General features: G+C 53.3%; 2 protein-coding genes across 3 annotated transcripts; both read right to left on the bottom strand.

The window, feature by feature from the left end:
- Positions 1-21228: 21228 nt before the first annotated feature.
- Positions 21229-36089, bottom strand: LACTBL1 (lactamase beta like 1). The gene is made up of 7 exons (XM_062013161.1): positions 36054-36089; positions 32631-32775; positions 31222-31331; positions 29799-29956; positions 27928-28175; positions 24312-24417; positions 21229-22207 (listed from the first exon to the last, which is right to left on the bottom strand). Exons 1-7 carry the CDS (start codon positions 36072-36074, stop codon positions 21229-21231), a joined length of 1767 nt encoding a protein of 588 aa, XP_061869145.1. The 5' UTR covers positions 36075-36089.
- A 68264-nt stretch (positions 36090-104353) lies between these two features.
- On the bottom strand, positions 104354-249604 carry EPHB2 (EPH receptor B2). 2 transcript variants are annotated; one of them, XM_062012749.1, is made up of 16 exons: positions 249520-249604; positions 203108-203172; positions 196945-197629; positions 151503-151658; positions 149491-149826; positions 126430-126554; positions 118594-118756; positions 117561-117669; positions 117384-117451; positions 114659-114781; positions 114023-114270; positions 113118-113333; positions 111070-111219; positions 108799-108992; positions 107970-108125; positions 104354-105128 (listed from the first exon to the last, which is right to left on the bottom strand). In XM_062012749.1, the coding sequence occupies exons 1-16, from the start codon at positions 249602-249604 to the stop codon at positions 105020-105022; spliced, it is 2988 nt and encodes a 995-aa protein (XP_061868733.1). In that variant the 3' UTR covers positions 104354-105019. The 2 variants fall into 2 exon arrangements, with proteins under 2 accessions (XP_061868733.1, XP_061868735.1); XM_062012751.1 differs by having other exon boundaries at positions 117384-117448; positions 249520-249597.
- Positions 249605-264575: the final 14971 nt, after the last annotated feature.

Genomic DNA, 264575 nt, shown 5'->3' with positions numbered 1-264575 from the left:
CACACTCTGCAGCTCCTTAGGAGAGGCAATGGCAGAAAAAAGCCACAGCAGTTAAATTAGAGACCAGAAGGTGTCTAAGGAGGCACAACATGTGTTACCTCCAAGTACAAGGTGTCAGGAGATAGCTGGGTTTGGAAGGAGGCTGGACAAATGAATGCTTCAACAGAGGAATGACAGTGATGGTTTATTAAGCATCAACCTACTTGGGATTAAATAAAATGCAGGAGGTAGGAGCCCTGCCTCCAAGAATTGATGGCAGGAACAATGTTTGCTCAGTGTAAAACAGGGACAATTGCAGATCCTGTTTCTTGAGGCTGTCTGATCACTCTGAGATCAAAGCTGGCAAAGGGCCAGGGACAATTGTGTAACAAAACACACTTATTTGTGGTGAAGCTTTATGGGAGGATGTGGGCAAAGGCTGTTGCATCCAGTCAGGTGGTAACCACGTTATTAGGGCTTTTCTAAAGCTTTGCCTCCTACCAGTCTTTCATCTTCTCCTTAAAAAAACCAACAAATTCATTGCAGTGACACTCTGGCAATAAGGGCTGAGGAATATTAACATTTATTGCCTGATAAAGATCTGCACATAAATCTGACATCATCTTTCAAACATGCCCCAGCCCCATGGCCTGGGTAGAGCAGAAGATGCCTGCAGAGAGCTCTGACAGCTGCCCTGCTGTAGGTCACAGTCAGTAACCCACAAAGATGGGGCTCCTCTAAGTGTGCAGTTCTGGAAGGGGATATTCCCCTACCTGGATCACACCTCTTCCCTGTGTCTCCAGGATATAAGTCAGAGCCTGAGCACAAAAAGCACAGCAAGCCTCTAACTGGCAGGGTAGCAAACATGAGCCTTGAGAGTGAGAAAGTCCACAGGCTACACAACAGAATGACCTGAGGCAAAGGAAAGCCTGAGGAAGGGATTTGTTCAGTGAGGTTAAAGATCGGCATGTGGAACCAGATCACCAGACACACTGATCTACCTGTCTGACTCTGGAGATAACCTTTAGAAGTGTGCAACTGTATTACTGTGTCTTAGTTGGTCTGGTGCATTAAGGATTAAAGGGGAGAGACAGGAAAGTACCAGTAGGATGCTCTTTTCCTCCATGGAGCTAGAGGTGATGTGCCCATGTGAAACAAGAATGGTTCACATGACTCCAGATCCACACAGATTTGTAGGGAGCTACAGACCTATTGATCCACCCAGATTTTACACTGAGCTACACATTGCCATCTTTCCTTTCAAAGCAGAAGGGACATGTCTGTCCAACTCATTCTTGAGAGCCTACAAGAAAGAGGAATTCCACCATGTCCTCAGAAGACTCCAAAGCCTCACTGTAACTGGCACTAAACCTGTTCTCTCTGAGTCAACACTTTGCTGCAGTTTAAACCCACCATTCCCAGTTCATTGAGTTGTGCAGAGAGGAACCTCCTGCTTCAACAAGGGAAAGGGAGAAACAACCCCCTGCACCAGCATGGGCTGGGGGTGAGCTGCTGGAGAGCAGCTCCAGGAGACAGGGAACTGCTGGAGAGAGGCCAGTGCAGGGCCACCAAGATAATCAGGGGACTGAAGCATCTTCCTGATGAGGAAAGGCTGTGGGACCTGGGGCTGTTTAGTCTGGAGAAGAGGAGACTGAGGGGGGAGCTCGTGAATAGTGACAAATATCTCACTGGTGTCAGGAGGTTGGGGCAGCATTTTTTTTCTGTTGTATCCAACAACAGGACAAGGGGTGATGGGATGAAGCTGGAACACAACAAGTTCCATTTAAACACAAGGAGAAACTGTGTCAGTGTTGGAGTGAGGGAGCCCTGGCCCAGGCTGCCCAGGGAGGGTGTGGAGGCTCCTTCCTTGGAGCTCTTCAAGACCCCCCTGGACACGTTCCTGTGTGACCTGACCTAGGTGGGAGCTGCTTCTGCAGGGGGTTGGACTGGATGAGCTCTAAAGGTCCCTTCCAACCCCACCATGCTGACTCTATAAAGCAGAGATCAAACCAAACATATTCTTTTCATCAACCACCAAAAAATGCAAAGCCTGTTTTTCTCCTCACTCCATCTTATCTGTTTTTTTTCTTGGTTACCTTTTTCTGTCCTTATTGCTCTGTCCCACCAGGGCCACTTGTGCTTCTCTCTAGAGTCATTCTCCTTGTCCTACATCTTCTCTGAATTACAGTTCTCTAAGTGAATGCAACAGTTTAACCCACATACTGCAGCTTTTGGCTCTTCACATCCCTTGTCTGCTGTTTTCCCACTCAGCAACCTGGCTGCCTTGTGTCCAGCTGCTCTCCCCCCATGAGTACATCAGTCTCAGCTGTCTACCTGCAGTGAGTGTGAGCAATCAGAGAAGACCTGAAGGTGCAAAGCCACAGGCTGTGCATTTCAATGAAGATAAAGGAAGATAAAGCATGTTAAGGGAGCATTAGACAGGTGTATGTGCAAGGGCTCAGACATGCACATGTCCTTTAGGAAGAGCTTCTTCTGCTTGGAAGAGCTGGGAAGATGAAGAAAGAAGGAATAGCTGCAAGAAGGACAGTGGTAACCTTGTTTTACCTAACTAGCATGCTTTATCCCACCTGTCTTGGGCTTTATTTCTCTTGTTAACCACAGGAGGGCAACCTCACACCATCATTTATGGCAAATGGGCTCTCAGTTCTCCCATAAAGGTTCAAGAGACTCTCACCAGCTATTTCCTAGCAGAGAGCACAAAGAGAAATATTCCCCTTTGGCCATGGATGTGTTAAGGGACAGAACTTAAAGTTGGAAAGGAAATGATAACCAAAGCTGTTCCACACTTTTCCCTGTGTTACAAGTGTCCTGGTTTGGACAAGGGCTTGTCCAGTCTCAGCAGTGAGCAGTGAGAAGCCCAGGTCAGGTCTCATAAGCAAGGTTAGGATCATGACATAACATAATGTGCTGATGAGAGTGGGAAGGCTGACAAGGCCTAAAAGTTGGTTTGACTTTTCTACTTCTGTGCCTCAGATGGTGATAGTTCAGTACCAAACCCCAAGACCAGATCTTTGTGTGTAATGATCCTGCCAAGAGCTTTTAGTTGATGTACCACATACTGTGTGTTAACTGGCTTCTATTGTGGCTTTTTGTCCTCCTTGGCTGTCCTCTCTCACATCTATTTCAGCTCCAAATCACTTGTTTCTGCCAGTGCCACCAGGATGGCCAGTTCCCTGAAGGATCTGTGAAGGGGTTGCTCTCCTTTTTAATTGATTTCCCTATTCCTCCTCTTATCATGTGTTAGCACTTGCCAGTGCTCCAGCAGTGCTGTAATTCACCCCAAAGGCTGCTGTGTGAACTCACTTGTAGAGAAGGCTACAGAAGCTCCAGTGTCCTCAAAGCAAACCCAGTTAGAGCAGGTTGCCCACTTAAGTATTGATTATCTCCAAGAGTGGGAATCCTGCCACTTCTCTGGGTCTCTGTTCCAGTGTCTGACCATGCTCATGGCACATTTTCCTCATTCCTGTAGTGGTTTGGCCCAGCCAGCACAGCAGCACCACGACAGTCTCTCGCTTGGTGCCCCCATTCACCCCCACCCTTGTTAGGATGAAGAGGCCCCAGCGAAATGGGAGTAAAAAGATAAGCAAGATTATTGTGGATTGAGACAAAAGCAGGGAGAGCTCACTGCCAATTATGGTTCTGGGCAAAACAGACTCTAGTGCTCGACTTAGAGAGGAAAGGAGGAAAGTTTATTCTACAAGAAACAGAAGGGAATAAAAGCAAAAAGGGAGCAGGATGATGAGAATTACAAGCAGCACTTTAAGATCTCCCACCCCATCCCTCCTTTCTTCCCCAGCCCATTTCACTGCTCCCCATATCTCTACCTCCTTCCCCCTCAACGGCTCAGGGGGGCAGGGAGTGGGGGATGTGGTCAGTCTCTCACAGATGGGCTCTGCTGCTTCTGTCTTCTCAGATGAGGACAACTCCTGGCATTCTTCCCCTGCTCCAACACAGGATTCCTCCCCCAGAACACAGTCCTTAATGAACTCTGGTGTGGGTTGTTCCCAACAGCTGCAGCTTCTGCCCATACAGGGTTCCTCACACGGGACACAGCCCTTGGGGAATGTCTCTGGTGTGGATTCTTCACCACGGCTGCAGTTTGTGCAGTTACAGGGTCCCTCTCTCGGGACAAGGCCTCTTCTGGGCATAAGTTTAATGAGCTGCTTTGTCGTGGGTTCCTCCCCACAGTTGCAGCTGTGGATATTGGGTCCCTTCCTCGGGACAAGGCCTGCTCCGGCCATAGTGATAAAGGGCCCCTCCTTCGGGACACGGCCTGCTCCGGCCATAGTCACTGTCCCTGGCTCGGGGCCTTTAATGAAGTGAATCGCTGCCCCTGGTCCAGGGCCAGCTTTAGCAAAATGAGTCTCTGCCCCTGATGTGGGGTCTTTAAAGAAATGAAAATAAACCTCAGCTTCACCAGGTCTCTCCATAGAATGCAGGGGAGTCTCTGCTCCAGCACAGTCTCTCCTCCTCTCTTCCATCACTGACCTTGGAGTCCACATGGTTGTTTCTCTCACTGTTCCTACTCCTTGCACCACCAGCAGCCAGAAGAGGGAAGAAGGGGCAGAAGAAGAAAAGAAGATGGAGGAAGAAACCTCCCCTTCCAGCTTCTTCTCAAAAAAGTGACGGTGGAGGTGTCTCTTTGGCTCAGCCCCAGCAGTGGGTCTGGCTCAGAGCTGGGGAGAGTTGTGAGCAACTTCTTACAGGAGCCTTTACAGCCCCTTCCAGAAACGCCTGTCATGTCAAACCATGACAATTCCTCATGGTATAAGTTAAGCTGAAATGTCCCTCTTCCAGATTGTGCTTCTTGCCTCTTACCCCTGGGTGCTGCACTGCTCCTCCCTGACAGAAGCCTGTCCCTGTCTCCTCCACAGTGTTCAGGCAGGTATTTGTCTTTTCCAGGCTGAACAAACCATCTCTTCAGCCTTTCCTCAACATGTGCTCCAACCCCCAGTCACCTTGCTCATCCTCAACTGGATTTGCTTCAGTGTGTTAATGCCCTCTTTATAATAGGAAGTCTCCAAATAGACTTTGTAGTCAGGTTGTGCCTCATGAGTGTCAAACAGAAGAAGAGGATCCTTTTCCTCAAGCTGCCAGCAGTGCTGCTGGTAACACAGCTGGGGATTTGCTGTAAGGGCACACTGCTGACTTCAATTTGCTGCCAGCCAGGACTCCAAGCTCCTTTTCTGCAAAGCTGCTTCCTAACTAGTCAGCTGCCTGCCTGCCTTGCCACTCAGGATTATTCTAGATCAGGTGCAGTGCTTTGCATTTCTCTTTACTGCACTTCATGAGGTTCCTGCCATGGTTTCAGTCTGTTGCTGTTGTGGTTCCAGCCCAGAGGGCAGCAGAGCCTCATGTAGCCACTGTCTCCCTCTCTCCCTCCCTCTCCCCACACCTCCCATGGGATGGGAAGGGGAATCAGAAAAGAAGCTCAAAACTCATGAGTTAAGAACAAGTATAACAACTAAACTGAACTGAATAACATTAAGGAGGGAAAGGGAGCCGGGAGTGCTGGTGGGCAGCAGGATGAGCCTGAGCCAGCAATGTGCCCTCGTGGGCAAGAGGCCAATGGCAGCCTGGACTGGGTTAGAAGGGCTGTGGGCAGTAGGTCAGAGAGGTTCTGCTCCCCCTCTGCCCTTGTGAGACCACATCTGGAATGCTGTGTCCAGTTCTGGGCCCCTCAGTTGCAGAAGGACAGGGAGCTGCTGGAGAAAGCTCAGTGCAGGGCCACAGAGATGCTGGAGTGGAGCATCTGCCTTGTGATGAAAGGCTGAGGGAGCTGGGGCTCTGCAGCTTGGAGGAGAGACTGAGGGGTGAGCTCATTCATGTTACAGATGCATCAAGGGTGGGTGTGAGGAGGCTGGAGCCAGGCTGTGCTCAGTGATGCCAGTGACAGGACAAGGGGCAACGGGCACAACGGGCACAAAGAAGAGGTTCCAAAGCAACACAAGGCAGAATTTGTTCCCTGTTGAGGTGAGATGTTAGAAAACTCTGTCTCTGTGCTTTTCCCATCTCATGAACTTGTGTGTGTCCTCCAGGCAGAAAAGATGTGTAACTATCTTCCTCTGCTGTCCTTCCCTTAGCTGTGCTCCTCTGACCATTGCAATGCTGCCCTGGCTTTAATCAGACAACCCAGGAGACTGTTCCCAAGTACCATTTGTGTCTTCAGGAGTGGCAGACATGGATCTAACTCTGCATTTGGAGCTTCAAGTTCCAGCTGTGTGGCTACTAATGCATTTTAAATAATGGCCCTGGAAAAGGAAACAGAGGGAGAAGTGATCACAAAACAAGCAAGAGATGAAACTGTTGCCACCAGTGAAGTTCCCAGCACTGAGGTGGCATTTTTGTGTGGTGCTTTGGGCAGGCACAAACTCACTCTGCCACAACCTAGGCCAACTGGAAACCATGAAGACAGGAGATCAAACTAATCTATTCTGCCTCCCAGAAAAGTGAATTAGCTCAGGCTCTGTGTCTTCCCTCAGCATGTTCATGAGGTTTTTAATCTGCTCTGTGCACGGGCACAGTGAGCTCCCATCTGTTGTAGAGGCAGGCACAGCAAGTGGGCATCTGAGGGCAAACTGGCATGGAGAGATACCAGGAGGAAGGAGCATTTGCCATCTTGTGTACCACAGGGATGTCTGGAGGAGGAAGACTTTGTGCTGGCATTGCAGCTTTTGTTTTTCACTGCTGTCTTTGATTGCTTCAATATGAATAAGGCAAAAAACCCCCATCCCAAGTTTAATCCAAGGTCAGTTTTACAGCATCAGCTTCTCTGAGAGCAACTGACTTGGAGCCACTCAGAGCTGGGACATGTCCCTCAGTGGATGCAAAATTCAGTACCACCTACAGGCTCCCCAATGCCTCAAAGAGCAAAAGGTGGTAACTGCTGGGGCAGGTCCTGGGTGGATGGTGAACTGGGCTTTGCAGGCACAGGGTGTAACATGCAGCAGACTGAGGAGAAAGGAGCTGTTCACCAGCTGTTGATTCACCAAATATCTGTTCCACTAAATGCTTGTGGTGTTCAATAATGCAATGCAGAATATGGCTTGGGACTTATGGAGGTGCCTCTGTGGATAAGCTAAGGTCTTCTCCCCAGGGAAGGACATTGCCCACCAAAAGCTGCCAAGTTGAAGCAGATGTATATGAAGCTTTTGCATACAGTTATGAAGAACCTGCTCAGTGTCTGTGTTTTCCCTTTGTCCTTAAGTTTCCACTGAAAGAAAAGCTTTACCAGGAAATGTGGCTTGTGGATACAGATCTCCAAAGGCAAACAAGAAACAGCCTTTAGTCTAAAAACCAGACTATGCCTAATGCTGGAGCTCTGGCTAATGCTTCCTCTGGAGGGTCTCATGCACAGTCCATCCAGTGGGCTCTGCATCAGACAAGGACATTTTCAATGTGTCCTTTACTCTGAAACTTCCCCACACAACCAGTGGGCACACAACTTCTGTCTTCTCTGTTGGCCTTGATTTTGAGGTCGTTTGTTTCCCATGTTTTAGGCTGTTGCTTCAGCCCATTAGGGCACATCTTACATTCTCCCTCTCAGAGGATTTGAGCTACCAGCACTAATACTATCTTCTTTCTGCTTTTGTACTGGCATCTCCCTTCTCTTTCTTGGGCAAAGATGCTCTCTCCAGATATGTTCTGGGGGTTCCTTTCAGTCTCTCCAGTGCAGTGGTTCACTATTCAGGAGGAAGCAGCCAGAAACCTTGAGGCTCCCCATAGACATCTTGGTTGGTGATGGAAAAAGAATGGGGAGTAGAGGGTGAGGTCTTCACCATCTTAGGGATGAAGAATGATGGGAGAGAGCAGTTCTATGGCTGTAGTGGGCAAAGAGAAGCTGTGGCATTGAAGGTGGAGGATCCATGCCTGGAGATATATTTCCCAAGACAAGAGATACTGATGGAAATCTGGCAAACAAAGGCTGATGGCTGGGCTGGGAGTGCAGGGCCAGGGCTCTGAGGACTGTCCTTGTGCCCTCCCTGGGCATGGACAAGGGCCCAGCAGCAAGGCAAGGGAGTCCCTGCCTGAACCTGTCAGTGTTTCCTTCTCTGGTTTGCCTCTGTGGGTGGGGAAAGACCCATCTTCAGTTGTTTTTACCCTAACACCAACCCTGTTAAACAAGACAAGTGTGTTTATTCTTTCATAAACAGTTTAAACATCTGCTTCTTTGGGCCCAGGTTAAACATTTCCCATCACAATACACAAGAGTGACAAACAATCCCTGAGATGCTATTCTAGCCTGGATTTAACAACACTACCACAGACAGTCTTGCAGATACACCAGCATGGGACTGCTGTGACCCTGTTCAAAGCATTCCCTCCAGCTACAGACACTGCCTTGAGCTTTGGAGGAGTTATTTCCCTTTCTCCTTCTAATTAGACTAGATTTTCTGGTTCTGTTCAATGAGACTGGAGCACAACTGGTTGCTCACAGCTGACCTTACCTGTGTCTGTTCAGCCCCCTCCCTCTGTCATCTCAGCTGAAGCTCAGGGCTCATTCTGACAGCCTCTGGCATTTGGTGATATTTATCAATAGACCATATAGGAGGTGTTTTATGATTGATGGTGTTTGGAAAAATATCATATAGCCTGAGAAGTTTTACACCCTGTTTGTTCATGTGCCAGCAAGTGAAGATTTGCAGGGTGAGGTAATGTCTCTCATGAAACCGACTGATAAAACTGGAAAGAGGAAAGCACTGCTTTGGCTCACTCAATATCTTCTTCAAGCCTCAACCAGAAACTGCAAACCTGCAGCTAAGTTCAGCCTAAGAACAGCTGTGCTGGGTTTTACTTCGTTTATTCTTGCCACTGGTGATAAGCAGTGTTACCATGAACCAGGGTAGAGATGTGGTACCTTGGAGGCATCAGTGCTCCTGGCAGTCCTCATCTCACCCTGGGCTCCAGAAGACTTTCTGGAGCTCACAGCAGCTCTGGGCTTGCTAGGAGGTGTTGTAATCAATCAATGAACTAGCTCTCTTTCTACACATGAGATGTTTAATGGTACAAAGTCTAAGGAGAGACAGAGGAAGATGGGAAGAGCTGTTCAGACATTTCAGTGATGTTTTTCCCATGCCTGATGGGAAGGGGCTTAAATGTTGAATTCCATGACTCTTAAAACTTTTAAGCACTGATTGGAGTGGTTACAAATAGCCACATTAACTGTGAAGCTATCCAGTCCCTGCTTGAAAGCTCTCAGTGTGGCAGGGTTGTAAAACCTCAGGGTGATGAACTCAGGTTGGTAACCTGCAGGGGACTGAAGGCCTCTGTGTGATGACACAACCCCATGTGTCATGTTTACATCTGTGTGACACAAACCATGCACACAGGCAGCACAGCAACTGCAGGCTGATATGCAAGTACAGATGGACAATGAGTCAAATGAATGAAGTAAATACAATTTACAGCTGTTAAACATTAACAGCCATGTCCTGTACCTGGGGTGTCCCCTTCCTTTGCTCTCCGTGTCTCTACTGTCTCAGGAGCAGTTGCACCTCTGTTTGCTTATGAGATGGTCTAAAGTTTGTGGACTGGGTGGATGGAGTTTTCTTTTGGGAGTGTTCTTTGCTGTGGTAACCCCTGAGAACTCCCAAACCCACAGCCTGGGATATCTCAGATCATAGCTCTTCAACTTAAAGGAGTCCCCTGATCATCTTGCTGGCCCTGCACTGGCCTCTCTGCAGCAGTTCCCTGTCTCTCTGCAGCTGGGGAGCCCAGCACTGGCCACAGGACTCCAGCTGAGGCCTCAGCAGGGCAGAGCAGAGGGGCAGCACAACCTCCCTGGCCCTGCTGCCCACACTCTCCTTGCTGCCCCCAGGCTGCCACTGGCCCCTTGCCCACGAGCCCACGTTGCTGCTCATGTTGAGTTTGTTCTCCCCCAGCACTGCCAGGTCTCTCTCCTGGAGCTGCTCTCCAGCAGGTCACCCCCAGCCTGTGCTGCTCATGGGCTTGTTCCTCCCCAGCTGCAGGACTCTGCCCTTGGTGCCCCTCAGCAGGTTCCTCTGTGCCCAGCTCTCAGCCTGCCCAGCTCTCAGGGACTGGCAGCTCAGCCTCTGGGGAATCAGCCAGTGCTCCCAGTTTGGTGCCAGCAGGGAACTTGCTGAGGGTGCCTCTGTCCCCTCATCCAGGCTGTTGATGAAGATGTTGAACCAGATTGGCCCCAGAACCCATCCCTGTGGAACTCCACTGGCCACAGGCCCCACACTCGACTGAAGCTGGAACCAACCAGTTTTCTTTAGAACCCCCTGGAATAAAGACTGAGAAGCACTTTATATCCTTGTGGTGTTGTTTGCTTGCTTTAGTTTTTAAGCAAAGGGCAGAGAGAAACGTTCCAATGTGTTTCTGTAGCTTTGGGTTTATTAATGCACCCTCTCATTTAAACCCATCTCGGTGGTGTCTGCACCTTTCTCCCAGGAGATGGCAGAAGAGCCCTGCTGATGCTGCATCACACTCACTCTCGTTTTGCTGCGTGACTGATGTTTAAGTAATGGCAAAAAAAATAGCCCAGAGAGCCGTTGAGGTACAATACAAACCATCAAAAGCTTACAGATTTACATCCAAGGCTTTTCATGCTGCCTCTAAACGGATAACCTCCTGCTTTGCAAGGAGTGATGGGTGATGTTCTCATGTCATAAGTCCCTGTGGTTGAAGCAAAATGAGAAGTCAGTTATGTGTCAGCTGGGTGCAAAGGAGCTTGGAGGAGGCTGGGCTGTCCATCAGGAAGATCTATGGTCAGGAGAGATGGGATGACAGTGACAGCTTTGAGGTTTGAACTTAAACTGCAGGGCTGGATTCCTCAAAATGAGGTCACAGGAATCACTTCTTACAGCTCTGTGGGTGAGAGAATGCAGAAAGTGGCACTGAGGGATGCACAGAGCTGCACAGTCCAGGTAAAGCTCCTGCACCTAAAGTCATGTGCAGAGAGACTGTGTACACAGGGATCATACATCACAGTTCATAGAATGGTGGGGGTTGGATCTCCAGAGCTCATTCAGCCCAACTTGTTGTGTTCCAGCTTGAGTCTATCACCCCTTGTCCTGGCACTGGGCACTACAGGTAAGAAATGTCCCCCCATCCTCCTGACACTCACTCTTCAGGGATTTATCAGCACTGATGAGTACCCCTGAGCTCAGGCTTCTCTTCTCCAGGCTGAACAGCCCCAGGGCTGCAGGCTTCCCTCCTCACACACATGTTCCAGCCCCTCAGCATCTTGCTGGCCCTGCACTGGCCTCTCTGCAGCAGTTCCCTGTCTCTCTGCAGCTGGGGAGCCCAGCACTGGCCACAGGACTCCAGCTGAGGCCTCAGCAGGGCAGAGCAGAGGGGCAGCACAACCTCCCTGGCCCTGCTGCCCACACTCTCCTTGCTGCCCCCAGGCTGCCACTGGCCCCTTGCCCACGAGGCCACGTTGAGTTTGTTACTGTGACAGCAGTACCATTGTTGCTTTGATGGGTTACTAAGACACCTGACACCTGCAAGATACTCCATTGTGATCTTTTAGCAGGTGTTAGTCAGGAGATGGAGCAGCTCCAACTGACTCTCAGTCAGTCAATGAACTTTGTGCCAGTGCTGCTGCCTGGAAGCACTGATCAAGGGCAAGGGCAGAGTCCTGCAGCTGGGGAGGAACAAGCCCATGAGCAGCACAGGCTGGGGGTGACCTGCTGGAGAGCAGCTCCAGGACAGAGACCTGGCAGTGCTGGGGGAGAACAAACTCAACATGAGCAGCAACGTGGCCTCGTGGGCAAGGGGCCAGTGGCAGCCTGGGGGCAGCAAGGACAGTGTGGGCAGCAGGGCCAGGGAGGTTGTGCTGCCCCTCTGCTCTGCCCTGCTGAGGCCTCAGCTGGAGTCCTGTGGCCAGTGCTGGGCTCCCCAGCTGCAGAGAGACAAGGAACTGCTGGAGAGAGGCCAGTGCAGGGCCAGCAAGATGCTGAGGGGCTGGAACATGTGTGTGAGGAGGAAAGGCTGCAGCCCTGGGGCTGTTCAGCCTGGGGAACAGAAGCCTGAGCTCAGGGGGATCTCATCAGTGCTGATAAATCCCTAAAGGGTGGGTGTCAGGAGGTTGGAGCATCCTTTTTTTCTCTGGTATCCAGCAGCAGGACAAGGGGTGATGGGATGAAGATGGAACACAACAAGTTCCATTTAAACACAAGGAGAAGCTGTGTCAGTGTTTGAGTGAGGGAGCCCTGGCCCAGGCTGCCCAGGGAGGGTGTGGAGGCTCCTTCCTTGGAGCTCTTCAAGACCCCCCTGGACACGTTCCTGTGTGACCTGATCTAGGTGGGAGCTGCTTCTGCAGGGGGTTGCACTGGATGAGCTCTAAAGGTCCCTTCCAACCCCACCATGCTGTGATCCTGTGATTCTATGTTTTAGACAAGTGCAGAGTTCATAAAGCAACAATTGCCTCAGCTCTGCCCTCTAATGATGCCACGATAGAAGAAGAGTAAAATCAATCTTCTGGATGTTTTAAACCCTCTTTGTCTGCAACTGGGAAATCCTCAGCTGTAGCAATAGTTGTTCTGGGGTTTCTTTGTACAGTAGAGTTAAGGTTTCACTGGGTTACTTATTCATGCTGCATTATGAGGGGTTTGAAAGTTGTATTTTTGGGTGTCCTTTTGGTCTGTGAGGCCTTTGCACACTTTACTCAGCTTATAGGCTCCATTTGATTAATTTCAGAGTCTTCCAGAACACCAGAGGCAAAAGGCACATACTTCTTTCAAAGTGTATAAATAGCTGCCCTTTCATTTTCACAGAGACCTTCTCTCTCATATTTCATACAGAACACTATGAAATGAAGATTATTACTGGATCAAGAATGTAAACTATTTAACTGCTTCCAAGATTGCCATTGAAACTGAATTAATCTGTCTCTGACCCTGAAACTCTTTAGTGAAGGTTTTTTTGTTGTTACACATTAGCTCAGCCCAGGAATTTCTTAAAGCATTTAGGTATTCAGCATCACTTGCCTCTGGTGGTGAATAAGCCATGGAGTTAAAAACCCCTGTTGCATAACAATCCAACTCACCAAACTGAACTAAAGGGGGAAAAAAAGGAGAGATTTGTCTTTAGTTTCAAGCTGCAGCTTCTATGAAGCAGCTGAATTTGGCTTTTTGCTTGGAAATATTCCTGCTAGAAGCTGGCTGGCAGCACCAAGCTCAAAAGTTAGCAACCACTGGATTGATCTCTGGTAGTCACAGGGTCACAGCATGGAGGGGTTGGAAGGGACCTGCAGAGCTCATCCAGCCCAACCCCCTGCAGAAGCAGCTCCCACCTAGATCAGGTCACACAGGAACGTGTCCAGGTGGGTCTTGAAGAGCTCCAAGGAAGGAGCCTCCACACCCTCCCTGGGCAGCCTGGGCCAGGGCTCCCTCATCTCAGCACCAATGTGTTTACATGGAACTGTTTGTGTTCCAGCTTCATCCCATCACCCCTTGTCCTGTTGCTGGATACCAGAGAAAAAAAGTGCTGCCCCATCCTCCTGACACCCACCAGTGAGATATTTGTAACTATTAATGAGCTCCCCCCTCAGTCTCCTCTCCAGACTGAACAGCCCCAGGTCCACAGCCTTTCCTCATCAGGAAGATGCTCCAGCCCCTCAGCATCTTGCTGGCCCTGCACTGGCCTCTCTCCAGCAGTTCCCTGTCTCTCTGCAGCTGGGGAGCCCAGCACTGGCCACAGGACTCCAGTTGAGGTCACCAGGGCAGAGCAGAGGGGCAGCACAACCTCCCTGGCCCTGCTGCCCACACTCTCCTTGCTGCCCCCAGGCTGCCACTGGCCCCTTGCCCACGAGCCCACGTTGCTGCTCATGTTGAGTTTATTATCAACCAAGCTATGGGGCATTGTGTTTGTAGAGCAGCCTGCAGTGCCTGCCAGTTGATAACATGGGTAGAGACGGAATTTTCCACCAAAAGGTTGCATTAAACCTGCAGTAAAGCAGAGTTCAGACTGAAAGAAAGAACAGACCAACTGGAGAGGGTTAAACCCCCCCTGGGGATGTTGTTGTTGCATGTGTGATAAATTCAAGAAATTCCAAGGGAACCCTACACATCAGAATAATTCCTCAACAGTTAGGGATGAAAAGATGCTAAAGCACTTCAGATTGCCCTAAATCTTGCCAGAAGTGATGAGAAGTATTTCTGTGGCTCTGCTGCCAACTCAAAACAAACCCACATGTGCTGCAATATTTTTGTGCCTGAGAAAGTGGCTTAGCTGTGAAAAAAAGGCTTTGTCTGCCTGTGGAGATTACATACTTCCCACTTATACATATTTGAATGTCTTTCAAGTGTAGCCCTAACTGACTAATTCGAGTTTATTTGGCTTGTTTTGAGAAAATTATCTCCTCATGGAGCAATTACAACATCCTTGTAGGACTGATTGGGGAAAGACAGCTTCAGAGAGGAGTTATGAATGATTCACTGTCAGACTGGGGTGTTGTATCAAGTGTGATTCTGCAAGAGGCTGTGTGAGGCAGCAGTATTCAATGTTTCCATTTAACACCTTCTCTTGAACAGATTTTCTTGCATTTGCAGATGGAACAGGGTGTGGAGGCTCCTGCTCAGGAGGTTTCCAGCCCCACCTGGACACGTTCCTGTGCCCCCTGAGAGAGGGGAACCTGCTGTAGCAGGGGCTGGGGCTGCAGCAGCTCTGCAGGGCCCTTCCCACCCCCATCACTCTGTGATTCCATGAAATCATTTCACCCCCATTCACCACTGAGTGAGGGCAGAACACAGCATACATGTTCCTAGAAAACTCCTAGAACATTCCTAGAACAAGAGGAAACAGCCTCAAGTTGCCCCAGGGGAGGTTGAGGCTGGATGTGAGGAGGAATGTCTTTGGTGCCAGGGCTGTCAGGCGTTGGAAGGGGCTGCCCAGGGAGCTGCTGGAGTCACCATCCCTGGAGGGGTTTCAGAGCTGGGTGGGTGTTGTACTGAGGGCAATGGGCTGGTGGGTGATAGGGCTGGGACAGAGGCTGGGCTCCAGGGGCTTACAGGTCTCTTCCAGCTGAAACCCCTCTGTGATTCTATGGTTCTTTGTTTCAGTTGTCTGTTTGGAAGCACATTGCTCCTGTCTTTTGTTGTTGAGTCTCCTTCTCTGGAGACATCCCAACCCAGCTGGATGAGTCCCTGTGTGCCCTGCTCTGGGTGGTGCTGCTCTGGCAGGGGGGTTGCACTGGATGAGCTTTGCAGGTCCCTTCCAACCCTTCAGATTCTGTCCTTCAGACTTACTGTTTAAGCAACTGCTTTCATGACATTTTCATCATTACATTCAATAATCAGCTAAATGTGATTGGAAGTTGTGACTGGACAGTTTATTCCAGGCAGCATCTCACAATCTCTTTCCATTTGACTCCCTCTTGTGCTCATTTCATCCTCCTGCTGACTTCCCTCTTCCCATGTTTTCCCACACCCTTTAGCTAGCAGGATGCTATTGCATCAGGCCATCTAATCCCCAGTGCTCAGACAGAACTGAAATGAAATGAAATCTGCTTGCCCATGTCTAGCAGAAACATCACTCCTTAGAGGAATAAATGGTGAGCTAAATTAAAGCAGACAGAGGAGCTTCCAGGAAGAGTTGGCATCAAACCATGAGCCTGATAATTGGGTTCTGAAGAAGGAATGGCTATCAGGGGAGACCCAGCATCTGTGTGAGAGCAGCTATTACCAGGCCCCAGGTGAGTAGGATGGAGGCATTCCCCTCCCTATTTCCCTCCTGCTTTCCTGCTGAGGCACTGTGCAATGCAGTACCTGGGCTAATGAGGACAGAATGAGAATGAGGGAGAAGTGCAGCACTCAGGAGAGACAGACAGCTCCAAGAAGGACTGTCAAGCTGAGAACTGAAGCAGAGGGGGAGTCTGTGAGAGGCTGCGTGGCACAGCTCAGTCCAGAGCTCTGTCCAATTTCCTCCCAAGTACCTTGTCAAAGCAGTTTGGCAGGAGCACTGTCCTGCTTGTAAGCCTTTTTCCCTCCTGTGTTGATCTTTGTGTTTTAATTTAGGGTGAATGAGCAGCTCTCAGTGACCAAACGCTCTGAAGGTAAGTGACTGGGTCTGTAGTGGGCTTCTAGTGGGATAAGAAACCAGGAGCTTGCAGGCTGCCAAGACACAGGTCTGTGAGCATCCCAAGTGGCCAGGGTAAATAATTAGCCTTTTAATTACAGGTTAACTGCATCATTTCAGCTTTGGCTGCTGACTGCATCATATACTTGAACTATTTATCATTGCACTCTTGCAATCCCTGTTACAGATCCTGCTGAGGGCCTCAGATTCTCCTCTCCAGTTAGGAAAGTGATGACTTTTTGTTATCTTCTGTACTGAGATATGTTTGGTTGTGTTTGGGCATGAAAGAGCCATTTCTTCTCTTTTGGTTTCACTCATTTTTTCAGTGTGGCTGGTGAGGCTTCAGTGTTACTGAAGTGCCAGCAATGTCTGTGCAAGCATTCTACCTTCACCTTTGAAATTAGGCCTGCAGAAGTTGTGTGAGAAGAGGGAGGGGGGTGGGTTGGGTGTGCCAGCAAGGTGAGAATAAAGTGCTTTCTAGGGCAATGTGTGGACTTCTGTGAGCTTGAGGGATATGCTCCATTTTGAGCTCTGGGAAGAAAGGGATGGAAGGTGACTACTCTGTGTACTGGAGTAACCAGTAGACACACAGAGCTGAGAGGTGAGTGCTGGGGATGAGTGAGACACAGCTGCAAAGGAGAATGGGAGACCAGTCATCACTGTGTGCAGAGATTGTGAAAAGAAGCTGAAGCAGCTCCACTGAGCCTGAGAAAGAGTGAGAAATCTGACAGAAAGCTGAGGGCAAGAGCAGACAAATAGCTGGAAGGTTGAGTAAGCTGTTAGTTCCCTGCTGGGACACATGAGGTGGTCACTGGGTAAAAAAGTGAGCTGCCTGAGCCAGAGACTTTCTAGTTTCTTTCTGTATTGATTCTTCAGCTTTTGGCTGGTAGGGATATGTTTGCCTGGCTACCAGGGGTCCAGCACTGACAGGGACAGGCAACAAAGTCACTGTGAACAGGGAACTGCTGTGAGAGTGATACATTCAAGCTCCTTTGGACTCATTGTACAATGAGAAGAACAGGGCTTGTTTCAAAGGAGAATTGTGCCTTTGGCAGGTCAGTGCAGAAACAAAGTGACAGAGAGATACTGGGAAAGAGTTGTCCAGGCTGAGAACAAGAGTCTTCTGGCTTCAGGAGGATGCACAACTTGGATGTGAGCCCCAGCATGTGACACAGTATCTCAGGTTGCTGCTGTGACCATCACAACACCTCCAGCCCTTTTTGGATCAAATCCTTTGGGTTTTTTTCTTACTACTGTCCTCAACCAAGACAAAACATTTTCCAAAGGCTGATTTTTTTGTTCTCTGTTTAGAGGAAGCTGTAACAAACATGGATCTTTTCCTCCTGAGAAGTAGCAGATAATAAAGCTACTTGAGTTGCTTTCCTGTGCCCCCTGATAGAGGGGAACCTGCTTTATCAAGCTGGGCTGGATGAGCTCCAGAGGTCCCTTCCAACCCCCACCATTCTGGGATTCTGAGGAGTGCTTCACTCAGTATTGGCTTTTTCCTTTCCTCCATGAACTCAGTTTTGCCAATTAGAGTTGCTTACAAAGTTTTAAGACAGAGGCACCTTACCACTCACTTAAGACTGGTCCTCTCTGAGCTGCTGATAGCCCAGGCACTTCTACTCAAACTGTACCTATTGACATCAAGGTGCAAGGATCTTAGTTGAAAATGGATATAGAGAGACTGGATGGTGTCGAGCTAAGGATGATCAAGATGATGGTCAGTGATTTGTGACCTTTGAGATCTGTTTTCTCCAGCTGAATAAACAATAGGTGGTGGTGTCTAACAGCAACCAACAGACTTTGTAAGGGCTTCTACAAAGAGAAAAGATTCAATTGCTTTTTGTTAGAAGTAGATAACATGTAAGAAACAACATTACAGGAGAGGGTCTCTAGAGCTCATCCAGCCCCAGCCCCTGCTACAGCAGTTTCCCCTGGCTCAGGGGGCACAGGAACGTGTCCAGGTGGGTTTGGAAACCTCCTGAGAAGGAGCCTCCACACCCTCCCTGGGCAGCCTGGGCCAGGGCTCCCTCACCTCAGCACCTTGAATGTTTACAAATGCATCAAGGGTGGGTGTGAGGAGGCTGGAGCCAGGCTGTGCTCAGGGATGCCAATGACAGGACAAGGGGCAACGGGCACAAGCTGGGACAGAAGAGGTTCCAAAGCAACACAAGGAAGAATTTGTTCCCTGTTGAGGTGAGGGAGCCCTGGCAGGGGCTGCCCAGATGGGCTGTGGAGGCTCCTTCTCTGGAGACATTCCAACCCAGCTGGATGAGTCTCTGTGTGCCCTGCTCTAGGTGGTGCTGCTCTGGCAGGGGGGTTGCACTGGATGAGCTTTGCAGGTCCCTTCCAGCCCTTCAGATTCTGTGATTCTCCTTGTGTTCCAGTGGAACTTGTTGTGTTCCAGCTCATGTCCATCACCCCTTGTCCTGTCACTGGGCACTACAGAAAAAAGTGTCCCCCCATCCTCCTGACACCCACCCTGTAGGGATTTATTAGCACTGATCCCCCTGAGCTGAGTCTTCTCTTCTCCAGGCTGAACAGCCCCAGGTCTTGCAACCTTTCCTCAAAGGACTTTGAGGCTTTGAATGACTCAGAATGGGAACTTAAGTTCTGTTTTAAAATGGAAAAGTTGGGAAGAACTGGTAAAGCCTGGTATAAAGCACCTGCTAACTGGAGTCAGGTCACAGCAGGTCACAGAAGCTTGTTCTGCTCTGCTGAGGATGCTCTGAGGCATGAGGTGACAGAAAATGCTCATTAGTGTTTGTAGCATTGACTCAGCATTGTGACTCTGGCTGCTCTCTGTGGGTGTATGGAGTCCTCCAAAACTCCACCTTGTCTTGCCTGCCACACACAGCCTCTCAAATCCTCTGGACAGGTGCCTTTTCTCTTTTCTCCATATGGCAAGGTACTCTCCTGCCCACACAAAGTGACAGTGTAAGAAGCTCTTGTCCACCTTCCCAGTATGACCCAAGGTTTGCTGAGGTGAGTTTCACTGCAGTTGTTGGCTCACACTATGAATAGCAAAGAGCTGCACTTTGCTGTTATGGGAACAAACATGAGCAGCAAGAAGTGTCAGTGTACAGCTTTGAGGATGACTCACTAGCAAAAGAAAGACTTGTTAGTGTCTACAGTACTGATGGAGAAGTAAAACATCTTGGCCTCTCCATCAGAGAGATGGAGACAGTTCAGTGTGGTGTTTCATCCTGACCAGTGAGTGACATGGCATGTAAATCCTAACTTGTCTTGGAAGATTTTAAAGGCAGATGATGTGTAAATGATCACTTCTTTTGTTCCAAAGTAAAAATTGCCCTGAACTGACACTTCACTCAAAAAGACCAGGGTTAGGCTACTCAAATATCCCACCATCAGACATCACACCTTGTGAGCTCAGAGCCTGGAAAGTACTGCTGTGTGAGACACACCATGACAGAGTAGATACTTCTACAGGAGGCCAACCACATGTACCTGCACACATACATCTGGCCATGATCACACATGAGAGAGCAGCAAGAATCTTCATGGAGTTTATTGCTGTTGCTATATCCCAGATTAAATGCTTGAACAGAAGAGGTTGTACAAGGTACAGAGTCCAGAGGAAACCAGCACAGCAGTAACCATGACTGCCTGTAAGGCAAGGTTGTACATTATTTCATTGATCAGGTAACTGGGATTGCCTGAAAAATGCAGGGAAACAAGTTTGCACATCACAGACTTGTAGGGCTTCAATGATGGAGTCTCGACTCCAAACTGAAGCAGAAGGACTGCACACAGAGTGAGAACAGAGCCAGGAGAGAAGGGAGGTAGGGAAATTTGTTCTGTCATTCTCTCTACTTTCAAGAGAGTGTGGCCAAACAGCAGCAAGAGGTCACTCTGCAGGGGGATCCAATCTCATAGCAGTTATGGGATAGGAGAATATGCACTTTGAAGGGTCTTTGTGCTAATGCACCTACTCTCCTGCACTTCCTTCAGCGCTACACAGCCATTGCCATGTTCTGCAGGTAGGCTATTAATTTCAAGGTGAGAGCTATCTTGCCCTGACCCTCTGCTTGCTTTTGTTCCAGGCTCTAATTGGAGCTGCAATCACAATACCTTCCTAAACTTGAAGGGGCATTGCAGGAGCCAAGACTCCTCAGTGGGTGGTGGTTGCTCTGTTTTGCACTGGTGCCTACCACTGTTCCCATCACAGGGATATGTTGTTGGCCACATATCATCTGTCCTGCCTGCCTTGGCATTGAGTGAGCACAAGAGAGGAGAATAAAATGCACTTGTAGCTTTTGCAGGTGCATCTGTCCTAAATGCAGTGCTCCCCAGTCTAATGCACTTCCCCTGAGCATCCTCCCTCATTCCTGCACAAACACAAGGGGTACATCACCATACAGACACCCTGCCCAAACCACACCTAAAGATCCTCTTGCTGTGCTTAAACACCACACTCACACCCCTGCCTATATCCTAACACAGTCACAAACCTGAGTGCAGCTGCAATATACCAGCACACGTTCATGTGGCTCTGCTCAGCTTCAGCTACACTTAAGTGCTTCAATATCCTTTGTGTGAGCATTGCTTTGGCAGAAATCCATGGAACCAAAGCCATAATCACATTGCTGGCCTGTCCTTTTCACAGTTTTCTGTGTTGTGACCCAGGTAAGAAACAGCCCCTTGCTTCCCAGGTATCACAAGCAGGGTCTGGCATCAGGCTGGTGCCATCTTCTAGCACATAATGCTTTTGGCAGACCTCAGCCATGGTAGACAGGCTCTTGAAGAGTCTTGGACAAAACCCTTGGACTGAAGAAGAGCTATTTTCTTAGAGACACAGAAAGTTCTCAACCTTTTGATGGCACCAATCAATCACCACAATGGTCACCAATCAGACAATGTCAGTGTGGAGGCTTAAGTGCTTGGCTATTTTTATGGCATGCAAACACCATCCAGCCAGCAGCTCGTTCCAACCTCTCTATTTTCTCCAGGCACTCCTAGTTGCTAGCTGGCCTGCTGTGCACTGCCAGGGATGACAAGCCACTAGAGTCGTTTTAGAAGCGGGACGTGACGTGTTTGTCAGGCAAAAGAGTCACTTGCCACCGTCTTTCCCTTTGAAATGACATCCATCAAGCCACACAGGCTGGAGGGTCTGGTAAGACACCAGAGCCACTTCCTAGAAGTGGTCAGAAGAGGGGACATTTAGGTGTAGAAGACAGGTTTCCTAAGCACACGCACCACGTTGTAGGTGTTGAGCCCCGGGGCATCGAAGCCAGGAGACAAACCCTTGCGGTCCAACGGATAGAAGTTAAAGAGCTGCCCATTTTGGGTCTCCAGTGAGATGGAGGCAGAGCCCAGGTGTAGAACACATGGGAACTCTTTGTCAAAAACCACTTGGAAGACACGATCTTCCAGGTGGTGGAGCTTGATTGTCCGGTACCTTTCAGGAATCAGCTCTTCCACGTGAGGCCCAAACTGCTGCATGACCAGCACCCCACCAGGCCCAACTTTGATCTCATAGAAAGTCAGGTTGGAATAGGTATAGTAGCCAACATAAGGGTGTGGACTTGGAGGAGGAATCAGACTTTTCTCTGCCTCTCTGAATGCTGTTTCCATGGCAGGAATAAGATGCTCATAAGTCTGAGTCACGATATCTCCACCTTGAGGCCTGGGCCCTGCCATCAGCACAATGAAGCTGAGGCGAAGCTTGGGGATGAGAGAGAAGGTGGCTGAGTAACCATCGAGGTCTCCATCCTTCCTAATGACATCATACCCTGACTGCTCATTTATCTCCCAAGGTGTGCCAGTCTTGTTAGCAAAATACTCAGTGGAGCACTTAAACAAGGGAGTCAGCATTGTCTTCACTGTGTCAGGCTCTAGGAGACGCCGGTGGTAGGTGCCTAAGAAAACCATTGCTAGCTTTGCAAGGTCAGCAGCTGTGGAATACATCTGGCCAGAAGGTCTGTACCAGCCCAGGTCGTAGAGAGGGGCTGGTTGGTGGCTGCCATAGAAGCCCACGGCCATCTGGGAGCGGATGGGTGGGGTGATGTCAAAGCCGGTGTCCTCCAAGCCCAGACGGTCCAGGATGTTCTCTGAGACCCAGCGCTGGTACTGCCCTTCAGCTGCATGCTCAGCTAGCACATGGGCCATCAATGAGAAGGCCAAATTGCTGTAGTGGCATCTAAAAAGGAAGAGGAATATGTCTGGGTTAGCCCTTGTCAGTGATACAGTGATGTGAGTATGACTACACAAAAGCAGTGCCTAGGGTTTCTCTTCGCTGGGGTAAAACCTGATCCAGGTCCCTTCCAACTCCCACCATGCTGTGATTCCATTAAAACTCACTTTATCAGGTGACATCATGATCACAATAATAATGACATAACAATCAGATGATAAAGGAGGGAGAGAGAAGGAGATGAAGGTGGTTGTTTTGATTTGCTGAGGCAAGCAAGGAAAGCTTCTTCTGGGAACATCAACAGAGCTTTTTAACAACTGTGTCCAGAAAGAGAGCTGGAGATGGAAAACTCAAAAAGACTCTTCATGCAAAAACCTGTATGTTTGTATGTCCTGGCTTATTGTTTGTAATTGTTCACCAAATGACATATCCATTCTTTTCAAGAGCAGAGTTGAGAGTTACCTTTAAGGTTGCAACATCCCAGGTGAGCCTCTTTAGAGACTTAACGTGGCATAATCAGTCAAGCACCTAAGCTACCTGAAGATGACAAAAGACCTTCAAAGCCTACAAAGCAGCATCCAGCACTGTGGAGTCATGAAAGACATCTCAGTGCTTCAATCTTTAATAACCACAGAGTGATTTAAAGCCTTTGTACTTGAATCAAGTTTAATGACATAAACATATGAATGGGCAACATCTTCCTTAACACATCTTGAAAACTCATGATGTTGTTAGTCTCATTTGGGTTTGTTTTTCTCTTTAAATTCTGGGATGTATCAAGAAGAGTGTGGGCAGGAGGTCAGGGAGGTTCTGCTGCCCCTCTGCTCTGCCCTGCTGAGACCACATCTGGGATAGTGTGTCCAGTTCTGGGCCCCTCAGTTGCAGAAGGACAGGGAGCTGCTGGAGAGAGTTCAGTGCAGGGCACAGAGATGCTGGAGTGGAGCATCTCCCTTGTGATGAAAGGCTGAGGGAGCTGAGGCTCTGCAGCTTGGAGAAGAGACTGAGGGGTGAGCTCATTCATGTTACAGATGCATCAAGGGTGGGTGTGAGGAGGCTGGAGCCAGGCTGTGCTCAGGGATGCCAGTGACAGGACAAGGGGCAACGGGCACAAGCTGGAACAGAAGAGGTTCCAAAGCAACACAAGGAAGAATTTGTTCCCTGTTGAGGTGAGGGAGCCCTGGCAGGGGCTGCCCAGATGGGCTGTGGAGGCTCCTTCTCTGGAGACATTCCAACCCAGCTGGATGAGTCCCTGTGTGCCCTGCTCTAGGTGGTGCTGCTCTGGCAGGGGGGTTGCACTGGATGAGCTTTGCAGCTCCCTTCCAGCCCTTCAGATTCTGTGACTCTGTGATTCTGTGATGTATATCCAGGAAAAGGGAGACAGAACTATTGACATATCGAGTAATAAGGGATTGAGAGACTATGAGTAGATGTGTTTATGTATCTTAATGAGCAGAATATACCAAAGAAGATGGTGGTATTAAAGTCTTCCAGTCCTTTCAGGAACACCTATTGTAGCCCCTACACAACATGGGACAGGACTAGTACAAGGTTACCATGACTGAGCCATTGAGTTTTCTAAGCTTGAAGACTCCAAGCCATGAAGAATCCTCATCAACCCCAAGCAAATTACTGCAGAATGTCATTCTGTTCCCTAAAAATCCTGAAGAAGGTCTCTCCATTAGCCTCAATCTTTTCCCTCACCTGCTGTTTACTGCACCTTGCCCATATTTGTGTTTTCAACTCAGGCAACAGGCTTTTAACAGGCTCCAGAAATTGATAACAAACACTAATAGAACTCATCCAGAGTTGAGAGATGTGCAAATCACTACAGACTTAGCATGATCCTAAGCAAAATCCATGCTAATTTAAGCTGATTATATTAACATGCCTTTCCACTTTGGAAAATCTGCATCTTTCACAACCTAAGGCTCGTTGGACATAACTGTAGCAGTTTAATTTGCCCCATCCAAGCTTCTCAGTCAGGTTCTATACACATCAAAACCCACCCTGGCACCTGCAACAATGGCTGAAGGTCCCTATCTTTTGTCCATTGGCCTGCAGGTGGGACTGAACTGAATAGATCAAAACCTTGTAAGTGAATATATCTGACCTGGTTCCTGGATCAGCAACCAAGACATCATCCTTCAGGAGAGCGAGAGCATCATGTGTATTGCCTTTCCACAGAAGGCTGGTAGATCTCAGCCTCCTGGGCAGACCTGTGCCATGGAAAACAAGGGGTTAATGACCTGAAGCCAAATCATGGTCTAGGAAGCTTTGAGTCAAGGTTCAATGGCAAGATGGAAACAACAACAATGCACATGTGCTTTATGCATGTAGCAAATGTGCTGCAAGGACTTGTTCATGGTGGACTACAGGACACAATACTCAAGTCATGGACCACTGAGTTTGGGTGATGTAAGTGCTACCCCTGCATCAATTCTTAGTTGCTACATTTCAGTGCAAATACCATGAGGAATGATTAAAAATACCCTGTGTCCCCAGGTGTATTTTGGAAGAGAAGAACATGCTGGGTATTGGGCAAAACCCTGGTTGTGTTTCCATGTAACAGTATTCTCTTGAGTACAAAGGTGTGTAACAGCCCCCTTAAGTAGGTTTTTGTTCATTACACTGGGCTACAGAAGGTTTGAGCTCTCTGAATTACAACACTGACCATGCATTCCCTAAAACCTTTTGGCCAGGGCATTTTAAAATGCCCCAACTCCTTTGCATAAGGATCATCAAGTCCAAGAACTTGGATTACATCTGGAGTGGAAATCCTCATTGCAGTTCACAGCTGACTTTGATTTAGAGGTTGGGAGGAAATCAGGAAGGGTACATGACAGAAAAATCACTTGCAGTCATCTGCTAAGTGAGCATGTGCTTAATCATGGCAATGTGCAACGAGGCCCTTTTCTTTTGCAGCAGCAACACCTGATTTCCCCATTTGGTCTGACCTTGGGATTTGAACTGGAGCTGCTTCTGGTCTGTGGTTAGTTGTGCAGCTGAATGAACCAGATGAGAGGTGCACTGAGCATCTTCCAGTAGACAATGAGCTTCTTCACTTCCTACTTGTCACAATGACAGCAAAGACAACGTTGCACTGCTGGGAGAGTTCAATCAGCGCCCTGACAGCAGTGCAAAAGCTCTCTAGAATGTGTGAGCATCACAGGAAACCCATAGGCACTGATTTATAACCTCATGGGCTGCTAATTGATGTGACAAGCATGCTGTTAATAATTTACAGTAGTTTCTTACACTATCATTCATATAGATGTGAAACTCACAGTCTTAACAAGCTGGAGCTTCCCTCTAGCTATGTACCCATAAAGTGTTGGGGAGACAAACCTTGGGAGTTACTTTTGTAATATGCAATGTAAGAAAAGCCCAGACAGTGAGGATGTGTTATAGATCAGTTTCCATTGGAAGAATTTAGATGAAAGACACTTTGCAGCATGCCATGGAGTGGCTTTTGTCTTAATGCTCAGACAGCAAATGCAACGTGTGACCTCAACATTTGGTTGGTTTTCAGTTGGGATTTGCAAACTGTTTCTCCTTCTGTGAGTGCACAACAGCTGGCTGGATGAGCAGTGGATGTCATCTGCCTTGACTTCAGCAAGGCTTTTGACACTGTCTCCCATCACATCCCCATCAGAAAGCTCAGGCAGTGAGGCTGGGATGGGTGGACAGTGGATGGAGAGCTGCTGAATGACAGAGCCCAGAGGGGGGTGATTGATGGCACAGAATGGAGTGTGGGGCCTGTGGCCAGTGGAGCTCCACAGGGATGGGTTCTGGGGCCAGTCTGGTTCAACATCTTCATCAACCCTCATCTGGAGTCCTGTGGCCAGTGCTGGGCTCCCCAGCTGCAGAGAGACAGGGAACTGCTGGAGAGAGGCCAGTGCAGGGCCAGCAAGATGCTGAGGGGCTGCAACATGTGTGTGAGGAGGAAAGGCTGCAGCCCTGGGGCTGTTCAGCCTGGGGAAGAGAAGCCTCAGCTCAGGGGGATCTCATTAATAGTTACAAGTATCTAAATTGTAGGTGTCAGGAGGTTGGGGCAGCACTTTTTTTTCTGTGGTATCCAGCAACAGGACAAGGGGTGATGGGATGAAGCTGCAACACAACAAGTTCCATTTAAACATAAGGCAAAAAACTGTGTCAGTGTTTGAGTGAGGGAGCCCTGGCCCAGGCTGCCCAGGGAGGGTGTGGAGGCTCCTTCCTTGGAGCTCTTCAAGACCCACCTGGACACGTTCCTGTGTGACCTGATCTAGGTGGGAGCTGCTTCTGCAGGGGGGTTGCACTGGATGAGCTCTGCAGGTCCCTTCCAACCCCACCATGCTGTGATTCTATGATACTAAATTGTCAGTGTCCAAGCTGGTTGGTGTGTCCTGCTGGTGTGCCCTGGGAAATTTAGACCACATCCAAAACACCCCAAAAGACACAGGAACATAAAAAGTGCTGAAAGAGCTACACAGAGCCACAAACCCTTGCAGTGGAGGCAATGGTATGGCTGCACATTACAAGATATGCTACAACGAGGTGTGCTTTTGATATATGCTTCCTCCAAGTATTTCTAGGACAGCTCTCACAGCTCACAAGGTGACAGGGAATTGCAGCAGGGCTGGGAGTTGCAGGTTCAGCACACATTGCCCCAGCAAGGAACAGACAGATCAGCTTCAGATGTTTCTGAGGGTCAGAGGGAACCAGACAGAATTGCTGCCCCTGAGGACATCATTAAGCTGGCTAGAGCAAGACCTTCTCTGCAGGGAGAGGGGCTTGGCAGGGTTGTGCACATATCTTTCTGCCTCCTGCTGCCACTAGCCACTTTGGGTTGTTTTTCTCTTTGATTCCAGATTTCAGTTACACCATTCCTTTTTGGGGAAGCCTTATTTTGATCTTGGCTTCCTTGAGGTGCTGTTGTACCCTGACCTGAGGTATAGCAATTGGCCTACATGCCATTTTGATCTCAGGTCCTAATTTTAGGGCATTCATTCCAATCTGGAACAGTGCAGGTGCTACAGAGTTTAATGCAAATGCCACATGAGATATCAGCACAGTCTCTTTGGCCAGTACATTCTGGAATCTCTGAGTCAGGTATTAGCAGCTTTATTTCTGAGAAAGGTTAATGTTCTCCTAAGCCTTGTGAACAACTTCTACCTTCATCTAAGAGTTACCCAGTTATGAAGGTAACAGCAGATTAACAGTCTTCTGCCACCAAATACAAAGCTATTAATAGCTCAGGAATCCCAGATCAGGAACCACACTGACAGCTAAATTTAGCTCAACAATCAAGGTCTATCCATTCAAAGCAAAGAGGTTTGGAGACACTCTGACCCTCCACTCTGACATCTCAGGAAAATGAGAGAGCACCCTGGGCTGGGGTACAGAAATGTGTTACACAGTCAGAGACTGATTTTATGTCATTCTGCTATGCTGAAAGAAAGGTATATTCACCTTGCATGGGCAAAACAATTGCCACAGTGCAGGTTGGGCCCTTTCCTAGCAGGTGACCTGGACATGGGTTTCCTTTGAGCACTATGTGAAGCTGCTGATAGTTTGCTTCCAAGGGTCCTGCCTGACCTCTGAGAAGCCCAAATGTGCAGGGTGCATGTGAGTACTAGTCTTAATAACAAGCTTTCTTTAACCCCTGGCATATGGTCTGTTCTCTCTGTAGCCTCCCTCAGGTGGCACAGTGGTGGGCAGAGGGCAAGAGGGCAGCAGTGGTGTCTCACCTGAGAGCTGGCTGGCCATTCTGCGCAGGGTAACGGGTGATGGCTTGAGTGGCATCGAGCCTTTCTCCAAAAAAACCATCCCATCTCCTGTGTATCTCTGTTCTGATTCCTTCAGCCTTCCCAGAGGGTTCTTAATAACAAAGTTCTGAGCATAACGTTCCAATGGGTCATCGAGAGACGTGACTTTTCCTTCCTCCCACATCTTGTACAGCATGATGGTGGGAAAGATCTTGGAGACACTGGCAATTCTGTGAAGGGACAAGCAGTTGTAGAAGTCAAGCATTAAGAAACCAAAGAACCAAGAGGAAAGATGGTCAGCCCATGACATCAGCCAACTGACCCGCTGCCTGTGGTTTTACACCCAGCACCTTTGCTAATTCAGCAGAGAATGGTTAAAAGCAAGGTAAGAAGCTTGAATTAATACCCTTAACTCTGTCCTTTGTGGGCTGCAACATAACCTTCCCCATTTGCCCAGTAGTGCAGTGGGTTATGGAACTTTTCCCTGTTCTCTCAGTATTCATAGGATGACCTGTTTGGTAAATCATTGCTTCAGAGGCATCATAACAAGTTGCAAATAGTTGACTGGTTGAGCCTAAAGTGCATTAAAGCTTTCCATTTCTTATTCAATGTTGCTCCTGAGGTGGCTTCAGAACAGAGTCAAATTCACAGAAGGCATTCTGGACCAGGACTGCAGATTTATTTTGCTGCTTTTTGGAAAGCAGACTGTAATGAAGACAGTCAGGGGCATTTGTATTGTGCTGCTAGACACGAAATCCTTGGGCTGCTGCAAGGCAGGCAGGAGTGAAGGCACTGGCCAAGAATGTTTTCATTCCTCAGAAATGAAAGCCAGAGGTTTGGAGATGATAAGATATTGCCCCAGTTCAGACCCTAAACAATGCCAACTGGTGATAATTGTTAGGAGGGGAGTCTCTGTGAGGTAATCAGAGCATTTGGCTGTTAACCAAAAGGCTGATGGCTTGAGCCCACCCAGGGATGGGTTCCCCTTTTCTTGCCAGTGGGGCAGGGGGAGGTCAAAACTACATGGTCTTTGGGATCCCTTCCAACTCAAACTATTCACATGGCTCTATGATGCTGTAAGTCACCTATGCAGGAGCTTTACCATGGTACAAAGGGAGGGAAAAGCAGCTAATAAGAGCTGCTGAAACTTTCCAGAGCTCTTTATTCTGAGGACAATGTTTGATAGTCAGAGTGCAGCCCATATGTTCCATATCCAGTTCAGTTACAAATCACTGAAAACAAGATAGCAACAACAAAGCTGAAGGGAAGCAAACACTTCTTTTCCATTTGTCTTTGTGTTTTTAACACACACTAGGAGCTTGATTCTATTTTCATCTCAAAATAATGGCCAATATGGCTCTTACTTCACTGAGACAATGGATAAACATACAAATCTACTTGATGTGTCCAGTAGATACTCTTCCCAACACCCATTTTTGTTTGCTAGACTGGTGTTTCTTTATTCTTTATACCCAATGGCACTGTCCCCTCACTGCTCACAAAATCCATGCTTAGCTCTTGGGCTTCAGATTTGTGCCCTAGGCTTGGAGCCATTCCTGTGGAAGGAGTAGTATGTTCTCAGGTCCTTTGGGATATCCACTGCCTCTCCAGCTAAAAACATTATCAAATCAAACTGAAAATGGCACAAAAAACCAACCCACCAAAACCCAAAGTAAACAACTTGGCAACTAGCTGATGCATTGTGTCACAAGGTTTCTGTGCTGCTTGAGGTCTCTTGCCTGGAGCCAATGGAAGGTGCAGTTTGTGACAGTGGCTGTGTATCCAGGTATCAGATCTCCACATGTGCACAGGCTGTTTTTCTATCCCTCATGCCTCTCATACTTCTGTCTCACCTGTAAATAGTGTACTCATTGGGCACCACTGAGGAGGGGTCTGAACCATTCTTCTTGCCAAAGTTGCCTGTCCATAGCACAGTGTCATTGTAGATAACAATGGCAGACATGGCAGGGAGCCCAGAGCTGTGAATCTTCTGGCGTAGCATCAGATCTACCTGGAGAGTGATGGGAAACCAGGGATTCCAAAATTAAGAGTCTTATAAGGCAGCTAGTCTGTGCCAGGCAGTAGAACAGCAGCTCTGCAGAGAGAGACCTGGCAATGCTGGGGGAGAACAAACTCAACATGAGCAGCAACGTGGGCTCGTGGGCAAGGGGCCAGTGGCAGCCTGGGGGCAGCAAGGAGAGTGTGGGCAGCAGGGCCAGGGAGGTTGTGCTGCCCCTCTGCTCTGCCCTGCTGAGGCCTCAGCTGGAGTCCTGTGGCCAGTGCTGGGCTCCCCAGCTGCAGAGAGACAGGGAACTGCTGGAGAGAGGCCAGTGCAGGGCCAGCAAGATGATCAGGGGACTGGAGCATCTTCCTTCTGAGGAAAGGCTGTGGGACCTGGGGCTGTTTGGTCTGGAGGAGACTGAAAGGGGATCTCATTAATAGTTACAAGTATGTAAATGGTGGGTGTCAGAAGGTTGGGGCAGCACTTTGTCTGATGGCATCCAGCAACAGGACAAGGGCTGATGGGATGAAGCTGGAACACAACAAGTTCCATTATAAACATAAGGAGAAGCTGTGTCAGTGTTGGGGTGAGGGAGCCCTGGCCCAGGCTGCCCAGGCAGGGTGTGGAGGCTCCTTCCTTGGAGCTCTTCAAGACCCACCTGGACACGTTCCTGTGTGACCTGATCTAGGTGGGAGCTGCTTCTGCAGGGGGTTGGGCTGGATGAGCTCTAAAGGTCCCTTCCAGCCCCCACCATGCTGTGACTCTGTGATTCTATGACTTTGCTCAGATATTACTCTATCAGCTGCTCACAGAGCAGGTTCCATCCCAAGCTGTGGCACTCTCTGCCTGGTTTGCACAGCCCTGACTCTGTGCAGACTCATTTGAACATGCTGCTTCATTTCCTTTCCTCCACACACAGGTTCCCAAGGATGTGTCTGAAATGCTCTGGGTGAAAAGTTTAGGGCAAGTAGAGTTCCATACAAACCAGCAGTGAAGGAAAATGATCCTAAAGAGGCATTTGCTGTGCATTCTGCAGGGGGTTGGGCTGGATGAGCTCTAAAGTTCCCTTCCAACCCCACCATGCTGTGATTCTATGATGTAATAGTTTCTTCATCACAGCTTACCCTTTGGACAGCTGTTTATTGGCCTGTTCTGGACATTCAGTGGAGTTTTACACACTCATTTCTAGATTCACATGTTCTCTCTTTCCTTGATTCCCCATCTCCTTCCCCAGCTGTGACATCTGCCCCCTCTGTTCCCTCCTCCTCACAGACCTTCTCCAAAGCATCCTTCAGAATGGGGATTGGGTGGTCCAGTGGTACCGGTTCGGGATAGCGGGGGCACATCTGCACACCTTCTCTTCTCACTTCCAGCACAGATGGGCCTGGAAAACATTTCAAAGGCAGCATAAGTGACTTCAGTAGGCACACTAACAAGCTTTAAACTCACACAGCAGCTAGCACTAGTTTTCTTGCTTGTGTTGAAGCTGAAGGACACTTCTGCATAGGCCAAGAGACTATCCTGAATTGTTTCTGCCTCAGATAAAACAGGACTTAAAGAGGGCTCTGTGCTTTGTTAGTGTTTATTCCAGCATGGTATAGCAACACTGCATGGACAAGGGCTGCAACAGGCTTCAACTGACTCTGCAACCAAGAAACTGGATCTACAGGAGAGTCTGAAGGGCACTTGAGAGTGGGTTTAGCCCCTATGAAAGCATCCTCCCCACGTTTAGGGGCAAGGCTGAGTTTGGGCTCAGAGGGATAAAGCTATCCCATATTGTAACCTCAGAAAATGGATCCAGCAGTGAATTGTGGATGCCACCTGCAACCTGCCACTCTAACAACCATTGACAGGCTGCATACTTAGTGTAATGGTTGTCTTCTGAATGAGCTCCTTCCTGCATATCCAAGAGACACAACTTGTTATTTTTGTGACAAGCAAAGATCTCTAAACCCAATGAGAGATGGGGAATCTCTTCCTTGAGAGGCACTATTGTCTCAGTTGATCCTAAGCTGTTGACAGACACAGCTCCTCTGCTCTGTGAGCTGTAAACCAAATGCTTATTTACCTTTTGGCTTACCAGCTGAGCACAAAGCACTCAGAAGCTCTGAAAGCTTTTCAGGCATTGATCTAGGAAGTACCTCTGGCACCTTCATCACAGGTTTTATGCCACCTTTTGGGTTACTTAAAGCTTTGATCCAGTTACACTGGTATGTTTCATCATTGCACATACAGTGGTTTGAATCTACCTGTTGAGTTTGCTGTAACCAACACAAAGGAACTCTAATGTGAAGTAGGGGCTTGAGCAGGTTCAAAGGTCTAAGCCTAGGGGAATAGGAAAGGAGGCAAGCCCATGAGCTGAAGCAAGTGGTAAGGTGTTAAAACCTGTCCTAAACTGGAGTGACTTCTGCAACAGCATGCTAAAGATAGAGAAAGCATTAAAAATTGCCTCCTTGGCTCAGGCCAGAAGTAACAGAGCTTCTCCGGACACCAGAAGAGTTACAAGGTGTTCCATCAACACAATGTTCATCTCCTGTGTGTCCTTACACCAGCTAGGAGGAGGTAAGTTTGTGTGCTGTTTGGGGAAACACTCTTTGGGGATGTTCACATGGAGAGAAAGGTGTTTAATGGTCTCACAAACTTCCTTGCCAAACCATAGCCAAGCTTAAAGATAACTACTCACTGGATTCCACCTTGGGGAGGCTGTACTGCCACAGAAAGCAGCCTGTCATTGCAACAGACAATAGGAAGAGGAAGATGACCAACACATGAATCCACTTCACCTCCATAACAGTGAGCTTGAGGAGGCCCCGAGTGCTGGGTGCTTGCTGGAAGCAGAAAAGAGATGACCTTAGAGAAGAACTGCCTCTCCTGCTTACCAGGGAGGTGAATCACAGACTCACAGCATGGTGGGGTTGGAAGGGACCTTCAGAGCTCATCCAGCCCAATCCCCTGCAGAAGCAGCTCCCACCTAGCTCAGGTCACATAGGAACGTGTCCAGGGGGGTCTTGAAGAGCTCCAAGGAAGGAGCCTCATACTGCATCAGAAGATAAAGCTCCTGCAGGGACATGGACTAATTCCAGTAGTGTTGAGCAGCAGGGCTGAGCATATCAGACTGCATGGAAATAACTGGAACCAAAGATCACTTCTTGTCTCTCAATGAGGTTTGCAAGACATTACTCTCCTTGCCTTCTTGGGCTTGTGGGTTCTTGTAGAAGGAAACCATCCACTCCTGCTTTTCCCTGTCCCTGAAAAGATAACCTACAGGGTTAACCTAACCTGAGTCCAGCCTGGCAGGATTCTCTGTCACAGCTCTCATTTCTTCCCTTCCTTCTCAACCACCATGACTTATTCCTGGATGTCTTTCCAAACCCTCTTTTTCCAGAGCCCAGCATCTGTTCATAGCAGCCAGATCATCTGAGCAGATCCAACCCTTGTAGATGAATGATGGATTCTTTTCACCATGTACTGCCCTTACCCTGTTCTGTGCCTGCAATCCCCAATATATCACAGACCATCTGTAAGCTTGGCATTTACAGATGCCATGTGTTTGGGTTTGTGCAGCTCTCCCAACGCTGAAGACCATCCAGGTTGATGATACTACTGTATAAATGTTGAGTTAAAACAAGGAGAGATGACAAAAGCCTGGGTGCCTAAGCATGAGCTGATTGCACTGATTGCAGGGGGTCAAGAGGGTGCTTTGGAAAGTTTGGCAATTAATGTTACAAAACATATGGCCTGCCATTTGCATCCAATATGCTCCACATTCCAAAGCTGTTTCAGGTTGTCTGGACTCACTTATAGGATAGACAGATTCAAATACTCCCTTTAGATTTCCACATGGCCCTTTTGTTTCTGAGACACGGGGTAGCTCATGCAAGAAGCTTCTGCAAGTGACTGAGCCTTGTCACTCACAATGAGGCAATCTCCAGACCTGCACATGGCTCTGTGAGGATTCAGCTGAGGACTCTAGCCTCTGCTCAAACCCTAAACTGCAATTCCACTTTCTGTACAGTGGCAGCAATATGTCACAGTTGTTTCTGAAGCCCTTTAGCCTCTTCAGGCTTTCCCACGTAACTTTCCAAAGGCAGCTTCCTTCAGCTTCTTTCATAACATAATTAGGACTTCAAAGGTGGCTTAAGACCATCCATCTGCCTGCAGACCCACTCAGACCTCAGCCTGCCAGAGCACATGTGCAGTTCCTAAACAGAGGAATGCCATTTTGACACTAAACCCAGCTTGCTTTAGCTACCCCAACCCCATGCAATGGCTTAGCAGGCAGGAGATGATATCCACACAAGGAGAAGCCTAAATACTGAGATCTCTTTAATCCCCCCCATGCTGGCAGCCTTCAGTTTGTGCTTAGGCTGAAGGATGTTGTGTTGAGCTGCAATGAGATGCTGTTTTCCTGCAGTAAGGAGTGGGACAGAGCCCTCTTTGCCCTGGGCTATCCATGGGGTGACTTTCTTGGGTTGAGTCTCATCATAATAAGGTGACTCTCCCACCAACCTGCAGCTCCTCTGTGTTTTTCTGCCTCTTTCCTTGCTTCACTGAGAAACCCTGATTCCTGGATTGCTAAAAGCAGGGTGCAAGCAAAAGAGTTTCTGGGCTGTGTCTCATCTCCTGAACTCCAGACTCCCTGTACCACTGAGGACCCCAAGACAACAACACTGAACTCTCATCCTTGAGTCCAAACTCCCCTTTTCCCCACATGGATGATGAGTGCACTGAATGTCTCTTTTGTTCTCTACTCCATAGCAATGCAATGAAGCCATGGCAATGCTATCAAGCCACAGGCATGGATCTCTATGTTATTGATGGGGCACCACATATACAAGTGTGAGGAATATTCATGACCCTGAGGAGATGCTCTACACTCTAAAGTACCTTTCAGGAGAAATACCACTCTTCCCATGTACCTAGCAGACTGTAAGACTGTACAGATACCTACAAGCCAACTTCTCACAATTCCCACCCCAGGACCTGCCTGTTCCCACCCCTCTTTCAGCTGGTTCCTCCATCTCATGTACATTGCTCTGTGGCTGTCCCTAACACTGTAAACACAACAAAGCAGGAGGAGAGAGGACACCAAGTACTCAGACACATGCAGGTCAATGCAAACACATGCAGAGTGCACACAGCTTTCTATAGGCAGGGTTTTATCCCCCTCAGCTTTGAAAGAAAATCAGGTGTGGAGGTGAAACAGATGAGTGTTTCCCAGCAGAACACCCAGGTGCCCTGTCCTGCCCCACCATGGTCATGGAGACAGACTGTCATAGGACTCTGCCAGCTGCTCATTCAGACAAACATCTCAACACTGGATAAGGAGAGCCAGAAAGAGCACATAGCCCTGCACATACCATTGCCAGAAGCTGTCTCAGTCCCAGAGGCCACTGTCAGGCGTCCCAGGGTGTGTGTACCATGCCAAAGCCACAGTGTCTGGTCTCAGCCCAGCGAGGGGGGAGCAGGATGCCTTGCCATGCTCCTAAATGCAGCTGCATATCTTGTGCAGGTGCTGCTCAGTCACTCCTGCTGAAGTGGCTTGTTTTTAGCTCCCTGACTGTCCTGCTCCAGGTTTCCCCATCCATTTGACTCATTCAGACCCTCCAGAAAGTGCTGCTGACTTCCCCTGAGCAAGAGGATTAAGTGCTGGGGACAGAATGGCATTTGTGCTCAGGAAAGTGCTTGAGAGATTGAATGTTAATTCTCCCTAATGCTTCTCTGCCATGTGTGTGAATCACAGCTGAAACCAGGAGGGCTTCACAATCTATTTATAGCAGCTTCATCTCCTCCTGACATCTGAACAGGAGGAGATTAACTCGTGAGATGGACAGTCCCTGTGTGCCTCCAACCAACCATCCCTGTGCAGGCTCAGGAGGGTCAGGCTCTGCACTTTGCAGGAAAGGGGGGTGGGGGAGCTTAAGCCAGGACTTCAGGCACTCTCTGGGCTTAATCCTGAACAGTCTCCTGGGGTTCCCCCACAGTGATAGACAGGTGAGTCCATCCCAGCTAACAGGCTCACTAACTATAGATGTTTTCTTTCCCTTTAGCTGCTGGGGGGCTCTGAAGGATGTTGGAAGGTTGATTTGTGTGAGGTGAGCCTTACCCTCAGCTGTAATCCATCCATGGCTGCTCACAAGTCTCTCCTCTGTGCTGCCTGTCTCCACAAACTAAAGGCTCATAAAACCCTGTGATGAAGAGAAGTAAAAAGTTAGTGCAGGAATACAACCAGTCAGAGCAAGGAGGGAAGCCCAGGGTGCCAAAGCCCATCTCAGAGAAGTAGATCACCATGGAGGGACTGGTTTTGGGTAGGGAGATAAATCACAGTAACCACATGAGGTAAGACCTCAGCAACACCCTCCCTCTCTCTCTCTCTCTGCTTTGATGGCACCAGGTATTTACTGCAAGGGCTGGATCTAAGCTCTGGGTCTTGCCTGAGGACATACCCCACCCCCCAAATACAAGGAACTGCAGCTTTGAGACCTTCAAGGTTGTCACATTGCCATTGTACCAGCTCTGCAGGGTCCTTCTAGCCCTCTCCTTGGCTTCTCAGCCTTGCTCTCTCTGCACAGCTAACATCACCCTCCTTAGTCTTGGGAACCACAGACACAGCCAAGAAACTGTGTGCCAGGTTTGGAAGTGCCAAGGTACCAGCATAGCTGACACCTTTCCCATAAAACCCCCCTCTTGTGCTGCTACCTGGCAGCAGCAAGTCCACAAGCAACCCCCTCCCATCACCCCAGAAGAGCTCTTACCAGCCTTGCTGCTACCCTTCTGCTTCCAGTGCTGATGAATTTGGGGCTGTCCTGGAGCTGCAGATGTTAAGAGCATCTGAAGCACTAATCCCACCAGCCAGCCTCTCTGAGCACAGATTAATCAGCCATGCCTCACCCCTCCTCAAAGCAATGCAGCATCTGGCCAGGGATGCAGCCAGAGAAGGAGTATTGCTGGTGATTTCATGGCTCAAACAATACAGCAGAGTGGGAAATGGGGAGCTGGGGGTGGGGGAATGATATCCTTAACACATAGTGAGCTGGAAATGTTAATGATGAACTGCCATTAGCATGTAGAGCATGTTCTAAATGAACTCTTATGCACCAAACCCAGGGGGATTATGCACCTCAGGGATAATACCATCCTATTGCCTTCCTCAGATGTTCACAGGTAAGAGTATTCTCTTCAATACCACCTCTTCATCTCAGTATCTCCAGCAGTGGCCCAAACTCTGACAGTGCTCAGAAGACTTGAATGGAGCCCATGAAGCCAATGTCCACCCTGGCAGCAGCAGCACCCAGGTAGATTTGCTGCTCTCCCAGCTCCTCTCTGCTGCTGGGGAGACACAGTGAAGAGACCAAAGCTCAGCACAAAGAGAACTGTAGAATTGTTTAGGCTGGAAAAGACCTTTAAGCTCTAAATTGGGTCCAACTGAAAACCTTAACACCAAGCCCACCACTAAAGCATGTCCTGAAATGCCACATCTCCAGGTAGTTTAAATACCTTCAGGGCTGGTGACTCAACCACTCTCCTGGGCAGCCTGTGCCCGTGTTTAAGGACTCTTTCAGTGAAGCATTTTTTCTCCCTAATAGCCAGTCTAAACTAACAATCCAATCCAATCTCATGTGCAGTGCAGAGGAATGACCCTGGTGTAAGAACTCCTCCCCACTGCATGCCCCAGCTCTCCTGTCTGCTCTCTCGTGGCTTAAAGACACCTTTGTGTCTTCTTGACTTTGCAAGATGCTGGAATTGGCTCAGGCCATAGCAAGAGGTCTGGAGCCAGCTCAGAGAGCCCTGACTCACCACAGGCAGGCAAAACCCTCAAAGCTCTGCAAAACCCCCTCCTGTGCTGGCTCTGAAAGGGGCTTCCCTCAGCCCACAGAGCAATAGTGAAGCTGCCACCAACCCCATGGCTGTGCAGTTCACAGCTGGATACAGCTTTGGCTCCCTTTCCTCTTTCATACACAGCTCAGAAGTCTGCAGGGAGGCAGGATTTTTACTGAGCTGTTTCAAAGCTCTCTCATTAACTGCTTGCCAGCAGCCAGGTCTCTGATAATGGGTATTGCCTCTGGAAATTGCAGCCCCATAGCAACAAGGAGTTTAATGGCTATTATTCCTAAAGGAAGGACACAGCTCTAGTAATCCCCCTCTTACCTCTAGCAAAATCCCTTAGAAATGATGATTCTCCTTCACAGGTAAGACAGACAGACACACACAGTCACAAACATGTTGCAAAGACACAGCCTGGCCTGGCAGGGCACTTCTAAACCTTGCTAAGGACTGACATTGCTGGGCTTTATTTTGTGGAGTCAAATGAAAAACAGGTATCCTGAGGCAGTGTGGGAATGGAAAGGTTCTCATCTTCCTTGCAGGATACTTGAGCTCAAGGGTAGGACCCATTCCACCTGATTTCCAAGCTTCTGGGGCCTTGTTGCAGTGCTTGTCCACTTTGAAGCTGAAGTTTTGCTGTTGTGTGCCATCAAGGTGGCAACGTGTGCCCATTGCTGTGAGGCTGAGTCTGGCTCTAACCCTCCATCCAACCCTTTCAGGCAGTGTGACATGCTGTTAGACCCTCTTCAACCTCCTCTGCAGCCATCTGGGTGAATCCCAGCTCTCAGCTCCCCTCCTATGGTCTGTGCTTCAGCTACAACCATCTCAGGAAACCCTCCTCTGGACCCATCAACATCTCTCCTGTGCCAAGGTGTCCCAGCTGTGCACATGGTACTCCACATGTGTCAGGTAAGTGAGAGAGTCACTTGCTTTGACTTGCCAGCTATTTAGCCTGGGGAAAAGGAGGCTCAGAGGAGAGCTTCTCACTCCCTACAACTTAGCAAGGTGGAGGTCATGCTCTGCTCCCCAGCCATGAATGACAGGACAAGGAGCAATGGGCTGCAGCTGCCCCAGGGGAGGTTGAGACTGGAGATAAGGAACAATTTCTTCACCAAGAGGGTTGTTAAGCATTGGAAGGTGGGGCAGTGCCCAGCCCTGGAGGGATCCCAAAGGCGTGGGGCTGAGGTGCTGAGGGCTGTGGGTCAGTGCTGGGCTGGGCAGGGTGAGGGCAGGGCTGGCACTGCAGCAGCTTCAGGGGCTTTGCCAACCTCAACCATTCTGTGATTCTATGTGAACCTATGCTTGTGTTAATACATCCCAGTCTGAACTTGGCCTTCAATGACAGAAAGACACATCTGAGGCATGGGCAGGAGCCCCTCAGCAGTGTGCATGGCAGTGCCAAAGCTGCTTTGAGGCATTCTGAGGGACTCTAGGCCTCCTCAGGCACTCAGGCACTCAAGTCCAAGCTGACAACTCCCCTCTCTCCACAAGACAGACACACAGACCATTGTCACCTCCTGCATTGTCTGCTCAACCCTGTCCCCATGGTCTCCATGCTACTGGCCCCCACAGCTGAACTCACCATCAATTTCCACCCACACAGCAGCTCTGTCACCCCTGGCATAACTTCCTCAGACACAGTAAGAATGAGCCTGTCAAGAGGAATACTCTGACTGTCTCCAGATAGAATGAATTAAACTGCAGGTGGTCTCAGATGTCCCTGTGACAGGCAGCTGCCTCATCCTGCACATGCCCAGGACCACTCTCCTTCCCTGCTTTCCATGAGTCACCTTCCCCAATGATGGAGAGAAGTCAGAAGAGTCTGAAACTGGAGTGAGGGTTGGTAAAACTGCAGGATCAGCTTGCTGGGGTGGAGAGAATGAGCTTAGAGAGGCTACAGGGTGGGAGAGAGTTGGCAGCCTTGAACTGAAGGTGTGCATGGGTGAGCAACTTGGAGGGCTGCGACTGGCACAGAACTGCAAAGCTTCTGAGAGTGTTTCTCTGCATCTGGCTTTAGGAGCCTTTGTATCACAGGCTTTTTTTCCCCCTGTACCAACAGGGCTACAAAAAGCCTCATTTTTTCACCAGTAAAAGCAGCATTTCTGCCACAATCCCTGTGAGACTCCAAGAGTGGGGATGCACTGACTGTTGTGAGCCATAATCACCTCTTACTATCATTGGACATCTTCTGTAGAGTGGACAGAAGGCTTGAGCTCTGTGTCTCCCTGAAGAATCATCTCACCAGGCCAGGTAAGTCCTACTAGGTGCCAGTGGGACCCCAGGGAGGGGTTTCATAGTACCTCACCTCAGCTGAGAGGCATATTACAGGGTGTTGGAGTCTGAGTGCCTCCAAAACTGACTTTCAAGGCAATTAGATACCAGCAGGAGGTTGGGGCATCCCTTTTTTTCTGTTGTATCCAGCAACAGGACAAGGGGTGATGGGATGAAGCTGGAACACAACAAGTTCCATTTAAAGATAAGGAGAAACTGTGTCAGTGTTTGAGTGAGGGAGCCCTGGCACAAGCTGCCCAGGGAGGGTGTGGAGGCTCCTTCCTTGGAGCTCTTCAAGATCCCCCTGGACACGTTCCTGTGTGACCTGACCTAGGTGGGAGCTGCTTCTGCAGGGGGTTGGGCTGGATGAGCTCTGCAGCTCCCTTCCAGCCCCCATCATGCTGTGAGTCTGTGATACTGCTGCAGAAAGTTCCCATGGCTGTTCACACCAAGTGACTACAAGAAGAGCTTGTTCACATCTCAGAAGCACAGCTTGACACTGCAGATCCAGCAGCAGCTAGGGAAGGGAAACTTCCTCTGCCTCAGCTCAAAGGGATGTGGGGAGACTTGGGCAGGTGCTGAAGAAGGATATACAGGGCTCCCCAAAGCCTGGGAGATACAGGCTGGGCTCTCTGTGCTGGGGACAGATCTCCCTGAGCCAGGTGGTGGTGGCTGGGCTCACCTCAGCCCCATCACTCACCAAGCATCTTCAGCCTCTGCTGGGCAGCACAGTGGCACAGAGCCTGACCAGAGGCAAAGCAATGCTGCCTGCTTCCACTGTCCAGGCTGAGAAGAAAGTGTGGGCACCCTCTTCCTAAAAGATGTGGCCCTGGGATGCCTGACCTGCAGCTTAACCCTGGCTGCTGTGGGCTGGGGCTGCAGCAACCTGCTCTGCCTGCCTCTGGGTACTTGAAATAGGTCAGCAGCAGGTGACTGGATGAAATTACCCTTCATTTTATTGTAAGGGAGCTGCAGATGAGGTCCTTCCCTGTGGCTAACAGCAGGGTTTGTCAGTGACAATGTAATGATTTTAATCCAACAGTTTTTATTAACCCCTCACGTGCCATGTGCCTGCTCAGCCTTGCCCTGCAGCAGCAGCAGCCAGGATGGAGCATGGTGGAAATGTGCACAGGTACACATCCCAGACATCAATGTGGGTGACAGTCATACAAACCCATCACTGGGGAGCTGGGGGAAAGCTTTTCTTGGTGTTTCCCTGACTCACTGCTGAGACCAGCAGCCAGTGGGAAGGTCTGTAACACTGAAGAGCCTGGAGGTCAAAATCTCTCTGTTTCTTGAGGTAAATAGAGAACAACACTGGTCTGCAGGTGTCACTGGGTGACAGTAGACTTTGTTCATGGCAGAAAGCAAGCAGAGTCCCAGTAAAGGGCATGACTTGGGCATTAGGGTATGGACACTGTGGGGGCAGCAGGAGGAGGGAGGGGTAGGGACTGACTGGTTGCCAAAACTAGATCTGATGGTGGGTGAACATAAGGGCAGGGATGCTTTGCTGGGGGAGAAAGCCAGGATGAGGGCTGAGAATGAGCTCAGAGCTGGAGCAGGCTTGTGGGGTCAGGTGCTGAGTGAGCTGCACAGCAGACACAGTAAATCATAACAGTGTAAGTCAAAGAAGGAGTGACTTGTCTTTAGGTCTTGTGTGATGATGTTAACAGCAGACAACTTCTCCCAGCAGAGCTCTGGGAGAAGCAGGAGTGACATGCTAACTGAGATGAGATGAGATGAGATGAGATGAGATGAGATGAGATGGGATGGGATGGGATGGGATGGGATGGGATGGGATGGGATGAGATGAGATGGGATGGGATGGGATGGGATGAGATGGGATGGGATGAGATGAGATGAGATGAGATGAGATGGGATGGGATGGGATGAGATGAGATGGGATGGGATGGGATGGGATGGGATGAGATGAGATGAGATGAGATGGGATGGGATGGGATGAGATGGGATGGGATGGGATGGGATGAGATGAGATGAGATGAGATGAGATGGGATGGGATGGGATGGGATGAGATGGGATGGGATGGGATGGGATGGGATGGGATGGGATGAGATAGCCCTCAACAGCACTGCTGGGAAGCATCTCCACTTGGCTCTGGTCATTTCTGCTCTTCAAAGAGCTAATACTCCAGTGGGAATCTCTGATGATGGTTATGGTGATGGCTGAAAGGTCAACAGGAAAGACTTCATGTTGCTTCTTCAAGATATCTGCACCCAGTTGTTTCTACACACCCAAAGCTCCTTTAGCAGGCAGCAGAGATCAAACAAGCAAACCCAGGAGAGCCCAGGGCACCAATTCCATGCTTCAAGGTATACATTTACAGCAGACACCTGAGTGGAACCTTATGGCTGGTCACAGACCCTAATGGGATAGTCTCAAACTTCAAAACTTGTCTTAGGTGGTCCCAAGGAAGGGAGGGCTGTGGTTTTGGAGGTCCCACATTCCTACCAGGAAGGGTGGCAAGTTCCCCTGAGAACAGTCAATGCCAGTTTTGACCTTTGGGTTTAGCAGTCAAAAGCAACCATAGGCAAAACAACCAAGCAGGGGCTCCAGCATCTCACCCTGCCTGCTGCTGAGCACTGCTGGGGCTGGCATTCACACCAAGCTCATGCATTTCTCCATCTGGGGGGTGTAGTGGGCTGGCCTGCCAAAGTCTGGGCACTGAATGCTTGGCTTTGGTGAGAGCAGTCAATAATTGCTGCAAAAACACTCTGTCTCTGCACTGACAGGTAGGACTCCCAGCACAAACAGCAACACAAGGGTCTTTGAGTGTGTCCAGAGAGCTGACCTTGTGCCCAGGGGATTTGTTCTGGGTCCCACCTTGTGCATTGGCTCACTGGAGGAGTTATCCTCTGTCTACTCTGAGGCACAACCTTCTGGCTTTACTCAATTCCCTGGTCTCAGCAGAGACATCTGCATTCTATTCTGTGTTGAGAACAAATAAGGGCCATAGTGAGTGTGCAGGGTTAGTGTAGGGCAGCCTGGAGTGGAAAGAGGAGCAGGCTGTCAGAGGCAGAGGAGTGACAGTGCTTCTAGCCAAGGTGACCTCAGTGCCAGACCAGACTGTGAGAGCTGTGCTGGGACAGTCCACCACTTGTTTCTGAATCTGAGACCCTCCCAGAACCCAGTACTCAGCCAAAAGAGGATGGGACATGCACAGTTCAGCCAGGCTAGTGGCTCCTGCCACTGAAAAGAGGAGCCAACATCTTCTCTTGTTCCTCCTCCTGCCTCTCCCCCACTTCTTGATCCCATTCCCTGTCCTTTCCCTTGCAGTATTTCATCTGCTTTTCAACCTTTCTGCAAGGGTTTCAGCTGGCCAACCTGCCACAGGAGCCCAGCAGCACTGAGGTATGTGCTGAGCACCTCTGGAGGAGTGGAGGGTGAAGCAAGACCTCCCCCTTGTGCTGAGCTCCAACACCAAGCAGAGTGTGGGCAGCAGGGCCAGGGAGGTTGTGCTGCCCCTCTGCTCTGCCATATCTGCTGAGGCCTCAGCTGGAGTCCTGTGGCCAGTGCTGGGCTCCCCAGCTGCAGAGAGACAGGGAACTGCTGGAGAGAGGCCAGTGCAGGGCCAGCAAGATGCTGAGGGCACTGGAGCATCTTCCTTATGAGCAAAGGCTGTGGGACCTGGGGCTGTTCAGCATGGAGAAGAGGAGACTGAGGGGGGAGCTCATGAATAGTGACAAATATCTCACTGGTGGGTGTCAGGAGGTTGGGGCAGCACTTTGTCCGATGGCATCCAGCAACAGGACAAGGGGTGATGGGATGAAGCTGCAACACAACAAGTTCCATTATAAACATAAGGACAAACTGTGTCAGTGTTGGAGTGAGGGAGCCCTGGCCCAGGCTGCCCAGGCAGGGTGTGGAGGCTCCTTCCTTGGAGCTCTTCAAGACCCCCCTGGACACGTTCCTGTGTGACCTGATCTAGGTGGGAGCTGCTTCTGCAGGGGGTTGCACTGGATGAGCTCTGCAGGTCCCTTCCAGCCCCCACCAGTCTGTGACTCTGTGATTCTATGACTTTGCTCAGATATTACTCTATCAGCTGCTCACAGAGCAGGTTCCATCCCAAACTGTGGCACTCTCTGCCTGGTTTGCACAGCCCTGACTCTGTGCAGCCTCATTTGAACATGCTGCTTCATTTCCTTTCCTCCACACACAGGTTCTCAAGGATGTGTCTGAAATGCTCTGGGTGAAAAGTTTAGGGCAAGTAGAATTCCATACAAACCAGCAGTGAAGGAAAATGATCCTAAAGAGGCATTTGCTGTGCAGGTGATACACCTATGGAAGATTACAGAGCAGGAATGTCCATTCTGCATGGAGCAGTGTGTACTGGGGGAACAGCAGCTGTCTCAGAGGTCTCTGTAGGACCTGACTGAGCAAGAGCTGATGCTACATTGACCCTTTTTACTAATGCTCTACCCAAATCATTGTAACCTCAGTGGCACTTGTTTTATTCATTGGTACCACTGGGAAGTGTTTGGCTTCATTCTCACTGTAACTATCCTTCAAGTGTTTGTGGGCTGTGATTACCAGCCCCTCAGCATCCTTTTTCTCTAACAACACAGAATAGCTCATTCTTCCTCTTCTCAGACCATGCATCTGAGACCCCTGACATCTCAGCCACCCTCTGCCACACCTTCTCTCTTCTTTGGTTCATATCCTACTTGCTCTGACTGGAAGGAGAGGGCTTGAGCTATACACAAACACAGGGTATCCAAGATGCAACAACAGAAGCCCTGAGCAGAGGGGTGTGAGAACTCCTGGTCACAGTTCTGATGCAGCCCAGTTTGTGGTTTCCCTTGCTTGCCATGAGAGTGCACTGTTGACTCATGTTGCATTTGTCCTCCCCCTGTTCTTTCTCAGCAGGCTGTACTGACCCCCAGGGTTGTCCTGCCCTTCCCACAGAGCTGGCCTTGCTATCAGTGACCTTTGTGAGGTTCCTGTTGGCCCAAGCCTGAAGTTTGCTGAGGTCCCTCTGGACAACTCATATCAAAGAGCAGGAATGGGTGGATACAATCTGGCTGAAGTATGACTGACTTGGAGCAAGAATCAACACATCCCAGGGTCAAAGAGCTGACTGCTACAGTTCAGTGTCTTCATCTGAGTTGTCATAGTGTTGTCTACAAATTGGGTGAGGGTGCATCTGAATTACTGTCCAGAAAGCATATGAAGATCTTGAATAGCTCAATACACCAATTGTTACTCCAGGTCAGTCATACTTCAGCCTTTTGAGGTGAGGGAGCCCTGGCAGTCAAGCACCTAAGCTACCTGAAGATGACAGAAGACCTTCAAAGCCTACAAAGCAGCATCCAGCACTGTGGAGTCATGAAAGACATCTCAGTGCTTCAATCTTTAATAACCACAGAGTGATTTAAAGCCTTTGTACTTGGATCAGGTTTAATGACATAAACATATGAATGGGCAACATCTTCCTTAACACATCTTGAAAACTCATGATGTTGTTAGTCTCATTTGGGTTTGTTTTTCTCTTTAAATTCTGGGATGTATCAAGAAGAGTGTGGGCAGTAGGTCAGAGAGGTTCTGCTGCCCCTCTGCTCTGCCCTGTTGAGACCACATCTGGGATAGTGTGTCCAGTTCTGGGCCCCTCAGTTGCAGAAGGACAGGGAGCTGCTGCAGAGAGCTCAGTGCAGGGCCACAGAGATGCTGGAGTGGAGCATCTGCCTTGTGATGAAAGGCTGAGGGAGCTGGGGCTCTGCAGCTTGGAGAAGAGACTGAGGGGTGAGCTCATTCATGTTACAGATGCATCAAGGGTGGGTGTGAGGAGGCTGGAGCCAGGCTGTGCTCAGGGATGCCAATGACAGGACAAGGGGCAACGGGCACAAGCTGGAACAGAAGAGGTTCCAGAGCAACACAAGGCAGAATTTGTTCCCTGTTGAGGTGAGGGAGCCCTGGCAGGGGCTGCCCAGATGGGCTGTGGAGGCTCCTGCTCTGGAGACATCCCAACCCAGCTGGATGAGTCCCTGTGTGCCCTGCTCTGGGTGGTGCTGCTCTGGCAGGGGGGTTGCACTGGATGAGCTATCCAGGTCCCTTCCAGCCCTTAACACTCTGTGATTCAGTGATTCAGTGTGAGTGTATCATTACTGCCCTTTGATCTGGGTGCTTTTGCATTTTATTAGCTCAACAGTGTCCAGTCTTTCCTGACACCAGCGTTCTACCACCCTCATGCTACCTTCAGTGCCTCCCTTCCCACTCCCTCCACCTTGGTTAACTCCTTACCTGTGGGGTGCATCTCTTGGCTTCAGACTGACTGTTCCCATCCTGGGAGCATTGCCACACTCTCTGTGGCTCTGGGATTGCTGCCTCTTCCCATGATTTGTCATTGTTTATCCTGGCAGGAGATGGGCTTGATGAGCATCCCTCATAGCGTTTCCTCCTAAGAGCTTTCAGGCACAGTCATGTTGCCAAGGTTTGGTGAGATGTGTGATGTTCTGGGGTGTCTAGGCAAGGTTTGGGAAGCCTGAAGGCATTCCCATGTGGCTCTTTTTCCTCTGGCCAGGTGTTATCCCAATTGCTTGCCATCTCAGTGCAGAGCAGCCTGTGCCTTACACCAGTTCACATGCTTCAGGGAAAAGGCAGGAGCCTTTACAAGTGTATCTGTACAACCAAGATCACCAACAGGAGGGGAAAGCTTCTTCAGTAAGCAGGAAAGGACTGTTTACACAGTGCTACAGAGGAAAAGAGATGTTGATCTGTCACTTTCCCCTTTATATGAGATGGTTGTCATGCTGAGCCTTTCCCTGCCTTCAAGTCACAGGTGAATAAATGCTTGTACAGCCACTCACAATTAACTAGAAAGCCCCAATCTAATCAAGTACCCATCAAACCCATAAGAAAAGTCTCAAGATTACTTCAAGCTTGGCAATAGATGCCAAAAGGTGAGGCCCTCCAGGACAAGGTTAATGCTGATGCAGAGGACTTTGCACAGAGACTTCTGCAAAGGGTGTTATTTAGACTCTAGCAGAAGTCAAACTGTTCCATTCCCACAGAGGGATGACAGATGGGGGATGAGCTTGAAGGTTGGAGGAGGATCTCTTCATCCCATCCCCATAGAAGGAAGGCTGTGTGTTCTGCCTGTGATTAAAGAGCAAGGAAGGTATTCTTCTAGTTAACATTCATTACTCTTCCTGAGGTAAGAGCCAAACAAGTGGAAGAGGGAGCTTTGACTGACAGTATTAGCAAAGCATGTGGTAGAGACAGGGCATGATGCTCTGGAAGCTCAGCATCAGCCACTTGTGTGATGAAGAAATGTCTTTGACCAACAAAACCAGCTGAACTGGGAAAGAAAAGGAGAGGAATTTCTGCCATCAGGTAAATACAGCTGTGGTTAACCATGCAACCTTCAGCTACAAGCAATATCTAACAGATGTTTTTCAAGCCATGTTCTTTTTAATCAGCAATTCACTCTGCTAACTGCTTTGAAAACTCTTGGAAGGCAAAGTGTAAATGTGATCTCTAAGGAAAAAGACATCCTTTGTATCCCTCCTCACTCTTCAGAGCCCATTCCTGCTCCTTGATTGGAATCAGCCTCTTTTGGTTTAGGGTATTTTGCTGCTTCTTTTTGCCTCTTTCACCTGCAGAATTGCTCAGCTTGTCAGCAATTTGATGTCTTCCTTTATGTACCTCACATCAGGCAGTGTACCAAGAGTTAAACAAACCTGCAAGTGTGCAGGGAATGTGCTTGACTTTCATCACTGGTCATGGCACAGCAAACACAGAACCCAGCACGGCCTCTGTAAAGGAAAATTGGGTTCCTCTGTCTGCTTGCTGTGTGGCAGCAAATCAGCTGTGGAGGATGCAATTGGCTTTTGTCAAAGTTCCTCACTGAAGCCACAGAGAGCAAAGGCAGCTGATGGAGCTCAGTTGTACACCAAACCTTCAGGCAGCCCCTGGGACTCCACCTAGGGGATGGCAGCCTGCTCTTCAAATTCGCTGCTTACTTCTAAATGCCACCAACCTTGGTATCCATCCTGGCTTTGCTCACAGGATGAGTTGCCTTCAAGTGAGCACAGGCTGGTGAAATGAAAAGGACATTGTGGCTGGAAAGCTGCTGCAGGGAAAGGACCTGAGGGTGTTAATTGGCAGCATCTGAACAGCAGCCAGCAGCGTGCCCAGGGGGGCAAGAAGGCCAAGGGCAGCCTGGCTGGGCTCAGCAGTGGGGTGGCAGCAGGAGCAGGGCAGGGATTGTCCCCTGTGCTGGGCCCTGGGCAGGCTGCAGCTCCAGGGCTGTGTCAGTGCTGGGCCCCTCACTCACTGCCACAGGGACACTGAGGGGCTGCAGCGTGGCCAGAGCCGGGCACAGAGCTGGGGAAGGGGCTGGAGCACAAGGGGCTGGGCAGGGGCTGAGGGAATGGGGGTGTTGAGCCTGGAGAAGAGGAGGCTGAGGGCAGCCAGCAGCACTCTCTGACACTCCCTGCCAGGAGGCTGCAGGGAGCTGGGGGTCGGGCTCTGCTCCCCAGCCATGAATGACAGGACAAGGGCAAATGGGCTGCAGCTGCCTCAGGGGAGGTTGAGGCTGGAGCTGAGGCAGAGCTGTTTCCCTGAGAGGGGTGTGAGCCCCTGTGCCAGGCTGCCCAGGGAGCTGGGGCAGTGCCCAGCCCTGGAGGGACCCCAAAGGCGTGGAGCTGAGGTGCTGAGGCTGTGGGTCAGTGCTGGGCTGGGCAGGGTGAGGGCAGGGCTGGCACTGCAGCAGCTTCAAGGGTTTTAACAACCCAAATGACTCTGTGATTCTGTGACTCTGTGACTGACATCATTAGAAGACAGTAGCATTGCTTGCACAAAGACCAAAGTTGCAGGTGAGTTGTCAGCACAAAGCTCCTCTGGCAGCTCTGGCTGTCAAACACCACACTGTCTGTGCCATTCCTCCTCCTGGTCTCCCAACAGAAACTGCAGATGCACATGAGTTCTGAAACAAGGCAACAGAGGCAACAGAAAACCAACTCACTGAGCACTTACAGAGGGTGAAGCAAATGAAATTCTAAAGCAAAAGGTCTCATTGTAATCAATATTGACTCATGGGCCACAACTACTGTCCAAAAACCCCTTCTCCTTGTCAACCAGGAGCATGCAGAGAGTCACTGTAAGGACACAGTAGCTGCTACCCTTTGTCCTTTGTGCTGCACACAAGTGATCTTGGTGAGCCCACAGGGCCATATGTGTTCTGGCATGTGTAAATGTGCATGTGAGAGTGCAGGTGGGCAGCAGCAGCCTTCTGGGAAAGTGAAATCAACTCCCTTTTCTGTTTCTTACCATCTCTCACTGAGTTTTGCTACACCCCCAACACACAGCCAGTGCTGAGCTCCTGCCTGCCCCTGCATTAGCTTTCAGGACACAGCTTTTCTCTTGCATTCCTGCAAAGGAATGATGTTCCTTGGGGCTAGTTTGCATGGCTGGATTCTTTCTCTGCACAAAGGGCTCTGTCCCTCTTCCCTGAACCACAGGCTGCCTGCTCCAGCTTGCATGCAAATCTCAAGAAAGATGTATTTCTGCAGATGTTTTCAGGGAAAAGCTGAGAGGAGAGACAGCCCAGTGCCTCCCATGGGGTTAGAAAAAGGCCAGGCTGTCTAGGCTGACGATATCTGACAGCACAAGGTGAAGTACTAGGCCTACAGGGGAAAGAATAAAGCCTCCTGCTTCCAAATTCCTGATTGCCTTTCTCTGCCTGCAGACAGCAAGCACCTGATGGGAAAGATGAGAGGCAAGGACTTGGAGAGAGAGAGAGAGAGACAGAGGGCTTGGGCAAAGCTGGAGCCATTGCCAAAGATGTTTCTCTCCAGGCAGCAGCAAGGGAGAAGTCTAGGCCTGAGTCAGACACGTGTTTTTGGATGATAAGGTGGTGATTGCCAGGAGGCCAGGCTCTGCAAATCACAGGCCCAGTGCTATCCACTGTGGGCATCCACACAACCACTCCATTGCACCCTTGGGCACACCTCTGGCTATCTGGGCTTTTGTTGCTGCAAGTCTGTTGTCCTAACCTCATACAGAAAGGACAGAAGATCTGTTGCATAGTAGGAAAAGCCAGCAGCAGTGATAGAGTTAAATTCCTTCCTTCCTTCCTTCCTTCCTTCCTTCCTTCCTTCCTTCCTTCCTTCCTTCCTTCCTTCCTTCCTTCCTTCCTTCCTTCTCCTTCTCCTTCTCCTTCCTTCCTTCCTTCCTGCAGCCCCGTGCAGCCAACGTCTCTTGGATTGTTCCCCTCCTCTTCAGCACAGCCACACGTTCCCTTGGAGCTGGGTGATGTCTGCATGCACTGATGGTTGGCTAGGGAGCATCACCAGCTGCTAGCCCAGTTTACTGGGGAGCCAGCACTGGCCTCTGTGCTGCTACAGGACAGATTTACTCTGTCATGTGGGAACTGGTTCTTTCATTTTAGCCTGAGAGAACTGGGAGCCACATTTTCAGGTCAGATACTGATACAGGCCACTCCAGCCTTTCCCACTGACACAGATGCCCTTTAATGTGAAACACTTGACTCTTGTACAACTGCAGACCTTGACAAGACCATCCTGTAAGAGCCAGGAGGAGACCAAGAGAAAAAAGGCACAGGTTAGTTTGGCTAAACAAGTTCCCATCAGAAAGCACTGACCCTTCCATTCAGCACCAGTGTAAAAACACACAGGTCCATCCAGAGCAAGAAACGACACAGCAAGCTGCTGCAGCAGGGACAACACATTCCTGTGGGGTGAGACAAGAGTCAACCATCACAATCCAGCTGTTAGCAAAGGTGAGGAAGCTCAGAACAATGCCCTGCAATTCAGACCAGAGGTGCATCCTTCCCAGCCTGGCACCACCATTGCCAGAGAGGGCTCATAAGCAGAGAGCAGAGGAGAGAAACCACTTCTCCATGCAGCAATAAAGAACTTTGTGCTGAGATCCATCCATACCATGGGCTGACCTCAGGTGCTCCAGCTGGGCCAGGTACAGGCTCTTGCTTCTTAGCTAGCCCTGGGGAAGTGCTTGGGAACACTTTGAGACATGCTCAATTACTTTTCAAGCAAGTCATTGAAGACCTTGGGTGAGCTGTGTGAGCTTTAACAGCCCCACTAAGGGCAGCAGTGCAGCTGCACTGATGTGCACCCCCAGAGTCTCCCCCATTTGCCACTGCCTCTGCTCCTCCTGACCCTTTTCTGCTTCATTGTAAGGGTACATTGTCTTTCCACAGGAACAGCTTTAGTTTGAGATACCCTCCCTCCTGTACAGACCCTTTTTAAACCTTCACTTAATCCCAAATACCCTTCTGGGACTGATTCTGCTCCTTACACAGAGCCCATCTCACCTCAGCTGTCCTGCATGAACACCAGCATTCAACACACAGCTTTCAAGTGTCTTATGGCTGGATCAAACCTGTCTCAGTCAAGGAAAAGGTTTAGACAGGAGTCAGCTCACCCAGCATTGGAAACTGTTCCTCCAAAGCACCCAACAAACCCATCAAGCCACTTCCCTTAGGAAACCAGCTCCAAATGGATGTTTGCAAGCAGCAGCCTAAGACAGAAGGAGACCCATTTGTTGGATAAATTGCACACTGGAGGATGCAATAATTCTGGGTTTTCTTCTTGTAACAGGCAAATTCAAGACCAGGTTACTTTAGATCATGTTAAAGAAGTAAAGTTTCCCCCTGGCTTGCTGAATCCTGAGCAGCAGAGGAAAGGGGAAAGATTCAGGGTCAGATGTCTCAGAGCTCATGTATTTCTAAACACACTCTCTACACTTACTCAGTAGGATGTTTAAGATACCTCACAAATAATTCAGTGTGTACAGAGAGCCTGAAGCTGCCCAACACATCCCTTTCCCCCAGGGAGCACTGGAGGCTGGAGGGGGTGGGGGAAGCAATGGTGTGGTGGGGAAGAGGTCAGAGCTGTGAGTGGAGCAGCAGAGATTTTTGCCAGCACTAGGCTTCATCCCAGGTCCTTTGTTAGTTTGTAAAGCTGCAGTTAAAAGTGGTGTTTAGTGCTTGCTGGGAGAGATTGCTGAACCATCAGAGCACCCTGGGGCCCCTCCCTTGGTGCAGTATGAGCATCCTGGCTTTGCTCACTTGGTGCAGAGAGCAGGACTTCTCAGGAATGATCTTACTGCTCCTTGCTGAAGGACAATGCTGGCTGTGGCAAAGGTGATTGCTTTGCAAGACTTTTGCATGAAGATTCACCTTATTCACTCCAAAAGGAGCAGCAATGAGTGGGGGCTGGCAGCTGAAACAAACAGCTGAGAGCATCAAATGCAACAAAGCTGTGGAAGGTGTTTCATACAGAGGTTTCCTTCTAGTTGGTTCATGCAACTACTGCTTCATTGCTGAACCTGCCCCTCATTGCCTCAGTGCAACTCTGTGGCAGGTTGTGTTATTGACTGGAACACACAATTCACCCTGTGAGTGGAGGATGCTGATCTGGCTCCCAAGTCATGTGCAAGAAATGAAGTCAAACTTCTTACAGCACCTTGTTTCTTGCTGGCTCTCACACAGCCATCGAGCTGGGGGCTGGAGTCACAGCTAGAGGCATCATGAAAGGTCTGCATAAGTGCTTGCAACTCACTCACCTTTCTCCACAAGTGTCCCTTGTGTGCTTCTGCTGCTGCACCACCCCTGAAACCTTCTCTGCCTGCCTTTCTCTGAGCTACTTGCAGCCACAGCCCCTGCCACGTGCTCTTCATCTACAGTTGTACCTGTAGGTCTCGACCCAAAATGACAGAGCAGCAGCTTTTTACAGGAGACATGCACCTTAGAGCCTTGGCTGGCAGTGCTCTTGCTTGCAGCCCCACTGCCAGACCTTCTCACACCAGCACCAGCCTCTGCTCAACGTGGTGTTTTAGCAACTGAGTCCCTACCAATGGCAGGGGCAGAAATGGTCACTGTAATTAAGGGCTTTATTTTCCAACATGTTTCAGTGTCAGGCATGCTCCTGAGCTTTTGAACTTCCCTGTCATTGAGCTGGGACTCCTGGGGATGCTTTTCTGCTACATGTTTTTATCCTGCTGTTATTTCCACTTATCTCTATCACCTTGCTGCTAATGGATACCCAAAACCCCACAGCTTGTAGCTTCAGGTGGTGAGCTGGAAGCTCTGACCCTGATGGCACATCCAGATTCCTGGAGGGGACTGTGGCTGGATGGCTGTGCCTGTGACTTCAAAGGACTGGGGCTGCCCTCAGCTCCAAGTACCTACATGACAGAGCTAACAGGTGATCTAACACAATGTACTTCATCCACCAGCTTAAAATGCCCCCATCACACAGATGAAAGAGCTATCCCTGTGTACAGCCAATGTTTCTAAGCATGATTTTTCACTGCCAGGGACGAGGACTTTGCACTTTTGACACAACACTGGCACAGGGTGCCCAGAGAGACTGTGGAATCTTCATCCTTGGTGATATCCCAAAGTCATCTGGGCATGATCTTGGGCAACCAAATGATCTAAGTGGCACCAAATGATCTGCAGAGATCCTTTCCAGCATCAACTGGTCCCTCTGTGATTTTCTGATGGGTTCACTGAACACCCAGCCCAATGTACAGATGTGCTGGCTGGGATCAGGTTGGGTGTCCAGGAAGGTTTTCTCCTTCCTTGGAGGTCTCCTTGGACCCTCCTGGACACGTTTCTGTGTGAGCTGATCTAGGTGGGAGCTGCTTCTGCAGGGGGTTGGACTGGATGAGCTCTAAAGGTCCCTTCCAACCCCACCATGCTGTGACTCTGTGATTCTATGATTCCATGAGACATCAATAAGTCCAAATGGCCTGGTGCAACACACAATTAAGCAGCAAAACTCATCATGACAGGGCATGCTGTTGCTGAAAGCTGGTGGGGGTTCAAAAAGCAAGCAGGTGGATGAATAAAAGCAAAAAGCACCACCTCTGCTTTGAAACACAATCACTGTCCACCAACCACTCCTGTCCTAGGGACACCTCCCCTTCCTCCCCTCCTACAAACACACACTGGAACCCAAACTAATCTTCATATGGCTCACAGATTCCTCATCTGCTGGAACAAACTGCCTCTGAGACTGCACTGAGATTAGTCTGTGGCTGCCACAAGGCTCTCAGCTAATGTTGTAGAGAGCTTGTGAAGACTGGCTTATCTGTTTCACTGCTGCCTTCTCTCTGAGAGCAGCTTTCCTGCACCATTAGCCCCTAGCAGAGTATGTGCTCAGTTTAGTCTTCAAAGACTTGTGAGTGAGGACTCAAGCCAAGAAAAATGCTTTCCCAAATGGGCTGTGAGACATTTTATCATGAAGCCCTTTGCTGGAAGGATTACATTTACTTTCTGGAAGTGTTCCCACCCTCTCATGTAGGTGAAGTTGTCACAGATTCCTGCAATGATGTGTCACAGCAAAGGCTTCAGAGACTTCTTATGTCTCCCCCACCCCTGTGCTCAAAGCTTATTGGAATAGTTGAATCACAGGCCAGTTGAGCTTGAGAGATCTCTGGAGAGCATCTTGTCTAACCCATATATTCAAGCAGGGCCACTTAGGGCTGGTTGCCCAGCACCATGTCCATGTGGCTTTTTGATAGACCCAAGGATGAAGAGACTCTACAATCTCTCTGAGAACTCTCTTCCACTGCTTGGCAACCTGCACAGTGCAAAAGTGTTTCTTGATGTTCAGATAGAGTCTCCTTATCTCAGTTTTTGCACATTGCTTCTTGTTCTGGCACTGGGCACCACTGAGTCTGGCCATGTCCTCTTTGTTCCCTCTCTTCAGGTGTTTATAGACACTGAGAGGATCGTCCCTGAGCCTTCTCCAGGCTGAACAGTGGTAGCTCTCCCAGGCTTTCTTCATATGAGAGATGCTCCAGTCCCTTCATCATCTTTATAGCCCTTTATCAGGCTCTCTCCAGTATGCCCATGTCTCTTCTGGGTTTGTCAGTGAGTAGAGGGGCTGAGCTGATAGGAAGAAGGGACAGTGCTCGCCATGGGATACGATAGTGACCTCTGGCATTCCTCCCTCCCACCACAGACCCCAGCCACAGGTTTCGCAGCCCAGCCAGTGCCACTTTCAAGGGACCTGGCCACCGAATTTGGGGTCCCAGTGTGTACCCACAGTGTGTTTCTGCCCTCTTGTTGCATGCAATGCATCCTGCAAAGCTGCAAGGCTCTTCACACCAGCATTCTCAGCTGCTCTGTCATTAGTGGAGGCTGATTGCACCCTACAAAGTCAAGCAGCTCTTTTCTGCCTCTCATGCATACCAGTAATCCCAGTCCTGCTTCCTGGGTAGAAGCTTGTGGTTTGAACTGGGGAGGTGACTCCTGCAGCTCTCTGCTCCTCATACACTTTGCAGCTTCTCCTCCAGCCCATCCTTCCCTCTTGCTCCAGGTTGGATTGGAACAGCTGGATTGCACACAGCCAGTCTGACACTGAGTGTCAGCAAAACCATCTTTGGACCTGGCACCTTCCTGTGATTTGTGAGAGGCACCTGGCTTCGTTGTGACAACTCCTGCTCTTCCCTTTCATCAAGATGTGTATGGGTCAGGGCTGTTTCTCACTGCTCAGGCTTTTCAAAGGCTCTACATCAAAGCCAGCCCCTGGTTTCCTCAGTTTCTTTAATATATCCCACAATGGCTTTGTTAAATCACAGAAATCTTTTCAGCTTTCCCCCTTTCCTTTCTTTCTTTCTCTTTTAATGATCTTTTCATTTGAGGGGGGGAAACAGATACAGGGAAATGGTTGTTGGGGGAATGAAATGTCTTCTGTTGCATTTCTTTTGTGTCTTGCTTATCAAAGCAATGGAAAAGAAGCACCAAGGAAAATGCAAGAAGATGGATAAAATGGTTTCCTTCTCTTCTCTTTTCTTCCTCTTCTTCTTCTTTAGATTTAATGCAGCTTTAGAGATGTGCCTTTGATTTTCTCACTCCCCACCTTCAATCTTTACACCTGCAGCTGGGGGGTTGGATGGAATTGCCCCAGTCACCTCTGGAATATCCTTTTCATTTGTCTTGCCTTAAACCCCCAGTTTACAGGCACAGGGAAAACTGCTAAAACCAAACAACACTCATATTTAGAAGAAGTTACCTTGAGTCCACAGGAACCTGACACAGCTCTAAGACCACACTACCCTTGGGCTCACACACTTGATGTGAAAGACATAAGTAACTTGGCCCAAAGTGAGCTGAGTCAGGTTGTGTTAAGTCATCTAGGTGTCTGTCAATAAATCCTCTCAGCTCCCATCCACTCATGGTAGCCCAGCCCAGGACACTTCTCCAGGGTAGCCCTCTTCTCAGTTGCCATTTGGCTTACCTCCCCTGAAGTTTCCACCCTCCTGACATGAAACCAGGAGTTTTCTCTAGACTTCTGCTACCCCTAAACCTTCCACCACCAGCCTAAACTTGATGGTCTGTGAGTTCATCCCTATCTTTCCTTGAGCCATTGCTATGCCATTGCTTAAAACATCTCTTGTCTGGGTAGTATGAGTCCCCCAAAATACTTACAGGTAGTGTTCCTATCTCCTCCAGACTACCATTTTGCTTCTGGATGAAGGATATCTTCTAGTCTTCACTCCTAACAGTCAATCCTTCTCCTGTGATAACCTCCTAAGGGAGATATCTGGTATGGGATATGCTGATGCATTGGGCAGCTGCCCTCACCACACACCAGCATAGATCAAAACACCAGATGGACATGCACCAAAGCTACTTCTTCCCCTTGTTCCCCAAATGGAAGCACATCCCCAGCCTACCCAGGACTGTAGAGATGTAGAGATGGGGGATGGAGGTTATTCCTGGCTGCTCAGCACTCCTGGGGCTCTGCATCTGGAGAACTGGCGACACTTTGAGGGCACTTTGGTATAAAAGGACTTGCCAAGAAAGCCTGCAGAGTCCCATGGAAGGTCACTAAGATCCCCAAGTGCATGGTGTGTGAGAGAACTGGCTCTGTTTGGCTGGGGAAGCATCTATAGCAAAGGTGTGGTCAAAAAATCTCTGGCCCTGAAGATTTAAAAGTCTTTACTGGACAAAGCCATGAGCAATTTGACTTTGAAGGAGCAGGAGGACAGGTCAGACACCCTCAAAGGGCTTTTCCACCTTTCTGGGGCTTTGTGAATGTAAAAGCCAAGGTGTGGGCCAGACTGCAGTCATTAGCCCAGACAGATGCCATCTCCACAGCTCTCTTCCTTGCTGTTTCAGCTACATTTGTCACCCAGAGTGGGTCTGACTGGAAGTGCCATGTGGTGCTTGAGAGGTTTCTTCTTCATTACACCTGTATTTTGCTGAGTCAGCAGGAAATGCTTCCTATTCTAAAACACAGGTGATACACCAGTCTTTCCTGGTCATTTCTTGTCCAAGTTCACCCTCTAGGAGCATGATTCCCTTATTTCCTACAGGATCTGCTGTTTGGATTCCTCTCCTGAATGGCACTCAGGTATTCCTGCCAAGGAAGCCAACAGGAGCTGCCATATCATGCTGGAGCCATCCCTACACACCTTAGGACTGCCTGATCCTGTTCTCCTGCCTGTTAGAGGAGGCTGTGTGGGGAAGAGCAGCTGTTTCTTCCTTTGGTTCAGGAGGATGGAGCCAGGCTCTTCTCAATGATGTCCAGTGATAGGACAAAGGGCAATGGGTACAAGCTGGGAGAGAAGAGGTCCCAAAGAAACACAAGGAAGAAGGAGCAGGGTGGAAAGCAAAAGCTGGAAGATGAGATGACTAAAATTCCCTGTGTTTATATGTGAGCTCAGCATAAGGGAACTGGCTGTCAGGCCCATTTTGGGGGTGTGCATGAATGAAGACAGCTGCTGGGAGTTTAGGGCTATGGAGTTCTCAGGGTGAAGGGGGTGAAGGGATCCTCAGCACAGTCACTGTGAGGGTCTGGGTTTAAAATCAGGACTATCTCCAAAGCAGTGAGACATTGCTGGATGTAGAGTGATGAGAGCACAACAGTGCCTAGAAGCTTGCAGAGGGTGGGGAGGGTGTTATTGCCTATTCTGATCAGCAGCACAAACTGCCTCCAGCACACTGGTGTTCTCATCTGCAGGTACACAGCCTCTGGCTCTCCAAGTCCAGCCCCAGAGACTGGCCTGAATCCAGAATGGCTCTATTTGCTCAAACATGCCCTTGAGCAATTGCTTAAAACCTGTCTTGGACTGGGATCAAGCACTGTGACAGTACATCCTAACCTTACATCTTATCACAGGTTAAACCAGTCCAGGCAGGCAAGCTATCAGAGCATCATCAATCTGCTTCCCTTCCCCATTCAAGCCCTGCCATAAAAGCTGACAATTTCTCTTGATAATCTTTTGGCATCAGAGAAGACCAAACATTCTCAGATGTATACAAACTATTCCCAAAGCAATAAGCCACTAGAGAAGGGTTCAGCAGCATTCCCCAGCCTACCCAGCCCTTCCTTTCTCCAGGTAAGAAGCAAAGCACTGCTTTCCCAGTCCTGCCTTTCCCTGTCATGGTCCCACATTGTCATTTCAAGGTACTCTTACCCTCCAGGTGCAGCTTACAGTGTCCATGGCATTGTCAGGGGAGAGTTTCCTTAGGCTTAGGCTGAGCCCTGAGAGTGCTGAGGTCCATGCAGAGTGCAGAGCAAGGACAGGCACTTTCCCATACAGCACCTCAGGGAAAGTGTGGTGAGGGGTGACATTCACAGCACCTACATGGTGAGTGTAGAGGTGGCACAACCAGTACTAAGCACAAACCTGCCTCCAATACTTGCTTGCCTGGATTTATGGCAGCTCTGAAGCTAGAGCTCTTCTGGGGGTTGGCTCTGTGGCTCATTGAAGGTGGCTGGAGGTTGGGGACAGCATCAGTGGCTTATAGAAAAGCCTGATGGGCAGAATGTGTGAAAAGACAACAAAGAAGATGCTTGTGATCCCCAAATCCAAGGCTGCTCTTCCTCAGGACACTGTGATGGCTGGGAGGGATGGTGTAGCCAACCACTCTGCTGTGATGATGTTCACAGCCAGGAGTGTGCATGAAGCAAGCAGAAAAGGAGCAGAGGCAAGATGAAGCCAGGCTGGAACCCCTGACTTCAGGGATTTCAGGTAGAAACTGGACTGAGTAGGTTTCTTTGCTGCCTGTTGGTTGTCTGGTGTCAAGTAAGTATTGAGCAGAGTTAGAGACACTGGGAACAGAAGTCAGAGCTAATCCTAGGTGTGGTGAGCAGAGCTCCTTTGCAACTGCTTTGCTGGGGAGTTTGCAGCCCCATTGTCCAGGGTGAGCCATCACTGACACAGGAACACTCCTGGATGGTGTGAGGGATGGGGAAAAGCCAGCATGGCTCAGAACCTTTCAGAAGCAGAAAGAGGAGGAAAAAGCAATGGACTGGCAGCAGGATGGGAGGATGGAGGGGGCTGCCTGTGTGTGAAGCTCATGTATAATTCCCTCCTCCAAAGCTGGAAATCAGCCTTCAGCTGGGTCTCTCCCCTGCTGCTTAAGCAGACGTGACTGCAGAGCAGAGGAGGCTCTGCTGCCCTCAGACATCTTCCTGGTGGGAGCCCTATCAAAAACATGAGCTGCTTGTAGGGCTCAGATCCTATTTCATGTCAAAAAGATTTCCTTCATGATTTCCCAGCTAACTGAAAGCCTTTGCAGTAGCCCAAACAGCACAGGAGGAGACAGAGGGAATGGCTGTGAGGACAGCACAGAGCAGCCCCATCTCCTAGATGTTTAGCTTAAATTGTTCCTCTCCCAGCATCAATCCTTGTGCTGGCTGGAGCTACTGCTGTGTGTGAGCATGGGCCAGAACATGTGTGCTCTGTGGCAAGCACTTGCAAATCACCAAACAGCCTCTGTGCTCCACCACAGGCTCTCATCAGATCCAGCTCCTCCTGCTGCCACGAGCAGTGTGGACAACACAGAGGTGTTTTATGCTGTTGTTCTGCTCGTGGTGCCTCAGTTTCTCAATTGCTTTGCATGCTGAGAAGCAAATGGGATAACATCCTTCTGCTCCAGAAGGTAAAAAGAGGTGGTTGCTTGGCACATATGGCTCAGAGTCTCCAAACAAGACATGATCAAGAATGGTGTTTGACATTGGTCCTGTGGCCCAAACCAGGGAAGCTGGAGCTTCTGCCTTTCTGGCACTCCTTCTGCCTCTTTCTGTCACCTCACAACTTCTCCTCTGCCTTCTGGTACCTGTGCAGTTTACATCCTTCCTAAGGAGGCTTCCCATCTAAACCAAGTGTCATAGGAAGAGCAAATAGGGAATCAGCTGAGATCTTTCCAGGCATGTTGGAGAAAGGACACACTTGTAACAGCACAAACTCTTCCTCCTGCCAGCATATCTCTGCCTTCCAGCATGACTGTGTAAATCTGCCACTCACTCTGTGACTGGCTTTTGAAACAGACCTCTGGACATCTCCAATAGGGGCTCATCATTAGGCAAACCCAAATTCCCCATAGGTGTTAGTGCTGGAGAGACATCTGACATGCCAGGATTGACTGGGAGAACTGTGCCTTCATGAGTAGCTCTTGGGAAAGGAGAAGGAAAGGCTGGAAACCAATTTATTCACCATATCTCCTGGGAATTTTCCTCACCAGGCACTTTGCCTGCTATTAAACCTCACTCTTTCCCCCTGTGATGCCCTGGGGTGCTTCTCTCTGATGGGTAGGGGCAGGGACAGAGCTTGGTAGCTGTGTACAAAATGTCAGTGCCATAACCTGCCAGGAATTAAGGAACTGGGACAGTGTGGGCAATGGGTCAGTCAGTGAAACCTGTCTGGAGGTAGAGGCAAAGTCCCTAGGAAGAAATCTCAGGGAAGGCAGGCAAATCAAGAGCCTCAGCTAGAAAACTTAATGCCTGGCCCATAAAAATGAGAGCAAAAAGGAATAATTGGATATGTAAGAAGGAAAGCTCAGGGTAAGGAAATGCAACCACATGCAGGGGAGCAGAAACACAGAGCAATCCTGTTAGCTAGGGTCAATATTTCACACAGTCTCCTAATCACATCTGCCTAGCTCTTTCAGCAGGAGCCCAGGCAAGAGCACTGAGAATTCAGCATTTGTGGTTATAGAGGACCCCAGGCTTTTGCCTAGGTTTGGTTTTGCAGCTCATTAGCTGTGCAGGGAGAGAGGGAAGTGGAGGATGGACAAGAGTCAGGGAGGTGAGGTGCTGTGTCTCAGAGATGATATGATGTGCACATGCATGTGGGGAGGAATTACCTTGCAAGGTGTTTTCACACTTAATGCCTTTCCCCAAGGTCTCCAGTAAAGGTGTCAAGGTGACTATCAAGCAGACCCAAGGAGCCCCAGGAACTGGGCTAAGGAGGCAGTTGCCATGGTAACAGAGTGGCTTATGGTAGACAATATTGAATGATGTGTCACATTCATAAAGTCAGTGGGCTGAGGCAGCGTCTCAGAGGAGCCCTTGGAGCAAACCCCAGATGGAGCAGTGAGCGAGTCGGGGCTGGGCTGAGCTCCTGCTGCCAGGCAGTGCCAGGGAGCACACACATGAGGGGCATCAAGGCCCTCCATACCTGATCAAGACACACCACACACCTGGTATCAGAGCCCTCCACATGTGCAGCATTGGGCACTCCTTGTGTGTGGCATCAGGGCCCTCCACACGTGTGGCATCAGGACACTCCATGTGTGACATCAGGGTCCTTCACACATGTGGCATCAGGACACTCCATGTGTGTGACATCAGGACCCTCCACACATGTGGCATTAGGGCACGCCACGTGTGTGACATTGAAGCACTTCATGGGTATGACATCAGGGCCCTTCACACATGTGACATCAGGACACTCTATGTGTGTGATATCAGGGCCCTTCACACATGTGGCATCAGGACACTCCATGTGTGTGACATCAGGGCCCTCCACACATGTGGCATCAGGACACTCCATGTGTGACATCAGGGTCCTTCACACATGTGGCATCAGGACACTCCATGTGTGACATCAGGGCCCTTCACACATGTGACATCAGGACACTCCATGTGTGTGACATCAGGGTCCTTCACACATGTGACATCAGGACACTCCATGTGTGACATCAGGGCCCTTCACACATGTGGCATCAGGACACTCCATGTGTGACATCAGGGCCCTTCACACATGTGGCATCAGGACACTCCATGTGTGACATCAGGGCCCTCCACACGTGTGACATCGGGACACTCCACGTGTGTGACATTGAAGCACTTCATGGGTATGACATCAGGGCCCTTCACACATGTGGCATCAAGGGACTCCATGTGTGTGACATCAGGGCCCTCTACACAGTTGACATTGAGGCCTTCCACATCATTGGGACCTTCCAGGTGTGTGGCATCAGGACACTCCATGTGTGTGACATCAGGATCCTTCACACACGTGACATCAGGACACTCCATGTGTGTGACATCAGGGGACTCCACCTGAGTGGCATCAGGACACTCCATGTGTGTGACATCAGGGGACTCCATATGTGTGACATCAGGACCCTCCACACATGTGGCATTAGGGCACGCCACGTGTGTGACATTGAAGCACTTCATGGGTATGACATCAGGGCCCTTCACACGTGGCATCAGGACACTCCATGTGTGTGACATCAGGGTCCTTCACACATGTGGCATCAGGACACTCTATGTGTGTGACATCAGGGCCCTCCACACATGTGGCATCAGGATACTCCATGTGTGTGACATCAGGATCCTTCACACATGTGGCATCAGGACACTCCATGTGTGTGACATCAGGGGACTCCATATGTGTGACATCAGGGCCCTCCACATATGTGGCATTAGGGGATTCCATGTGTGTGGCATCAAGGCCCTCTACACAGGTGACATTGAGACCTTCCCCATCATTAGGACCTTCCAGGTGTGTGGCATCAGGACACTCTATGTGTGTGACATCAGGGCCCTTCACACATGTGGCATCAGGACACTCCATGTGTGACATCAGGGCCCTTCACACATGTGACATCAGGACACTCCATGTGTGTGACATCAGGGTCCTTCACACATGTGACATCAGGACACTCCATGTGTGTGACATCAGGGCCCTCTACACAGGTGACATTGAGACCTTCCACATCATTGAGACCTTCCAGGTGTGTGGTATCAGGAGACTCTATGTGTGTGACATCAGGGCCCTCCACACATGTGACATCAGGATACTCCATGTGTGTGACATCAGGATCCTTCACACATGTGGCATCAGGACACTCCATGTGTGTGACATCAGGGGACTCCATATGTGTGACATCAGGGCCCTCCACATATGTGGCATTAGGGGATTCCATGTGTGTGGCATCAAGGCCCTCTACACAGGTGACATTGAGACCTTCCCCATCATTAGGACCTTCCAGGTGTGTGGCATCAGGACACTCTATGTGTGTGACATCAGGACCCTCCACACACGTGGCATCAGGGGACTCCATGTGTGTGACATCAGGGCCTTCCACACATGTGGCATCAGGACACTCCATGTGTGTGACATCAGGGCCCTTCACATGTGTTATCAGGATGCTCCATGTGTGTGACATCAAGTCCCTCTACACAGGTGACATTGAGACCTTCCACATCATTGGGACCTTCCAGGTGTGTGACATCATGACACTCTATGTGTGTGACATCAGGGCCCTTCACACACGTGGCTTGGGGCCCTCCACAGTCTGTGCACTGATTTCCAGCCATGGGCATGGTTGTGATGTGAGTGTGCAGCCAGGGAGACACGTGGGGTTGGGCTGTTGCTCTTCCTAGAGTTTGGTTGCCTCTGGCTGCCCAGGCCAGCTGGTGTGCTGGAAAGCATGGCCTGATGTTGGCTGCTTTGGCACACATTAACAGAAGTGATGTCCTGAGCTGCAGCCAGAGCTCTGCCACCAAATCACACTGTGCCTGGGGCTGGCTGCAGCAGCCTTTTGATGCATTCAGAAGAGTACAAAAAGAAGAAGTCACCAGAGTGATCTGATTACAAGGGACAGTGATTTCCCTCCTATTTGGGCAGACTTTATGCTCATTTGGTGAGTGGTGCCCAAATCTCAGAGATCAGAGTGATGGAAGATGTGCACTTCTGATCCCACAAGCTTTGTCCTTCCACTGTCTTTATGTGATGCAAGGACCTTGCTGATGGCAAGGACCCATTCCACTTGCCTTAGCCCCAGATATCATGGCTAAGTCGATATTCCAACCAGAGCCTGGAGCTCCTGGAGCTCTCCAACCACGCTGGAGCAGAGGACAGATAGATGCAGCAGGTTTGGATAAGGTTTGAAGCTGGAACAAGGGGAGGTGATGTAGGAATGACAAGATCCTATGTGTTTCTGGCTCTCATGATCCTTCTACAAGTACAGAGTAGGTTCAGGGTTGGCTTTCATTTCCAAAGGGAAATGCCTCCAGCCTCACAGGACCTCACCTACTTGTAGGATTCAAGCAAGTCTGCCCAGCCTCAGTTATCTTCCTCCCATGCCCTCAGTGGAAGCAAGTTTGAGCAAAACACATTAAAAACCCAAATCCCTGTTTATGAATGACAAAGAGACTGCAGTTTTTCCTTTAACTCTCTGCATTTGTGGGGCATAAATCATGGAATTAGTTAGTGACAGCACTGCCTTCAGACCAGATTTGTTAAGCCAGCCAGCAGAGGGTTTCAGTTACTCACCAGCTTAGTAGAGCACCAGTTGATGGAGCAAATCCCTTGCCTGCCTGAAGGGACTTGACCCATAAAGCTTTAACCCTGTGGTCTACTCATGTTTTTTGTGGCAAGGGATCTCTGAAATGGAAGCTATTCCCCTTAGGGCATGGTGACAATGTGAGAAGAACCCTGTATCTCACAACACAGGGTTATATGGCAATGGTTAAATGGAAAGAGCAAGAGAAGTGTTCTCTCACCCTCCAGAAGCAGGCAACCTGGTAGCAGAATTTGGATGTGAAGCCAAGCTTCCCACAGTCTGCTGCAGGGCTTTGGATGGCTTCTCTTTCCTGGTTTTGTGGGCAGCATCTGCCTGATGAGACAGACCCAACTGAGGGAGCAGGGAATGATGCTGCTGACTGCCATGGTGCTTGCTTCTGGGCAGAGATGTCAACGAAGCTTGTGCAGAGAAGACAAAACTGCCTCATTAGACCTGAAATCTGGCATTCTCTGTTATGCCATGTGGTGTGGGGTGTGGTAGGGCAGCTCCAAAGCCAACAGATGCATCCAAACCACAGGGTTGTATTTTACATTCATGTCACAGCCTAGCTCAAGATTAACCTTTGGGATAAGCTTTACTAGAGATAACTGAGCAGTGACATTTCTTTCTGGAAGTGGAAAGTATTACCTTAATGTTCTCAGCATGTTTACACTTCTCCTTCTCTCCCAGAGGAGTCAGGTGCTGAGTTCCCTGAAGCCAACACCCTGGTATTGTTCACAGCACTTGGCTGGACACAGCCAGTGTTCTGAGGGTCATCATGTCCTTCAGCAGCAGCTCAGCACTGAACAAGTGAGCAGCTCCACACCAGGACCTAAACTGGGAAGCTGGTGCTGCTTGGCACGGGTCTGGACTATGCAAAAGGTGTTTTTCTCTCATCTTACAGCACTGAACTGAGCCAAGATCATCCCAGGGAGATGTTGTCCAGTCTCTGCTCTTGAGACTTCTCTATTTGCCTTTCCCAATCAATGTCAAGCATCGTGGCATTTGACCTCAAGGCACAGTTTTTTCCCAGCAGATGCCACACAAGAGGCTTCCTACCTGCTTGTTCCACACACCTCTGAGTTTTATGCTCCTTTCCCAGTTTCAAAACAGACACAGTGAGTGAGGGAGTGTGGGGAGGTACTTCAGGTCTCCCTTCCCCAGACAGCTGCAGCTCTATCTCCAGATTTCAGCTGGGGTGTGGGATGCAGCTCTTTGTTTCTGGGGCAGTTGCTCTGATTGCAACAAACACAGTCCTGAGTGTTTTATAAGAAGACAGAGGTCCAAGCATCTAAACACAGGGAAAAGGTTCATGCTCCAAATCCCAATTTCACATGCTGCCTAAGTGCAGCTCTTGGATAAGCACATGAACTCATGTGGAAGAAGCTCCACACAACCCGTGTCATTGTCATCTCCAGCGCAGGGGTGAGGACATTCCTGTGTCAGCAGCATCATTGTCACAGATCCTCTCAGCAGTCACTCTAGTGTGTGCAGATCCCCCAAATTCAGCCTCTCCTGGAACTGGGCTGTTGTTCCTCACCTTTGCTAGTGCTGCAGATCACAGAGCTTGAGTCTGTCATGAGTTCAGCCAGAAGAACGTTGTCACGATGAGGGGGGAGCATGCAGTGAAGGGAGTTGAACATCAATAACAGCAGAGAAGACTCTTCTGCAGTGATGGATGATTCTAGTACTAGGGACTCTAAACAATTTTAGACTGGACTTGGGGAGATTTGTGACTTGGACTAAACAAAAGGAACCCAAGAGCAGCTTTATGTCTCTCTATTCCCATCAAACAGCGTTGCAGAAGCACCCAAAGGAACTTCTCTTTTTCCACTCCAATCTCAAGTCACTGTTTTGACAGACATCATCTCCTTTAATAGGTGTCTGCAGTGGGGATTTGTGCCAAGAGGGAGGAAAGGGTCAAGGGCTGCCCTGTGCTGGACACACAGGCCAGTAAGCTAAATGTGTAGTGCCTCTGTAAAAACATGTCTAAGAAAGAGAAGAGAAGAAAGAGAAGACAGAGAGGATCTCATCGACACAAGTGTTTAAAAGGTGTTTGTCAGGAGGATGGGGGACACTTTTTTCTGTTGTTTCCAGTGCCAGGACAAGGGGTGATGGACACAAACTGGATCACAACAAGTGCCACTGGCACAGGAGGAGAAGCTCCTTTGGTGCTGAGGTGAGGGAGCCCTGGCCCAGGCTGCCCAGGGAGGGTGTGGAGGCTCCTTCTCAGGAGGTTTCCAACCCCACCTGGACACGTTCCTGTGCCCCCTGAGCCAGGGGAACCTGCTTTAGCAGAGGCTGGGGCTGGAGCAGCTCTGCAGGGCCCTTCCAGCCCCCATCACTGTGAAAAACTGTGTAAGCAGCAATGTTGGATGGAGAGTGCAGGAGAACAGAAAGTGTGACAAACAACAGACAGGAGACTAGGACTGGAGAAGGAGGTGCCTCCATGGCAGAGTGGATGTTGCCTGAGGTGCCTCCATGGCAGAGTGGATGTTCCCTGAAGCCTGTGGGGACTTGTACAGATGGATATTCTTGTCAGGAACTGCAGCCTGTGGACCAGGCCTGCTCTGGCAGGGGGGTTGCACATGGATCATCTCTTGGGGTCCCTTCCAACCCTTAAGATCCTGTGATTCTGTGACCCACACTGGACCAGAGGAAGCGAATGAGAAGAAGGGAGCTGCTACACACTGACTACAACCCCACTGTCCTGTGCTGCCTGTTCTGCTAATGAAGTGATCAAGTGCTTGTAGTGAAGGTGTTTCCCCATGGGGATTAATATTTGTGGTTTTACTTCCCAACACTGGAATCAGCAATTAAATATATGTGTTATTTGGCACTGAGTTAACTTCCCCAAATCAAGGCTTTGCCTGCAGTGATATCTGGTGAGTGATGTCCTGGCTTTATCTTAACCCATGAGTTTTCTCAGCCCTGATCTCCCAAATCTCTCTCCTGTCCTGCTGAGCAGAGGAATGAGTGAGCAGTTGGGTAGGAGTTGGGCTACTAGCTGGGACCAACCCACCAGTGCTCACTCTTTGTTACCAGATGTGTGCATCTGCTTACATCAAGAAATGTTTTTACAGGACTCCCTTTGCCAAATGTTACCCAGATTCTGCTACTTTCTGCTCATCATCACATCATTCCCACTCCAACATGAGGTCTCAGATACAATGCCATACTTGACTTCAGATCTCTGGTCCTAGAGCTGAGTCAGCTGAAACTCTTACACCTTCTTCACAGGAGAATTAGACATTGAAGGGTCAACTGGGTGTAAATGTAATGTTATCTAGGTTTTAGTAAGAACACCTGCTGTACATTCAACAGGCTGTTCATTCAAAACCAGGTCTCTCAGAGCACTCTATTAGATACACACAATTCCCTTTAAAAGTGCTCTCATGTACAATATCATGTTCATTAACCTGGTTTTCCCTCATAATGCAGCAAAACACACACACACACACACTGATTCTTGCATCATCATGTCTCAGTGAAGCAATATCCATCTCATATTGGATCTGAGGCATTGCTGGAATGTTGGCTTCTAGTGCACTTGGGAAACTTCTGAACTCCATTGATTGCAACTGGGGATTTTTCTCTGCTGATCTTAACCCCCTTTATCAATTTTCTGTTGTCTTAAATGTCTCCTTTTCAGAGATTGTTATTTACAGCTTTTCCTTTTCCAATAGCCCAGCTCTAGTCAATTGGGAGGTGGGGAGACAAGCAGCAGGAGCTCCTGGTGCTGCAAGGATGGGCCCTGAGGAAAGAGGAATGTGGGACAGGCAGATGGGGCAAGATGAAGTGGGAGTGGTTTGACTAGGATACCTTGAGGGTCTGGGAAGAGAAGAAATGGATGGGTGCCTAAGAGATGAGATTGCTCTTGGCAGCATCACAGCCTACATGCTGAAGAACTGCCACAAGCAGTTTAGAAACGTGAGCAAATGGTGGTGTCCTGTTGGTCTGTAGCTGGGCTCCACAGCTCTTCTGGCCACACAGGAGTCTCAGCACTTGACATGTTGCCACTTCACTGATCAAGGCAATGCTGTCCAGCCACAGGGAAGGGACACAAGACACAAGAAAGAAGCAGAGGGAATGGAGAAAGCTGCTCAACCCTGGATATACACAAGGAGCTGTAAAATCAGTGTTGGATGCAAAGGAAGAAGACAGGAGGAAAGAAAACACTCATAAACCCATGAAATATCCATGAGCTAAAGAACACAAAGCACAAGCATCATGATGTGGTGTGATGGGGTCTAGGAGAAAGCACAGCTCCAGCAATGGTATCCTTCCCACTCCTCAAAACTAATTCAAAAGGAGAGTAACAAATGCTTCCAGGTGATGAAAGAATGAGGTGAGGCACTGCTGTGCAACCCCCTTGTCTCACACCCACCCTTGATGCATTTGGAACACGAATGAGCTCACCCCTCAGTCTCTTCTCCAAGCTGCAGAGCCCCAGCTCCCTCAGCCTTTCATCACAAGGCAGATGCTCCACTCTGTGGAGCTGCACTCCACAGAGCATCTCTGTGGCCCTGCACTGAGCTCTCTGCAGCAGCTCCCTGTCCTTCTGCAACTGAGGGGACCAGAGCTGGGCACAATATCCCAGATGTGGTCTCACCAGGGCAGAGCAGAGGCCCTGCACTGAGCTCTCTCCAGCAGCTTGCCACATCCCATCCACTCTCTTGCTGGATATCCAGTGGGTTTGCTCTACCATTTGGTTTTGGTGATTAGTCCCACCAGCCCTGTGCATTTTGAAAAGTGTGAGTAGGGGCAGACATCTGCTAACAAAAACTGCAGCTGGAGCTGAGGAAGAAGCACGTAGAGAAGATGCAAGTCTCAGTCCATGGGAAGGCTCATACAAGAAGGAGTTGTACTTTGCCAGCAGAACCTTTTGTGTTCTTTTAGGGCAGGGGAAGCCTTTGTGTCACTTGGGGTTTGTTTGTTTTCCCTTATTTTTTGAAAAGAAACCACAATTATGGCCTTGAAAGGCACTGAAGTCAGTAAAAACAAAGCTCCAGGAGCTGTTAGAACAGTTTCTAACCAGCACCAAAAGATATCCCTCCATATACTTTAAAGGAGTTCCTGAGGCTGTTTTCCAGTGCCTTCAGTAGACTTTGCATCAGTCCTTGTACCTGTACTAACAGCAATTACCAAGAAGATTAGGAAGTTGCCCATTGGTGTCAGGAACACCAGTCCCAGAGAAACAACCTAATTAAGAGCACAGCATTTAGATCAACACAGTGTAGCCTGATGGGTCAGCTCATCCCAGCTACTGAAGGGAAGAGTCTGCCTTGTTAACCTGAAGAAGTTAATAACATCAGAGAGCAAGGTGACCTAAGTGCATGTAATTTGCTTGGAGTTCTGAAACACTTTGTATAAGGCTGCTTATGAAAGGCTGTTAAGGAACACAGGCAAGTGTTAGGAGAAAGGCAAATGGTGCATTGGATTAACAACTGAATTCATCAAAAGACACAGAACATGGGAATGTAAGGGAAGTTTCTTTCCCTGGAGTAGGAGAGGTAAGAAAAGGGTTTTGCTAAGGAGCCACTGGTGGTTTTTACAGGCTTAAATTAATTATATTGCCAATACAAAGCATACATTTAAAATATAGGGACCAGCAGTTCAGCTGTCCCTTGTGACTGTCCATAAGTTTCAAATGGATTTTCTTGGTCCTTGTCCATTACCATCCAAAGAAACTGCTCTGGGAAGCAAAAAATCACCCACATTTGATCTGAAAAGAAAATAAGGACAAGGGGGTTTTTCCACCCTATCTTCCCTCATAGAGATATTCCAGTCCCTTGATCATCTTTGATCATCTTTGATCATCATTGATCATCTCAGTAGCCCTGTGCTGGACTCTCCCTTGTCTCAGCCTGGTGGAAAAGGTCCCACTGAGCAAGATTTAGCTGCATAAAATGGTCCAGAGTGACTAACCTGGGACAATGTCAGAGACAGGATAGGGTTTCATATCTTCTGAGTGGCCTCCAAAAGCTGTGGAACTTGTTTCCCAGTCTTTCCAAATCTCAGGTAAAACACCAGAGTCCCCAGTTGTCTTTGGTGAGACAATTCAGATCTTTTTAATTGAATACCACTCCCCTTGTGCTCAGCATGGCAAAGGTTCCTGTGGGGAGCCAGAGCACAAGCAGCCAATTACAGAGCCTATGTCAGAAGAGAATGAATCATAGAATCATAGAATCACAGCACAGTGGGGGCTGGAAGGGAGCTGCAGAGCTCATCCAGTGCAACCCCCTGCAGAAGCAGCTCCCACCTAGATCAGGTCACATAGGAATATGTTCAGGTGGGTCTTGAAGAGCTCCAAGGAAGGAGCCTCCACACCCTCCCTGGGCAGCCTGGGCCAGGGCTCCCTCACTGAAAGAGTTTTGCCTTATGTTTAAATGGAACTTTTTATGTTGCAGCTTCATCCCATCACCCCTTGTCCTGGTGCTGGATGCCATTGAATAAAGTGCTGCCCCAACCTCCTGACACCCACCAGTGAGATATTTGTAACTATTAATGAGATCCCCCCTTATTCTCCTCCAGACTGAACAGCCCCAGGGCTGCAGCCTTTCCTCCTCACACACATCTTCCAGCCCCTCAGCATCTTGCTGGCCCTGCACTGGCCTCTCTCCAGCAGTTCCCTGTCTCTCTGCAGCTGGGGAGCCCAGCACTGGCCACAGGACTCCAGCTGAGGCCTCAGCAGGGCAGAGCAGAGGGGCAGCACAACCTCCCTGGCCCTGCTGCCCACACTCTCCTTGCTGCCCCCAGGCTGCCACTGGCCCCTTGCCCACGAGCCCACGTTGCTGCTCATGTTGAGTTTGTTCTCCCCCAGCACTGCCAGGTCTCTGTCCTGGAGCTGCTCTCCAGCAGGTCACCCCCAGCCTGTGCTGCTCATGGGCTTGTTCCTCCCCAGCTGCAGGACTCTGCCCTTGGTGCCCCTCAGCAGGTTCCTCTGTGCCCAACTCTCAGCCTGCCCAGCTCTCAGGGACTGGCAGCTCAGCCTCTGGTGAATCAGCCAGTGCTCCCAGTTTGGTGTCAGCAGGGAACTTGCTGAGGGTCCCTCTGTCCCCTCACCCAGGTGGTTGATGAAGATGTTGAACCAGACTGGCCCCAGAACCCATCCCTGTGGAGCTCCACTGGCCACAGGCCCCACACTCCATTCTGTGCCATTGATCTCCAAATGACTTAGCAACTTGACCACATTTCACGTAACTCTGGGGAGTCAGGGCTGTCTGTGCTGGTTTTGACTGGAAAGGGGTAGCTGGTATGGGGCTAAGTTTTGGATTTGTGCTGGAAACAGTGTTGATAGCACAGGGAGTTTTGGTTATTGTTGAGCAGTGCTTACACACTCTCCTGATTGTCTCTCCCATCCCACTGTGGGCAGAGTGAATGAGCAGTGGTGTCGTGCTGAGTTGCCTGATGGGGTTAAACCACGACACTGTCCATCATCTCATGCTTTAAAAAAGCTGAAAGACACTCTAAATATCTTCAGTATTGCAATCCCATGCAGTTCACTTCAGATAACAGAACAGTCAGACTGCTGGGTAAAGAAGGAAGGAGACACTTGTAATCATCTGCTCTTTAGACACTGGTGGAGAGAAGCAGGATTCACATACGAGAAACTCTTTAGTAGAAATGTTACATGGTGTGGATATGGGGGTCCCTGCTTTCTTCATCAGCTGTCAGCACAGTAATAACCATCACCCACAGTTATTTCTAGAAACAGGAATGATGCAAAAGGGTCAAACTGCTGCAGGTGATTTCAGGTAATAACAGAAAAAGTCAAGGTTAGAAGGAGGCTGTGGAGATCCCTCAGTCAGCCTCATACTTTGAAGACCCATCATTTAACTTGGGGGCTTGTTCAATCAAGGTTTGAAGACTCCCAGTGATGATCCCACAACCTTGTTGAGCCTCTGTGCTTGTGCCTGGCCAGGGTTTGCTTCCCCATTGATCCTGGCAGGCTGAAATAACACAGGTTTTGAGAAAACTGAAGTTGATGTAACTACATGAGGCACCTCCTGTTCCTGCCCCTTTGCAATGGTGCTTTTAGTTCAAGCCTCATACCTGGAATTCATCAGCAGGCTGGCACACAGCATGACTGATACCAGACACAGCACAACAGTAGATGGTACAGAGGCCAGTCTAGCACTAGGTGCCCTCAGGAGAAACAGTACAATTGCAGAACCAAAGGCATTCCCAACTAAGCTTAAATTGAGAGGAGGCTCAGGGAACAGAGCAATCTGGAAACCAGCAGCACAAACACACCTAGTGATGCTTGGAGAGTGGCTGCCTGGGAGGTATCACAGGGCTGCACCCTGTGAGGAGATGAAATGCCTCAGTGCTTTCTGAGGCTCAATGGACACCTGCCATCACATTTCTGATCAAGAGGCATGGAGGCATGTTGCTAGATTGCCAGTGACAGTGAAGGAAGCCACAGCTGGCACATCAGGCTGATGAAAAGGTTCTTGTTCTCAGGGCATGGCTAATGATGCAGAGCTGGACTATTTTGACTATTGTAATTACACTCACTATCATTGTTATTTATTTGTAGGATGGTAATGCCTCAGGGTCCCTCTGGAGCCTGGAACCATCCCTGTTGGATGCTGCACAGGCTCAGATCAGAAGCAATTTGAGAGGTAGTAACATGAAAAGGACAAGACAGAGAGTGGGAGAAGAAAGAGAGGCACAGAGAAAAGAAGAGCTTCCTGAAGACCATTTGGGATATCAGCCATGGGCTGAAGCCATTCAGCTCTCCAGTGCTCTGCCCACTCAACTTGGTGAATGGAGAGCATCCCACCTTTAGGAAAAATGCTGTTCCTCCTAATTCTTTGGCCACAATTCTGAGATTTTAAGGCTCAGATCCCTTTTTCCCTAGTTGTAACTATAAAAGTGAACACTTTTGACATCCGTTCTACATCAGAATATCGTTTTCATTGCCATGTTTGTTTTTAGCCTGTTTAGCCTGACTTCTACCCTACACTGGAAGCAAAAATGTAACAAACCATGGAATTGCTGAGGTGATAAAGAGAGATTTTGCAGAGCACTGGAGAAAATCCTCTGTTGTCCCAGGCAAGAAAAGCCAGGCAAGACAAAAACTCCCCAATTCTGTGTTACATTCTAAAGCCAGATAACTGCAGTTGTTGGGATGCACAAGCTGCCTTTTAGAGATCATGGGTGATTTCCATAAAGGTAAATAGACAGGATGAGGCCTCATCACTTCAGATGGTGACAGGGTGAAGATATTGTACTACCAGCACAAACAACAATGCCAAAGAGCTAGCTCAATATCCAATGTCTACTAAAAGTGACAGAGCTGACACTTGGAGACAGTGTGGGAAAGATTGTCAAGCAAACTTTGAGATCACAGAGTCACAGCATGGTGGGGGTTGGAAGGGAGCTTTAGAGCTCATCCAGTCCAACCTCCTGCAGAAGCAGCTCCCACCTAGGTCAGGTCACACAGGAAGATGATGCTTGTATACAGCACCTAAAACTTACAGCATGTGGAAGGGTGAAACACCTCAGGGATGCTGGGAAGCAATGCAGATAGATGGTATCCAGCAACAGGACAAGGGGTGATGGGATGAAGCTGCAACACAAGTTCCATTTAAACATAAGGATAAACTGTGTCAGTGTTGGAGTGAGGGAGCCCTGGCCCAGGCTGCCCAGGGAGGGTGTGGAGGCTCCTTCCTTGGAGCTCTTCAACACCCACCTGGACACGTTCCTGTGTGACCTGATCTAGGTGGGAGCTGCTTCTGCAGGGGGTTGGGCTGGATAAGCTCTGCAGGTCCCTTCCAACCCCACCATTCTATGATTCTATGAACAAGCTGCTGCTTTGTGTTAGCAAGAAGCATAGCAGAGAATTCAATTGTTATGGTATGGACAAAAAACCTTCAGTGTTTTGGTGCAAACCACTGTCAGGAGGGAGGGCTGGAGAGAGAAAGTCTCACTAGCATCCTCCATGCCCCTAACTCCAACCTAATAGAGATTGGTCTCTGGACAGTTATCAAATGGATAAGCATTAAATGGGAATTACAGGAGAGTTTAATGTCTCAAAAATGGATTGAAAGAGAATTACTCCTCAGATATTTCAGGAGATGGATTTCTTTGCCAAAGTAAGGATAAGACTGTTTTAGACCTGGCTCCTGAGTGGGTTTAAATGTAGTAAAAATTGAATAAAGTGTGATCATGGGCTGACTTTTCTCACTTTAAATTTCAAAATGGACAAAAGTAGGGCTAGATAAAAGGTTTGGAAGCTTAGAAAGGCTGACTGGAATCTAAGGGAATGAATTATTGAGGCTGACTAAGGAGCTCTGGAGCTTGTGCAGAGAAGGGATATAGGTACTTAAAATTCAAAATTCAAAAGGGAGAGAGAGCAGAGAGAAGAGGTGTGTTGGAGTGGTTATAAACTCAGGAAAAAGAAAGCAAGAATGAGCAAAAACCCACCTCATATAGGAAATTAAGGTGAATAACAGTACATGGTACAGAAACAAAAGGAAACAAAGGGAAAATGAGGACAGTTAGACCAAAATGAGATCCAAAGTGACCTGTTGCTAAGACTGGAAATCTTCCTGCAGTAAGCAGCAGCAGCAATGTGATATCAAGGGCATTCAGAGGACTCCCAGGGTGAATGAGGGCAAGGCACGATGCATGACACCATCTGAGGTGAAGCCATTATCTACCCTGACTCGAGTGAAACATGACAAGCTGATTTCTACCTAGACCATTATCACATAGAATGACAAATCCAACAGGGACAGTGTGTAACAGTTATGCAAACCAGAGATAGCCCCCATAACAGGAGAGCAACAAATATAACACTTCTGTCCAGCAGAGAGTGAAGAATGTTCCAGGCAAGTGTAGACCTGTTAGTTTGACATAGTTTTTGGAACAAGATTAGATAAAGCCAGAGAAGTAGGGAGAAATGTATGAGTTATAAGGTAATTTACCAAAGCTGAGTTGTTTCAGGATAATTTAGCAGCAATTCTTGGTAGGACCAGTGCCTCCTTACACAAGAGAGATGCATAAGCTAAATCCATCTCACTTTCTGTGAGTTTCTGGCAAGTTTGTAATGGATTTGGGCTCTGGAGCTGAGAGTGAATAAAGAGAGTCTGCAGCTGTTCACACTGAAGAGGTAATTGCCAGGAAAGGAGAGGTTACCCATAGTGATGCTCAGAGAGAGTGATGGAGAAATGGAGCCTGGGTGGACCTCTGGAGATCCAACCTCCTGCTTAGAGCAGAGCTGCCTTCAAGTTAAATGTATTCAGCATGGGCATGGTTGCCAAAGACTAAAGGTTAGATATGAGCTTCATGATCTGCAGGTGACACAGAACTGGGAAGCCACTACCAAGCCCAACAGAGAACTGGATAAACCCTGTTGACTGAAATGGTTCAGATGAGGAGACATTTGGTAATGTTGATGTCCTTGGAGATTCTCAATAAAGGCTGCCTTTTCCTTTTGTGCTTGCTGTAAAACAGAGCTTCAGGAGTTAGGAAATGAAAATGCAGGAACTGTTAGCTTAAGGAAGGTGGAGAACAAGTATTTATATGGTTACCTGTTTTTAATACCCTGATGAGCCAGCCCCAACACTCATTTGAGACATGTTGCACATTTCTGCCACTTGTGCTTATAATTACTTTAGGAGGACACAGTCATGGGACAGAGGGAATATGTGTTCTGTGCAAATACCAAGAGGAAATAGAACTGGGAGATTGGTCTGTAGCAATGGCTGGAGGTCATGAGCAAGGAGTGAAGTGCAGCATGGTCAAAGTCATGGCAAAGTCAGATTACACTGAAAAAAAGGTGGTCAACTCATCATATCCCACACAAGCAAGCAGAGGACAAGCCATAACACTGGGGAATATGTTGGGATCTAGAGTCATAGAGAAGTATCTACCTATCCCAGTACCTGCAGGTGGTCTTCCAGACAAGACAGTAACAACATCTATCAGTACACAGACGTTCTTGCACCATACTGTGGCTAAAGCATAAGTCTCTCCTTTAGAAGACCTGGCAATAAACCCCAAATCACTGTGTCTTGTGGAGTCTAGATGCTTTGATTGTCCCATCCATCTGGATCCTGGTGCCCCATCATATGATGTGCAACATTTAGAGGTATTTTTAGGTAGAAGAGCCCCATGGCTAAGTGGTCATCTGTGATACACACGGTGCAAAGTGTCATCCAGGGAAGCAGAGCTGTTGGTGAAGCTGCTGACAGAAGTGGTATAAAAACATTCTTATTGATACTTTTTAAGCTTTAAAAATCCACAATCCCAATCAAACCATGACTGGACCTGTTATGCTCAACACATGGGCTTTGAGAAGATGCACTTCCACCTTCGGTTACGGTTGGTGGCACAAAGCAGGAACAAATGTTTGAGTGACAATGCTCACAGTTAGAGAAGCATTTTATCTACTAGAAAGAGGTACAATGTGGTTAAGCCATTATCTAGTTCTTACCATTACAAATGTTTCACATTAAAAATGGGTCCATTTCTAAAGGACCAAGGTTACCAAATGCTTTCCACTAACTGGTGATGCAACATATGTTGCATCAGATGCTAAGGAGTATTTCTCCTAAAGCTAACAAACCCCTTTTCAAGACATTCACTCTTTCCTCATTTGCATTTGCTTACAGAAAATTGTGTCTCCTGTAAAGGCAGCAAAGCAGCAATTACTTAAATTGGTTTGATAGATGTTTAGCAATGCTTTGATTCCAGTATCAATTTTAGACACCGGTAAGTGTGTGGAAAGCAGAGAGTTTCGGTGATAAAACACCTTTTTTATTGCAAGAATAAGTTTCATTTTGCACAAATGATTTGGAATGAAAAGCCCTTTTCAATGTGAAACGTTTCAGACACTCAAACAATGGAGCTGGTGCAGAACTGAGGTCAATGTGGTTTCCCAAATGTGTTGTTATGAGATAGAAAGGGAGCACGTCTCTGTCAGATGAAATATGTATGAATCCACCTCCACAAGAGTGTAGTTTGATTATGTGGGTGATACCCAAGTTGCTCCAATTTGCCTGGAAAATTGTCCTGTAGGGCTGACAAAACTTGGGTCAGGAGTGAAGCTGAAGGGTGGTTGGAGGGAGGCAATGCCAAGCTAACAAATCCGTATCAAAGGCCAAGCTCAAAGTCAGCCCCAGGGCTCATCATTTCAACCTCCAGGCTAGAAATCAGTCCTGGATTCCTGAAAGGAACTGGTGAGGTTCCCTATTTCTTTCCATATGAGGAACTGCACATCTATCACTGCTGATAAAATTTGGTCTAATCTGTACTTCAAAAGTTTCCAGTCTCCCTGGTGACTGACAACTGTGTCATGCAAATCAAACCCAGTAGTTTCCAGCTATGTTGGGTTTGTGTAGGGAGACTTTTTGGTACTGGGGGAAGGGTTACAGTGGTTGAATCTTCCCTGGCACAAGTCAGACCAATCTGTGGTCCAGGCTGAGCCAAGCAGGTGCCTCTGCAATCAATAAGAAAGGAAAAAGCTGTGCAGTGAAAGGAGGGTGTAGTGAGAGGAATTGGTTGAATGGAAGTGGTATTAGAGACTATCAGCTATGTGTACACCAAGGTCCTTGAAGAAGGAGGTGAAAAGAGCAAGTGAGAGCAGAGATCCCCCTCCCTGCACCCCACAAAGTGGGGGTTGAGATGTGATGGCAGCCTGGGGAAGATCCCACGTCAGAATGGGTAGTTGTGTCCAAAGAAGGCTGTTACTGTGGGAAGCCCATGCTGGAGCAGTCTGCTTCTCAAGGAGCCACTCTGGAGCAGAGTGTGAGGAGCCCCAGGGGAGGACTTACACTGGAGAGTTTGTTGGAGGGCTGGAACTCATGGGAGAGACCCCATGTTGGAGCAGGGGAGGGAATGTGCAGAGTCTTCCTCCACTGAGGAGGAAGGAGCAGCAGAAACAATCTGTGGTGAAGCAACTGCAACCCCCATTCCTTGCCCCCTGCACTGCTGGTCTTGGCAGTGTGAGGTGAGTGGTTGGACTTGATGACCTTAAAGGTCTTTTCCAACTGAAATGATTCTTCTGTGGTGGGGAGGAGGTAGAGAAATAGGTAGCAGAGCTGAACCTGAGGAGAGGGGAAGGGTGGGGAGAAGGTTGTTTCTAAAAGCTGGTTGTATTTCTCTGATTGCATTATTCTGTTTGATTTGGGGTTTGATTGGTGGTGAACTAAATTGGCCTCTATTTCTTCCCCAAGTTGAGTCTTTGGCCATGGCCATAATTGGTGGGTGATCCCTTATCTTGACCCAGGAGTCCCTTTGTTGTCTTTTCTCTGTCCCACTGAGGGAAGGAGTGAGGGAGGGACTGGATGGTCCATTGTTCCTCCTTGAATTTAAACCAGGACACAAGTCTATTTGTAACTGATATGGAAGCAAAGCTCTTTCATTCCCCCCCCCTCACATATCCCTAAATCAGCTCCTCTTCTGGGCAAACATCTCAAAACCCTTTTTCACCTCAGAGTTTTCCAGCCAAAGGGTCCTTTTCTCACCATGTACACCCACTGTGACCCTGCCCATTCTGAGCACAACAAAATGATTGCTGCAAATGGTTAAAGAATGGCAAATATACATCAAAATATGCTTCCCCCCTCCCCTCCTGCTTTCTCTTTCAACAGCAATGTGTTATGCCTCACTCTTGCTCACCTCATGACTCGTTATTACCTCCCAGGCTCCTCTTCTGCAGCATTATTACCAAGCTAGACTTCTCCTGCCCAATTCTTGCTGGAGTATTTATTCTTGCCTGGAAGGAATAGCATGTTGCATTGGTAGTGAATTTCTTCACTGCATTTCTCCATGTTGTCAGGATTCTGCTGAATGTCAAGCTTTTGTCCTTATGAGTGTCCACCCTCAAATGGAACGGACAGAGGACGAAGATCTGGTGAAATTTGTTAGAAGAAAATAGCAGCAGCAAGAAATCCTCATTTGCAGGATGGGAATTTAGAAGTGCAATCATTAAAATGGGCATCCAGAGTCAGATTTGGTCTTCAAGTCAAAACCCAAGGGATTTGTAGTTCAGAAACATTGTGAGGGACTAAGCAGGATGAACCTTCTCCTTCCACCTGACAGTTTAGTGTAGATGATGAGATACCTTCCTTGTTTGAACATCAACAGCCAGCTTGGAAGAAATACATTAGATGTGGAGCTGGCCAGAAAAATGAGAGTTCTATCTTTTCTCAATAAAACTGTGTTTCTGAGGGAGTAAATTTCTTAGAGCTTAGCAACAGTAGAGGTGGTGTAGGTGTCTGCCTCACTAATGAGCAACATCACAGGCTCCGTGCCTCCATCATCAGCCCAGGCAGGAGGGCACCACATCTTCACTGCAGATTGAGCATCATCATCAAGCCTCAGATCCTTAAAAAAACCTCCCAAAGCCTCCCCACAAACCAAAATTAAAACATTTGGAGCTAAATAAAAGCCTTCTCTTTTGCTAACAAGGCTTCATTTAATTAGCAAAGCTGTGAGCGGGGCTGATCTGCCATGAGAAAATCCTCCTTGGCTCTCACTGTGCCGACACTTGGTGTTGGGTAGAAACACATGGGAAATGAAGCAAACCCACAGCCAAGCTGCAAGAATCACTGGGAAGTGTCTGAAAAATCTTCTCTGCTGCATTTCATTTCCTCATCTCTATTTTTTCTTCCTGAGGCAATCACCAAGAGCAGTTTTCAAGCCAGAGATAAGTCACGTTCCACTGTTTGATCCCCAGCAACTGGAAGCAAGCTCGTTGCACACGGGTTGCACCACGTGAGAACTGCAGGAATGGAGGGGAACAGATAGATGGCTGAATGAGAGTCACTCAGTAAGTGTATGAAGAGCAGAGGCATTCATGAGCTCATGTCTAACCATTAGTTTCTCTGCTCATGAGGCCTGTCCCAGCAGCTCAGGTCTGTCCCAAGTACAGTGGTGTGAGGTTGCAGATGGCATCAGACAAAGCAGTAAGAGAGTAATCACTAGTGGGTATCTCAGAAAACAAATGGTTCTGAGGTTTTTCTTTTCTAGACAACACTGCATAGCCCAAAAAGAACTGTGTAGAGACTCCTATGAGACTCCTTTTGTTGTTTTAGTTGCCATTTGAAAGAGGCAAACAGGTTTTAATGGTCTCATTAGCACAGCTGAGGAGAGGGAAGAAGGACCAGCTGCAAATGTTGGAACAGACAACACATCTCATCTTGACCTTCAGCTCCCTTCACCCCTCCACCCTCTGTCCCTGGAAATATCCCCACCCCATGGTGCCATGGTGTGAATCAGCACCTTTCTGCTGAGGAGCTCCAATTAAGATTCAGCAGTGCTTGGAGAGCTGCAGTCGGCCCACACTGGACTAATTAATTTTTCCTGCCTGAGTAATTACAGTCCAGAGGTGACCATGAAAGCCAAGCAAATCAATTTGTGTTTTACTGAGATCCTCATCAGTCACGGAGCACTAACCAAGAAGAAGGAAAAAAACCACCCCAAAAGAATAAGCAGAGGCAGAACTGGCCACTGAACAAGGAGCAGCAAACAAGGAGCTCTAAAGCTGCTCAACTTCTGTGCTGGAGAGAGCAAACACAGTTCACAAAGTCCTTCTCTTTTGTTTTCTTCAGCCCAATGAATTGGTTGGCACAGCCAACCTCTTGAAAGTTTAAACTTCATTTCCTTCACTGTCACTCGTGTCCCATTGAAACTGATTCACATTCCAGCCCAAACCCACTTCAGAGCTCAGTTGGTAAAGGCACACACAGACACACACACACACACAGAGTCATTTTGCAAATGTCTCAGCAAGTGCTGGGAGTGACTTTCCCACTTTCCAAACAGAGGCAATCTGCTGCTCTGCTGAATCAGTGCTTTGCTCTCAGCAGCTCAACCTCTTCTCTAGGAAACACGTTTCCAATTGTGCCAGGGATCCAAGCAGACAACTGTTTCCATGTACCACCTGTGGATGCACTCATGGAAAAAGAAGGCTGTGCTGCCAGTCAGGGGGATTTGACTGGCTTGAGAGTTGTTGAACCTCCTGAGATTCAACAGGGGCAAGGGCAGAGTCCTGCAGCTGGGGAGGAACAAGCCCATGAGCAGCACAGGCTGGGGGTGACCTGCTGGGGAGCAGCTCCAGGAGAGAGACCTGGCAGTGCTGGGGGAGAACAAACTCAACATGAGCAGCAACGTGGCCTCGTGGGCAAGGGGCCAGTGGCAGCCTGGGGGCAGCAAGGAGAGTGTGGGCAGCAGGGCCAGGGAGGTTGTGCTGCCCCTCTGCTCTGCCCTGCTGAGGCCTCATCTGGAGTCCTGTGGCCAGTGCTGGGCTCCCCAGCTGCAGAGAGACAGGGAACTGCTGCAGAGAGGCCAGTGCAGGGCCAGCAAGATGCTGAGGGGCTGGAGCATCTTCCTTCTGAGGAAAGGCTGTGGGACCTGGGGCTGTTTGGTCTGGAGAAGAGGAGACTGAGGGAGGATCTCATTAATAGTTACAAGTATGTGAAAGGTGGGTGTCAGGAGGTTGGGGCAGCACTTTTTTTCTCTGATATCCAGCAACAGGACAAGGGGTGATGGGATAAAGCTGGAACACAAATGGTTCCATTTACACCTATGGAGAAGCTCCTTTGGTGCTGAGGTGAGGGAGCCCTGGCCCAGGCTGCCCAGGGAGGTTCCCATTGTTCAATGGGTGCTCTGCAGTGGGGCAATTTTCCCCTGACAGATAAGATTGGTTGAAAACACCCTGAACATGGACTGATTCATGAAGGAAATTACATTTTCTGTTGAGAAGTCTACTAGGGTTTGTTTGACTTCTCTTGCCCCGAGGTACCATAACTGTGATGATCGAGCTGGCTATCAGTGGTTGTCTGCTCAGTAGCTGACTGGCTTGATGCTTCATTTCAGTCCATGACCCATCATCCAGAGAAGTCATTTACTATAAAAAGCTGTTCTTATTAACTAGAGTGAAGTTGGTGTTTGGGGCTTTTTTTAGGTTGGGTTTTTTGTCCCCATGCACAGAAGCTGGTTTGGTTTTTCTTGGCCACCCAAAACGATGGCCCTTTTCCAGAATGGACTTTTCTTGCCAACATATTTATTTTTAGCCTTAATTGCCTTTCAGTTCCTCCAGATGAATGTGCTTTAAAGAAGGAAAGGCCCTTGGAAAGGGCCCTGTGACAGGCCCAAGCCTTAGGCCCAAGCCTTGAGTCCACCAAGAACTTGTGGAGAGGGATCAAACTGTTGGGCTATTTCCTCTTTGTGCTTTCTCCATGTTTGCTTCCCATCATTCCCCACACTTGGGTTTTTTGACTCCATCAACCTCAGCAAAGTAAAGACTGAAAGGACCCCGAGGCTCTGTCACCACAACGAAGAGCTTTGTGTCCTCTCAGCCTGGCAAACCCACTCCATTGGGTCACAGCGGTTAATCAAGAACCCCCTTCCCCCACCACAACTAATTTATCAGCTGATGGTGGTGACAATTACCAAATTTGCATCCCAGAGTCATTATCTTTTGCAAGAAGATAAACAACACCCCCAAACCCCCCCCAAATCCCCCCTCCCCTTGCGCCAAGAAGATGATTTCACTTGACGCGCTTGAACTTTTGAACCTGGTGGAAAAAAACCCCCCCCACCCCCACAACCCTTCTTTTTTTAGTTAGACAAGAGAGTCATCGAAAGTTCATTGCCCTTTCTCACATTTGCACCACCAAAAGGGACATAAGGAAAAACATCAAGTGTAATATCCATCAATGTTAAGAGAGGCATTCAGAGCCCATCATCGATGCATAAATAAAGGCAACCGAAACTCCAGTGGCAGGAGGGGAGGTTCTGGAAGAACAGACACACACACACACAACGATATTTAATTACAAACTGCATCAAAAATGATTGTCTTTACTCATCAAAGGCTTTCTCACAATCATTCCTTTGCTTTGGATGCGAGTCTGAAATGCTGAGTGCCCCCCATCCGAAAGCTCTGGATTTTTCTTGCTTCACTGGCTACTTTTTCCTGCCAAAGCTCATAAAAATCCAGGCACCAATTTACTTGACACGAGGGGTGTGAAATCCCCACTTAGAGAAGGTGAAGTTAATTGGAAAGGGGAAAAAAAATCATAAATCCAGGCCACTGAGCAGTTTGAATTGGCGAAGCTCTGCTGTGACCTTGATTTGTCATGTTTTTATTTGCCATGAGATGGATGGATGGATGGATGGATGGATGGATGGATGGATGGAAAAATTCTCTCCACTGGAATCACCAAGCATTGGCTTTTCCTGTCCTTTACACACAGCAGTGGCTGTGTACACTTTGTGTGAGGCAAATGCTGATGAAAACAGCCCTCTGGTAGGACTAGCTGAAGGAAGCAAGCATTCAGCTTGAGAGTCGACCATCCAGCTTGAGAGTCCCAGGGCTGCCAAGTGGTTTCTGCTACCCATGCTTGTGCAAATAAAATTCTCTGAAGCACCTTCATTTCTAGAAGCAGAAATTCAGCCAGGGATCCCCCACAACATGCACTATGAAGAAGGTGAGGCTACACAGCCATAAGTTTGTCTGTTGCTTGGAGACTCTCAGATGACAATGCTGCAGCAATATGGGCCACAAGAACGTAAAAGATGCTGGAGTGGAGCATCTGCCTTGTGATGAAAGGCTGAGGGAGCTGGGGCTCTGCAGCTTGGAGGAGACTGAGGGGTGAGCTCATTCATGTTACAAATGCATCAAGGGTGGGTGTGAGGAGGCAGGAGCCAGGCTGTGCTCAGGGATGCCAGTGACAGGACAAGGGGCAACAGGTACAAGCTGGAACAGAAGAGGTTCCAAAGCAACACAAGGAAGAATTTGTTCCCTGTTGAGGTGAGGGAGCCCTGGCAGGGGCTGCCCAGATGGGCTGTGGAGGCTCCTTCTCTGGAAACATCCCAACCCAGCTGGATGAGTCCCTGTGTGCCCTGCTCTAGGTGGTGCTGCTCTGGCAGGGGGTTGCACTGGATGAGCTTTGCAGGTCCCTTCCAGCCCTTGAGATCCTGTAATTCTGTGATTCTGGAAGAGATCCCAGTTACCAGGGGCAATGCCAATGAGGCTGAAGAAAGCACGGGAGGATGTAGACCACTGACTGGTTTTGCACTCAGGAAAAGATCTTTACAGCCTCAAGTAAAAAAATCACTGTGGGAGTTGTTAAATCAAAGAAAACAAAAGATTTCCTGTTCTGTAATCCCCAGAGAAGCTCTTAGATTCATTTCTAACATTTGCTCATTAATTGATGAGAGTAAAGCCCTGCCACAGCAAAATCAAATACAATCAAAACTACCCCATCTCCTCCTTTTTCTACCTCTGCTGAGGGATCCCTTCACTACTTCTATTTACTGACTGCAGAGTATTGCCAACCAATAGCTTCTACTCTTTGCCAGTGGAGGAACATTTCCTCTTTGGACATCAACTTCCCTCATGTTAACCTTTGTGCAAACACAGGTGGAGAGGAAAGAGACTGTCACAACTGGTGAAAGCACTCACTGGTGCTAACAAATGCCTTGCTGTCAGACCCAAGTGTTGTCAGAATCTATCTGGATGGTAAAGGAATAGAAGAGACATGACTGGGGGAATCTTAACCACAAGGTATCAATATTCTGCTCTCAGTGAGTCTTCTATGGCTTTCAGTGGGACAGCAACTGTAGAGGAGGTGGGGGGTAGCTACCAGAATGATTGCCTACAGGAGTGTCAATGTGTGGGTTTGAAGATGTGATCAGAAATGATGCTGGGTCACTGAGAGTTGCTCTTTACCCTGAGCATTGTGTCAGTAATGCTGGACCAGGCAGCTCTTGCAATGGTCTGCTGTGGGAGAAGGGCAAATAGCATGTTCACTAACTCAGCCTGTGATGCCCAGCTAACATTCAGAGGGCCATAATAAAGAGAGGTAATGAAAAAGAGAGAATTACAGGAGGATACAGATGCAGGAGAAAGAAAAGTGAGGCTCTCTGTGGAAAACTGTGAATGATTTGAGGATTATTTCATAGATATTCAACAAGCAAGGTAACCAGAGACCTAAAGAGTGATACACATGGAACAGGAGAAGGCAGGAACAGACATCCCTGAAGGAATGGTGGATGGTATAAAGAGAAAAGGTGACAAAGATACCTTAAAGTATAATGTCTGATTAAAAGTGGCAAAACAACCCAGGAGGAGATTCCCAGGAGAGGTAAAATCAGTTCCCTTCTGTCTCAGTAAAGTCAGGGAGGAAATAAAGTCAGAGCTATACCTCCTGCAGGCACCAAGCCATGGAGAAGGGACAGAAGAAAATGGACACAAGTCACTGGTTTCTATCTTCAGGTATTTTAGACACGTTTTGTGTGTTGAGAGCCAAGTGCAAATGCAGCCTTCCTTCCCAGGTACTAGTGAAACAGATGAATAGAGTTCACACCTTGCCAGTGAAGGAAATTAAGTACTGGATTAATCTTCCTTCTCTTTCTTACCCTCCCACAATAAATGCTGAAAACAGAGATTTCAAGCTGTACAAAAGGGGTTTTTTTCCCCACCTTGGTTCATCTCCCATTTTCATTCCACCAGACTGTGCTGTCCATGTGTATTCATCACTGTGGTACAGCTCACCAAGACTTGCTGCTTGTTACCAGGGTTCTGAGCATGTTTTACCTGTAACAGTCCATTGCTGTTTCCTAGAGCAAACCTTTATGATGTTGTTGATTCTCTATACATTCACATCCCTTGTTTTCTCATCCCAGCTTTATCCTTTGCCTCCCTCCAGTGTGGCTTGCAGTTGCCAGCTGGTGGCTGTACATTTACCACTGGAACCAAACAATTACACACACATCAACATGTATTTAGATGTTTCTTCCCAATGAAAATTGCAAAGAACAAAGTGATCAGGAGGAATGGAAATCAGTAAAGTATCATGTTGTGACTGGTAAATCTTTTCAACAGCAAACATTGGGATTATTATATGGGAGTCCAAACATTGCTCCTTAGATCCTTGCCTAGAGAATCACCTGCCTGAACAGTCAGACTGTTCCATTCAATCACAGCATGGTGGGGGTTGGAAGGGAGCTGCAGAGCTCATCCAGTCCAACTCCCTGCAGAAGCAGCTCCCACCTAGATCAGGTCACATAGGAATATGTTCAGGTGGGTCTTGAAGAGCTCCAAGGAAGGAGCCTCCACACTCTCCCTGGGCAGCCTGGGCCAGGGCTCCCTCACTCCAACACTGACACAGTTTATCCTTGTGTTTAAATGGAACTTGTTGTGTTCAGCTTGTGCCCATCACCCCTTGTCCTGTTGCTGGATACCATTAAAAAAAGTGCTGCCCCAACCTCCTGACACCCACCCTTTAGGTACTGGTAAGTGTTGCTGAGATCCCCCTGAGCTCAGGCTTCTGTTCCCCAGGCTGAACAGCCCCAGGGCTGCAGCCTTTCCTCCTCACACACATGTTCCAGCCCCTCAGCATCTCGGTGGCCCTGCACTGGCCTCTCTCCAGCAGTTCCCTGTCTCTCTGCAGCTGGGGAGCCCAGACCTGGACACAGGACTCCAGCTGAGGCCTCAGCAGGGCAGAGCAGAGGGGCAGCACAACCTCCCTGGCCCTGCTGCCCACACTGTCCTTGCTGCCCCCAGGCTGCCACTGGCCCCTTGCCCACGAGCCCACGTTGCTGCTCATGTTGAGTTTGTTCTCCCCCAGCACTGCCAGGTCTCTCTCCTGGAGCTGCTCTCCAGCAGGTCACCCCCAGCCTGTGCTGCTCATGGGCTTGTTCCTCCCCAGCTGCAGGACTCTGCCCTTGGTGCCCCTCAGCAGGTTCCTCTGTGCCCAACTCTCAGCCTGCCCAGCTCTCAGGGACTGGCACCTCAGCCTCTGGTGAACCAGCCAGTGCTCCCAGTCATCAGGGAACTTGCTGAGGGTCCCTCTGTCCCCTCATCCAAGTTGTTGTGACATTTTCAGGCTGACACAACTCTACCTTTGTTTATAATGACATCTGTAAACATTTAAAGTTTGCAAAACCAGAAGAAGAAACAACACTTATAGAGTCTGTGGAGCCAAAAAAAGTGTCATTTCCAGTGTCAGGAACCTCCTCAGGGATTTTGTGTGTTTGTGTGGGGGTTGATTTAATGAAAACAGCACCACACAACAAAACTGATTCCATTGTGATTTGGTCAGAGCTCCCTCTTTCCTTGGCTTGGTAAATTAACAATTGATTATTCATCTTCCACTGTAAGACTACTGACACTGCATTCATTTACCTCCCCACAAATCTTCACTTTCAGAGCATTCCCAGCTCCATAATTCCTCAGGAATAATGGACCAGCTGGCAGAAATGTGACATTTTCATACATGTGGCCTAAACCGATCGAGGCCTACAACATCCTGTGATCTACGTCACCTCACCCTTGCAGTTTATACACATGAGCTGGGCCTGAAATGCACTTTTAATTGATTCTTTTAGCAATAAATCCAAAGAACTGCATTTTGACAGAGAGATTTGTCAGGGGATGAAATGAGGCATGGCTGAAGTGAGTCTCCAGGCTGACCTCGAGGACAGGCACAGATCAGTGTCACAGACAAAGCACCTTGTTATTGCGATGTTCAACGAAACATGGCAGAAAGGGATGAGGGAGTAAAATGCAAAATCAGACTGTTTAAAGTCTTGGTAAAAGAGATGTGCCTCAGCAATGACAAGAAAGGGTTGATAGAACACTAAAAAGCCCATAATTCGGTTTCTCAGCATTGAGAAACAAGTTGGATATGAGGGGTTTGTGAAAGCTCCAAATTCACCACTAATGATCAATGAAAGTGTTGGAAGAAGAGCATTAACTTAACACTGTAATCCCTCATTTGAGTCTCTCTGATGAGAGATATGTATCTTCTCCTGAAGGCTGGTTGAAATGGAAGCTGAAGCCTCAAAAGTCCTGGTTGGACACTAGGAAAAGCTCCTTTCCAAGGAGTGTGGCACAGAACACCAGGAAGGTGGGTGATGGTCACCATGTCTGGTTTCCAAGACTTGATTATCTAGACAAAGCCATGGTTGTCCTGGCCTAATGTTGGGGCCTGTTCTGGTGTGAGTGGGAGATTGGGTCAGAGACACCAGAGGGATCTGGAGCATCTGTGTGAGGAGGAAAAGCTGTGACCCTGGGGCTGTTCAGCCTGGAGAAGAGAAGCCTGAGGAGGGATCTCATCAACATTTATAAGTACCTGAAGGGTGGGTGTCAGGAGGATGGGGTCAGTCTTTGTTCTGTGGTGCCCAGTGCCAAGACAAGAGGTGATGGACATGAGCTGGAACACAACAAGTGCCACTGGCACAGGAGGAGAAAGTCCTTTGGTGCTGAGGTGAGGGAGCCCTGGCCCAGGCTGCCCAGGGAGGGTGTGGAGGCTCCTTCTCAGGAGGTTTCCAACCCCACCTGGACACATTCCTGTGCCCCCTGAGCCAGGGGAACCTGCTTGAGCAGGGGCTGCGGCTGGAGGAGCTCTGCAGGGCCCTTTCAACCCCCACCATGCTGGGGTTCTGTGATTCTAAAGCCCTCACAGTTCTCTTAGCAATACCCCTGGGCACATCCACCTCCCTCGTGAGTGCTGGCAGCTCCTGGAGGGTCTCTCCACTCCTTCTCATCTCTCCTTGTCCACCTCAATCCATTGCTCAACCACAAAACTGAGTCTGGCAGCTGCCATGTTCCTCCTTGACTGGCTCTGCACAGAAAGCACTTCCAGGGCCCCTTTCAGCACTCCCCAGAAGTACATTCAGGCTTGACAACATCCTTGGTGGAAGACCACTCCTTTGAGTCCAGCATCAGCTCAGTCCTTGGTCCTCAATCCTCCTCCAGCATTTCTCATGGTACTGTGGTGCCCAGGAACATGTGGGAATCCACATTGCAAATGGGCCTGGAAAGACCTGAAGAGTCAAAGCTTTCCCCTTGTACCTGCTACTAGAAGTGGATCTGAGAGGAGTTACAGATCCCAAAGCTATTGGAGGGTGTAAACCAGGACATACAAGTGTGCATTAGATCCTGTCTCAAAGGATGGATGCAAAAGCCTGGTGAGTAAAAGGTGAGCTCTCAGCAGAGTTGATTCAGCAATAGCTGGAGTGCTCACTGTATTTGGTTTGGTTACTAAATGACCTGACAACAGTTATATAAAGGATCAAAAAAGGATAAATAAGGCCTTCACTTACTTCTCATGGTGGCAGAGGCATGAAGAGAGCTGGTAAGCACAAGATAAACAAAGGTGTGCACATGCAGAGATCAGCAGAGAGAACATGAGGCAAAAATAAGTGTCAAAACTGTGAAAAGCAAATGAAGGAATGCAGGAGAGGGGAGATAAATATGCAAAGGAGGAACAGTGCAGGCAATGGATAAAACACCTGCAGAAAAATGGCTTATAATGGGCTGGTGTTTAATAGTCATGGGAAGATCAACCATTGTGCAAGAGACTCCAGATGAGAAAAAGCCAAGGAATGAAAGCACCTGAGGTAGATGCAGCGGCTCAGAATATCAGATTTCAGACATTTATGATCCTAGCACATTCCAAACCAGCAAAAAAAGACATTTTGAAAGGCTCTGAGTGGCACCAGATAAGGGGAAAAGCTGGCAGAGGCACAAACCAAACAGGAAAAGGAATGGGAAGTAGCATTGATGCTTCTGCAAACCAGCAAAGCTACAAAGCCTCCCACTGCATTGTGCCAAGAGACAGAGCAAACCCAAAGCTAAGCCAAGGGGAATTAACATTTCATGCAGGCTCTAAGGCAGTGGAAGACATAAACATACCAGAAAGGATATTCATCAGCCAAACAACACAGGAGTCATTGCTTTGAGCAGTAAATTAAAGGGATTTTGACATGAAATCAGAGAGAAAGAATCCATCCAAAACCACAGGAGTGAAATGGGTAAGCAAGCATCAAATATTCATAGCAGACAGTATGATGCATCTGCTAGCAAGAGGGAAATGCTTTCTGATAAGCCAGGAGTGCAGACAGCATTGCAACCTCAGGGACAGCAGGTCCAGTGTGTGCTGAGCTTCAGGCACAGCTGGTGTCACAGCCACAATCCTGCAGGAGGCTGTGAACACCTTGACCTGACACAAGTTTCTATGCTTGAAAGCATCAGCCACCACTTAGGTTGTGGCCCAGGTATAGGGAGATCCAAAGAAGCCCACAGAGTGGGCTTTTCAGGGAACTATGCCTCAGGCTGTCATAGAGTCATGCTTGGGTTCCTTACAAGCATTGCAGATGAAAGCAGCCAGATCACCAGATCCTGATGTCTGGGGAGGGAAGCTCAGTTGGGAGCACAGGGAAACCATCTGAAGCTGAAGGTTGTCCTGCAAGGTGGATTTCATTATGACTCCACAAATGGCCATCATGCTTCATATGTGGTGGGAAAGGTGATGTCAAGGCTTCCTTCCAACTGAGACAGGGGGAAATGTAAAGCTGTGCAGCCTGTGAGGCAAGAGGATGGGCTTTTGAGCTGTGCTGCAGCTCCTGTTCAATCCAGCAAAGCACTGAGGGATCTGCATCTCTTAATGGCACAAATGGAGGTGCTTAACTGATCACAAACAGCTGCAGAGGTCATGATTGAGCTATTTAGGGCCTGTTCTCTCCTGGAGGTTGCAACCCTTACACACCCATGATAGATCCTGATCACACAGCAGGTTCCCATCAGTGTTTTTCCACGTCTGCCCCACTGAATGATGCCTGAATTGCATCAGTGTGGTGGGAGAGAAACCTAAACCACTCAGGAATCACTAGTGGGACTCCACTGGGTCAGGAAAGGAAAAGCCTGGGAAGATTGAGTTCTTATGAATGACCCACCCAGCTGAGCCTCCTTCTTAATGGTTTGCTCTGGAAACAAGGAGGTTCTCTGGACCCAGGCCAGGGAAGACTAGTTTCATGTTTGGACAATGTCATCATTCCCCTCTCTAGTGTTCCCCTGTAGTGTCAGATCACAGAATCATGGAATCCCAGCTTGGTGGGGCTGGAAGGGACCTCTAGAAATCATCTAGTCCAGCTCTTCTAAAGCAGATCCACCCAGATCAGGTGGCACATGAACATGTCCAGCTGGGGATATTTCCCCCATTGCTCCATGGAACTCACATTGCTCTTATTTACTACCAGCTCCAAGCACAAATGCTCCATCTCCCAGTGTATCCTGCAAAATGACATCTCTGTCGTGTTTGTCAAGGCTGTGAGCTCAAGAGCTTCTCTTAAAACTGTCTGCAGATGCTTTACACATGCAGTGCAGATGGAAGAAGCTGGGTGACCATGGCCTTGCAGGACTGGATATTTGGGAGGGTGAGTGACCTGATGCAGAAGACAGGGCTGGAGGGAGAAATGGGGTGGCTGAGAGGTGGCTCACAGTACAATAACTGGTCATGGGAGAGCCAGAAAGAGACTGTCTGTCCCAAACTGACCAACCCACTGCTGAAAACGTGGCTGACTTGGGCAGAAGTCCAGGTGTGCCCAAAGAGGTTCTTGGGAGCCCCATCCTTTGTTCAATAGGTTTCCAACAGAGATCAGGGTCTCATCCCAGATGGAGACCACAATCTTCCCTTAGTAAAATGAAGTAGACATCGTGGGGGATGGTGAGCTCTCCAAACTGGAAAGGCAGCTAATGCCTTTGCTGCCTTGCCAAGACCTCTCTCTGTGCTTGTTCTGCATGTGGGATGAGGGGCAGTGTCTGGCTGAGCAAGCACCAGCTACACCCACTTCCATATGGCTCAGAAACACTTGATCCCTCCAAGAGATCCCATTTTTTTTACAGTCCTCCTCCTGTGGCTCATGCCCTTAGCTGCTAATCAGCCCCAGGCTCTTGGGAAGAGCTGTCCCTGCAGGAAACCAGGCTCTCTACCCAAGCACCTCCAGTGCCAGGAGCCCATGAAAAAGGGGGAAACTTCTCCTCTGTTTGTCTGCTCCCAGAGTTTTAGAGCAAGAAGGAAACAATGCTGATGAACAGCCAAAGACAAGACCTGCTGGCTTCATTGCCTCGACTCTGAGGCTTCCCATCAGTATTTCTGGTTGATCTTTCAGAGCTGTTGTGTGTGGATCTGGTGGATTTGGCAGGTTCAGATGTACATTCAGCTTTCTAAATGTAGCTGCACAGAGGTATGGCTGCAGTGCACAACCCAGCAAAGCTGAGCTTCTCCTGGCAAATGCAGGCAGGGATTTCTCTTTGCTTTGCAGAGGGAGTGGGAGGGTGACAGAATCAGACACCATAGATCTGTGATTATGAACTAAATTATTGATGTTCTTATGATGAGCCCAACTCTTTATTGCAGCTGAATGTTGGATTCTGGCAGCTAATGGCCTATACACTCTATTTGCTACATTATTCATATCAATCACCTCCACTGCACCCAGTTCTCTCCATTTGACTTCAAGGGTTGAAAGATGAGTGCAGGGAAGAATTTGAGGCTGGTAATTAAAAGTGTTGAGTTCAGCTCCCCAGAACTTGATCCTTTCACTGATGTACAATGATCACTTACACCTGTGATGTTCCTCTTTGCATGCTTCTGGTTTCACAGGGAGGGTTGTCAAGGGAGGAGGATTCTGATGAAAACAGCTCTGATTCATTTCCAAGGTGGGGTTCAAGCTGGGAGGTGGCTGCTTAGACACTGATTGTCTTGAGCTTCCTCCTCTTTACAGTTGTTTTACACTTCACTGGGCAGCTGAAATGTCACTGGACTAAGATATCCCCTCTTACCCCATGAATAAGAGACCAAGCAAAGCCATCACTGATGTCTTAAGTTCAAATACACAGATGTGCACATATACAGTTGTAGCATCTTGTAGAAAAGTTAATGACAAATGTTCTTGTGGATAACTTACAAGTGAGCAAATGGCTGCATTTGCCCATTAATTATTCAGACTAAATGGTTTAAGCAGGGAAACAGGGCTATTTGTTTATCTTGAAGTCATTTCCCAGGCACTAAACAAGTTCTGGACATGTTTTCCTCTCTCAAGACAGATCAAGTAGCCAGTGGCAGCCTGGGGGCAGCAAGAGAGTGTGGGCAGCAGGGCCAGGGAGGTTGTGCTGCCCCTCTGCTCTGCCATATCTGCTGAGGCCTCAGCTGGAGTCCTGTGGCCAGTGCTGGGCTCCCCAGCTGCAGAGAGACAGGGAACTGCTGGAGAGAGGCCAGTGCAGGGCCAGCAAGATGATCAGGGCACTGGAGCATCTTCCTTATGAGGAAAGGCTGAGGGACCTGGGGCTGATTAGTCTGGAGGAGACTGAGGGGGGAGCTCATTAATACTTACAGGTATCTCACTGGTGGGTGTCAGGAGGTTGGGGCAACACTATTTTTCTCTGGTATCCAGCAACAGGACAAGGGGTGATGGGATGAAGCTGGAACACAAACAGTTCCATTGAAACATAAGGAGAAGCTGTGTCAGTGTTGGAGTGAGGGAGCCCTGGCCCAGGCTGCCCAGGGAGGGTGTGGAGGCTCCTTCCTTGGAGCTCTTCAAGACTCCCCTGGACACGTTCCTGTGTGACCTGATCTAGGTGGGAGCTGCTTCTGCAGGGGGTTGGACTGGATGAGCTCTGCAGGTCCCTTCCAACCCCCATCATGCTGTGACTCTGTTTCTGTGATTCAATATCCCTCAGGTTTGACTCCCATAACATTGACACCTAGGAAGAACTTCTTGAGAAGGGCAAGAGCTGGGCAGAGCACCAAGGAAGCCACAAGCAAAAGCTTCAAACTTTACAATTCACATTTATTTTGCAAAAATGTTTTGTTAAAAATACTCCTACAAAGGCATTGGAGCAGTGGGTTTCTGTTTCCTTTATAAATACATCTGATTTATTTACTTCTTTATTTCCTCAGTAACATTGAAAGACATCTGACAAAGCCAGGGTGAAGCCCTGGTCTGAATGGAAGACACATCCCTGTGGAACAAGGACCTGCACACACCATCTCCCCAGTCACAATTAAAAAAAACCCCCCAAATCATAAGGATAATTACAAATACTGTCACCAAAAGGGTTTCATTGTCCACAGGGCCGTGGCAAGGTACAGGATGGGGGAGAGTAGGGAAGCAGCGTTGGGGATGGTCCCATAGCCCAGCTGGTGTGTCCCTGGGCTGGTGTGAGGGGGGATGACAAGATGTAGCATGGATTTGTCTTTGGGCAGTTGAAGGGAACCTGTGATTTCCCCATCCTACACTTCCAGCTCCTTCAAAGCCACGGCAGCAACAGCAAAGCTCAGTCAAACCTCGTCCACCTGCCTACAAACCTTCCCTATGGCACAGGCAGCTTCTCCACAGATCTCCCAGGGTCATGTTGTTACCACAACAATCCAGCACCCTGACAGGCAAGAGGATTTGTTGCCATAGTGCTCAACCACCCTCTTCCCTCCCACATCACTGCCCCCTCACCCCTCAGACCCCAGCAGAACATTCCCTTTCCTCCAGGACCTTCCTGCTGCCTCCTTGTACTGCTCAGACTCTGAGCAAAAGATCTTCCCTTCAAGGACTCATTTGAAATGCCAACATGGGCAGCTCAGGTGGCTCTTCAGCCCCTCAGGAGCCCTTTGGCTATGTGGCACCTGGGCTGCACAGGATAGTTTGAGTTTCTGTGCCCAGCTCATCCTGAATGGAGGTCTTGGAGGGTCTAGTTGGAACTGACCCCTGTCCTGTCACCCAGCCCCTCTCAGCTTGGCTGAGTGGGGATCCCAGCTTTACTTGGGCCAATGCTATGAAATACCAGGCTCATTTTTCCAGGAAATGCTGCTGCTTGGCTCTGGCTTCAAGCACTCAAAACACATCCATAGAACAGGGTCTCAAAGCCTGCCCTGGGCAGGGTGACTTCACAGCCCACCCAGCCCAGGCCAGCAAAGCCACAGCAGAGCTGGGAGTGGAGACCACAGCCCCAGGCTGATGGGAATGCTCATTTACCTGTGGCTGAGAGGCAGGGTTGGATCCTTCTCCCTGAACTATCCCATGGGAACACTGACTGAGGATCCTGACACACCTGACCTGGCTTCATACAACCTTCTCTTGACCCAGAAAGATCTGGGTTGCAAGGTGGGTGATGTCTGCAGGGAGTAAAGGGAGGGAGACAGACAGGCAGAGGGGGGATGGTTTTCAGGAGAAGATGTTAATGACTAAACCTACCTATAACCCCAGGTTCCCTGCAGAGATGTGCCAAAGCTGCTGAGAAAGGGATGGCCCAAAGCTGCACAAACCATCCAGCCCTCCTGTACTGAGGAAAGGCCAGTGGGCAAAGAAACAATGCAGAGAACAGACAGCTGGTGATGGAAGGTAAGCCACAGGCAATAAAAGGATGCAAGGCTGACAGGCTGAAAAGAGGATGGAGAGGCATCCATGGGAATGCCCTTCCACACAGGGATCCAGCCCCAGCCTCTCATTTGTCCCCCTCCAGCTCCAGCAGGATGGCAAGGGCTGTATGTGATGTGTGGCCTTGCTTCAAGAGGGCCACTATGAAGAAGGGAGAAGGGATGCCAAGGCCACAGCAGGAGCCTCTGGATGACTCAGGACACAGCCTGGCACAGCCTGGAGGTGTGTGCACCAGGCACTGCTCAGGGGCAGAAGGGGCACATGTCAGGACACCCACAAACTGCAGCCATCCCAGAGCCCAAGCTCATGTTTATTCTTTCCAACTCCCTCACCCTCCAGGGATTCTTTCCTTCCACTCCTGCTTAAGCCAGGCTTTTTGCTGCCCAGACCTTGTCACTGTTTAATGGGACAGGGATGACCAGACCTCTCTGTCCACTGGGGAGGGTGAGCTGGAATGTCTCAGTTCCTTCTGCTGTTGAACAAGGTCAGTGCTTCTGCTGGCCTGAGGGATGTAGCCACAACCTGAGTGTGTGAGTTAAGAACTGCAAGTTCTTACTCCAGGAGCATCACAGTACTTTGGGAACTCCTGCAATTTGAACTCAGCTGTTTAAACATAAACTGTTACCCTGACTTCTTTGTGGCTGTCAGCCTTCATTTCCCTGCACCTCAGACCTGTGGAAAGCCTTGGCTTGCCTCTAGGACACGTGCTGGGAGGTGCTCAGCTCTGGTGGGAACAGATACAGTGGTCACTTAGAGGCTGGGCTGGCCAATGTGACACCCACAGCCCTGTATCTTGGTTCCCTCATGTGAGGTTTGGGCTGCCCTCCACTAAAAGCTGTGATTCTCACAGTGCTTCTCTGATCATAAACACAGGAGCTGGGATTTTCAGCCAAAAAAAAAGGAGAGAGAACCATCAGAGAGCTCATAAAATCATCACCTAGAAACACACTGTTCCTCTCCCTTCCAGCCCCTCCTGGAGATCAGAGTCCAGAGGGAACCAAGCAAGTAGAAATGCACCCAACACTGTCCCTTTCCTGGTCTCCTACAGCTTACAAGGGTTTGCAGGGGCCAGGACTACACAACCAGGGGCCCCTCTGCTCCAGGCCCTTCCCCACAGCCCAGCTCTGCACAGGGGAACCACTCACTGCCCATGTCAAACAGCTTTTCACCTTTGCCACCAAGGCAGCCTAAGCAACAGAGGCTTTTTCTTAATCTGGTTCTAAGCTGGCCCCAAGACAGAAAGAGTTTAGCTTCAGAGCTGGGGCAGAACTCACAACTGCATCTTGCACTTGATACCTGTCTGTGTCTTGCTCTGGAGCCTCCAACACTCAGTGTCTGCTCTGGAGAGCCTCTGGGACTGCAGTGCATGCACCCAGCCTAGCCCTGAACCACTCCATTGCACTGAGAACTCTTTACCCAATGTAGGAGCTAGCTCCAGGCTCCTCTCCTGCATTTGCATCCTTGAGGCAGCTCTCATGGTCCATTTAGACTCATGGTTAGATGCCCAAGCAACCAGCAGTGACTTCTCAAGCAGGCTGAGCCAACCCCAGAGGGGCAACAGTCTCACTGTCAGAAACCAAACCTCAGTGCTGAAGCTCCTCTGACCCATCAAAGAAGGCTTGAGGCAAGGATGCCTTCCTAGAGCTCCCACATCCATCCCACTCCCTTTTTGTGCTGCTCCTGCTGTTTGAGGCTCCAGTTGCAGCACAGCTCTGAGTCCCAGGGATGCCTGGAACTGGGAGCAGGGAGCACGTGGGTTCCTCCAGCACAGGAGCCCTCTGGCTCCACACTGAAATCCTTCACCAAAAAGACTGAAGAATGAAAACCCAACGATGCTTGAGAGAGTGTTTGGGCTTTTCAGAGGTTTAAAATGTGTTGGGTCCCAAGAATATGATGGGAGAAGTGCTGTAGGTATCCTGTCATTAACCCTGTGCTATTAACACTTGCTATTAACATGCTACAGCAACTAATTCCACCCTTCAACCAGTGTGCTCTGTGCCAAAGAGTGTTCTCCTTCACCTGCCTTAGTGCTTTATGGTGAGGAACAGGGACTTGTGCTTATTCCTCTCACTCACATCCTTCCTAATTGACTTTTTGCCATCATGGTTTACCTCTGCCACACCAAGAACCACAACCCATTTCTCTCTTGTACCTCCCAAAGGGCTTCTGGCTGTTCCTGAGGCCCAGATGTGTATTACCTGCTGTGTATCCTTTGCAGCAGTACTGCCAGCACTTGAGAAGCCAACCAAGCAAAGCTTTACTGGCTCACAGCCACAGGTGTGAAGGTTTCTGGTTGCAGTGACTAGTGTTTGTCAGCAATCAGAGGCTCCACATTTCTCCTCCACTTAGCCAAGGCTGTGGCTGTGCCACAGGACCTGTGTCAGGGTGTCAGAAATGCAGCTTTGGGGGGGGAAAAGTGCAACTTGGCTGTCAGCTGAATCATCAGGTTGCTTCCCCCTAGTCCTGTTGGAACTCCTTCACTCCATCACCTTTTGCTGCCATAGCTGTTTGGCTGTTACAGACTCCATAAAGCTTAATCCTTTCCTGCCAGGAGTCACCAAAGGATGCAGCAGGACATCTGTGTAGGAACTGAAGCCTGACCTCAGAGGTAGAAGCTCCAGTTGAGGCAACTGAAAAAGTCCTGAAATGTGCTGGAAGGAAAGAACTGGACAAGCAAAGGTTTTGTTGGTCTTTGCTCATGAAGGCAAAGCAGAGTTTGTGAACCAAACCCCAAAGATGAGGCACACAAAGGTCAAGGCTTGTGGCTTGTTGGCAGGAATGGCCATCAGGAGCACTGTGGGTATCTACAAGTGTGTGGTTGGAGTGGGCAAGTCAGGGCCTCAGTGCCACAGAAATGCTGCTGCACCCCTAGAAAGCACAGGGCTGCAGGGACAGGTCCTCCAGGAGGAGGATGAAAAGGGAGAGAAACTGCTGAATGAATTGTCAGAGAATGCAGAAGCAGACACAGAAAGACTCGTGGGGAGAGGGGACCTCTTGCTCCCTGTCCCAGCATTTGTCAGTGGACCTGGAAGGAATAAGAGGGACAGCAGCAATGCACATTCTGGGAAATATTTGCAGGGTGCAGGCAGTTTTCTAGGAGAAATCTGGAAGATCACAACACAAATGGAAGCAAACACAGACCAAAGCTTCACCCTGTCTTTGGGAATAGCTCAGAAGCAAAGTGACCCTGGAGAAGTGTAAAGGCAAGACCAAAACGGGGCCCAAGGTTAAAGAACCATGTCTGTTCTGCATAGGAGGAGGATTCTAGCAGCTATCAGCCATGAGAAGATGACAGCAGCAGTACAGAGGGCATTTTGGTTTGGTGGGGAGTGCCCATAAGACAGCCAGCAGCAGCACTGCACTGAATGTGGTGGAACCACCATCAGGAGCAGCTGGGACAAGGGCTGAAGTCCCAAAATGGAGCTCCAGGTCAGAAAGGGGTTGTGCTGTCTGCAAGCAGGCCCAGCTCACACCATGCAACTGCAAGGGTTGTGTCATTTGGCTTAACTGACTGACACAAAGCAGTGTTGGTCCTGGAGCTGGAAGCATGTCCAGCTCACTAAGAGATTGCAGTGTAAAAGGAGGGAAACACAGCAAAGGCAACACTTTGAAGGTGCCTCCAGTGGCATTGGATAACTCCAGCAGCATATGGAAACAAAGCTGCTACTACACTAGTTGCTCCTATAACTTTGAAGGAGGAAATGCTGAATGCTCTATGAGAGCCTGGGAAAGCTGGTGGAAGATGGAAAAGTCCTACATCAAATCAGCCTCGAGTCAGACATGCAGGAAGGAAGATGAAACCCATCAAAAACCAGACTCTGCTAAACCAAAGCAGACAACAGGGACAATTCCAGACACTTTGGGTCCAAACACCCAAAGCAGAGGTATTTATTGTGTCACCAGAGGACACAACTGGTAATGGTGCAGCAGAGTTCAAGCCCTGACTCCAGGCTGTGCATAAATCAGCCTGGAAAATAGAACAAGGTTCCTCAACTGCTCACACCCACCAAGGAGTTTTCTCTCCAGGCTGATCTGGAGCCTGTGGGATGACTTGTGGGAAAGAACCTTCCTTTCCACATCAGTTCAAAGCACCAACTTCAAGGGGTGTGGGAAAAGCATCACTGGTGTAGCCAGCACCTCATACTGATAAAGCATCCTCTGTCCTCAGCTCAGGCCATGTGCCAGGCTGGGAGGCAACTCTGCACTGGACAGTGCTCAGGCAGCCAGTGAAGGGAGGATGATGCTGCTGTTGTGGGTGGCCAATGGGCCCTTTATGGCAGATCTTCCACAGCACACACCAGAGCTACACAAAGGGGTAGCACTGCTTTCTCCCCAGCCTTGCCTGAGCTACCCTTTGATCCACTTCATAGAATCATGGTGTCATTTTGTCTGGGAAAGGCTTTTAAACTCATTGAGTCCCAGCCCTGCCCTCACCCTGCCCAGCCCAGCACTGACCCACAGCCTCAGCACCTCAGCTCCACGCCTTTGGGATCCCTCCAGGGCTGGGCACTGCCCCAGCTCCCTGGGCAGCCTGGCACAGGGGCTCACACCCCTCTCAGGGAAACAGCTCTGCCTCAGCTCCAGCCTCAACCTCCCCTGGGGCAGCTGCAGCCCATCTCCCCTTGTCCTGTCATTCATGGCTGGGGAGCAGGGATGTCACTGGGGAGGAGAGTGGAGTTCACAGTGCCCTGTGTCTGTGTCTCCCAGCTGGGAAGTGGCAGTGCTGTATCTTAGAGGTTTGGTTTTCCTTTTGCCTGGGACACTCCTGTGCTGTTAATTCCAAAGAAAAGGCCAGTGACCACAGCTGGAAATGACTCACATCATCTATTTTAGCTATTTACTATGCACATATGCTTTGCTTTCTCCACTCTGCATGATCTGAACAGACACAGGTGATGGGCTGTGGAGGCTCCTTCTCTGGAGACATCCCAACCCAGCTGGATGAGCTCCTGTGTGCCCTGCTCTAGGTGGTGCTGCTCTGGCAGGGGGGTTGCACTGGATGAGCTTTGCAGCTCCCTCCCAGCCCTTGAGATGCTGTGATCCTCAGCAGCTAGTGGCAGAGGGAAACAGAGGAGGAGGAGTCAGGGAGGTAGCTTCAAAGTTGGAGGGGAAATGTGAAGACTGCAACAAGCTGCCTGAACCCCCCAACCTGGTGATTTTTAGGGACCTACACCTGCATATGCACCTGCATATGTACATGCACATGCACCTGCAGCTACACCTGCACATGTACATGCACCTGCAGCTGCACCTACACCTGCACATGTACATGCACCTGCACCTACACCTGCACATGTACATGCACCTGCAGCTGCACCTACACCTACACATGTACATGCACCTGCAGCTACACCTGCACATGTACATGCACCTGCAGCTGCACCTACACCTGCACATGTACATGCACCTGCAGCTACACCTACACATGTACATGCACCTGCAGCTGCACCCCAGTATTTCACAGTGTCAATTTTAGCAAGTGCCTTTTCCCCAGGTTGCACAAGTTGGATGTTGCCATCAGCCTATTTCACAGCAGAACATCTGATGATACCCACTAAATAAATATGTTCAAGTCACTTGAGTGACTGTCCTGCACTGGAGCATGCTCCAGAGGCATTTACAACCAAAGGACTGTCCAGGATCTTGGTTCTGCCCTCCCCCAGGAGAGATGCAGACAAGTGCAGTGCTTTATGGATCATTTCTCTATTAGGTCCTGTTCTCCATCAGTCCTACACAGTGAAAGCCAGACAGATGTCTGGTGGACAACTGATGGCATTGTGTTACTTTCAGTACCAACACCATGAGACAGGATGTTTTTGGTCAGAAAGAAGAGACAAGGATGTGCTTTCTCTGTCCTGCAGACAGCTGCCATGGCTTCAGTGAGCCCTGGCACTGAGCTCAGCATGGTCCTGTCCCTCACAGTGGGCTGGGTCTGGTAGGTAGCTGTGTATAATGCTGACCAGAGAGGAGATTCAGTGCATTAAGACAACGTCTCCAAACAAAGACGACCTGAAGTGCCCTTCCAAGCCTTGTCTAACCGTGCCTGGCTGGGAGGGGATGCTGCCTGGCCCATTGCTCCCTCTCAGTGCCTGCAGGAATGCCAAGGATGGCAGAGAACAGTCAGGAATTGTCTGGGAAGGACAACTGAAGGACATCATGTGCTGCTTCTACATGGCTGCCCCACAGGAATTTGCTGGTGAGGTTTCCAGACAGACAGCTCTCCCTGCAAAGCTCCCTTGTACCTAAAGTAGCTGGCTGGCTGTGGCCAGGCAATTTGGCACAGCACCATGCTTCCCCCACCCTGGGCTGCCACCAAGCAGCTTCAGACATGCCTCTGGGAAAGACTGACAACTGTTCCTTGTTAAAATGCAGCAGCTCCAGCGTGGGATGTGGCTGCAGCCCACCAGCAGCTCTCAGGGCTGCTCTCACTGCCACGGGACATGAGGACAGAGGTTTGCCCTCTGCAAAGCCTGCATGTGGTTTGGCTGACACCACTGCTTCTTGCATGCTGCTCTTTAACAGCTGAGCCCACCTCCTGCCCAGGAGTAGTGCTTTTGGAATGCAAAAGCATTCCACACATCCCTTCACTACCCACACAGGCTGCAAAAAGGACAAGGCAGCTGGTTGTGCCCAAGGCACTACCCCAATTTACAACCTGCCTATTGTGCACTGCCCCTTTCCACACCATGTCCTGCCACCTGAGAGAGAGGCAGGGCCAGGGCACTGCTGTCAGAGGGGGTGCACCCTGGCCACTGCCTGCAGAACGTGTCCCAGGGTGCCCTACTGCTGCTCACACAACTACAGACACTCCTTGGGATGTCAGATCAGGGCAGAGCTGTACACCAATGAGTAATGCTGAGCTAGAGATATCAGGGGCTGGAGGGAAAGTATCTCCAGGTAAGGTCCCTGCTGCTGAAGCTGTGCATGAAACATTGGGACAGTGCAAGAGCTGAGCAGAGAAGCAACTCTCACCCCCACAGGGAATGGGCTGCTGCTGCTCTTTGAGGGCTTCATTGTCAGGTCTGGTCTGAAAGAGGAAAGTGGTGAGTACTTTAGAAATGGCCTCATATTTTACAAGCAGTCTAGGGAGATGTCTGGCCACAGAGGTCTAGACAGCTTGGGAGTTCCATCCCCAGCAGACACGCTTCCTCTTGGACTCAGCTCCTGGAAAATACAGCAAGCCAGCCCCCAGTGAACATGCTTCAACACCATGCTGCTGAGAATGAGCTGAGGGCTCTGTGAAGGCCATGGCAATGGCAGACAAGGGCTTGCAAACACAAGTTCTGCTGGTTATGGCCAGGAGATGTGTGGCCAGAGGGAGGTGGGTGGTGGTAAATGTGTTTAAAGGGACAGGAGGTGGTGTTGAATGGGAAGAACGAGCCCTGTTCTCATTTGTCCCCCTCTGTGCCTGGTTGGTGCTACTCACACATACCAAAAACCTGGGCAGTAACTAAAGCATTTATTTCAGTTGTTTATAAAGCCACTGAGTGAGCATTCAGCTTCAACCACAGCATTTTGCCTCTGGAGGCTTGGGCACTTGTTGCCCAGGCTCTCCTTTGAGCTGACAGGCTGAGAGTGAAGCTGCCTCAGAGCCTTCAGCACTTCATCTAATGAAGGGATCAGGTCCCCAAAGGGCACAAAGCACATCTGCAGAGTTTGGTTCCTGTAGTGAACCATCCACACTCTGGCAGCAAACACAACAGGGGCTCTGGGAAACCACAATGCCACCAGCTCCTCTGAGGCCTGGCCTAACCCTGTGGTCTGTGCACCACCACAACACCTTTCTAAGCAGCCAGATCTTTCCAAAGGCCTCTGACAGCCAACTGTGAAGGCATTATTCCCTCCCACAACCCATCCATCCTCCCCTGTCTTCCCCTCTCCCCTCCCCAAAGCCTCTGTGACACTGCTCACCCCTGCAGCAGCAACCCTGACCTTAGCAGGGGTCATCTCCTCGTGGTGAACAACTGGAAACCCAACAGCCAGGAGCATCTGTCAGGCCAAACTGCACAGCAACAACCCAGCAAACAGGAGCAAATGTGCATATAAAAAGGACTCTTCTCCTGCCATATTGTCAAGAAGCTGCAGTTCTTCCTTCCAGAGGGAAGGGATTTCAGCTGGTGGATGATATGATGCTTGGAGATGTCGTTTCTTTCTCATGAAAAGAAAACCAGGCAACCATAAAGAAATGTCCAAGGCCTGAACTCCCAGAGGGGTGTTAAAACAAGGTAAGAAAGGCCCAACCTCCCAACAATGACAACTGCCAAAAGAAAGGTAACATGTCAGCATTTGCAATCAAAAAATAAACCTACTACATACTGTACTTGGGAAGTCTCCTGGGGAAAGATCATTGGCATCTAGTGAGGGCATCACTAAGAAGTCTTTGTGCATGTGATATGTGTGAGGCAACGATGCCACTGGAGGGTGGATGGATGGACCCTTTAGGAAACTGTCACTCCTAAAACTGTTCCATGACAAGAGAAAATAAGAGATGTCAAAAGGATTGGTTTTTTTTCCCCCCTCCCATCCCCACCACCCCCCTCCCCCAAAGCATTACAGATCCCTTCTCATCCCTTGGAAACAGCCTCTTCTAGTCTCAGTTTATTTGTTTGTTTAAAAAAAAAACCCCAAAAGGCTTCAAGCTTTTGAAGAAGTCCATCAGTTTCTGAGATGCACTTGGTTCCACAGCACCAAAGAGTTTCAGCTCTCTCCTCCCCTTTCATCTGCTACCAGGGGGTTTGGGAAGGACCTGCTGGCTGCAGGACGTTCCCAGAGCTGCCATCCCATGTCAGAAAGAGAAGTGCTTCTCAGGACCTTGCATTCATCTTGCTAAGTCTCATTGCTCCAGAGGTGTCTGGACCCAGCTGCAGCAGCCATGTGCAAGAGGAAAAGTGGATGGAGCTGCTCTTTTCTCTTCCTTTGGAGACTCCCATTGGTCTTGGAGCCCTTTTCAAGAATGCAATTGCATTATTACTGTTTAAAAACACCTCATGGGTTCATGTTTTGGGTTTGGTTTTCCTTCCCCCCAAATAGTTGCCTTTTCTCTTTTCTTGTTCCCTTTTCCCATGGTTTACATTGGAGAACCTCTTGGCCACTTCTCATTATTGATGCCAGGGAAGTTTCTTCCTGTTGCCATGATCCTCAGAGCAGCTGCCTGTCTCTGGTCTATGCAGAACACTCAGGAATTGGAGCTTGGACATACAGGGGCAGAGGGGAGCAGGGCCTCAAGGAAGAGGAATAGGAGGACACGTAGCTATCAAACCTCCACAGACTGGATTTGGTTCATCTGTGCTCTCATCACCTGGATACTGTTCAGAATTTTCTTCTGGTGTCCTGCTAAAGTGACCCCAACTCGCAGAATGTCCCTTTGGGAGGAAAAGAAACAAACACTGCATCAATAGCAGGTGACATCTGCCCACAGCAGAACCAGCCCATGGCTCAGCATCCCCTGGGCCACGCTGTGTAGGGAGCTGAAGTCTCCATTCCATGGATGCAACATGCAACCTGCTGCAATCTCTCCTCCTTTCCTCTTTTTCTCCTGGCTTCTCCTCCTTATCTTCACCTTTGCCACCTACCTGCAGCAGACCCAGAGTACTGGAGTGTGAAAGCAAACACCAAACACCACAGGCTCTGCCCACAAGTGAATTTGCCCTGTGTCTTCTGCTCTTTGTATCTTTCTTTGCATGTTTTGGATCCTCTCACTTTGTGACTCAGCAACCCATTTTTTCCCATCCCTGCAGAGATATGAACAGCATGTGCTACCCCCTGTGTGAATCTCCTGGGCAGATGATGGCTGCTCTTGCTTTGATCTGAGGAGGCCATGAAGTGAGAAGACCTTTGTTACCTCACCTCTTTGCTAAGTGATGGCAATCTCATTGCACAGAGCTGGGAAAAATGAAGGTCATGCCAAGAGTGTGAGTGTGGCTCTGCACTGGGGCTGCCTGTGATCACAGCAGTTGAGTTTGTTACTCACATCTCTCTCAGGGGATAGATCTCAGCCATGGATTCTTCTGATCATGGAACAGATGGCATCCATGAGACATGACCACACCTGACTCAGCTGCCTTTTCTCCTCCCTTGAGTGTAACAGACTTTTAAGAGGAAGCTGTGGCAAAACCCTTGCCAGCTTTAAGACTGGGCAATGGGCAAAGAAAGGTGACCAGGAGCTCCAAGGACAAGTGGAACACAATCCTGCAGCACATCAGCCTCTGTGGTTGCTTTACACCTCATCTCTCTGTTCAAACAAAAGCTATGTTCAAAGCAAAGCTGTGCCACAGATTAAAACCTTCTGGCTGGTGCCAGCTTCTTGGAGCCCACTCAATAGGGTGAGGACCCTGAGATGGGTGAGGGTGAACATCCAACAGAGAGCCACAGCTCTGCTGCTGCCCAGACTCAGCAAAGCAACTGGAAAGCTGGTAGTACCCAACATCACTCTGGCACCCAGGATGGAGTCCTTCACAGTGGCTGCTTTTCTTGATGCAAAGGCTGTCCATCCCCTCCTTGAGCTTTCCCTCCTTGGGTAAGTTTGGCACTTTGATTTTTGCTTTTACAGGAACAAACCCCAAACTTTTCACTCACATCTGTAACCCACAGTAAGTCTGTGGCCCTGCACAGCCCTGTGCTTCCTAAGCTTTCTACCCTGGCCATCAGTTCTTTGGTGGTCCAAGTGTTCCAGCCTGCAGACAAACCACTGATAAACCTTTCATGCAGGTCAGTGTTGAAACCACATGGATCTGGTGAACTGAATCAGTCTTCAGTAACTGTTTGCACTTTGCTGGCTATGCAAATGTGAAGAAGGCAGAGTGTCAGGCAACTCAGCTCCACCTGCACAGCCCTGCAAAGAACCACACAACACCTCTGCAAGGACCAGTGAACACTAGAAGGGGGTTTCAGGTAATGTTGCAGCATAATTTGCCAAGGAAAAAGGACTTGGAGTGTCTTTCCCTCTATTATTGTGTCCAGCCAAGCAAGGGAGAAGGGAGGTTTGTCAAAACTGGAAGGGACATGAGAACAAACTCCTGGCTGTGATGAAGGCACTCAGAGAGGATTTGGAAGATACAGTGAGGGATATGGCAAGGAACTGGGAGAAGTGGCATTTAGGGGTCACTGAGCATGTCTGTGAGAAGACAGACTTCATCAGCTGGGCTGCCTGCAGAACTGTTTGCTGCTACATGTACTGCAAGCATCACACTTTGGGCAGGGCTGGGTTGTGGTGTAAGGTCAAAGCTCTTCTTTCCTATCCCTCAGTTTTTATGGGACCTCTTTCTGTTGTATGAGCACAGTCCACAGTGAGCCAAAATCATCCCCAGGAGCCAGAATCATCCCCATGGCCTTGGGGTTGTGCCACAGCTCCAGTGAAACAGTCACAATTGCCACGTGAACTTCCCTGCAGCAAACAGGCACAAAAAGCCAGCAAAGGTCAGTTTGGCTGTTTGCATGGTTGGATTCTGATCCATGGGGAGATTTAAAGGCTGGAATTAGGCACCAAATGCAAAAGCCTTCCTGGTTCCCAGGCACAGAGCCATCCTAGCCCTTGCAGATGGCTTTAATGCTCGGTGCTTTCTTAGGCAGGGTATCTACAGCTAACTGCAACCAACCACAAATCTTTCACCAGAGGCATCAAAGCCCCAGCTAGCCCCAAGAGATTTCAAAACCCACCACAAATGGATCTCAGCTGCCTGTTTTCTCTGAAGAACTTGCTAAGATATTGCCACTAAGGGATATTTTTAGTGGATGCAGGATTCAGAACAAACTTGAAACCATCTGGACTTTCAGAGGCCACTCTTAGGCAGCAACTTGCTGCATGTTTGTCTCCACTGTCATTATGCCACACATCCAAGTCAACTGTGCAGTCTAAAAGTGCTCTTGAGTGGTTGGAGAATTGTCTGCCCCTGGCCTAAAATCTCCATTTGTTCCACTCTGGGGTTTTGGAGACTCTTGTGGGAGTTGTCACTTTCCCAGTGGGGATGTGATGATGTAGAAGCGAATTGTGCAGATACAGAGCAACACACAGACACAGAGTCTGGAGAGAAGACACAGCCTGCAGAACAGAGCACTTGTGCAGAAGCTGAATAGGTTAAAAGTGGGTCCCCAAAGCAACAGATGCTCTAAAAAGTAAAACTACCTCATGTGAAAACACAAACTCATTCAACAGAGCCCACTGTTGCTGAGCCACTGAGACTTTTCCCTTGTGCTTTGGGACTTACTCTACAGTCATCTGTGATACTACATCAAAGGTGGTGAAGCCAGCACTGGCAAAGCTCTCCTTGTACTGGCTCATCTTGATGGCATCCAGCCATTCATCCACAGTGTTGAAGCTGGTGTAATCTGGGATGGTGCGGTCGAGTAGGGGGAGGTTCATCCTGAAACACAGAAGCAGGCAGTGAGCAGGACAAGAAGTGCATCTCTGCACCCTCCCACCTGGAGCAGCACCATGTAGAGTGCCTGTGCCACACCATGTTAAGCAGCATCACCCAGAAAGCACTCCATTCAACTGAGGGAAGGGTTGTGTAGAGCATCAGAGAAGTCTTTCTGGGCCAGTTTGTACAGCAGAGGTAGGAGCCATCAAAGGTGATGTAGCTCTAAAATCCTGACTCTACATTCTCATCACCAGGCCAGTGCTTCCCACAAGTTCCTGCATCCCTGCCCAGTCCAGGGAAACATCACACTGCCTGACAAGGCTTCATTTGCCTCCACTGCACATGAGGTTGGACTACCAGAGCAACCATCCCCCACCCAGCAATCACATGTACATGAGACCAAGACTCTCCTCTAACTGTGTAGAGAAGCATCATTGACACCATGAGCTGAGTTCCCCAGATCTGAGCTGCTCAAGAAGGACATAAAGGATCCACAAAGGATCAAATAACACAGGTGAGCTATCTGAAACAGCTAGCCTGGAGGAATGCTGCTCAGCAGGACACAGAGGACAGCACATCTGCAAACACAGGGGACAGAGATGTAGGTGGAGCTGCTTTAGCACAGGGTTGGGCTGGATGAGGTCCCTTCCAACCCCCAGCACCCTGTGGTACTTACCCAGAGGAGAGGGGTGCCATGGCTTTCAGGCTGTTAGGATTTCGGATCATTTTATCCAAGGTGTTGACAATTTGCCCAAATTTGGGTCTGTGGTTTCTGTCCTTCTGCCAACAGTCAAGCATCAGCTGGTGCAGGGCGTTGGGACAATCCATGGGGGGAGGCAGCCGATAATCCTGCTCAATGGCATTTATCACCTGGGAGAGGAGACAGAGACATCAGTGCAACTGCAATAAAAGCTGGTTCCTGTCATAATGATCCTCTTCTTGGATCCTGAGGGTGACTGGCATGGCCAAGCATACTGCAACAGGGCTGCTCTGCCTGCTCTTACTGCTGCCCATCACCTCAGCCACCTCTTCTTGTATCAACACACTGTTCTCCAACTCCCAGGCCTCTGCATGTCATGTCCTGTGAGGTGACATCAGCCTTGTTCAGCCAATACTGCAGCCTGCCTCACTCCTTGTGATGAGCTCTGCCCATCAGTCTCTCAGTCTGGAGAGAACAAGTGTCCCAGCTACCCTGTGTGAGCCCACAGCTCCAGGCATGAAGCCTTAACAGGAAAGGAATTGTCCTTTCTGAGAAGGGTGTCACCCTCCTCCCTTTCCTTTGGAAACTGATGCAAGGGCTTTTCTGGTATGTCAGGGGCTGGGGCAGGGCCAGGAACAGCCAAAGGTGCCAAGGTATCAGGTCCTGGCCACTCACTTGAATAAACTCCCTACCAGCCTCTAAGGAGGGAATTGTCCCACTCTGGAGAAACCTGGTGTGGCATGGAAGGGGTTATACTGACTTGAGAAAGGTCTGGTTTGTCATTGCTGCAGGAGGAGTTGCAGGAGTCAGGGGGGAGCTTGGCACTCACTCTCTGCCTGTTAAGGCAGGGTTTATTCAGAAGCCTACAGGAGGATGGAGATGGAGGTGGGACAGTCTGAAGGCTTCCAATGGACTGCCCAGAGGCAGCTCTGGAACAAGCTGGGAGTCAGGCCAGGGCTGTAAGATGCAAGTTTGTAAGACCCAGGCCTGAAGCAGAGAGAGGGAAGACAATTCTGTGCACCAAGGATCTACACCAGGTCTACCTTGGTGTTAGATCTGAGGGTTCATAAGGCAAAGGCTGCATGGAGAAGGGCAGCTCTTCAGAGAGACTTGGGGGTCCCACACCAGAGGGGTCTTCCAGCCACACAGGTGCAGGTGTAGCACTCTCTATGGCACTCACTGCCACTGGACAGACAGGCTTTGACCACTCAGATACTGGGTCAAAGAAACAGGGAGAAGGGAATTGCTATGGTCAAGGTGTGGACTGCAGCCACAGCTCATCCTTGCAGGGAGGCAAGGACTCAGGCTAACTGCCAGGGTCCCAGGGAGACAGGAATGCACATAACAGCTCCACCTGAATTACAGGGGAGGCATAAGGTATTCCAAATCAAGTGTGTTCTGAAATAGCTTGTGGCTTTAGTTTCTAGCTGTGTACAAGTTGCTTGGCTTCTGACATATCACATTCCAAGCTTGCCATGGCAGATTTAATGAGTGGAAGGTGTCCATGACTATGGCTGGTGGCTTGGATTAGATGATCTTTAGAAGTCCCTTCCAACCCAAACCACTCTATGACTCTCCAACAGACCTTTGCCAAATGCCTGGGGGCTCCTGCTGAACATCTGTCAGCAGCTCTCAGGGCCATTTCATTTCCCACTTACCTGCTCCCTTTCCTCCTGGCATCTCCCTACCACTGCTGAGGGTGCTCACATTAACCTTGTCCCACTGCAGTGGGTGTTGTACAATCCCTAACCTCTGCCACAGCAGCACAATGTATGTAGCAACAGGACAAGGGGTGATGGGATGAAGCTGGGACACAACAAGTTCCATTTAAACACAAGGAGAAAGTCCTTTGGTGCTGAGGTGAGGGAGCCCTGGCCCAGGCTGCCCAGGGAGGGTGTGGAGGCTCCTTCCTTGGAGGGCTTCAAGACCCACCTGGACACGTTCCTGTGTGACCTGATCTAGGTGGGACCGGCTTTAGCAGGGGGGTTGGACTGGATGATCTCTAAAGGTATCTTTAAGCCCCACCATGCTGTGCTTCTGTGACTCTATGAATGGCACCAGAACCATGGTGATCACCCCAAGTCACCTCCGTGACTTCTCCCAGAGCCGTTTCACTTTGGACACGTTTCCCATGACACAGACAAGGACCTGCACACACCACGGGCTGGGGCTGAGCTTTAGGCAGGTTTTGGCCTTGCAATGCTCCCAGTGTCAGGTGTTTCTGCTGCTTGGTTGTTCCCAACTCACGTCCTGGTTGGTCATGTCCCAGTAGGGCCGCTCTCCGTACGACATCACCTCCCACATGACGATGCCGTAGCTCCACACGTCACTGGCTGACGTGAACTTGCGGTACTGAATGGCCTCAGGTGCTGTCCATCGGATTGGGATCTTCCCACCCTGCAGGAGAGGTCACAGACAACACAAAGAGTCACTAAAAAGAGAGAGGAGGGTTCAGAATATCTGCCTTCAAGAGGCTGGTAAGCATCCCAGGAGGAAGGGACATGCTGCACGCCTCACGCTGCGTTAGGGTGGCTGGAGCGTGTCTAGGCAAGTGTGGGAGACCTTCAAGAGTGAGGATTCACTCCATCTGTCTGCTGATCTGCACCATCCTCTTGGGGAAGAAGCTTTGCCTGTTAATTCCCCTTCAACCTCCCAAGTCACAGTTTTGTTTACTGCCCATTATATTGTGTGGAACCGCTGCAAAGAGTTGGGCTCTGTCATCTCTGTAACTGCCCTTGAAGTACTGCAGGTCCTTTGCATTTGTCCCTTCAGGCTCCTCTTCACCTTAGAATCACAGCATGGTAGGTTTGGAAGGGAGCTGCAGAGCTCATCCAGTCCAACCCCCCTGCAGAAGCAGCTCCCACCTAGATCAGGTCACACAGGAACGTGTCCAGGTGGGTCTTGAAGCCCTCCAAGGAAGGAGCCTCCACACCCGCCCTGGGCAGCCTGGGCCAGGGCTCCCTCACTCCAACACTGAAACACTTTTGCCTTATGTTTAAATGGAACTTTTGTGTTCCAGCTTCATCCCATCACCCCTTGTCCTGTTGGAAAAACGTGCTGCCCCAACCTCCTGACACCCACCATTTACATACTTAGATTACTGAGATCCACCCTCAGTCTCTTCTCCAGACTAAACAGCCCCAGGTCCTTCAGCCTTTCCTCATCAGGAAGATGCTCCAGTCCCCTGATCACCTTGGTGGCCCTGCACTGGCCTCTCTCCAGCAGTTCCCTGTCTCTCTGCAGCTGTATTAACTCCTGTTAGAGTTCCCTGAGAGCTGTGCCAGACATCACTGGCTGCTTCAAAAGTTCTGGGAGAGATGGTTTCCTACAGATCACTTCCTGCAGATCAACAAGAAAGCTTTCAAATCACCCTTTGGTCCTGGTGCATGTTCTGTACCCTGAGACAGGCCGTGAGCCCTTAGTGGCACTTGTGTAACCAGCACCATGGTGTTCCTGGGAAGCTGTTATGTGATCATGAAGCCATTTCTGGGCATGTTTCTCTGTCTGATTCAGACAGACTCTTTGGAAGATCAGTATCCAGTTCTGTAGGGCTTTGCTCAGCATGCACCCACACTTCAGTGAGCCCCTGACATGGCACAACAAAGGATGCTGGACAGCAGTGCAGCATGACTGGACAGTGATGCTATCAACATCCCAGACTTGTTGCCTTGGCAACAGATCTGTCAGGGCAGCATCTCAGAGGATCCCCAGCTGGGCCATGCTGGGCAGGTATAATTCATTATCCCAGCTAAGGGTTTCATCAGGGCCATGTATATGTTTGCAGACATAGAATCACAGAGTCATTTTTGCTGGACCTTGAAGCTGCTGCAGTGCCAGCCCTGCCCTCACCCTGCCCAGCCCAGCACTGACCCACAGCCCTCAGCACCTCAGCTCCACGCCTTTGGGACCCCTCCAGGGCTGGGCACTGCCCCAGCTCCCTGGGCAGCCTGGCACAGGGGCTCACACCCCTCTCAGGGAAACAGTTCTGCCTCAGCTCCAGCCTCAACCTCCCCTGGGGCAGCTGCAGCCCATTTGCCCTTGTCCTGTCATTCATTGCTGAGGAGCAGAGCCCAACCATGTATAGCAGAAGGCTCAGCTATTCACAGGGCTCATCAACAGCAACAGGACAACTGGACCTTGCAAGAGAAAACATTCCTTGGTTCATTTCATTGGTCTGGCACCTTATTTCCTTTGTTGGCACCCTGAGCAAGTGCTCCCCACTTCAAGGGGGGGAATGTCTCCCTTTCCCTCTCTCCCCCATCTCCTTCCTTCCCCACCCATCCCTCCAGCTTTACCAGTGCACTGGTATAGGTGGGATCAGAGGTGTCATCCTCCAGAAACCGTGAGAGGCCAAAGTCAGACACTTTGCACACCAGGTTGCTGTTGACCAGGATGTTCCTGGCTGCCAGGTCCCTGTGCACGTAGTTCATGTCAGCCAGGTACTTCATGCCCGCCGCGATGCCCCGCAGCATGCCCACCAGCTGGATCACTGTGAACTGCCCATCGTTTTGCTGAGGAGAAGAAGGGAAAAGAGCCCATGTGAGAGTGAATTCACAGCCTGCCACAGTCCAGCACACAGCCAGTAGCTGCTTTCTGTGCTGCATGTCAAGACACAGCTGTGCTGTGAGTGCCAGCGGTGCCTAAGGTCCCTCTCAGAGCAAGAGGGTGAGGAGTGGGGAGCTCACAGGGGGTGGATGGCACCTCCACATGCCCTGTGGGCAGCACTACTGCTGGCTGCTGTTAGCCCAAGGTGGCAGATCTGACACACCTTGCACAGGAGGCTTGAGAAGGGGCAATCTATTCCTATTGAGCAGGTTATCTCCCTTCAACACAAGGAATTATCCATTTCAAATTCAGTCTATAAACACTCCGACAGAGCAGCTGGAGGTGGAGGTGCTGGTGTGTTAAAGCTGCATCAGGCTGTCCCTGTGTGTCCACAGAGACAGTTTGTACATGCATGTGTGGGCATGCAGCCTTTCAGCAGAGTGGGCAGACACACAGAGCACATGAGAGCCTTGGTGCCACCTCCACCTCTGCTCCTGTGACACAGACCCCCAGGCATGCAGCAGCTGCCCCAGTGGCAGGGGATGCTGTGCAGGGAAGGGCACTGCTACACCAGCACAGGGAAGGGAAACTTCCCTTTCAGTCTTCCTCTGGCCCAACACAATCCCTGGAGCTGCAGGCTCCTGGGATCTCATACCCTCAAGAAGGAGTCCAGTGAGCCATTCTCCATGAACTCAGTGATGATCATGACTGGGGAGCTCTTGGTCACCACCCCCTCCAGGTGGATGACATTGGGGTGGTCAAACTGCCCCATGATGCTGGCTTCACTCAGAAAGTCTCGTCTCTGCTTCTCTGTGTAACCAGACTTCAGGGTTTTGATGGCCACAAAGATCTCTCTTTTGCCAGGAAGCTTGAGATGCCCACTGCACACCTCACCAAACTCCCCTGTGAACAGAGGGAAACACATTGGACTTATCAGCTTCCCAGACCTCCTTTTTTCTCCTCAAGGCACCCTGCTCCAGCTGTACCCACCCTTCACACCCTGAGTGATCACTCACCATCCCACCCCTGCTTCCCCCCTCGCTCCACACCAAAGCCATCCCTTCAGCTGGACTCATCATTGCTGAGCAGCACTGCACACAGGACTAGAGCCACATGGGAACTCCTTGTCTCCAGCACTGCTCCTCCAGCACTGCACTATGCTCCTGCTAGTCCAGGTTAAGACCTTACTGACACTAGTCTTTCCCAGCACATGCAAGGCTAAACCTTCACTGAAAGACCACAAAGGAGACTGTGCTGCTGAAGGCAAGCCAGGCATTCCCAGGTTACCTACCTGCCCCAATCACCTGCTCGATTTTGACACAAGAGATATCAATTTCTTTTGCAAATTCCCTGACAGCCTCATTGGGATCTTCATAGGTGAATGGATCAATGTAGATCTTCATCCCTGGAGTCACTGCATAAAGGTGAGGGAGAGGGTCAGCTGGGCACATGCAAATAGAACAACTGATGGCTGACATCAAGGAATAGAGAAATCCCTTTGTGGGAGGGTCCTTTTCACCTCAGCAAGACACAAAATCAAAGGCATGAAGCAGATATAGCAAAGAAGATTGAGAAAGAACATGCACAACTGTTGGCACAGGGCTATGGGAGCTGGGTTCTCATGGATATTGGCCTTTAAGTCCTTGTTGGGGCAGTGGAGAGCTTCAAACTGTGACCACAGGGAACCACACACCTTCAGCAGCAGGATTCAACTTCAGAACATGCAGAGGAAAAGCTGCAATCAGCAGTGCCTGCAGCCCTGTCCCACTGGTCTTCTCTGCCTCCTGCTTCCAACTCAGCCCACCATCCCATCAGAGGCATGGGAAAGTGGAGGAGGACTCCTGGGCTCAGCACAAGAGACAAGAGACAGTGAAGGTCTGCCCTGGGGTGTAAACATGTTGCTCTTGGCTCTTTACATGGAGATTTACAGGGGAGGCAACCCTCAGTGGTCTGTACTACAGACACAGCCACCAAGCCAGTTTCACCCCTCCTTGGGGGTGTGTGACCCTTCCAGGGACAATGCCAGCAGGACAGGCAGTCCAGGCTTCTCTTCTCCTGAGAAGTAACCCTGCCTGAAGCTGCCTTCCCTCTTGGAAGCCTCAACATGGCCAAGCTGTAGGGAACAGGGGGGAAATTGCAAAAGCCAAGCTCTTCCTTCTGGGCAGGTGAGAAGATACAACACTGTGCTGATGTGAAAGGCATGTGGGATGTGGGGAGGCTGGACTGCTGATGCCACACTGCACATGATCTACATGGCAAAGGCCACCTGCTCTCCTTCAGCTCTCATTTGGCTGGCTTGCCTCACAACTGGGGGTATTTGGAAAGCACTGCTCACAGGTCACTAAATGAGCCCAACACAGAACCAAGGCACTCAGCTCCACAGGCAGGATGCTGAGAGGATTCAGGGGAGTTGCTGCAATGCTTCCAGAGCTTCCAGGCTCCCTCTGCCTTGGCAATTTGTTAACCATAAGCTCTGTAGTCTCTCCCTAGCGATCACTGCTGAGCAGCCAAGCTGGGGCTGTGTCTGGGACTGGCATCTTGAGTGATGATGTGGCTAAAAGGCACCCCAGGCCCGTCATCAGTTCATCTGCATCCCGTGGCATCGAGCCTGTTCCAACAGTTGTGAAGGCACAGCTCCTCATGCCACCCCAGCCTGAAGCTGTCACGTTACACACCAGACCCTGGGAGAAAGTGTGAATGTATGTTTACACATGCAGCAAGGACTGACAAACAACTGAGAGCTGCATTTACATAATCTGCCTTGAAGAGTGTCATTTTTCCTTCCCCCTGGTAAGTTACAGCAGCGCAGTCAGCAGGCTGCTGCTCAGGCACAGAGCTGCAGTTCAGTGCTCTGCCTTTTGGGATGTGTTTCCCAGGTGAATGCAGAAGCAACAGGGAATCCTGCCTTGAAACAGTTCCATTCTCTGAGCAAGGCCCAGGTGTGTACAGGAACAAGGTCCAAAAAGGGCAGAGATTCTGAAGCTGCAAGTACAATGTGAGGTAGATCACAGCTCAGGTTCAAACAAAGCAGGATGACAGTGACAGGTCTCCAGTGGGGGAGGAGAAAGGCATTTCTGAGGGCATGCAGCCAGGGGAAAGGAGGATGCACTGGAGTGAGGCAGGGTGTGCAGTGAGGCTAAGAGTGGGAATAGTGTGCCCAGTCCTGGGCCCCTCAGTGGCAGAAGGACAGGGAGCTGCTGGAGAGAGCTCAGTGCAGGGCCACAGAGATGCTGGAGTGGAGCATCTGCCTTGTGATGAAAGGCTGAGGGAGCTGGGGCTCTGCAGCTTGGAGAAGAGACTGAGGGGTGAGCTCATTCATGTTCCAAATGCATCAAGGGTGGGTGTGAGGAGGCTGGAGCCAGGCTGTGCTCAGTGATGCCAGTGACAGGACAAGGGGCAATGGGCACAAGCTGGGACAGAAGATATTCCAAAGCAACATAAGGAAGGATTTGTTCCCTGTTGAGGTGAGGGAGCCCTGGCAGGGGCTGCCCAGATGAGCTGTGGAGGCTCCTTCTCTGGAGACATTCCAACCCAGCTGGATGAGTTCCTGTGTGCCCTGCTCTAGGTGCTGCTGCTCTGGCAGGGGGTTGCACTGGGTGATCTCTCAAGCTTCTGTGAACGCTGCATGTGAGGGAGTGCTGTGCAGTATGTAGGGACGTGGGAAGTGGGAGACTGCAGGAGTTGTGTACTGTACAACTATACAGAGAGCTAGATCTCCTATCCATTATGATTCCAGGAGCTCTGAGACTGGCAAAGGGATGTGGGTTCCTGCAGAAGCCCAGCACTGCAGGAGGTGGGTAGGTTTGGAAAAGGGCCTCACTGCTGCCCCTGAGCTGGGCAGAGCTCAGGAGTCAGAGGTGCTGGTGTCAGGGGCTGTGCTGAGCGTGCAGAGGTGTTCACATGGGCCTGCAGAGCACAGACAGGGACCTACACCTCAGGTGCAGCAGTCTGAGCCCTCCCCACATGCTGCAAGGAAGGAGTGAAGGGGAACAGAAGCGAGGCGCCGCGGTACGTACTGTGGCCGCTGGTGTAGTGCTGCAGCTTGTCCGTGTACTCGGAGTCAGCGCGCTCGAAGCCCCGTCTTCTGGAAAGAAAGGGAGTCCTGAGACACAGCCAGGCTGAGAGATGCCCTTCACCCTCCTGTCCCCATCCTCCCTGTCCCCAGAGCACAGCCCCAGCCCCAGCCCACCCACCTGCTGCACACGATGGCGATGACGACGACGGCGATGAGGAAGACCAGGCCGGCTGCGGAGGAGCCGATGATGAGCGGCAGCTTCTCCTGGACGCTGGTCTGATACTCAGCTGGCACACAAGGGAAAGGGGCTGGGTTACTGAGGCATGGGACAGGCCCACACCAATCAGTTATTGGAGCAGGGCACGTATCTGCATGGCTACTGTTAATGGGCTCCTGGCATGGCTTTGGTGTGAGGCAGCCAGGGTGGCTATGATGGGGAATTGCCCCAGAAGGAAGTCTGGATGATAGAATCATGGATTGGTGGGGGTTGGATGAGACCTCTAGAGCTCATCCAGCCCAATCCCCTGCTACAGCAGCTTCCCCTGGCTCAGGGGGCTCAGGAATGTGTCCAGGTGGGGTTGGAAACCTCCTGAGAAGGAGCCTCCACACCCTCCCTGGGCAGCCTGGGCCAGGGCTCCCTCACCTCAGCACCAAAGCACTTTCTGCTCCTGTGCCAGTGGAACTTGTTGTGTTCCAGCTCGTGCCCATCATCCCTTGTCCTGGCACTGGGCACCACAGAAAAAAGTGTCCTCCCATCCTGACAAACACCTTTTAAGCTGTTAGTGAGGTTTCCCCTCAGCCTTCTCTTTTCTAGGATGCAGCTTCCCCTTTTGAGTGGGAAGCTGAGTCCCGTGGATGCATGTTCTGCCTTGCTCCTCGGCCTCAGGGCCAGAAAACTGGCTTGGCCTGTTTGATTTAGCAGTAAAAATGTCAAAAAATAAAAAAGGCCAAGTCTGCCTTTGTCATCAACAGCTGTGCACATGTAAATGACAGACCTCATCTCCTCTAAAGCCAACCCAGAAGACACATCCCCACGCCAGGAAAGCTTGGCAGAAACTGGCCTAGGCGATGCCATTCCCTGCAGGGATCTCTCTCCAGGCCTTGCCAGGTTGAATACACACAGGTTACTTGTCAATGCACCTTTGAGGAGACCAACAAGTGTCTCTCTAGGCCCTGTGTCGGTGTTCATGCAGAGGCAGCTCAAGACTCACCTTCAGTCATGGTCTGGAAGTACATCTTGCCGCTGTAGCGGCCGTACCCAGCCACGGTCCGGGCCCGCACCTGGAACACGTAGATGGTGCCAGCTTTGAGGTTTTGCACTGCCACAGTGTTGGTGGGGCTCTTCACTGTGGTGGAATTTAACTCACTCAGATCCTGAAAGCACAAGAGCAGGGTAAGGGGGAGGAGAGAAAGCAGCGGGTTGAGGGTTAGGCCCACCATGGGCCTGAACAGGCTGCCTTGTGGCAGGGAGCTACACAAGCAGGAATGTGAGCAGGGACCCTCAGGAAAGGCTCTGATGAAGGTGTTACAAACCTCAGGTGACTTCTCCAAGCCTTAAGCTCAATGGGGATGGAAATTGCTTCCCTCTTCTGTCCCCACTTTCTCTTAGCACCGTCCTCCTTCCTCATCCCCTCCTCCTGTGACCCAGCCTCAGCACCCTCTCCATTTGCTCTCCATCATCTCCCTTTGTGCTGGAGGGTAAAGTCTGTCTGAACACAGAGTTTTGGGGCCTCAGGAGAGGTCCTGCTACCATCTCCCTGCCCAGGGCTGCTTCAGCAGGGGCCATGGCTGGGTTTTTAAAGAGCATATTTAAAAGCCACACTGAGACACCTTCTGAGTATTTTTCTTGCTCGTGTCTGCAGTTTTGCTGAGGCCTTCAGCAGTCATATTGTAACAGTACAGATGGTATTGCACTTGTGTAGGTGATGGATCCTTGGCTGCCCTTACAGAATCACATTATCTTAAGGGTTGGAAGGGACCTGGAGAGATCATCCAGTGCAACCCCCTGCCAGAGCAGCACCACTTAAGAGTAATGCCCTTTGCTGAGCATCCAGGGGCATCAGTGGATGTGGACCTTCTTCTGCAAGAGGATAACAGACAGTCCCTGTCTCCCTCAGGGTCATGGAGAAACAGGTCAACAGAGGGGGATGAAAGAGGATACTGAACGTTGCTAGGGCAAGGTGGCCAGATGTCTGGCAGCCATGAAGTCCTGCAAGTCAATGCCAGGCAGCAAAATCTGCACACAGCATGGTGTTTCTGGCAAACAGAGGCACCTTGGGAAGCTGAGCTGTGAGTATGAGCCCCTATAAAAGGAGGTGCAGGAACTGATTGTTGGATAAAATGCCTGTAGCTCTGTTGAAAGTGTTCATCCTTCCTGGTAACTCCTTTTGATCTGGCAGGTCAGGCCTGCCTTAGCAGGATCACTGGTTGAAACAGATCAGCAGCTGACAGCTCAAAACCTGAGCTGGCCAGTTTACAAGAGAGTCCCTGAGATCTGCTGACTTGGTGTCACCACAAAGGGCTCAGCAAACACAAGGACTGTCCCCTGACACAGCCCCACCAGCGAGGTGTGAGAACCTCACGAGAAGCAAGCAGGGACTGCCAGGAAGAAGTCAGACAGATAGTCTGGGCAATCCCACCAAGTGAGACTGAGTGTGATCAAGGGACCTGCCTGCTGTCTCAGCTGTGAAACCCCACTGACAGGACATTCCTTGTCCTGTGCCACCACGAGGTCAAACTCACAGTAAGAAGCAAAGCAGCCACTCCTCCCCACCAACCCCCTCAGCAGTTCTGGAGAACAGAGGGTATCAAAGAAGCAGACAGGCAGAAGGTCCCATTGTGTGATGAACTGAGGTTTCCTCACACAGAGGAGAAAGTGGCACAGCCTGTTGCTCCCTTGTGCTGCTTTGGCTGCCCACAAGAAACAGTGAGACAGAAGTCAAGGGAGAGCCTCAAATCCCCCCTTGCATAGAGGGGCTGTGAACTCAGGCTCCTCAGGTCTGGACCACAGGAGGAGACAGACATCTTGTCCACCAAGAAATGATGGAGTTTGCCTTTGGGGGCTGCTGGTCTCTCTTCCACTCTCTACATTGTTAGATACCCAGTGACACTGCTTTCATGTTCATGTTTTTCTCAGGAGGTTCCCAAACCCACCTGGACACGTTCCTGTGCCTCCTGGTAGAGGGGAACCTGCTTTAGCAGGGGGTTTGAGCTGGATGAGCTTTGGAGGTCCTTTCCAATTCCCACCATTCCATGATTCTATGATTCATTCACTTCTGAGAAGAGCACTCATGCCTTCCCTTGGAGAACCTTCTGCACAGCCTGAAGCTGTGGTACCAGCAACATCAGAGGCCCACAAAGAACAGTCACTACAGGGCTCTGAGCAGCAGACCATGCTGAACCAATGTTCTCCACGTGTTCCTGGGACAGCCTGGTGCTTTCTCAATTAGTCACTGTGCTGAAGCACAACTGCAAGTGCAGTGGCATTTGCAAGATGGATTATCCTCATGACCCAGGTTTCTGCAGACTATTTGCCTCCCAGCTGCAGAGCAGCTGAAAAGACAAGACTCATGCAGTTAATTTCTTCTACTAAGCTTTTGACTGAGCAGTGCTCTGGTGGGGATGGCTGGTAAAGAGAGTGGTCTGGCAGGAATGTGCTTCTCCAAGAGTGCAGTCAAATCCAGAGGCTTGGAAATGCCAATGGCACATCATTCTGCAGGACAAAGGAGAGCAGCTCAGCACATGCCCTGAGAGAGCTCCACTTTTAACACTGCCCAGCAACACTCCCTCTTCTAGGAACTACAGCTTTACCTATCTGGACCTGTGCTGAAGGTGCCTGGGTATCACTGTGGTGCTTGGGAATTAGATTGATCATAGAATCATGGAATGGTAGGGCTTGGAAGGGGCCTTCAGACATCATCCAGTCCAATCCCCAACAATGAAAAGCTCAAGTACAGGTACACAGACAAGGTAAGATCAAGAAAAGATGAGCACACAGAAAACTGATTGCCTTGTTTGCCTGATCAGCCCTCAGCACTCCTTTGGACCTCTCCTGGGTAGGCTAGGAGAGAAATAGGTCAGGAAATGTTTAGTTTTAGTGCTCAAGGGCTTGGTTGAATCCTCCCAGGTCCTTGGATGGTACTAATACCACAGTTGCTTAGAAAATCATTTGTCTAACTGTTTGAGGGAATCTCATCCCTGCTCCTGAAGGACCTGAAATGGAATGCAACAGGGATGCTTACAAGAGGCTTTATAGCCTGGGAAAGTGATGTTTATCTGAGGGTGTGCTCACAACTGTGCCCTAATCCCAGAAAGGAAAGAGCATTTACACCTCTCCACCCTCCCTTATCAAACCTATTCCTTCTCCTTGGCACAATGCTCAGCCACCACCTCTCCAACAACCTCTGCACTCCCTTCAAACACTTCTCCCCAGAGGGAGAACCCTCTGGGCTTCTCCAGCAGGACCAGGGCATCCCAGGTGGTTTAAATTCCAAGTCCAAGCTGATTTTTCTTTTGTAGACTCTGTGGGTTGTTGGTTTGGTTTGATTTGGTTTGCTTTGGTTTATTTTGGTTTGGTTTGGATTGGACTGGTTTGGTTTGGTTGGGTTGGGTTGGGTTTGGTTTGGTTTGGTTTGGTTTGGTCTAGTCTGGTCTGGTTTGGTTTGGTTTGGTTTGGTCTAGTCTGGTCTGGTTTGGTTTGGTTTGGTTTGGTCTAGTCTGGTTTGATTTGGTCTGGTTTGGTTCAGTGTGGTTTGGTCTGGTTTGGTTTGGTCTGGTCTGGTTTGGTTTGCTTTGGTCTGGTTTAGTTTGGTTTGGTTTGGTTCAGTCTGGTCTGGTCTGGTTTGGTTTGGTTTTATGTGGTTTGGTTTGGTTTGGTCTGGTCTGGTCTAGTCTGGTCTGGTTTGGTTTGGTTTGGTTTGGTCTAGTCTGGTCTGGTTTGGTTTGGTTTGGTCTGGTCTAGTCTGGTCTGGTTTGGTTTGGTTTGGTCTGGTCTGGTCTAGTCTGATCTGGTTTGGTTTGGTTCAGTCTGGTCTGGTCTGGTTTGGTTTGATTTGGTTTGGTTTGTTCTGGTCCAGTCTGGTCTGGTTTGGTTTGGTTTGGTTTGGTCTGGTTTGGTTTGGTTTGGTTCAGTCTGGTCTGGTCTGGTTTGGTTTGGTTTTATTTGGTTTGGTTTGGTCTGGTCTGGTCTGGTTTGATTTGGTCTGGTTTGGGTCAGTGTGGTTTGGTCTGGTTTGGTTTGGTTTCATCTGGTTTGGTTTGGTTTGGTCTGGTTTGGTTTTTTCCCTCCTGTTTTCAGTTTGAGTGTGGAATTCCTAATTCCCAATGATGTACTTTGAGTTCCCTCACACGTTTGGGCTCGAGTCTGTCTCTTGTTCCCCTTCCCACGAGTCAAATTTAAGCTGTGACCAAAGTCTGATCAACAAAGAGTTTGTGGGAGTGCAGCCTGTGAAATGCCCACAAAAATGCTTCTAAAAAGCCACATTTGATCCAAAAAAGAAAGAAAAGAGTCAAAGAAAAATGTCAGGTGACTTCACATGGCAGCCAGCTCCTCTGAGTGCCTGCACAGCAGCAACCTGCTGAGGCTCCTGGGGCAAACACACACGGACAAGGCTGGTCCCAGGCCACGTGCCAAATCCTCACACACCTGAATCCTGGCCCTGTGGCACTGAGTGTGCTGGGAGGGATGCACAGATGTGGTAACAGGATCCTGCCAGTCCCTCTGGAAATGGACCTGGGGGGGTCTCCAGATCCTGGGGAGCATCACTTGAGGGGAGGTCTCCAGAGCATTTGGCCTCGCAGCCACGTGTCTGGTCATGTGCAGTGTCTGGGTGCTTCTCATGAGAAACCTGAGGCTGGACAGGAGCAGTGTGGATCCTGGGCAGGGATTGGGGCTGCAGGAACACCCTGTCAGGATTTCCCTTTCATCTTTTCATATCTCTCCAAAGCTTTGGGCAGCACAAGGGGAAGGGGCATTCCAGCTCTTGCTCCACCCTGGGGACAGTGCATGGTCCAGTGCTGGAGGATGAAAAGGAGGAAAGTGTTTTGCTTAATGCTTCCAGTTGGCCTTGGCTTCCTCCTAAGCCCTGGTAGCAGCCAGTTGTGGGAATGTTGGGCTCCTGCCAGAACCTCCTGAGCACCACAGGCAGCTCCACCTCAGCTGCCACATGTCTCCTCCCTCACCTCAGCCACCCCCCATCCAACCCTTCCCTCAGCATGAGCTGGAGACATCAAAGGGCTCCCATGCCTCCTAAAACATTTGCATTGGTGACCAAACTGGGATGAAAGCCTTCAAACAGTTACAAACTGGGGAACTTACTGCATACCCTAAGCCACATCACTTTGCATAACAAGGAGAGGTAATTACTCTTTGCAGTGCTTACCACTGCAGTGGGTCTCCAGTTCCCACACTTGGGGATGGGTTTGACAACTTTGGACAAGAACCACTACACCCTTTCTTAAGTGGAGACAACACTCACTTCTTTCTTTAACAAGACAAACATTGGCAGGTGCCTTTTGGAGGTAAAACCCCCCAGACATGAGGAAGACCACAGAGAGCAGCCACGTCATGCAGTGTTTGTGTAGGCACCTGCACTCTGATTTGCTCTCACTACACGTGGAAGATCTCCTTTGTGCCTCTGCACAGACCTTTGGGACAGCATCTCATCCCAGCAATGTTGTCAGTCAACCCTGTGAAATGGAACCAAAACTGTCCTTTGGTTGCTGTCAGGGGCAGCCCTTTTCTGGCAACTCAAAACACTTGTTTCCAGCCTCCTTTCTCCATCCACTTTGTGTCTTTAAACAGAAGAGAATCAATTTGGAAGGAAGAGCCAAACCACTTTTCACACCAGATGCAGATGCTGCTGTTCCCTACCTTTGAACTCTTGGCATGCTAATACAAGACACTTTTCTGCTTTCTAACCCCCCACTACACTAGAAACAACTGAACTGGCCCCAGAGAGATTATCTGAGTGTTCAGAAGCAGTGTTGATGGGAAGCAGAGCAAGAGCAAGGCACATCCAAAGCTGTGCATTTGGAGACTGCTCCCAGGGATGAAGGAAATGGCTTTCAGTTGCACAACTCAGCACTGTGATGGCCAGAGGAACCTGAGATCCAGCTCTGCCAAGCAGCCAGGGAAGGATGCAGTGTCACTGCCTTGCTGAAAATGCAGAGGGCTCTTGACTGAGCAAGATGAGGCACGTGAAGACCTTGGCTAGTGATGGATCAGACCTGGAGTGTGCAACTGGGACTTGAGAGTAAAGACTAACACACAGACAGGAGGTTTTGGGGAGAGAGAACCCTGCTGCCCTTGGCCATGTCAGGCCTCCAGCTCTTGGTTACTCCACCTCTTTTTAAACCTGTTTCCAAATGAGGTTTGCTTGCTTTGAGCCCATGAGTCCTTGATGAGAATGACACACATCTTGGCTGGGGAGGACATAAACACACAGCTGGCTTCTTCAACCAAAGCATCAGTCAAAATATAGCAAGAGGTTCAAATGATTGTGACCCTCTGCTCCACTCTGGTGAGATCTCACCTACAGTACTGGCCCCAGGAAAGACAAGGACCCATTGGGGCATGTCCAGAGGAGGAGGCCACAAAACTCACCAGAGGGAAGGAGCATCTCTCCTGTGAGGAAAGGCTGGCAGAGTTGGGGTTGGGGTTGTTCAGCCTGGAGAAGAGAAGCCTCCAGGGAGACCTTATTGTGGCCTCTCAATACTTGAAGGGGGCTTACAAGAGAGACTGGGACAGGCTCTTTAGCAGGGCCTGTAGCAATAGAAGGGGTAATGGTTTTCAACTAAAAGAGGGTAGGTTCAGGCTAGATATAAGGAGCATGGCTTGGGCCACTTGTCACCATGGCCAGGCTGCACCCTAAGCTCTGACAACAGGGCAAGCAGATGCTCACTTGTGGCTGTCTGCAAAGCCCAGCCAGGAACAGCAGCTTCCCACTTAGACAACGAATCTCTTTCTTTACAGCCTCCTCCAGAAAGCAGAGGGGAGGGGGAAGGAAGAAAGAAAAGAGAGATGAAGAGACAGTAAGAGGAGAAGAATGAACTCCCTGAGATCTTCTGTCTCTATGTTGAGGGTCTCCAGGGAAAGGACCCCTCTTCCTTTCCAGATCTGCTGTGCTACCTACCCATCCATCTTGCCACATATTCTGGGATCGTTTCCAAGGGTCAAAGAAAAGGTTGTGATTTATGCAATATAGGTCAGGACCTATTTAACAGCTCACAAAGAGGCTCTTCCCCCTCCCCTCCACACACTCTCCATTCTCCCTCTGGCTCTTGGTGATGAGAAAATAGGTCAGAGGCAGTCAGTGGGGGGGGATTAATCAGTTCTTGCAGCAACTGCTGGGAAAAACAGTTTCAGTTCCATTTAATCATAAAGCTTTTTAATTAGTTAGGTTGCAATTTTTAATGTATAGTTTATAAGTTCTCGTGCAGGGGGGCAGATTCCTGGAAGAAGAAATCTCCTGCTCTCCACTTCCCCATGGGCAGCATGGATGAAGTTCACCAGTCAGGCTGAGCTTGGCATGTCCTGGGACCAACGTCATGTCGTTCATTGGGTCTCTCTCAGCAGCCACACAACTACAGCCCCATGGGATGGGCAGCTTGGCACAGCCCCTGGCTTGCAGTCTTGGCACACAGATGCCAAACTCCCCTTTGGTGTCAAGGCCAGACAAGCATTGTACAAATCTTAAAGACTGGATGCTCTGTGGTGCAGCCTGGGACTAGATGCTCCCTACCATCCCCATTCCTGCCTCAGTAGGAGAAAGGGCAAAATTAGAGCCCCTGGCTACCCAGCTCTTCCTGCAGAGAGTCCCCCTGCTGCAAGTGCTGCAGAGGTGATGGGAGAAGATTTTCCACACTTGCAGAGTCAAGGAACTACTGCTGGACTCAAAAGGGTTGCCAGCCACTGCTACCCACGTGTCCAGCTGCAGCATGAGGAGCAACCAAGTGATAACCAACTGCTGTAAGCCAGCTTTGTGCCCTTAGAAGCTTTGCAGCACCTCCTCTCCCCAAAACCCTGCTGCTGAAAGCTCCCATGGTACCTTCTCATAATACTGCAGCTCATAATCCAGGATGACTCCGTTGGGCTGGTCAGGCTGAGACCATGAGAGGGTGATGCTGTCCACAGTACGGCTCACCTGGTGCATGATGGACACAGCTGAAGGAGCTGCAAGAGAGAGCAAGAGAGAGGCTTCAGTCAGATGCCCACAGGGGTAGGGCACACATCTCCTGGCTGGATGCAGGTGTATTATTGATGCTTGGAGTGACAGGACTGTGCAGGGCTCAGGACAGCTTGGCTTTTGCCGTGGGTAGAAGCAGTTAAGGGGAGGACAAAACGTTTCCACTGCTCATTGAGAGTTTGTAATTAGAAACCATGGAGGGAAACACATCATTCCCTGGCAAAATGAGCCCAGGGTTGGAGCAGACACAACCCTGCTCACCTGGAAAACACCAGCAGCAGCCTGGCAACAGGCATGCCTACCTGCTTGCCACGGGGAAGTAGGGGCTTTTGTACTTGGACATTTGCATAGAGAAGCTTTCTGAGGCAGAGGCAGACGCAGGAAGCAAGCAGCTCCTCTCTGCCTTGGTGTGCTGGGTCTGCAAGTCACACATGCCAGGCAAGGGAGGTGCACACAGCAGCCTGAGCACGCAACACAAACCTGACCTGACACGCTGACAAAGGCGAGACGCCCGTCTCACCCCAAACAAACGGCACAGCCCCACAGCCAGGGCTGCCACGGGGCATGGCAGGGCCTCCCCACAGCCCCTCAGATGCCCACCCACCCGTCTGGCCCTGTGCTGCCCACGTGGCATCAGCTCCCTGGGAAACTGCCCAGTGCTGATGTGCAAAATCTGTGCAAAATCTGCCCTGCTGAGGCCTCAGCTGGAGTCCTGTGGCCAGTGCTGGGCTCCCCAGCTGCAGAGAGACAGGGAACTGCTGCAGAGAGGCCAGTGCAGGGCCACCAAGATGCTGAGGGGACTGGAGCATCTTCCTGATGAGGAAAGGCTGCAGCCCTGGGGCTGTTCAGCCTGGGGAAGAGAAGCCTGAGCTCAGGGTTAATGAGCACCTCATTAATACCTAAAAGGTGTCAGCAGGATGGGGGGAACACGTTTTTCTGTTGTATCCAGTGCCAGGACAAGGGGTGATGGACATGAGCTGGAACACAATGAGTTCCACTGGCACAGGAGGAGAAGCTCCTTTGGTGCTGAGGTGAGGGAGCCCTGGCCCAGGCTGCCCAGGGAGGGTGTGGAGGCTCCTTCTCAGGAGGTTTCCAACCCCATCTGGACACGTTCCTGTGCCCCCTGAGCCAGGGGAACCTGCTGTAGCTGGATGGGCTCTGCAGGGCCCTTCCACCCCCACCATGCTGGGATTCCATGTGATCCTGCTTGCCATGCACTGGGGCAGGTGGGCAAGCAGCCTGGACTGCTTTTAGCCTGCTTGGCTCAAGCATTGATAGCAGAGACACCACAGCACTTCAGGTATCAGCCTATGCCCCAGCTCCATGCCAGAGGGGCTGACACATTGACTCTTGCTGCCTCTTTGGAGAGCAGTGAGCTGACTGCCCATCCTGACAGCACAGCCAACGTGGCCTCTGCTGCCATTGGTCTGGAGGCTGCCCAGCACTGGCCCAGCCTTGGGCTAAATGTACCCTGGCACAGCTGCCAAGCACAGACCCATTGCTTCCACAGCTTCAGGACAGAGGGGAAGCCTCAGGAGCAGGAAAGGACTGGGAAGTGGGAGTGAGAAAGCTTCCCCATCACTTGCACGCCAGGCCCAGTTACAAATGGGTGCAGAGAAGCTGGCACTCAGAAGGGCTTGTACCAGGTCCCAAGCCTGTCAATATTTCATGGGAAAACTCCTCATTAGACAGCTCTGAGGAACAGCTCAGAGGAGTGGCACAGAAAGCAAAGCACCTCTCACCCCTCTCCAGCCTGGTCTCCTCTGGCATCACCAGTGGTGGATGAGCCCCAGCTGACTGTGTGCCTGGACCAGAGTGGCTGCAGCAGGCTCTCACACATCACTCTGATGAAGCACAGCTGAGCAGCTCCTCTCACAGGCCAACAGAAGCTCTTTTTCTCATCCAAGGGCTGCCTCTTGGCTTCACTACTGTTTTTTTCTGGCTTCTGGAGCTCTCAGGCTGCTCAGGGCTTGTGTTTACCCAGCTATGGGTAAAGCAGAACCTGCCACCTCGCTGCTGCACCACTCCCCTTCATCTCCCTGGGTTTCCCCACTCTTGAAGGAAGGTGCAATGCAGGTGAGCTCCAGTTTTGGCCAGCACTTACTAAAACTGAACAAGGGAAGGGAACTTCCAGCCCTGGCAGTGTTTGAGGTCAGGCTGGAGGGGGCTTTGAGCAACCTGTGCAAGGTGCCTCTGTTTGTGGCAGGAGGATTGGACCAGATGGCCCTTAAAGCTCTCTTCTTACCCAAACCACTCTGAGCCAACAGATTCTGTGACTATAGTCTCATCCCCTCCCAAACATCAGTCACTCCATCCATTGCTCAAGCCAAGCCCCATAGCCTGAAACTGTCTGTCCTGTCTCAGAGCTTCCCTTGCTTGGTGGCACACAGCACTGCTTCCCTCCTGCCTTAATATCCCTGTCCCACTGCTTCAGGGCTCATATTTCCCAGCTCCTGTGACTAGTTTCTCCCACTGGTGTTAAGATAAAACACAAGTAACATTTCTGGAGCCTCTCAGCTCCTTGCCACAGGTTTGCTGCTTCCTTGTTGACACAGATTTCACAGGACATCTGCACCCTCCAACCCAAACATCCCTCTGTGGAGAAAGGCTTTGGAAGGCAGATGTGACCAAGCCACAGGTTCCCTCCCAGCAGAGCTTGGGGCTGGACTGAGGTAAGCACATGGCCCAGTGTCTCTCTGAGCTGCCCATGAACCAATCCCACACCCCATTCCAGAGTAGGGGGCACATACATCCAGGCCTCTCCCCTCACAAAACAGGGATGTGGCAACACCCCATGATCTAGATACAGGTTCAATAGCTGACCTCCTGCAGCTGGAGAAGCTGCTCAGCTTCAGGTCCCTCTGGCTCCCTGGAGTGCTCTTCCCCCACCTCCATGCACTGTGTGCCACCCTGGGAACACATGATTCCTGCCAGGCAGCTCCTACTTCTCAAGGCCCTGCTGAAGAAGCTACAGAAGAGAAGAGCTAGAGCTCTGTGTGTGAATTACTAGTGCCCAGCCATAACCCAGGCAGCTGTGGACTTGATGAACCTGCCTTCATCTGGCTCAGAGAGGAGCCAAATGGCTGAGGTGGGGCTCATCTAAGGAGCCTTAATGAGACAAGCAGTCTGTGTGCTGGGGAGGAGGCAGGTGAGATGAATGACTTCAGCAAGCTCAGCACATTTCCTACACCTGGGGCAAAGGAGTGTCTGTGCAGGGGTAGGAACCTCCACCATTGTCTCCTCTCAGCAACTGCTGTTGTTATCACAGACATCAGGGAAATGCACCATGATAAAGTCCCAGCAGGACTGAAGTCAGAGGTGACCTCTGGAGCTTTCTGGTCCAACTGGCTTGCAGGGGAATTTCAAAATCAGATCCCTTAGCTCAGTGTACCATGTCCAGTTGAGATCTGAGTATATCCAAGGATGGGGATCCCACAGGCTCTCAGTACCAGTCCCCAGCTGCCTCAGTATGGGGGAGAAGAAGCTTTTCCTCAAATCCCATTGGAACTTTCCTGATTGTCCCTTGTAGCTCTTACTGCACACCTCTGGGAAGAGCCTGGCTCTGTCTTCTCTTTCAACTCCCTTCTGAAGTGCAAGACTGCAGCTAGATGCCCCTCAACTCTGCTTCAGGATGGCCAAACACAGCTCTCAGATGTCCCCATGTCTTGTTCTCCTGTCCCCAGCCCATTCTAGACATCCTCCTGCTCCACTTTGTTGATGTTTCTGTAGTACTGGGGAGCCCCAAAGAGGAGACAGAGCCCCTGATGTGGGCTCAGGAGTGCCAAGCAGATGAGAACAATCACTGTCATTTTGTTGGAGCACAGTGCAATGCTGCAAAACATGATCCTCATCACACACCTTCACCAGAGCTGAGGGGCCACAGCTTCTGCACAGAGACAGGCTCCCAGCTCTGTGAATCAGGGATGGGCTGGGACTGGATGTCTGAGTTTGAAACCAGTTTAGTGGAGTCAGCCAGAGCTCAGAGTGGCTTTCTCAAGTCTAGTCCGTGGGATAAGTGACACAAACACTCAGGCAGCTGGTATCTGGCAGCTCTTGTCCCCTGGAGCAAACTGTTCCCTCACACTCAGCTGCAAAGCTAGTGGAGACCCACGAGTTTCTGACACTCCTCACCACTTCCAAGACTGGAAGGTCCTGGTTGCAGCTCTTTGTTCTGCCCCTAAGTCCAAGTGTACAGCTCTACATTATCCCTCTGCACTGCCATTTGCTACCTGGAAAACGAGGAGAGCCACCCCATCTCATTCTCATGTCTCATTTTACTGAGCACTTTCAGAGGCACAGACTGCACTAAGGAGGTTGGTATTTAATGCATGTAACACAAACAGCTAAAAAGCAAGGAGATGAAAACAATTGGGAAGATAAAGAGCAGCCAATCTGGTGACACTCTCATCACAAGCTCTGCTCCAGCTCTGACAGAAGCAACAAGGGCTTTGAGGCCAGCCTGAACTATGATGTACAAAGAGCTTTTCTGCCATGGGACAAGGACTGTGAGAGATGGACACTTTCTGACAGGGGATGCACTCAGCTAAGCAAAGACAGTCACACAACCACAGAGTCTCAAGGGCTGGAAGGGAGCTGCAAAGCTCATCCAGTGCAACCCCCTGCCAGAGCAGCACCACCCAGAGCAGGGCACACAGGGACTCATCCAGCTGGGTTGGGATGTCTCCAGAGAAGGAGCCTCCACAGCCCATCTGGGCAGCCCCTGCCAGGGCTCCCTCACCTCAACAGGGAACAAATTCTCCCTTGTGTTGCTTTGGAACCTTTTCTGTCCCAGCTTGTGCCTGTTGCCCCTTGTCCTGTCACTGGATAAAGCCACAAAGTCTCACTTTCCTGAACTGTTGATTCTGAGCAAACTACACACAGGTTCCCTCCATTGGGTTTAGCAAATTGCAAAAGGGACCCAGAATAAAATCACTGTTAAAAAGGTCTTTGTTCCTCCAGCCTGCTTTGTGCTGAGCCCTTTGAGGGACAGCTCAGAGTACAGCTGGGCTGCTGCTGCCAAACACTCGCTGGCAGCATTTAACCTGGCCCTGGGGGAATCGGTCACCTTGCTCCAGGAACTGACTTCTCTTTGTTCCCTTGTGACAAAAGAAACAAGAGCTTTAAGGACCATTTCCAGGTTGGTCACTAAACTGGTGACAATTGCCCAGTGACATAAATTACTGAGTGCCAAAGCCAGTCCCTCAGCCCTTGCCTTGCCTGGTTACCCCTTGCTCAGGGAAGGTGTTTGAGTTACTGTGCACAGGGGAAATCCATGCTGAAAAAGAGACCAGCCCTCTGCCACATCCAGGAGGTCAGATTTGGAGCATCAGAGCCTCTGGCATTGGGATGTCACCTCCATGAGGGTGTAGGCAGAGCCAGGTGTCCCTGATGGGGTGTCCAGGTGAAAAGCACACAGAGCTTTCCTTCCACAGTGCATAGGAACTGACTTTATGCCTGAAACCCTTGAGCACCAACATCACTCAGAGGCAAAAACAAGTCCTCTGAGTCCTTGAAAGGCACTTTTCTGCATCCTCTTTATCTGGGACAGCCTCAGATTCTCTGCATTCCTTTTAGTGGAGTCCTGTGGCTTCTCCAATGTGCTGGAGAAATAAACCAAGCCAAACCCACCACTGGAGTGTAAAATAAGCTTAATGAAAACCCACTCATGTAAAAAGGCAGATGACTTGTCCCCTGATGCAACAAGATCTGCAGTGCCTGAGGTGTGGGGGGCAGATGTTGTCTTGCACATGATGGGGCAGAAGGATGTGAGGGGTGCAATGGCTTCCACAGCCCTCACCCCAGCCTTTATGCATGGCTACACAGCATTGATCACTGCCAGGCCCCTATCCAGGCTGGGGCTTGGGCAGCTTTCCTTAATCACCAGGGGCTGAAGGGACTTTCCTGGCTCAGGGGTAGCTCTGCAGGACAAATCTCTGAATGTCAACAGCTCTTCTTGTCCACACAGGGTGCAAGAAGCTGCCTGAGCTCAGCTACTGCAAACACTTGAGAAGGATGGGGCTCAAGATGTAGCCCATGCTCAGGTCTTGCCAGCAGAGCTGCAAGGACACAGCCTCATCCAAGGGCACACAGGTATCAGCACTGAGCTTTGCCAAGGCTGTAATGACAGCTAAACCAGGGCTGTCCTCACAACCTGTGCTGGCTCAGTGCTGCAAGGTGGTTATGGCCAGGGGAAGGGCTCAAATTCCACTGCACAGAGTATTCAGGTGCCTTCATGGAAAGATGGGCTGCCAAGGTGATCAGGGGACTGGAATCTCCTTGTTATGAGGAAAGGCTGCAGGACCTGGCACTGTTGAGCCTGGAGAAGAGAAGACAGGGAGAATCTCATCAAGCATCTAAAGGGTGGGTGTCAGAGAGTGCCACTTTTTCTGTTGTCTCCAGTGACAGGACAAGGGGTGATGGACATAAACTGGAGCACAAAAAATCCCACTTAGAAGGAGAAAGTCCTTTGGTGCTGAGGTGAGGCAGCCCTGGCCCAGGCTGCCCAGGGAGGGTGTGGAGGCTCCATGAGGATGGTGACTGGGGCAGAGCCTCTTGCACCTCTGCTCCAGGCAGGGGGAGGAAGGCAGGACAGCTGCTCATGAGGATGAGATGGCAGCTTCTCACAGCTCAGCCAGCATAGAATCATAAAGACATTTTGGCTGGAAGAGACCTTTAAACCCATGGAGCCCAGCCTCTGTCCCAGCCCTATAACCCACCAGCCCATTGCCCTCAGTGCAACACCCACCCAGCTCTGAAACCCCTCCAGCAGCTCCCTGGGCAGCCCCTTCCAATGCCTGACAGCCCTGGCACCAAAGACATTCCTCACATCCAGCCTCAACCTCCCCTGGGGCAACTTGAGGCTGTTTCCTCTTGTTCTATTGCTTGTCACTGAGGGGAACAGACCCACCCCCACCTCACTGCAGGTTCCTTTCAGGTAGTTGGAGACAGGGAGAAGGTCTCCCCTGAGCCTGCTTTTCCCCAGGTTCATGTGGAGCAGCAGAGCACTGACCATCTCCTTCTCAACTACAGGGGGGACATTTTGCTCCTTGCCCCTGTCTCTTGGCTTGGGGGGCTGACTTTCCCCAGTGGAAATGCTCCTATTACTGAAGACTGAGGCAAAGAAGCCATTAAGCACCTCAGCCTTGTCTTTTATTAGCAATTTTCCTTCTGGATCTATCAGGGGGTGGAGGCTCTCCCTGGGCTTTCTTTGTTGCACTGAGGGCAATGGGCTGGTGGGTGATAGGGCTGGGACAAAGGCTGGACTCCATGAGCTTAAAGGTCTCTTCCAGCTGAAATGATTCTCTGATTCTTTATTGTTAATGTATTCATAGAAACTTTCCCTGTTGCCCTTTACCTCTGAAGCCAGTTTGACTTCTAGCTGGACTTCTGGCCTTCTAATTATCTCCCTATATAACCCAGCCCTTCCAGATAATTAAGAAAGGGCAGCCTGATCAGGAAAGGGATCCTGGTTTTAGCCTATTTGTGACTGGGAATCTCTCTTCACAGGCTTACATTCTTGCCTGAGAGCACATCCAAGTTCCCCTGTGATGGAGATGCTTGGTGAGCATGCTGGGACCTGCAGGTTAATACCTCCATGGGCAAGGAACCAGAGAGCTCCATGCCCACCAGCCACAAGGGCTACTTAAGCAACCTCTGCTGTGAGCTGAAACCCCAGGCAGCACAGATCTGTCACAGCAGAGGCAGCTTAACTGTTGCTGATCCCTCCACAAGAGGCTTTGGGTTCTTTAACTAAAGATTTGCTCAGTCTCAGTTGCAGGGGAAGGGGCATGTTGGTAGCACTGCTAAAGGCAAAGCTTTCTGCAGCCAGTGTTTCCCTTCCACACCACTGAGTTCTTTCCAGTTTGGCTAGTGCAAATGGGAAAAGAGATGAAGGGAAAGAAGGGAAGAAGCTTGAGTTTTCCAGGAGGCACTTTCTAATTGCAGCAGCACCTGAAAGAAGGTCACAGCAACTGCTGATGGGGCAGAGGCAGAACATGTCCACTGTGCAGAAGGTTGGGAAGCACCACTGTGACAGCCAGGTCTGAGCATGTGCATGAGGCTGGCACCAGGACAGGCAGGGGGTTAAACACAGCTGCAACAGTTGTGGTTGCCCCTGGGTGTATGTTACAGACAGGCATCCTGTTTCCTCTGAGGACTGTGGTTTGTGATGAGCCCACTGTGGGAGGTTTGCCTTGCTCTGTTCCAAAGTGCACAAGTCATTTTCAGGTTGAAACCTCTGGGCTCTCAGCTTCCAGCTGCTGGGCTGCTTCTGGTTTTGCTGGCTAAATGAAAGAGGAGACTCAAAGCAGAATTTTGTCCTCATGGAACAACTGAAAGATTATTTCCTCTTCTTTTATCTAAGAGGCTTGAGTTGGAGTGCTTCACAGATTTATCAGCCCACACATCAACCTGATGACTCTCTTCTGAACCTTCTGCAATCTTCTGTTAACCTCTTGCTCAGATATAAACCTCATCACTGGTCTCAGTAGCCAGGATCCATCTCTCTTAACTGCAGAGACAGCATCCACCCTCTCCTTCAGGTCTGACATTCCTCTGAGTGGGTCCTACATGACACCTCTCTGACTCAGACCAGTCCTCAAGCAGCTTGGGCTGTTCCCTCTCTGTTGTGCACTTGCACTGTTTGTTTTGAACCCTGCCTCCTGAGCTCAGGGATAACTTCACTCCTTGCACCTCCCTTCTGATGCAAACTGTTTCAGTGTTTCCCATTGTCCTCCTGGGAACAAGGTGAGAGATCCCAGATGCATCCAAACTCAGTGCAAGTGGGGAAACTGCTGTGGAGAGCTCCTGATGGTAAAACTGGGAAAGAGCAGGAGGGGGCAACACACAATGGAGGATTGTAGTGGGTGAATGAGAAACAAATAGGCCCATTTTCCTCCTTGGTTTTATGTCTCTGAGTTGTGTTTAGAAGGAACAGCATTCTTAGGAAGCTCATGTGTATATAATGCCACAACATCAGGTTTACTCCCTTCATCCAAACAAGACCAGGAGTCCTCAGGACATCTGCTGGGACATCTTTCTCTGTCATTCAGGCAGTGAAAGCTTCCATCTGGGAGCTGAGACCTTTCTCCCAGCCCTGCTTTTTCAATATCCTAAGGTGACCTCCCTCCTATCCCATCACTCTTCTCAATCCACCAAGAATAAAGACATGACAGTGTATCAGGACTCACTTAACAAGCAGAACAAGTAGAACAAGCAGGCATCTTCCTCATAGACATTGAGCAACACAACCTGACACCCTGTGACACAGCCTGGACCCCTGTGTGTGCTGGCTCACCCCATCCCAAGGGACTCATTAGGGCTACAAGCATCTTATTGCTAATTGTCTTTGATAGCAGAGACCAATTTTCTGTGTCATATCCTGACTCTTGGGCCAGCACAACTGCCAGGGGCAGCTGCCACCAGTTTTTAGTAGGTGTGAGTCCCTGTGATGTGATGCTGTGAAACAAACCCACCCCCAGCTACACAGCAGCTAATGTGCACAGCACTTCAGGGCCTTGAGAGCTTTGGTGCTGCCGTGGAGCTGTGGAAGGTCACTTCTGTGCAGGCTGGGAAGATGGACTGCAGCTGTAAAGGCATGAAAATTGGACAAGACACTGCCACCAGCCAGAGCAACACTGCAGGGAGCAGCCCAGGGGCTCAGACTCCCCAGGCTGCATCGTCTGAGTCGCTCCCTGTCCGTTTGATGGGAGTGTTTGGTGGGACTGTGTGGCTCCAGCCTCTGGCCTGCTTGCCAGGGGACACCACAGCTCCTCTTTCATCATCTTTACACTCATTTGAAACGCTACCACACTGCAGCCTGCCCTCCAGTTTGCAGCTAACCCCCTGCCTCCCTCACCTGCCAGTCCTGCAAGGCTCAGCCTTTCACTCCTTGCCTGCCAGCGGGTCAGTGCTATGGAGATCCCGCTATAATCAAAGCATCTCCATTCCTCTGCTGGCTTAGCTGGAAGAGTCAGGTTACAGATAGCAAAACCCCTATCTCTGATCACTTTAATACCACTAACCCATGTCATGTCAGACAGAGTCAACATTTGCTCTGGAAAACACTCACAACAGTGAGAGAGCAAAGCCAATCCTCCCCCCTGCAACACTTTGAAATTACCCAGGGGAAAAAATGAGGTGAACAGCTGGGAGTTCTCCAGCATCTCCTCGGAGCCCTCCTGACAGATCTTGGTCCCTGGAGTGTCAGGTTACCCGACTGGGGGAACTGCTTTTATTATAGGAGGGTCAGCAGGGAATTCTGGCATTTTCAATTACCCACATGCAGAAGCTGCTGTGATCCGGGGTCAGGATTAACTGCGTGACCCCCGGCTGAAGACAGAGTGGCAGGGAAATGCACCATGATGCTGCAAGGCACCAGCTAGTCCAGAGGCCACGGGACAGGGCAGTAAATGGGGAGATGTGGGGGAGAGAGTTGCTGACAGAGCATCTGGCTGTGGATGCCTGAACTCGTGTCATTGCCCTGTAAACGTGGCAGAGACCTGGAAAACCTTGGGGTAAGTGGGCAAGACCCTCTCCCACTGCCTCTACCCAGAGACTCGGCCTCACTGGGTGGCCCAAGTAGCTGTAATATGGGGAACTACGTGGGGAATGTGATCCCTTGTGGGACCAGAGCTGGGCATTCCTCAGCACAGGGCTCCCAGAGCTCCTTTTGTACTTCAGGCCCTGCACACCACCAGCAGCTCGCTCGGGCGAGACTAATGCGTGATGCTGTGACGGTGCTGTGATCAGTCACGGAGCAAGGGCTTCCCCGACCTTGAAGCCACAGGGCCTGGAGACATCTAGGCTGGGATCCAGGCTCCAACAGTGCCTGGAAAACAGTGTTTGAAATCACAGGAGCACACACTGCCTCTGTGCAAGGCTGCTGACAGGCCAAATATGCACACAGGGCTTACACAACCTCTGCTCCTTAAGCATGGGACTAAGTGAAAAGCCAGCACAGCTCGCTGCACTTCCCCACAGACCTGGATGTTGTGTCTTAGCCAAGGGATGTCTAACCCAAACCAGCCTTCCCTCTGCCCCAGGTCATCCTTGTCCCCCATGGTCTCACACAGGTGAGTGTCCCCAGCCCACGTCCCATCACTGACCTCAAAGCCCCAGCTCTTTGTGCCCCTCCTACAGTTAAGCCTCAGAATCCAAATGCATGTAGGTAACTACCTGAAAACTGACTCATGTGGTTAAAATCTTCTCCATTTGTCTCTCCTCCGGGTAAAGCTCTCTCCTGCCATTTAAGTGTCAGAGGCTTTCACACCCCATCCCCCACAGAGGCCCTTCTGGAGGATGCATTTGAATTTGGGATACCTTCCCCCAATGTGAATACTGAGAGCACCACAGCCATGAAGATGTGGATGAGGAAGGGAAGATTCCCTTCCCTGCCCTCAGTGATAACCCTGCCCTGCACAGGAGTTGTTGAAGACCTCCAGAAGCCCCTCCACCAGCACTTCTGTGACACCTCTGCTGAAAGCATTCACTATTGGACTCTTTAAGCATTGGTCCACCCAATTTCTTTCCCAGTGTCCTCCCCTTTGATGTCACATTCAGGAGCCACTGGATTCATGTTTTTTGGTTGGGAAAGCTCTTGAAGCTGCTGCAGTCCCAGCCCTGCCCTCACCCTGCCACAGCCCTCAGCACCTCAGCTCTAGGCTTTGGCATCCCTCCAGGGCTGGGCACTCCCTGGGCAGCCTGGCACAGGGGCTCACACCCCTCTCAGGGTTGAAATCAATAATTGAAATCAGTTACCTCCACCAGAAGCTGAGGAAAGCAACACAAGGTCCCAGGGATGCCAGCACAAACAGCATTTGCCCTCAAAGCGCTGAACGCCGCAGGTCTGAGACTTTCACCGGCCTCAGCCAGAGCTCTGTAGGGCTCTGCTGCAGGGCCTGGGAGGGTTTTGTTCCTGAGGTTCCTGGCAAGGTGGTCTCCTCAGGCTGGTCCCTGTGCTGCCTGTGTGTATGCAGTGTCTGGAAGCTTTCCCAGCGGGCCCAGCCTCCAGCCCCTTCAGTTTTGTAACTACAAACACTGGAGACATCTTAAAAACACGGCAGCACAGGCCAAAGCTGCTCCTGGCTCCAGCCCCACTCGAATCAACGAAGGCTTTGGTGTAGATTACAGCTTTTAAAGCAGTTCCTAATGCCACAAGCCTGGTGACTTGGCCGGGGCAGACGAAGGCTTTTGGCTGTCTGTGCGCTCTTTGTTTGAGGGAGCCTGCGGCCTTCCCTCGCACGCTGCCGCCTGCGCAGCACTTTGTTCTCAGCACTGAGAGGAGACGCTCGTAGCTTCCCACTGAAGCACATTTAGGAGCACTTGGCACAAAGGTCTTGGCCCTCACTCCATGTGGAAACCTCATGGGCTCCAGACCAAGGCAATGGCATCAGCAAATGGTGCAGGAAAGCGGGATGGCTGCAGGCCTCGGCCCTCCGGCTCACCCCTCCAGACTGGCCATGAAATGCTGCTTTCACAGCAAAGCATCACTCAGTTGCAACCAAAACCCATCTCAGGAACCTGTTGGCTTTTGAAATTTCAAGCACAGAAACCTTAGACCACAGAATTATGCCTTGAAAACGTGACACCTGCTCCAGGGCATCTCCTTGGTACTCACTGAGGCTTGCTAATTTGAGACAGGACTTGTTCCCTCGCTGTCTTTCACAGACCCTACCAGGCTGTTCTCCTTCTGTGTGGGGGGAAATTGTGAAAATATCAGTGTGAGTTGGTTTTTTTACCCTTAGAAAGGGTTTATCCTGCCCCATGCAGCAGCCAGGAGGCTGTGATGGTGAGACAGCCATGGTGAGGGTCTCCCTCCCTGAACCGATGCACACACAGACTTATTTCACACCCAGATTGAGAGGAACCACGAAATCACAGGGACATTCCAGAATGGACCAAGGGACAACTTGACCAAATGGCTGCATTAACCTGATTTGTTACAACCCTCTCTCATGGTGCCCATGAAGGCAGCATAGCCCTCACAGCCCATGCTCAGCAGCTCCAGCGCTGTGACCCTTCCAGTGGCCTCATCGACCTGGCCCCAGCATCCCCCCCTGCCTGAGGGCCTCATGCACATGCAAGGCAATTAGCAGTGTTTGCCAAGTACAGCAGGAAAGATAAATCACCTCTCCTGGTCAGGAAAGCAAAAGGTGAGGTGCTGAGCCACTCTGTCAGCTCCCAGCAGCGGGGACAATAGCACGTTGTGGGGAGATGCTGGTTCACCAGAAGGGACTTTCCACCACATCCATCATAGATGGGCTTTTGTTTTCTGCCCTAAGTCAGCTCCAGATGCTTGGGAACAGGTTTCTGAAGCCCCAGGCAGGTGTGTGTGTGTGTGTGAGGGGAAACAAATGATCTTCAACTCAACGGTGTAATTTATGCCACGAGGAAGCCTGGGAGTCAGCGGGGGGAGGAACACACAGAGCTGGTGGTGGGCAAAGAGCATCTGCTAGGAAAGCTCTAGCAGGGCAGCCCATAGCCTGCTCTGCCAACAGCCCCCCAACTGCCCACTGCAGGAGTGGGAAGAGGATCCTGAAGAGCCAGCAGCTGGCAAAGCTCGTGCCATCTGGGAGTCTTGGCTGCAGATGGTGTCCAGCGGGCAGAGGAGAAGGGGCTGGGGCATGGCAGGGTCCTCCTGGGCAGCCACAGATGGGGGATGCAGCGAGAGCAAAGGGCTGAGCTGACAACAGAGAGAGAGAGGGCACCAAGTGTCAAACTGCATCAGGCTTTGGTAGCAATGGCCCCGTGGGTGAGGTGGTCAGGGCAAAGGTGGGAGCTGTGGATGGAGGAAAGGGAAGAGGGAGAGGAGGGCTGCAGAGACAGGGTGGTTATGTGGGTCCATGTGGAAGGTAAAGTCTGGCTGTTCATAATAGAATCACAGAGTCATTCGGGTCATTAAAGCCCTTGAAGCTGTTGCAGTGCCAGCCCTCCCCTCACCCTGCCCAGCCCAGCACTGACCCCTCAGCACCTCAGCCCCACGCCTTTGGGATCCCTCCAGGGCTGGGCACTGCCCCAGCTCCCTGGGCAGCCTGGCACAGGGGCTCACACCCCTCTCAGGGAAACAGTTCTGCCTCAGCTCCAGCCTTAACCTCCCCTGGGGCAGCTGCAGCCCATTTGCCCTTGTCCTGTCATTCATGGCTGGGGAGCAGAGCCCGACCCCCAGCTCCCTGCAGCCTCCTGTCAGGGGGTGTCAGAGAGGGCTCCTGTGTCCCCTCAGGCTCCTCTTCTCCAGGCTCAACACCCCCATTCCCTCAGCCCCTCCCCAGCCCCTTGTGCTCCAGCCCCTTCCCCAGCTCTGTGCCCGGCTCTGGCCACGCTGCAGCCCCTCAGTGTCCCTGTGGCAGTGAGTGAGGGGCCCAGCACTGACACAGCCCTGGAGCTGCAGCCTGCCCAGGGCCCAGCACAGGGGACAATCCCTGCCCTGCTCCTGCTGCCACCCCACTGCTGAGCCCAGCCAGGCTGCCCTTGGCCTTCTTGGGGGATGTCAGGGTTTCAGGAGGTTTTGGAGACTGTGAGCAAGTCAAATCATCCCAGAAGCACACCCAGTGGAGTCCCCACAAGAATAAACCTGGGATTTACAGGGCCTCCTGTAGCTTAGCAGACACCCTTCTGCTTGCTGTGTCACACAAACAGACTTTGCTCCAGCTTCTCCACATGGGACATGGCTTCACTGCTCATAACAGTTCTGCTTTTCCACCTTAATGCTGTCACCAGCCGCTCTCTGCCATCTGCTCTTGTCCTTCTGCTTTAATCACTCCTGGCCCTTTCTGCTGCCCCTCCAGCCCAGCACGTCACTAGAGGCAGCAAATAAACCCCCTTCACTGAACACACAGTGCCTTGCTGGTGCCCTGTGGGCTCTCCTGTGTTCAGCTCACCCTACCTGCTGCCATCCCAGCTGAGCTCTGGTGACGGTGGGGAACCGACGGTGTGTGCCGTGACTGGATGAAGCCCCACGCTGGCTCGGTGCAGTGGCACTGAGGCTGCCCTACAAGCTGCTGAACGTGCTGTGCTTCACACATGCTGTGTTTTCCCACAAGGTTTTATGCTGGAGACTTGTCCCCTTCCCATGACCTGCCATTAGGTGCTCCTCAGCTGCCTTCAGTTTCACCCTGATGCTGTCATTCCACATCTCAGCGTCTTCCTGGAGGTATCAAAGTCCTTCTCTGACCTAAACATGTGTCAGGTTTCTGTGGAAGATACACCCTGCCAGATTTGGGAACATCAAGAACTGTGAGACTGTTTCTCATGGACTTCAGTCAGTCACCTCAGCCTCGTGTTCAGTTCAGCCTCGTGCTTCCCCATCCCAGTGGTACTGGGACATCCCACTGAGGCAGCTCCTGAATGGGCTTTACCAGTAGTTTTCCAAACCAAATGCTTTACTGGTGTCCAGACAGGCAGAGTCTAAGTCAACCAGTTATCTCATCAGGAAATAAAAGCAAGAACAAGCTACACAGACTCGTGTACAAGGACTTGATGGGCCCTCTGCCTCTTGGAGTCTCAAGTCAAGACTGGCTGCCTGGCCAAAGACAGGACTGATTGTGAGGATAATCCATATGCAGGCTGGGCTGAAACATCTCCTGGCTTGGACCTTTGAAGCTTAATATAACAAAGCACAGCTTGGGAGGTTCAGGTTGGACATCAGGAACAGTTCCCTCACCAGAGGGGTGGCTGCAGCTCACTGAGGTGCTGGGAGATGTCTCTGCCTTTAGGGGTTACCCACAGCTGTCTCCCCAAAGCCACAGACACCCTGCCATGGTGCTGGCAGCAGTCCTGCCACAGGTGGGAGACTGGATGAGAGATGCTGAGATGACACAATCTTTGATACCAGAAGGTAACAAGAACCAAGCATTTCACAGCTTTTAAGGTGTGGAAAGCTCATTCCAGTTCTTCCAGGTGATGTCTGAATAGACTTTCCCAGGTTGTTGCTTCACAGACAGGTCATTCCTGACTGTAGCCAGCTCAGGGCAAGGCTGAGAGCAGCGGGAGAGGCAGCAGGAGATGCCATGACTCCCTGCCTGTGTCCAAGGAGTGCAGGCTGCTGCTGTGCATCCCTCTGAAGGAGGAAGCCAACCAGATCTTCTGATGCACAATAAAAGTGAGAAGATAAAAGCAAGAGACCACGTGCCTCAGGCAATACAGTTCTCCTTCTGTCTAGCCTGCAGCATAACCAATGTGACAAGCAGCCAGCAGCCTGGTGAGAAGTGCTAGTCCCTACCAAACCTACACCTTCACCCAGCCTGCTGCCCTGCCTCCACTCCTCTCTCCTCACCTTTCCTCCCCTGATCCCTTCATGGTTCCTGATGTATCTGGCACTAAAGCTCATGGACCATGGCTGCAAGGAGATAGTTTTAATTTTGTAAGGGGAAAATCCTGCCTCCTGGTGCTTTGCACTTCCCAGGATCTGTTTTGTCATTGAACTGTAGAGTCAGTTGGGTTGGCAAAGCCCTTGAAGCTGCTGCCCTCACCCTGCCCAGCCCAGCACTGACCCACAGCCTCAGCACCTCAGCTCCACGCCTTTGGGATCCCTCCAGGGCTGGGCACTGCCCCAGCTCCCTGGGCAGCCTGGCACAGGGGCTCACACCCCTCTCAGGGAAACAGTTCTGCCTCAGCTCCAGCCTCAACCTCCCCTGGGGCAGCTGCAGCCCATTTCCCCTTGTCCTGTCATTCATGGCTGGGGAGCAGAGCCCGACCCCCAGCTCCCTGCAGCCTCCTGTCAGGGAGCTGCAGAGAGTGCTGCTGGCTGCCCTCAGCCTCCTCTTCTCCAGGCTCAACACCCCCATTCCCTCAGCCCCTCCCCAGCCCCTTGTGCTCCAGCCCCTTCCCCAGCTCAGTGCCCGGCTCTGGCCACGCTGCAGCCCCTCAGTGTCCCTGTGGCAGTGAGTGAGGGGCCCAGCACTGACACAGCCCTGGAGCTGCAGCCTGCCCAGGGCCCAGCACAGGGGACAATCCCTGCCCTGCTCCTGCTGCCACCCCACTGCTGAGCCCAGCCAGGCTGCCCTTGGCCTTCTTGCCCCCCTGGGCACGCTGCTGGCTGCTGTTCAGCCCCTGGCACCAGCCCCCCCAGGCCCTTTCCCTGCAGCAGTTTCCAGCCCCTCTGCCCCAGCCTGGAGCTGCCTGGCCTTGGGGTGGCCTGAGGGCAGGATCTGGCCCTTGCCCTTGTTCAGCCTCATCCCCTTGCCCTCAGCCCATAGCTCCAGCCTGGCCAGGGCTCTCTGCAGCCCCTTCCTGCCCTCACACAGATCCATGCACCCACCCAGCTTGGTGCCATCAGCCAACTGACTGAGGCTGCACTCATTTCCCTCATCCAGATCACTGTCTGTGCTTTATGAGTCAGGTCTGAACTCCCAGCCCCTGCACAAGGACCAGACTGGACTCAGCCCAGTCACAACACACTCACAGCACAGCAGACCCATGGCCCATGTGCTTGCTTTGGACCATTGAAACATTCAGCTCTCCTTGAACTCACAGGCACCTTTTAATCTTGTCAGGACAGTCCTGCCCAAACAACACTGGCTGGCTGAGATGCTGAAATTCAAACCCTAATGATGTGTGGGCTGAAGCTGGTGTGAGCTGCACAGCTCCCCAGCCAAAAGACCCATGGCAGGACATACCACCCAGAATAAGTACTGTAAACCATCATCACAAGTGAGCTGGATCCACAGAGAGGGAGAAATCGTGCCAGTAAACTGCAGATGCTGCTCCTGATGGGTGTATTGGGAAGGCACACAAGTTTCCTCTGCACACACTAGCTGGTATTCACACTGTATGAGCTATTTATGGCTCTGTTTGGCTCTGTTTGCCAGCCAAGAGCCAGTGGCAGAGTTAATCCTCCCTTCTTAGCCCATGTGGCACGAGACTTGCTCACAAAAGGGACACATTCCCCAAAAATCTCTCCCCCATCACTGGGGAGGTCTTCACTCAGTCTCTGGCTACCCTGGAACCAAAGGCTTTTCCCTTCCTTCTCACACCACAGGAGCCACAGTCTTTAATGAAGAGGTGCCCTCCTCGTGTGCTGCTCCAGCCATCCCTGCCCAAGCAGCCCCTTCCCTCACTCTTCCCCAGCTCAGCACCAAAACCCCCCACCCTCCCTCATCCTCCCCTACAAATTAGTAAGCAGGGGCTGTGTGCTGCCACCAGCCAGAGGCTTGATGGCTGGCATGGCTTTTAATTAGTCAAGTGTCATTATCCCAAGTGCTGGGCCACACTCAGCTCCTTGACCCCTGCCTCCTCTTGTGTGCTTTCCCTCTTGGGATGCTGGCACAGCTCTCAGCCACCCTCCTGGCACTAATCTCTTGTTCTGGCATGGCTGAGAAAAGGCTTTTGGTGGCTTTTGGACTTCTCTGGCCACATCACAGTCCCTTAGAGCAGGACTGGGCAGGAGAGATGCCACTGAGCTGCAGGCTGCAAGGGGCAGGCACGTGGAGGCTGAGCTGGGAGCACAGAGCTGAGGGTCAAGAAGGAGCTTGCTGAGAGGAGCTGAGAGAAAACACAACCTGGCCTCAGAGGTGAGAGAAGATATTTCCTAGGAAGGCAGCAGGGATCATGCAGGGTTTGCTGCAAGGTGTAAATGGGAGTTGGGAGGTGGTGGGAAGGGGGATGTTTATCCCAAGCTCTTTTTATCTCTGTTCTGCTGGTCCTGGTCCTTCCTGTCTGTGCTTTAAAAAGGAAGCATCACACCTCCTGTTGTAACAAAACCTGCCCTTCTGGAGGTTTAAACAACTCTGGACCCACTGAAAAGTGCAGAAAATCACCTCTGAGCATGGGCTGGTGCTGGCCACTCTCTTTAGATGGCCTCTCCTTTGGGGCTTCTCTTTGCACTGAGGTATCTGGATTGCTGGTGGCTTTGTTGGTGGGACTGAGAAGATGAGAGTGTTACAGTGAAAGGGTAAACCTGGGCAGCCCAAGGTCAGCATCAACCTGGGTAATGTAAGGAGACCAATGGAGATCCCAAGGCCATGAGGAACCTGCAGAGGATCCAGCTGAGGGGTGGCCAAGGCAGCCTGGGAGAGGTGGGTTGGCTGGGCCTGCCAGTGAAGACATTAATGATGAATTTAACTGCAGCTACAGCTGCTTGGAGCTCTCTTCAGCCCAGCAGAGGCAGGTAAGGCAAGGAGAGCCACAAGGCACGAATCAGGCTGGAAATGATGAAGAGCATCTTTCCCAGGAGGGTGGGACAGGTCAGTGAGAGGTGGAGTTTGCTGAGACTTGGGTAGAAAAGACACAGCAGATCTGCTCCTGGTGATGATCCTGCTGTGAACAGGAGACCCCCAGACTGGAACATGTGTGTGAGGAGGAAAGGCTGCAGCCCTGGGGCTGTTCAGCCTGGACAAGAGAAGCCTGAGCTCAGGGGGATCTCAGCAACACTGACAAGTACCTAAAGGGTGGGTGTACCTCAAAGGCTTGATGGCTGAGCCCATGAGAACAGTTTTAAGGTTGTGCTTGGGTCTGGAACCCAAAGGGAGACTGCATTGAGGGAAGGAGCATCTGAGGGGACCAAGACACAGACACTGGGGAGGGAAGAGCTGCCTGCATGGCTGAGGGAGGTGGCATTTCACAGCTGGATGTGCAATGAGACCAGCAAGGAAAGCAGTTTACCTGCAGTACAACTGCCACAGGCTACAACACCCAGCCCAGAAAATGATGGTGAAGAATGCAGAAGCTTTCCCAAGGAGCTGCTGGAAAGCCACCTCATAGCAGGAAAGGGTGGTTCAGCTTGGCCTAACTACCTCTGACTCTTCCCTGTGCTACCAGCACACAGCTACAGTGAGTTATGCTGCTCTGAAGGCCAATGGCAGTGAAATCCAGACCTGGTTGGAGAGGGCTCCAACAGTGATGACCACAGCCCTCTGCTGTGGGTGAGCAAGGTGAATGGGGTGTCACCTTCCTGGATCTCAAGGTTCCCTTTCAGGGTGATGGTCACCATCCCATTGTCTCTCCTCTGGCTGCTCCCTGGGGCTCATTCTCTTACCCTCACAGCAGCTCTTTCTTGGATTGCTGAAGGGTTTGTGACACCTGATGGTTAAAGGTGCTGCTGGTGATGTGGCACCTCTCTTGTAGTTCTGAAAGCCCCAAGGCCAGGTGGTCTCTTTATCCCTGGCTGAGCCAGGACACTTCTCCTTGCTTCCTTCAGGGCTGGGAGGTGCCCAAAGGCTGGTGTCCTGGGGGCTCACAGTGAGCCCACCCTGCAGCTCTGGCAGCAGCACAACCCCATCACTTAGTCTCTGCTCTGCCCAAGGGAGCCCCAGCTGTCTGCTCAACCCAGAGGAAGCTGTAATTGCTGCTTCCCCAGGCTCATCCCTTCCTCTGCACACTCTCCCCACAAACAGCCTCCATTCTCCTGTCCCAGCTCTGCCTTTGTGTCTGCAGCTTCTGTTACCAACTGCTAATGATCTACATCAAGGCTGCCAGGCAGTGCTGGGTGTAAGCAGAAGAATTCAGAGCCTCTAATTACAGAGGAATTAGCAGAGCAGACAGTTACTGTTTAGTGCTAATGAATAGATACATTAAGAGAGATATCACACAGGCTGAGAAGTGTGAGCCCTGATAATAAAGGAGTGTCAAACAAGGAAAACAGGAGGAGGAGGAACCAGAGGGCTGAAAAGGATTCTCCTGCAAGTCCTGTCTGTGGCTTTGCTGAGGCTGAAGTAGCCACAGGCAGCCCAGAAGGCACCAGGCACCATGTAACTGCAACCTGCCAGATCTGAGCATTAAAGAACTTGCCTATAGCTGGGGGTGTGCAGAGCCCCTCTGCAGCATCACACCCACTCTGTCTCCATCAGCAAAGGAAGCTGCAGCAGGTCACTGTCCCAGAGCAGCTCCTCTCTCCTCCTGGTGACTGGATGAGCAGCCCAGGGTTCAACCCTGTGCTAAATCCACCTTCAGGGCTTCTGACAGCTATTGACACCACTCTGACCTCACATTCCTGAGCTGACTTAAACCCCAGAGGTCATTTCTGCAGGTTGCCCATCTGCACCACTGCTGCCTCCCCTCTGAACAAACACCTCCTGGCCTCTGCAGCCAGTCCATGCCACGCTGCCCAGGCAGCTCAGTGCAAATGCAATCACCCAGGGCTGCCAAATTCAGTCCTGAAGGTCATGTAATGTCCAAGGCAGCCTGGGGCATGTTCACATTCCTCATGTACTTGCTGCAACACTCAGGGAGAGAGGCAGAGGGACCACAGCAGCTCACTTGTCTCCCATGCATGGATACCTCACTGGCATGATTCCACTGTGCAGCTGGACCAAGCCAAGCTCCAGTTTGTGCCCTGGCTCCAGATGGCTGGGGAGAGCAGCCCCTGAGCAGCAGCTTTACAGGGCATCCTGCCACCAGCACAGTGGCTGGTGACTCTCCCAGGAGCAGCACTGCCAGCCACCCTGACACCAGGGAGGCCAGCACAGAGCTGGAGACCCTGCATGAAACCCTTCCAGTTCTGCTGCTTGACCTTCACCAAAGTGACTCAGGAGGGGCACAGGATGTGGAGCAGATTTCCAGATGCTGATCCCATGCATCTACATGTATCTCTAGATGCACATCTTCTAAGAGACAACTAGGACTTCTAGAGAGAAGCCAGTGGAGTGGTGATGCTGATGGTGACTGCAACATCTTTCTTATGAAAGGCTGCAAGACCTGGGGCTGTTCAGCCTGGAGAAGGCTGAGGGGGATTTCATCAAGTAAAGAGTGGTGTCAGGAGGATGGGGGGACATTCTTTCTGTGGTGCCCAGTGCCAGGACAAGGGCTGATGGATATGAGCTGGAACACAACAAGTTCCACTGGCACAGCAGCAGAAAGTCCTTTGGTGCTGAGCTGAGGGAGCCCTGGCCCAGGCTGCCCAGGGAGGGTGTGGAGGCTCCTTCTCAGGAGGTTTCCAACCCCACTTGGACACGTTCCTGTGCCCCCTGAGCCAGGGGAACCTGCTGTAGCAGGGGCTGGGGCTGGAGCAGCTCTGCAGGGCCCTTCCAATCCCACCACTCTGAGGTTCTGTGATCTCCTAGCCTCTCTTCCACGCAGCTTTCCTTTGCTTTCACAGCCTGTCCTGGCTTTCTCTGCAACCAGGGCAGCAACTGCAGCCTGTGGCAATATTCTGGAGCTCACCCCACCTCCCTCCTCAGGCCTGTGCAGCAGTGGCAGGGGCTCAGCGAGGGACCAACAGCAGCTCTGAGGCAACAACCTCCACACAGCCACACACTGAGGCCCTGGGGCACACTGGCATCTGCTGCAGTGATGGGGAGGGTAGCTCTGCTTTTCACTGAAATCTGGAATGTTGTGCCCAGTTCTGGGCCCCTCAGTTGCAGAAGGACGGGGAGCTGCTGGAGAGAGCTCAGTGCAGGGCCACAGAGATGCTGGAGTGGAGCATCTGGCTTGTGCTGAAAGGCTGAGGGAGCTGGGGCTCTGCAGCTTGGAGAAGAGACTGAGGGGTGAGCTCATTCATGTTCCAAATGCATCAAGGGTGGGTGTGAGGAGGCTGGAGCCAGGCTGTGCTCAGGGATGCCAGTGACAGGACAAGGGGCAACGGGCACAAGCTGGAACAGAAGAGGTTCCAAAGCAACACAAGGCAGAATTTGTTCCCTGTTGAGGTGAGGGAGCCCTGGCAGGGGCTGCCCAGATGGGCTGTGGAGGCTCCTTCTCTGGAGACATCCCAACCCAGCTGGATGAGTCCCTGTGTGCCCTGCTCTAGGTGGTGCTGCTCTGGCAGGGGGGTTGCACTGGGTGAGCTTTGCAGCTCCCTTCCAGCCCTGCAGATCCTGTAATTCTGTGAAATAAAGGATACTTTTCACACCTGAGGCTTGGGATTCAGTCAGGAATTGCCAGGTTTGACCATCACCAGCATCACTCAACCACCACACCACACCTCACCCCTTCAAGAGTCTCACCCAGCTCCTCCCAACCACCAGATCCCTCCCACCACCTCCCCCCTTCCCTTACCAGCCTGGTTGGTGGTGATGTTGACCGAGGCAAACTGTGGAGAGAAGGGGCTCTGGTCAGTGACCCCATTGACAGCCTGGATCTCGAAGGTGTACTGTGTGTGTGCCAGGAGGTCGCTGATGTAGACGCGGGGCTCGGTGAGGCCCAGCTGGCGCGGGGCGAACTGCACGTTGTCCCCGCAGCGGGTGCAGGCGCCACGGCCCGAGCCACAGCTCTTGCAGATGATGTTGTACACCAGATCCTCCCTGCCCCCTGAGTCCCTGGGTGGGCTCCACTCCAGCATCAGGGATGTCTCGTTCACACTGGAGATGACGGCCTGAGGGGCAGATGGGATGGCTGCAAAAGGAGAAGGTGGGAAGGTGTCAGAGAGAGGTCTGCAGAGAGCCCCGTGCCAGGGGTATCACACACACACACACTGGGGGGGTTGGAAGGGAGCTGCAGAGCTCATCCAGCCCAACCCCCTGCAGAAGCAGCTCCCACCTAGATCAGGTCACACAGGAACGTGTCCAGGTGTGTTTGAAGCCCTCCAAGGAAGGAGCCTCCACACCCTCCCTGGGCAGCCTGGGCCAGGGCTCCCTCACTCCAACACTGACACAGCTTCTCCTTGTTTTTAAATGGAACTGTTTGTGTTGCAGCTTCATCCCATCACCCCTTGTCCTGCTGCTGGATACAACAGAAACAAGTGCTGCCCCAACCTCCTGACACCCACCACTGAGATACTTGTCAATACTAACGAGATCCCCCCTCAGTCTCCTCTTCTCTAACCCCAGGTCCCACAGCCTTTCCTCATCAGGAAGATGCTCCAGTCCCCTGATCATCTTGCTGGCCCTGCACTGGCCTCTCTGCAGCAGTTCCCTGTCTCTCTGCAGCTGGGGAGCCCAGCACTGGGCACAGGACTCCAGATGAGGCCTCAGCAGGGCAGAGCAGAGGGGCAGCACAACCTCCCTGGCCCTGCTGCCCACACTCTCTTGCTGCCCCCAGGCTGCCACTGGCCCCTTGCCCACGAGCCCACGTTGCTGCTCATGTTGAGTTTGTTCTCCCCCAGCACTGCCAGGTCTCTGTCCTGGAGCTGCTCTCCAGCAGGTCACCCCCAGCCTGTGCTGCTCATGGGCTTGTTCCTCCCCAGCTGCAGGACTCTGCCCTTGCTGCCCCTCAGCAGGTTCCTCTGTGCCCAACTCTCAGCCTGCCCAGCTCTCAGGGACTGGCAGCTCAGCCTCTGGTCAATCAGCCAGTGCTCCCAGTTTGGTGCCAGCAGGGAACTTGCTGAGGGTCCCTCTGTGCCCTCATCCAGGTCCTTGCTGAAGATGTTGAACCAGACTGGCCCCAGAACCCATCCCTGTGGAGCTCCACTGGCCACAGGCCCCACACTCCATTCTGTGCCATTGATCTCCACCCTTCTCTGGAGGTTTCCAAACCCACCTGGACACATTCTCGTGCCCCTGATTGAGGGGAATCAGCTTTAGCTCTGGAGATCCCCTTCACCTCCCACCATTCTGGGCTCCTGTGATCCCCAGGCAGGGCTCTGCAGCAGCATGTGCTGAGCTGGATGCTTCTCTTGGTGCCAGGGATGTGTGGAGCAAGCTGGACAACCAAAGGCAAGAGTGGAAACAAAATCCATCCTCTTAACCCAGGCTGGTTTTACTCTGTGGCATCTCTGGCAAAACTCACCAGGTACTCTGGGGAGCATTTTTGCCTCCTGGCCTTTGCACTCGTGTCCTGCAGGTGTTGTCTGGGAACAATCCCAGAGTGAAATCATCCCACTGCCTAGACAAACCAACCCCATTTTCTATCCTCTGTGCCTGTGCAGTGCTTGCAAGAGCAGCCTGACCCCAGCTAAGGAACACCCACACCTGCAGAGCTCCTCTGGCCGAGGCTCTGAGTCCCCCGACCTCCCCCACCATCCATCCCCCGGGATGATGCCTTTGCTAAAGCATCCCTTGGTGCTTTGACTGATGAGGATCTGCTTCCCCAGCTGGGTGGGAGCCCTCCCCAGTTGCCCAGAGCCCACATACTGGTGCATGGCATGTCGACAGGATCAGCATCTGCCCGGTAGTAGCCGTTCCGGCACACGCAGTTGGTGGCTCCTTCCGAAGTCGTCCGGCTGTTAATGGGGCAGTGGACACATCCTTCATCCCCTTGGCTGGCTTTAAATGTCCCTGATGGGCAGCCTGGAAGAGAACCAAGAGCAGCAGTGAGGATGGGCTTGGCAGGGACACGCAGAGCCTGGCAGCTCTGCCTGAAAACACCCTTCAGGGCATTGCAGAGTCCAGAGCCAAAACCTGACAGTCCCAAGTAAACCAAGTGGAGAAGCAGCAGCTGCTTGGAGGGCTCTGAGGTGCTGCTGCCTCTCCCCCCAGTCTCCAGCCACAAGCACAGAGTGAGGTGCACTCAGGGAGCCTCATGAAGGCCAAGGGCAGTTTTAGCCAATGATGAGAGCAGCTGCACCAACAGAGCAAAGGTCCAGGAGACCAGGCGCTTGCCCTCAGTGCCTTCTCACCCTCCAAGGACCCACAGCTCTTTTAAGAGGCAATCTCTTTGCATCTCACACCCCTTCTGGGATGTTTCTTCCACCAGTTCACTCAGTCCTCTTTCATTCCCTGCAGATGTTTTGCACCCATTTTGTCCTACAGCACAGAGCCCCACGGTGCAACTGCAGGCTGCATGAGGGACCTGCTGCCTCTCCTCTGAAGCTGCTATTTCATAGAGTTCCAGCATGGTGGGGGTTGGAAGGGCCCTGCAGAGCTGCTCCAGCCCCAGCCCCTGCTACAGCAGCTTCCCCTGGCTCAGGGGGCACAGGAACGTGTCCAGGTGCGGTTGGAAACCTCCTGAGAAGGAGCCTCCACACCCTCCCTGGGCAGCCTGGGCCAGGGCTCCCTCCCCTCAGCACCAAAGGACTTGCTCCTCCTGTGCCAGTGGAACCTGTTGTGTTCCAGCTCATGTCCATCACCCCTTGTCCTGGCACTGGGCACTACAGATGTCACTCCACCCTCCTGACACCCACCCCTTGTGTACTTATAAGTGTTAACAGACCCCCCTCAGGCTTCTGTTCCCCAGGCTGAACAGCCCCAGGGCTGCAGCCTTTCCTCCTCACACACATGTTGCAGCCCCTCAGCATCTTGCTGGCCCTGCACTGGCCTCTCTCCAGCAGTTCCCTGTCTCTCTGCAGCTGGGGAGCCCAGCACTGGCCACAGGACTCCAGCTGAGGCCTCAGCAGGGCAGAGCAGAGGGGCAGCACAACCTCCCTGGCCCTGTTGCCCACACTCTTGTTCATACACCCCAGGCTGCCACTGGCTTTTCACGTGATGCCATCTCACACTCCACCACCAACCACCTTCTCTACAGCTCCTACAATTGCACAAACCTCTGCCATGCCCCAGGAGAGCTGCAGAACAATACTCACTACTGTGTTCTCTACTCTTCTCCCAGAATTAGCAATGGCCAGACTGTTTTGAACCACCAATGTACCGAGTAGACTTTGTACAACAGCCCCAGGGTCTCGCTCCTGAGAGAGGCTGGGCCAACTCAGCCTGTCTCTGAGCATGTGTGTGTGAAGCTGAGGCTGTTTTCTCCCATTTGTAGCACCTCAAGTCTATTGAATTCCAGTTGCCTTCTCACTCCCTGGGCATGCTGTCTTCTTATAAGGTCCTTTTGCAACTCTCCACAGCCAGCCCTGGCCTTCACTACTCAGCATCACAAGCAAATTGTGACTTCTGCCACGACAGGACAAGGTGAAATGGGCTCAAGTTTTGCCAGGGGAGGTTTAAGTTGGAGATGAGGAAGAACTTTTTTACTGAGAGGGTTGTTGAGCATTGGAACAGGCTGCCCAGGGAGCTGGGGCAGTGCCCAGCCCTGGAGGGATCCCAAAGCCATGGAGCTGAGGTGCTGAGGCTGTGGGTCAGTGCTGGGCTGGGCAGGGTGAGGGCAGGGCTGGCACTGCAGCAGCTTTAAGGGCTTTAACAACCCAAATGATTCTGTGACCCTCTGGCTGGCAGCAGCATGTCAGACTCTCCCTGCACTGGGGCTCAGCCCCCTCAGCTGCCCACAGAAGAGGAAGATGCTGCACCAGCAAGAGCTGCTCCAAAAGACAAGGGGCAACATCTGGTGTGTGTGCAGGGGCTCTGCAGCTTGGAGGAGCCTGAGGGCTGAGCTCAGTCATGTTACAGATGCATCAAGGGTGGGTGTGAGGAGGCTTGAGCCAGGCTGTGCTCAGGGATGCCAGTGGCAGGACAAGGGGCAACGGGCACAAGCTGGAACAGAAGAGGTTCCAAAGCAACACAAGGCAGAATTTGTTCCCTGTTGAGGTGAGGGAGCCCTGGCAGGGGCTGCCCAGATGGGCTGTGGAGGCTCCTTCTCTGGAGACATTCCAACCCAGCTGGATGAGTCCCTGTGTGCCCTGCTCTAGGTGGTGCTGCTCTGGCAGGGGGGTTGCACTGGATGAGCTTTGCAGGTCCCTTCCAGCCCTGCACATTCTGTGCTCTGTGTGCTCAGCAGGCAGCTGGCCATGGGCAGCTCAGGGCACACACAGTGCCTACAGCTGATGGGTGCTGAAGGCTGGACCACAGGGCAAAATACACCACTAACAGATCCAGCAGAGGTGGCTAAAAATATCCCTGCAAAGCTCTGAACAGCAGCAAGGCATTGCCAAGCCAGGACATCAGCAGAGCCAGGGCTCAGCTCCAGACACTCCCTGGCTGCATCACTCCTGCCTGTGACTTCCCACCGCTGCATGAGGAGCCTGGAGGCTGCCAGGTGGTTCCTGCACTCAAACGAGTTCAAACTCCTTCTGCACTTTGCTTGCCAAGGCTTTGAGCCACGAGGCAGCTCAGAAAGCAGCCTGAGAACAACCACAGGCTCAGGGCTGCTGGAAGACAGAGCCATTACTGACAAGGATCTGTTTTCCTCTTGGGGGGAAAGGGAAAGATGACTTGTTCTCCTTTACTTTTCATCTCCTTTCCTTCCAAACTGTCTCAGCTTCCCAAAGAGAAAATGCTCCACAGCAAAATACCATCAGACTTCCCACTTGCAAAGGATCTGCTGCAAATCTGGCTTCTCCTCATGCTGCTGGATGCTTCCCCCATCCCTGTCCCCTGTGCCCCACGTGTTTGACTCCACTCCTGACCCTGTTCCCAGCACATCCCTCGGTACAGACCCACTGCAGAGGGTGTTATGCTGCTGGGAGAGGTGATGGCTGTGTAGTTCTCTCACTGAGAAGTGATGGTGGCTCTGTAGCTGAAATAGTAACAAGGTCCAACGTTTGAAACACCAACACAGACAAAATTGCTCTGATCTGCCATCCTGGGTAAAACACAGGGTCAGTGGATCAAGCTGCTTTGCCACAGCTCTGGCAGCTTCTAGGGCTTTGCTTTAAAAAGAACAACTTCTTATCATGCTGCTTCTGCAACAAGATACATCAAGATACAGAATTGAGTGACTGGTGTCAAGAGAAAAACCCAAAGGAAGAGAAAACTGGCTGGCTGGATGAGGGGAGAGCAGTGATGGCATCTGCCCTGGCTTCAGCAAGGCTTCTGACACTGTGTCCCACAACAGCCTCAGCAGAAAGCTCAGGCAGTGAGGCTGGATGAGAGGACAGTGAGGTGGATGGAGAGCTGCTGAATGACAGAGCCCAGAGGGTGGGGATCAATGGCACAGAGTTGAGTTGGAGACCTGTGGGCAGTGGAGTTGCACAGGGATGGGATCTGGGGCCAGTCTTGTTCAACATCTTCATCAATCACCTGGATGAGGGCACAGAGGGACCCTCAGCAAGTTCCCTGCTGGCACCAAACTGGGAGCACTGGCTGATTCCCCAGAGGCTGAGCTGCCAGTCCCTGAGAGCTGGGCAGGCTGAGAGTTGGGCACAGAGGAACCTGCTGAGGGGCAGCAAGGGCAGAGTCCTGCAACTGGGGAGGAACAAGCCCATGAGCAGCACAGGCTGGGGGTGACCTGCTGGAGAGCAGCTCCAGGACAGAGACCTGGCAGTGCTGGGGGAGAACAAACTCAACATGAGCAGCAACGTGGGCTCGTGGGCAAGGGGCCAGTGGCAGCCTGGGGGCAGCAAGAGAGTGTGGGCAGCAGGGCCAGGGAGGTTGTGCTGCCCCTCTGCTCTGCCCTGCTGAGGCCTCATCTGGAGTCCTGTGGCCAGTGCTGGGCTCCCCAGCTGCAGAGAGACAGGGAACTGCTGGAGAGAGGCCAGTGCAGGGCCAGCAAGATGCTGAGGGGCTGGAACATGTGTGTGAGGAGGAAAGGCTGCAGCCCTGGGGCTGTTCAGCCTGGGGAACAGAAGCCTGAGCTCAGGGGGATCTCTGTAATATTTACAGGTATCTCACTGGTGGGTGTCAGGAGGTTGGGGCAGCACTTTCTTTCCTCTGGTATCCAGCACCAGGACAAGGGGTGATGGGATGAAGCTGGAACACAAACAGTTCCATTTAAACACAAGGAGAAACTGTGTCAGTGTTGGAGTGAGGGAGCCCTGGCCCAGGCTGCCCAGGGAGGGTGTGGAGGCTCCTTCCTTGGAGCTCTTCAAGACACCCCTGGACACGTTCCTGTGTGACCTGATCTAGGTGGGAGCTGCTTCTGCAGGGGGTTGGGCTGGATGAGCTCTGCAGCTCCCTTCCAGCCCCCACCATGCTGTGACTATGAAAAAGGCCAATGGCTGCAACTAGCACATCTGTGTGGGCTGCAGGGGCTGAAGGATCATCCCCCAAAACTCCCAAGCTGGGACTCTAAAAACACTTTTGCACATGCCACCAAAACACAGCCACAAGTTCTGGCAGCTTTCTCCCTCACCAGCTTGGGCACCAGACTGACAAGGGATAAAGTCATCCTGGAAGATCAGAAGGCCCCCAGGGATAGCTGTTGTGAAGCCTCAGGAACAGGCAGCAGAGCCACTGACACCTGATGCTGAGCCCTTCTTCTCTTCTCCCTTTTTCAAGTACTGACAACCTCCAGCAGCAAAATAAACTGACAGTGTGCTCAAAACTGGTTTGTTCCCTCCAGGTTTTCCTCTGGGTGAGAAAACAGCTTTTCATTTGGAATCTACCCAATGTCTTGTTTGCACAATAACCAGCAAATCAAACCTGAGACCCTCAGGCAGGGGCTGAACCCCCCTCCCCTGTCTGCATGTTGTCACCACGTGCTGCAAGGCACAAGGACACTCCTGTTTTCTGCCCCAGGTGCTCACAGCAGCTCTGGGATGTGCTGCTTCCCCTGAGGCTTGCAGCAAGGGCAGGGCCAAAGCATCCCTACAAACTGCTCCTTGGCTAAGGGGGACTTGAAACAGTGAAAGCACCGAAATTCATCCCAGCATCCTCCATCCCAGGAGGCCAATTACTGTGAGGGCAGCTCTGGCCTGGCACAGGGTGCTTTGCAGCCTCCCACGTGGTGGGCTCCTGTGTCTCCAGCACCAACTGGAGGATGCTAATAGGGGCTCACAGGCAGCATATGGATCTTTAATTGCCTTCATGCTGCAGGGAGGGATGGATGGCTGCCTGGCTAGGGCATGGCTAGGAGAGAGCAGAGTGTCTGCTGGGGACTGCTTGGAGTGTGCTCAGAGGAGATGGGGACACCTGAACAGCACCAATGTCTTTGCTTCCCATCCATACAATCACTGAACCATTTGGGTTGGCAAAGTCCCTGAAGCTGCTGCAGTGCCAGCCCTGCCCTCACCCTGCCCAGCCCAGCACTGACCCACAGCCTCAGCACCTCAGCTCCATGGCTTTGGGATCCCTCCAGGGCTGGGCACTGCCCCAGCTCCCTGGGCAGCCTGGCACAGGGCTCACATCCCTCTCAGGGAAACAGCTCTGCCTCAGCTCCAGCCTCAGCCTCCCCTGGGGCAGCTGCAGCCCATTTGCCCTTGTCCTGTCATTCATGGCTGGGGAGCAGAGCCCGACCCCCAGCTCCCTGCAGCCTCCTGGCAGGGAGTGTCAGAGAGTGCTGCTGGCTGCCCTCAGCCTCCTCTTCTCCAGCCTCAACACCCCCATTCCCTCAGCCCCTCCCCAGCCCCTTGTGCTCCAGCCCCTTCCCCAGCTCTGTGCCCGGCTCTGGCCACGCTGCAGCCCCTCAGTGTCCCTGTGGCAGTGAGTGAGGGGCCCAGCACTGACACAGCCCTGGAGCTGCAGCCTGCCCAGGGCCCAGCACAGTTTCTGTGCCCACTCCCCAGGCACAGCAAGGTGTTTGTCCTTGGGAAGGCAGCTGTTTGGGGAAGGGAACAGCGTGGGGATGGAGCTGAGGGCTCCTCAGGGCCACATCTGCAGCATCTGCTGCTGGAGGCAGCGCTGCCACAAAGCTTCCAGCCCTCCTTTCCTGACCTGCTGCCTGCCCTGTCCTCAGCAAAGGCATCCATGGCTCAGGCTGATGAAGCAGCCTTTGGCCAGATGTTTAGGAGGGGTCCCACAGGTTTTCCCTGCACAGTGGCCCCGGGTCCTGTTGCCTCTCTCAAACCAACTTCATTAATGAATGCAGTGTGAGCTGAGCAGGCTCCACACAGGATCCTCTGCACCCAAAGACCTTCAGAGCCCACCCCAGACCTCTCCTGCAGCCAGCTCAGAGCAAACAGCCCTGTCCTGCAGCACAAGCTGCCCCAATGGCACCTTCATTCCCTGCTGATGCTCCCTGAGCCTGGCCCCGCTCGTCCCGCCAGCACGGCTCCTTCCCCAGCCAGCAGCTCTCAGTGCCTGATGGAAAACAGACAGTGAGGATCTGCCAAGAGCCCTAAATCCCCAGCTTCATCTCCCAGCTGCCTCTCCTCCCTCTGGGGCTGCAGCAGGGGACAGACAGGCGGCTCTGCAGCCCAGCACTGTCAGTGTGCCCGTGCTGCAGGAGCCTGGAGCTGGTTGCCTCAGCCACAGCTGATTCTCACTCTCCTCTGTGCTTTTTGGGAGCCTGGTTCCTGTTGGCATCCTAAACACTACACAAACCCTAAGCAAGCCTCTGGTTCCCTTGCTCACAGAGCACAGGACTGGCCCTGCACTGATCCCAGGTGGGTGTGCAGGATTTGCTGTGATGGAGGAGAGCCGTGGCCTGGGCTGTGCCAGGAGCAGCACAGCCAGCACAGCCAGGGAGGGATTTGCCCTGCCAGGCACTGGGGATGCTGCTGCAGCTAATTTGGGCTTGCCCAGCTCAAGGGTGATGTGGAGGAACAGGAGAGTCTAGTGGAGGCTCATCAAGGTGTCCAGCCCTGGAGCACAGGGCACATGAGGAGATGGGGAAGGAACAGGGGTGGATGAACTGGGGGAATCCAACTGCTGCTATTTGGGGGCAGATGCAAAGAAGACAGAACCAAACACTCCTCAGGGTGCCAGGCTCTAACAAGGGACAAGGGCCACAAGTTCAGGTTAGGAAAAGCTCCTTCTCCCAGGGATGGTGCAGCCCTGGGACAGGTCCCAGAGGGCTGGTGGATCTCTGTCCTTTGGGACCATCCAGCTCAAGGCTGTGGCTGCCTGGAGCTAATGCCAGTGGCAGCCCCCTGCAAAAGAGACCCCTCCTAAGCCCCAGAACCTCCTCCACCAGCACTTCTGGGTCTCTGCTGCCTGTGCTCTGTGTGAGGGCACTGAGGATGTGCTGTGCAGGTGACTTATGTCAGGACACTGTCCTTCTCCTTGCAAGATGAGATGGGTGTTGTAATGACACTGTCACTTCTCCCACATCGTCTCCCACTCTGCCCCTTCTGCCTTGGCCCTTGGTTTTAGTTCTGCAGGGAAATGGGTCTCACTTTGGCTCACCTGCAAAAGATTGCCCATTCTCTGCTTGGCCCTCCCTTGATGGTGTCTGTCCATTAAAGAAGGGCTGGCCTGCAGTCAAACCACAGCAGCAGTGCTGCCCATTGCTTTTGCATCTGCTGGCTCTTCCACCAAGGCCCCTCCAGCCTGGATGTTTCAGTGCTGGAGGGAAGGGGACTCAATCCTGCTTTGCAGGACAAGTGCAGGAGGCAAGTGGTAGCACCCAAGGCCCTTGGACTTGGTGTTGGAGTTGGTTTCTAGCTCTGAAACACAGCAGATCCTGAAGCTCTTGGTGCCAGCTCTCTGCACTCCTTCCTGGGGCTGCACAGACCCTCCAGTTTCCTTCCTGATCAATTTAATTAGCAGCCTACACTGTTACCTCATACTTGAGATAAGCAATTAATCCCACTGCCAGGTGCTGTCAGTGCCAACAACTCTCTGACAGCACTTGGAGAGCAGAGGATGGGAATGCAGCAGAGAAAAGGGGGTTAAATGAGATGAACTGCAAGGGAATGGGCTGCTTTGCCACCTTCTGTGATGTGCATCAGAGAGATGGCAATAAAGTCACCATGCAAACGTTCCTGTTTAGCCCTCATCACTCTCCACAGGATAGAAACACAAGCAGAAGGCACTGGCCTGCAAAAGCATCCTCCCAGTGCTCTTACACAGGCCTCCCTGCCATGGCATGAGCATCCTGCACCTCAGCAGCCACACAAGGACATCAGCAGGCTCACATCACAGCCCAGCACACGGGCACTGCCGCTCCAGCCTCACAGTTGCAGGTGGCAGGACTCCAAAGCCACCATCCCCTACAACAGAGGAGCCCCCAAGTCACCTCATCTGACTCTGAGCTTCAGTTCAGGGCTACTTGATACAGCTCCTTTGGAAGTGCCCCTGGCTGGGGCCTCCATGCTGCTCCCTGTGTGCAGCTCAGCACTGGCTGCTTGGTTCGAGAGCTTACACTTTACACTCATCATCCTCCACCCTCTCAGCTGCTCCATGGGCAGCACTGGGACAGGACTGGGGATGTCCATCATACTGGGATGTAACAGAGGTTTGAGGAGGACAAGACAGGGGAGAGTGATGCTGACAGCAAAGAACAAATAGTCATAGACTCACAGGATCATTTGGGTTGTTAAAGCCCCTGAAGCTGCTGCAGTGCCAGCCCTCCCCTCACCCTGCCCAGCCCAGCACTGACCCACAGCCCTCAGCACCTCAGCTCCACACTTTGGGATCCCTCCAGGGCTGGGCACTGCCCCAGCTCCCTGGGCAGCCTGGCACAGGGGCTCACACCCCTCTCAGGGAAACAGTTCTGCCTCAGCTCCAGCCTCAACCTCCCCTGGGGCAGCTGCAGCCCATTTGCCCTTGTCCTGTCATTCATGGCTGGGGAGCAGAGCCCGACCCCCAGCTCCCTGCAGCCTCCTGGCAGGGAGTGTCAGAGAGTGCTGCTGGCTGCCCTCAGCCTCCTCTTCTCCAGGCTCAACACCCCCATTCCCTCAGCCCCTCCCCAGCCCCTTGTGCTCCAGCCCCTTCCCCAGCTCTGTGCCCGGCTCTGGCCATGCTGCAGCCCCTCAGTGTCCCTGTGGCAGTGAGTGAGGGCCCAGCACTGACACAGCCCTGGAGCTGCAGCCTGCCCAGGGCCCAGCACAGGGGACAATCCCTGCCCTGCTCCTGCTGCCACCCCACTGCTGAGCCCAGCCAGGCTGCCCTTGGCCTTCTTGCCCCCCTGGGCACGCTGCTGGCTGCTGTTCAGCCCCTGGCACCAACCCCCCCAGGCCCTTTCCCTGCAGCAGTTTCCAGCCCCTCTGCCCCAGCCTGGAGCTGCCTGGCCTTGGGGTGGCCCAAGGACAGGATCTGGCCCTTGCCCTTGTTCAGCCTCATCCCCTTGCCCTCAGCCCATGGCTCCAGCCTGGCCAGAGCCCTCTGCCCTCACACAGATCCATGCACCCACACATGTTGGAGTCTAGCCAGAAAATCCCTCCTGCAGCCTGCTGAGGGTTTGCAGGGGCAGCTGCCTGGCAGCAGGCTCAGGAGCTGCAGCATGTGGTGAGAGCTTGGCACAGCTGGCAGGATGGGGCAGGATGGGGCAGGATGGGGCAGGACACCTGCAGGGCCATCAGCCCCGATGGATCCGCTCTCAGGGAACCCTCACCTGCCCCATCAGCCTGGCTCAGCCTCCCCAACCCCTCCTGGGGGCTCTGAAAGAGGAATGAAAAGCTTTCTGCCTGTGTCTGGGGGCCTGGGGCACTGCCAGCACCCTCTGAGTACAGCTGGGGAGGATCATAAGTGTTTCTCCTGCTAGAGACAGCCAAGGGGAGAGGACTTCCCTGTGCAAAGCAGACATGGAGCTGTGTGCTCATCACACAGCCCCCAGGGCACAGCTCACAGCTCACTTCCAGAGGCCAGCAGCAGTAACCAGATGGTGAGTTTACAGGGCAGGAGCACAGCTCTGGTAGCAGCAGATGCTTTGGACCTCCTCACTCCTGCAGACACCCAAAGGCCATTCTAGGGTGTAGCTCCAAGACCAAGGCTGGCAGGCTGTGGTGGTCTCCTGCAGCATCACACCCCCATCCTGGGGTGCTGCTGGAATAGGAGCAGTCACCTCAATGCCAGCACACAGGGTGATCAGGACACTGCCAGCATGGCTGCAATTTCACCCCCAAAACCTTATCTCAGGGGTCTGGCACAAGCATAAGGAACCTTGAGCTTCAGCTGCTGGCACATGGCATTGCCCTGGGGGCTCCTGGCATGGGGGGGCACCAGCCTGTGCCTCAGAGGTGCTGAGCCACAGGGTTATTCACAGAATCAGAGTCTCAAGGGTTGGAAGGGACCTGCAAAGCTCATCCAGTGCAACCCCCCTGCCAGAGCAGCACCACCCAGAGCAGGGCACACAGGGACTCATCCAGCTGGGTTGGAATGTCTCCAGAGAAGGAGCCTCCACAGCCCATCTGGGCAGCCCCTGCCAGGGCTCCCTCACCTCAACAGGGAACAAATTCTTCCTTGTGTTGCTTTGGAACCTCTTCTGTGCCAGCTTGTGCCCGTTGCCCCTTGTCCTGCCACTGGCATCCCTGAGCACAGCCTGGCTCCAGCCTCCTCACACCCACCCTTGATGCATCTGTAACATGACTGAGCTCACCCCTCAGTCTCCTCCAAGCTGCAGAGCCCCTGCACACACCCCAAATGTCACCCTGCCATGAGCCTCTCGTTTTCTCCTGGGGCAGAAAGCACTGATGTGACTTCCAGCCTCAGTATGCAGCCTGGGCTCCTTGTTTTACCTCAGACCCCTCACAACACAGCCAGTTCTTTGATGCTGCTATTGCACAAAGTGCTGTTCAGGCAGAGCAGCATGTCCCTTCCCCACAGACACAAGCACTGAGCAGCACACACTGAACAAGGGGCTGTTTCACTGGGGAAAGCAGCTTCCCACAAGTGTTCTCCAGAAGGATTTTGGACGTTTTGTGACTTTGTTTGGTCTTGTTTAAATGTCTCCCCAAAGCTTCTGCCTGGGAGAGCTCTGCCTCCAGAGAGGGTGGGATGTTAACCATTACAGGGACAGCTCCCAGGCTTTTACCACAGGGAAAGGAGGAAACCAAGCCAGCAAGTGGTGACATCAAAGTTGCACTGATGGAAAAGCCCCTAATCCTATAAACCCTTCCTGCTTTAATTGGTGTTAAAACAAAGATAATCTTATCTCAGCCCTATAAAAGAAGGGATAGGATGTAGTCTCTAAAAGCCTCTCTAAAAGCCCTCATAAACTTGACAAACATTCCATGTTTAGAGCCCCAGGAGAATGGCTTTAATCCTGAAGGAAACATGAAAGGAGAAAGGGAGCTTTTCCTGGGCAAGAGCCCTTCAAGTGGATGGTCCTTCTGTCCCTCTTGGTCCTGGTGCAACCCTGCAGTCACACCCCCAGGGCCATGGGGCTGCAGGGGACAGATGCACATCTGAGACCAGACACAGAGGCAGGACACCAGCGAGCCAGGGTGTGCAAACAGCAGGGATCAGGCCCCCCTGGTACCTCCCACCTTGTGCTTCCACCTCCAGGGACTCCCAGCTGCATTCAGTGCCCAGTGTTTGATATGAAGTGCCAACTCCATTAATGTTGCAGGAGCAGGTTTCAGGGTCCTGGGTGCAGAGCCTGGGGTCAGACCTTTGAAGGGCATCTCTACCTGACCCAGAGACCCCAACCCCTCCAGCCAGTGTCACAAGTGCTGATGGCACCATTCCCAAATTGCTCTGCCATGACTATTCAGAAATCAACTATGTGCAAATAACCCAAACAAATAAACAGCAACGTGCCCTGTGGGCAAGGGGCCAGTGGCAGCCTGGGGGCAGCAAGGAGAGTGTGGGCAGCAGGGCCAGGGAGGTTGTGCTGCCCCTCTGCTCTGCCCTGCTGGAGTCCTGTGGCCAGTGCTGGGCTCCCCAGCTGCAGAGAGACAGGGAACTGCTGGAGAGAGGCCAGTGCAGGGCCAGCAAGATGCTGAGGGGCTGCAACATGTGTGTGAGGAGGAAAGGCTGCAGCCCTGGGGCTGCTCAGCCTGGAGAGGAGAAGCCTGAGCTCAGGGGATCTTATAGGTGTAAGGATGTAAATGGTGGGTGTCAGGAGGTTGGGGCATCCCTGTTTTCTACTGGGGTGATGGGATGAAGCTGGAACACAAACAGTTGCATTGAAACATAAGGAAAAGCTGTTTCAGTGCCCAGGGAGGGTGAGGAGGCTCCTTCCTTGGAGGGCTCATGACCCACCTGGACACGTTCCTGTGTGACCTGAGCTAGGTGGGAGCTGCTTCTGCAGGGGGTTGGGCTGGATGAGCTCTGAAGGTCCCTTCCAACCCCACCATGCTGTGACTCTGTGACTTCCCACAGCACAAGGACCAGTGCCCTCCCAGCCCATGCCCTCCCAGCCCATGCCCTCCTCTCCATCTCCAGCTGACCCTCTCTGTGCCCAGGGACCTTTTCCAGGTGGAGGTGGCCAGGAAACCTTGGGAGTGGGCACATTTAATGGTTCCATTTTAAAGCTGCTCAACACCCAGTTTAGACAGATTTAAAGCAGGCCAGCTGGTGAACTGCCAGCAGCCCCTTTCCAGATGACAACATTGCTCTTTGTCAGCACTAGGTGCTGAGTGGAGCTGGCATAAGGGCTGATGGAAACTGGTTAGTTCTGGTGGTTTCAGTCACTGAGGGAGCAGTTGCAGTGCTCTGCAGTGAGCAGAGAAGCTGCAGGCAGGCAGCACTGCATGGGAAGGGAGGTCACACACTGCCCAGGGCCCTTGCACACTGCCCACCTCCACTTCCCAACATGCTCTGATGGCTGCTTGTGAAAGTCAAGACCCCAGAAGAACCAGCCTTTGTCCAAAAGAAGCTCAAGATCTGCCTGGAGCACTGTTCCCCAGTGCAAAGAAGACACTGGAGTGACTCCAGGAGGGCTGGAGCACAGGGTGGGTGAGGAAAGGCTGAGGAGGCAAAGGAGAGAGCCCACTGCTGCCTTCAGTGACCTGAGAGTGTGTGAGGAAGATGGAGACAAACCCTCAGAGGCAGGACAAGGCTCAAGGAGGCACCTGGGAAACTCCAGCTTGACACAAGGAGAGTGTTTCTCACCACAAGGGAGGGCAACTATTGGGAAGAGAGTTCAGAGAGGTGCAGGGATCTACATCCATGGAGACAGACAAAGCATCTCCCAAGCCACTGACATGTCCTTCTGTCACTCTCACTGCCCATCACCAACAGATCTTCCACTTCTCAAGCTTCTGGATGCCCAGCTTGTCCCCTGCTCAATGGATCCCTCACTCCCTGCCTGGCTCTGGGCACATAACCACAGCCCATAAGTTATGCCATGTAAGAGCTCCTTACACCATGAGCACAAAGGCCAAGCAGCTGTTTGCAGGAGCAACTCAGGGGGAAAAAGAAATCACTTTTCACCTTGGCTAAATCCATCAGCCCTGGGACTCCATCCCTGAGCTCACCCAAGCAGGGATATGTCTGCTCCTCACACATCTTTGGGGCTTCCTCAATGACCTGAGCTGAAGCAGCTTCATCTGGCAAGGAGCTGCTGTGGTAACATGGTGTGATGGGCTTTGAACTGATGGGATTTAAGGGTGCAAAGGGAACTGTGAGAAGAAACCACCCCTCCAGGGAGCTGATGAGCTGAAAAGCCAGGGCTCTGCTGACAGCTCCTGCTCCACAGACATCCAGCCCTGCAGCCAGCTTTAAGTCAGGGTTGGAGAAGGAGTATTGGCACTGTAAGGGTGAGCATGAACCATGTCTCTTTCCCTGGAGAGGGCACAGATAAAGCAGTGTTCCCATGGCCTGTCTGTCTGCAGCATGCCAGGATCCAGCAGCAGTCAGCTGGGGAGGCAACATCTGGAGTCCTGTGGCCAGTGCTGGGCTCCCCAGCTGCAGAGAGACAGGGAGCTGCTGGAGAGAGGCCAGTGCAGGGCCAGCAAGATGCTGAGGGGCTGGAGCATCTTCCTGATGAGCAAAGGCTGTGGGACCTGGGGCTGTTCAGCCTGGAGAAGAGGAGACTGTAACCCAAGTACTTAAAAGGTGTTTGTCAGGAGGATGGGGGGACACTTGTTTCTGTTCTCTCCAGGACAAGGGTGATGGACATGAGCTGGCACACAAGTGCCACTGGCACAGGAGGAGAAGCTCCTTTGGTGCTGAGGTGAGGGAGCCCTGGCCCAGGCTGCCCAGGGAGGGTGTGGAGGCTCCTTCTCAGGAGGTTTCCAACCCCACCTGGACACGTTCCTGTGCCCCCTGAGCCAGGGGAAGCTGCTTGAGCAGGGGCTGGGCTGGAGCAGCTCTGCAGGGCCCTTCCCACCCCAGCACTCTGGGATTCTGTGATTCCCCAGCCCCAAGCTCTCCTGTGTGTGTGTGACTGGTGTTTGCTGTACACCCCCTGTGCCGTTTCTCCATGGCACAGGAAGGTCAGATGGGATTTGGGAGCACAGTGGCAGCTGCTGTAACCTGCAGCCCTGTGCACATGGGCTATCCCTGAGTCAGCCATCAGCAGGGGAGAGGGAAGCAGGGAGAAAGATAACAGCAGGCCAAACAAAACCTCTCTAGAGGAGCTCATCTTTCCCTTTGTTTGATTGACAGTCTGCAAATTGGGGATGGCTGTGAGCAGGACCATTCCCTGCTGCCATTTCCATGTGCAGAGTCTCTGGTGTCCAGATCTCTGGCCACTTACAGCCCCATCTTGAAGTCAACCTGGCCCATGGCATCATCAGGCCAGGGGACAGTGGGATCTGCTGTGGCTTCACCCCAGACACTCAACGTTCCCTTCTGCTGCCACAAGCCAGGCTCTGAGGCTGGGCAGTCAGCACAAAAACCCAAGGAAAGAAGCCACAGCTCTGTCACCCAACTGTGTGGGAATGCAATGCAGGGCTGCCCAATGACACCTGAGTACAGCAAAGCACCACAACTCCCTCTCAACAGCAGCTGTGACCACCCTGCACCCTGAGAAACAGCAGCATGGCCATGCCAAGACCACCCTGTGCCAGGGCTGTGCACAGCAGCAGAGTGAAAAGTCCAGGTTTTATACACCATTTGGTAGGAAATCTCTTCTAAAGCCCCTCTGTCTTGCACAAGAGCAACTACTTCTGCAGTTGATGCCTGGATAAATCCCCAGGAGCAGCTCCAGCCATTGGCACTCCCCCTGCACTCCATGCATCAACTCTGTGCAGCATCCAGGGGCGCCAGGGATCAACAGCAGAAGGGGAAGGTGGAAGCTCAGGTCCCCTGGTTCTCATTTCACTGATAACTTTCTCCAAAAGGATGCTCTGCTGGGAGAAAAGCAGCAGCAAATGATGATGTGTGTCCATCCTATGGCAGGGCCCATCTGTCAGAGAACACAGATGGGGGAAAAGGCCATTTCCAACAGCTCATCATTCCCTTTGTTTGGGCTGGGGGGGGGTTTCTCTTTGCCTGCATCCATCAGAATGCACCTTCCACACCTGAAAGCTTTCTCCCACCACATTTCATCCTCCCATACTGCCAGGTTTTCCTCCTCCCACTTGGGAAGCTGAGAGGCAACTGGAGACCTCAACAAAAGAAACCCTGAGGATGCTGAGACAGAAGGTTGGGAACATGCTGGTGGGTTTGAGCTGAGTGAAAGGTGAGCTCAGATCCTGCCTCTGTGCATTTCCAAGTAGCTCTCAGTAAATCAAAGGTCTTCCCCAGCTTCCCAGGGCTATCCCACCATGCTTAGGGCTTACTGCCAGCATCAGTCACAGTGTTGAGCACTGAAGAGGTTCCCAGAGATGCCAGCAAAGCCACCAAGGATAGAAAAGGCAAAGAAAACAACCAGAAGTTGTTGTTGCTCCCAAGTAAATGCAATTTATATCCTTCAGTTAAAAGAAACCCCACCCCAACTCTGGGCAAGAAATGCCAGTGAAGGAGTGAAAAGGGCAGCATGAACTGGGCTTTAAATTGCTCAGCATGAAATAGAAGCAGTTGGTAAGAGCAGCTAAAAGTGGGCAGCAGGAAAATAACAACAAGGTCCAGGACAGATGAACAGCAGCAGGATGGGAACCAAGAGTGCAAGAAGACACAAAGCCATAGTAATGTGTCTGCTGCCCACCCCCAGACATGGCCAGACACACAGGGATATGGAATGACGTGGTGCATGTACAGAGAAGGCTCAGTTCACAACTGACACTCCCTTCAGCTTCTCCATCCCCCCTGAAAGTGGGAAGAACATCAGCACTGGGCTCCCAGCACCAGGCAGGATGACATCACTTGGACCCAAGAGCTTGAAGAGTCAGGGAAGGGAAACTCTTCTGATGTGAGAGATGCTGTTTATGAAAGCAAACTGCAGTGAGAGCATCTGAGGGGACCAGGCACACTGCTGACACTGCAGGGTGTGATCTGCAAGGGGAAGAGGTGCTTAGCTGTCCTGGCCACTGCTGTCAGGGGCTGGGTGATGTCCTAGAAAAGCCACTGATGGGTTTGCTTTGTGTTGTGGGGTTTATTTGGAGGAGGCTTGGTCAGTTGTCACTTTGCAGAGTGGGATGAGAGAGGCTGCCCAGCCTCCCAGCCCTGTGCTGCAAAACATGGTCCTCCAGACCAGGTCTAACCAGAAAAGAGGCTGAGAATGGGCTGAGTGAGTCCAGCATGGGAGATGCTCAGATGGAGGAGACAGAAAGTGCCCAACAGTTGGGTCAGAGCTGGAGGTGATGTGAGAACTGTGCAGGGCCCCTGTGATCCACCATCAGTTCCTTTGTCCCTCAGCAGGTGGCTAAAAATCCAGACTTGGGCTTCTAAACCACAGACTGCCTGAGCATCACTATCATTTGGCTGCAAGGAGCCCAAAAGTCCTTCTCCAGGGACCTTCACTGCCTTCCTCCCCAGGTCAGCTGCTCCCAAAGCGTGGCTGAGGCTGAGCTCTGTGTGCAGAGGAGGCAGAGGGAAAGCAGCCAGGCTGGCCTGGGGGGAAGGAGCTGGGCTCTGTGCAGCAGGGACTACAGCTGGAGAGCTTTTCTTCAGTGTGAGGTGTATGGAGCAGTTCCAGCCAGGGCTGGGAGCAGCACAGAGAGCAGAGGGCATCCAGATGGGCAAGCTGAGCCCAGGGCAGGGATTGTCCCCTGTGCTGGGCCCTGGGCAGGCTGCAGCTCCAGGGCTGTGTCAGTGCTGGGCCCCTCACTCACTGCCACAGGGACACTGAGGGGCTGCAGCGTGGCCAGAGCCGGGCACAGAGCTGGGGAAGGGGCTGGAGCACAAGGGGCTGGGGAGGGGCTGAGGGAATGGGGGTGTTGAGCCTGGAGAAGAGGAGGCTGAGGGCAGCCAGCAGCACTCTCTGACACTCCCTGCCAGGAGGCTGCAGGGAGCTGGGGGTCGGGCTCTGCTCCCCAGCCATGAACGACAGGACAAGGGGAAATGGGCTGCAGCTGCCCCAGGGGAGGTTGAGGCTGGAGCTGAGGCAGAACTGTTTCCCTGAGAGGGGTGTGAGCCCCTGTGCCAGGCTGCCCAGGGAGCTGGGGCAGTGCCCAGCCCTGGAGGGATCCCAAAGGCCTGGAGCTGAGGTGCTGAGGCTGTGGGTCAGTGCTGGGCTGGGCAGGGTGAGGGCAGGGCTGGCACTGCAGCAGCTTCAAGGGCTTTAACAACCCAAATGTGTCTCTGTGATTCTGGGATGGATTCCCACTTGAAAGCCCCACTTGCTCTCACAGATGAACACTGTCCCCCAAGAAGGTCCCATGAGGAGACAGCTGTGCCTGTGCCCTGCCTGTGAAGTGCTGTGCTGGGGTGAGAGGGGAGAGCAGAGCCAGGCTGCAGCACGTGTTCCATGGCTCAGCATGCTCCTGCTGCACTTCTCATTAATGGAATGCAAAACCCCAAACTTCTCCACCCTGACACATCTGCATCCCTCATCCTGGCAGGGTGTGTGCTGGGATCTTAAGGAACTGCCATGCTCCTTGAGGTGAGCTCCATGTCTCCTCTCCCCTACTCCTTTTGTTTCCATCTGCAGTACACAGAAGGAACATCATCCATGGGACATCAGGGGCAAGGGCACACACACTGGCTGCAGCTCTGCTCAGCAGGACAGGGACCAGCAGGCCCTCCTGACTAAGCAGCAACTGTGAGAACCAAACACAACCTCCCCACAGCATCTGGAGGATGCTAAAGCTCTTCCTGCCTGGTGATGTCTCCTCCTCCTCCTCCTCTCTCTCTGGGGCACTTTGGTCCTGTGATTTCTTCTGCTCCCATGGGAAACCATCACTAAGGGTCTCCAGAGCTTGTTCTCTGCCCATCCTCCTGCTCAAGATTCTCAGCAGCCCTCACACTCAGCACAGAGGGATGTGGAGGCTGCTCTCTTGTGCTGCTTCCCAGCCCTTCCCCACTGGCCCTGCTGCCCAGATCCCAGGTCTCAGGCTGGTCTAACACAAGGGGATGTTCCCTGAGGGAAGGAGGTACCAAAATGATGCTGAAAGTGCTGAGTGGCTGCTCTGCACCAGGAGCTCTTGGTATGGAAATGCCTGATGCCAAATGAGAAGGTACCCAATGGCCTGAGTGCCATGGGCTCTCCAAAGCTGTTGGGCCAAGCAAGGAGCAGTGCCCAACATCTTGTGTCCTTGTCCCATGGCACAGCACAGCCCTGGCTCTGGGCAACTCCAGGCAAGCAGGTACTGACATCATGGGCAACCTCCTGCTCTGCCCTGGCACCAAAGAGGGGAGGGGAGGGGAGGGGAAGGGAAGGCAAGGGAAGGCAAGGGAAGGCAAGGGAAGGCAAGGGAAGGCAAGGGAAGGCAAGGGAAGGCAAGGGAAGGCAAGGGAAGGCAAGGGAAGGGATAGCAGCTCACCCCACCACAACACATGGGTGGTGTGGGCAAAGCAGCAGATGTAAGAGCACAGGAGGAGCTCATCATGACCCTCATCTCATCTGGGGGCTGCTGAGGGCCTGGGGAAGCACAAGCAGATGCTGCCCAGCAGTTTCGCTTCTCCCTGTGCCAAGGGGCCTGGCTGGCCACCAGTGCCCTGCCAGTCCATCCCAGTCCAGCCAGTGCCATAAGACTGGAACCCAGATGCTCACAGGACCACTCTCTCTGGTCTAGAGCTGAAAATTAAATTAAACCCACGACAGGGACAGTTAATTAAAGCAGATTAGTGTGAGACTAATTAGAGACACTGACACTGCAGCCATCAAGCCCTGTGATGTTAATTAGCTGTTCATTAGTGTCAGCTCCCTGTTCAGTATGGAAATATGAGCTGCCTATCCATCTCCTGGGCTTCATGCACAGCAGAGCACAGTCACCTCCTCCTCAGGCACACCCAGCCTCATGTCACCTCCCAGCAGAGATGCTGGCACCACCAGCACTGAGATCCTCACCAGCAGCACTGAGATCCTCACCACCAGCAGCACTGAGATCCTCACCACCAGCAGCACTGAGATCCTCACCAGCAGCAGCACTGAGATCCTCACCAGCAGCAGCACTGAGATCCCCACCACCAGCAGCACTGAGATCCCCACCACCAGCAGCACTGAGATCCCCACCACCAGCAGCAGTGAGATCCTCACCACCATCAGCAGTGAGATCCTCACCACCATCAGCAGAGATCCTCACCACCACCACTGAGATCCTCACCATCAGCACTGAGATCCTCATCACTATCAGCAGAGATCCTCACCATCAACACTGAGATCCTCACCACCACCAGCACTGAGATCCTCACCACCACCAGCACTGAGATCCTCACCACCACCAGCACTGAGATCCTCACCAGCAGCACTGAGATCCTCACCACCACCGGCACTGAGATCCTCACCACCACCAGCACTGAGATCCTCACCACCATCAACACTGAGATCCTCACCAGCAGCACTGAGATCCTCACCATCAACACTGAGATCCTCACCACCACCAGCACTATCCTCACCACCACCAGCACTATCCTCACCACCACCAGCACTGAGATCCTCACCACCACCAGCACTGAGATCCTCACCACCACCAGCACTGAGATCCTCACCACCACCAGCACTGAGATCCTCACCAGCAGCACTGAGATCCTCACCAGCAGCACTGAGATCCTCACCAGCAGCACTGAGATCCTCACCAGCAGCACTGAGATCCTCACCACCACCAGCACTGAGATCCTCACCACCATCAACACTGAGATCCTCACCAGCAGCACTGAGATCCTCACCACCAGCAGCACTGAGATCCTCACCACCAGCAGCACTGAGATCCTCACCACCAGCACTGAGATCCTCACCAGCAGCAGCACTGAGATCCTCACCAGCAGCAGCACTGAGATCCTCACCAGCAGCACTGAGATCCTCACCAGCAGCAGCACTGAGATCCTCACCAGCACCAGCACTGAGATCCTCACCAGCAGCACTGAGATCCTCACCAGCAGCAGCACTGAGATCCTCACCAGCAGCACTGAGATCCTCACCAGCAGCACTGAGATCCTCACCAGCAGCAGCACTGAGATCCTCACCAGCAGCACTGAGATCCTCACCACCAGCACTGAGATCCTCACCACCAGCTCTGAGATCCTCACCATCAACACTGAGATCCTCACCAGCAGCACTGAGATCCTCACCAGCAGCACTGAGATCCTCACCACCACCAGCACTGAGATCCTCACCACCATCAACACTGAGATCCTCACCACCAGCAGCACTGAGATCCTCACCACCAGCAGCACTGAGATCCTCACCACCAGCAGCACTGAGATCCTCACCACCAACAACACTGAGATCCTCACCAGCAGCACTGAGATCCTCACCACCAGCAGCACTGAGATCCTCACCACCAACAACACTGAGATCCTCACCAGCAGCACTGAGATCCTCACCACCAGCAGCACTGAGATCCTCACCAGCAGCAGCACTGAGATCCTCACCAGCAGCAGCACTGAGATCCTCACCACCAGCAGCACTGAGATCCTCACCACCAGCAGCACTGAGATCCTCACCAGCAGCACTGAGATCCTCACCACCAGCAGCACTGAGATCCTCACCACCACCAGCACTGAGATCCTCACCAGCAGCACTGAGATCCTCACCACCAGCAGCACTGAGATCCTCACCAGCACCAGCACTGAGATCCTCACCAGCAGCAGCACTGAGATCCTCACCAGCAGCACTGAGATCCTCACCACCAGCAGCACTGAGATCCTCACCACCACCAGCACTGAGATCCTCACCACCAGCAGCACTGAGATCCTCACCAGCAGCACTGAGATCCTCACCAGCAGCACTGAGATCCTCACCACCACCAGCACTGAGATCCTCACCACCAGCAGCACTGAGATCCTCACCACCAGCAGCACTGAGATCCTCACCACCAGCAGCACTGAGATCCTCACCACCAGCACTGAGATCCTCACCACCAGCAGCACTGAGATCCTCACCAGCAGCACTGAGATCCTCACCAGCAGCACTGAGATCCTCACCACCACCAGCACTGAGATCCTCACCACCAGCAGCACTGAGATCCTCACCAGCAGCACTGAGATCCTCACCACCACCAGCACTGAGATCCTCACCAGCAGCAGCACTGAGATCCTCACCAGCAGCAGCACTGAGATCCTCACCACCACCAGCACTGAGATCCTCACCAGCAGCAGCACTGAGATCCTCACCAGCAGCAGCAGCACTGAGATCCTCACCAGCAGCAGCACTGAGACCTTCATCACCAATAACAGCAAGATCCTCACCACCACAACAGTGAGATCCTTGGCACCACCTTCCAGCACAGTAACACAACTGGTGCCACCAGCAATATGCTGGCATCATCCTGACCCACTACACCCAGCCACTCTACCCCAGCCTTGAAGCAGCACTGGGAGACAGCACCACAGAAGCATGGGACTGTTTAGGTTGGAAAATGCCCTTAAAGCTCCTTGAGTCCAACTGTTCCCCCAGCACTGCCCAGCCCAGCACTGACCCACAGCCTCAGCACCTCAGCTCCATCCTTTGGGATCCCTCCAGGGCTGGGCACTGCCCCAGCTCCCTGGGCAGCCTGGCACAGGGGCTGACACCCCTCTCAGGGAAACAGTTCTGCCTCAGCTCCAACCTCAACCTCCCCTGGGGCAGCTGCAGCCCATTTGCCCTTGTCCTGTCATTCATGGCTGGGGAGCAGAGCCCGACCCCCAGCTCACTGCAGCCTCCTGGCAGGGAGTGTCAGAGAGTGCTGCTGGCTGCCCTCAGCCTCCTCTTCTCCAGGCTCAACACCCCCATTCCCTCAGCCCCTCCCCAGCCCCTTGTGCTCCAGCCCCTTCCCCAGCTCTGTGCCCGGCTCTGGCCACGCTGCAGCCCCTCAGTGTCCCTGTGGCAGTGAGTGAGGGGCCCAGCACTGACACAGCCCTGGAGCTGCAGCCTGCCCAGGGCCCAGCACAGGGGACAATCCCTGCCCTGCTCCTGCTGCCACCCCACTGCTGAGCCCAGCCAGGCTGCCCTTGGCCTTCTTGCCCCCCTGGGCACGCTGCTGGCTGCTGTTCAGCCCCTGGCACCAGCCCCCCCAGGCCCTTTCCCTGCAGCAGTTTCCAGCCCCTCTGCCCCAGCCTGGAGCTGCCTGGCCTTGGGTTGGCCCAAGGGCAGGATCTGGCCCTTGTCCTTCTTAAACCTCATCCCCTTGCCCTCAGCCCATGGCTCCAGCCTGGCCAGAGCCCTCTGCAGCCCCTTCCTGCCCTCACACAGATCCATGCACCCACCCAGCTTGGTGCCATCTGCCAACTGACCAAGGCTGCACTCAATAATAAGCCAATTTCCCACTGTATGAGCCTGTAATTCCCTCCAGGATCAAGCTGCATTTTCACATCCCTGTCCAGGAAAACCAACAAAGCTGCTCACACCTTCTCCTCTAACCTGTATCCAGCTCCAGCACTGCAAAAGCCTCTTTGTATGAGGCATCCATCCCCTTTAGCCAGCTAAAACCCAGGTGTCTTGTGTGTCCAGCACAAAGTGGTGATAGGATGGGAGCTAAATGAGGATGTCCTGATGGGAAACAATCAGACTGCACTGCCTCTTCTCCCCCAGAGCATATTTAGAGCTTTCAGAAGGAAAGGAAACTTGTTTATCTTAACACTAATCAATTTATAGCAATCAAAATCAAACCCATTAGGAGCCATTCCCCATTTGAGTTTCAAAGAGGTTTCTGACCCCAGGAGGCTCTGAGCTGATTGATTAGAAATTTCTGACACTAATGTGTGTCTTCCAAGGGGCCAGTGTGGCTTTAATTCCCCTCTCCTGAGACACTGATCATGTATTAACATCTGTCAGCCCCTTCCTGCACTTAGGGGAGGGGTAATTCATGAGCAAACCCACTTGCATGGCACAGCTGAGGAGGAGGCAACATTTGCTGGCTTAAACAGCTTCCAGAAAGCCCTTGGGGCAAATCATTTGCATGATCCTTTTCTCCTTGGGCCAAAACAATAAGCAAGCTTGGAGTGCACCAAGGCATAACAAGCCCTGATGCAGAGCAGGGGCAGCAGGTGGAGGGGTTAGAGCTCAGGGCTTTGGCACCTCAACTCTGCCCCTGAGTCCATGAGTCCCTGGGCAAAGCAGCTTCCCCTCAGTGTGTGATCAGCAAAGGAGCACCTAGAGGAGGTGGCTTTCATTGGCACTTGGAGATAGATGTAGGGAGGAGCCTTCATTCTGCAAGATGGAGCAGGCTTGGCTCATGATGCTGTTGTACCAGGATGAAACCACGTGTGTCTGCAGCTGAGGGCAGAAAGCAGGGATGCTGCATGGCTGAGGGGCACAAGCTGTGTGTGTGAGGGCACAGAGGATGCCCTGTGACACTAAGACCATCACCCCTGCTGACCACACACACACAGCTGAGCCAGAAGCTGCATTTTTTGGGGCAGGGAGGTTGAAGGAATTGAGCCAGAGGTGCAGGGATCTGACCCATTTGCTGCCACCTTTCTCCTTGTGATGCAAACAATGTGAGTGGCCAAATGTGTTTAGGCCAAGGGTAGATGAGTGGTCATGTGCATATCAATGAGGAGGAACAGCATAATCCCTCCTGTGCCCTCCCATCTGTGCAAAGAAAAGGGGTTGGGGATAGGTGAGAGGAGAGAGGGTCAGTCTATGCATGGAAAGGGGACACAGCAAAGGCAGTGAGCTCCCTGCTGCCTCCACCTCCTCCCTGCAGCATGTCCCACGTGCTAAGAACCCCCTCTGAGGTGTTCCTGGGCAGCACCAACTGCTTCTCACTTTCAGCAGATTAAAGCAACTAATCTAGTTAATGAGAGCAAATCAGCCCAGAGGAGCTTCTGCTCTGCTCTGCTCTGCTCTGCCCTGCCCTGCAGCAGGGTGCTGGGTCACTGGGAGCAAACTGCCCCTGCCCTCTGCCTGCAGCTCCCAGTGAGGATGCTGAATGCTGATGCTGCAGCAACCAGACAGAGGCTGGGCCCTTCAGCTCCCCAAAGGGTGTGAGGATGCACCTGGGACTCAGTAGGAGCCTTCAGCCTCTCCCAACACCTCACCCAAGAGGCAACCAGCCAGGCTCATCATGCCAGCCCCAGAACATACAGAATCCCAGCATGGTGGGAGCTGGAAGGGCCCTGCAGAGCTGCTCCAGCCCCAGCCCCTGCTACAGCAGGTTCCCCTGGCTCAGGGGGCACAGGAATGTGTCCAGGTGGGGTTGGAAACCTCCTGAGAAGGAGCCTCCACACCCTCCCTGGGCAGCCTGGGCCAGGGCTCCCTCCCCTCAGCACCAAAGGACTTGCTCCTCTTGTGGCACTTGTTATGTCCCAGCTCATGCCCATCAGCCCTTGTCCTGGCACTGGAGACAACAGAAAAAGAAGTGTCACCAAACCCTCTCAACACCCACCCTTAGGGATTTATCAGCACTGATGAGATCCCCCTGAGCTCAGGCTTCTGTTCCCCAGGCTGAACAGCCCCAGGGCTGCAGCCTTTCCTCCTCACACACATGTTCCAGCCCCTCAGCATCTTGCTGGCCCTGCACTGGCCTCTCTCCAGCAGTTCCCTGTCTCTCTGCAGCTGGGGAGCCCAGCACTGGCCACAGGACTCCAGCTGAGGCCTCAGCAGGGCAGAGCAGAGGGGCAGCACAACCTCCCTGGCCCTGCTGCCCACACTGTCCTTGCTGCCCTCAGGATGCTGAACCCATAGGACACTGCCCCAGGAATGAGTGGGGTGCAGCAGTGGGGCTTGGTGGGGGCAGTGAGGGGTGTCTTGGGGTGCTGTGGCCTTGGCATTAGAGATATCACCTCCAAAAGATGCTGCCATGGAGCCCTGGGACCTTTTGGGCTCTTTGCCACTCAGGAGGCAGGAGAAGAGGGGTCTCTGCTGCTGACACTGGTGGGACAATCTGCTGCCAGCAAGCTGCAGCTCAGCTGTTTGCAGTGGCTCTGTGGGGGCAGGTTTTGGCAGCAGGGGGCACAGAGGTGAAAAGCTGCCAGGGGCTCCCTCTGTGTGTGGCAGGAGCAGGGTCAGTCAGCTCTGGGATGGAGCTGGCCAAGGCTGAGCCCGTTAGTGATGGAGGGAACACCTCTGGGATGCACCTATTGGAGAAGGGGAAGAAGTTGCTGCACAGGGGTGAAACTGCAGCAGCAGAGGGAGAATGTGAGAACAACATCTCTGCAGACACCAGGGTCAGTGGAGGAGGAGGACGAGGAGGAGGAGGAGGAAGAGGAGGAGGAGGAGGAGGAGGAGGAGGAGCTCCAGGTGCCAGAGCAGAGGTTCCCCTGCAGCCCATGGGAAGGACCCACGTTGGGGAAGCTCCTGGAGGACAATCTCCCATGGGAGAGACCCCAAACTGTACCAGGGGAAGCATGAGATGCCCTCCCCCTGACAGAGGGGACACTTCCCTCCTTCTCTACCAGTATCACCAGTATCTCCAGCTGGGCCACAGCTCTGGCATCGATGCCCCCGATGCTGGCCTGGCACGGGAGGCACAGGACTGGCAATGCCAGTGCCCACCACTCCCACAGCCACTGCTGGGGCTGGCAGCTCCCTCCACAGCCCTGCACAGATGCAGGAGCTCACAGATCCAGGCTCCCACACTTCACCCTTTGCTGAGCCTGAGGGTTGCTGCTCAGCTAAAGCCCAACACCCAGCAATGACCCATCTCGTTTAACAGGCTCCAGGCTGTGCAGTCCCTGGTACCTCACTGGCTTGTCCCAGGGCTTCATCACTCAGAAACACATGCCTCATGGTTTTAACCTGTACAGCTTCAGTTTAACCCTCCCAGCTCTTGTTCTCCCTTTCTTTCCCAGATTAAGAAGCCCTTTGGAGGCTGATGTTTCCTCTTGCTCACCATCTCCCCTCTTAAGCTTCTCCCTGAGAAGCTGCTGAGCTCTCTCAGGCCCTGTGGAAGGGCATCTGCCACAGCTCTTGGCATCATATCTGTGTTTGCAGGACCCTCCAGCTTTATCACCCATCTCCCTCTTGAACTGTGGAGAGAACAAGGCAGTCTGCTCCCAGGGAGGCTTTTTGTTTGACCTCAGCTCTACAGGACATTCACATTTTGCAGTTAAGTTACTTTGTCTGGCTTGGCAGGACTTCCCAGACCTCCCCACTTACTGCTCATGGTCTCAGGGGGTCTCAGACCTCCCCAATTACTGCTCATGGTCTCAGGGGGTCTCAGACCTCCTCACTTACTGCTCATGGTCTCAGGGGGTCTCAGACCTCCCCACTTACTGCTCATGGTCTCAGAGGGCTCTACCAGCAGAGCTTTTCAGCTCCCTGCTCTGTGCAGTGCCAGCAGGTCTGTCTCTGGATGCTGCTCACCTGTGGTGGGATCTCCTGTCCCCTCAGGCCATGCTACCACCTGAGGAATGATTTTTCATGCTATGCCAGCAGGGCTGGTAGGAAGACACCTCCTCTGGGGTCTCCAGGCCAGTTTCCAGCTCACAGGATGGCTATGCCCAGACTTAGATCTGGGTATCTGTGAGTGTGTGCAGCCAAGACTTGGAAATCCCTGAGGCTGGTGATGCTCAGCCTCTCTGGGGAACTGTCTTAGCTCTTCCAAAGTCCATTCTGAGCTTCTCAAGCTGCAGTTTGCAGCTCTGTGATCTGACACCACTGATGAGGGCTGGGCTCCATCCTCTTGACTGCCCCACACAGAGCTGTAGCTGTGCTTAGGTCCTTTCTTGGGTCTTTCTTTCCCAGGTTCCCTCCACCTCACTGCAGCCTCCTTGTGCCAAAGCTCCAGCCAAGGGCTGAGCATCCCAACTGCCAAGCTGCATCTCTCCACAGCACGTGATGCAACCCTCTGCCAGCTGCTCAGACATCAGGGAAGAGCCTCCAGAGATCTGAAACAGAGCTCAATGTGTCCCAGCAAAGCCACTACACGGGACAAGTTCCCCAGCTTAGTTCAGGCCCACCATAAGTGACCAGCCACTGTATAATGAAGGGAGAACATCCCCACAAAAGCAGATGCTGAGGATCATTGTGGTGCTGGAGCAAGGAAGCATCCCAAACACCCAGCTGCAGGCTGGAGCATGGGGTGATGAGTGACACAGCATAACCTCCTGACAGCCCCAAATGAGCAGGGTTTAGCAGAGCTAAAGGCACTTGCAGAGAGTCCCAGGAAGATCTCAGGGTGCTGAGTGACTGGGCAATAACACAGCAAATGAAATTCAGTGGTGACAAAAGGAAACTAATGCACTTGGGGGAGAAGAGCCCTAATTATACAAACACAATGATGGGCACTAAATTAGCCATTAACATGCAGGGAGGAGATCTCAGCAGCACCAGAGAGAATTCTCTGACAACAGCAGTTCAAAGCCCATCCATCAGCACAAAAAAAAAAGGGAGAAGGAGATAAAATGTAAGGAATGATGAAGAAAGGAAAGCCAGTGCAAGGCAGGGATGTTATTAAGGCACTGCATGGAGCCACGTCCTGAGCAGTGTGGGCAGCACTGGTCACCCTTACACAAGGTCATGAGGTAGGTGATAGGAATGATTCAGGATCCAGAGCAGCTTCCATAAGGACAGTCACTCACTCAGGGCCTTGTGTTTGGAAAGAGACCACTCAGGGAGGTGGATGAAGCTCAGGGAGGTGGATGAAGCTCAGGGAGGTGGATGAAGCCACCAGGAAGATGAGAGGCAGGGATGGGAATGGATTGCTGGTGATTTCTTCCAGCCTGCAAGGACATATTCTTTAACACATGGTTAAAATGCAGCATCTGTGGGATGCTGGGGCTCTGGGACACAGTCCATGGTCCTTAGTGCAGCATCTGTGGGATGCTGGGGCTGCAGGGACACAGTCCATGGTCCTTAGTGCAGCATCTGTGGGGTGCTGGGGCTGCAGGGACACAGTCCATGGTCCTTAGTGCAGCCCCAGCAGCCCTTAGTGCAGTCCCTGCAGCCCCAGCACCCCACAGATGCTGCACTAAGGACCATGGACTGTGTCCCTGCAGCCCCAGCACCCCACAGATGCTGCACTAAGGACCATGGACTGTGTCCCTGCAGCCCCAGCACCCCACAGATGCTGCACTAAGGACCATGGACTGTGTCCCTGCAGCCCCAGCACCCCACAGATGCTGCACTAAGGACCATGGACTGTGTCCCAGAGCCCCAGCACCCCACAGATGCTGCACTAAGGACCATGGACTGTGTCCCAGAGCCCCAACAAACCACAGATGTGAACAAGGTCTGGTGTTTGCTCAGCAGCAGTGAGTACCTGACCCTGCTCACCCACTGCCCACGTTAAATCCCCAGCCCAGCTCCTGCACAGCTCCTAAACCTGTGCTGGGAGGCTGCTCCAACAATTCTGCCTTCTGTGGAATAAGTAAGCAGCCCAAAACAGATGAGAGATGTCCACAGAGAAGCTGTTTAAGGGGAAGGAGCTCCTGGGCTTCCCATCTGAGGGGTGTGTTTCCCTTCATGCTCAGCCCAGTGATTAGTGCTCAGCAGGGAATCCAAGCTGCAAAATGACTCTGAGAAGACAGAGCAGTGTCAGGCTGTTAGTAGCTCAAAAAGGCTCTTGGCTCCCCTGAGCCTGAAGGCTGAGCACTTACCATGCAGCCCCCCACGATGGATTGAACCTCCAAAGGCTTCCAAAGGCAGGCAATGGCTTGGCTGCTCAGCCCTTCCCACCCCAACTCCTCCCCCAGGACACCATTAGCACCTGAAAACAGAGAAGCCATGGCCTTGGCCTCAGCATCTGGGGTTGGAGGAGGCAGAGAAGAGGGAGGCTGGAGCCACAGGAGAGCCAAGGCTCCCACACAGCTTCACAGGCTCCTGCTGCACCACGCCTTGTCTGTTTGGGAGCTGCATCCCAGAGGGCTGCAGTGGATGCTGCTTGGTCCTGCCCAGCCCTCACTGCTTTGCAGAGTTTGGTCCAGCTCCATTTGGCTGCCTCTGAGTTATTCAAGCACAGAAAGGGAGGGATGTTACTGCTCACAGGGACTTTCAGGGGTTTCTTTAGGCTTTTGTCCTGCCTGGTGCAGCTCCTGCAGCACAGCCTGTCCTGCAAGGATGGACCCAGAGCCCCAGCAGAGAATCTGAGCTTTGGTTGGCAAAGCCCCTGAAGCTGCTGCAGTGCCAGCCCTGCCCTCACCCTGCCCAGCCCAGCACTGACCCACAGCCCTCAGCACCTCAGCTCCATGGCTTTGGGATCCCTCCAGGGCTGGGCACTGCCCCAGCTCCCTGGGCAGCCTGGCACAGGGGCTCACACCCCTCTCAGGGAAACAGTTCTGCCTCAGCTCCAGCCTCAACCTCCCCTGGGGCAGCTGCAGCCCATTGCCCCTTGTCCTGTCGTTCATGGCTGGGGAGCAGAGCCCGACCCCCAGCTCCCTGCAGCCTCCTGGCAGGGAGTGTCAGAGAGTGCTGCTGGCTGCCCTCAGCCTCCTCTTCTCCAGGCTCAACACCCCCATTCCCTCAGCCCCTCCCCAGCCCCTTGTGCTCCAGCCCCTTCCCCAGCCCTGTGCCTGGCTCTGGACATGAAAGGGGACAAGAGCCACCCTCAGCAGCCCAAACCCCTCCATTGTCCTGAACTACAGCACTGCCCTCCCTGTGAGCCATGTGCCTCTCTGGGCTCTGCAGGGCTGATGGATGCAGGCACACAGAGTTGCACCTCAGAACCCCCTGTGAGCCCAGGACACCCCCTCCTCCCCCTCAGCTGCTTGCTAGCCCTAATGCTGATCATAAAGGAACCTCTGTGTGTCTCCAGGGAAGCGGGACTCAGAGAGGGGCACAAAGACTCCCGCAGCTGTGTGTTTGCAAACAACCCAGCTGAGCTGTGAAGAGGGGCTGAAAGCAGTAATTGTCTTTAATTAAAGGAGGTTGGAGGCATCTCAAGCTTTGACAAAAGACATTTCCAGTCTGCTAGCAGCTCCAGCACTCAGCCCTGCAGCAGCACAGCCCAGCCCCAGGGTCCCAGGGCGGTGTGAGGGGGCTGCAGGCAGGGCAGCCCCAGGGCCAGGGGCCATGCACCCTCCAGGCACCACACACACACCTCCCTGCACTTTGAGAAGGACCCTGCAAGTCATGTCACTGCAGGACTAAACAGCTGTGAGCCTCACACTCTGCCCCAGATCTGAGCCCATGTGCTGGGTGGGACCCAGCAGTGGTGTGAAGGTGTCCACACACAATCACAGCATCCCTCAATGTGGGGTGGGAAGGGCCCTGCAGGGCTCATCCAGCCCCAGCCCCTGCTACAGCAGGTTCCCCTGGCTCAGGGGGCACAGGAACGTGTCCAGGTGGGGTTGGAAACCTCCTGAGAAGGAGCCTCCACACCCTCCCTGGGCAGCCTGGGCCAGGGCTCCCTCACCTCAGCACCAAAGGACTTTCTGCTCCTGTGCCAGTGGAACTTGTGTTCCAGCTTGTGCCCATCACCCCTTGTCCTGGCACTGTAAACACAGTGTCTCCCCATCCTCCTGACACCTTTAGGGATTTACCAGCACTGGTGAGCTCCCCCTGAGCTCAGGCTTCTGTTCCCCAGGCTGAACAGCCCCAGGGCTGCAGCCTTTCCTCCTCACACACATGTTCCAGCCCCTCAGCATCTTGCTGGCCCTGCACTGGCCTCTCTCCAGCAGTTCCCTGTCTCTCCTGAACTGGAGAGCCCAGAACCAGCTGCAGCACACCAGCACCTGAGGTGGCTGCCCATGTCTCTGACCAGGGCTACCTCCAGCATCCCTGCCCTGATCTCCCCTGTCACCCTCCTGCAGTGGTTCCCACAGTGCTGGGGAGGCCACAGTGCACAGAGAGGTGATGCACACAGGCAGAGGCCACAGACTAAATGCCAACAGTGCTATTGCTGCAGTTCCTCCTGGGCTGATTAATTAATTGTGCTTATTACTGAGCTACCTGGATTTGCTGGGGAGCTCTGTCACAGTGCTGCATCCTTGCAAGCTCACCTTGGGCTGAACAAGAGCATATGGGGTGCCAGACACCTGCAGGTATGGATGCTGTGCCCAGAGCCCTCTGCCAGGGCTGGCCCTTGCTCCCAGCCACGCTCAGAGCTGCAGGGAGACAGCAAGAGAGCTCAGGGTGCTGAAATGCCCTCCTTCCCCTGTCTCCTCTGTGCTGCAGGGATGAAGCTCCACAGGGAGGGCCCATTGCTCACCACACACTGCTTCCCCCCTCCTGCCCCTGTTTGCTTTTGGCCTTGCAGCACATTGGTGTGCAGGAAATCACTGGCTCTGGTTTCCATGGAAACCCCAGCTCACAACCTCCCCTCTCCCCAGGCACACACAAGATGGGCAGGCTGGCAGCAGTGCTGCTCCTGTGTGTCCTGCTGCCCCAGCCCCAGCTTGGCAACCTCCTGGTTTCCACCAAAGCCATTTTGACCCCTGGCAGCAGCAGCCAAGGCAACCTGCTCTGGAGGGAGGGCTTGTGCTGCCAGAGGAATGGCATGCTAACCTCTCATCTTTAGGCAGGACTGAGCAGCAAAACTGCACCTGCAGCCAGTGTGAACCCTCTGCTGAGCTCTGCACACTCAGCCCTCGCTGCTCTCCCATGGGGAACCCTCTTCCCACGCTCTGCTTGCAGCTGGCAGCACCAGCCCACCAGCCCTTGCACAGGGGCAAATCTCCTCCACAGCCCCTGCAAAGCTGCACAGAGGAGAATTCCCCCCAGCTCATGAAAGCTGCTGAGCAGGGTCAGGCTGCCTGTGACATGCTCCTGTGCTGGGCTCAGCATGGCCTGGAGGAACATCCTAGTGGGGGGCAGCAAGGAGAGTGTGGGCAGCAGGGCCAGGGAGGTTGTGCTGCCCCTCTGCTCTGCCCTGCTGAGGCCTCAGCTGGAGTCCTGTGGCCAGTGCTGGGCTCCCCAGCTGCAGAGAGACAGGGAACTGCTGGAGAGAGGCCAGTGCAGGGCCAGCAAGATGCTGAGGGGCTGGAACATGTGTGTGAGGAGGAAAGGCTGCAGCCCTGGGGCTGTTCAGCCTGGGGAAGACTAAGAGGGGAAACCTTATCAGTGCTGACAGATACCTAAAGGCCTCAGGAGGATGAGATGAGTCTTTTTTCTGTGGTGCCCAGTGCCAGGACAAGGGGTGATGGGCACAAACTGGGACACAACAAGTGCCACTGGCACAGGAGGAGAAAGTCCTTTGGTGCTGAGGGGAGGGAGCCCTGGCCCAGGCTGCCCAGGGAGGGTGTGGAGGCTCCTTCTCAGGAGGTTTCCAACCCCACCTGGACACATTCCTGTGCCCCCTGAGCCAGGGGAAGCTGCTGTAGCAGGGGCTGGATGAGCTCTGAAGGCCCTTTCCCACCCCCACTCTGGGATGCTGTGAGCCATGGGCTGTGTTGGGCAGGTCCCATGTGCACGTTTTTTGCCTGGGAAACCCTGGAAAGAGCAGCCATGCTGTAATTCCAGAGAAACAAAACCAAACTGGGATCTCTTCCATCTGAGCCAGACAGCAAAAACCTTTCCAGAAGCAAAACAAAACCAAGCCAACCCCCTAAGACCAGTTCTAATTGTAGGGTGTGCTGGAGATGCACACTCAGCTCTGTCACTGCTTGCAAATGAGCCACAGTCGTGGTGCTAATGCAAGGAAGCAGTGAGCAGGATAAAGTCCCTCTTCTGGCTTTCTAATCCTCTCTCTAGCAAGCAGACCCACCAGGGGAAGCAGGAACCAAAGGCCAACCTGTCCCCCTGCCCCTGCCAGCCCCACAGGCCTCTTGCAAGGCTCAAGGTGTGACCTTTGCAGGGCTGCAGCTGCAAAACCAAGGCTGACAAAGCCTGGGGATGATGTTATTTTGTCCCTACAGCAGCTGCCCCATCTCTTATTCCTCAGTCAGTGCCACAGGTCCCACTCCCAGGGTGTAAATTGAGAGTAAAACACCACCATTACAGCTTGGATCAATGTCCAGGCTGATGTAGGTGCCAGTAATGGCAGAAGCACTGTACTTGTGAAGGTGACTGGAAATTACAGCGTTGCTCACCTCAGTGAGCCAGCAAAGCTGCAGAGGCACCAGGAGCTGCTCTGGGCTGCTGGTAGCAATGCAACAGCAAATACAGCCCATTTTAATCCATCCTTGGGGTGCACAGCAGGGAAAAGTGGAGGAGAAGCTTCTCTGGGCGTGAGTCAGTCCCTAAATGCTTCTCCTAATCCTCTTTTCCCTGTCCTATTAAGCAGGGCTGTGCCTGTGCCTATTAGTGTTCCTCACCATGATGCAAGGTAAAGGCCTGCAGCACTGTGTTTCCACTGTGCTAAACCCTCCTGCCTTCAGCTGCCACAGTCTGCTGGGTGATGGTTGGCATGAGAGAGCAGCTCCAGCATGTGCAGCCTGGGCAGCCTGAGGCACTGGGGCCTCAGAGGCATCCTCCTGTGCACAGGGGCCTGAGGGAGCTCAGGCTGCAGCATACTGAGGGCACTGGAGCATCTTCCTCAAGAGGAAAGGCTGTGGGACCTGGGGCTGTTTAGTCTGGAGAGGAAAAGGCTGAGAAGGGACCTTATCAATGCTGGTAATACCTAAAGGGTGAGTGTTGGGAGGTTGGGGCCAGTCTTTATTCTGTGGTGCCCAGTGCCAGGACAAGGGGTGATGGGCATGAGCTGGAACACAACAAGTGCCACTGGCACAGGAGCAGAAGCTCCTTTGGTGCTGAGGTGAGGGAGCCCTGGCCCAGGCTGCCCAGGGAGGGTGTGGAGGCTCCTTCTCAGGAGGTTTCCAACCCCACCTGGACACGTTCCTGTGCCCCCTGAGCCAGGGGAACCTGCTTGAGCAGGGGCTGGGGCTGGGTGAGCTCTGCAGGGCCCTTCCCATCCTCACCATCCTGGGATTCTCTGATCCCTCCATGTGTGTGGGCACCCCAGGCCACTGCACAAGCCAGCACTCTGCACTCCTTTCCTCTGCACACCTCAGGAGCACACAGGCACCATGCCCAGCAAGAGCCCTCCTGAAGAGCAGGGAGGAAGGTGGAACAGCGTGATGGAAACTCCCTGCTGATGTCTGAGGGCAAAGCCAGCCCTGAGCACTGCCCAGACTGGGTGCAGAGAGCCTTGCAGAGAGCTGATGCTGTAGAAAGGCAGAGCTGGTGCATTTAATGCAGTGGGCTGTTTGACAAGTATTATCTGTTGCTGCAGCCCTTCAGAAGCCACTAAGGAGCATTTCAAAAGCCATCCAGGATGGGAAAATTCAGAGGATCACAGCATGGTGGGGGCTGGAAGGGAGCTGCAGAGCTCATCCAGTGTAACCCCCCTGCAGAAGCAGCTCCCACCTAGGTCAGGTCACACAGGAACGTGTCCAGGTGGGTCTTGAAGAGCTCCAAGGAAGGAGCCTCCACACCCTCCCTGGGCAGCCTGGGCCAGGGCTCCCTCACTCCAACACTGACACAGTTTCTCCTTGTGTTTAAATGGAACTTGTTGTGTTCCAGCTTCAGCCCATCACCCCTTGTCCTGCTGCTGGATACCCGAGAAAAAAGGGATGTCCCAGCCTCCTGACACCCACCAGTGAGATATTTATAAATGTTAATGAGCTTCCCCCTCAGTCTCCTCCAGACTGAACAGCCCCAGGGCTGCAGCCTTTCCTCCTCACACACATGTTGCAGCCCCTCAGCATCTTGCTGGCCCTGCACTGGCCTCTCTGCAGCAGTTCCCTGTCTCTCTGCAGCTGGGGAGCCCAGCACTGGCCACAGGACTCCAGCTGAGGCCTCAGCAGGGCAGAGCAGAGGGGCAGCACAACCTCCCTGGCCCTGCTGCCCACACTCTCTTGCTGCCCCCAGGATGCCACTGGCCCCTTGCCCACGAGCCCACGTTGCTGCTCATGTTGAGTTTGTTCTCCCCCAGCACTGCCAGGTCTCTGTCCTGGAGCTGCTCTCCAGCAGGTCACCCCCAGCCTGTGCTGCTCATGGGCTTGTTCCTCCCCAGCTGCAGGACTCTGCCCTTGGTGCCCCTCAGCAGGTTCCTCTGTGCCCAACTCTCAGCCTGCCCAGCTCTCAGGGACTGGCAGCTCAGCCTCTGGGGAATCAACCAGTGCTCCCAGTTTGGTGCCAGCAGGGAACTTGCTGAGGGTCCCTCTGTGCCCTCACTCAGGTGGTTGATGAAGATGTTGAACCAGACTGGCCCCAGAACCCATCCCTGTGCAACTCCACTGCCCACAGGTCTCCAACTCCACTCTGTGCCATTGATCCCCCCCTCTGGGCTCTGTCATTCAGCAGCTCTCCATCCACCTCACCTCCACCCATCCCAGCCTCACTGCCTGAGCTTTCTGCTGAGGCTGTTGTGGGACACAGTGTCAGAAGCCTTGCTGAAGCCAGGGCAGATGCCATCACTGCTCTCCCCTCATCCAGCCAGCTGGTTCTGCACTCACATGCTGGTTGGAGCAAAGCAGACACGTTACTCTCCTCTATGGGCTCCACTTGAGGCTGCACTTCAGTTCTACTCACCTTGAGGGTTTGGGCATTTTGATAGTTTGAGATGAACAAAGCCCTTCTCACGTGTCCCTCTGTTTGTGTCTCCTGTCACAGCTGCAGGTGGAACAGCCCTGGAGCTCCTGGGATCACAATGTTTTGAAAGGAAATTGCTACCTTTGGTTTGCAGGCTTAAAAATTGTCTCCTTGAACACAGGGGCTGCAGCAGCCTGAAAGTGCAAAAAGACTTTGCAAGCAGGAGCTTGTTGTCCTTGGAAATGTCAGAGACAAACTAGAAACTCCTTCCAAATGCATCTGCATGCAGTCTGAAGCCTCTTCTCTGAAGCAGCCCAAGTGCTGGGGATGTGCTGTGACCACACACTCCAGCATCAGGAGCCTCACTGGCCAATGAAACCAAGGTCTGGGGCTTTGCAAAGGTCTGTTCTAGTTTCTGACACAAGCAGCAAAGCCACTATCTCCAGTTCACCTGCAAAGACACCAGGAAGATGCTCACACCTCCTCAGGTGTTATTTCCACACATTGAAGTGAGGAAGGGATCTCTGTCCTGGAACATTTGCCTTCAGAAAGCTGCAATGGCTTGACAGGGGGTCACAGAATCACAGGTTTGGTTGTTAAAGCCCCTGAAGCTGCTGCAGTGCCAGCCCTGCCCTCACCCTGCCCAACCCAGCACTGACCCACAGCCTCAGCACCTCAGCTCCACGCCTTTGGGATCCCTCCAGGGCTGGGCACTGCCCCAGCTCCCTGGGCAGCCTGGCACAGGGGCTCACACCCCTCTCAGGGAAACAGTTCTGCCTCAGCTCCAGCCTCAACCTCCCCTGGGGCAGCTGCAGCCCATTTGCCCTTGTCCTGTCATTCATGGCTGGGGAGCAGAGCCCGACCCCCAGCTCCCTGCAGCCTCCTGGCAGGGAGTGTCAGAGAGTGCTGCTGGCTGCCCTCAGCCTCCTCTTCTCCAGGCTCAACACCCCCATTCCCTCAGCCCCTCCCCAGCCCCTTGTGCTCCAGCCCCTTCCCCAGCTCTGTGCCCGGCTCTGGCCACGCTGCAGCCCCTCAGTGTCCCTGTGGCAGGGAGTGAGGGGCCCAGCACTGACACAGCCCTGGAGCTGCAGCCTGCCCAGGGCCCAGCACAGGGGACAATCCCTGCCCTGCTCCTGCTGCCACCCCACTGCTGAGCCCAGCCAGGCTGCCCTTGGCCTTCTTGCCCCCCTGGGCACGCTGCTGGCTGCTGTTCAGCCCCTGGCACAACCCCCCCAGGCCCTTTCCCTGCAGCAGCTCTCCAGAATCCAACCTGCAGAACACAGTGTTCACACAGATCCCCATTTCAGGTGCCTTTCACAGCCTTGTTTCTGTTTTTCCCCTAACAGGGTGCTCTCCAAGGCTCAGTGAGGGGCAGTTCCCTGCTCACACTACACCTTGCTGTCCATTTACCACTCAGCAAATTGCCAGTTTCTCTTCTCCCACAACCAATTCCCCCTTTCTTGGAGTGATGCTGGACTCTAGCAAAGGCATCTGAACCAGACAGGTCCAGGAGCTGCTGCTCCCTTGGAGGGAACAAGCCAAGGATGCTGGTTGGAAACATATATCCAGTATGACCACAGCCCTGCCTTAAAGCAGCTGCTGTGCCACAGGCTGCTGGGCTGTGCCTCTTCTTTCCCATCTCTATTTAATACCTAGTGCCAAGTTTGGAGGGGTTTTTGACTCCAAGGCAGGAATGGGCTGTGGGGATGCCTCAAAGTACCACATTGCTGCCTGGCTTTGCTCTGCATCCCTTGTGCAACTCCTTCCTCAGGGGGCTGAAGATGGAACAGCTGCCCCAACAAGGGCTGGGTACCACAGATTGCTGCTGAAGGTCTTCAACACCTCAACATGTTGTGTGTTTGGCTTGGCCAAACCTAATTTGACCCAGTTTGAAGTCTGGTCTATGTAAGCACAGTCCCTGCATGAGCTGGGAACACTTTGATTCCATTTTCTAACCTTTCTGGGGATTTTTATGGATCCTTTCCAGTGATGGGCCACGTTTCTGAGGCATATGGGGAACAATAAAGAGTTTCCCTGCAGCTAATTAAGCTAATCACAGCTTCTAGATTAGATCTGCTGTAAAGATTCTTTTTACCTTGTATAGCTAAACCAAACCAGCTCTGCTCTTCCAGAGTCATCATCTGACAGGGGAAGAACTTCACACCAGCCCAGAGAAGGTCTGAGGGTATTTCCCCATGTTAAATATTCCAATCAACCTCTTGGCTTTAGCCTGACTCACTGAAACATCTCAATTAAACCCCCAGCTCCTCAGAAAGTGGCATTTTCTCCATTTGTCCCTCCAGTTCCTTACAGTAAGAATGTTCCCCCCTTGAGTCACAGACTGGTGGGGGCTGGAAGGGACCTTCAGAGCTCATGCAGTGCAACCCCCCTGCAGAAGCAGCTCCCACCTAGATCAGGTCACACAGGAACGTGTCCAGGGGGGTCTTGAAGAGCTCCAAGGAAGGAGCCTCCACACCCTCCCTGGGCAGCCTGGGCCAGGGCTCCCTCACCTCAGCACCAAAGGACTTTCTCCTCCTGTGCCAGTGGAACTTGTTGTGTTCCAGCTTCATCCCATCACCCCTTGTCCTGTCAGTGAACACTCCAGAAGAAAACACTGGCCCCATCCTCTTGACACCTTTAGGTATTGATGAGCACTGATGAGATCCCCCTGAGCTCAGGCTTCTGTTCCCCAGGCTGAACAGCCCCAGGGCTGCAGCCTTTCCTCCTCACACACATGTTCCAGCCCCTCAGCATCTTGCTGGCCCTGCACTGGCCTCTCTGCAGCAGTTCCCTGTCTCTCTGCAGCTGGGGAGCCCAGCACTGGCCACAGGACTCCAGCTGAGGCCTCAGCAGGGCAGAGCAGAGGGGCAGCACAACCTCCCTGGCCCTGCTGCCCACACTCTCCTTGCTGCCCCCAGGCTGCCACTGGCCCCTTGCCCACGAGCCCACGTTGCTGCTCATGTTGAGTTTGTTCTCCCCCAGCACTGCCAGGTCTCTGTCCTGGAGCTGCTCTCCAGCAGGTCACCCCCAGCCTGTGCTGCTCATGGGCTTGTTCCTCCCCAGCTGCAGGACTCTGCCCTTGGTGCCCCTCAGCAGGTTGCTCTGTGCCCAACTCTCAGCCTGCCCAGCTCTCAGGGACTGGCAGCTCAGCCTCTGGGCAATCAGCCAGTGCTCCCAGTTTGGTGCCAGCAGGGAACTTGCTGAGGGTCCCTCTGTGCCCTCATCCAGGTCCTTGCTGAAGATGTTGAAGATGTTCTCTTCTGCAGCCTGATGGGGTCTTTCCCTGCCTCTCCAGCACAGGGCTGGGAGTGCTCTGTAATGCTCCTGCAGTTATCACCCTCATGTCCTGGAAAACCTCACCTCCTGCCTTTCTCTGCAGGGAAAAAGACTTTTGTGGAAGGTCTCAGCCTCTCCCTTGCCTTGAAAGATAAATGAGAGAGTAGCTCTTGTTTCCTTTACCTGCTTTTGGCCACCAAGGTGCAGACCCTGAGAAGGAACTTTTCCTGCTCTGAGGTGAGTTGTCAGCAGACCTGTTGCCCCACTCCTGGATCATCTGAGACTCTCCTTGCAAGGTCAGCATCTCTTAGGGCTTTAGATTGCCAAAAAACAAGTACCTCAACCTCATCATCTGCCACCTCCTTGCTCTGTGAGGCTTCCCTTGATCCTACCTCCACCCTTCAGAAGCCCAGAGGACAAGCTGGCATCTCCAGCCTGGCATATGGGGTGCATGGGGCTTGGAGTTGGTCATCTCCAGCAGCTGCAGCTCACATCACATCTCTAATTGGCTTCCCAACAAGGGGCAGAGGTCAGCAAGAAGCAGGAGGAGGGAGAAGAATCAAAGCAGTGGAATGAAAGATGCTGTGCTCTTGTTTTCCAGACAGAGAAGGATAAAAAGGAGAAGCCTCAAGAGCAGCATCCACAATGAGCCCCAGCCCTGGCTGGCTGGGAGCATTCCAACTGTCAACAACCCCCTAGAAAAGGCAGAAAAACTCCTGTTTGGTACTTGGGAAGAAGCCAGGTGATGTAATCACCTTCTAGGATGATGGTGAAATACTTTCCATTCCAGCAGTAACTCAAGATGTTAAGCAGCAGCTACTAAAGCTGAACACTGTGCACCTAGTGTGTCGGGACAGCATCCACCTCAGCTTCTCGAGCTGTGCCTGATGAGCCAGTGTGACACTTCATGTTCCATTTCCCACACCCTGTGGAGCAGCAGCAAGTTCCAGAGATGTGGGGGAAAGCAATTTGTTAAATGAGGCAGTCCTGGCCATTTAAAGAGTGTCACTGTAAAGCCAGTGCCAGTCAAACAAGGGTTGGGTGCCAGTCAAACAAGGGCAGTGCCAACCCACCTCCACCTCTGGGAGCCACATTCGAGCAAACCAACCTCCTCATGGTTGGATTTTGCAACCAGGGAGAGGTAACAGCATGAATATCATGCAGCCAAACCTCTGCAGAGCATTTCCCTTGGTGACATGTGATGTTTGGGGTCAGGAATCAGAGGGGCCACCCACACCCTGGGACACCTTCAGCACATTAAGACTTGGCGAGCTGCTGCTGCTCCAGCCTGAGCTGGGAGCTGGGAATGTGCACAGAGCAGATCTGTTTCTACCAGAGCCAACACATTTGGTTCATGCCTCTGGGCTATTCAAAGATTGTTATCAATGAGGGCAGGAGAAAGCCCAAAGCATTCCCAATAAAGTTAGCTGATGACAGGGAAGTTGTAATGTGGTGAGGTACTGAAGGTGATGGGTTCCTGCTACACAGCCTCAGGGAGCTGGGCAAGAGCAAGGAATGTACATCTCACAGCCAGCCCCAGCAGCAGGGATCAGAAAGCACCCAGAGAAACACCACTGCCAGCACAGGGGATGTAGGGAGAGGGAAAGGTCAGCATCCCCTCGGGCTCTCTGCACATCACTATGAGCATCCTGTGCATGGGGCTGTGCATCTGCCAACACAAAGGCTGAAGTGGAGCCAAGGACTAGCTAAGAGCCAACAAAACTGGCTGAAAACCTCAGCAGAGGCCCAAGGGTGGGAGGGTTAAACAGACACATGGAGAGTTAGAGGTGTGGTGATGGACCTGAGTGCCAGGTACAGCTGGGGTTAAGGCAGCAGCAGCTGATGGGACCCTTTAATGGGCAGCTCTCCATCCCTGGGAACATTCACATCACAAATGGCTCTATCTGCTCCAGCTCAACCAAGAATGCTTCCTGGAAGAGCCTAATTACCCCCAGGGCCTTACAGTTTATTGGCTGGGTCCAGCATTATCAGGGGAGGCCCAGAGCAGAAACAGGCATGGAGCCATAAATAGCCTCTTATCTTCCAAACATCACATACTTGTATTGGCTGTGAGACAGCCAGGACATCCCCTTCCCCTGGCCAGCAGAAAGCTGAACATCCCTCTAAGCCTTCAGCACATCCTCAGCTCCCCTCTCAAATCCCAGCCTGGAGAGACCCCCCTCCATTCCCTCCCAGCCCTGGCTCTGGATCTTCCACACACTTGTAGGTGCAGATCACAGGTGGTGGCAGATGTGCTGTGTTGGACCTCAGAATAGCAGAGAGGCACAGGCAGGGAGGCCTGGCATTGGTGCCCACCTGCAGGGGCACAGCTCTGCCCTGCACAGCCCCAAGCTGGGATCCCCCAGGCAACAATCTGAGCTGCACAGGGCTGGGTCAGTGCTGGAGCTGACCTGGGATTATCCAGCTGGGTTGGTGGTGGAATGGAGCTGTGGGACTGGAACTGGGACTGACATGAGGCTGGGTGCTGGAACTGGGTCAGGGCCCACACATCCTCCCTCCAAGGTGCAGGGGGAAGGCAGTGCAGGGTCTGGAGGGGAACACACTGCTGGCCCTCGGGCTCCACTCAGGAGTGTGGTCCTGCTCTGTGAAGGCAGGTGGCTGCAGGGCTCTTCTGCAGCCTGGACACGTTCCTGTGCCCCCTGAGCCAGGGGAAGCTGCTTGAGCAGGGGCTGGGGCTGGGTGAGCTCTGCAGGGCCCTGCACACCCCCCACCACTCTGGGGTTCTATGTTTCTATAGACCACTGAGGTGAGCAGGTTTCTCCTCTTCCCAGCATGTCACCAGCTCCTCTCCTCCTCAGAAGCTCCTGTGACCCCAAGGGATGATGCCACACGTCTCCCATAGCAGGAGCCTGTCACCAGCAGCTTGTGCAGGGCAAACCCACCCCCTGTTACCCCAGCAGGGTCAGGGTTCCCTGCTGTAGAGCAACAGAGAGGCTGCCCACTGGGAATACAGCGATCTCACACGTGGACAGACGTCCTCCAGAACTGGAGAGGAGCTGGAGGTGGCTGTGGGGGTTTGGTGGGCAGGTCCCTGGGCAGGCAGCCCCTGGCAGGCAGCTCCCCTCACGTCCAGTCCCCACGGAGAGCTCAAGGCAGAGCAGCAGCTCGGAGCCAATGAGGGAGGGAGGCAGAGAAACACGCTTAATATGCTGCATGGGAGGGACAGGAGGGGGAGAGAGGGAGGCAGCAGACAAAGAACAGGGAGATGGAGAGAAAAGACTGCAGGCAGGGAGCAGAAGGTGAAGCAGAGAAGCAGAGGGGCCGGGGCTGGGCAGGGAAGGAGCCAGGAGTGCTGGGGAGGGCCCTGAGGGACTGCTGAGCCAGGCCCTGCAAAAGCAAAATCTCTTAAGCACACAGAATTGTTAACTGCCCCCAAATCCTTTTGTGCTGGGGCTCCAAGCTTAGAAGAGCTTAAGCTGTTAGATGCATGAACTTCCTCCATAAATATCCCTTGTGTGAGTGAGCTTGGGCTGTGTCAGCCAGATGAAAAAAGCCCAGAGGAGAGTTTGAGCAGCTCCTTGCAGCACCCTGCAGCTGCAGCACAGGGCTGTCCCTGCCTCGGGGTGCCCTTCCCCACAGGGACCCCCACAGGGGCAGGAGCAGTGAGTCATGTCCCCCCCAGCTCCCCACCACATCCCAGTGAGGTGGCTGAGCTGTGTGAGAGCACTTCTTCCCCAAAGCCAGCTCGGATTTGCTTTTGTTTTTGCTTCTGGAAAGGGGCCCAGATTCCCTCCCACCCCTTGGAACCACGAGGAAACCTGCTGGCCACATGTACAGCTCAGAGCCCAGAGCAGACAGCTCCTGCTGCCTCCAAGGGGCCTGGGGGCAGGGACAGGGCAGGAGGTGGGCAGGGCTGCAGGGATGCAGGGCTGTAGGGATGCAGGGCTCTAGGGCTGTAGGGATACAAGGTTGCAGGGATGCAGGGCTGTAGGGATGCAGGGTTGCAGGACTGAAGGAATGCAGGGCTGTAGGGCTGCAGGGATGCAAGGCTGCAGGACTGCAGGGCTATAGGGATGCAGGGTTGCAGGGATGCAGGGCTGTAGGGATGCAGGGCTGTAGGGATGCAGGGTTGCAGGGATGCAGGGTTGCAGGGATGCAGGGCTGTAGAGATTCAGGGATTCAGGGAAGGGAAGGGAAGGGAAGGGAAGGGAAGGGAAGGGAAGGGAAGGGAAGGGAAGGGAAGGGAAGGGAAGGGAAGGGAAGGGAAGGGAAGGGGCTGCCCCATGGTGATGGCAGGCTGCCAGCCTCTGGGTGATTGATGATGGTGGGGAGCATGGGGCTGAGCACACACCAGCAGTGGCTGGAGAAACAGCTGCCCATGGACCAGACCTCCCAAAATCCTGCTGCTGCACAGCCTCTCCCTCCTGCATGCTCCCTGCACCTTGGGCCCCCCTCAGCCCCTCTGAGTCAGGCCCCAGGGACAGGAGGTGCTGGGAGCCTGGTGCAGGCAAAGGGCTTGTCCTGGGCTGGCAGCAGGACCAGGGGGCCCTGAGCAACTGCTGCTGAACTGAAGCAAAGCAGCACACAGGGCTGGGTCTGCCTGGGCAACAAAAAACCAGCTGAGGTGGAAAAGCTGCCATGAATCATTTCAGTGAATCAATGCTGCACTTGGGTGTTGTAAAACACCCGTCTCCCCTTGCAGGGATTCCCCAGGCTCCCTCTCCATGCCATGCAGGAGCAGCCCCTCCTGTTGCCATCCCCAGCACTGTCCCTGCCACAGCTGCAGGACACTCCATCACCATGAGCTGAGTGAGATGAGATGTTGAGCAGCCCAGTGAGGAGCAGCTCAAAGCACAGGTATTAAATGACACTCACAGCACACCAGGACCTGTAGCTCAACCACCCACAAGTGCAGTGCTCTCTTGTCACAGAATCAGAGTCATTTCAGTTGTTAAAGCCCTGGAAGCTGCTGCAGGCCCAGCCCTGCCCTCACCCTGCCCAGCCCAGCACTGACCCACAGCCTCAGCACCTCAGCTCCACACCTTTGGGAGCCCTCCAGGGCTGGGCACTGCCCCAGCTCCCTGGGCAGCCTGGCACAGGGACCATCCAACCCCAGTCTGAGCACAGCCAACAACTGTCCTGTTCTCCTGTGCATCTATTCCCCCACCACCAGCACCTTCACCCTTGGTGCTGCACATCCACTCCTTCCCACAGCAAGAGGAGAGCAGGCACAGCTCATTCCCTCTGCTCTGCAGTGCCCACCAATGCACCTGTAACTGACCTCAGACTGACCCCTGCTCTGCACAGAGGGTGCTGATGTGATCCAAGCTGTAATGGGACTCTGATGTTCAGCTGGGACAGTGGGGGGATGAGTCTGTTTGCACTGTGCCTGCTACAGCCACAGGTGCCCTTTAAACACACAGCTCTTGGGTCTCATCTCTTGATAACCCCAGCAGCTCCTTTCCCAGCAATCTCAAGCCCACATATGACTGGGGAGGAACATGAGGATGGGTTTGGGTCTGGGATCAAACCATCTCCATGGTGCTCAGCTGAGCTGAGCTGGTGTTCCCAGAGCCTACTCTGAACATCTACAGGGCTTTGGGAGTCCTCTGGCTGCTGAGGGAGCTTCTGGAGCCAGGCTTTGGGGGGCACAGAATCATACCAAAGAGCACAGGCTGCAGCTGTAAGCCCTCAACCACGTCCCACCATGTTGTGATTTGGACCTCACCAGGAAACAGACAACTCACTCTCTGCCCCTTTGGATGTCTGCACAAGTCTCCTTCTCTGGAGACATTCCAACCCAGCTGGATGAGTCCCTGTGTGCCCTGCTCTAGCTGGTGCTGCTGCTCTGGCAGGGGGTTGCACTGGATGAGCTTTGCAGGTCCCTCCCAGCCCTTTGGATTCTGTGACTCTCTCACCCCAGAAGCATTTCAGACCACACCAAGCCACAGGACACGAACCCAAGTGAAAACAGCCGTGGTATTCTGGAGGGTGACTGCAGAGCAGTGCACACACCACAGTTACACACACACATGTATCCCTCCATGATCTGGAGAGCACAGAGGGCATCACCAGCAGGCCAGAACCCCTGACCCACTGACCCCAGAGGTAACACAGAGCCTCTGTAATGAACAGAACTGAGGAGCTGGGGAAGGAGTCATCTCCCCACACAAACCCTTCCCAAAGAGATCAGGCCCATATCCCACAGCTCCCAGCTCCAAACCCCTTGGGCAGAGGCGAGTGCCACCGAAGGCCAGCGCTTACCTCTGCACACGGTGCCATTCTCCACCGACTCATACCCTGGGCGGCACATGCAGCGCCCGATGGGCACCAGCCACTCTCCATCTCCATTGCAGTACAGCTTGATGGGCACATCCACCTCCTCAGCATTGGGGATACACGTCCCTCGGGCTGCCACCAGCGACGTGCTCTCTGCCCCCGAGAGGGTCTCTTGGAAGACGGCCCCGTTCTGGATCACACGGGGACATTTGCGGTAGAAGACACGGACGGCGATCAGGGACATGCAGCCTCCATAGTCCTGGAAGGCCAAGTAGAACCCATTCTTGGAGACAGGTCCAAAACTGCGTACCTCAGTGTTAATCTTCATCACCCTTCCTCCTAAGTCCACCTGGGAGAAGCTCTCATCGGCTGCAATGGTGTCCACTTTCATCCAAGGGTTCTCCATCCAGTTGGGGAAAGTCTTAGTGGCTGAGTCAAAGTCTGACTCGAAATAATAGAGGTTAAAAGTCTCCTTACAGGAGCCTGGGACGTTGGGGATGCTGCTGCAGTCCCTGACAGAGAACTTCATCTCCACGTGGATGCGGTGTGCTCCGCGCCTCCGGATGTACTTGGTGCGCAGCCAGTTGTTCTGGCTGGACTCAAACACGTTGCACACCTGGTAGGTGCGAATGGTGTTCATGTTCTCGTCGTACCCACTCACCTCTTCCCACTGTGGACAGGACACACGGAGTCAAAGGGCTGCACCAAACGCTTGTTCACCTCCCACTTGGCCTCTTCCCACCCTCACAGGCGCTGCTGGCAATGGGGCTCCACTCTGTGCCTGACCCGCTGCACAGGCAGCCCCTCAGTGCCCCACACTCACCCCACACAGCTCTGGTATCGCCTCATCCATCCCCTCAGTGCCCCACAGCTCACCCCATACAGCTCTGGCAGCTCTCCATCCATCCCCTCAGTGCCCCACAGCTCACCCCATACAGCTCTGGCAGCTCTCCATCCATCCCCTCAGTGCCCCACACTCACCCCACACAGCTCTGGTGTTGTCTCATCCATCCCATAGTGCCCCACAGCTCACCCCACACAGCTCTGGCATCGCCTCATCCATCCCTCAGTGCCCCACACTCACCCCACACAGCTCTGGCATCTCTCCATCCATCCCTCAGTGCCCCACACTCACCCCACACAGCTCTGGTGTTGCCTCATCCATCCCCTCAGTGCCCCACAGCTCACCCCATACAGCTCTGGCAGCTCTCCATCCATCCCCTCAGTGCCCCACAGCTCACCCCACACAGCTCTGGCATCAATCCATTCACCCCCTCAGTGCCCCACAGCTCACCCCACACAGCTCTGGCATTGCCTCATCCATCCCCTCAGTGCCCCACAGCTCTGGCACCCCACACAGCTCTGGCATCTCTCCATTCGCCCCCTCAGTGCCCCACATCTCACCCCACACAGCTCTGGCATCTCTCCATTCACCCCCTCAGTGCCCCACACCTCACCCCACACAGCTCTGGCATCAATCCATTCACCCCCTCAGTGCCCCACAGCTCACCCCACACAGCTCTGGCATCGCCTCATCCATCCCCCAGTGCCCCACAGCTCACCCCACACAGCTCTGGCATCTCTCCATTCATCCCCTCAGTGCCCCACAGCTCACCCCACACAGCTCTGGCATCTCTCCATTCATCCCCTCAGTGCCCCACAGCTCACCCCACACAGCTCTGGCATCGCCTTATCCATCCCATAGTGCCCCACACTCACCCCACACAGCTCTGGCATCAATCCATTCACCCCCTCAGTGCCCCACAGCTCCAGGCTGGGGCAGAGGGGCTGGAAAATGCTGCAGGGAAAGGGCCTGGGGAGGTTGGTGCCAGGGGCTGAACAGCAGCCAGCAGCGTGCCCAGGGGGGCAAGAAGGCCAAGGGCAGCCTGGCTGGGCTCAGCAGTGGGGTGGCAGCAGGAGCAGGGCAGGGATTGTCCCCTGTGCTGGGCCCTGGGCAGGCTGCAGCTCCAGGGCTGTGTCAGTGCTGGGCCCCTCACTCACTGCCACAGGGACACTGAGGGGCTGCAGCGTGGCCAGAGCCGGGCACAGAGCTGGGGAAGGGGCTGGAGCACAAGGGGCTGGGGAGGGGCTGAGGGAATGGGGGTGTTGAGCCTGGAGAAGAGGAGGCTGAGGGCAGCCAGCAGCACTCTCTGACACTCCCTGCCAGGAGGCTGCAGGGAGCTGGGGGTCGGGCTCTGCTCCCCAGCCATGAATGACAGGACAAGGGGCAATGGGCTGCAGCTGCCCCAGGGGAGGTTGAGGCTGGAGCCAGGGAGGAAGGTTTATGGGACCCCAGCTGATCCAGAGAGGGAGATGCTGGGTAACCTCATCCCTACCCCTTCAAGGGCCAACAAGCTTTGAGGTCCCTTCTGCAGTGTGCACAGGGCCCAGGCCCAGCTGTCCTAGATGGAACATTTGGGATGTCCTGTGACCTGTGGCCTCTCCATAATATCTTTCTCAGTAAAACAGATCAGAGTTGACTTATTTCCTCATGGGAAGCTCAGCCCAGCTCTCCCCAGTCAACTAATGGCTGACTTGGCCAGCTCTGGAGGAGTCTCCACAGAGCTCAGGGCTGCTGTGGCACCTCCTGGCCCTGAACTTTCCCCAGGCTGTTTCTTCCCAAATCACAGAGTCACAGCATCATGGGGGTTGGAAGGGACCTTTAGAGCTCATCCAGCCCAACCCCCTGCAGAAGCAGCTCCCACCTAGATCAGGTCACACAGGAACGTGTCCAGGGGGGTCTTGAAGAGCTCCAAGGAAGGAGCCTCCACACCCTCCCTGGGCAGCCTGGGCCAGGGCTCCCTCACTGAAACACTGACACAGCTTCTCCTTAAGTTTAAATGGAACTGTTTGTGTTCCAGCTTCATCCCATCACCCCTTGTCCTGGTGCTGGATACTACAGAAAAAAGTGCTGCCCCAACCTCCTGACACCCACCAGTGAGATATTTGTAACTATTAATGAGATTCTCCTCTCAGACTTGTCCAGGCTGAACAGCCCCAGGTCCCACAGCCTTTCCTCAGAAGGAAGATGCTCCAGTCCCCTCAGCATCTTGCTGGCCCTGCACTGGCCTCTCTGCAGCAGTTCCCTGTCTCTCTGCAGCTGGGGAGCCCAGCACTGGCCACAGGACTCCAGATGAGGCCTCAGCAGGGCAGAGCAGAGGGGCAGCACAACCTCCCTGGCCCTGCTGCCCACACTCTCCTTGCTGCTGCCCTCAGCCACTTCCATCCTTTGTAAGATGGGGAGACTCAGGGTGGGTGATGGCAAGGGCAGTGCAGCAGCCTGAAACCAGCCACTACTCCTCTGTGGTGGGCACAGACAGGAGAGGGTGTCTGTGGATGGAGACCCTTTGTCTTGGGCTCGTCTCCCCCAGCCCCTCTCCCCAGTGGTGCTGGCAGTGGAGGCCGGGGCCCAGCCAGCATGGGACAGTCCCAGCCAGCTGGAACAGCTCCTCCTCAACTTGTTCATAAACCTGCTCAAGTGGAAACTGAACTGGTTTCCCATGGATGTGAAACTCTGAGCACAGCCCTGCCCTGGATGTGGGACTGGGACACCTAGGGCAGGGCAGCAGCGAGGGCCAGGTTCAGAATCACTGCCAGGACCGAGGTCCACAGGCAAAGCCCTGCAGGAGCTGAGCATCCCCCAGTCCCTCAGCCTGCAAATGGCCTCCCAGGGGCACCCAGGACCACAGAGGGAGGCTCACAAGATGGGAGACAGATTGCTCCTCGCACATCAAGGCTAACAGCCCAACAGAAGGCTGTCAGGGAAGATCCCCAGTGAGCTCCAAACCACTTCTGACTGGCAGTGGCTGCAAATCTGCTGCCATTTGTTGGGGGAGGAGGAAAGCATCCTCACAAAATGCAGGGGAAGCAGTTGCTTTATTTTCCAGAAATAACTTTGGCATGGTAGTGGAAAATTGCAGGATCTCCCTAATTCTTAGAGCCCTGGTTGGGAGGGGGCTGAAGAAATCAAGGACAGAGCAGGTGGAGCAATTCATTCCCCTGCCCTGCCTCTGACATGGGCTCTGTATTGCCTGGACCACTCCTGAAACCCACACCAAGAGACCCAGGGATGCCCAGTCCTGTCCCTTCCACCCACACCTGCCCCAGGGAGGGCTCAGGACATGAGCCTGGAGAGCTGAGCTCTGGCCAGGCAGAAGCAGCACGTGGTGGATGGCAAGTCTGCAGCTTGGGGATGAAGGGAGATGGTGGAGTGGGGGCAGAGGGATGCCTGTGAGTGGCAATGGGAGCTGCACAGGCAGGGAAAAGGCAACAGTTTGGGCTTTTGGATCTGTAATAATCACCAAAGAGGTGATGAGCAGGTGCAGCACCCAGCAGCTTTTGTCCTCCTGGTGATACTGGCTGCACCCAACCTCACCAGTCACCAGCTCTGCCTTGTCCTGCCACTGAAGCCACACTGGGAGAGCTCCTGAAGACCTTGAAAGCCCTGAAGGCCCTGCAGCACGGACACCCCCAGAGGTGGGGACAGGAGGGGATAACACCAGCATCTGCCCCCTCACGGGGCCAGGGACCCCCAGCATCCTCCCACACCCCTGCAGCAGCTTGGGGTCTCTTTTCTCAGCTGGGAGAGAAAGTCACCCCCCTCCTTCCCCATGCACCAGCCCCTGTGCTTCCTCAAAGCTTAATTAGGAGCCTCTTCCTTTCTCCTCGCTCTCTAATTAACATGCCGGGAGCTCAAAAGAAGGCGGCAGCACAATAATGGCGGGAGACGGCTTCCAGCAGGCCCAGGCCTCATTAGGGCTGGGGCTGGGGAGAGGGGAGCAGGGCCTGCTTTACATATGGAAACACCACAAACAAGAAAGGCTGGGCCAGGAGAGAAAAAGACTTGACCTCTGCTCCTGCCCATTGTGTGCCCGTCATCGTCATCCCCCTCAGGCCGGGAGCAGGGGAGGCAATGGCGGCAATGGCAGCAATGGCGGCCCAGGGCCTGGTGCCCACGGGCTGCTCAGGACATGGGTTTCATCCCCACTGTGGAGGGTTTGCTTGGAGGTTGCTTGTATTCCAACAAGGCAGGCTGGGGAATCATGGAGTCATTTCAATTGGAAAAGGCCTTGAAGCTGCCCAGCCCAGCACTGACCCACAGCCTCAGCACCTCAGCCCCACGCCTTTGGGATCCCTCCAGGGCTGGGCACTGCCCCAGCTCCCTGGGCAGCCTGGCACAGGGGCTCACACCCCTCTGAGGGAAACAGTTCTGCCTCAGCTCCAGCCTCAACCTCCCCTGGGGCAACTTGAACCCATTTCCCAGCTTGCTGTCAGCCTTGGGGTGAGGGCTCTAAATGTCTTCACCCAGCCCCTGTGGAGGAGGATAAATCGAGAGAGGGATGGAGCTTGAGCCACAACCTCCACACACAGGAAAGAGAAGCATCTACAGGCTTTGACTGGGCTGGATTGGGCCACACAAGAGTGGGATGATGTGGCCTGCTGGGCACTGGTGTTGGTCCAGATCTGGGCACCTCGATGCCTCACACACACCCTGTGGGACATGGAGCCGGCTGCAGCCGCTCAGGGTTTGTGGCATGAGCAGAAGGGTGCAGAGATGCAATGCCTTGTCTTAGCTCCCCTTTACAGGAGCTTGTTCTGAGTGGTCTTAGGATGTGGCTGAGAGAGTCTCTTGGCACCAGTAAAGCACAGAGGCAGTGGGCCAGCAAATGACCCTCCCTGAGATGCCAGAGATGCCTGACAGTCACTTCAGGAGTTGATCAAACGTCTGCTGTGCCTGCAGCCTCACAGGCCAATGCCCTCAGCCTTCTCTGCTACAAGTGACAGGCAGAGGGATAAGTGAGACACTGGGGACAAATGACAGCGGCCTTGGCTTTTGTTTCTCCCCCTCTCTGATTGCCTAGTGGCTGCAGGTCAGCTTTAAGGAGGGCATATTTGCCCAACACCACATTGGCCTGATGCTGTGGGGTGAGAACTACACTCCTTCAGCACTGGGTTATTTTTTGGGAGCATCACCTCCTAAACAGCTGTAGGAACCCTCAGTTGTCAGCTTATTTTGTGCTCTTCCCACTAAACCCTTTCATGTGGCCAAGGCACCGTGTTTCAGTGGCTGGCTTGTGTTGAGCCAACCCATGTGCAGCAGGAAGCCTCAGCCCAGGCTCTGGGCCCCACAAGCCATGGGATGACTTACCCCTGATGGAGGATGCACCATCCAGCCCAGCTCTGCCGTTGCTGTTGTGGAGTCCATCAGTGTCTCTGCAGGAGGAAAGTGAAACCGGGAGTCAGCAGCCATTCACTGAGTCACAGAACCCCAGCATGGTGGGGGCTGGAAGGGCCCTGCAGAGCTCACCCAGCCCCAGCCCCTGCTACAGCAGCTTCCCCTGGCTCAGGGGGCTCAGGAACGTGTCCAGGTGGGGTTGGAAACCTCCTGAGAAGGAGCCTCCACACCCTCCCTGGGCAGCCTGGGCCAGGGCTCCCTCACCTCAGCACCAAAGGACTTTCTGCTCCTGTGCCAGTGGAACTTGTTGTGTTCCAGCTTGTGCCCATCACCCCTTGTCCTGTTGCAACAGAAAAAAGAGATGTCCCAAACTCCTGACCCCCACCAGTGAGATATTTATAAATGTTAATGAGATCCCCCCTCAGTCTCCTCCAGACTAAACAGCCCCAGGTCCCACAGCCTTTCCTCATCAGGAAGATGCTCCAGTGCCCTCAGCATCTTTCTGGCCCTGCACTGGCCTCTCTCCAGCAGTTCCCTGTCTCTCTGCAGCTGGGGAGCCCAGCACTGGCCACAGGACTCCAGCTGAGGCCTCAGCAGGGCAGAGCAGAGGGGCAGCACAACCTCCCTGGCCCTGCTGCCCACACTCTCCTTGCTGTCCCCAGGCTGCCACTGGCCCCTTGCCCACGAGGGCACGTTGCTGCTCATTCATTGAACAATCTGAGGCCGGAGGAAGGGACTAAAGTCCTCAAATCCTCTCTGCACCAAGCCTTCTGGCCAGCTCTCACATAGGCAGGAGCCAGGTATTGGTCTCCATCCACTGCCCACTGCTCCCTGGCTCCTTTATCTCCTCCAATGCACAGGGGCATGTACTTTTCCACCCAGCTGAATATCCCTCCTCAAACCCCACAGCCAAGGTGCCACAGCCCTGGAGCAGCTCTGTTGCTGTCTCCATGACATCCCAGTTTCTTTTGCTCAGTATTTTTCTCACTGTGCTTTGCATGGCAGGCAGACTCCTGGGGAAGGTGGGAGCATGTGTGGAGGAACAGCACTTCCAGGACTTAGAAGTACTAAAAAATTAAACTGATGTTAAAGCTGGTTTTCCAGGTGATTTGGATTGATTTAGGTCAGGCAATCCTATCACCAGCCAGCACAGAGAAGTCTCCTGAAGACACACAAGGCAGCAAAGCCTCCTCACCCTTCCTGCTGCTCATCATTCTTCCAGCACTGAACATTTTCATCCCAAACAGCTGTTGGTTGGCCTAATTGCACTGATGGCATGAGAAGGGATGCTCAGGTTATGGCCAAGTGGTGTAGGTGTTCCCCAACCAGCATGGAACAGCCATAAGGCCCCATCAGAAAGACAACAGACACTTCCATGAGTGGTTCCCACAGTCTGAGCTGTGCCTGGCCTCCAGGTCTCCAGCCACAGCTTAGTGCAACACAAGGGTTTTTCTGCATTGTGTGTAAGGCTCCCAAGATGCTGAGGGGCTGGAACATGTGTGTGAGGAGGAAAGGCTGCAGCCCTGGGGCTGTTCAGCCTGGGGAACAGAAGCCTGAGCTCAGGGGGATCTCAGTAACACAAGTACCTAAAGAGTGTTTGTCAGGAGGATGGGGGACACTTCTTCTTTAGTGCCCAGTGCCAGGACAAGGGGTGATGGACATAAGCTGGAACACAACAAGTTCCACTGGCACAGGAGGAGAAAGTCCTTTGGTGCTGAGGTGAGGGAGCCCTGGCCCAGGCTGCCCAGGGAGGGTGTGGAGGCTCCTTCTTAGGAGGTTTCCAACCCCACCTGGACACATTCCTGTGCCCCCTGAGCCAGGGGAACCTGCTGTAGCAGGGGCTGGGCTTGGGTAATGTCTGATGCTTGTGGGACAGACTGTACAGGACAACCTACAGCAGCATTTCTGTGGCTGACACCAAGGTGATACCCACAGAAGAAATGATACCCCTCTGCTCTAAAGGGACAGTGTGAACCTGCCTCTGATTTCAGCATCCACACTGGGGATGCCAACTGGAGGTCATACATCACTCACAGACACAGGACACAAACACAGAGTCCAGTTTGCAGCTTCCCTTTCCCTGTTTTCCCAGTCAGTGCAGGACAGGCAGGGTAAAAAAATCCAGCTTTAGGGCTCTGCAGTTCTCAGGAAAAAGCATCCTGTGCCCAAGATGTGCAACTCACTGAGAGACCAACCAGAAGGATCCCAGTATGGTCAAGATCTCCAGACCCCATAACCCAACCAATGGTGCCAGTTCCCACAGGCAAAACAGGGATAGACAGCTACAGGCTGTAACTGTGTCCTGTTGCTGCACCTCACTACCCAAACCCCAAGCATCCTGCCATGAATCACAGAACCATCTTGGTTGGAAAAGACCTTTGAGTCCCAGCCCTGCCCTCACCCTGCCCAGCCCAGCACTGACCCCTCAGTACCTCAGCTCCACGCCTTTGGGATCCCTCCAGGGCTGGGCACTGCCCCAGCTCCCTGGGCAGCCTGGCACAGGGGCTCACACCCCTCTCAGGGAAACAGTTCTGCCTCAGCTCCAGCCTCAACCTCCCCTGGGGCAACTGCAGCCCCTTTCCCCTTGTCCTGTCACTCACTGCTGGGCAGCAGAGCCCAACAAAGTCCCCCAAAGCATCTCCATCTTCTCCACTTTCACTATGTTGAACAAAAACGAAGGCAGGAAAGCTCAGCCTTGAGCAGACCCAGCATTAAGAGCTGGATGCAGGAATGGCTGCTGCTCAGCCTGCCCCACAGTACCCAGCAGCTCCCCCCTTTCCCCACCAGCAAGCCACAAAGTGCCTGGGCACAGATACTCTCCTCACACCTACTTCTGGCACGGAATCACTCCCAGGCTGTGGGTTGTTCATTCCTCCCTGGTTCAAGCCAGTGGTTTCCAGTTCACAGGAAACCAGGATTTCAAAAGTTGGTTTTAATCCAAGAGTAGAAAGAGCAAAAATAGTTCCTCTTTCACATTTTCCCACTAGGAAGAGCTCTGGAAAGCAGCTAGACTGAAATGTTCTCATTTGGGTCCATGAAGTTTCTCTTTTAAGGGGAATATTTGTTTACACAGCTCAGTACCAGGGTTTATTTTATCAGAGGATCTGGCTTTTTCATTAAAACACCAGTGGCACTTTGATCTGAGAAGAAAACAACGTGGGTTTTTTCAGCCAGGGCTGCCTAGAAGCTGCACTACTTGAAAATAAACCCTGGATTGGTGACTTTACCTTAACTCTCGATGACAGAGGTGCAGAGTGAGCACAGTAACAGCAGTGACTGTGTAAAAGAATCACAGTCACAGCATGGTGGGGGTTGGAAGGGAGCTTCAGAGATCATCCAGCCCCATCCCCTGCCAAAACAGCTCCCACCTAGATCAGGTCACACAGGAACGTGTGCAGGGGGGTCTTGAAGAGCTCCAAGGAAGGAGCCTCCACACCCTCCCTGGGCAGCCTGGGCCAGGGCTCCCTCACCTCAGCACCAAAGGACTTTCTGCTCCTGTGCCAGTGGAACTTGTGTTCCAGCTCATGTCCATCACCCCTTGTCCTGGCACTGGGCATTTCACAAGAAAACACTGGCCCCATCCTCTCGACACCCACCCTTTAGATATTGATGAGCACTGATGAGCTCCCCCTGAGCTCAGGCTTCTGTCCCCCAGGCTGAACAGCCCCAGGGCTGCAGCCTTTCCTCCTCACACACATGTTCCAGCCCCTCAGCATCTTGGAGCCCTGCACTGGCCTCTCCCCAGCAGTTCCCTGTCTCTCTGCAGCTTGAACAGGTCCCACCTAGGTCAGGTCACACAGGAACATGTCCAGGGGTGTTTGAAGACCTCCAGAGAAGTCTTCAAGAAGATACAGGCTACAGGAGTATGAATAATTCCCCAAATGAAAGTAACATTTGGAAGCCTTTTGCATTTTGAGAGGTCTTTAACTGCAGGAAAGCACCCCAGTGCAACTGGAACTGTTGTGCCTGGTGCAGAACCCGCTGCCTTAGCAGCAGCTGAACAACTGCACATCCTTCTCTGCATCTATCCCAGCTGGCCCAAGGACATCTTGTTTTGACACAAGACAAGGAGGAATTTGCAGGTTTTAATCACTCAACAGTCAATTGTCTTCTCATTAGAAAAAGAAAGACCTTTCACTAATTTTGCTGTGACTTTACCCTGTTTGTCTGCCAGCTCAGGGGTTTCCTTTTACTTGCACAAACACTCTGCTATCCACAGCCTTTGCCTCCTGTGCTGTGTAAGGGGGGCAAATGAGTCAGCTCCAAGATCACTAAATTAGCTGAACCAAGGAGAGCTGGACAGACTGGAGGGTTGGGCAGAGAGAAAGCTAATGACATTCAACCAGGGCCAGTGCAGAGACTGGCATCTGGGAAAGAACAACCCCATGGACCAGCACAGGCTGGGAATGAACTGTTAGTGTAGGGGAAAGGGAGCTGGGGGTGCTGGTGGGCAGCAGGATGAGATGAGCCACCAACGTGCCCTCGTGGGCAAGAGGCCAATGGCATCCTGGGCTGGGTCAGAAGGGCTGTGGGCAGTAGGTCAGAGAGGTTCTGCTGCCCCTCTGCTCTGCCCTGCTGAGACCACATCTGGGATAGTGTGTCCAGTTCTGGCCCCTCAGTTGGAGAAGGACAGGGAGCTGCTGGAGAGAGCTCAGTGCAGGGCCACAGAGATGCTGGAGTGGAGCATCTGCCTTGTGCTGAAAGGCTGAGGGAGCTGGGGCTCTGCAGCTTGGAGAAGAGACTGAGGGGTGAGCTCATTCATGTTACAAATGCATCAAGGGTGGGTGTGAGGAGGCTGGAGCCAGGCTGTGCTCAGGGATGCCAGTGACAGGACAAGGGGCAATGGGCACAAGCTGGAACAGAAGAGGTTCCAAAGCAACACAAGGCAGAATTTGTTCCCTGTTGAGGTGAGGGAGCCCTGGCAGGGGCTGCCCAGATGGGCTGTGGAGGCTCCTTCTCTGGAGACATTCCAGCCCAGCTGGATGAGTCCCTGTGTGCCCTGCTCTAGGTGGTGCTGCTCTGGCAGGGGGTTGCACTGGATGAGCTTCCCAGGTCCTTTCCAACCCTTCAGATTCTGTGACTCTGTGATCCTCCCACTCTAAACCAAGTCCCTTACTCTGAGGCTCCTGTTTATCAGTCTTTGTGCAGACCCCAAGACTGTGGTCTCCATGTGCCCTTTTTTTGCAGAGCTTTTCTACCAGGTCAGTGCCCTGCCTGCAGCCCAGGTGAAGTTGGGCTGGGAGGCTGGCACTTGGCAATAGGCTCCTGACTCAGAGGAAACTGGGACTTGCTGGTCCCTGTGGAGCAGAGTGAACCTGGCAGCTGCACTGCCTGCACAAGTGGATGTGAAGACAGGATGGGTTTCAATGGTGGTGGTGGGTTTGCTCCATGCTCCACTGATGGCTGACTTACTGCCCAAGTTTCAGCCTGCCACAGAGCTACCTTGCCTGCATACCTGGCCAGGAGAACCCATTACCCTTCACTTGAGGTCCAGGAGGCATCACTGTCTGATCCCTGGGAAGCTTCTTATGTCCAGACAAAAGAAGCACATTAAACCATTTCCCTAGCAAAGAGAACAGGAGTGATGTCCAAAGAACCAGCACATCCCTTTGCTTCCCTCTCACAGGCTCAGACCTGCTCAGATCTCCACAGCAAGAGGCAGAGGTGGGCAGACTGTGTGGGAGGAAGGGCCCTACGAAGCCACAGCCAAGCCCTGCTCTGACATCCCATCCTCAAAGTGCTGGCACAGAGTCCAAAGCACAAACCAATAAGCCAGGAAGGTTTAAAAAAGCAAGACAAGGCCTCACCACCCACCTGAGCCATGAAAGAGAAAGGCTGAGGTTCCCCCAGGGTGTATTCCTCCTTCAGCTGGATGGGTTTTTATTACTGCAGAGGGACTGCAGAAGGATGTCAAAGAGGAGTTTGCAAGATGATTGATTGTGGTCTGCAAGGATCTAGACTGGGGGAAAGCAGCAGCAAACAGAGCTCCTCAGCCTGTGAGTGAAACTGCAGCCCCAGCTCTGCCTGGGAGCTGAACCCAGCATGACATGTGGAAAACAAGATTCAAGCTTGCCAGGGAAAGCTTTCACCCTCGAAGAAATAATTGCCAGGAGGAGCAGATCTTGGCCTGTCTGCATCCCTCCCCATCCCAGGAGCTGCAGCAGCATGTGGTGCAGGTCACCTCAGTGCCTTCTGGCCATGGAGGTACAACAACTGAGCAGATACTATGGACATCTTGGTGTTGGGGGGTGACTCTAGACACCAAAACATCTGTTGTAGTGAGTTCTGCTACAGGTGCAACGTCCACACAAGGAAGGGGAACCTCCCATCCTCCAGATGCAGCTCCTGCAACCACAGTTCTACCTCAGCACTCTCAGCACCACAACTTCTCGCTGATTGCCCAGAGGCTGAGCTGCCAGTCCCTGAGAGCTGGGCACAGAGGAACCTGCTGAGGGGCACCAAGGGCAGGGTCCTGCAGCTGGGGAGGAACAAGCCCATGAGCAGCACAGGCTGGGGGTGACCTGCTGGAGAGCAGCTCCAGGACAGAGACCTGGCAGTGCTGGGGGAGAACAAACTCAACATGAGCAGCAACGTGGCCTCGTGGGCAAGGGGCCAGTGGCAGCCTGGGGGCAGCAAGGACAGTGTGGGCAGCAGGGCCAGGGAGGTTGTGCTGCCCCTCTGCTCTGCCCTGCTGAGGCTTCATCTGGAGTCCTGTGGCCAGTGCTGGGCTCCCCAGCTGCAGAGGGACAGGGAACTGCTGCAGAGAGGCCAGTGCAGGGCCAGCAAGATGCTGAGGGGCTGCAACATGTGTGTGAGGAGGAAAGGCTGCAGCCCTGGGGCTGTTCAGCCTGGGGAACAGAAGCCTGAGCTCAGGGGGATCTCAGCAACACTGACAAGTACCTAAAGGGTGGGTGTCAGGAGGGTGGGGGGGACATCTGTAGTATCCAGTGACAGCACAAGGGGTGATGGTCATGAGCTGGAACACACAAGTTCCATTTAAACATAAGGAGAGACTCTTCAGTGCTGAGGGGAGGGAGCCCTGGCCCAGGCTGCCCAGGGAGGGTGTGGAGGCTCCTTCTCAGGAGGTTTCCAACCCCACCTGGACACGTTCCTGTGCCCCCTGAGCCAGGGGAAGCTGCTGGAGCAGGGGCTGGGGCTGGAGGAGCTCTGCAGGGCCCTTCCAGCCCCCAGCACTCAGGGATTCTGTGATTCAGTACTCAGGGTGCCCCATGGTGCCTGCCATGGCTGTGTCCCATGCAGCACTCCTGACCTCACCTTGGCTGCCCCATGCTCCTAATTCCTGCACTGGGGACAACAAAGCTGGAGCAACATCTCAAGCCCAAGCCCAACCCTTAGTGCCTGGCTAACCATGGAGAGGAGAAAGTCTCTGCTTCAACAGCAAAACCAGGAGCTTCACTCACAGTCACAGCTGCCCCTTCCACAGTGCTAAACACCAGGGTGAGGGGCAGCCCCATAAAGACCCCCCAGGACACAGCATCCCCCCAGCAGTGGTGAGAACACAGCAATGCTGTGCAGCAGCAGCAGTGCCTGCCCCTGCTCCATCCCTGGTGCCTGCTGACAGCTGCAGCTCAGTGAAACGCTCTCTCCAGAGCAGCATTTCCTCAATATTGTTGTTTGTGTTCTCCCCTCCCGTGTGTTTATCAGCAGATTCACATGCTACCCACGGCATGATAAATAAACCTGCAGCTGCTGGGAGGCAGCAGCCACAGCTCTGGGCTGTTTCCCACCAGGACGCGCCTGGCGCCCCGCGGGACGGGAGGAGATAAGGGACTGTCCTTGGCACTTGGATCCTGCTTGCAAGATGCCAACTTGCTGCCAGTGCTGCTGCTGGCTGCCAGGGTATGGCAGGGCTATGGCTCCAGCTCTTTGGGTCTACAGATGGGTCATCACTGCCAGGCCACTGTCTGCACAATCATTTGGGTTGTTAAAGCCCTTGAAGCTGCTGCAGTGCCAGCCCTGCCCTCACCCTGCCCAGCCCAGCACTGACCCACAGCCTCAGCACCTCAGCTCCACGCCTTTGGGATCCCTCCAGGGCTGGGCACTGCCCCAGCTCCCTGGGCAGCCTGGCACAGGGGCTCACACCCCTCTCAGGGAAACAGTTCTGCCTCAGCTCCAGCCTCAACCTCCCCTGGGGCAGCTGCAGCCCATTTGCCCTTGTCCTGTCATTCATGGCTGGGGAGCAGAGCCCGACCCCCAGCTCCCTGCAGCCTCCTGGCAGGGAGTGTCAGAGAGTGCTGCTGGCTGCCCTCAGCCTCCTCTTCTCCAGCCTCAACACCCCCATTCCCTCAGCCCCTCCCCAGCCCCTTGTGCTCCAGCCCCTTCCCCAGCTCTGTGCCCGGCTCTGGCCACGCTGCAGCCCCTCAGTGTCCCTGTGGCACTGAGTGAGGGTCCCACATGCTCACAGCTACACCAGGATGCCATCAGGGTCATGCTGTGCCATGCCAGTGACTGGGGGAGGCTCTCAAGCCTCTGCATGGTCCCGTGGCTGTGGAGCCACAAGAAGGGTGAGTGAGGATCTGAGCTACACCAGCTCATCCCATCTGGCAGCTGAGCTGGGCAGACCTGGGGCCAGGCTGGGTGCTGCTGGTGACTGGGGACACTGGCACAGGATGGTCAGATGTGGGGATGGAGAGTGACAAGACCAGGGGAAGGTGGCAGAGAGGCCAGAGGGGTCAGGGGTGGCCAGGGGAGCTGTGCACGTTGCAGACACACTGCTATGTGTCCGGAAAAGAACTCCCCTGGAGTTTTGCCAGCTCAGACCAATTTAGAGCATCTGGCCCCGAGTTTCTCAGAAGTCCTGGCAAATCCTTCACATTCACAGGCTCCAAAATCATCCAGATAAAGAAACAGCTGGACAAATAAATAGCCCCACTGATAGCTGGAGCCTCCACCCTCATTTTTCCACCCACAGCTTTTTCCCTTCCCCTTTCCCTTCTCAGGCTGAGTCCCTCCTCAGGGGAAGGAACTTGCCAGCATTTCCATCCTGGTACAACATCATCTGCACAGGGAGGGAGCCTCTTGCTTGACCCAGGACCACATCAGCTGTGGCCAGTGTTGGATGTGTAAAGCTGGCAAGAAGCTGGCCTGACCTCTCTGACAGGCTGGGAGCAAAGTCACAGTGACACAAACAGCCTGTGCTCCTCACCTCCTCTCAGACAGCCCCTGGAAGCCCACCTCAGGCAGTTCCTCCCATGAGCCAGGGCTGGAGGGATGGAATCACAGAACCATGGAATTGTTTTGGTTGGAAAAGAATGTTGAGCTCAGGGAGTCCCAGCCCTGCCCTCACCCTGCCCAGCCCAGCACTGACCCACAGCCTCAGCACCTCAGCTCCACAGCTTTGGGATCCCTCCAGGGCTGGGCACTGCCCCAGCTCCCTGGGCAGCCTGGCACAGGGGCTCACACCCCTCTCAGGGAAACAGTTCTGCCTCAGCTCCAGCCTCAACCTCCCCTGGGGCAACTCCAGCCCCTTTCCCCTTGTCCTAAAGAGGATGCTGCAGGGTGGGCTGAGTGCTGGGGCCCAGCCTGGCGAGTGAGACTGGATCAGCACTGGAGACACCACAGCTCAGGTGTGAAAAACTCAGCTCCCTGAGCAAACTCCTCCACACAGTCACACACATGTGCTCCTGAAACCACCTTCCCAGCCCAGCCTCTGGCCCAGCAGCCTCGGGCAGGGGGTGGCTAATGAGAAACCCGTCTGTCCCTGCCCCAAGGAGCCGTCCTTGCAGATCTATTTACCCTTCCAGAAGTGGGAAGGCCTCATCTCTGTCTCCCCTGCTTTACTGGAGCCTTATTATAAGCTTTTAGCCAGTGAGAGCTGAGAGGGACTGAGCAAACCCAGTGGCCCTTCTCTGCAGCCCCGAGCTTTGCTTTGCCTGGCCAGTGGCCAGCGGAACAAACCGAAACCCAATCCCCCCTCGGCCCAGGCGCTGGCGCGGGAACAGCACGATGCATTGTGAGCCAGCGGCTCCAGGAGAGCTTCCACACCTCACTGAGGGAGCCACTGCAGCTCCAAGAGGGACAGTGATTGATAGGGAGTGAGGAGAGGCAGTGGACTGAAGTGGTATGGGGATGGCCAGCATCCTACCCCATGTCTACAGCCCCAAAGGTCACCCCCAGGGTGCCCAGAGCGGGTTGTCCCAGTGATGCTGGTGTTGTGCAGCAGGATTCAGTCACAGAATCACAGAGTGTTGGGTTGGAAAAGCCCTTGAAGCTGCTGCAGGCTCAGCCCTGTCCTCACCCTGCCCAGCCCAGCACTGACCCACAGCCTCAGCACCTCAGCTCCATGGCTTTGGCTTTGGTGTGGTGGTGATAATAACACCCACAGACCTTTGTCAAAGCGTGTGGCAAGATGAGCTGGGCACATGGGGGGAAGCTGGAGTCTGATGTGGTGATGGAAGCAGGAGAGGGACTGTCAGCTCCACGCCTTTGGGATCCCTCCAGGGCTGGGCACTCCCCCAGCTCCCTGGGCAGCCTGGCACAGGGGCTCACACCCCTCACAACCTCAACCTCCCCTGGGGCAGCTGCAGCACATTTGCCCTTGTCCTGTCACTCATTACAACTCCTTTCCCTGAAAAGTAAGCTCCAGCCAGACTGAGAGAAGAATAAGGATGATGCTGAGCACCATGCAGAGCACCTCTGAGCTGCCAGCCTGCCCCCACAGCTGATACTCCTGGGGAGCAGCAAGGCAGGGAGCAGGGAGGCCTGAGCCCAGAGATCCCACACAATGCTCACAAGAGAAAGATGTTGCCACTGTGGGGGAGCCATGGAGCCTTCCTTGCCCCTCATCAGCCCCAGGATATCAAGCCCTCCTGCCAGCCCTGTGAAACAGGAGCCAGTGCCAAAGCCAGGGCTGAGCATGGGATGGTGCTGGAAGCTGGTGGAGCCCAGCAGTGCCCATTGGGACAACTTCACTGCTTGTGACACTCAAGAGACAGAAACTGTCAAACAAAGGGATGTCCCCAAGACACCCTGCCCTTAGAATCACAGAATCCCAGCATGATGGGGGTTGGAAGGGCCCTGCAGAGCTCACCCAGCCCCAGCCCCTGCTACAGCAGGTTCCCCTGGCTCAGGGGGCACAGGAACGTGTCCAGGTGGGGTTGGAAACCTCCTGAGAAGGAGCCTCCACACCCTCCCTGGGCAGCCTGGGCCAGGGCTCCCTCACCTCAGCACCAAAGGAGCTTCTCCCCCATCCCTTAGCACAGCAGCTCAGCTGCCCCACTGGAACTTCCCCACACCTGGGCTCTGCCAGGACCTGGGCTCTGCTTTCCCCATTCCCCCCTGATCCCACACTCCTTCTGTTACCCCTGGGACCATCCTCAGGGGACCAAGCCCAGGGCTGATGCTCTATGCAGAGAGGGAGACCATTGAGGTCCTTGCCTTCCAGTCCTTCCTAACCAGGAGATAAGGAAAGCAGGGCTCTGGAGCAGAGCTGCACCTGGCCAGCAGGCATAGGGCATGCCACCCAAAGCCAGCACAGCAGGACAAACAGCTTCCCAGCCCCTTCTCTCCCCCCTCTGCTGCCATCAGCTGTGGCAGGTGATGTCCTGCCCCACGCTGGCTGCTCACTGCTGGAAAGGTAACCACCACAGAGGAAAGCCCAGCTCAGCAGCCCCAGGGGCCCTGACATTCATCCAAGCATGTGTCTTGCTCTCTATGCATGTGCCCTGCCTTGTGAGCACCCAACTGACCATCAGCCTGTGCAGACACCATCCCTGCCAGGCAGACAAGTGCTAAGCATTGCCCCTCATCTCCCTGGCTGGGAGGGGTACAGCTCAGCTCTGGCTCTCAGCTGAGAGGGGCTGGGGTTGGGAATTCAGGCTTTGTGCTCCTTCAGCCTGGGGCCTCAGCTGAAGCAGCAGGTTAGTCTGGATGTGATGGAGGGCTCCAGGCTGGCTGCCACGTTGCCCCCAGCCATGGCTGCAGATGTGTCCTCTCTGGCCCCAGTCTCCTGACCCCATCTGCCCCAGAGGTCAGCAGAAACACCAGAACCTCCCCCTAGAGACCCCAGAAAGCTGCTGCAGCAGCAGCAGGGACCCACAGTCCTTGCTGGCAGCATCTGTCCCAACAGGGGCTGGGACTTGTAGGTGGTCTGAGTTCAGCCCAGGGCAGGCTGCTGGGAAGAGACAATGCAGATGCTGAGTGCCAGCGAGCAGGGAACCTCCTGCTGCTGCTGGGAATGCAGTAGCCACACAGAGAAGACACAGATGCAGATATTAAACAGCCATTGTTACTCTCAGTGCTGATGATTTGGTCCCTGCAGTGGCCCTGACCCCATTGTCTGCGAGACACCTTGTGGGAGTGAATCCCAGGGCCCAGCAAGTGTTGTCCTTGTCCATCTCCTGCCTCAGCCATCCCACCAGCACAGGCCCAGCAAAGGCTAAACTCCCCATCAAGCCACCTCACAAGAGGACAGGGCACAGGGCCATGTCTCTCCTGACATTCTCTTCCTCTCTAGGTGCCACTGAGGCTCCCAGGAGCTCCTGCAATGCTCCAGCCCTGAAGGAGCCAGCAGCCTCCAGCACACGCTGCCCTGGTCTAGCAGTCAGCCTGGCACAGAGCTGAGCCCACAGCATGGCTGGCACCAGGAGAGCCCCAGCACAGAGTCCCTACCATTGGCATGCAGCAGCAGATGCCATGTGTGGCTCCACAGTGTAGCATCTGTGATGCTTCATAACATAACAACCTGCTCCCAGCAGCAGGGCTGGGGCCAGCGGGTACCAGGCTGCAAGGGCACACTGCTTGGTACCCTTTGACACCCCACACCCACCCTCCTGTATCCCAGACACAGCATCCCTCGAAGGTGAGGAAAGGCTGTAGCACCTGGGGCTGTTCAGCCTAGAAAAGTGAAGGCTGAGGGGAGGAATCTCATCAACACTTTAGTACCTGAAGGGTGTTTGTCAGGAGGATGGGGGGACACTGTCATCTGTTGTCTCCAGTGACAGGACAAGGGGTGATGGGCACAAGCTGGGACACAACAAGTGCCACTGGCACAGGAGGAGAAGCTCCTTTGGTGCTGAGGGGAGGGAGCCCTGGCCCAGGCTGCCCAGGGAGGGTGTGGAGGCTCCTTCTCTGCAGGTTTCCAACCCCACCTGGACACGTTCCTGTGCCCCCTGAGCCAGGGGAAGCTGCTGTAGCAGGGGCTGGGGCTGGAGCAGCTCTGCAGGGCCCTTCCAACCCCCTCCATGATTCCATCCTCACTCTTCTACATCCCTGGGAGTGAGGTGACCTCAGGATTTGAGCTGCAACAGGAAGCACAGAGGCCACAGAGCATCACCAGGCAAGGAGCAGGTGCTCTGCTCTCTCACAACATCCCTCCCCAGTAAGCCCTGACCATCATCCAACACAACGAGCACTGAGAGGAGCAGGAGCAGCACCATGAGCCCAGGGTTTTGGGCAGCTCCACCTCCCTGCTGCCAGTGCACCTCTGAGCCCCTGTCCCTCCCCCCAGCACTAGGTTCTGTCCCCTGTGTGGTGGCACGGGCTGAAAGCAACTTGTTCCCAGCAGGCTCTGGAGCCCTGCTCAGCATCCCAGTGGAGCTCTCCTTAATGGGCTTCCATTTTAATTTGCTTTTATTGGAAAACACAGATGGTGACTCTTCCCCTCCCCCCCCCTGCACAAATATATACAGGGTAATAACATTTACAGGGGAAAGTTATTATCTGCAAACACAGCCAAAGCTGCAGCAGCAGCCCCAGAGCTGTGGGGTGAGGCCCAGCTGCACCACAGCCCTGAGCCTGGCTCCTAAAGCTGGGCCACTGAGAGCCACGGGCTGGGAAAGGACAATGAAACACCAGGTCTGGCCTCTGGAGCAGCCAAGCAAAGCTGGTATGGAATCACAGAGTCAGTTGGGTTGGCAAAGCCCCTGAAGCTGCTGCAGTCCCAGCCTTCCCTCACCCTGCCAAGCCCACTGCTAACCCACAGCCCTCAGCACCTCAGCCCCATGGCTTTGGGATCCCTCCAGGGCTGGGCACTGCCCCAGCTCCCTGGGCAGCCTGGCACAGGGCTCACACCCCTCTCAGGGAAACAGTTCTGCCTCAGCTCCAGCCTCAACCTCCCCTGGGGCAGCTGCAGCCCATTTGCCCCTTGTCCTGTCATTCATGGCTGGGGAGCAGAGCCCGACCCCCAGCTCCCTGCAGCCTCCTGGCAGGGAGTGTCAGAGAGTGCTGCTGGCTGCCCTCAGCCTCCTCTTCTCCAGGCTCAACACCCCCATTCCCTCAGCCCCTGCCCAGCCCCTTGTGCTCCAGCCCCTTCCCCAGCTCTGTGCCCGGCTCTGGCCACGCTGCAGCCCCTCAGTGTCCCTGTGGCAGTGAGTGAGGGGCCCAGCACTGACACAGCCCTGGAGCTGCAGCCTCCCCAGGGCTCCCTGCCCTGCTCCTGCTGCTCACACTACATTAACCTGGCTCACTTCTTCCATGCTCCTTGCAAAGCAACATGAGGAGCTGCCCAAAGGGCTGCACTGGTGTCCCCCCTGGAGCCAGCCCCTGCCTGCAGCCTGAGGGGCTGCTCTGTGCATCCCTTGCTCCAGCCCATCCCCTGCAACAAGCCTCTGCCAGAGCTCAGGGCAGCCTGAGCTGGGGTAGGGAGTTCCCAGCCACCAGCACCAAACAGCCCCTGGCTTGTGCCACACACAGCTGGGCACCCAAAGCCTGTGCCCCCAGCCACTCCTGCTCCTCTGGCCTCCCTGTGCTGCCCTGCCAGGCAGCTCTGCCTGCTCCCTCACTGCTCTCACTGACAGCCTGTACATTTGCTCCTGCTTTGGCAGCCCCAAGCAGGAGCTGCATGGGAGGAACCACAGGGCCAGCTGTAGGCTTGTTTTTGCCAAGCCACAGAGGGATGCCCCGTGCCCAGGGCTGGCTGTGGCAGCCTGTGCATCAGGCAGGAGCCTCTCCCTGGGAAAGACGATCCTGAAAGCCCTACAAAGGGTTTGGCTTCCTTCTAGCCCCTCCTGAGGCCTGGAGCATCTCCCCACCACCACCACCTCTCTGGTGTCTCCAGAGGGCTGCTCCCAGCCACGTCAGGAACACAAAGCCCACGGCCCCCCCTGTAGGAGATAAAGCCACAGCTGTGGGCAGTGGGTATTTTTAGCAAGCTGCAAATGTTTCCTTCCTTGGGAAAACCCCATCTTTAATACTTCACCCTGGAGAGGGCTTCCTCTTTCACACTGAGGTAATTCATTACACACTAATGCAGCCTCCCCAGGCAAGCAGGGTGAGCCAAGGGGATGCTCTGCTGAGGGAGGCCAGCAGGCTGCTGCTCCAGGCAGGACATGGGCTGTGGGGCTGCAGGGAGACAGAAGCTCCTCCAGGGCTGAAATCTCAGGGATGACTTCTATCTGTGCCACAGCCAAGCTGCCACCACCCACACAGGCTGCATCGAGGAGCTGGGGATGCAGAGGCCAGCACAGGAGAGGGGACATGGCAGGACATGGGGTGTGACCCTGGGGCTGTTCTGCCTGGAGAGGAGGAGCCTGAGAGGGGACTTCATCAGTGCTGACAAGTACCTAAAGGGTGGGTGTCAGGAGGATGGGGGGACACTTTTTCTGTGGTGCCCAGTGCCAGGACAAGGGGTGATGGACATAGACTGGAACACAACAAGTGCCACTGGCACAGGAGGAGCAAGTCCTTTGGTGCTGAGGTGAGGGAGCCCTGGCCCAGGCTGCCCAGGGAGGGTGTGGAGGCTCCTTCTCAGGAGGTTTCCAACCCCACCTGGACATGTTCCTGTGCCCCCTGAGCCAGGGGAGCCTGCTGTAGCAGGGGCTGGAGCAGCTCTGCAGGGCCCTGCACACCCCCACATGCTGTTCTGTGATATCTGTAGGTCTGAAGACCACCCTGGAGAAGATGGCAACAAGCTCCACTGCTCATGGGGCTGGTGAACACAAACTGAGGTCCAGGCTGCCACTGGGGTGGGGTTGTGGATACTCTATGACTGTGGAGACACATTTCCATCACAAATCCATCACAAAGCATGTCCAGGTGGGGTTGGAAACCTCCTGAGAAGGAGCCTCCACACCCTCCCTGGGCAGCCTGGGCCAGGGCTCCCTCACCTCAGCACCAAAGGAGCTTCTCCTCCTGTGCCAGTGGCACTTGTTGTGTCCCAGCTTCACTGTAATCAAAGACAAAACCTCCTTTTATCAGCTGAAGAGGACTTTGAGGACAGTTGCACAGGTAGAAACAACCCCCATCTGGTTCCATGTGTGTGGGCAAGAGACTTTTGTACCCAGCAAAAAAGCAGCAGCACACACAGAGGTGGAAAAAGGGGCCATTTCCAAGAGCTGAAAGGGGTTATTAGCAAAAAATTGATTAGGAAGGAAATGTAAACAAAGGCAATGAAGAGTAATTAGAGCTAACTTAAGGAGGCTTTGCCAGAATCTCATAAATCTGGGATCATAAAAGGAGTCTTTAGCTAAAAATGATCTTGGCTTTGAATAAAAGGGGGAAAATGGTGGTAAAAATAAACATATTGTATAAATTAAAGGCCAGGGAAGTTGGCAGCAGTAAATTAGCAGTTACAGGGCTCAGACAGTTGTGAAGGGATGTATCAATGAAAAAGAAAAAGCCCAACTGTCAGCAAACATGAAGGAGAGAAATGGGAGTTTCTAAATACACCAAAAGCAAACACAGGCAGAGCTGAGGAAAGGCAAGTCCTGGGGGACATGTAAGGGAGATGTCAGGGACCGAAGGCACATGCCCCAACACAGTGGGCACACAAAGGGCAAAGCCAGGAGGGAGGAGCAGCTGTGGCAGCTCCAGGATGGGGCCCAGCACTGATCTGGGATGCTGAGTGGCCAGGTCATAAAATCATGGAATCATTAAGACCTTTAAGATCATCCCTGAGTCCAATCCCTGCCCTCACCCTGCCCAGCCCAGCACTGACCCACAGCCTCAGCACCTCAGCTCCACGCCTTTGGGATCCCTCCAGGGCTGGGCACTGCCCCAGCTCCCTGGGCAGCCTGGCACAGGGGCTCACACCCCTCTCAGGGAAACAGTTCTGCCTCAGCTCCAGCCTCAGCCTCCCCTGGGGCAGCTGCAGCCCATTTGCCCTTGTCCTATCATTCATGGCTGGGGAGCAGAGCCCGACCCCCAGCTCCCTGCAGCCTCCTGGCAGGGAGTGTCAGAGAGTGCTGCTGGCTGCCCTCAGCCTCCTCTTCTCCAGCCTCAACACCCCCATTCCCTCAGCCCCTCCCCAGCCCCTTGTGCTCCAGCCCCTTCCCCAGCTTCATTGCCTGTCTCCTCCAGCACCTCAATGTGCTGCTGGTAGTGAGGGGCCCAAAACTGGACACTGGCACATCCCAGTGCCTGGGTGGCTGCTCACCCTGCCCCATCCAGGAGGGAGGGATGTGCTTTGCCAAGGTCACATTAGCAACTTTGGAGTTGTTTCCTGATAGCAGCATCATCCCCAAGACAACTATTTGCTCTCATGGTCAGCAGAGCCCCTGAAGACTTGTTGGGCAAGAACAGCCACTGCACCAACAGCAATCCTGTCCCATGCCACACTTCTTGATGTGCACCCAGCAGGGATGGTGTCATCTGAGGACATGGAATGACTTTGTAGCACCCTACAGGGCTGGTGGAAAGATGCAAGAGGGTCTTGGTCCAACCTCACCCCCACCAGGAGAGCAGGGCAGCTGAGGCTTTGCCTGGCTGAGCCCAGCAGAGCTCCAGGGACCCACTGCAAAGTGACACAGAGATCCCCAGCTCCTCACAAACCCTTCTGGGACCAGGATGCCTAAAGCACTGGTGCAGGTGCTGCCTGCAGAGAGGCAGCTCTTCACACAGCACTGAGGATCCATCCCAGCCCCACAGGCACGAGCACCAAACTCTGCAAAAGCCACAGCAGTTGCTCAGACAACCCAGCCAACATCTTGGCAGGGATCAAACCAGAGACATGCCCAGGGGGGTCAGTGGAGCAGCCAGGAGACAGGACAACCCATGAGCATCAGGGAGGGTGGATCCAGAGCTCCCCAGGCTAAAAACCAGGTGGCTCAGCCCCATGCTGCCCTGTTGCTTCCTTGCTCTGCATCTTGTCAAAGAAATGCAGCAACAGGGACACTCCCTGAGGGAGCTTTGAGGATGCATCAGGGCTATCTGTGTGGATGTTGGCCAGATGTAGTTATGGGCTTGTGGCTGCTCTGCATCCCTCAGCCACCACAACACACAGAGAGAGAGCCCCAGGGGCAGGAGCTGAGGAGGGGAAGGACAGGCTGCTGCTGCCATGCTCCTGCAGTGGGGAAGACCCCTGTTTCATGGCCTCTGCTCCCTCTGGCTAAAAGCCTGTTGCCCAGCTCCTCCAGAGCATGGCTGTGCAAGGAGGAGGCATCACTCTCCTGTACTGGCTGGCAGGGAAACTGAGGCATGGATCCTTCTCCATCAACTCCCCCAGAAGAAAGCAGTAAGCATGGGGCACTGTGTCCCCTTGCAGTGCATGGTTTTGGCTGGGCACTGCTCAGCACATCAGAGCCTCTGGGAGTGACATGTGACACTGAGGTGACCAGAGACACCAAGCCAGCACTGAGCTCACCCACAGGACTCTGTGGGGAGGATCTGTCCTGGGCACCCTGTCCCCAGCACCCCAGGGACTGTGGCAGGACCCATACATGGCATCCCCACTTCTCCACGTGCAGAACTACCTTGCCAAGAGGAGAGCAGTCCTGCATCCTCCAAGCACCAAAGGATGCCCAGATGGGCACCTGCAGCTTTGCAGGGTTTAGGGCTTTGCTGCCTGAGCCTCATAAAAGCACCAAAATGCAGCACAAGCAAGGTGTTACCTGACAGCCTCTGCAGCTCTGACACAGGGTGAAAAGGCTTGTGCAGGGAATGCCCCATCCCCCAAATTCCCTTCTCAGCATGAAGCAGCCTTTATAAATCAATGTCTGCCAGAGGAAAACATGTGAGGGAGCAGCAAGTTCATGCTCCCCTTGCTGCTGCACTCCCACTGATCCTTGAATCCCACCAGTGTGATGGGAAGGGATCTCTGGAGGGCTCAAGCCCCACCTCTTGCTCCATGAGCACCCAGGGATGCACCCAGACCCCCAGGAGCACTACAAGCAGAGGACACCACCCATCTCCCACTTCCCAAAGCTGTGCTCAATCCTCCCCCGTGCCAGCACCCTGCTCCTCAGCCACCTGTGATGCTCTTTCAGTGTGAGTTTGCACACACAGTTCCTGTCCTCCAAAGCCCCTGTGACCTTGATGCACCCCAGCAAGCTGGCCAAGCTCCTGGAGCCACAGAGAGTCACCTGTGATGCCACCACAGCCCAGACGTGAGCCTGTGGCTGCCTCTCACCTTGCAACTTCAAGCAGAGGCTGAGCACAGCCCAGGGCCTGGCAGAGGCACTTCTCCTCACACTGGGAAATGAGCAAATTCAAATCATCTGAGCTTGTCCATGGTGTCTGACACTTCTCACTGTCCACGAGGCAGTGAGGCAGCAAGAGCAACAGCCTCAAGGGAGATGGGCTAGTGCTGTGGGCATTGGGACTGCCAGTTCCCTGGGACATAGACTGACACCACAGGCAGCTTCATGGGGTGTCATCTCCCCCCAGATCCACAGAATCATCCAGTGGTGGGGGCTGGAAGGGCCCTGCAGAGCTGCTCCAGCCCTAGCCCCTGCTCAAGCAGGTTCCCCTGGCTCAGGGGGCACAGGAACGTGTCCAGGTGGGGTTGGAAACCTCCTGAGAAGGAGCCTCCACACCCTCCCTGGGCAGCCTGGGCCAGGGCTCCCTCACCTCAGCACCAAAGGAGCTTCTCCTCCTGTGCCAGTGGATCTTGTGTTCCAGCTTGTGCCCATTACCCCTTGTCCTGGCACTTGAGACCAGAGAAAAAAGTGTCCCCCCATCCTCCTGACACCCACCCTTTATGTACTTGTGTTGCTGAGATCCCCCTGAGCTCAGGCTTCTGTTCCCCAGGCTGAACAGCCCCAGGGCTGCAGCCTTTCCTCCTCACACACATGTTCCAGTCCCTCAGCATCTTGCTGGCCCTGCACTGGCCTCTCTCCAGCAGTTCCCTGTCTCTCTGCAGCTGGGGAGCCCAGCACTGGCCACAGGACTCCAGATGAAGCCTCTCACTCCTGAAAACACCCCCTGGCTCTGCAGGCTCCAGCACATGCCCCTTGCCATAGCACCAGTGCTGACCCCTGAGCTGCTCACTCCACACACACACAGACCCCCTGCAGACCCCACATCCCGCCAGTCCCAGCCCTGGCCAGAGCACACCCACACTCCTGGCAGTCCAGGCAGCCTAAAACACGTCCTTGGACTGAAGCAAAGCCCTTCTGGATGCCAGGAGGGAGCTTGGGCCCACGGAGGATGCCGCACGCCTCCATGTCTCGGCCCTTCCCCGGCTGAGGGCTGAAGGCCTCGCTCTGCTCCCACTGCCAGGGATTTAGGGAGGAATAAAACATATTGGTTGGGCCTTTGTTCACTCCTGTTGGGAGACAATAATGGACTTAAGGGATGAGGATTTAAAGGACTTGGTAAAAATGTCCTTAAGAAGCAGCTTCACTCCAAGCAGAGGGAAAAGCAAAGGAGCCCATTCCATGTATCAGACCCAGCTCAGTCTCACAGGCCCTAGGCCATGATGTCCCCAGGCTGGGACTGATATCAGTCTGCAAGGAGCAAAGCCCTGCACTGGGGAGACTGGGAAAGAAGCCAGACAGGGATGGGAGAGGAGAGGGACAGGAGGGGCATGTCTCAGGGACAGGCTGTGCCAGCCAGGGAGGGTCACAGCGACTGACCCAGCTGGTTTCATCACCGAGGAAGCCTGAGACAAGATCATGGAACCATAGAACCTTAAGATCACAGAGACATTTGGGCTGGAAAAGCCCTTGAAGCTGCTGCAGTGCCAGCCCTGCCCTCACCCAGCCCAGCACTGCCCCACAGCCTCAGCACCTCATCCCCACGCCTTTGGGATCCCTCCAGGGCTGGGCACTGCCCCAGCTCCCTGGGCAGCCTGGCACAGGGGCTCACACCCCTCTCAGGGAAACAGTTCTGCCTCAGCTCCAGCCTCAACCTCCCCTGGGGTAACTTGAGGCTGTCTCCTCTTGTTCTAAACCAGACTGTCAGACCCTCAGTGCCTTTTATCTCTGGTAATTTTGCTTTCCTTCAGATGCCGACAATTTGCCCATCAGGGTCACTCACGTGAAAAAGCCACCAGAAGCAAAATGTTTCATTGCAGAGGTGACAGGGAAGGGCACCCAAATGGCTCTGCCACCACCAAATACGTGTGTTCTCTACACTGGACACATGCCCAGGGAGCAGAGCCCTGACACTGTTCACTACAGGGATGGTGCAAGGCTTGTAAATGCTTCAGGCAGCCTCAGGCAGGTCCCTAACACAAACAAAGAGTGTTTCTGCTCCACACAAGAGCAGGGAAACATCAAGATCCTGGCAAACAGAGCAACTGAGCACCCCCAAACTGAATGCACCAACGAAACAGCTTGCAATCCCTTTTTGCTGCAGGCCAGGGGCCAGCCAAGCCCCCTGGGCTTCAGCAGAGAGGGGCTGGTGTCTGTGTGCAGCAGGGCTGCCTGTCACAGCCCTGGCAGCGGGTGTCAGAGCGAACAAAGGACAGTTCACGGCTCCATTGATCCAAGGTCAGACGGGTGAAGCGCGAACATCTGGTCTGACACTCTGCCCAAGGACTTCCCTGGGTCTCCTCAGACAAGGGCAAGCCTTTCAGAAGGAAGCATCCACTACTGCTGTTCAACCTCTCCAGGGGGAAAAGCCCTCCCCAGCCCTGGTTTGTGGCTGTGGGGAGGGACTGGGTGGGTGCTGGCTGATGTAGCAGCAGCCACGACACAGGTAGCTGGGAGATTCCCACGTGCTGTGGGGTAACCCTGAGCAGCAGCTTGTGTGTCCAGGCCTCTTTGCATTTATCAGCACACCCCGTGATGTGAAGCTTGAGTAAGATGCATGTTATGAGGGAGATGTTTGCTCTGCAGTATGGCAGAGGAAGGGGTAGCACAGTGAGCAGCAGGAGCGGGGCTGCAACACGAGGTGCTGGCGTCCACCCCAGCGCAGGCTCACGTGCTGCTAAGGCAGCAAACAGCCTGGCCAGGCTGCCTGGCCACCCCTCCAGCCCAGCCACGTGCCCCAGGGTGGCTGGAGACACAGGGGTATGAGCTGGAGGGAAGAGCCCCTGGGGTCAAAACCAGTTTATGAGAAATCAGTCACCTTTGATCTACAGATTAGGAGCAATAGCGAATCCACTACAGCCCTGGGTGAGCTGCTGCACAGTTAATTAGACACGTTACTATAAACATGCTCCTCTACCAGTCAGAATTAGCCCAGCTTCCAAGCCACAGAGTCCTGCCCTGCTAAATTAAATAGATCTTCACAATTAGCAACCCTTCCTTCAGGCCAGTACCAGCAGAGGAGGCAGAAGACACTCCTTAATCTGCTGGATAAAGCAAATGATGGGCAGGTCCTTCCACACCTCAAGTCATCACCCTGGCTGCTTTATTTGGATTATTTTGATTCTCCTTCAGTTGTGGGCATCACAAATTGATGCAGAGGCATCCAAGGGTGGCCTCTGTATCACAAAGGAAAAGACACACAGGTTCCAAAGCCTGTTGAGGTGAGGGAGCCCTGGCAGGGGCTGCCCAGATGGGCTGTGGAGGCTCCTCTGGAGACATTCCAACCCAGCTGGATGAGTCCCTGTGTGCCCTGCTCTGGGTGCTGCTCTGGCAGGGGGGTTGCACTGGATGAGCTTTGCAGCTCCCTTCCAGCCCTTCAGATGTCCTGGCTCATCAAGCAAGGGCCTTATTAGCTCTTTCCCTCCAAGGAAATGCATTTCAAAGGTGCTTTCAGGGCCAGAGTTTCCCAGCTAGCATCTCCTGGGCCAGAGCTGTGGTCCAACACTTTCTGCTCCCAGATCCAGCCCCATTTTTGTTCCCCTGATGCACTGAACTGTCTCAGCTACAACCAACTCATTCTCTCCCATCCTTATGACTCTCCCAGCACTGGTACTTGCTGCAGATGTTGGTCTCATTAGCAATACTGCCCAAAAAGTGGTGAGGACCCACTTATTTTCCTACAATCAGTCAATTTTACAGCACATGCCTGTAAATCCATTTCTTGCTGGAGCACTGTGGGGAACCCCCCCCCTACTCCTCACAGGGCTGAACTGCACATCAAAGGCTTGAAAGCCCCAGTTACCTCTGCAACAACTCTGAGGGTGACTCATCCATCCCCCAGCTTGAATGCACCAGGTGCTTCCCATGTGCTTTTCTCCATGCTAAGGCTCTCCACGAGCTGCTCACCTTTGTGGCCACCCTGAGCGAGCAGCTCTGTCCTCTGTGGCCTGTGATGATGCAAAGCAAGGCTTGCCCTCGCTCTGTTCCCCCCAAAACCCTCTATTTTCACCTCACATCCTCACCTGCAGTGCAGAGAAGGGACAAGCTCCTTGAAAAGCATCACTGTGAGTGTGTTTTTGTCCTGTTTCATCTTACAAAAGCCACCCTGGCAGCCCAGGAGCCTCAGGGGACCACGCAGGCACAGCCCTTGCCAGCATCCCAAGCCCCTGCCTCGCTCCCAGGGCTGTGATTAGAAACACACAGGCACAAAACAGTGCAAGTGGGATCCATCACACAGCATTTAGTACGTGTCATTTGTATCTTACAGCCTGCAACCTTCCTGATGTCACAGGCAAACGGCTCTTACAAACCCCTACAGTGGCTGCTGGGAAGGAGCCGTGGGCAGAAGGAGCAGGGATGGAAGGGGCATTTCCAGATCCAGGATGGACCTGCTTCTACATCTGGCTATCTTTCACAGCCACAGCCTGTCCCACCATATTCTCTACTTGTGAGATGCTGTTGGTGTGTAGGAGAAGGCAGCTCTGCTGACCACAAATAACCCACCCCCATCTGACCCAGGGGCTTTCTGAGGCTGGGAGATGATTGGAAATTATTACCCCAAGAGCAACTCCAGCATTTAGTTCAGCACCACTCCTGCAAGGTGTTCTGGATGCCTGCAGACATTTCTAGTCTGTGCACAGCAGGAGTGCTGTGAACCATGCCTTAGAGATAAATCAACTCCTGGATTAGCTCCTCTCCCACCTCCTCCTTGGTGTTTCACTTCCCAGACTTCCAGGACAGGATCTCTGGGGCAGCAGGGAGCCACAGTCAAATGGGATCAGCAACATTTGGGGCAGAGCAAGTAGAGAACAAAAACCAAAGGCATGGTTTAAACCCTGAACCTGGTCATGGCCAGCAAGATGCAACTTCCTAAAGCAAAGGCTGAAAGGAATGGAGGGAAAATACAGCTTGCACCCAAGTCCAGCTAAGCAGAAAGCACCTCATCCCACAAAATGAGAACAGCAAGTGACTCCAGGACATCTTGACATAAGAGTGACCTTTTCAAAGCAGAAATTGTGACTTGGGAGGTTCAAGTTGGATAGTCAAAGATTATTTAGGCTGTAGGGAGGTGAGGGATCCCCAGCACTGAGGGCTTCCAGGACTTGACTGGGTAAATCCACAGCCACCCTGATCACTGTTATAACTTAGGCAGGGAGACCTCAGACAGGGACACCAGAGCAGGACATCTGCTCTGATCAGAGACAGAGAAGCTTTGGTTTAATGATTGAGTTGAAAAATCTTGTCCTGCAGACATAGCAGGGCCCTAAATCACTTCCCCAGCACAACATCTGTACACTGATGCAAGCCACCACGTCTCATCCAGACCTCCATTTGCCACCCCAGTGCTCCCTTCTTCTGGCAAGTGAAACTACAATATGCAGCTCTGAATTTCGCCCACGGGAAAGTTGGCTGGAAACACAGGCTGAGAAACACTTCCATACATCATCCAGACCCATCTCCACATGAAGCATCCAAGGAACTCGGTGCCACGCCATCTCACTGACAACACAACCCCTTCTGCCTACTCCAAGATGCCCATCTGTTTAGTATTATAACTTATTTGGTGGGGGGAAAAAAATAGCATTGCTTTCTCTTTATTGTGTTTTGGAGCAAGAAAGAAATCCCTCAGATACACAGAGACAGGAAGGCATGGGTAAGACAGAGCCTCCCTGGTCTAACACAAGGATCATCAATATGAGTCTCTGTGCCTTGGTATCCATCCTGCAAATCCAGAGGCTCACCAGCCCCTCAGTGCATGCCAAAAGGACTCTTCTTCCTTAAATAGCAGCAATGCATCAAGTCAGCTGTACCAACAGATACACCAGCAAATGCCTGGCAGGAGCCACCTTCTCAGGTGAAAGCTGGTTTTGGCAGAGCAGCAGGCTCTCCTCCATCTGCAAAGACAGGGCACACACATCACCTGCTCACAAAGGCTGCTCTCACTGCACATCCCCTCAAACCCACCCATCGGTGGTCTGTCTTCAGCCCTAAAACGTCCCATTCAACTCACCTGACGCTGCACACAACCTGAGGCTGAGGCATTCAAGGCCTCCAGTTGGCCCAGGGGAGGTTGAGGCTGGAGCTGAGGCAGAACTGTTTCCCTGAGAGGGGTGTGAGCCCCTGTGCCAGGCTGCCCAGGGAGCTGGGGCAGTGCCCAGCCCTGGAGGGCTCCCAGAGGCGTGGGGTGAGGGCTGTGGGTCAGTGCTGGGCTGGGCAGGGTGGGTTTGACTCCAGGAGCTCAAAGGACCCTTTCCAACCAAAATGACTCTATGATTTTTGGAATCCTCTCTCCATTTCAGCAAGAAATCTGGCTGGCACTCCTGAGGAGAATGATGGTGAGAGCCAGGGAAGTGCAAGGCAACCAGCATGTCCCAACCAAGCTGCCACAGCAGACCCCAAACCACATCTCCCTCAGCTTCTGGCTTGTCTACAAAGGACAGGGTCCACCCAAGCCATCACTGGCATGTCAACCCACCAGAGCAGAGATTAGGCCTAGTCTACACTGTAAACTCATCACAGGGCAGTTAAGCCAAGGAGGGAGGTGGAGACCCCTCTGCTTGCACCAGTTCAGCTGAGCAACAACTGCACCAACAGAAACCACAAACGTGCCTGAGGTTGAAGTGGTAACAACAGCAGGTGTGATGGGAAGCCCACACGTGAGGGACACAGAGCCAACAACGCCACCGCCAGACAGCAGCTCTCAGGCTGCCTGCAACTGCTGATGCCTTGAACCTGTCAATATCTGTCCCCATTATGCTGTACCAGACCCTGTGATGGGTGAGGACAGCCTTGTTACATAATTTTAATGCACACAGTGCATTAAAGACCCCGAGGTCTGCAATTTGGGACCTCGTAATGACACAGAAAGAGGGTTTAATCACCAGACTGGAAGGATGGAATTGCCCCAGCGCTGATGATCGCAGCCTGTGCAGGCCAAACTGCGACTGCCCACTGCTCTGGATGCATCCATTTCCCAAACCTTGCAATATTTGCAAGCAGAGACAACCAAGAAACAGGAATAGAAAGTACAAATGAAAGCCAGAGGAGTGTTGGACTAGATAATCTTTGGAGGTGAAGTACTGAGGCCTAACGACAGGCCCCGAACCAAAGCTGACCTCTAGATGAACCTCCCAGGCAAACACTGTCACTAACTCACGTGGCAATGATGAGGGACATTATCTCATTCCCTCTGCTGCTTCAAACTAAGCTTGCTGCATTATTTCACTTGTTATCTTTGTCAGTGCTTTTAACACAAGTAAAAATCAGCCTGTTTCCATTGACCTCGGTGCCGGTGTCCATGAGCCCAGGAGGTCCCTTCCACCCCAAACCATTCTGTGACACTAAGAAAAGTTCAAGCAACTGGGTTTTTTTTGAGGGGGAAGCTACAATTTGCCAGTCTAGGAAGACAACAGCTTCAACCAAAACCAACCTCAGAGTAACAAAGTGCTGGTGGCGACTGCACTGAAGGAGGCAACTCGTGTTTTATCTTGATGGGCGTGAAGTGAAGCAAGTTAATCAAAGGGAAACACATCTGATGTGGCTGAAGACAAGGCAAAAGTTATGGAGGTGCTTTCCTTCCAAACAGAGACAAAGTGCTAAGTTAAAATGTTAAAACTCACAGAAGCACAGGAGAAAAAACCAAGCACTGACAATGCCCAGGAATGGAGATCTGGAGATGCTCTCCCCGTTCTGGGCCCTGTATCAGGGCAATTTCTTTGTGTCTCTCCATGCAATCAGAGCCTCCCTTGCTGCAGCTCTTTTTAACAGCTCATGAAGGATGGCCATGGTCAGCCAGCCTCTGTCTTTATTAGGAGACTAGGATGTTATTTCCACAGCCCCCAGGAGGACAGGGCTGCTTCCTCCTGTTAGTAACACAGGATTCCTTAGCTCATACATAACTAATGACCCTGGGACTGTCTGGCTGTAATTCTCTTTAAAATCACACATGTTGTTTGCAAGTGGCCAGAAAATAACTAAGACTTTGGCCACAGCTGGAACAGAGACATCAAACTCATGAGGTAACCAAACAGCTCAGCTCATTTCTACACGGGCAACGGCCTGGTAGAGGTGGGAGGAACCACAGCCATCGTTTATCTTCATTTCTGGGCTTTCCAGTTATGACACTTTCCCAAACAAGCCCAAGGAACCATGTCCACATGAAATTCCTGCATGACACCTCCACAATAGGTTGAAAAATTTAATTCTGGGACTAGCCATTAACATCAAATTGGAAGAAAACTACAAGAAAGCTCCACAGCCTGGTTCCAGCACTGCTCCATGTTCACATGAGTTACTGGGCAGCAGAGCAACCCTACGTGGTCTTGGCCAGCACCATCTATCCAGAGAGTATCCCCATCTCCTTTGTCAAGTGGTGCAGAGGTAAAGCCAGAAGCACTCTGGAAGGCAGGAGGAGACTTCAGAAAGATCTTTACCACTTGCAAAAGCAGCCTAAGGAAAAGATGGTGCAGATCCATGGGCCCCACATGTCAGTGGAGGGCACGAGGCAGGAGACAGCTTCTGACTGAGAATCACAGAGTCATTTCAGTTGTTAAAGCCCTTGAAGCTGCTGCAGTCCCAGCCCTGCCCTCACCCTGCCCAGCCCAGCACTGACCCACAGCCTCAGCACCTCAGCTCCACACCTTTGGGATCCCTCCAGGGCTGGGCACTGCCCCAGCTCCCTGGGCAGCTCCCTGTGCCTAACTGCCTCTTGGTGAAAAAGTACCAGGGACTGGGATGGGGAGAGGGAGAAGTAAGAAAAATCAAACACATTTCACAGTCACAGGCTCAACAGACTTCAAGAATTAGCAGCAAGAGCCCAGGAGGGAAATGCCTGGGTGAAGAACGAAGCTGGCAAGTACTTGAAGGCAGTGACAGAGAAGCATCTCGGTGCAGAAGGATCATAGAATCACAGAATGGTGGGGGTTGGAAGGGACCTTTAGAGATCATCTGGTCCAACCCCCCTGCAGAAGCTGCAGCAGGCTCATAGCAGGAGGCAATGGTAGGCATTCAAGGTCTCACTCAGCCTCAAATCACTCCTGGGCTAAGAATGAAAACGCTGATGTAATTCAAATCATAAAGAATTAAAAACCAGGAGTATAATTAGCACCAGTCAACATAGTTCTACAGGAAACAGGTCTTGTCAAACAAATCTGATTTCATTCTTCAGTGAGATTACAAGTTTGATTGGTGAGAGGAACCGTGTTCAAGGCAGGAGGCTCCTTCCTGAGTGCTGAAAGCAGGAGGCGTGACGGTGGCACGGGAGAGCAGAGCCAGCTCTGCCCGGGCACACAGCTCCCCACCACCACCAGCATGCCCAAGGGATTCAGAGCTGCTCAGCCTGGCAAGTTCTGAGTAACAACTCCCAGTGCTGGACCTCAGTGGGCTCTGCAGGAACCAACCCCGAGTTCATTGTTGCTGCAGAGGTACCCGAAGCTCTCCCAGGCTCGCCGAGCAGCCCCAGGTCAAGGATGCAGGATTCACCTCCCTTGGGCTTAACCACATGAAAAAATAATGCCTCCACTTTAAAGCAGTTGTTAGTTTTCCACAGATAGCAGCAACAGAGAGCAAAGGGCCTCTGAGGACACGATGTAAAGCCACATGATCGAAACCAGCCGGTCCAGGCAGGTCAGACCCAGTTGCCTTCTGCAGGGCACTGAGGGAGGGTCTTGCCAACAGCTTACACCAGAACCCCCACTCTCAGCTGCTGATTAAATCAGCCAAATCACCATCAAAGCAAAGTTTGGGGGCCACAATCCTTAAAGTAAATGAAACTCTGTTGGGCAAAGCACTGGAAAGCCTGGTCTCCTCCAGTGATGCCTCCTCACTGGTGTGGCCCAGCAGATGTAAGGGCCAGCCAGGAGAAACTGCAGATGGTCCCAGTGACGTGGTTGCAGGGGTCAGGGACAGCTCCCTGCACCTAGCTCTGGCACTGCTGCTCACACCCAACAGACATTGATCCAAGAGGGAAGGTGCCAGGTTGTCACCCCTGGGACCTCACCAGGGGCCAAGAGTCTGGATGCACAAGGAAATGCCAACTGTGCTCTTCCCTCCATTTCTAGGACAGCAAGAGGATAATCATAGTTCTAAGGTTTCCAGGAGACAGAAGATAGCTGTCCTGGGCAGGAGCATCTATAAAGTCCCACAGATGAGCTGCCACAACACACAACTGAGGTGCGTGCAGCCCTGCCTCAAGGATGCAGCAGTCAGGACAAGGAACATCCTCAGCACCATCTGCATCCACCCATTCCCTACTCCATGGCTCCCCAAAGCCTAAAGTGCACCAAGGAAGTCCCATGGATGATATCAAACTGAGAGCTCTTCCACAGCAAGCATCACAGAAGGTGAAGGTGAGGGTGAGGGTGAAGGTGAGTGTGAAGGTGAAGATGAGGGTGAGGATGAGGGTGAAGGTGAGGGTGAAGGTGAGGGTGAGGGTGAAGGTGAGGGTGAAGGTGAGGGTGAAGGTGAGGATGAGGGTGAAGGTGAGGGTGAAGGTGAAGGTGAAGGTGAGGGTGAGGGTGAAGGTGAAGGTGAGGGTGAAGGTGAGGATGAGGGTGAAGGTGAGGGTGAAGTTGAGGATGAGGGTGAGGGTGAAGATGAGGGTGAGTGTGAAGGTGAGGGTGAAGGTGAAGATGAGGGTGAGGATGAGGGTGAAGGTGAGGGTGAGGGTGAGGGTGAGGGTGAAGGTGGGAGCATGCTAGAGAGACATTGGTGTCTGGACTTTGGGATTTTCAGTGGTTTTTGGGATCTTGCTCAAGGTGCAGCAGAGACAGCACAGATCTGAGGTGTGCTGGGAGACAGGAGAGGAAAGGTCCCATCTCTGCCTGCCCAAGGTTAGATGCAGAGTTTTCACTCTCAGCAAACAGCAAATCCACATGGAAAAAGCCCTGAGCAGTGGGGAAGGAGCAGCTGCTGTTGTCAGTGCCTTCTGGGCTGTCACGCCTGCCTTTTACCCCCTGCCTCCCCAGCCAGATCCTCTGACATCCAACACCACCTCTGCCAAGCCAGCCCAGTCGGGTTCCCCCACTAATGCAAGCAGAAAAGCCATCCTTTGGGAGATCCTTTCAAGCAGTGCCTCCCCCCACCAAAAAAAAAGACTCAGTCAAAGCAAATGCCAGAGCCATTAAGAGCAAAGAGACCTCACAGCCAACAGAGGAATGCCTGGGCTTGATGGACTGTTTATAGAGTCTTTTATAGGAAGGATGGGTAACCTAATCCCAACTACAACATTTTTTATGCTGCTCTAGGAGGGTTCAGCTGTGATTAAACTGTTGGCACAGTCCCATGGCACATAAAACCATGGAGACCAGCAAGTCTCATCCCCCGAGGAGCCCTGCAAATGAGAGTGGCAGAAGTATTCCAAGCATTAAGGGCAGGCGACGCCTGCTGTGGGCCATCCCCACTCACACCTCCAAAGGGCCTCCCTGTCTTCAGAGACAGAACCAAGAGTGACTCAACAGCCACACTGATGGTCTCTGGTGAGTATTTACCACTGCTGCAGAGTCCACAGCGAGGGCAAAGGATAAGCATCCCTGTGGGACTGGGTTTGGCTGCCAGAAGGTGGGTGTGGGAGATGCAGCTTGCTCTTGCAAAAATGTGCCCCCAGCAGAGGCCCTTCCACCTCCTTCTCTCCTTGAAGCAGTCCCAGCAGCAGTATGGGGCCCTCCACCACCCTCCTAGACACTGCATGAATCCCACCACAGCACTTTCTGAGCAGTTAACACGCTTCCTTGTGAGCCAGCCTGGCTGCACTGACACGATCTGAGCTGTGTCTCTGCTGTCTCTCAGGTTGCCACTCCATGGCTGGAGCAGAGCCCACAGTCTCCATCACAGGCAAAGTCCTGCCAGGAGCCAGCTCTGAGGAGAAGGCACCCAACCACCTCCATTTGGCTCAAGCTGATGTTGACCCAGAAGCCATACTGACCTGGGACAAACCAACCCCTGGGTGCTGGAATCTGCCTGAGCAGGAAATAAAAGATTTGGAGGGGAAAAGACTGGAAGTGAGAATCACAGAACACACAGTGCTGGGGGCTGGAAGGGCCCTGCAGAGCTCCCCCAGCCCAGCCCCTGCTCAAGCAGGTTCCCCTGGCTCAGGGGGCACAGGAACGTGTCCAGGTGGGGTTGGAAACCTCCTGAGAAGGAGCCTCCACACCCTCCCTGGGCAGCCTGGGCCAGGGCTCCCTCCCCTCAGCACCAAAGGAGCTTCTCCTCCTGTGGCACTTGTGTGCTCGAGCTTGTGCCCATCACCCCTAGTCCTGGCACTGGATATTTGTGAAAAAAGGGGTTCCCCATCCTCCTGACACCCACCCTTTAGGTACTTGTGTTGCTGAGATCCCCCTGAGCTCAGCCTTCTCTTCCCCAGGCTGAACAGCCCCAGGGCTGCAGCCTTTCCTCCTCACACACATGTTCCAGCCCCTCAGCATCTTGCTGGCCCTGCACTGGCCTCTCTCCAGCAGTTCCCTGTCTCTCTGCAGCTGGGGAGCCCAGCACTGGCCACAGGACTCCAGATGAGGCCTCAGCAGGGCAGAGCAGAGGGGCAGCACAACCTCCCTGGCCCTGCTGCCCACATTCTCCTTGCTGCCCCCAGGCTGCCACTGGCCCCTTGCTGGCTCATTGTTATCAAGCAGCACTGCCAGGTCCCATGAAGATCCCAGCCATGACATGAGTCCATCCAGCACCAGAGCCCACCAGTGCTTTGACCCCACTCCCTCAGAGCCCCTGCCCTGGGCATCCCCAGCCACAGCAGCCAGGAGTATGACATGAGCTCCTCATGCAGGCTGGGACTCGCCCAGCAGTTTCACTTCAGCTCTGGGTGAGTGTACAGCACATTCCTGATGCTGAAGCACAGGAGATCCCACAGCACTTCTGTGTGCTCTCCCCACAGCCTGTGCACCCATGGGGGTTGATCCTTCCAGCACATGCAGCACAGACCCTGACAGACCCATCTGCAGGGTGATGGGCACCTCAAAGGGAACCCAACAGGGTGGGCATGAGCTGTTGTCACCCCCAGAAACCCACCACAGGGGCCCAGCCCTTTCCCACCCCTCTGGCCACTGAGCAAATGGAGGCTGCTGGACGACACACCCAGGGCTGACCTTGCAAAGCCCACACACCAAGGACCTCCCAAACACAGGGTGAAACGCTGACTCAGCTTTCCAAGGGCTCAGCACCCACAAACAGGAGCTCAGGTCATATTTAGGCCACCCAAATTACAGGGCAAGACTTCTCTTTGAGGGTGACCTGCTCTGCTTCCCCCAGCACACAGCCACGTGGGCAACCCCTCCTGTGCAATGCCACTGGGACATGAGCTCTCCTGGTGCCCAAACACACCCATCCCAAACCTCCCACAGCCCCTGGCAGCGGCCCCAGCACATCCCTTAGTGTCCAGCCTCAAATCCAACCCATGGAAAACATGGAAATATGGAAAGTGGGAGCAGCAAAGCAGCCTGGAGGGGCTGCACAGGCCTCTCAGACCCAAGGATGGGCTTCTGCAGTGTCAAGGGATGAAAGCAAAGGCTGGAGAAGAGCTGCTCTGCTCAGCCTTTGGCACGTGCCCGTTGTCCCTCTCATGCACACCCCTGAGTGAAAAGGTGTTTGTCAGGAGGATGGAGGGACACTTTTTTCTCTGGTCTCAAGTGCCAGGACAAGGGGTGATGGGCACAAGCTGGAACACAACAAGTTCCACTGGCACAGGAGGAGAAAGTCCTTTGGTGCAGAGGTGAGGGAGCCCTGGCCCAGGCTGCCCAGGGAGGGTGTGGAGGCTCCTTCTCAAGAGGTTTCCAACCCCACCTGGACATGTTCCTGTGCCCCCTGAGCCAGGGGAACCTGCTTTAGCTGGAGCAGGGCCCTTCCAACCCCAACCATTCTGCTAAGTCTCACTGCCTGTCCCAGAGGGACCAGCCTGGATGTGCCTCCCAGCAAAGCCTCACACACACGTCTGCATCTCCTGCCTGGCCCGTGGCTCCCCGTGAAGCAGCACAGCTCAGGAGGCTTCCCCAGGCCCAAGGAGGAGCACCAGCACCTCTCAGAGTGATGCAAGGTCTGGCCAAACCCAGGAACAGAGAGCAGACGCCAAATGGGAGCAGCTGCCAGCAGAACTGAGCGTTTCCAGAGGATCTGTGTTTATCAGAAGCTGTCGCTCTCCAGCCAGAACAGGTGTCAGTCACAGCAAAATCTCATGGCAGAGATTCAATGTGAAGGCACAAGAGTTTTGACATCAGACCAAGTGGAAAAAAAAGCAGCAGCATCAGCAACTTCTCTGCTCTCCATTCTGCCTGCAGCCTTGGAAATAGGTGAAGAGCCAAAAAGGAAGAGAAAATCAGGTGTATCGTGCAGCAGCCCAAAGAGAGCATCTCCTCATCACTGGGTGATCACACTGTCACAGCATCTCAGGGGTTGGAAGGGACCTGGAAAGCTCATCCAGTGCAACCCCCCTGCCAGAGCAGCACCACCTAGAGCAGGGCACACAGGAACCCATCCAGCTGGGTTTGAGTGTCTCCAGAGCAGGAGTCTCCACAGCCCATCTGGGCAGCCCCTGCCAGTGCCCCTTAGGGTGGATTCCCCCCCTCCCCACACAACAGAGCCACATCCCTGGCATTCACCCAGCTGCCATAGCAGGACCCAGCAGCACCCACCTACCCCAGGACTCCATCCCACCCAGGGGGTCTGATCTCCCTCCCCCCACAGCCTCACAAGCTGCTGGAGAGTTACACTGAGCAGGACACAGAGCTTGCTGCCTGCTCAACACCTCCCACCAGCCAGACACCAACCCCTACTAATGCTGCCAACATCCTAATTAGCACCTTTCCCATGCTGACCCTGCTCCCAACTGCTCTGCATCTGTCTGAGGCCTCTCTCTGAGGTTCTACCAAGATGGAGCAGATGAATGAGGGCAAATCTCAGGGGCTGTCAGACCCCTTCCCCTGCAGAGCAGCTCCCCAAGCCCATGCCAGCACCCCACTGCTCTGCTGTGTGTCTGCTGTGCACAGACACAGCATCCTGCACACTCCTGTACTGCTCATCTCCAAGCCTCCAGGGTGGTCCTTGTGACTCAGCCCATCCCTCTGCAAGGTGGGTAAAAGGAGTGGGGCTGTGTCCCAGTGCCAGCATGGACAGGGTGGCTCCAGGCTCTGCCCAGGGAATGCCTTTGCCCAGCTTGGCTGGAAGCTGTCCCTGATGTGGTTGCTCTGACCTGCCTGCCTCAATCCATCCCTCACTGTGCCTCACACCAGGCAGGAGCAAGCTCAGAGGGCCAGACATCATCCCCCTCCCCAGCACACTCCAGCAATAGGCAACTAATATCCTGTCACTGGCCATTTCCCACGTCCAGGCACTGACCACTCCCCAAGGGAAATGAAACCCAGCATCACTGCCTTGCCTTCCCTCCCAGAGCTGTTCCCATTGCCATGGCAGAGCAGTGAGAAAGCCACGCTCCTGCTGCATTTAAGAGGCAGGTGCCCTCTCAACAGGGAGTGCACAGGGCTGGGGACCAGCACACAGGACCAGTGCCCAGCCCCATGGCCTGGGGGTGCTGGGATCCCCCACAGGAGATGCTCTCCAAAGCTGGGATGCTATGCATGGCAACTGACCCTCACAGCCTGGCCAGTCTCCCTCCCCATAGGCAGTGTGCTCTGAGACCCCCATATAGTGCTCCAGCACACACAGTGCTCCAGGACTCCCATCCTGTGCTCCAGACTCCATACAGTGCTCCAGCCACCCCATACAGTGCTCCAGGACCCCTGTCCTGTTCTCCAGACTTCATACAGTGCCCCAGCACACACAATGCTCCAGGACTCCCATCCTGTGCTCCAGACCCCATACAGTGCTCTAGCCACCTCATACAGTGCTCCAGACCCCATACAGTGCTCCAGACCCCATACAGTGCTCCAGATCCCATACAGTGCTCCAGGACCCCTGTCCTCCAAACTCCATACAGTGCTCCAGCACACACAGTGCTCCAGCCACCCCATACAGTGCTCCAAGATCCCTATCCTGTGCTCCAGACCCCATACAGTGCTCCAGCCACCCCATACAGTGCTCCAGCCAGACCATATAGTGCTCCAGTCCTGCAGTGCTCCAAGAACCCCATACAGTGCTCCAGCCACCCCATATAGTGCTCCAGCCACCCCATACAGTGCTCCAGCCAACCCATACAGTGCTCCAGCCAGACCATATAGTACTCCAGTCCTGCAGTGCTCCAAGAACCCCATACAGTGCTCCAGCCACCCTATACAGTGCTCCAGGACCCTCATCCTGTGCTCCAGACCCCATACAGTGCTCCAGACAGACCAGAGAGTGCTCCAACCCTGCAGTGCTCCAGGAACCCCATACAGTGCTCCAGATCCCATATAGTGCTCTGGGACCTCCACACAATGCTCCAGCCACCCCATACAGTGCTCCAACCCTGCAGTGCTCCAACCACCCCATACAGTGCTCCAGACCCCATACAGTGCCCTGGGATCCCCACACAGTGCTCCAGGAACCCCACACAGTGATGTAACCCACACAGTGCTCCAGCCAGCCCACAGACCTTGTTTTGCTCCATCCAGGCTGCCCCCAGCTCACACCTTTCTCCTGCTCACTTTGTCCCTCCCACCCCACAGCTCAAACACTGGCCATGCAACAAGTTGAGTCTGCAAGGAGGAGATGTATCTCATGGGAGAAAAGCTTGAAGCCAAACTGCCAGAGGCAGCACCTTGCCCATACCCAGGGAGAACAGAGACACAGGAGCCAGTGGCCTGTGCCTGGAGGGAGTGGAAAAACAGTGGATGCAAGCAGATGCAGGTCCTGGTAGGACACACACAGCAGTGTCTTGAGTGCAACCACACACCTGGAGGCATCCGAACAGCCTGTTCCTGCCCAGTCTGTCCTCAGACACAACATGCCCAACCCTCTAGTCTCAGCAGGCAACCTCAGCCAAAGCATTTGGGTTCATGAGGCTCCCGGGAGGCTCAGACAAGCAAAATCTGCTCTGGAGGCTGACAAGCACCCAAGGGCTCCCATCTCCTGTCCCAGGACAGAGTGCTCAGGTCAGTCCTCCCTAGCCCAGGAGACTCTGGGACAGGAGTGCAGAGCTACAGCCAGGTGCATGTGGTGCTTCCCATCCACAGGCTCCTACGACACCCACACACACGCCTCCTCCCTCCTGCATCCCCCTGCTGAGGTTGCTGAGGCTCACAGGGCTGGAGAGGGCTTCCAGAGGGACTGGCCTCTGCCTCTCCTCACTCTCCCTGACTCTCCCCTTCCTCTGCCTCCCAGCAGCAGAGACAGGAGGAGCGGTGCAAGCCACGGCCGGGATGCGCAGCCAGAGCTCAGCAAGCTCCAGCAGGGCCACACACACTCTGGGGACACACCTCGGGAACTGGGCTGACACTTCCCATGGAGCAGGACTCCTCTCAACCTGCTGCTAGGCAGAGGGAAGCTAAATAAGCCTGGCTCAGGTGGGCACAAGCACTTGAGCAATAACAACCACCTGGGACACAGTTTGGGACACAGTTTGTCCTTCGACCCGCTGCAGAGCAGCCGCCCCCATGGCCCCCAAAGCCTGGGTGTGAGCAGAGGGGAACAGAGCCCTTCAGAGCCAGCCTGGCTGCCTCCCCCTCCTCTCCTCCCGTGCTGGGGGCTCGGCAGGCAGCAGCAGGCTGCCCAGGAGCCGGCCCACAGAGCCCATTGTTCCCTTTGTCTGGCCTTTTGAGCACGAGCTGGGGCGGCTCAGGCCGTGTCCCCTCCACCATGGGGATGTTCACACGCTCGGCCACCCTCACCCCCCCAACCAGCCTCACCAACCCCCCAACCACATTTACCACCCCCCAGCTACTCTCACCCCCCTCAACCAGCCTCACCACCCCCAACCACATTTACCACCCCCCAGCTACTCTCACCCCCCTCAACCAGCCTCACCACCCCCAACCACATTTACCACCCCCCAGCTACTCTCACCACCCCCCAACCACCCTCACCACCCCCAACCACATTTACCACCCCCCAGCTACTCTCACCACCCCCCAAACAGCCTCACCACCCCCCTAACCACCCTCACCATCCCCCAACCACATTTACCACCCTCTAGCTACCCTCACCAGCCCCCAGCCACCTTCATCACCCCTCAACCACCCTCACCACCTCCCAACCACCCCCAACAGCCCCCTAACCACCCTCACCATACCCAGCTACCCTCACCAGCCCCCAGCCACCCTCACCACCCCCTCAACCACATTTACCACCCCCCAGCCACCCTCATCACCACCCAACCACCCCCACCACCGCCCTAACCACCCTCACCACTCCCCAGCCACCCTCAGCACCTCCCAACCACCCCCAACACCACCCTAACCACCCTCATCACCCCCTAACTACCCCCAATACCCCCCTTAACCACCCCCTAACCACCCCTCTAACCACCCTCACCACCCCCAACAACCCCTAACCACCCTCATCACCCCCCTAACCGACCCAAGTACCTCCCCTAAACACAACCTTCATCTCCCTGCTCAGGACAGACCCAGGGCTTGAGGGCAGCTCCTCTCCTCCCCCAGCTCCAGCCAGATGCTCTCGCCCCTCCCAGTGCCAAGCTGGGCAATGGCAACTTTCCAGGGGCTTCCCCCTTGCCCAGCCAAAAACCAGGAGGCTGCCCAGGGCTGGAAGGTGTCTCCAACCCAGGGCCCACCAGCACAGCCGAGGCACTGAGCACCCAGAGCGACACAGACCTCCCAGTGCTTTGGCTCAGAGGCTGCAGCCAGTCTGGAAAGCCAAGCTGGGGGGCACAGGGGGCAGAGCATGGAGCCCTGGGCTCTGGGGGGAGATGCCATTCCCTTTGGGACTGGCCTCGAAGGCAGCGTCAGCCTGGGAGGCCGAGCCAAGGGGATTCCTGGTTTCAGTCCCAGCCCCTGCAGCGTGCCAAGGGGCTGAAAGCAGCCAGGTCTACAGTCCAGCATCAAGGGTGTCCTGATGCCCCCAGGATGGGCAGGGGTGGGCTGCAGACTGCCCAACACACTCCTGCCTCCACCCCCCATCGCTCCTGCTTCTAAACCCGATGCTTGAGAACTCCAGAGCCAGTGAAGAAGCATCAAATAACACCCCATCACCCCTTCTCCAACCCTTTTCCTCACCCCTCCCACGGCCCAACACCCCTTCCCAAGCCACATCTTCCCCTGAAACCCCCCTCCCCATCCACCCTGTACCTCTCCTGTACAAGCATCTTTGCCCTCCTTTCCCAGCCTTTCCCAGTTCTGAGTTGGTGCTTTCAAAGAGCCATCCACAATGACTTTAAGATCTCTTTCTTAAAATGCTAATCAGTAATTTAAAGGCTGCCACTGTGTATGCATGGGTTTAGGGTAATTTCTCCTTCTTCCATGTGAATCCCTTTTCATTCATCACCGACTACATTTACTCTGCCACTCCACAGCCCTGGTTATCCAGTGTCATGAGAAGCCTTTTCTGGTTTTTGCTTTGTTTTTGCAATATTTTCAAGACAACTGTTGTTTTGCTCATGCTGAATCACTCTGTGCACCCTGCAAACTCTCTCTCCTCGCAGTTCCCACCCTCTTTCTGGTGCATTGACAACCACGAGCCTCACGCTGACCCCCCCGGCCAGTGGGAAAACTGACTCTTTGTTTCTCCCTCTTTTAAGCAGATTTTAATCCATAAGACAGCCCTTCCTCTAAAATTACTGCTCTGGAGTCTCCTGGATCACCCAGGCAGCTCTTCATAAAGGATGCTCGTCCCATCCTGCCTAAATATTCATGTTACCAACACAGTTTAACACCCAAGCTCTCCTGCCATCCCTTCACGGCAGGCCTGGGAAGGAAAGCTCCTTGGCACAGTCTCCTTGGCCACAGCCATCTGTGGGGACACTGAGGTCACAGAGTCACAGCATGGTAGGGGTTAGAAGGGACCTTTAGAGCTCATCCAGTCCAACCCCCTGCAGAAGCAGCTCCCACCTAGATCAGGTCACACAGGAACGTGTCCAGGTGGGTCTTGAAGTCCTCCAAGGCAGGAGCCTCCACACCCTCCCTTGCACCCTGTTCCCTGTCTCCCCAACTGCTCCATCCTGGTCAGGTTGAACCTCCTCATTCTCATTTGTTGAGGGGGAACTTAGGGGAATCATTCCTTTCTTCCCACAAGTTCTTCCTTCAGCCTGCCATATATGGTTTTACATTCACCACACCACAGCTCCTGATTCATTCCTCTATTTTCCCCTTTTAGATACCACTTCCACCTTCTGAAGAGCAGCTTTTTACCTCTGGTGACCTCCCTCAATTTGCCATTTGATGCAGATTTGGTTCAAAAAGCCCTCCCACATTTAACAGCCAGCTGCATTCATCCAGGGCCTTCCTCTCCATTCCTGCACCACTATTTTGGCTGCTCCCTTTGCCTAAGCTCCTTCATTCTGCCTTACTTACAACATATTACTGTGTGTTATGTCGAAGTGCTGGCCATTCAACAGATGCCACGGGCCTGCCTCTAAAGAAAAGGTCATTTATTAGGTGGGCTCACCAAGCTTCAGCAGCTTTTGGAGCCCACCAGCACCTTCTTGCACCCACTGTGCTGCACATGATGCCATGAGATGCTCCTCTCATGGGCTGTGAATGATCCACAGGTACAAAACCTGCAGCTTCTGAGCAACAGCCCTGTGTCCCATTCACAGAGGCACCGACCACCTACAACCAGAGCTGCTTTTTCTGCTCTCAGGGCCCATCTCATCTCTCTTAAGGCCTTGGTGCTGCAGGTTGGGTTGGAGGGGGAGCTGAGAACGCTGCTCCTTTCACCTCTGAGCATGGAGATGCAGAGGGGTGCACAGGCAGGCAAACTCCTCACTCACTCCTTTGCCTCTGTGCCCCCTCTGTGCCTGCACCCTGACACAGCGTGCCAGCCACCCAGCAACGCTGCTGGTATTGATAGCAAATCATATTGATATGCCATTGATGTCCCCCTGGGGCACCTCAGCCCCCTGCCCACCTCCAGCATCCCCTGTGCCCCCTGCAGCCCTCAGCACCAGCCAGGCCAGAGCCCCCTCCTCAAACCCCCTCTGGGACGCCGCCCGTCCCTCCCTCTGGCCCTTCCCCTCTTATCTAACGCTGAACTTTTGCCCCCCCAGAGGATCCCCCTGCTCTCCCCATCCCCAAACCACCCAACCCTCTGCTGTGCTTCTCTCCAGCGTCTCTGGAAAGCAGGCACCAGCCTGGGCAGGGACTGTGAGCCAGGATGGGAGCCCATGGAGTGGGGGAGGAGGAAAAGGGCTTTGGGAATCCCTCACCCACTCCAGGGCTGACCCATCTCAGCTGGGTCGGGCTCCTGGGAGCAGGCACGTGTTGGAACAGGAGTGGTGGGCTCAGGCTCATTTGTCACAGCTCACATGCAAACACTCAGGGGCCTCAGGAGGTATCTCAGCAGCCTGTATTTACCCAGCTCCTCAGGCAGGTTTTGCTGGTGCCCACCCCTCTTTACAGCCAGCTCAGGTATGTGTACACAAATGGTCACTGACTAGTGCAGGCACATCCTCAGCCTGGATACAAAGGAGACCGCTGCTCCCATCCTTGGGGGACAGCCCCAGAACCCCCCCAAAGCACTGGCACATCCCCTTCACACCCCCAGACTCCTCTGGAGGGTGTCCCAAGGAGCTGGGGGACATTGGTGCCCTACAGCCCCTTGGCATCTCCCCCTAAGCACCTGCTCCCTTGGCTCTTTATCACCCAGAGAAGCTGGAAATACAGCAGGGACTGGGGGTAAGTGCTGCTCCAGCCCAGGAACAGCAGAGGAGCAGAGTGGCAACGGCAGCTACACAGACATTTGAGTCAGGCACCAATGTATTTGGTCTCCAAAAAGATTTCTCCCAGCAGGTAACACAAAGGGCAGGTGGGTGCAGGGAATGCACCTCATCACAAACTAACCCAGGGCTGGGGAAGGGAGGCAGCAACAGGGCAGCTCAGGGCCAACCCAAACCCACAGCCTCTGCTCTGCACCTCAGTCCCACTTGTCAAAACTTAGCACACACCACCTCCCTGGAGCACCAAGGTCAAAGCAAGAGCCCTGCTGTGCCACATAACACCAAAGACATGGGTAAAATCTTCCTCCACTGAGACCACTGTGTTTGCTGGCATCCCCCCACACTGCCCCTGGGCATGGAGGAGGCTCTGGAGGTGCTCAGCAGCGGGGCATAGCCACATGTGCCAGAGGAGTGACCGTATCTTAACGCCAGAATATGTCAGGGCACACCTAAGATACATCACAGTGTATGTTGGGTACATCTACACAATGAATGCAGAGTGTACATGGTGTGTGCTACACACATCTGTGCTCAGACACAAGGGTGCTGCCTGCAGCTTGCTCAGGGGATGGGCACAGGGCTATGTCCAGCACCTCAGCCACCATGTGCCTTGGGCATGCCCACCCCAGCAGAGGACAGAGCCCTCCTTGGGCATTCCCACCCCAGAACAGAGCTTTCCTTGGGTATTCCCACCCCAGCAGAGGACAGAGCCCTCCTTGGGCATTCCCACCCCAGAACAGAGCCCTCCTTGGGCATGCCCACCCCAACAGAGGACAGAGCCCTCCTTGGGCATTCCCACCCCAGAACAGAGCCCTCCTTGGGCATGCCCACCCCAGAACAGAGCCTTCCTTGGGCATACCCACCCCAGCAGAGGACAGAGCCCTCCTTGGGCATGCCCACCCCAGAACAGAGCCTTCCTTGGGCATACCCACCCCAGCAGAGGACAGAGCCCTCCTTGGGCATTCCCACCCCAGAACAGAGCCCTCCTTGGGCATGCCCACCCCAGAACAGAGCCTTCCTTGGGCATACCCACCCCAGCAGAGGACAGAGCCCTCCTTGGGCATTTCCACCCCAGAACAGAGCTTTCCTTGGGCATTCCCACCCCAGCAGAGGACAGAGCCCTCCTTGGGCATTCCCACCCCAGCAGAGGACAGAGCCCTCCTTGGGCATTCCCACCCCAGAACAGAGCCTTCCTTGGGCATGCCCACCCCAGCAGAGGACAGAGCCTTCCTTGGGCATTCCCACCCCAGAACAGAGCTTTCCTTGGGCATTCCCACCCCAAGATAGAGCTTTCCTTGGGCATGCCCACCCCAGCAGAGGACAGAGCCTTCCTTGGGCATTCCCACCCCAGAACAGAGCTTTCCTTGGGCATTCCCACCCCAAGATAGAGCTTTCCTTGGGCATGCCCACCCCAGCAGAGGACAGAACCCTCCTTGGGCATTCCCACCCCAGAACAGAGCCTTCCTTGGGCATACCCACCCCAGCAGAGGACAGAGCCCTCCTTGGGCATGCCCACCCCAGAACAGAGCCCTCCTTGGGCATGCCCACCCCAGAACAGAGCCTTCCTTGGGCATTCCCACCCCAGCAGAGGACAGAGCCCTCCTTGGGCATTTCCACCCCAGAACAGAGCCTTCCTTGGGCATGCCCACCCCAGCAGAGGACAGAGCCCTCCTTGGGCATTCCCACCCCAGCAGAGGACAGAGCCCTCCTTGGGCATGCCCATCCCAGAACAGAGCCCTCCTTGGGCATTCCCACCCCAAGATAGAGCTTTCCTTGGGCATGCCCACCCCAGCAGAGGATAGAACCCTCCTTGGGCATTCCCACCCCAGAAGAGCTTTCCCTGGGCATTCCCACTCCAGGATAGAGCTTTCCCTGGCCATTCCCACCCCAGCAGAGGACAGAGCCCTCCCACACCAGCATCCTCTCCCAGCCCAAGGCCAGGCTCAGGATGCTGACCGTGTGGCACACGAGGACGCTCAACAAGTCCCACCAACTGATTATCCCTCGCCCATCACAGCCTGCTGCCAGCCCTGGGGCCGCCTGCACCCTCTGCACCCTCTCTCAGGTACTTGGGCCACCTCATTTCTCCCTCCCCATTCTCTGGCAGGCAGCTGCCTCTCCTCCAGCCCTCGGGAAACTTGCCAGCGCCGCAAGCTTTATGAGAAGTTAACTCTGACGGGGTGAAGAGAGCCTTCAGGCTCGGGGAGGGGGGTTATCCCCCCCCTTCCCTCACACACAACTTAGCTGAGCTGTTGATATTAAAATACCTAAGTGCCCTTCCCAGCTGCCCCCAAAAATCCCTGGGAAGCCCTGGGAGTCCTGCAGCAACACAAAGAGGAGCCGTCAGTGAGAGCGGCACCGTTACCAACCCGGGTGGGATCCAGACCCTTCCAGGACTCCTTTGTTCTTCACTTGCTGCTTTGGGGTTGTGAGCTTTTGGGTGGGGTTTGGGTTGGGGTTTTTTTTATTTAGGGGTTAAAACAAAACCCACCAAAACCACACTAAAAACTTTCCTTTGATAAGCCTGAACTTTCTCAGCTGCAGACACGGTACCTTAAGGCAGCCCTTAACCTCTGCTTTATGTACCTTGTCATCCACCTCCCTGTTTTCCATATTGATTTATGTTTTACCTTCTTTTTTTTTTCCCCCCCTTCCACATTTCCCTTTCTAACAGAGCTGGTTTGAACCAAACAGCCCTTTCCTCCCAAGCCCCAGACACAAGGCATTCTGCTGGCCAGTGAGTAATCAACTATCCAATTTCCATGCACGCTCCCTGTTTATGTTTCCTTCCCTATCGGCTTTGTTTCTAATTAAGGTTTGTTAAATGCAAGTGAATATATAGAGTCAAGGAGAAATCTAAAGCAGGGAGATAAATAAACACCCCACACACAGGGCTTGCACTGACTGAGGCTGCACTTTCAACCAGGGATCCCAAAGCACTTTGTCATGTTCATTACCGAAAGCTCGCGGCTCCCTCGGGAGAGGCGCTTGGATTGTTTTACGCCTTGTAATTAGGAAAACTGAGGCACGGAGGAGACAAGTGAAATTACCAGCACTGAGGAAAACCTTCACAGCAGAGCTGGATCAGGACTCGAGAGGCTGGATCCCAGGGTAAATACCCAGAAGGTGGGGGTTTTTTTCCCCTTGAATGAGCCTTTTTTGCCCCCGTTTTGGCTTCGGGCATCTGTTGGAGTCGGTGGCGCTGGGGGAACTGGTACCACAGAGGTGGCCCGTGCCCAGGGTGATGTGATGGGGCCCAGGTACAGCCTCTTTGGTCAGGAGCCGTGGAGGGCTCAGCCTGCTGGTGCTGCCAGGGCCCAGAGAGCACGGAGATGCAGATGGACACCGTGTCCAAGCAGCCCAGGGAGCCCCGGGAAGAGGCAGCTCAGCACGGGGAGGATGCAGCAGAGGCGTGCCCAGGGAGCTGCGCCCTGCACGCTTCCAACCTTGCCACATCTCCAGAGCCTTTGTAAGGAGGGAAAGGCTGGGGCATGGTAGTGGCTTGCTCATGCCAGCACTGTCACCCACCATCACAACCCCACAACACACACACACCATAAGGCAGGAGGCAACAGGCACAACGCCAGCGAACCCAAACCAACATGTAGCTCCAGCTGGGGACGGTCACTGGAAGCCCTGTGCAAGGCCTGTGCTGAGCACCTCCCCAGGCATGGAGGAGCACACCCAGCACTGGCCACCCCCTCGTCCCCACATGGATAATCCCCATCCCTCGGGATGAGCCCAAGCGCTCACAGATTCGGTCCCCGCTGTTGTTCGGTCCTGCCATGATGGTGGGAAGGTCACCCACGTCTTTGAGCAAGCGTGAAAGAGCCCAGGGAGCCGGTCACCAAGCCCCCAGCAGAGCCTGGCAGCTCCTCTGGGCTGCAGGAAGGGCAGGGTGGGGTGGAGGTGGCTCCTGGTCCCATATACAGGGCTCCTGGCTCCTTCCCCTATGGTAGGCAGCGGCGGCTCTGCATGGCCAAGCCCGCTGGGGCCCTTCTGAGTGTCAGCACCGAGAGCCAACGAGGCCAGACGTCCCACACGGACACGTGTGCTCCCACAAACGCTCTCAGCACCCCAAACCTCCCCCCAGCCTAATTAAAACCACACTGGGCTCATGTGAACAGCGTAGCTGGCTAGCGCTCTCCACTGCAACGTAAATAGTCCTATTTATGCCAAGCTCCCATATTGTAAATATCACGATGTATAGCTGGCCAACCCATGAGTCATCTCCCAAAACTCCCAACTTAATAAATGGTGCCTCATCCCATGTTCCAGACAAACACCGGCCGCGCAGCTCCCACCGCCCGGCACCTCCACGCCCTGCACAGCCACGCTGGGGAAGGGGGGTGTCCGAGCCGAGCCCCCACGACCCTCAAGCACGTCGGACGCGGCCTCCCCAGCGCGGGCAGACGCCCGTGGACCGCGGGATGAGCCGCTCCTTTGGCCCGACACCTTGCTCTGGCCCCAGCCCGGCTCCCCGGCGCTCCCCGTGCGGCGCTTGGGCTGGGGGCGGCCGGGGATGGCTGCGATGGGCTTGGGAGGGGGAAGGCGAGAGTCTTCCCTTGGCTGGACCCCAGCAGCGGGCTCCCGCCCCAGCACCCCAGCCGCGGGAGCTTGCCCACCTGCCGCCCGGCTCTGCTTTGTCTGAGCACCGGGGGGTGGGGGGAAAACTCGGCGGGGAGCCCAGCTCCTCCCGGGGACGCCGGGAAAGCCACGCCGACAACGGGGAGCCGGCCATGAGCTCCAGGATGCCGGCAAGGCCTTGCTGAGGTTCGCCCCGAAGCCTCTCTCCCCGCCTGCAGCGGCGGGCACGCCGAGGCGCAGCCCGGGCATCCCCGGCACAGAGGTGCCGCGGTACCCGACCCGCACCCGGGGACCCGCTGCGGGGGCGCCGCCGAGGGATGCCCAGCTTGGGCGGGGGGGGATGGCGGGGAGAAGGGCAAGGCGGCGGGCAGGAGGGGTGTGGGGACGGCGAGGGCGGGGGTTGCGGGGGGGGGAGGACGGGACGACGACACACGGAGGGGCCCCCCCAAGCCCCCGGCGCCGCGCTCCGGCGGCAGCACCTCCAGCTCGGGCAGCACTTCCCCGAAACTTCGCCTCCCCTCCAGCCCGCGGAGGGGCTGCGGCGGGGACGGGAGGGGGACAAAGTGCCACCCCACCCCCCGAAAAAAACCAGGGCAGAAACCCCCGAAGAGATGCGTGTGGGAGAGTCACCCGGCCCCAGAAGGGCCCCCGCCCCCCCCTCCCCTTACCTTCCACGGCGGCGAGCAGGGGCAGGAGGGCGAGGGGCAGGCAGCAGAGCCACAGCGGCCCCATGGTGCGCGCCGGGCCGGGCATCAGAGGCGGCGCGGCCGGCGCTCCATGGAGGCGGAGGCGGCGGCGAGCGGCGAGCGCAGACCGAGCCCCTCGCTGGGGCCGCCGGCGCGGGCACGGCCGCGGGCACGGAGCGCTCCGCCGGCCCCGCCGCCGCGGCCGGGCCGAGCCACCGCCGCCGCCGCGCGGGGGGGGGGGCCCCGCGCCGCCCGCCCGCCCCGCCCCGGGGCGCCGCTGGGCCTGGCGGGGGCGGGGGGCGGCGGGGCCGCGGGGGCCGGGGGGCGGCGGCGGGGGCGGCGGGGGCCGGGGCGCGGCGGGGCGCGGCGGGCGGCGGGCGGGCGGCGGCTCCCCCCCCCCGCCCGCCGATGGTTTGTCCCGGAGCTGTCGATCATGCAGAGAAAGCCGCGATTTCGGCCCAAATCTGCCCGGCCGGGGCCGGCCGCCGGCGCCGCGGCCGCCGGGGACACGGTGCTCGGGGACGTGTCCCGGCGGAGGGGTGCCCCCGCCTCCGCCCCGGCGGCGCTCCCGCAGCCCCGCTGCGGCCCGTCGGGCCCCGTGGGCCGGCGTCCCGGCATCCCGCCCGGCCCGGGGCTGCGCCCGCCCGGCCCCCGCCGCAGCACGGCCCGGGAGCAGCGAGCCCCGGCGGGGAACGGACGGCTCCCGCTGGACAAAAACGGCCCCGGGAGCTGCCGAAGTCCGTGGCCTGCTGCGGCTGGCACCGGGCAGCCGCGGCCTCCGCGCAGCCCCCGCAGAGCCCCGGGGCTGGGGTCCCTCCTGTGCCTGAGGGGCACTCGGGGACAAGCCCCGCTCGGGCCAGACAGGGCTGAGCAGGAGAGTCCCAGGAGGCGCCGGCTCAGCCTCACGTCCCCATCACAGCCCTGGCTTCCCCACGGGCCTGGGAGCCAAACCTGCCCTGTGGGCACCTCATGAGCCAAACTCTGCCTTTGTAGACCTGTAGAATCGTTTGGGTTGTAAAGCCCCTGGAGCTGCTGCAGTGCCAGCCCTGCTCTCACCCTGCCCAGCACTGACCCACAGCCTCAGCACCTCAGCTCCATCCTTTGGGATCCCTCCAGGGCTGGGCACTGCCCCAGCTCCCTGGGCAGCCTGGCACAGGGGCTCACACCCCTCTCAGGGAAACGGTTCTGCCTCAGCTCCAGCCTCAACCTCCCCTGAACCTCCCTCCTTAGGACATGTGCAACTGTTACCGGGACTTTTAGCTCCAGGAGGTCGCCTCAGCCACCACCCTGGTGCCTCCTCACCCTGTCCAGCCTGGCAGCATCCACCCAGCTCAGCAACCGTGGCTGAGCCCCTGTGTGTCCTGGCTGGGAGGGGAGGTCGAATGTCTTCTGCAGAAAGCACATGTGTGTCCTGGAGAACCTTCTCAGGGAAGGTCACACCCTGCACATCAAGCCATGGCTCACAGGTCAGGAGCTGAGGAGCCACTGGACTAGCAGGATGGATCCCTGCCCCTCGGGTCTCTAAGGCACTGAAGGGAGTTTTGGCTCACTGTGCTCGTCCTGGGCCCTCTGCTGCACCAGCAACTCGAACATTGTGTGTTCCCTGCCTTGACCTGTCACAAGTGACTCATTTCTTGCCAACCACAGGTGTGTTTGGAGGACATCAAGGCTCCTTGATGCTGTTGGCCATAAACGTGAGCCAAATGGGCTTCCCCAGCTGCGTGTGGCCAACTGCAGGCTCTCACCCCCTTTGGGAGCTGCTGTCACTGCTCCTACCCCACATTCAGTGGAGCAGCCTCCAGATGCTGCTCCTGCCTCCAGATGTGCTCCACAGCAGGGCAAGGAGCCCAAGCAGCCCTGCAGTAACCCACCATCCAGCACTGCCCCAGCCCCCCATTTCCCAGGCTGTGTGATGGTCCCCTCACTCCCCACTGCTCCAGGGCATTGCCTGCCAGATGTTAGAGAGCACTCAGCACTGCCAACCTCCTCAAACCATCCTTTCAGTCCTCCTGGGGCTGGGTTTGTGTCCTCCAATGCACCAGGCAGGGTCTTACCCAGTCCCCCAAAGAGAGAGCCTGGCATCTGACAGCAGGCAGCAGCCCTGGGTGTTTGCCAGGTTCCTGCCCTGTCCTGTCCTTGCCAGGCTCCTGCCCTGTCCTTGCCAGGATCTTGTCCTGTCCTTGCCAGGCTCCTGCCCTGTCCTTGTCAGGGTCCTGTCCTTGTCAGGGTCCTGTCCTGTCCTTGCCAGGCTCCTGCCCTGTCCTCGCCAGGGTCCTGCCCTGTCCTTGCCAGGCTCCTGCCCTGTCCTTTCCTGGGTCCTATCCTGTCTTTGCCAGGGTCCTCAGTGTTTCCTTGCCCCTCTCCAGGGCTGTGCTGCAACACACAGTGGGAATTTTGTCCCAGGGAGTCACTGGCCACCTTCTCTCTTCAGATTCCTTTGAGCATCCCCTTAGGCTGTTGCTGGTGGAGGTGGGACCTTGGAGTGACTACACAGACGTTGTGTCTGACTGCCTCAGTGGCTCTGAGGATCTTACGTGCTTCTTGGAGTCCTGTGTATCCCTTGAAGGTGCTCTTCAGAGTCAGTCGTGGGCTGTGAGCCCTGGTTCCACCTCACACCTTCACTCTGCTCCCAGGGAGGGCTTTCTGTGACTCTTGCATCCCTTTGGCATCCATGCCAAGGCCCCACAAGCCCTCACAAACCTGCTGTTGTCAATGTTGGGGGTACCACCAGCCTCCACCTTCTGCCCTGAAGCCCACAAAGCTTCTCTGGTCACCAGCTCCGAGCAGAACTGGAAGTGCCACAAAGCACCACGCCATGCTGAGTGACTCCAGACCTCTTGTCCTTTGCTGCACCTTCCTCTCCTCCTGCACCAGCATCAGTGGCCTGGGTGGGAGGCTGGCGGTAGCCCAGGCAGCCCTGCACATCCTCACCGCTGCCCTCAGCCAGAGTGAGCCGATGCTCTCCTTGCTGCCATCTGGTGACAAGTGACCGCAGCACGATGTCCCACGGAGCTGAGCAGCACGGGGCAGCTGCTCCCACCTGGGGAGCCCGAGGTGTGTTGCTTATACCGGGATTTGCTGCCCACATCTAACCCTGGGTGGTCCCACCGTGCTGCTGGGACCCTCAAACCCTGCTGCAAAGAGCAAAAAGCCTCGTCTGGGAAAATCAACGGCACGTGGGTGACAAAAAGGAGACAGCATCCCCTTTCAGTGGTATGAGGATGGCTCCCAGGCAGACAGAGCCAGGAGAGGTGACACCTAGGGGACATTAGAAGGGGTTTGTTGGTGACGCCTTGGATGCAGCATGGTCAGTTCCTGGTGCAGGAAGAACAGGTTTCATTTGCACACGAAGCCCTTGGCTCATCACACACAGAGGAGGAGGAGGAGGTGGCTTCCTCTGGCTCTCTGCAAGGTTAAAGAGGTGCAGTGGGTGATGGCCAGGAGGTAAGGGAGGCACAAAGAGGAGTGTGACAGGAGCAGCGTCTGTGCAGTGCTGACATGGAGCTGCCCTGTGCAGTCTCGAGGCTCGGGGCAGCCATCCTGGGGCCAGGAGAGAGAGGGAACATCACCCACAGATCCAGGGGAGGCTTCTTGTTCTTGGGGTCCAGGGAAGCTCCTTCCCATAGAGCTGCTTGATCAAGCTGAATGCCCCAATTGAGGGGGGGGAGTATTTGGATTGGGGGATGAGGAGAGAGTGCCTTTGTGCTGGCCAGAAGAGGGAACTGCTGGAGAGAGGCCAGTGCAGGGCCACCAAGATGCTCAGGGCACTGGAGCATCTTCCTTCTGAGGAAAGGCTGTGGGACCTGGGGCTGTTCAGTCTGGGGAAGAGGAGACTGAGGGAGGAGCTCATTAATAGTGACAAATATCTCACTGGTGGGTGTCAGGAGGTTGGGGCAGCACTTTTTTTCTGTTGTATCCAGCAACAGGACAAGGGGTGATGGGATGAAGCTGGAACACAACAAGTTCCACTGGCACAGGAGGAGAAAGTCCTTTGGTGCTGAGGTGAGGGAGCCCTGGCCCAGGCTGCCCAGGGAGGGTGTGGAGGCTCCTTCTCAGGAGGTTTCCAACCCCACCTGGACACGTTCCTGTGCCCCCTGATCAAGGTGGGAGCTGCTTCTGCATGGGGGTGGACTGGATGAGCTCTGCAGGTCCCTTCCAACCCCCAGCATGCTGTGATTGTATGAAATGAGCCTGTGCAGCCCCTCAGCAGCAGCTCAGGCAGGCAGCTGGCTGGGCTGATGGGACATCAGCACCTTTGTGTGCGAAAGGAAAAGCTTTTCAGCTCCTGGCCAAATCCCTCGGGCTCCAGGGGCTTCCAGGGGCAGGGTGGGAGGAAGAAGAGGAGGATGAGGAGGAAAACACAAGCATACTTTTACAGCAATCAGAGTGTCTCTGCAGCAGCAAATCCTGTACAAGCAAAGCCCAAGTGAAAAGCAGCTTCAGCTGTTCTGGCTCTGGCTGCTGGCAGCCTGGCCCCAGGCCAGTGAGTTAATTCTGCCTATTAACTAATAGTATAGTATTGTCAGCAAAGATTCATGGCTAAACTTATGTTTTTAAGATATCACTTATCATTTAAACACTTAACTCTTGATCCCCAAACATGTACAGGCACCGTGTAGCCCTGCAGCCATGCTGCAGATAACCAGAGCCTCTGCTGGCTGGGGAGGCCAGGCAGCCTTTAACCCTTTTCCCCCCTCTTTGTCTGAATGATAAATGGTCCTGAGTAGCACTTTCCAAAGGAGACCAGGCCCTCCTGCTCAGGGACTGCTCATTATCACCTATTTCATGTTCCCCAGCTCAGCAGGGATGGAGGAACTGCTCCCAACAGTGGGCTTGTCTGACCTCTGTGACAGCCAGAGACCCCCCCGTGGATATCTGTGACTGCAGCCTGGCCCTGACAACAGCCCCCCTCTGCTCTTCCTTGCCTTTCCTCCTCACCCCAAATGCTCTGCAGTCTGGTCCTTCAGGAGGAAGGGTGGCAGCTGCAGGGGCTGAGCCCCTCAGCACCTCTCAGCTCCAGATCCCCCAGGCCTTTATCTGTGAGGTGAAGAGACATTTTTCGGAGACCTCAGACCTCTCCCCCCATCCCCTTCCCTCTTCTCAGCGAGAACCAGCACCTTTACTGCTCTCCAGCCACCATCCAAGCAGCCCACTGCCCTCCCCACCCCACTGGGAAAGGTTTCCCTGTGCAGAGTTCAATCAAGATGAAGCTTTTCCATCCTTTTATGCTTTGTGAGGGTACCTGGCCCTGGTGCCTTGTGCTGAAACGTGACACTGGGAGAACAGCCCTCGCCCAACCCGTTTAGCTTGTTGCAGGGTCCTGCCTGGGGGGAGCTAACGGAGGAACCAGCAGTTCCCTCTCCCCCTCAGCTCCTTCCTCCAGCCTTTCTGAGCTCATCTATTGCTAAGTGAAAGGTTCATGCATGTTAAAACCTCAGTGCCTGGTGCCAAAAGCAGGGACAAGACAGAGAGGAGAGGAACAAGGTAAGAGGATGGAGTGGGTCAGCTGAGCATCATCCTGTGCTGCCAGCCCCAGGAAGGCAGCAAAGCCCCAGGAAAGCTTCAGGCAAGGATTTAATCTCTCAGGGAGGCCTGAGTGGCTGCAGAGAGGAGAGAGGGGTGGGAGAAGTATTTGCATTGCCTTTGCCATGTCTGAGGCCTTGGGTTTTAGAGCCTTCAGCTAAATTAGGAAGCAACTGGTGGGTTGAATTGAAGAGTTGAAGGGTATTGCACTCCTTTAAATGAGTGAAACTTTGGAATGGTATCCATGGGGACAAATTAAAGGGATGAGGCACTTTTTGAAGCATCTGGGCAGGAAAATTGGGATGTTTTATCCAATAACTCATTTGAACCCTGCTTATAGTGACAGAGCCAGGAGCAGGCAGGTAAAGCTTAGATGAGACAGGTGAGCCTGGGTTAGACACTGCAGAGCTTACCCAGCTGTGCCTGTGTGTTGGCTGGCTGGGGTTTGAAAGTGGACTTGACTTTGGAAACAGTGAAGTTTGCAAAGGTGTCTCCTGTGGGACTGCAAACACGTTGGGCCTCCTTGGAAGGGTTGTTATAAAGGAGCAGGGCCTTATGGAGAGTGAGAGAAAAAGAATGGGGTGAAGAGAAGGCAAATTTAAATGGAAGCATATAAATAACAGGGGAACTGCCAACAGCCAGAGTGCAGAGAAATGCAACTGTCCTGCAGAAAAGGGCCTGGGACTGGGGATTGGCAGGGGCTGAACAGCAGCCAGCAGCGTGCCCAGGGGGGCAAGAAGGCCAAGGGCAGCCTGGCTGGGCTCAGCAGTGGGGTGGCAGCAGGAGCAGGGCAGGGATTGTCCCCTGTGCTGGGCCCTGGGCAGGCTGCAGCTCCAGGGCTGTGTCAGTGCTGGGCCCCTCACTCACTGCCACAGGGACACTGAGGGGCTGCAGCGTGGCCAGAGCCGGGCACAGAGCTGGGGAAGGGGCTGGAGCACAAGGGGCTGGGCAGGGGCTGAGGGAATGGGGGTGTTGAGCCTGGAGAAGAGGAGGCTGAGGGCAGCCAGCAGCACTCTCTGACACTCCCTGCCAGGAGGCTGCAGGGAGCTGGGGGTCGGGCTCTGCTCCCCAGACATGAATGACAGGACAAGGGGCAATGGGCTGCAGCTGCCCCAGGGGAGGTTGAGGCTGGAGCTGAGGCAGAACTGTTTCCCTGAGAGGGGTGTCAGCCCTGTGCCAGGCTGCCCAGGGAGCTGGGGCAGTGCCCAGCCCTGGAGGGATCCCAAAGGCGTGGAGCTGAGGTGCTGAGGCTGTGGGTCAGTGCTGGGCTGGGCAGGGTGAGGGCAGGGGGCTGGAATAAGCAATGGGTTGAGCTGCTTTGTCAGGAGGGTTGGACTGGATGATCTCTAAAGGTCCCTTCCAACCCTACCATGCTGTGATTCTATGGTTTAGACCCACAGCAAAGAGCAGGTGGAATGATCACCACAATATTGTTCTGTGTGTGAAACCAACCCAGCAGCTTTTCCAGCCAGGAGCCACAGGGCTGAGGGTTGTATTCTGCACAACATTTCCATTTCAGCCCTCCATTATTTCATCCTCAGCCAGAAACAGCAACGTTGAGGGAAGAAGTTTTGCCCAGTGGGTGACCTCTGATGACAAACTGCCAGACACCACATCCCAACAGAGGCGATGGCAGAGACACGCGGTTTCATTGCCGTCGTCTGTAAAGCCTTGTAACAGAAAAGGATGGAGCTCAGGCTGGTTTGTGGCAGGGCATCCACCCTCCTGAAGTCCTCTGGAAAACAGTTGTCAAGTTGTTGAAAGGAACCCAAATGCAACATTCTGTGTTATGCTCAAAGGGCTCCTGAGCAAAGGGCTCCTGTGCCCTGAGACACAGCGGGTCTGGAGACGGCAAATGCAGCGGCAAAGGCCAAGGTCTGTTGTGAAACTGCCCTTTTCTCCTACAGGGTTGTTACTGCAAAAAGGCAGAGCCAAAGGAGGCAGCCACATCTCCCCCCTCAGCACAGAGATGGCAAAGAGACAGGTTGTCTGGGCCTTTCCAAAGAGAAGCAATGGAAGGGAGATGTGGCAGAGCGGGGAAAGGGGAGGGGTGAGAGGACGAAAAGCCGCCGAGGGCTGGAGATGAAAGGTCAGGAGTGAGCTGGAGCGGTGCTGTGTGCTGTGTGCCAGGCTTGTCACAGCTTCCTTGGGTGTGGGAATGTCCCCTCTCTTCAGGTTTTGGCTAAAATGTGACTGAGCTGGGATAAATTCTGCAGAGCGAGAGAGCCACAGCGTGCTGGAGGATGCCTGTCCTTCCTTAGCTTGTCTTTGAGGAGTCACCAGAGGAATGAAGCCCAGCACCAAGTGATGCTCCTCCTGCTGAGGGAGCTGCAGGAGAAACACAGAGTGCAGAGGCAGGAGAGGAGTGGGATGGGACAGAGCAGCATTAAGGATGCCCAAGCACCACAGAGACAGTACAGCTTTGAGAGAGTCGGGCTCTGCTCCCCAGCAATGAATGACAGGACGAGAGGAAACAGCCTCAAGTTGCCCCAGGGGAGGTTGAGGTTGGAGCTCAGGCAGAACTGTTTCCCTGAGAGGGGTGTGAGCCCCTGTGCCAGGCTGCCCAGGGAGCTGGGGCAGTGCCCAGCCCTGGAGCTATTCAAAGGACACATAGGTGAGGTGCTGAGGGCTGTGGGTCAGTGCTGGGCTGGGCAGGGTGAGGGCAGGGATTGGACTCAGGGATGATCTTAAAGGTCTTTCCCAACCATAATGATTCCATGATTCTATGACCTGGCCACTCAGCATCCCAGATCAGTGCTGGGCTCCATTCTGGAGCTGCCACAGCTGCTGGGACTCCAGCAGCTTCAGGGGCTTTTCCAACCCAAAGGATTGTGTGACTCCAGGAAAGAGAGACAGAGGTTCACACTGCAAATGTGAGCAGGAACGGAGGGAGGGTTTGGGGGATGTCAGAGGGAGAGGTGGCACAACTGCAGGGCTGAAGGAGCACTGGCCATGGCACAGAGACCTGCTCTGTGTTTGCCCACAGCCAGGACATGGCTCTGACAGGGAGTGCCCAATTAGCCCAGACAGATGGAGTGTGGCTGCCCCTGGAACTGCTGCCCATCTGCTCCCTGGGCTGCTGCCCTGGCAGCACCAGGGACCTGCCAGCAAAGAAAGCACTCAGGTGACTCCCATCCCCTTGACACGCTGCCATGGCACTGCTGGGACGTGGCAGAGCTGGTAGGGAGGCTGTGGCACAGGTCCCTGTCACACACACCAAGCACAGGGCAGTACAATGGCCAGAAAGGTCATGGATTCCTCCTTCCATTGAGTCTTTGAGTGTTCCTGGTGAAGGAGATTCAACCAGGGTCAGTGCAGAGTCTGGCATCTGGGACAGAACAACCCCATGGACCAGCACAGGCTGGGCATGAACTGTTAGTGTAGGGGAAAGGGAGCTGGGGGTGCTGGTGGGCAGCAGGATGAGCCTGAGCCAGCAACGTGTCCTCGTGGGCAAGAGGTCAATGGCATCCTGGGCTGGGTCAGAAGGGCTGTGGGCAGTAGGTCAGAGAGGTTCTGCTGCCCCTCTGCTCTGTCCTGGTGAGACCACATCTGGGATAGTGTGTCCAGTTCTGGGCCCCTCAGTTGCAGAAGGACAGGGAGCTGCTGCAGAGAGCTCAGTGCAGGGCCACAGAGATGCTGGAGTGGAGCATCTGCCTTGTGATGAAAGGCTGAGGGAGCTGGGGCTCTGCAGCTTGGAGAAGAGACTGAGGGGTGAGCTCAGTCATGTTCCAAATGCATCAAGGGTGGGTGTGAGGAGGCTGGAGCCAGGCTGTGCTCCGGGATGCCAGTGGCAGGACAAGGGGCAACAGGCACAAGCTGCAACAGAAGAGGTTCCAAAGCAACACAAGGAAGAATTTGTTCCCTGTTGAGGTGAGGGAGCCCTGGCAGGGGCTGCCCAGATGGGCTGTGGAGGGATGAGGCAGGAGGTGACAGAGGAAAACAACCAAAACCTCCCTTGCACAGTGACCAGCTGGCTGCTCCCCTGCCTCTTCCCACAACATGGACCAAGGCTGTCAGATGAAATGTGTGAGGTTCAGAGACAGGTTCAAAAGGACTGAGGTGCAGGTGACTTTTCACAGGGGTGAGAGATGAGCTGTGGAACCCTTGGGCAGAGGATGCTGTGGCTCCACCAACCTCCCAGGGATTCAAGTGTACACTGGGCAAGTCCTGGGAAGAGAGACCCAGGAGTATGTGACACACAAGAAAACCTGTGGAAATGGATATAGTTGCAAAGTGTTCAGCACAGAACTTGCTGGGCTCATGCAACCCCCACCTTTCTGCCATTAAACCCCTCCTGGGCTCGTGGGGACTGGGGTAGAGGCTGGAGAGGAGCAGTGGGCAGCAGGAAGAGAACCAGGGGTGCTCCTTCCCCCAGAGGCACAGCAATCACAGAGCCCTCCAAGCTTGGGATATGGAGGCAGGGATGTGTCAGGGTGGCTCTGTGCTGAACACATTGCTCAGCAGGCATACTAGAGAGGAAATAAATCAGCTCCTGATTCACCTGGGAGGACAGATACTTCTCAGCTGGTTTTTCACTTCCAGGCCTGGCTGTTGAGATGGCTCTGAGACAAGTGATCTGTTTTGCTCTTTGAGTCAAACAGGATTTCCCTTCTTTTCAGAGCAGCAAGACTGTGCTCTGTAAGGAGAAGTGCCAGCTAATGAGGTGTTAAGTGTGGAGAGATTCACAAGTACTTGAGGGCAGATCCAGCTGCTAGTAAAACCAACAACCAACACCATGATGGTCCCCAGCTCCCAGGAACAACAGCAGACAAGGAGAAGCATCCTAAGGGCAGGATCAAGAGAAACATGGGAGCTACAACCACAAAAATATGGCCATGTGTCAGGCTACAGCTGTGTTACATGGCCACATATGTTGCCTTTCCTCAGGCCAGTGGAGGAGTCTGATGACAAGGGGCATGTCTGGAGCAGACACAAACAGTGGCACTTGGCTTGCAGAGCACAGCAAAGGGACCTACTGGGAACACCCTCCAGAGCCCTGAGATACCCCAGCTTGCTGAAGAAATGGCCAAGGGAGATGGAGTGGAAGGGGTGTCAGGGAGGTTTAGCACATCATCAACACAGGTTGGATATCTCATCAACACAAATACTTCAAGGGTGGGTGTCAGGAGGATGGGGGGGGCATTTTTCTCTGAGGTGGCCAGTGCCAGGACAAGGGCTGATGGACATAAACTGGAACACAACAAGTGCCACTGGCACAGGAGGAGAAAGTCCTTTGGTGCTGAGGTGAGGGAGCCCTGGCCCAGGCTGCCCAGGGAGGGTGTGGAGGCTCCTTCTCAGGAGGTTTCCAACCCCACCTGGACACGTTCCTGTGCCCCCTGAGCCAGGGGAACCTGCTGTAGCAGGGGCTGGGGCTGGGTGAGCTCTGCAGGGCCCTTCCAGCCCCCAGCACTCTGTGATACTCTTATCTGTTCCAAGGGAGAAGAGATGCTGTTTTGGGCTTGAGCTATGTACCTTGCTTTGTCAGCAGCCAGGAGTCCTTAGCAGTGTCTGCCAGGCTGCAGAGGAACAGCTCCAGAGCTAAAGCCTTGAAGCCCAATTTTTCATCTGCCCACTTTGCCTTTGGAGCAACCCAAAAGCCCAGCTGCACCCACCCTCAGGAGCACTGTACCCCATCCCTCAGCAGCAGGGTGCCTGGCCACCTCCCTCTGCCCACTCCACATGGGCACATGCTCAGCTGGCACACTGCATGGACATCAGGGTGTGGGAGAAAGCCCAGCAGGGGCTGAAGAAGATGTGATGGGGCAGAGCAGTGTGAACCTCCTACAAATGCAACGTCAGGACACAGGGATGGCTTAGCATGGGACCCAACCATGGTGAATGGAGGATCAGGAAGGTGTAGGAGAAACACAGGAGGTTCCCTCAAAAGAGCAACCTTTGGCAGATATGCTGATGGCTGGACACCATGGAGTGATGCTGAGAGGTTCACAGCACCCTTGGGGCAGATGCCAGGACACCATCCCAAGGCTCACTCGAGGACTGCAGCAATTCAAGGAAACCTGGAGCTGCAGCAAATCCCCTGGAGTGTTTCCAGGCCTTGGAACTGACATCCAGCCTCATCTAGTGTTGGTGAGAGTCCTGCTGCAAGCAGGAGCAGGCCCAAGCCAGCCCAAGCCCCCCCCCAGGGACTCCCACCACCACCTCTAGGATTTATTTAACTAGTGACCTGACCTCCTCTGGGATACAGCTGCTGGGTTTGCAGCAAGGGAAGGAAGCAGCTGCTCTTACAGGGCCTGAACACCTTGCTGCTGCAGGTGGATAAAGACAGTTCCCCCAGGCAGGGCAGCCCCCCTGCAGCAGGGGTACAGGAGCAGGACCCTCGCTGCCATGGCAGCACAGAGCAGCTCGTGGCACTGCTGCAGAGAGGGCACCAGTGGATGCAACCTTGGCAGTAACACCAAACTGGCAGAAACCCAGCAGCTCCTGCAGCACTGGGGTTTATCTTGGAAACGAGATAACAACGGCAGCAGTTCTGCTTTGCTGGAAAATACCTTTGTGGTGCTGGGCTCCTGCATCCTCAGGTGCCCAACTGACAGAGCTGGGCTTCCTCTGGGAGCAGAGCTGAGTTATCTGACAGAGGGGGATTAAGCTGCAAGAGCTGCTCCTTGGGGATTGGATATTACCAGGATGTGCTGGGCTAGCTGACAGGAAGCAATAAAGTAATTGGAAGGAGACTGGGAGAGAGTGTGTGAGTTCCTGCCTCTGTGTTAAATCACAGCAGTAGATAAGCACAGAGGACAGCTGCCAAGAGGGAGCTGGGCCCTGCCAGGAACCTCCAGGAGCTGCCACCAGTCCAGCTCCAAGGTGGATTGGAAAGCAGTGGGATTGCAACCACCACCCTCCCAGCCCCTGAGGCACCTGGAGCTCAGGCAGGTCGGTGGGGCATGTGGTGGTCGCCCCATCTCTGCACAAAGGGCATCCCTCAGCTCTGGGGCTTCCTCCCTCAGCCCAGCTCAGTGGTCAGGGCTTGGGCTGCTCCTCCCAGCAGATGTAGGCATGATGGAAGGAGGGGAGGAGAGCCAGGGACAGAAATGTGACGGGAAAAAGAAGAGGCTGTGAGAGCTGCTGGTGAAGGGTGAGAGGGCAGCAAGGAGGGGAGCAAGGGAGGCTGCTGGAAAGCATCAGGCACTTCACACTCAACAGCAGCCAGCAGAGTGCCCAGGGGCAAGAAGCAAAGGGCATCCTGGCTGGGCTCAGCAGTGGGGAGGCAGCAGGAGCAGGGCAGGGATTGTCCCCTGTGCTGGGCCCTGGGGAGGCTGCAGCTCCAGGGCTGTGTCAGTGCTGGGCCCTCAGAGTTGATCTCTCCAGTAGTGAATGACAGGACAAGGGGAAATGGGCTGAAGTTGCTGAGGGGCACCGAGGGCAGAGTCCTGCAGCTGGGGAGGAACAAGCCCATGAGCAGCACAGGCTGGGGGTGACCTGCTGGAGAGCAGCTCCAGGACAGAGACCTGGCAGTGCTGGGGGAGAACAAACTCAACATGAGCAGCAACGTGGGCTCATGGGCAAGGGGCCAGTGGCAGCCTGGGGGCAGCAAGGAGAGTGTGGGCAGCAGGGCCAGGGAGGTTGTGCTGCCCCTCTGCTCTGCCCTGCTGAGGCCTCAGCTGGAGTCCTGTGGCCAGTGCTGGGCTCCCCAGCTGCAGAGAGACAGGGAACTGCTGGAGAGAGGCCAGTGCAGGGCCAGCAAGATGCTGAGGGGCTGCAACATGTGTGTGAGGAGGAAAGGCTGCAGCCCTGGGGCTGTTCAGCCTGGGGAACAGAAGCCTGAGCTCAGGGGGATCTCATTAATAGTTACAGATATCTCAGTGGTGGGTGTCAGGAGGTTGGGGCAGCACGTTTTTCAATGGTATCCAGTGCCAGGACAAGGGGTGATGGACATGAGCTGGAACACAACAAGTGCCACTGGCACAGGAGAAGCTCCTTTGGTGCTGAGGTGAGGGAGCCCTGGCCCAGGCTGCCCAGGGAGGGTGTGGAGGCTCCTTCCTTGGAGCTCTTCAAGACCCACCTGGACACGTTCCTGTGTGACCTGATCTAGGTGGGAGCTGCTTCTGCAGGGGGTTGCACTGGATGAGCTCTGCAGGTCCTTTCCAACCCCCACCATGCTGTGATTCTATGACCACAAGTCCTCCCTCACCAAAGTGAAGGGGGTGAGGTTGGTGGATCACTGGAGGCAGAACCAGTCTGACAGATGTGGTGAGGCAGGGCCACATCCACGTGTTTCATCATTTCCTCCCTGTTTACCATGTGTTGATTTGGCCCAGCACACAGCACCTTCCCATGCACCTGGCCCTGGGCAGTGCTCACAAGTGCTGGATGGTGCAGACCCTGCCTGGGGGAGCTGCCTTCCTCCTTTTGAGCCTAAGCCTTGAGGAAACACACCCTTTCCTTCATGTGCAGTGATTTCCAGCAACTCTAGTCCCCAAAGGAGAGCTCCCCAGCAAGAGCTGCAGCCAGGGTGGTGTGGAGATGTCAGGGACTAAATGGACTCAAATTTGAGGCAAGTGCAGGCTCAGCAGGTGAGGTGGAGAAAGTCTCTCCTGTGCTAGTCAGGACATCAGAAGAAGTTGTTGTAAGCCCAGGGGAAAGCCTTGGATGGCAGCAGTGGGGCAGGAGAAGGAGCTGGAGAGCTGTGGGGTGGTCAGTGATGACCTGTCTTGAACTGGCATGAAGTCTCTGACCATCAAGGGTGTTAAGCAGAGCCCAACAACTCACTAACAGCTGGATGCTGTGGGATGTGCACACAGAGGGCTCTAAAGCCAGTTGCTGTCACTTCAGCAGCAGCTGCACCATATCCAGAGCTCAATCCTCCTCAGTTCTCCACTCAGATGAGCTCCTGAGCTTCAGCAGAGCAGTGGGAGTGCAAAGGACTCAGAGGGCAGCAGAGGTGGTGGGGTCTTTCCATCTCTGCTCTCTCCCCAGCACTCCTGGCTTGATGGACACTTATCTCTGAGGTCTCTCTCATCTTCACTGAGAGCTGGCAAAAGAGCAAACCCTTGCCTGCAGCTCTTAGTGACCTTGCTGGGGTTGAACACATCTGTCAGAGCACACCTCTGTCTGCACAGCTCCCCATGGCAGAGAGCAGGGTGGGGGAACATGGAGATGCTTTGCTGTGTGAGTGGGGAAGCACAGAAGGCAGGGCTCTGCTGCAGGAGGAGTGAGGTGCATGGGAAGTTAAATGAGCTGAGCTGAAGAGAAACAGCTTGTGTGTTCCCCAGCTTTAGGGGCTTTTGGGCCACATGCAGGGAGGAAAGGGATCTGGGACCATAGGTGGGGATGTACAGCCTTCACTGGCATGTTTAGCCTGGTAAAGTGCAGGGTCAGCTGGGGCAAGAGAAGCTGCCTAGAGCTGAGTGAGCTCCTTTGAGAGCAATGGCAGGGGAGCAAGCCAGGAGGCTCTAGCTCCTTCCTTCCCATGAGCAGAGCTGTCACAGAGACACCAGCCCTGCGGTGGGAATCAGGGCTGACACCTCCTGTGCTGATGGGTCATGCCATGGGGGGGC

The sequence above is a fragment of the Colius striatus genome, chromosome 21, assembly GCF_028858725.1.
Source record: "Colius striatus isolate bColStr4 chromosome 21, bColStr4.1.hap1, whole genome shotgun sequence".
NCBI classification, from domain to species: Eukaryota; Metazoa; Chordata; class Aves; order Coliiformes; family Coliidae; genus Colius; species Colius striatus.
Note: the sequence above shows the minus strand (reverse complement) of the source record. Positions and strands in the feature narration are given on the sequence as shown.

Coding starts and splice junctions, on each gene's coding strand:
- LACTBL1 (XM_062013161.1), bottom strand. CDS start 36,074: ATGGATGGATTACAGCTGAGG. Junction 28,176..29,798: donor AATGAGTACACTATTTACAG/GTGAGACAGAAG, acceptor GTCCCTTCACAG/AATTGCCAGTGTCTCCAAGA. Junction 22,208..24,311: donor GTTGCTGATCCAGGAACCAG/GTCAGATATATT, acceptor CTTCCTTTTTAG/ATGCCACTACAGCAATTTGG.
- EPHB2 (XM_062012749.1), bottom strand. CDS start 249,604: ATGCCCGGCCCGGCGCGCACCATGGGGCCGCTGTGGCTCTGCTGCCTG. Junction 108,993..111,069: donor GGGACATGACCAACCAGGAC/GTGAGTTGGGAA, acceptor CTCCTCTCCCAG/GTGATAAATGCCATTGAGCA. Junction 105,129..107,969: donor GTATCACAGATGACTGTAGA/GTAAGTCCCAAA, acceptor TTCCTCCCAAAG/GGACATTCTGCGAGTTGGGG.